At 43.5% G+C, this 276744-nt stretch overlaps 1 protein-coding gene and 1 long non-coding RNA gene across 5 annotated transcripts; one reads left to right on the top strand and one right to left on the bottom strand.

The window, feature by feature from the left end:
* Positions 1 to 33206: 33206 nt before the first annotated feature.
* On the bottom strand, positions 33207 to 257448 carry LOC122557954 (dual specificity protein phosphatase 8-like). 4 transcript variants are annotated; one of them, XM_043706218.2, is made up of 7 exons: positions 257229 to 257448; positions 218509 to 218908; positions 145194 to 145332; positions 46653 to 46819; positions 42170 to 42329; positions 41131 to 41254; positions 33207 to 39393 (listed from the first exon to the last, which is right to left on the bottom strand). In XM_043706218.2, exons 2-7 carry the CDS (start codon positions 218737 to 218739, stop codon positions 38202 to 38204), a joined length of 2013 nt encoding a protein of 670 aa, XP_043562153.2. In that variant the 5' UTR covers positions 218740 to 218908; positions 257229 to 257448; the 3' UTR covers positions 33207 to 38201. The 4 variants fall into 4 exon arrangements, with proteins under 4 accessions (XP_043562153.2, XP_043562154.2, XP_087852869.1 ...); XM_043706219.2 differs by lacking the exons at positions 145194 to 145332; positions 218509 to 218908; positions 257229 to 257448 and adding an exon at positions 57485 to 58027; XM_087996743.1 differs by lacking the exons at positions 145194 to 145332; positions 218509 to 218908; positions 257229 to 257448 and adding an exon at positions 56608 to 56932.
* On the top strand, positions 155127 to 165695 carry LOC148146994 (uncharacterized). The gene is made up of 3 exons (XR_015760031.1): positions 155127 to 155418; positions 160416 to 160524; positions 162887 to 165695. It is a non-coding gene; the product is annotated as an uncharacterized LOC148146994 (long non-coding RNA).
* Positions 257449 to 276744: the final 19296 nt, after the last annotated feature.

The following is a 276744-nucleotide window of genomic DNA, read 5'->3' as shown; positions in this document are numbered from 1 at the left end:
TCTCCCTACAGCTCATCCTCCAAACCTGGCAACATCCTTGTAAATCTTTTCTGAACCCTTTCGCGTTTCACAACATCTTTCGGATGGGAAGGAGACCAGAATTGCACGTAATATTCCAACAGTGGCCTAACCAGTGTCCTGTACAGCGCAACATGACTTCCCAACTCCTGTAGTCAATACTCTGACCAATAAAGGAAAGCAAACCAAATGCCTTCTTCACTATCCTATCTCCCTGTGACTCCACTTTCAAGGAGCTATGAACCTATACTCCAAGGTCTCTGTTCAGCAATACTCTCTAGGACTTTACCATTAAGTGTATAAGTCCCACTAAGATTTGCTTTCCCAAAATGCAGCACCTCACATCTATCTGAATTAAATTCCATCTGCCACTTCTCATTGGCCCATCTGATGAAGATCCCATTGTAATCTGAGGTAATCTTCTTTACTGTGCACTACACCTCCAATTTTGGTGTCATCAGCAAACTTACTAACTATACCTCTCATGCTCACATCTAATTCATTTATATATATGATGAAAAGCAGTGGACCCAGCACCAATCCTTGTGATACCCCACTGGTCACAGCCCTCCTCCACCACCCTCGTCTTCTACCTTTGAGCCAGTTCTGTCTCCAAATGACGAGTTCTCCCTGTATTCCATAAGATCTAACCTTGCTCACCAGTCTCCCATGGGGAACCTTGTCGAATGCCTTGCTGAAGTCCATATACATCACATCTACCCTTCTGTCCACATCGATCCTCTTTGTTACTTCTTCAAAAAACTCAATCAAGTTTGTGAGAGTTCTAGCGTACACCTGATCAGGTCCTAGGGATTTATCCACCTTCATGCGTTTCAAGACATCCAGCATTTCCTCCTCTGTAATATGGACATTTCTATATTTTCCATGTCCTTGTTACCAATTGGTGAAAGATGACTGTGCAGATCAGTGCCATTCAGTCAGGCTCACAATGAATATGTCTTTGATGCTTTGGATTACTCTGCAGTGCTGTAGGATGCTAAAGGTACCATGCTTTCTGAAGAATGTCCTCATTTTCTTACTTGCTGGAATGCTACAGCACTCATGGATGCTCATCATACAGTCTCCAGTTGACCACTGCAAGAATCCAAAGGTTAAGCTGTGTCCTTTGCACAGTGCTGATAGGAACCATAGACATACCCTGCATGGAAATTTGATGCAGAAGAGATAATAGCCCTTGCTGAACTCAGTAGAGAAAGGTGTTGCATTACAGATATGCTGGACATTATGACTTCTAAACAGAAGATTCCCACAAGGCAGAGGCAAGATGACAATTGACCAGGATTACCACTTGGTGAACACCTTGTTATTGGCAAACCATTAATAGTGGGCCTCTTATCGTACCAAACTTGCCGTGGGTAAAAGGCAAGTGAGTAAGATATTTCACGTAATAGTGAGAGCATGATCCTTCAGTGGGAGGAGGATACAGTGGCAAAGATAGAATGAGTATGAGGTATCAGTGAGTAGAGGAGGCCATTGCCCTTCCTATATTGCTGGGCATTCATCCAATTGGGAGAAACTGCTTTAAACCAGGTGTCATATTGTAAGATGGATGGAAATTGAATGTGAGAGAGGCCATAGGGGTGGAGTAGGTAATTAATGAGTAAGTTATGGCAAGAAATCTCACTTAGCCCAACAGCAAAAAAAAATTCAACATTTTCAACAAAGCTAGGACTTTGCCACAAATATGTAAGAATTCAGCCCATTATCTCTTTCTGATTTCAACTTACCTCTAAGTCTTATGTGCTCTTTTTTTACTGAAAATAAGAACACTTGAAAGCATACACTCTCTGTAAAATGCATATTCTTGTGGAGAACTGAGAGTTGGGGAGAAAGGGGCAATTGAAGAAGCGTCATATCAGAATCCAAACATCAACTTTTTTTCTCTCTCTACAGACATTGACATACCTGTTAGAACTCTCCATTACTTTCTGTTTTTGTACCTAAAAACCCAATTCTGCAAAGTACTGCCTAAAATTAAAATGGAATCAAATCAATAGTAGCTATCAAAATGGAGTTGGACGTATACTCGGAGAAAGAAAATAAATTGCTGGTCTATAGTGAAAGAGCAATGGATTGGGAGTTCTTGCATAACTGTCTCAAGGAACCAGTACAACCAAAATGAGGCAAATGGCATGCACCATTAAATAAGCTTTCAGTGACTCCTCGTACACCCAAGATGGAGACGTGCATTATCACCCTCATAACATAAAATTAAAAAAGGTTACATTGAAATCTCAATATGGCCAACCATATGCTTTCTTCATTTAGACTTAGAACAAAAAGATCCATCAACTAGATTTCTTTAATAAACACAAAATTATTAATGCATTTTAAAACAAATGACCAAAGAAGATGCTGAATTGGTTAACACAATTTGTCATATGAAAATATAAATAAATATCCCTTTAAACAACCCAAAACACATAGACCAGCATGCAGGCAAACATATTTTTCAGGAGAGGTTGGTAGGCTGAGGGTTTATAAAATCACGAAGAGCATAGATAAGGTCTTTTTCCTCGGGCTGGGAATTCAAAACTAAAGGGCATTATTTTAAGGTGAGAGATGAAAGATTTCAAAGGGACCTGAGAGATAATCTTTTCACACAGAGGGTGGTTCATATGTGGAATGAACTGCCAGAGGAAGTGGTAAATGCAGGTACGGTTAGAACATTTCAAAGACATTTGAGTAGGTACACAAAAGGAAAAGTTTAGAGGGATATGGGCCAAACGCAGGCAAATGGGACTAGTTTAGTTTGGGAAATTTGGTCGGCATGGGTGAGCTGGACCATCCTGTGCGACTCCATGAGAGATTTCTCTCCTCAAAGAAAAAAACGTTTTTGGCCATTGGTAGTGGTACATATTCTTGAAGGCAAAATCAAAAGGGGTAAGATGTAGAATGTTCTGAAGTCTATTCTTCTTGCATGTGTTGTCAAGTCACTAATCATGCACAGTTGTACCTGGGGTGTTGTTGTGCATAGCTTGCTCAGAAAATATAATATTGAGAGGTTCATTCAGTCACTCTTCAAAACGAGCAGTCAGGCATCCCCCTGATCTCACAGTAAATGTGTTTCAGAGACTGGAAATATGAGCTGAGCAGTTTGTTCTATAGCAGGCTGCCCTCATCTGCAAAATTCAAACATCAACTCCAAGCCAGCAACCACTTTTCAAACAGAACAACCAGAAAACCTGGTGGAAAATCAGTCACAAAAATATAAATTTGCAGGAAAGCTCAGCAGGTCTGGCAGCATATGTGGACAGCAAGCAGAGTTAACATTTCGGGTTAAGTGACCTTTCCTCAGAACCAACAAAGTAGTCAATTTTTTCTCTAAAGTTAATTTACAAACCACGATCAGCAATTATTTGGCAGCGTGCAATTTCCAAGAAGTGCCTTTTCAAAGAAAAAACTTGCAATGTGTACTTTCATTGACCTTTTAAAAACGTAATCTGGATAACTCCACAATCTTTCAAATGCAAGTCGACAAAAGTTGTGAAATATGAAGCATTTTCATGACAATACTATCTCCTTTAACTCATTGTCTGGTTATGCTTCTGTAAAGCACATGCAAATTTTTTAGTGTTGATGTGCTTAACAGGAAAATTGTAAAATTTGCACAATAAGATAGTTGTAGCACAGTGGTAGCGTCCTACCTCTGGGTTCAAGTTCTACCTGTTACTAGAAGTGTAATAACATCTTTGAACAGATTGATAAAGAAAATTTGCAATTTACGCAGGACCCAGCAAAATCACTAGATGGCATCAAAGCTTTTATATACGATCACCATATGAGGGTGCATGCAAGTTATGTTCTTGGTAATCATACTTCATAGTTCTGTTATTCTAAAATTTAAGTGAGTTGAACAAAAGATACATGATCTTATATGATCAGTAGCAGCTTAAGTTGCATTTTATTCAATAAAAACACATTTTAAAATGCCACAAGTGTTAGAAATGCAGTGATAGCGTCGCCTCTCCTGTGTATCTCATTCAATTGAAACAAATAGAAACTGATAACATAAGGGTAGGGCAGAAGGTAAAAGAGAAGACCAACATTTCCTATTTCTCACCTTAGTCATATCTCATCCTGGTTTTGTCATTTCTTCACTGTAATTGAATCAAAATTCTTTACCTTCCCACTGTATGGACAAATGGGCCATGTGTACAGTAGCCGGTCAGGTAAATTCAGCACTCTGTGCTCAAGGGCAAGAAATTGTTGACTTGTCATTGATGTCCGTATCCATTAATAAAGTGCCAATCACAATGTGATGGTAACTTAATGGCTCTGATCATAAGATGCTGTAGCTACACTTGCAGTACTCCGTCTCCTCCCATTCACACTGCTTAACTAAAAGCAAAACAAAGCTACAGGGCAAAATACCGCAATGCTATCAGCCTTCCTGTCACTCATTTTCTATAATTTTTCCAAATTTAGCAAGTTTGCTTTCACCTTTAAATTGCTCTTCCTACTCTTCAATAAAACAGACACTTTGATAAATGCCTTCATTTACCCAAAAGGGAACACCTGTGCATATTGACACAGATTTTGTACTTTATATGTCATTATTCTGACCGAAATGGGGAGCATTGTGGGGTTCTGTACAACCTGTTGTGATTCTCTTCAGTTACAACCAGGAACAAGGCTGCTGTAGATAGTCTGTAGGAGCTGCTATTTTCCAATACAGAAGATAGACACCACTGGTATCCAGGTAGGCAGTGACTCTGAGATCAGGTTAAGGGAGTGGAGATGTTGAAATTTTGAAGTGAGTCCATCTACATTAGCCCTAAAACCAGTATAGCAGGTTTATACCCATAGTTCCTATTACAAAAGCTGACAGAAATGAATAATGAGAAAAAATCTAGGTGAACATGTAGGTAGGTGACAAGGGGAATAAGGTTTGTTTTGGACAAGAAGCAAACTTCATGATGAATGTTTATACTATATTATTTAAAAATTTAGATTCTAAAGTCGAGGTAAATGGGTTTTTGATTTTTAGCTCTGTGAACTCTCACATTAACTCCACTGTCATTTTTTTTTCAAAGGGTTGGAAATTGTTTTTGAGCAATGGCAGAAACAGAACATCCAAGAAATCATGTGACCTAAGATAAATGACTCGACAAACTACCAGTTGTGATCATTACGGAAGCATTTATGAAGTTCATTTTTTCAAACCCACACAAGAAGTTGAATATGAAATTGAAGAGTGTAGATAGGAGAGATTCCTCATTGGGGTTAGGCATCTGTAAATGATATTGTTGTTTATGCTTAGATCTTTCCAATGTACACATTAGCTTCAATTTCCTTTTGCATAATAAACTTATGTTCTTTTGTTAAAAGTACATTGATAGCCTCAGGTGAATATTTTTAGTAATTGAGCAAGTCCACAAACAAATGACATAAATAAAACTTTGTGTCTGGGATCTGATGTAGAATTTACAAGAATTAGGTTTATTGTCATGTATACTCGTGTTACAAAAGAACAACAGTAGTGAAAAGTGTGCAATGTCGCCATTACACATGCCATCTTAGGTACAAAATGTGACAATGCTGCACCTTTAACAAGATTATTCTGTCCTTGGGTTTTTCTTCAAGAGGGGTCATAAAGGCAGAGATGCTGAAATGTCTGAACTAGCTACTTTAATAATGGCTAACATGTTGCCTAAGTCAACAATCAGAAAAGGCTTTCAGTTCTTTTTTAAAAAAACAATGAAAGGATGTGGCCAGTTCTCCTAGTTCAGGGTTTTTTCTAGTTTTTGGTTAGTTTTAGCTGGGGGATCCAATGAAAGAGCTCCATACTACTCCTCTCTCTCTCTCTCTCTCTCTGACATTGTTTTCCTGTAAGAACTCGTGGTTGAATTTACCTTTTTGCCAAGGCGTGTGTTTATGGGATTTTGCAGGAAATCGGAACAGCTCTTTGTTAAGTTGTGTTTTTGTGTCAGTTCAAATACTTATGTTAGTCTAAATTCGGTTTTCTTTTGTTCATGTGTAAATAAATTTTGTTTTGTTTAAAACCGAGTGGTTTGACCTGCCGTGTTGCTCCTGGAATATTCACCTTACATCTCCTTAAAACAACTAGAAAAGTTAGGGTCTGGGCTACCTACTTAAAATGTTTTGAGGGGGTGCATAACAAACATACCTCGGTACAATCTTAGGTATTAGGTTACACTATATTACAGATAAATATAGTATAAGTTAAGAAAATAAATATAAAGCTTAAGAGATAGACATTACAGTCTTTCTCTAAGGGCTTCCGCATGGTCTGACTGGACTCCACCAAGTCCCAACCAGTAGCCATCTTTGCTCCGGGCCATTGGTCACCGTCTCTTGAGGCTACCAACGTACGTTTAACAAAATAACATAGGTTTATTACACAAAAGGAAAGAAAGTGAAGCTAAACATGTACATTGGAAAGATCTAAGAATAAATAATAATATAATTTACAGACACCTAACACCAATGAGGAATCTCTCCTATCTCCACTCTGGGCCCCTCTGGGCCATTGGCTGCTCCCACTCAGGCCAATGACCATCCTTGCTCTGCTATAGGCTGCTGGCTGTCCCCAGTTCATTCCATGCTCACTCAGCATCTTGTCCAGTATTGCCATCAGCTGAGATCACATCAACCCGTATAACTGAAGTTTAATATCCCCATAATGTCCACTGTTATTATTGTCATCATGGTGGGAGGGGAGGGCTCTTCCTGGGTGTGAAGAATAATATTAGGATAGTGCAGATGTTTACAGATCTCTAACCAGTACTGTATTTGACCTGAGACTGATTAACAGCAAGAGAATGAATTGTATTCCTTACGCCCATCTGATTTTCTATAAAAATCACCAAATAAAAATCCCTAACAGTTTCTAATCAACAGAACCCTGAGATCCAGAAAATCCAGGGAGGTATGTGAACAATTGTCAAGATGACTAGACAGATGTTGCTGAGTTTGTGACGGTTCCAATGGTATTCAGTGCTGCACAGATTATTCCCACATTCCTTCTAACAATTAGTTTGTCAGATATTGAATTTACAATGGCTAGTATGATCCAACGACTGAGACAAAGCAAGGGGTTTAATTATTCTTACACAATAGTAGGCAGGCAACTTGGAGTCCAATCTTCACTTGCAACCTGAAAAAGAGTGAGACGGAGAGGATGTAAGGCTTTTCAGATGCCCTGCCAGATTTGACATGGAGATCTGAAACAGACATCATGGCTCAGATGCTGGTAAGGGATGGGAATGAGATGGTTGTCATCCAAATGTGGGATTTACACAGTACAGAGGAAAGTCTAGAGGTCTTCCTCCTGGACCAAATTAGAGTTATTATCACAAATGATCTGTTCTTCCTATCTTCTTTTATCATTCTGCATTCATGTAACGTCTACATAACTTAACAATTAGCTTAAATTGAAATCGTACTGCTTACTTTAATGTTGAACCTGCTCCTGAGAGCTATCACCCAATTACATAGGTCAGTGCCTGGCTTGAGAATTTTTAATGTTTTACCATTCTGCCCACTCTCAGCCCAGGCATCCTTGTAATTTAAATTTCCTCCTTGATCTCACCATGTTAGTTTGCAGCATTGACGTACACATCGGAACACACTCAACAGAAATTGTTGACCAGTCCTGAGACTGTTTACTGTATAACGTATCCTTAAGTCAGCACTGTCATTCAGTGAAGAAACAGCAAGCATGCTCAACTTATACAACAGTCTGACTCTCAGTTGGACTTGTTGTAAGCTTCTGTGGCAGTCTTTACTATAACTATGTGTCCAAAGTGATACAATGGTATAATTGATCGTTACCATGTTCTGTTTATTGTCCAAATGTTCAATGTTTTAGTTTGACAGCATCATCTGTGTGGGCCAGTTTTGATTGAAGCTTATCTTCAAGGAAAACTGTAACAGGAAATCAAACTTCTCAGGAACTGGCTGAACAACTGTAAAAATCTACAGAGAATTGTGAACACTGCCCAGTCTATCACGCAAACCAATCTTCCATCCATTGACTCCATCTAGACTACTTCTGCCTCAAAAACCCTTAACACTCCAGTAATAATGACTTCCAACCTCTTCAGTCGGGTAGAAGGAAAAAAGCTTAAACACACAGATTCAAGAACAGCTTCTTCCCCATTGTTGTTAGACTTCAGAATGGACCTCTCAAATTTTAAATTTTAATGTTGATCTGACTCTTTCTCTGCAGCCGTAACATTGCATTCCTCGCTCTGTTCTACTACCCGAATGCACTTTGTACGGTGTGATCTGCCTGTACTGCACGCAAAACAAAACTTTTCACTGTACCAAAGTACATGTGATAGTAATAAATCAGATCAAATCAAAAAAAGAAGACTCAGGGTCAGATGTTGAGGAGGGAGAGCAGAGGTGCAGTTACTTTCAGAGTATCCTGAGAGGAGACAGCTAAGGGGCCTGTGTGGGTGGAACTTGCTGTGGCTAACTGCCTTCTGGCACTGCACTGTGAGCAAAAATGCTTTTGTCTGTGGAGGTCACAGGGAGCCCATTCGTACCAGAAAGACAAAAAGAGAGAGGAGGCATGGCAGCAAGTAGTGGGACGTGGTGTGCAATATGGTGGGCACGGACAGCGGGGTCACTGTGAGAGTTGCAGCAGGAACAAAGAGTAGGACTTACTCACCTGAAGGGACATGGGTGCCTTGGAATCCACACAGGAGCGATCCTGGTCTTTTCCCTGCGAGGGCCAGGATTCTCCCCCAGAGGAGCCGAGGAGTGTGTTGTGAGCCACCCCTTTGCCCATACATTCTGCCTGTCATGGGCTGTTTTCTCCTGGAATGAGAGAACGGGAAGGATTGAGTGAGATGAAAGTGAGTGACATGCCTGTTAAGAGGAGGATCAGCGATGAAGTCCCCCAGGGCAAGTGGGTAGACTGTATCAAGGGATAATGGTGTTGGGGTGGCACTGGGTGAGAGCAAGTGAGGGAAGAGGTTACAGGCAATAGTGAGAGGGATAGAGCATGAGCCTTGGTGGGAGGTGGGTGCAGCAGCAGAGGGAGGGTGCATGTGAGGTGGCAGGGAGAAGATGATGTCCCTTACCTTGATGGAAGCTGGTTGACCTTCCTACAGCACGCGTGGCCATTCCTCCAGATGTTGGATATGGCGCTGACCCTCATGGCTGCCATGGGTGGTATGGTCTCCTCTGCCACTCCTCTCCTATGCATCACCCTGTCCACTGGGACCTCCATGTTCCTGTCAGAGAACTGCAGCATCATCTTGCCTTTCTCCGACATCTTCTGCCTGAATGTTTGTCACCAAGCCAGGCAGCTTCAGAATTCACCAGTCGGTCACCAGGGATGCTGGTTGTCCATTCAGTGGCAAGACATTCTGAGTACGGTGGTAAGTTGGGGCTAGAACTCGACATAGGGGACTACTATACGAGCGGAAAAGGTAGTTAATAAAGAAAGTTCGGTAAAATCGGTGAGGGAACTCGCTTGCTTTGCAGGCAAAATCCCTTCAAAAACCGTACCTAGAATGTCTTGCCATTGATTGGGTGGCACAGTGGCTCAGCGGTTAGCACTGCTGCCTCACAGGGACCTGGGTTCAATTCCAGCCTTGGGTGACTGTCTGTGTGGAGTTTGCACATTCTCCCTTGGTTGTGTGGGTTTCCTCTCACAATCCAAAGATGTGCAGGTTAGCTGAATTGGCCATGCTAAATTACCCATAGTGCTTAGAGATAGCTGTGTGGGTGGGTTACTCTTTGGAGAGTCACTGTGGACTTGTTGGGCCAAATGGCCTGTTTCCATGCTGTAGGGATTCTATGACTTTGATAATTCACATTTAGTCCAAAAACAGTCGGATTCGAAATGATATCTTTATTACTCACAGGAAGTAAATATTCCCTTGACTGGGCAAATGCCGAACAATAGAACATAATCTTAAATTAGAACCAAGACTTTGGGAGTTTTATCAAGAAACACAAAAGGTGTGTAGGCTTGAAAACCCACTCCCCCAAAGACTGGATGCTGTGTTGAGTAAATTGTTCAGGCCTCAGATCAATAGATTTTTGTGGTTAAATATAACACAGTGTGAGCTAGTAAACGGCATTTAGATGCAGATCAGCCATTATCTAACTGAGAACTGGAACAGGCTTGAGGAGGTAAATTGCTACTCCTATTCAAATGACTTCTCTGATTAAAAGCACCAGTTTACTTTGATCTGTGGAAAACTTGCAGGTGTGAAAGTTTATGTTTAGACTTTTAGCATAATGTCTTAACAATGTTATTCGGGGTTTCTCCAAAGGCTCAGTGAGGTAACTGGAAGCTGGTGATTCTGTGCTCCTGAGGAGGCTTTCACTCAAAGGGGTTGGAGGTTAAGAGATTGCTGCCAACTCATTGATCTCATCTACCATCCCATTCTGACCTTAATTTATTGGTCATAGATGATGAATCATTTAGAGTCATAAAATCATTGAGATGTACAGTACGGAAACAGACCTTTTCGTCCAACTCGCCCATGCCGACCAGATATCCTAACCTAATCTAGTCCCATTTGCTGGCACCTAGCCCATATCCGCCAAACCCTTTCTATTCATATACCTATTCAGATGCCTTTTAAATGTTGTAATTGTACCAGCCTCCACCACTTCCTCTGGCAGCTCATTCCATACACACACCACCCTCTGTGTGAAAGAGTTGCCCCTTAGGTGCTTTTTAATTTTTTCCTCTCTCTCCCTAACCCTATGCTCTCTAGTTCTAGACTCCCCCACCCCAGGAAAGACCTTGTCTATTTATCCTATCCGTGTCCCTCATGATTTTATTAACCTCTATTAGGTCACCCCTCAGCCTCCGACCCTCCAGGAAAAACAGCCCTAGCCTATTCAGCCTCTTCATGTAGCTCAAATCCTCCAACCCTGGCAACATCTTTGTAAATCTTTTCTGAACCCTTTCAAGTTTCACAACATCATTCTGATAGGAGGGAGACAAGAATTGCAAGCAATATTCCAACAGTGGCCTAACCAATGTCCTGTACAGCCGCAACATGACTTCCCAACCTTTATACTCAATGCTCTGTCCAATAAAGGAAAGCAAATCAGATGCCTTCTTCATTATCCTATCCACCTGTGACTCCACTTTCAAGGAGTTATGAACCTGTGGTCTCTTTGTTCAGCAACACTTTAGTCTACCCTTGTAGCAACTTAGTTTGAGAATACAACCAACTCTAAAAGTGTGGTGTTATTTGAATCTAGTGTACAGATTAATAATTCCCTGGCTGCTGATTTATCTTTGGCCTGTCTATCACACCTTATAGCTACCTAAAATGGGATGTTGAAGGGCAGCTTGTAATGAGCATAAAGTGCAAGTTCGATGAGTAAAGGACTGAATGTTAATGGTTAATCTCTTGATCCATATAAAAGTTAGTTTGACTTTCTTGCAGTTAGCACTGACTGATTTTTTTTCCCCCTGGGTTTGGGAATATGTCTGGAAATCGTGTTCTCTGCTGAAGGAGCAGGTGAATTTAGTTAATTAGCTGGTGTCTGAAAGTACATGCTGCTCACTCACTTTGAAAAGGAGGTTGGAATACATCTTGTCACGGAGTGTAGTTTGTGACAGAATACAAAGCTATGAGCTAGTGAGTAAGGGAGGGATAGAAATTCTCCTCTTCTTGACTTACTCAACTTCCAATGAAAAACTGCACAAAAACAGACAGAGAGCAGACAGAATCCCCCAACTGCACTCACAGAAATGAAAAGGAGACATTACAGGGAAATAGCTAAGAGATTGATGAGTGTCTTTTTAAAGCCTAGGAAATGTATTTGTAATCGCAAGATTTATTTGAATAGATAACGTTTACTAGTAGTGATGAAGCTTATTAGGGGGTGATAAAAAATGTATTTCTTACAAATTTATCAATTAAAATAAGTTAGTTAAAGCCAGCAAGCCTGGTGATACAGCAGCAGGATGCGGAAGCTTCAGAATATATGAGTCAGACGTTATGAATTTGAGGCTGAGCTATAGACATTGCAATGCAACATCGAGGAAGAAGGTTACTTGGAAACTTTAACACACGAAGTGGTAATGATTCTGAGGTTACTGTCCTCGAATTTGGTCAGCGGTTAGGAATGGAAGAGTGTGCCTGTGAGTGATGCACTCAGATGATGGGCTGGGGTAGCCTCAACCTTTGCAATGGCCCAATCGTTTCAAGGGTCTTGCAGCCGGCAATGAGTGGAAGTAATGGACGGGCGAACTGACCATGGCACTGTGGTCCAGGAAAGCATTTTAGCAGGAGGCGGAAATAGGAATGTAGTGGTCGTGGGGAATGGCAGATAAATACTCCTTTCGGTAGCCAAGAGCGAGAGCCCACTTGGCTGTGTTGGCTGCCCACTGCCAAGGTTTTGGAACAATTATTCTGGGCTGGAGAGAAACCTCTGGTGGGAGAGGAAGGATCCAATTGACATGGCCCATGTGGATGCCAAGAACATAGATAAGATGAGGTAAGAGGTTCTCCTGAGGGAGTGTGGGAAACCAAGGCTTAGATTTTAAAAATGCAGAACTTAGAAGATAAATATAGAGATATAGAGTCATACAGCATGGAAACAGACCCTTTGGTCCAATCAGTCCATGCCAACCTTAATCCCGAACTAAACGAGTCCCACTTTCCTGCACTAAGCCCATATCCCTCCAAACGTTTCTTATTCATATACTTACCCTGATGTCTTTTAGATGTTATAACTGTACCCTCATCCACCACTTTCTCTGAAAGTTCATTCCACACACAAACCACTCTGTGTAAAAAAGTTGTCCCTCATGTCTTTTTTAAATCTTTCTCCTCTCAACTTAAATAAATGACCCTAGTCTTGAAATCCCCCCACTCTAAGGAAAAGAGTGCCATTCATCTCATGATTTTATAAATCTGTATAAGGTCACTTCTCAACCTCCTAAGCTCCAGTGAAAAAAGTCCCAACCTCTCCTTATAGCTCAAAATCCCCATTCTCGGCAGCATCCTGGTAAATCTCTTCTGAACTCTCTCCAGCCTCACTAACATCCTGTACAACCTCAACATAATATCTCAACTCCTACACTCAAAGGTCAGAGCAATGAAGGGAAGCATGCTAAATGCCTTCTGAACCACCCTATCTGTATGTGATATAAACTTCAAATCTTGGGATTACTGCCTGAACTACAAGTAAGTAGGCATTGGATAATAAAATAAACTAATGAGATGAATGGGTGACTTAAGGATTGACTTGGAGAAAAAATGTTTCAGTTCCTGGGGTATTGAGTTATACTGTGGTCTACATTTAACTCGACGCAAACACTTTAAAGAGTGTTTGGATCAATGTATTCGTAAATCATATAATTAACATGATAGAGAAGACTTTAAATTAAATAATACAGGGAAGAGATCAAGTAAGGGGAGTTAAAATACAAAAAGACTTAACAAGAAATTAGTATTTATTATGGGTCGGAGGCTGTGGGATGACCTTATAGAGGTTTACAAAATTATGAGGGGCATGGATAGGATTACTAGACAAAGTCTTTTCCCTGGGGTGGGGGAGTCCAGAACGAGAGGGCATAGGTTTAGGGTGAGAGTGGAAAGATATAAAAGAGACCCACAGGACAACTTTTTCACACAGAGGGTGGTACGTGTATGGAACGCGCTGTCAGAGGAAGTGGTGGAGGCTGGTACAATTGCAACATTTAAAAGGCATTTGGATGGGTATATGAATAGGAAGGGTTTGGAGGGATATGGGCTGGGTGCTGGCAGGTGGGACTAGATTGGATTGGGATATTTGGTCGGCATGGACGGGTTGGACCGAAGGATTTGTTTCCATGCTGTACATCTCTATGACTCTAATTAAACTAAATTAAATAAACTCAACAAATTAAAACTTTAAATCTCTTATAAACTCACACTTGCATTCGTACAGGCAAAACAACATAGACAGGAGAAAGGAAAGGACATGGGCAGAGAGAAATGTGGGAAAATAGTTCCATGGTCTTTGTTCACAAAATCAGTTGGTTTGGTTCTTGTTGCTCTGAAGGTTTGTCCTTGCCCTCCCTTTTTCTGAATGCTGGTTTGCAAGAGGTGCAGGGTGACTGTTTCAATTTTGAAAGGTCTCTGAATTATTCAATTCAAAATCACTACTTGCTGCAACTGCTGACGGAAAGATCCATTGAAAGTGGCTTACTGCAGAGAACTGCGGGAGTTTTTTGGGTGGTTGTGGATCTGAAGATTTCTATCCTGGTTCTGTCTAACCTGTCTCTGTCTTGTTCATATTCCAAGCTGGTCAGCTACCTGACAGCAAACCATATGACTGTTGGCAGGCAGAGGACCAATAAAGGATAATTGGCCATGAGTCCACACAAATCAGCTTCACTCATAAACAACCCATCAGCTCCAGTTCACTGGGACCCACATTCAGTGCTGGAGCCCACAACTACAAAAGATTTTGACTCCCTTATTTTCAAAACATGCAGCCATTCTTGTAAAACCCTGGCTTTCAAAGTAGTTATAGAGTCATAGAACCCCTACAGAGTGGAAACAGGCCCTTCGGCCCAACATATCCACCTACTCTCCGAAGAGTAACCCACCTAGACCCATTTCCCCAACCTACATTTACTAATGTACCTAATCTACACATTCCTGAACATCATGGGTAATTTAGCACGGCCAATTCACCTGACCTGCACATCTCTGGACTGTGGGAGGAAACCAGAACACCTGGAGGAAACCTACACAGAAACGAGGAGAACATGCAAACTCCACACAGACAGTTGCCCAAGGTTGGAATTGAATCCGGGTCCCTGATGGTGTGAGGCAGCAGTGCTAACCACTGAGCCTTTGTTTTAGTCCAGTTTGTTTTTTAAAAAAACACTTAAACAAAAAGAAATGGTCTTTACAAGGGATAGTATAGTCTAAAGTATCAGCCTCTCAATGGTGCTAGATCGAACTCAACATAATTCCATTGACCAAAACCCAACACAAGCACTATCCACAAAAGGGCTGGTTGATTAGAAGTTGAATCAAGCTTAATTGATGTGCAATTGATGTAGTGAAAGAATTTCATAATGTTCTGACATAACATTTAAGTACATGTTGAGCCTGTATGCACTTTAACAGTAAGGAGAGATAAAATGTCAGTTTTGGGTTTTAACTCTTTACCTTCTTCATTAGATTCAATAAACTAATGCTACTTCAAGGGCTCATAATTACTGTCTTATCATTGCAAGGCAATATTTTAATGTTTCAGATTTACTAGCAGTTCTGAGAAGTGTCAAATATCACTTCAATATTTGTGCATTCAGTACTTTTCTGGTAATTTGTCTATGAATAGATAAATGACAAACGGATGAAAAAGTTCTCTCCTGTTTAACCATTACTCTGTATCTAGTATTCAGAATGCAGAGACACGTTCCCTTTCTATGTTATTTGCTTCTTGTTAATTATATACTTTGGTCCTGTTTGACTGAGCACAATGCTGATGGACAGGATGCACTCATTGGTCCTAATATGTTGAATGGAAACTGAATTGTCCGAATAAATAATTAAGGCACTGGACCCAGGGTTCTGTAATTCACAAAAAAAAATTAACTGCCTGCTTACTCATTCTGGATTACAGAAGTTCATTCATTCAGCCTCTCTGTCATTACCTTCTCTCACAACATTACACATGTTCTGTCAACACTGCAGCAATCACCTGACCACTTGCATGTTTCATAAAAGCAACAACTTTGTCATAATGTGGTTTCTCCCCCTCATTTGGTTACCTCACTGTAACACTGCATGCAATGATGTCATGACAAAGAATTAACTGCCCATTAACTGGAGGTTAAAAACGAAAAGCGCTTTCCCCTTTCTTGGGCTGTTTACCCAGAGTGTGACTGAATTACACTGACTGGGAAACACCCAGGAATGGTGCCCAGTCTGACAAAATTAATTTGAAGTGTACAACAATTGCCTTCTCTGGAAGCAAAAACGAAATTGGCTACAGTCATAGAGTCATGCAACGCAGAAACAGGCCCTTCAGTCCAAATCGTCCATCCCAAACAGGTTTCCCGAATTAAACTAGCCCCACTGGTCTGCAGTTGGCCCATTTCCCTCTAAACCTTTCCTATTCATGAACCTGGGAGAAAGCGAAGACTAGGAGAAAGTGAGGACTGCAGATGCTGGAGATCAGAGCTGAAAAATGTGTTGCTGGAAAAGCGCAGCAGGTCAGGCAACATCAAAGGAGCAGGAGAATCGAAGTTTCGGGCATAAGCCCTTCTTCAGGAATGTGAGGACTGCAGATACTGGAGATCAGAGTCGAAAAGTGTGACACTGGTAAAGCCATCAGATCACACAGCATCCGAGGAGCAGGAGAATTGCCGTTTTGGGTGTAAGCCCTTCATCAGGAATGTGAGCTTTTGAAGGGCTTATGCCCAAAACATTGACTCTCCTGCTCCTCGGATGCTGCCTCACCTGCTGTGCTTTTCCAAGGCCACACTTTTCGACTATTCACGTACCTGTCCAAATGTGTTTTAGATGTTCTAACTGTACCTGTATCTACCACTTCCTCCGGCGGTTCATTCCACATAGGAACCACTCTCTGTGTGAAAAAGTTGACACATGGGTCCCTTTTAAATCTTTCTCCTCTCACTTTAAAATTATGCCGCCTACTTTTGAATTCCCTCACCCTAGGGAAAAGATCATTGCTATTCACTTGATCTATGCCCCTCATGGTTTTATAAACCTCTATAAGATTAACCCTCAAGCTCCTAAACTCCAGGGGAAAAAAGTCTCAGACTCTCCAGCTTCTCCTTGTAACTCAACTCCAGTCCTGGTAACATCCATGTAGAATCTTTACTGCACCCGCTTCAAGTTGGCTTCTGATGGAAATATGACTGTGGATGGACCTCAGGGGAGGATAAAATTAGACTCCGATCCCATCCCAGGTCAAATACGCTATCAATGTTCTCAGCCGAGCCTGACCTAGTTGTTGTCGATAGACCTGTATGAAGTTAGTGAAGATTGTGGATGGGAAGGAAGAATTGTCAAGCAACAAATAAATTTAAGGGAATATATATGGGCGGCAAAGTGGCACAGTGGTTAGCACTGCTGCCTCACAGCGCCAGAGACCTGGGTTCAATTCCCGCCTCAGGCGACTAACTGTGTGGAGTTTGCACGTTCTCCCAGTGTCTGCGTGGGTTTCCTCCGGGTGCTCCGGTTTCCTCCCACAGTCCAAAGATGTGCAGGTCAGGTGAATTGGCTATGCTAAATTGCCCGTAGTGTTAGGTAAGGGGTAAACGTAAGGGTATGGGTGGGTTGCGCTTCGGCGGGGCGGTGTGGACTTGTTGGGCTGAAGGGCCTATTTCCACACTGTAAGTAATCTAATCTAATCTAATATAGAAAGCTAAATCATGTTGTAGTTACATGTTGGAGGTAGAGTTGCATTTTCTTAATTGATCATAATCTAAGTCTCTCAACATGATATATCTGATATATTCAATTGGGAGGGAGAGTAAAAACCATTATCCGTTCAACAAAGTTACCAACCTGATCTTGCATGACCATGGTCAGGGGTATATTGTGCAGTAACATGTTCATTCTGCAGTTAGTTGGGCATGTGCTGAGTCATTCAGAATTGTCAGCTGTTGCTGCACCCCTATAATTGTGGCACAGTGGCTCAGTGGTTGGCACTGCTGCCTCACAGCGCAAGGGACCTAGGTTCGATTCCACCCTCGGGAGACTGTCTGTGTGGAGTTTGCACATTCTCCCTGTGCCTGTGTGGTCTTTCTCCCACAATCCAAAGATATGTAGGTTAAGTGGGCATTTAGTTATGTTAAATTGCCCATAGTGTGCAGGCAAGGTTGGTTAGCCATGGAAAATACAGGGTGAATGGGGATAAAGTAGGGGTGAGGGTCGGTCTGGATGGAATGCTCTTTGGAGGATTATGGATTTGATGGACTGAATGGTCTGCTTCCATGCTATTAGGATTCTATAAATTACTAAAAATTCAACCAAATTTACTGCTTGCCTTCCCAGGCTGCTGTCATCTCTGCAAACTACTGTTTCATTTAAAGCACTGCTCTTCTGTTAATCATGGTCACTATTTCAAGAATACAAAGGGGAAAATGAAGACCATCAGAATGTGCAATAAAGACAATGGAGGCACAGATTAATGCTAAGCACTGAGACTCATTGCTGTTCAGTCTTGTCAGAGCATACCAAAGGGTGGAATTTCCAGTCTAATTCTCTTAAAGCATTCACAAATGTTGAAACGCATGAAGAATAACAAATATTGCCAACCTGGAAACATCTTGAGGGAGATGAACAGCATTTGGACACGTCATTCCCTGATGAGGTTATCCCAATGCTAATGGGGAAGAGGAACATAGTCAGCTCTGCCAGACTAAGAACAGAAGGTGAATGCAAGCAGTGAAAGATCATGGAATAATGCCAGGGATGACAGAAGTTCCACTCAGCTTGAGAACAGCAATGGAATTGCTGGTTTAAAACATAAATAAAACAATGTGGGATGATGATATGGAGAAATCTCATTTTCAAAAAAAAAGAGTTAATGGAAGGTCAGAGAAGAATATTGCAAACATAATGACTTGCTTACAGAGAGATTTTGATGACCTGAACAGCCTTCTCCTGTTATCCCACATCATCAAAATGGAGCGAACATTGCAGCATGGTGGATAGGGACTGGTAAGCTCAGTTGGTTTGATGGCCTCTTTGCAGAGTGCATGGGTTCAATTCCTGCACCAGCTGTGGCTACAAAGAAGGACTCTCCCTCTCCCTTCACCTGAGGCATTCAATTAGATTCCCTACAACATGGAGAAAGTGAGGACTTCCTAAAGAAGGGCTTATGCCCGAAACGTCGATTCTCCTGCTCCTTGGATCCGGCCTGACCTGCTGCGCTTTTCCAGCAACACATTTTCCCTACAATATGGAGTCAGGCTCTTCAGCCCAACAAGTGCACAGCAACCCTCCAAAGAGTAACCTACCCAGACCCATTCCCCAACCCTAAATTTGCCCCAACTAATACACCTAACACTATGGGCAATTTAGCATGGTCAGTTTACCTGACCTGCACATCTTTGGATTGTGGGAGGAAACCGGAGCACCAGAGGAAACCCACGCAGCCACAGGGAGAATGTGCAAACTCCACACACACAGTCGCCCGAGGATGGAATCGAGCCCGGGTTCCTGGTGCTGTGAGGCAGCAGTGCTAATCACTGAGCCACCATGCCACATGTCAATGCTCAGCTTAAAAAAACACCAGTCATCTCTCTCTCCCTAATGAGAGAGGTGCCCTATGCTCTAGTGAGACAATGGCAACTTTAGCTTTATGATGTACACTCTAAATGTGAAGACATAAATCATTTATCTCCACCCCAGCACTTCTGCGTTGAAAATGCAGGCGCATATCACCAGGTTGGACATAAAAGCTGTCAGTAATGTTAGATGTTACTGATGCAACTGAGGTGTACAAGATAATGAGGAAAGAGCAGACAGTGAAGGGCTACTTCCTTAGCAAACAGGTCAATTAACAGTGGGCACAGACTGAAGGTGACTGATAGAAGGTTTCAAGCGGAAATGAGGAAAATGGGGTTTTTCATCAGGATGGTAGTTGGTACCTGGAATTTGCTGCCCAGGTGAGGTGGAAACCCTCAACACATTTGAAAAGAACCTGAAATTAAAAAAAACAGAAGTACTGGAGGAGCTCAGCAGGTCTAACAGCATCTGCAGAGAGAGAAACAGAGCTAAGGTGCAAGACCCATGTCTCTTCTTGGAAGACAATAAGTCAGGGCAGGTGACTGAGGTGTCAGTTTTGGAACACTTTGGGGCCAGCGACCATAATTTGATTAGTTTTAAAATAATGATGGAAAAGGATAGAACAGATCTAAAAGTTGAAGTTCTGAATTGGAGAAAGGCCAATTTTGACAGTATTAGGCAAGAACTTTCAAAACCTGATTGGGCGCAGATGTTCGCAGGCAAAGGGACAGCTGGAAAATGGGAAACCTTCAGAAATGAGATAACAAGAGTCCAGAGACAGTATATTCCTGTTTGGGTGAAAGGATAGGCTGGTAGGTATAGGGAATGCTGGATGACGAAAGAAATTGAGGGTTTGATTTTAAAAAAATGAAGGAAGCATACATCAGGTATAGACAGGATAGATCAAGCGAATCCTTAGACGAGTATAAAGGTAGTAGGAGTTTACTTAAGAGGGAAGTCAGGAGGGCATAAAGGGGACATGAGATAGCTTTGGCAAATAGAATTAAGGAGAATCCAAAGGGTTTTTACAAATACGTTAAGGACAAAAGGATAACTCGGGACAGAATAGGGCCCCTCAAAGATCAGCAAGGCAGCCTTTGTGTGGAGCTGTAGGAGATTGGGGAGATATTAAATGAGTATTTTGCATCAGTATTTACTGTGGAAAAGGATATGGAAGATATAGAATGTAGGGAAATAGATGGCGACATCTTGAAAAATGTCCAGCAATGGAAAATGATTGCTGGGCCCCTTGCTAAGGTATTTGTATCATCGAATACAATGACTGAAGTCACAGGAGAAGTGCTGGAAGACTAGAGGTTGGCTAACGTGGTGCCACTGTTGAAGATGGGTGGTAAGGACAAGCCAGGGAACTATAGACCAGTGAGCCTGATGTCAGTGGTGGTCAAGGAGTTGGAGGGAATCCTGAGGGACAGGATGTGTATGCATTTGGAAAGGCAAAGACTGATTAGGGATAGTCAACATAACTTTGTGCATGAGAATTCATGTCTCACAAGCTTGATTGAGTTTTTTGAAGAAGTTACAGAGGATTGATGAGGGCAGAGCAGTGGATGTGATCTACATGGACTTCAGTAAGGCATTCAAAAAGGTTCCCCCGGGAGACTTGTTAGCAAGGTTAGATCTCATGGAATACAGGGAGAACTAGCCACTTGGACACAGAACTGGCTCAAAGGTAGAAGACAGAGGGTGGTGGTGGAGGCTTGTTTTTCAGACTGGAGGCCTGTGACCAGTGGAGTGCCATAAGGACGGGTGCTGAGTCCACTACTTTTCATCATTTATATAAATGATTTGAATGCGAGCATAAGAGGTACAGTTAGTAAGTTTGCAGATGACACCAAATTGGAGGTGTAGGGGACATTGAAGAATGTTTCCTTGGATTAAAACGGGATCTTCATCAGATGGGCCAATGGTCTGAGGAGTGGCAGATGAAGTTTAATTTAGATAAATGCAAAGTGCTGCATTTTGGGAAAGCAAATTTTAGCAGGACCTATACACTTAATGGTAAGATCCTTGGGAGTGTTGCTGAACAAAAAGTGCAGATTCATAGCTCCTTGAAAGTAGAATCGCAGGTAAATAGGATAGTGAAGAAGGTGCTTGGTATGCTTTCCTTTATTGATCAAAGTATTGAGTACAGGAGTTGGGAGTTGAGAGTGTGTTGCTGGAAAAGCACAGCAGGTCAGGCAGCATCTGAGGAGCAGGAAAATTGACAGTTTGGGCCGGAACTCTTCATCAGGAATGAGGCTGGGAGTTTTGGCGATAGAGAGATAAATGGGAGAGGGGTGGGGCTGGGGAGAAGGTAGCTGAGAGTTGGGAGGTCATGTTGCAGATGTACAGGACATTGGTTAGGCCACTTTTGGAGTATTGCGTGCAATTCTGGTCTGCTTCGTATTGGAAGGATGTTGTGAAACTTGAAAGGGTTCAAAAAAGATTTACAAGGATATTGCCAGGGTTGGAGGATTTGAGCTATAGAGAGGGGCTGAATAGGCTAGGACTGTTTTCCCTGGAGCATCAGAGGCTGAGGGGTGACCTTATGAAGGTTTATAAAATCATGAGGGGCATGGATAAGTTAAATAGACAAGGCCATTTCCCTGGGGTGGGAGATTACAGAACGAGAGGGAATAGGTTTAGGGTGAGACGGGAAAGAAATAAAAGAGACCTACGAGGCAACGTTTTCATGCAGAGGGTGGTGCGTGTGTGGAATGAGCTGCCGGAGGAAGTGGTGAAGGCTCGTACAATTGCAACATTTAAAAGGCATCTCGATGGGTATATGAATAGGAAGGGTTTGGAGGGATATGGGCCAAGTGTTGGCAGGTGGGATTAGGTTAAGTTGGCATGGACGAGTTGGACTGAAGGCTCTGTTTCTGTGTTGTACATCTCTATAACCCTAGAATCTAAAAAACCTGGATTTGTACCTGAAGTGTTGTAATCTATAAGGGCTATGAACCAAGTATGTGGAAAGTGGGATTGCAACAGACACATGGCTAGATGGCCTCTTTCAGTGTTGTCACCGCCTATGGAGTTTTCCCATGTTGGTACTGGATAGCCAGAATGGAGGAGCAAACCGAGAGCTGGAGTGGCCAGATACCCACTTGGACTTTCATGTCAGGAACACTTGCTGTCTAGATTTTATCTAGCCCTCTCAATACCCACTAGCAAACATCTCATTTAATTGTCCCAACTTGCCTCATCATGCCTCATGTTTCATAGAATATAAGCCTTACAGTGTGGCTCATTGAGTCTACGCCACCACTCACCAAAGAGCATCCCACCCAGATCCCTCCCCCTATCCCTGTCATTCTGCAATTCCCATGGCTAATCCACCTAGCCTGCACATCTTTGTGACCATGGGAGGAAACCAGAGCACTCAGATGGAACACACACAGACAACATAACTCCACACAGAAAGTTGCCCAAGGGTGGGATTGAACCCAAGTCCCTAGTGCTGGGGGGAAGCAGTGCTAACCATTATTCAGAGACTCGGAAGATTCCAGCCAATAGGTCTTTCTAAAGGCAAGAAAAATCAAAATTTTGAGGGAAACCAGGAGACTGGGAGAAAATGTCAAAGAGAATTCTGGGGTAATTGACTGATTTGTGGAACGATGATTAATTAATCAAAAGTTAACACAGTTGCCATCTTAAGTATTGATCTGAGTAAGATAGGCTGAGATTCAATTTTAAATGAAACACCAAGAGGAACTCTGCAAGATACGATGTGAGAGAGAATTTCCAACATGGAGAAGGGTAAAGGATAAATCTGCACAAACTATTGTCTAAAACCAGGTTACCAAAGGAGATAACTGGCAATGCCATGAAAACAAAATAAAGCCCAACTTTATCTGCTCTGCCCAACTGTACAAGATGCCTTCAAATTTTTGACTACTGAACCTATCGCAGATCTCACATTTTCAAATCATTTCACTTCAGAAACAGAATCTTCAAACAAGTAACATGCCTGCAATGATAATAGAAGGATCTTATAAAGATGAGAATAAGCATCTTTTCTTCGTAATCTTTGTATCTGCATTTTATCTTTTTTTATTTAATGACTTGCAGTGTAATAAATTAACATTTCATTTTGTTAAAAACTATAAGTTTGCTGCTGTTTGTTTTAAAATTGGAATGTTCAAAATGCGAAAAAGGGAACTAAACAAAAGAGCAAACGCACAGTTTGCAGATCACTTTGTGGGTATGCCTTAGAGTGGGGTGGTCATGACATGTCTGTCATATTTAACTCCATTCCTGGATCCCCCAAAATGGAGAAGCCACGTCAGCCAACAGTAGCAGTTGACAAGTGCCAAGTTAGATTTGCATCAAGTACATGCCAAACAATTACAGTGTTCAGCAAGAAAAGTGCCATCCATTTCCTTCCAACTTTTAAGAACAGGCAGTTCTCTCACTGTCAACATCCTTAGTGTCACAGTGTTGAACTGCACCAGTTATTGAACGTTGTGACCGTAAAAGCAGGACAGTGAGCCAGTATTTTGTGAAGAAGGACCCTGTGTCATGAACAATTTCTGACAAAGCTTGAGTCTGTTGCTCCCTGAGATGTATGCAGTCACAACAGCACCACCTAAAGTATCTGTTTGATCACTGTTCTTGCCACTGAACTCATACAATCTGCCTCCTCTCCAACTGGCACTCTGTATCAGAATGCACTGCAGTAATTCACAGTTCTGTGATCCCTTGCTCTGAGTAGGACAAGGGCAGCTAGGCTATGTAAAAGACATCACCTGTAAGTATAATTTCACCATCCTGATTTCCATATGATGTAAAACCACTCTTCTGTTGTCAACTCATTAAGAGTTTGGAACTTCCAATATCAAACCACAGCTAAAATACCATACCCACAAGAAAATGTAATTTTATTTAAGGGTTTAAGTGTACATTCTCAGACAGAATGATGGCCTACATTGTAGAGACTTAAAGGAAGTGGCAGCTTACTCGAAATAGTTGATCCATTGGCTATCATATTTTAACATTCTCTTGGTATGGAAAGGTTCCAGTGGATTGGAAAAATGCTAATTATAACACCCTTATTCAAAAAAGGGAGGCAGACAGAAAGTATGAAACTAAAACCAGTTAGTTTAAAATATGTCAACGATAAGTTGTTAGAATCCATTATTAAGGAAGTAATAACAGGACATTTGAAAATACAATCCATCAGAGTCAGAATGGTTTTACGAAGAGTAAATAATGTTTGACTAAATTGCTAGAATTCTTCAAACATGTAACAAGCAATATAGGTAACGGGATCCTATAGATATCATATAAATGGACTTCCAGAAGGTATTTGATAAGGTGATGCACAAAAGGCATGCAAGGTAAATCACATGGGGTTTAGGGAAATGGATTGGTTAGCCAATCCTCTATCCAAGCCCCCAGTTTGGATAGAGGAATGGCTAACCAATAGAAAACAGACAGTCAGGTTAAATGTTCAGCAAAATGTAACTAAAGAGATGTCTTAGGGTTTGGTCCTTGGGCCTTAACTACTTACAAATTATATTAATGGTCTGGATGCAGGAATAGGAAGTACTATAGCCAATTTTATAGAAACTGCTAAATATAAGGGAAAAGACGTTTCAATAAATAAATAAATTTATAAATGGATATGGATAGATTAGGCAAATGGATCAAATTTTGGCAGATGGAGTTTAACATAGATAAGTATGAGGTTATCCAATTTGGAAGGAGAAATAGAAAGACAACTTATTATCAAACTAGAATGAACTGTCAGAGTATTTTGGTGCAGAGAGATCTGGATGTCCTTATGCATGAATCTTAGAAAACTAACATGCAAGTGCAGCATGTATTAAGGAATGCAAAATGACTTTTGACATTTAATGCAAAAGGAATAAAGTATAAAAGTGGGGAAGTGCTGCTGCAACTGTACAACTGTGAGAGTATACCTGGAGAATTGTGTACAATCTTGGTCCCCTTACCTGAGGAGGGATGTAATTGTATTGAAGGTAGTTCAATGGAGGCTCACAAGATATTTTCCAAAGATGGGGGGTTTGTGTTATGAAGACAGATTGAGCAGTTTAGCCATAAACTCTCTGGAATTTAGAAGAATCAGAGAATAACTAATTGAGGAATAAAAGATTCTATAGGTGATTGACAAAGTAGACATAGAGATGATATTTCCTCATGTAGGGCATCTAGAATGAGAGGTCATAGTTTTAGGATTAAGGAGTAACACATTTAAAACAGAGATGAGGAGAAATTACTTCTCTCAAAGGGTTGGTGAATCTGTTGAATTTACTACCCCAGAGTATGGTGGATACTGGAACATTGAATAAATTTATGGAGGAGATAGACAGATTTTTACTTAGTAACGGGTCGAAGGGTTATGGAGAGCAGGTAGGAGAGTGGAGTTGAGGCTGAGATGAGATCAGCTATGATCGTACTCAATGGCACAGCAAGCTCGAGGGGCTGAATTGCCTACTCCTGCTCCTAATTCTCATGTTACTATGCACTATCTGTGAGATTATTTTACATATCCTGTACTCTGTGTGCAAAATGATTCACCAGCCCCCCTTCAAACTTTTCAACGTTATCCTATACTCACTGCTGTTTTATCCTTTCGTCTTGTTTTATTTTCCAGATAACCAGATGGGGGCAGCAAAAGGTTGAACGAGCCAAATCAATCTTATCCACAAGCAGTCACTTTTAGTGTGGGGTTTTCTTCTTCAGTGCCAATAGCATAAACTAAGGGCATGTTATTAGGAAATGTGGCACCTCTGCATGCAATTGCCAGACTATTAAAGGTAATGGCCAGAAAAACTGCACAATTTGTAAATGTCTGTTCCCAGCTTCCACCAGAGAAGCTAAAAGTGGAAATTATTAGCCACAGATGTCTTCCCCATCCAACACAAGTGAGACTCAATGTGTCGGAAAAAAAATCCCCATTCAGGGCACTTTTATTGTAGTTTCAGTAGAACAAGGGGAGTGGACCTCTCAAATTTTAAATTTTAATGCTGACCTCACTCTTCCTCTGCAGCCATAACATTGTATTCCTCGCTATGTTCTATTACCCTAATGCGCCTTGTAGGGTATGATCTGCCTGTATGCACGCAAAACAAAACTTTTCACTGTACCTAGGTACACGTGACAATAATAAATCAGATCAGATCAAAACAAAATCGTAACATTAGTGGGGAAAAGTAATTACTGAGTTTTCAAACATGTCTAATTTTGCTGGAAATGTGCTTCCATTTCTGTTGTGTTTTTCTTGATCTTATGATGTCACAGCGAGAGAGGTACTTCTGAAGTGGAGCCACAGTGTAGGAAAGACAGCAATAAATCTGTGTATAACAGCATCCCATAAACAGCAATGAGGCATATGATTATATAATTTGTTTATATGATGTTGTTTGAGGGCTAAATATTGACCAAAATACCAGGAAAAACTCCCTTCCTGTTCTCTAAAGCAGCACCATTGAATCTTTCACATCCATCTGAGGAGGTGGTGTGGCCCTGGTTTAAAACTCCCATCTGAAAGACTGCACCTTCCTCACAAACATCCATAAGATGAGGCATCAAATGGCAACTAGAGTTATCCATGCCTCGCGGGTAAGAAATTGTTAACTTCTGGCGTTGATTGAAGTAAATGGAAAAATCCTTTCAAATTCAGGCCATGTTGAAATAATCCCTCACTAAGCAGCCACTATTGTAGTGTAAGTCAGCTTCAAGGAAACAGAAGGGAACCAAAAATAAATATGAGTTCATTGGAGAACTTGTGAACAAACCAGGTTCTGTAATCTAGATAGAATGTGACCAAATATTGAAAAGGTCATTTCTGAAGTCAGTCAGGTCTTGGACTTTATGCATTAACAGTGAATAAATGAGTTTGATATCTCTCTCTAAAAAAATCGTAAACTGATGAATACAATACGATCAGTTCTTAAACAAGTATTGCACTGCATGCTTTTTGGGGTACACTTTTGAGAATGTTTCAAGTGTAGCGTTCAGCTGATCACAGTTAATGTGTTTCCCTGTGTATTCCCACATTGTGTACACTGGCATGAGCAATCCTTCCCTCATACTTTGGACTGATATCAGAGCATGATTCAGTCTGACAGAAGCTCCACGTTGAACGGACGAGAATGACCTCATGTTGAACATGGCAGCCAATGCCACAATACTGATGCCAGTTTGAGTACAATTAGACCGATGTGAAGAAATCTGTAGGAATATTCATGGTGGAGATAATGAATTCTTTGTGGCCTGGGACTCGCAGGTTTGTGTTTGCAATTTAAGAGGCATTATGGTCCACCCAGACATGAGTAATAGGTAATGGTGTCATCACCCAGCATGACTCATCCTGCAAAACCTACAATCAGGATTTATCATGCTTTCAACCACAAATAACTGGCAATGAGTAACTACCAGCCTCACCACAGATTTAGCTGGAGGATTTGTTGCCAAATAATTCATTGGTGTTATTTTCCAATGTTGCTCAGTCAAGATTTCTTAGAAAGTGCGAGCTTGCATTTCATGCAACACCTTTCACAGTCTCAGGATGTGCCAAAGTATTGACGTTTCATTCCCTACTGTTATGAGAAGGGTGTCAATCAAACTGTGTGCAAGAGTAATAAGCAGATAAGCTTTCCTATGATAATGTTGGTCGAAGTGATGATAATGGCCAGGATATTACAATTTTGGACACCATTGCTGTATTTTGATCTGACTTTGATTTTTATTGTCACGTGGTTTTTGCAGTAAGAATACACTAAAATACAGTGAAAAACATTTATTTGTCGCCATGAAATGGCTCCATTTTGAATTATTTTAAGAATATGGATAAAAAAGCATAGAAAGATATAGTTTAAAGTGAGTCCATCAGTCCTGAGACAGCTCATCACTGTCAATGATGCCTGCATGGCCGTCTTTCCACCAGCACTTCACTGCCATCTACACCAGACCCAACCAATGTCGAAGTCGCTGATCCTCAGACGCCATCTTTGCCGCTGGGCTGATACACCTCCTCCGCTACCTCACTGCCACCTGAGCCAGACTGACCAACATCAGAGCTGCATTGGTTGAGAAAAGTATCAGGGGATCTTGTGTGTGTGCCTGAGAGACACTCAGTGTATAAAATGTGTTGACATCTTGGCCTGTAGACTGGTCCAATGTACATTTTCCCTGATCAATGTCCCTTTCTCTGCTAAAGGGAAGAAATGTGATTGAACTGAGATATCGATATATGCGTCATGTTGTCAAAGACTTCGGGAGTGTGGTAGACTAAAGCTCAACTCTTCAGCATGCTCATTGGTAATGTTATGATGATAAAATAACTGTGCGACTTAAGGGAAGGTGTCCACAGCTTAGCCCTCATGCTGTACTGTGATAGAAATAGTTGCCAGGCAATTGAAATCTCTGACCAGATTGACCGGTCTGGATATCACCAGTGGGAGCTGCTTCAGGATGGCCAACTTTTTACCAATGGGGCGTACACGTTAATTCGTCTCGGGGGCGGCCTTTCTGTGCGTAACGTCTGCCCAGCCACCACCTCTTTAATCTTGGAAATGGTGAAGTTGCCTCAGGAATACCCAAGCTGGAAGATCGACAATTGTTTCCCCAATCAAATCGAAGGCCCGAGTGCCCATTTCCTGCAGCTGCTGAGGTGCGGTATCCCACACTCCTGCAGAGACAGGCGCTCTACTTTGACGTTAGCTGGGTAAGCCAATGTGGAAACACTTCCACTAAACACGCAGGTTAGTACTGGCAATTTTAAAACCCATGCTGAGAGTTGATAGAATTACCCACAGACCTAATGTCCGCTCATCTGCAGTCTTGTCACTGGAGGACATCCCTGCATCCCCGTGGGGTGGGCGAACTGTTGGACATTCTCCGTACTGAAGTGGCCACCCTGTTCCTCCCTGAGTGCGATTGCCCTGATTCAGTATTGTCGGGGGCAGGAACGGAGATAGGAACATCCAATTCTGAGTGTGACAGAGGGACTGCCGTGCACTATTCCTGAGTATCACTGGTCCCTTGGTTCCTGATGGCTGGAGGTTGAGTTTCCCCTCATGATGTCCGCTTTTTCTGGGTTGGGGGGGGTGCTCCTCTCCTTAAGTCGGTGCCTGTGCCTCTACACTTGCTATCTTTTCCTCCTCTCCGGTCTGTCCCTCCTCCTGGGTGCCACCTCCTAGCGATTTTCTTGCTGGAGGATGGCACCTTACTGTCCTTTGGTGGTGTTGTCACTTCCGGCCATCTGAGCATGTGTGGCCTCGCTCCCCCCACCTGCACCCCTGTCTTGGACAGGCCTTATATATGTGGCCTGCTTCCTGACACAAAGTGCAGCTGTTGGACTCCTCACTGTCCTTAGTCAGATGCCTCCCCTCCTGTTTGCAGTTCCTGCAGAGGGTCACTCTGCAGTCCGCTGCCTTGGACCCCGCCCTCCCTTGTGTTCTCCACGCTCTAGGCTGCAAACGTCTGGTTGCCTCAGCTCCCTCCGATTTTGAAGCTGGAGGGCAGTGGAGGACGTTCTTGCTGGCAGCCACCTTCAGGGTCAAATTGACCTGCGCTTGCTGGTTGAGATTCTGAAGGAGTCCACCATGTTGATGATACTTCCTTCAAGGTGCACGTACCTTCCCAGGAAGGTCAGAACAATGGCTGCCAGGACGTGGGGGTCATATGTGTGGACAACGCGGCCCCTCTGTGCAGGGGAAACAAACAGAGAGGTTTTGGCTCCTTTCTCCTTGAATATCTTCAGGAGACGTTCAGGTTGCTTCATGCTCCTCCTGAAGGTCACGTAGAAACGGTGAGGAAATTCCTGCAGACAGAAAACTATCTGCTACTTGGAACTTACAGCAGTCCAGGAGGACCCTCTTCACGGAGAAGATCCAGTCGACCAGTCTTCCTTCCTCCACCTTCTTCTCTGTCACCCTGGCTGTATTCCGGACCTCCCTCCCCCCTACTCTGTCCCACTCCTGAGGCACAGACACTAACAGAGGCCAGAGCTCTGGTGGACTAGTCACTGAATTGGCGTTAGGCTGAAGCCAGCATAAAGATCCACCCAATTGCAGTTCAGTTCACCTGAACATATTCCATGTCCACCTCGCAACCACATTCCAACGATGATCTTAAGACCTTCTGAGGAGGAAAATTCTCACCTCAGACTCATCACACCACTATCTGCTATTCAGGCCAGCGTTTACCCCTGTTAGACCCATGGTCATGTAATGCAGTGCTGGTTGTGGGGTCTGGCTGTGTGCTTTTCAGTTACCATTGTTTCTACACGACGCAAAGTGACTATCCCTAATCAATCCTTGCTTTTTCAAATACATGTACATCCTGTCCCTCAGGATTCCCTCCAACAACTTGCCCACCACCGACGTCAGACTCACTGGTCTATAGTTCCCTGCCTTGTAACAAAGAGGATTGATGAGGGCAGAGTGGTAAATGTGATCTGTATGGACTTCAGTAAGGCGTTCGACAAGATTCCCCATGGGAGACTGGTAGGCAAGGTTAGATCTCACGGAATACAGGGAGAACTAGCCATTGGATACAGAACTGGCTCAAAGGTGGTGGTGGAGGGTTGTTTTTCAGACTGGAGGCCTGTGACCAGTGGAGTGCCACAAGGATCGGTGCTGTGTCCTCTACTTTTCATCATTTATATAAATAATTTGGATGCGAGCATAAGAGGTACAGTTAGTAAGTTTGCTGATTACACCATAATTGGAGGTGTAGGGGACAGTGAAGAAGGTTACCTCAGATTATAACAGGATTTTGATCAGATGGGCCAATGGGTTGAGAAGTGGCAGATGAAGTTTAATTCAGATAAATGCGAAATGCTGCATTTTGGGAAAGCAAATCTTAGCAGGACTTATACACTTAATGGTAAGGTCCTAGTAAGTGTTGCTGAACAAAGAGACCTTGGAGTGCAGGTTCACAGCTCCTTGAAAGTGGAGTTGCAGGTAGATAGAATAGTGAAGAAGGTGTTTGGTATGCTTTCTGTTATTGGTCAGAGTATTGAGTACTGGAGTTGGGAGGTCATGTTGCGGCTGTACAGGACATTGGTTAGGCCACTGTTGGAATATTGCATGCAATTCTGGTCTCCTTCCTAACGGAAAGATGTTGTAAAACTTGAAAGGATTCAGAAAAGATTTACAAGGATGTTGCCAGGGTTGGAGGATCTGAGCTACAGGGAGAGGCTGAACAGGCTGGGGCTGTTTTCCCTGGAACGTCGGAGGTTGAGGGGTGACTTTATAGAGATTTACAAAATTATGAGGGGCATGCATAGGATAAATAGACAAAGTCTTTTCCCTGGGGTCGGGGAGCCCAGAACTAGAGGGCATAAGTTTAGGGTGAGAGGGGAAAGATATAAAGGAGACCTAAGGGGCAACGTTTTCATGCAGAGGGTGGTACATATATGGAATGAGCTGCCAGAGGAAGTGGTGGAGGCTGGTACAATTGCAACATTTAGAAGGCGTTTGGATAGGTATATGAATAGGAAGGGTTTGGAGGGATATGGGTCGGGTTCTGGCAGGTGGGATTAGATTGGGTTGGGATAACTGGTTGGCATGGACTGGTTGGACCAAAGGGTCTGTTTCCATGCTGTACATCTCTATGACATTTTTGTGTTTGTCAAAAATGCTTTAATCGAAACAAATTCTTTTGTTTTAGTGAGACCAGGTTAAAAAAATGTGGGGAGGTGGATTAATCGGAAAGGAACACATTTGTTATGCTTAATGGATGCCTCCCAATCCTGAAATATGTGTGTTCTTATTATACAGACCGCACAATGAATTTGTTTCTGACAAGTACCAGTCTTTTTGACCCTTTGTTTCTTTTTAAGTTGCTGCAAATAATCTGCTGAACTTTATTCAGGAGGAAGGGAGTTCCAACACAACAGCAAGTGACATCATGAAATTGGAGAATGTAGTTCCATCAGTTTGTTTTTCAAACACAAAACCAGAAATATCCTCCCATCTTTTCAGGTTTTTAGATGTATATAATTTGTGAAGAACAGTTCTATCGATATCTAGTGATTGCCTATTGGATTTGTTTGTGCTGGGCAATTGTTTTTAATAGCGTCAATGGATTTATTACCAGACAATGTTTTTCAACGTCTTCCAGTTTATAAAGGAGAATTAGACTTTCAAAGCAGAATGTTTTCCTTAGTGAGGTATTAAGCTTTCTCTACAGGATAGCTCTTTCAAATAGCTGGACAAGACAGCTTCTTTCTGTGCTCTGTGTAGGCACTTAACTCCCTGCTAACAGGTACGGCATGGAAAAAATAAAGACAGTCATAACTGCAACAGTGGAAATTACAAACTTTGAAAATAAATAAACTCGGTGACAAGAGTTTAAATAATATCTGCCTGAATAAATGCATATTAAGAAGATGTGGAGTCGCCCACTCTGACTTTGTATTAAACTCGAAACATAAACTGTGCTACTCCCTCCACAGACGATGCCAGATCTGTTGAATTTCTCCAGCACTTTCTCTTTCTGTTTCATGTCTTACTGTTATAGTCTTGGATTGGGAGCAGAATATAAAAGTGCTATACTTAAGGATGTTATTGATTCATTGCCACTGTAGAAATGTTGCATGACAGCAGGTAAGATTGCAAGATGGGATTAAAGCATGAGTCTGCAAGAGATTTTCATCTTGTCTGAATGTAGAAGAAGAACCAGAGGTATTGTATTCTAACACAATGCATCATTCAGTCATCCCCTACTCCCCAAATTATTCTTGTCCTGCAATAATACCTGAATTTCCCACAATGGTTATAATTACAATATCAGCCTTTAGATTCCAAAGGTTAAAATACTGACATTATCCTCTAGATCTAAAATGTGGAAGAACAGGATTATTTGAACAAGAGAATGCCCAACTTCTTAGCAAGCAGCTGAACATTTCTGCTTCAAGCTATTGCCTATGAATAAGATCCTGCAGACTGACATATTAGACATGAAAGGACACAAAGTTAAAATGTCTATCCATTTATTTATTACACCACTTTTCAAATACAAAAAAGCACCATGATACAGCATTCAATAAATAGAGCTAGTAACAGAAATTGAAATTTCTTCATTACACTTGGTAACAATATCAAATACTTCACAATGTAAAAGACCAGCAAAATGATGCGTCAATCACACAGGATAAAGGCTACGATACACAACAAACAGACTGAAAAGAAAGTCATAAAAAGCTTGGGTGGAAACAAGACTAAAACAGAAAGGGATGACCAAAGGAAAGCATCAAATGTCATTATAATAAATATTTAATCTACACGATTTGTATTTTTGATTTGCATCTCTCGCCATAGCTCATTATGACAGGAAATTGAAATACTAAAGTCAAGCCAGTGTAGTTGGAAGAAAAAGTTGCCAGGACACAGTGTTCAAGAAATTTATAAAGTGGAGTGGGACAAGGGATAGCAGGGTAAGTGGGAGAGGAGTCCGTTAGGGTAAGGCTTTGAACTGAGGGCAGCAATATATAAATCAAAACTTTTTTCCCAATAGCAAGAAGAATTTTGAAAAATTTCTCGGCAACTCATTCATGACAAACAATCTTGTTGATGGGTATGACAAATGCTCCTTTTCAATAATACTTCTCACTCCCTTACAAGGCTAAGATGGCCGGGCTGAAAAGCGTGGCACGTGCCAATGTATGAGTTTTACTCCAGAACAGAACTCACACAGGCCAGGGGTTAAATAAATAAATATTAGATGGGAGGCAATCTCTTATAATCATTCTTAAGTTATTAGTTATAAAAGGCTGCACACTGCCCAGACTGGCAATAAGAATATACATTCCCAAAAGGAGCTCCATTGAAAGAATATGGTTTCTCTTTTTTTTGGAAATTGTGCTGAAACACTATCATGATGTGGGTCACCATGACAACAATAACATGTGGGTTTTCTTTCACCCCCACCATCCCCACTGCAAGACATCACTTGTATAAATTCTAGCATGAAGAGTTCAGGGGCACCTAATTGGCCAAATAACAGAAATCCAATCTCATTCTATTTAATATGTCTCTTAAATTATTTAACGTTCTCATTTGCTTTTTCACAGGTTTATCTAATTCCTCTTCTTCACCACTGTGACTGCCTCCTTCAGTGTTCACTTGTAGCAATGAACTCAATACTGCACTGAATTTTTAAATGAAAATATTCTAAGTTCCTCACTTTCCTTTTCATAATGAAAATAATTACACCCTATCAATAATTAACAGAGAAACTTCACTACTTGTCATTTTAAACTATTATTTTGAGGTCTGTCATTCTTTTGAGAAAAAGATAACTGTTCTTTAACATCCTACATGCACAACTCTGAAACAATAGGGATGATTTGAACTAGAGGCTATTCAGTTCCAGGTCCAAATCTATGAAAAAGGTACTTGTGCTCCTTGCATCTTGGTCCTGCCCACGGATTTGTAGATTTCTCCATGGGTTTCAAGGGACAGTATGTAATGATATGCATCAGCTCATTTGACTTTTCCAGTCGCAATGCATGCCTATTAGCAAGAGCTCTGAAAGATGGCAACCTTGGGTCCTGCTCAGATTGGAATACAGAAATAGGAGTAGGTCATTCACCTTCTCAAACCCGTTCCAACATTCAATTAGATCACATTAGACCTGCACCACAACCTTATTTACATTCCAGTGAGGATCTGACAAGGGCAAGCAACATGAAGGAGCCCGGTAGAAGGTTAAAGAACAATTTTTTTGCACTAAATATCCAAAAATGCCTGCAGTGCTGCATGTCTCCCAACTAGTGATTCTGGACTTACAGACCTACAGCTCTCATCTCCCACCTTGATTCTACGTCTGCGTTCCTGGTAAGGGAATGCCTGTATTTGTCCTGGACTCAACAAACTGACCTGATCCTATAGTTAGAGGGTAGACAGTCAGGACATGTTTTTTTATTGAGGCTTATTTGAGATTGGAGATGCATTTTATTAATAGCATCCCAAGTGAAGCAGAGAGGGGCAAGTACAAAAAAAAGTCCAAAAAACTTAATAGTTTACCAAACAACATACAACCCAATAAAAAAGAATTGACTTTTAACTTTGCTTCAGATCAGCCAAGATATCACTGAATTCTGGAACAGGTCTGAGGATTGAATTGTCCACTCACATTTGTACTTGCCCTGAAGACCAACAGTAAATCAGATGGGAACAATAAGGTGCGTGGAAATCTAATTTTAAAGACTTTGCTCGGGTAGGTCCTATCATAATTGTAGAGGCAGAATGACAGAAGAAAGAACATTGCACAACAGCGCCTATGAAATGTCAGTCTTCCATTTTTCTGATAATGCCTTAACTTAACAATATAGATAAGCATGGGTCTGAGGAAGTGCTGTTATCACCTCGATTGAACAAAAGATCTAAACTGCACGAGTGCCAACTCAGATTCCACAATAAGCCCATTTACTCAACTACCACAATGCAATGCCATAAAACTCATGACTCACTCAAATCCTATTATTGTGTTTTTGATTATTAATTGTGGATAACGTGCATTGGCTCTTGTTGGGATGAATAGGTTGACTAAAGAGGTGTTGAGAATAATTTTCTTTCATGGTGGTTTCCCTCCCTCTAGATTATTTTACCACTTAGTGCAATTCCGATTGAGAACTGAATAGAATGGAATCTGCATATGTATCAGTCACCACGCTGCAGTACCATGTGCCATCGTACCATCCCTCCCTCCTTTCTTAAATAAAACTTTCAAGTAAATAGTGCAGCAGTCAGTCAGCCAAAGACCAGCTTGATGCTCATGATCTGCAACTGCATTGCCTGAGTACAGGCAGTGTTGTGAGATCACTTCAAAATTCAGAACTGGCAAACTGTAATGGTTGCAAAGAGAGGACAGAGTCCATATCTCAGAATTGTCTGGTTCATGGGTTTCCCTGCGTTGGTGGATATGTAAATAGATTTTAAGTTTGTCATTTATTTTTGATTGGGGTAAACGTGTCCTGTGAATTTGCCTGGTGAACAATAGGAGGAGTTACACTGGCAGCATCTGTGGAGAAATTCAACCAGTGAAAGGTGGGTTAAGTTATATAACAATCCCATTTACCCACAATGACAAATCAAAAATTGGTGATCATTTTCCTCAATCTTTCAGGAGCTAAGAGGTCTGCCATGGGATTGTTGTGAGACTGACATTGCTATAAATCTTACTGGGAAGGGGCAGACAAGACAGAACAAGAGTCAAAAGGTAGACTCTGAAGAGAGAGAGGCATCAGAAGCAAGAAAGACACCATCGAAGCGAAGGACCGTTGATGGGTTCTGAAGGCAAGAAGGGAGATGGTGAGGGAAGACATTTCAAAGAACAGGAGCATAACTTCCACCTTGATTGTTGAGGAAATGAAAATCAGTTTTAAAAAATTTTATTGGAAATAATTAAAAAGCTGGGACCGGTAAAAAGTGATTGTGTAGCTGCCGTGTAATTCTAGTTGGTTGAATGAAGTATTTATTGAAGGAAACCTGCCTTCTTTGCCCAGTCGGTAACTCCTCCAGTCTTAGAAAATGAGGTTTGTTCTCAACTGGCCTCCGAAATGATCTCACAAACCACTTGGCTCTATCAAAACCAGCAGCTTTTAGAAATGAACAAGAGGGTCTGGTCTTGTCAGTAAAAACACCATCGTGATGGCCAATTTAAATTAAAAGCACGGCTAGTTAACTTTTCAAAACCCAAAATATAAATAACTTTGATGCTTTTTTTTTGCAGCGAAGCCAGATAAAAATAATCAGAAACAGTTCTTTACTTGAAGGAAAGATTTCAATCCATCTGCAATGCAGTCACCAGGCTTCAGCCTCACATTGCTGGGCTAGAGGCAAATCACATAGTAAAGTCAACAGCTTCTCCTGCAGCCAGGCTGGACCAGAAATGACCTGTTCCCTTTTTGTGTTTACAATAAGCTGCTTTCCTGTCCAGGCGCCAAGGTGGTTAGATAAAGAACAAGCAACAAGGCAGAGAGAAGAAAGAATATAACATGCAGCTCTCAAGGACAAAATGGGATGCCGCTGCTACTGAGAGGTCCCCAGCAAGGCTTGTCTAAAACATGGTTATTGGCACGAGCTGCTGTACCATTATCATATGTTTCTGCCAGTGGGCATGCAAGACTGGCACTCAGCGATTAAGCAGGTCTGAAGTTGAGCGAGACTGATCTCTGACTCTCTTGCCCGAGAGTCCCCAGAAATCAGTCAGTTTTAAAAAACCTGAGACGATTCTTTTTTTTCCCTTTTCTTTTGTATTGTTGCAGCCCAAGTACAGGGGAAAGGGGCTGTTGCGGGGGTGGGGGTGGGGGGGAAAGAAAAAGCCTTTTTTTAATTATTATGTTTATTCAAACCTGAGGTATTTGCATCAAGCAGCCAGGATATCATTAAACTATTCAAAAACATTTAAATCAGCCATAATAATAGATACACCACTATTTACATCATATTAATGTCTGCATCCATTCGCAATCAGTTCATACAGATTATCTCATATAGAAGGTACTTTTCCAGCCTTTACTGTAGCAGTCTACATTTCAACTGGCTCAGTCACTGACAAGGAAGAACAAAGTGCAATAACTGGCCTTCTCAGGTAGCAGACCAGGGTTTGATGCGAGAACAAAGGAAAACATAAAACAGAAAAAATATATATAATTAATAAGATAAAACCAGACTTTCTTTGAGTATTGCTTGAAGTACTTAAATACCGTACTGTACAACTTCAAACGGGGTGGCCAGTTCCCTCGTCTTTCACCATTGCCAGAATGCGTGTGGAGAAATAAATTAGCTTTTTCTAAAAATGTTCCAAGACAAGTCTCAAGAGAAGTGTCAACCCACTTTCTGTGTCAGAGGAGATACGCCGCGCCTCTTTCTTAAGAAACAAAAATAACCAGGTCCGCGGTTCCAAACTATCAGGCGATAAATAACCACAGTCTCTCTCTTTCACCCATTCCCAGAGGTGTCACGACACCTCGATGATTTCCATGCTGCCGGAGAAGCTGGACTGCTTCCCTATCTTACCCAGGTCTTCCCTCGACCTGCTCTCTGACATGCCGTCCTCGAACTCCATCTGGCAGCTCCGCCGCTTGAACTGTTTCTCAATGGCGCCCTCCTCGTGCCAGCTGCGCCGCGTGTCCCTCGCCTCGGGCTGTTTCTCGCGCAGCCGCACTGCCCCGTACGGTGGTTCGCAGCCGTTGGGCGCCGAGCTGCACGCGAACTGGGCGTACGAGCTGGGGCAACCGCCGCCGCCGCCGGCGCCGTTGAAGAGAGTCACGCCCCCTGACACGTGGGCGGCCTGCGAGTCTGCGCCGTAGTACCACGGCGCGTTGACGCCGGCGGCCGCCGAGGAGGGAGCCGGCGGCTCGGAGTGCTTGGCCCAGCGACTCCCCCCCAGCTGCTGGGCGCTCGGGACGTTCAGCAGCAGCGCCTGCTTCAGGTTGTCCTCCACGTTGTGGATCGGGCAGGGCACGCCGGCCCGGGTCACGTTCAAGCTCAGCGGGTGCGCCGCCGGGCTGGAGGAGTTCGAGAGGCCGCCGGCGTGCTTGGGCTTGCGCCTCTGCCGGGCCTTGGTCTCGGCGCCGACCTCCGGGCCCGCCGGCTTATCCGGGCTCTCCAGGCTCAGGGGGCGCTGCTCGGTGCTGGGGCTGGCCAGCCTGACCTCGAGTTTGCAGAGCTTCGGGATGTCGTCCGAATCGATGGGCGTGGCGGCCTTGCCGGGACTGAAGCTGGCACTTGGCGAGTAGGAAGACTTGATGTCCAGTGAGAAGGAGCGCTTGAGCCGGTTGGTGTCCTGAATCCGCTCGCTGGACAGGTGCAGCCCGTTGAGGCCCTGCTGCAGGCTGATGTGGGTGGCGTTCCTGCACTCGGTGGCGGCGGCGCCGCCGCTCTCTGGATCACCGCACTGCTGGCCCGCCTCCTTCTCTGCGCATTGCCCCGTGGGCTCCGGCGTGGAGAAGGCGGGACACGTCCTCTCCAAGATGCCCCTGCAGACGTCGGTCACCTCTCTGTCAACGTCCTCCTCCAGCCAGTCCGCCTGAGGCTTCAGGGAGCTTAGCGAGCGCACCTTCAGAAGCTTCAGGTTCTTCTCGTACTCCAGCAGCTGGCCCATGAAGTTGAAGTTGGGAGAAATCGATGGCCTTCGGTCCTTGACAAACCTTTGGGGAGAACACAGAAGAAGCTTAAGCCCATGGCTTTCAGGCCAGCATTAGTTTTCCCCCCCAAACCCTCACCTTCAGAATTGCTGCCAACAAAGCTCACTCTTTAAACTTTTTCTTGGGTTACTGGTCACTTACATACATGCACAGCAAGACTTCAAGACTCCCATCCTCTTCCCTGCAACTGAGGGTGAATTAGCTACTTCTAAAAGCCCACAGCAGTCCAGTCAATTGCTGAGGGCTTGCCTCCGCTCGGTTTGGATCTGTGCTGGGCACAGGGCAAAGATAAGAGTCATAGAGATGTACAGCTCAGAAACAGACCCTTCGGTCCAACTCATCCATGCTGAGCAGATATCCTAACCTAATCTAGTCCCATTTGCCAGCACTTGGCCCATATCCCTCTAAACCCTTCCTATTCATATACCCATCTAGATGCCTTTTAAATGCTGTAATTGCACCAACCTTGACCACTTCCTCTGGCAGCTCATTCCATATAGGCACCACCCTCTGCTTGAAAAACTTGGCTCTTAGGTCCCTTATAAGTTTTTCCCCTCTCACTCTAAACCCTTTAGTTCTGGACACCCCGACCCCAGGGTAAATAGACAAGGTTTTTTTCCCTATGTGTGTGCATTCTGTTCCCGACCAGTCTGGCGAGGGAGATCTGCAGCTTCAGAAGCAAGGCACAGGCAGCCGGCCAGATACCTGTTATAAAAAATACCTATGTTCCATTCAATATATTCCTTATGGATAATGGGACTTGCACATGCAAGTGTACCTCAAGGCCATCTCATTGTTAGATGTCAGGAAGAAGATAGGATGCCCACTGTTCCTACGGTACAAATACTGGGCAAAGCATTTGTCCTTTCCCCCACTGGCTCACATGCATAAGGGATAGAACCAGCCTCAAGTTCCACTTACAGTCTGTGCTGCCGTAACTCACTTATTACTGACACGTAATAATGAGAGCTTCAGCCAAGCTGATCTCTTTCTGTGGGTAATTTTATTCTAGTGCTTTCGTGTAAAGTGGCCTCAATGAAAGTATAAGTCAAGAGAGCTGTTAAACAGACCACTGTTTCACTGGAACGTGACCAAACCCCTTTCTAGCTGTTTTTAAATTGCAGTAGATTCATGCTTTCTACAGACAGGTATCACTCTAACAGCTACAGGCCAAAAGTAAACATGTCGGGTATGGGGCATTTTTGTGAGTTTACCAAAGATTGGGTTTTGTTACAATCTAACCACAGAGCCAAATTAACTAATATATCCTAACACAACAGAGACACAGCTCAACATAGACACACATGAGACAATGCCATTGATAACAGCCTTCATACTAATTTTTACAATTTCACCAGTACCACAATGTGCTTGGCAGTATCCTTCATTCTCATTCACACTCAATAATATAATTGGTTCTGCTCTGCTTCTTACTTTGTCAAGCTGTGTCATGTAAACTAGATAATATACAACGTGCACGTCAGAAGGGTAAGTTCCTACAGTATAGTGATTGCCTTTCTTGGTGTCGGACTGAATAGCTCATTACTGAAAGCATTTTAACAGGGTCCGTATATGGTGGTTTTTGGAATGAATCAAAGGGCTTCTCACAAGCACTAATACAGGGATGAAAGAAAGGGGAGAAAGTAGTACATTAAGAATGCAACATGATCGAGATCAAAATTACTCCATTAACTGCAAGTCAGACCCTGAAGTTTGCAGTCGAGGTCTCGTAGCATTTACCTGTAAGCATCATCCGAGGACAGACCCATTGTCTTCATGATATAGGCAATGGCAACAGTCGCTGATCGAGAGATCCCAGCCAAACAGTGGACAAGTACTCGACAGTTGGAGACCTTTGCTTTGTCTAGAGAGAAGCAGAGAACAATTTGAGTAGAATGCATCCGTTTTCCCCTAACACACAGTCTAACTATTCTACCTTATGCAATATAATACAGCACAGGAACAGGCCCTTCGGCCCACCAAGCTTGCGCCGATTCCTAGTTCTTACTTAGACTCACTACTTATTGCCCACGCATGGCATCACATCCTCTATTCACCTCATGTTCACATGTTTATCAAGATACACCTTAAATGTTGCTAACATGCTTGTTTTCCCCACCTCCATTGACAGTGCATCTGAGACAACGTGGAACCAGAAACTGCCTGAATAGGAAGACACATCATTCACTTTCTCTCAGAGCACCGGGATCAAATTCTTGGAGCCAGGAAAGGCAGTTGATTTTTAAAATTTTTAACATATTTTTCTAATCAACGTGTTCAGAGATATTATCACACACCCCTTGGAGTAGTGGGACTTGAAGCTGGGCCTTCCAGTCCAGGGATAGGGACTGTACCTTTGCACTACAAGAGCCCTCCACTGAAAATCTAGAAGACAGCTTGCCGTAATGTGGCTTTGAGTCGACCTTGTACAACAGATTCTCATGTCAACGCATAAGACAGCACAAAAAAGGCAGCTATGTTGTCATGAATTGACTGCTACTGAGCTTCCTAGTTACCTGCCAACATAGGAACAGAATAAGTGGGTGCATGACAACTGGGTAACAGACCAGGTACTTAGGTATGTGTCAGTACAATGGACTGACTATGTGTGCGCACACAGTTCATTTTCTAAGCTGTTGTTTCACACACACCTCTCTACAGTGTGCTGGGAGTTGTGGTCCCAAACCATCACAGAACGGTTACCGTTCAAAAGCAATCTTATTGCTCACATCTGCACAGTGTGTCAGTAATGGTGCTCAAAACATGCCACATATCTCACCGATAAAAACAATGGATTCATCCAACCAGGGTAAAAGCTTCTCGCAGTAGTTGTCATTGACTGGAATGCGCATGAAGTGACTCTCTGAGATGAAGTCAGGCTTGGGACAAGAGTTGCTGGCATTAAGAACATATGTGATTCCATTCTGTACCATTAAGTCCTGGAACAGGAAAATGGTTACAGATTAATATATGTACACAAAACAGGTTTTCAAATCCCAATTCTGAAACACTTCTAGCAATGACAATTTTACAGGCAATCTCTACTTCAGGGTCAGGAGCTCCAAGTTCAAGACTTAGTGAGCTGATAACCATCTCAGGAATACATCCACCACATAGCCACTATTCATCAAAGAGAAACAAGTGTGTGTGTGTGTGAAAGGACAGCGAAAAAAAAGCTTTGAATGCCATTAACTTTTTACCATGCAGCAAGACACCCTTTTCTTCCCAGCTCAAAAAACAGAAGAAATGAGGTTTTAGAAGTCATTTAATCGCTACAGTGTGGAAGCAGGCCAATCAGCCCACTGAGACCACATTGATCCTCTAAAGTGCATCCCACCCTGCAATAAACCCCCAGCCTACATACCTCCTAGACCATTGGGGCAATTTATCATAGAATCCCTACAATGTGGAAACAGGGCCTTTGGCCCAACAAGTCCACACCGAACCTCTGAAGAGTAACCCACCCAGACCCATTCCTCCTACCCTATATTTACCCCTGAATAATGCACGCAGACACGGGGAGAATGTGCAAACTCCACACAGACAGACAGTCACTTGAGGTGGAATTGAACGACTGAGCCATTGTGCCAGCCCAGGTCCATTGAATGTATCCAATATACTGTTCTGCCTCACAAACATTCGTGGATGTCACTAACAGATGAAGTGCAAAGTTTAGGAAGAATTCCTCTTAAACACAGAGAAGTGTGAAGATGTGGTACACTTGGCCATAGAACAGATGAAACAGGGGAATTTTAATACATCCATGAGGAAGAAAGGACTAGAGGGACAGATGGTAGGTGGCAGGATAGACAAATGATTAGTGTTTGCAGTCTTAATAGCTGCACAGATCAGCTGAGTCTAATGGCCCCATCAGGTTAGAGACAATACCAGCAAAGTTATGGCAGCAGGTAAATTTGGCCTTTTTTCCCCCTAAAATGTAGGATCCTACATATATTTTCTTCTGTAAGTGCAGCAAACGAAAACCAGAAACTGCTGAGCTTTTTGTCATTGTGAAGATCACTGTGTGACTATCATTGAAACCAGCCTGCTTGAAAAAGCTGGATGACTGGAGAGTTCCACTCTGCTTTGTTGCAAAGCCATTGAGTTACAATTCCTTTGGGTCAGAGGCTGACTAGATTTTGTGAAAGCCCACTAAAGCAAAATCACCATCAATAGTTCTAGTTGCCAATTCTAATGAAACCTCTCCAATCCCAAAATGCTTTCTTTCTCTTTGTATTTGCTTAACTGGTTTGCTCTCTCTCTCTCTCTCAATTTTATTTTGCCCGATTTCTAGCACCTGTAGTTTTAGTTTAGAATCAGATGCCACTTTTGATTTTATAATACATTTGTTCTCTCCCTGCCTTTCTCTTTGTTAAAGCTCCCTGCAGTATGCACCATTGCTTAGCCCTAAACTCCAACTAACATGCAATAATCTCCCCTCTTCCCTCAGATTGCCAATTATCCCAGATTTCCTTGGAGTCTCCAGGAATTAACGATTCATTTCCTGGTCACAGGTGCATACAACCTGGAAGAATGATCATAGACATAACTTCTCTTTAACACCCTATGTGTTTTTCATTTATGAAAAGTGATGAGAGTTTTTACAGCATGGGAAAAGACCCTACAGCCCATTATTTCTGTGGTGGCCATGAAGCATCTATCTATTGTAATCCCATTTTCCAGCACTGGCCTATAGCCTTGCATGGTAGGGTGTTTCAAGTGCTCATTGAAATAGTTCTTAGCGGTTTCGAGGGTTCCTGCCTCTACGATCCTTAGAGGCATTGAACACCTATCAAGGTGAAAGAAAGTTTCCCCGTAATGCCTCTAAATCTCCCAACACTTTACCTCCAAAATGGGCCCTACTTGTAAAAAGCAAAAAAGATGAGAGGGCACAGATTTAAAGTGATGAGCAAAGGAAGCAAGGGTGAGGTGAGAAAAGGCTTTTTTTTAATACAACGGGTTGTTAGTGTATGTAATGTATTGCCTGGAAGTGTGAGGAAAAGCTTTTTTCACCCAGAGGACGGTGGGAATCTGGAACTCAGTAAGACTGGCTTAGATAGGCTGGGACCTTTCTTCCTGGAGTGTAGAGGAGATTTAGAAGTGACCATATAGAGGTTTATAAGAACACAACGGGTATTGACAGGATTAATGGCAGGTGTACTTTCCCAAGGGTGGAGGCTTTCAAGACTGGGGGGCATATTTTTCAGGTGAGAGGAGAGAGAGATTTAAAAAGGACATGGGGGCAAATTGTTTACACAGAGGGTGGTTTGTGTGTGAAATGAACTTCCTGAGGAAGTGGTGGATGTGGGCACCGTTGCAACGTTTAAAAGATACTTGGATAACTACATGAATAGGAAAGGTTTGGAGGGATATGGGCCAGCAGCAGGCAGGTGGGACTAGTTTAGTTTGGGATTACGTTCGCCATGGACTGGTCGGACCTAAGGGTCTGTTTCCATGCTGTATGGCTCTGACTCTATAAGTACTTAGATGTGCATTTATGGTGCCAAGGTATATAAGGCTGTGGGCCAAGTGTTGGTAAACGGGATGAGAACAGTTGGGTGGCTGTTTTTGACAAGCACTGACACATTGGACCAAAGGGCCATTTCCTGTGCCACTTTTCTCTGACTCTCTAGTAGAGGGAGGTTCAAATGAGGTTTTCAAGGGGGCATTGGAGGGTTATTTGGATGGAAGTAGTGGGCAGAGGTATGTGGAAAGGACAGGAGATTGGCACTAGGTAATAGAACTGATAGAGGCATGATGGGCTGAATGGTCTCCTTTTGCAACATAGTTATGTAATTCTGTGCTCCTGGTTACTGACTCCTCTAGCAAAGGGAAAGGATTCTCCTTTTCCACCCGTCATAGCTCTGTATAGCTTAATTGGACTCCACTTCAGCATTTTTGTTATTGGAGGAGGATTACAGACAAAAGGCTGGTGCATTGGTTGTGATAAAACCTCCATCAACTGTCCAACTACAGCTGGTGATTGAACGTTCCCCCATACTGGGAGAAGTATTTGGCCTCACTTCCTGGACAATTACAGGGGCAAACACACAGCTGACATTTCTATAGAGATGTGAGAGGCAGCCGGCTGATTTCGGAGCGCCTTTTCACACTCTGCAGGGTGAATGTGAGCACAAAAATAATCCCCAGCATAAACTCCAAGGTGTGAAAGCCTTTAATGGCCATTACAGGATTGCACACAAAAGAATTAATGACCAGGTACTGGCTAAGTGATGGCCATAATTATCAAGCAGTTAAGTAGCTTCCAAGTATACAAAAGGAAGATAAATCACAGGGTGGCGTGTTAAAACAAGATTATCAGGTGCTAAAAAGAGCTGTTGAGATGATATACTGCTACTCATGTTCAAAAGCAGAGCCTGAAACAAAGTGAATGCTGGCTGAAATCAGACCTACATAGGATGTAGCATGGTCCCTGAGCTAACCTGCAGGTCACACAGCACCGCAGTTAGATGGTTTGCCAACGGTATGTGGAAGTGCAACTACTGACTTATCAGCTTCCACTTTGCAAGAAACAGAACTAAGTGAACAGCTTTTTCAAAGGGTCACAGTGGCCTTCTGCTCAGTAGGATTCTCAAAGTGACTCACAAGTATATTACCAAATCAAGTTTGGCACTGAAACACATGAGGAGATAGTAACAATTTAAACTCTTTATCAAAGAGTTAAGCCATGTTTCAAAGGAGGAAATCAGTCATGATCTTACTGAGTGGCTTGTGGAGCCAAGTGGCCTACTCCTGTTCGTAGAAACATAGAAAATAGATGCAAGAATAGGCCACTTGAGCCTGCATTACCATTCAATGTGATCATGGCTGATCATGCAATCTCACTATCCCATTCCCGCCCTCTCCCTATACCCCTTGACCCCTTTAGCCGCAAGAGCCACATCCACCTCCATCTTATATATCTAATGAACTGGCCCCAAGCTTCCTGTGGGAGACAATTCCACAGGTTCACAACTCATTGAGTGAAGAAATTCTTCCTCATCTCAGTCCTGAATGGCTTATTCTTAGACTTTGACCCCTTGTTTTGGACTTCCCCAACATCTGGAACATTCTTCACGCACCTAGTCTGTCCAGTCCTATCAGGATTTTAGATGTTTCTATAAGATCCCCTCTCACCCATCTAAATTCCAGTGAGCACAAGCTCATTTATATGAAAGACAGCTGGAAGGTGACAGTTTTAAAAATTTGATGATAATGCACTTAAAGTCCTATTTATTAAGTAACTAGAAATATAAATGTACCTTATTTAGCACGTCTTTCTGCGATCCCAGGTACAAATGTGGGAGGATTCGAGTAGGCCCGATGTTCGCAACAGGTAGACATGGCTGAGAGATGCTCATTGGCAGGATAGCGGTAGGTTTGCCCTCACATAGGCCCGGGAAACAGGAGGAAAACGCAGCAAATCCTCCTACAAGAGGGAAGAAAAATAAAACTATCATGATTGCACTGTTACATCAAACTGCCTTACTTATGTGTGCCTCACCATAATCTACAAAACTCAACCTGATCAGTTTAACAAGCCGGTTAAGTAAAAGCAGACAAACATTGTTCCTCCAATTAAGAAAGTTTTGGAACAGCACTTCTGAAGGGCTGCCAATTCACACCAAACCTGATTCAATGAACTATCACAGCATGGATTGCAAAACTTTGAAATGAACACCACAGCCACCTCAATGTGCAAAACTTCAAGGAAAGATGTTCAGATATACACATGACCATACACTTTGTTTGGTTATGAATGCTGAAAGACTGTGGCAATGCAGGAGGCAAAAAAAGGGTTTTTATTATCATTTCTCACTTGCTTCCTTCAAACCTCCAACTGGAACATGCTTCATCCTGAAGCACCTTCAGTTAGCCAGCTGCACTGCCCACCTATTGCAGGTCACTCCACAGCTACAGCTCCCTAATGCCTGTCTCACAGTGCAACATCCACAAGAACAGGCTGTTTTACTTGAGTGAACGGAGTTCCCTCACGAGCATGCTGTGACAGTGGCTGCGTAGACAAGAGGAGATGTCACAAACTGAGCCCGATCTTAATCTCCTTTCCAAATGTCCGACTCGTCCCCTGCCATTGTACACTTAATTACCACCACTCCCACATCTCTCTCTCTCTCACACACATGCGCACGAAAAATATTTGTTCAGCAACTGCTGCACATTAAAATCTCTCCCACATTGGCACAATAAAGAATAGAATCAAATATCAGCAAAGCAAGTTGATGAGACTTATTTGGTGGCTTTTGGTACATACTACCTCCCATCTGCTTAGAATAAGCTACCTACCTGCCTCCACTTCCAGAGATAGAAAGTACTGCATGGTAATGGAGCAGAAAACACTTGAGGACAGCCAAATGTATTGTGTGTGAGAGAGAGTGAGCCAGTGTGTGTGTGAGAGAGACACACACACACAGATCTTAGGTGCACAAGCTGAATGACGTTATGTAAAAAACTGGCAGCTGAATCCACATGACCACAGCTTCACTTGAGTGTGATTCAATCTTTCCTGTTACACTGTGTAAATTTACACAACCCTTAATGACTGATGGGAACCGCTTGCATCGACCTCAGAACTTCCACTTCCCATCTCCTCCCCCTCCTCACCACAGCAACAGAAACACTTTCACTGCATTGATAACTGGTACTTGGGAGCTGCTTCTGCTGTAATCAAATGAGCTGGTAAAACTGAATTGACAAAAACTGATGCCAGGAACATGAACTGAAGTGAAACCCAGTCATGTTACAATTTTCAATGTTATTAATATCCAAAGTCAAAAGGTCACTCAAGTGTTAGTACAGTGATATGAGAAGATAAGTACTTGCAACCAAAGACTGCAGTTGAGGTTAAGAACATTTTAAAAAAATCTTTAGATCACCTTTAAACATTTGAAAATGATTTCCTTAGTTGAGGTGAAAACGGCTTTTAAGATTCAAACTGACACCCACTGTACATGTTCTAGTGCCTCATGGAAATGCAGCGATGATTTTATATAAAAATAAAGAATATTCAAATCAAAGGAGCACCCCAGTATCAAAAGTGATAATCAGGAGTATAAAATATTTTAAGTTACAGAGTTTAAAGATCAAAACTGTACCACAGAGTAACCTCTGGTACAAGCTATAAATTAAAACTGTATAGCCCATTAAATCCGAGCTTTATGGCAACATTGTCTGATATGATGATAGTTTCCTGGTGCCGGATCTGAACAGCATATTCTGGTGGTCAGCAAAGGAGTGGAAAGACTGACAAAGTGATCTTTAATCAGGCAGCTGTACAATAGTGGAGCTGGCAAGTGGGTAACGTCATGTTAAGTTCATCCACTTGAACCTTGGTTCAATGGCAGCACCCTTGATTGTAAGGGTCAAACAACTGTTGATTCAGGTCCGACTGGACAGCTTTATGCCATTTATTTAAAATGACACCGGTGCAGTCCTGATGGAGTGTGATGCTGGTAGAAGTGTCACCTTTTCGGGTAATATGTTACACTGAGGCGTCTAATCAGGTAGATGTAAAAGATCTCATTGCACTAATTCAAAGAACAGTTAACCCTTGGCTAATACCTATCCCTCAATCCCTGCCACCAAAAACAGGTGGTCTGGGCATTGTCTCAGTGCTGCTTGTGGGAACTTCTTTTGCTACCACATTTTCCACATTACAACATGTTTTACACTTTAAAAGTATACAACTGACTGGAGTCATAAAGATGTACAGCACAGACCCTTTGATCTAACCCATCCACGCTGATATCCTAAATTAATCTAGTGCCATTTGCCAGCATTTGGCCCATATTCATATTAAACCCTTCCTATTCATTTACCCATCCAGATGCCTTTTAAATGTACCAGCCTCCACCACTTCCTCTGACTGGTCTACCTGAAGAAAAGATCTTGTCTATTTACCTTATCCGTGCCCCTCATGATTTTATAAACCTCTACAATGTCACCCCTCAGCCTCCGATGCTCCAGGGAAAACAGCCCCAGCCTATTCAGCCCCTCCCTGCAGCTCAAACCCTCCATCCCCGGTAAGTCTTTTCTGAACTCTTTAAAGTTGAACCCTTTCAACCCTAGAAAGTCTTGAGGTCATGAAAGACACTTAATAAATGCAAATTCTTCCTTTTTTTTCTCTCTTCCTTTGCATCTCAATGTCAGAAAATTCAGACCACCAGGCAGAGAAAGGTTGAAAGGTGTCAACCAATAAACAGGATGGTCTGAAAGTTGTAAAGGGTGGGGAGAAGCTCTGACAGGAAATCATTGTGAACTCTCCCATTTATCGCAAGCACCTTCGGTAGATAAATAATATTGCTATGAGATCATCTGTAGTGACTAGCACTGAACAATAAATTAAGCTAGCGACAGAAAAACAGCTCCTTTTCCAATAAACCATAAAAGTAAAAACAAAACAGACATGCACACTTGGATTCAAATAAAATTGAATTGTTGCAAATATCTGATCAACTTCTGAAATACATGGTAGGACGCCTCAACTGCACAGTTCAGATTACAGTCCCAGTCAAATCTTAACTCTGTCCTTGTCGAAGCTACTTTGCAAGACTTTCACAAGTGCTGTCTGGTTCATGCAGAGCATGTGTTTACATAACCAATGTCAAGTCATGTGCAAAATGTTTCAGCCCCCAGAATTTTTAAAAAAGGCCCCTTTTATTAGGTCTTCTAGTCTTGGTGGAGACTAAAAGATTTATCCCTTTTGATTTCTGATTGGCCACACGAACCGTACCTGCCATTGGTCATGCGACACGAAAGAAAGTAAAAAAAAAAGGTACCTTACATTTTTGTTGCACCTTTCATCCAGTCAAGTTGTCCTCAAACACTTGAGGGACAATTAAGTACTATTTGAAGCTGTTGTAATGCAGGAAGACAAAGCACTCAATTTGTATAGTTAGATTGTACAAACAATAGCCAAAAAGTGCTTGAGTAGTGGTGACTGAGAGGAATACAGGCTGAGAGACTGAAAGAACTTTAACGAGTGCTAGGAAAAGTGAGTGCCAGATGGTGTCTCTGTTTAACATCTGAATGCAAAGAACAACATGTGTATCAATGGAGCACTCGCTGCCCTGAATTAGATGACATCTGAAGTGCAGCTATAAAACCACAGCCTCTGACCCAAGAGACACGAACATTGGCGCTGTAAAACAGCACCACCAGTAGAATTTTCTACATGTTCATTCACTCAACACCCAGTAGTCAGGTGCAAGGCCTAGAAAGAAGTATTCATTTATGTAGCACCTCTCACTAACATTGGACATCTCAAAGAACATTGCAGCCAATTTATTTATTTTGGTCAAAGCACTTTTGAAGCATAAGTCACTGTCCTAATATAGGAAACACTCAGCCGATTTATGTACTTCCTCAAAGAGCCATGTCATAGAGACCGTTTTTTTTCTTGTGAATTTAATTATTGTCAGTGTGTCTTCACACAAACATTTTGGAAATAGTGGGAAAGTGGTGGAAAGATTCACAGACTGATTTATGAAACGTTCTGTTTCAACAACTCCTGTGACCAACAGCCTGGCTGGTATTAGACAGCCCAGAGATAAATAGCACTACTACTGCGCCACAACCCTCCGTGATATTAGTTGATGGATTAATATTGGTCATACCAGGGTTAACTACCCAGTTCATGGAGTTTTTTTTGCGTTACATGCACCAGACATCTAGTTTGAAATCTCATCTGAAAGACAGCACATCTGACAATGCAGCTTACCCTTAGTAAGTGATGTGGAGCGGCAGCCTTAACCTTCGGATTTAGAGGCAGGAGTGGAATGAGCTGAGCTAGAGATGATCAGAGTAAAATATCCCACCGTTAAGAATATGTAAAATACAGTATTCTTGGTGTATGAATAGCTGAGTTTGTTACTGAGCTGTGTGACTGTAAGAAACGTACAGCAATGCATTACAGCTTATTTATACAGATTTATACAACTTTAACAGAGCAAAGGGTTCCAAAGTACTTCCCAGTAACACAAAATGTGGCAACCAAGTCTCACAGGGATGGGGGACTAAAAGCATGGTGAAAGAAGGAAGCTTAAACAGCATTTTAAAGAATTTATTTTGAGGTATAGAGGCATAAGATGGTCATTGTACAATGTTGAGGTTAACGCTGACAATGGATACAGCAAAGGAAGTGGGGGCTTGTTCAAGAGGCCAGAACTGGAGGAATGTAAAGTTATTGGACAGTTTTGGGATTCGGCACGATTGCAGGGTGAGAGATTACATGGCGATTTTTAAATGGATGGATAAAATTTTTAAAATCCTGGCATTCATCGCTTGACCAGGAACCAAAGTTGATCAGTAAGTACTGAAGGAATGACTCATCAGGACTTGGTGTAGGTTAAGGTACAGGTGAACTTGTGGATGAGCTCTTGTATTTCAAATTCAGCTTCTCCATGCAAAACTGATTGCTGATTTACATAGAAAACAAAGAGAAATGAAAGAAACTGGCCAGTTTCCTTCTTAAGAAACTAAACTAAAAACCAAGATCCTCTTCGTTCCCTGCAGCTTTAATACAGGCATTGCCATTCGGTCATTTATTATCTCCCCATAGTCTGTCAGCTTGCTATATGATTATTACACAGTGCTGGCGCACTATGCAGCCTTATAATACACCCTCAGAGGCCTGAGGAGATGATGCGGAAAATTACTCTGATCTTAACAGCTGTCACCTCAGCCATTTCCCCTAACCCACTCTGAAAAAAAAAGAATTCTTTACATCACAGCAGAGGCTAATTATTAAGGCCAGCTCTCCCGGGTCCAAGTGGCTGCCTAGTTCTTTGCTAGAAATCTTTGCACTTATCCATTTTGTAGGAAAAGAAATCTTGCCTTCCCTTGCCTCCTCTGGTACAGTGAATTCCCACTGAAGCTGCTATCATTTTCTACACTCATCATATGGACCTGAGACCCAGTCACACACAAGATATGAAACCATCCGAGCAGAGTATGCAAACTGCTCACCTGCATGTCCAATTTGCAGAAAGATCCTTATAAATTGAAAGCATAAACTGAGAAATTTGGGAGGGGTAGGGGAAGGAGACTCAAGGACACCATCCCGCACGAAAACATTTTCTCAGCTCACGAACGTGCTAGAGTCTTCATCAGTGACTTTGGGCAAGAGGAATATCAGTTGAGGGGTTTTACTCTCACTTTCTCCCAGATCCTGTTCTAAGTATTGCTGAAAATTAAACAACGAACCACTCAATAAACTCCAACAATGTAATCACACCTCAAGCTCATCCTTTGAAACCAAATGATAAGTCACTGACATTATTTGGAAGCAATTTGAAAGTTAGTAATCATACTACTGACAGAAAAGCACAGGGATGCCAAATCACGCACTGTTGTGTAGTGTGACTGCATGGGGTGAGGACGACATTTGGGATTGGGCTGATATAACTCGAAAGTAAAATTCATGCCACACAAGTGCCCGCCAATGAATATCACTGACGATAGAACTGAAGCACTTCCCCTTGACATTCTTGTTGTTGTTGTTGTTGTTGAATCAGCAGATCAACATCCTTGTTAGGGAGTAACAACGTTGACAGAAATGAAATTGGAACAGCTATATAAATTTTGTGGCTAACAGAGAAGGTCAAATGTTGAGTAGTGTATTCTGTGTTTGCAGTCCACACTCTGCAAGGCACAGGTTTGATCAAATACTCTTCCACTTGCCTGGACGAGCGCAGCTCAGACAACAGTCAAGAAGCTCAACACCATCCAGGCTTGATCACCATTCCCCTAGCATCTTAAACACTGACTCCGTCCACCACCAGGACAAAAGTGTGCATCATCTACAAGAAGCAATGCAGAATTCTGGGAGTCATCTGGTAGATCAAGGGAAGCAAATTCATACAGGCACTGCCCCGTCCAAGTTTCTTTCTAAGTCACCCGTCAGTGACGAAAACTAAATTATCATTATTCATCATTGCAGGGTTAAAATTCTGGAAATCCCTTGTCAACAGCACCTGGCTGGGGACGTGGGTGACTGAGTAAATTTAAGGAGGAGATACAATTTTTATTTAGTAATGGGTTGAAGGGTTCTGGAGAGTGGATAGGAAAGTGGAGTTGAGGCCAAGATGAGATCAGCCATCATTGTATCAAATGGCAGAGCAGGCTCGAGAAGCTGAATTGTCGACTCTTGTGATCTTACATCTTCACTCCACACACACACGAACAGCAACAGCAGTTCAAGAAAAGTTCACCATCTCCTTTTCAAGCACAATTAAGGATAAGCGATAAATGGCACCCATTTCCTGAGTTCCTTTTTTTAAAAAGAAAACTGTCTTTACTTTCAATTTCATGTTCTCAGCTTCCGCTCTATTCAATGAATTCAGTGGTTCCTACACATCACAACAGAAGTTCTCCTAATCAGTCAGTGAAATGAATCAAACAATGTTGTATTTCACAGAAGTCAAATTCCAGTACTGTACGCGGTTCTTTTGGGTATGAGAATATTCAATCTCAGTAACTTGGTACTTCCTTTGCAAGGCTGGGGATTTATGATCATTCAAGGGAAGGGGAGGCAAGTGTATGTTCACAGATACACAACATATTTTGCATTGGACAGCATGCTGCATTAACAGGAACATTATACATCCTGAATCCACGCCCAGTATAGTGTTTCAGCTCTCCTCCCCCCACAGTTTCAATATGCTCTTTTAGTTGCATTACATCACCTCCTGGATTTGACAATTACATCACATCACGATTGAAGCGAAGCACAGGTGCAGGTCAATGCCCTTGCCTCCAAAAGCTGGCAATAAATCATTTGGCTGCTAGGTCAGGGTACATTCTGGGGCTGAAAATTAGCTTGACTCCTTAATTGGAAACCTCTGCTGCTCCCACATAATACATGGATGACTGAATCGGCCAGGCGGCAGCCTATTAAATTATATCCTGGTGTTCAGTTAACCTGGAGGTGGCAACCTGATAGGTTACAAATTAAAGGAGTTTGTTGCTTTATATTTTTGGCTAAATGTCCACTGTTTTCATCAGTGTTCCTCAGTTTGGAGCTTGCTTTATAAAGAGCTAGGCAAATTGTAAATAATCAGCAGCGAGTTGTAAACATCCAAGTGTTTGTTTACTTAATCCCGCATTCGAAGGGTTTGGGACAGATATGGATGAAGAAACAGGAACAATTGTTCCAGCCAGACCAGAGCTCAATAATGTAAAGCAAAACTGAACCACGGTTCACAAGCATTACAACACAACACTAGTTACACAAACAGCCTCAGTCCAACTTTCTCATCAGTAACAGATTTCACACCTATATACATTACCAAATCAGAGTTTTGCAATTATAAGTATGATTAGTCTGAGTTCGTTGCTCACTAGGTTTATTTTAAAGTGATCACTCCCTGTTGGGGGAAATGGTTCCAAACATTTTAAGGGCACATTCTTCATGTATTGAGTACACAGAGTGATTTATGGCACAAATATTCTGTATGTGGAGGGAGGGAGCAACATGACAAGTAGTGTCGACAATGCAATGTCCATGTGGGATGGTAATTACAGCAAGAATGCTTCAAAAAGTATTTAATTAACTGTGAAATGCACTATGACATCCTGACCGTTATGAAAAGTGCTATATGAGCACAAGTCTTCCTTTTTAAGAACACAAAACCTGGGGAGTTTCCATGTTCGCCAACCCCCTTAATTTAGAAGTGCTGAGGCCAATAGTAGCACCATCTCCGCTGCCTTCAGATGAGCTAACATGTGAAACAGAAGTTCACATGGAATAACATGAACACACAAATATTATCTGACCCTTATGTTTATATACATTAAAAAGTAATGCCAGATATTTCAGTTATATCAACTTTATAAATGGAGGATGGACCTAAATTCAGGTGCAAACTAAACATAGCAAACAAAATAAAATTTGCAACCTTGCACGATGATTTATGAATGTTATAAATCAAGTATTGTCCTGACAAACTATGAATACTTTCCTTAAATACATGGGGGCGGTTTTTTTGTACTTCAGTTCCTTTTTAACACACAAAGGAAAAAATTACAAGAATGTATTTAACTAACAAGATCAGCTGGCTGGAAAGCTTTAATCCTGGTCTATAAATGATCCTGGCAAATGGAATACTTGCAAACTTAAGCTCAGTTCTTGACAAACAAGTTGTCTTTCCTGTCTCTGTGTCTTGTGAGTGTAAATCAAAATCAAAGTATCGCTAAGTGCACAGCAGCCTCATTAAACCCTCAATAACTGCACTCTGTTTCGATTGGCCTCCAAGGAAGAGAACCCAATACTAAGGTTGCAAAAAATAACTTCTTAACATTTAAAATAGTTGGCAGAAGAATAAGGGGCAATGATGAGGTTTTTTTCTGCAGCATGTTGTCAGGAGTTGCAGTGCGCTGCCTGAAAGGGCAATGAAAGCAGTTTTAAGAGTAACTTCCAAAATGAAATTGCATTTATATGGGCAAAGGAAGCACTTGCAAGGCTATGGGGAAGCAGCAATGGAATGGTACTAAGTAAATACATTTTCAAAGACGTAGTACTCATATGATGGGCCAAATGCACCCCTTCTGTGTTGTACTATGCCATCATATATTTTTTATACCAAACTAAAAAAAGGTAATTCAGGCACCCATTTACTCTGTGGAGTGCTGTGGGCTCTGTGGAGAACAATGTCTTCCCCGTTGTGACTATGGACCTCACATTTTTAAATTTAATGTTGATCTCATTCTTTGTGCACTTTCTGTGCAACAATAACATTGTGTTCCTCACTCTGTTCCAGTTCCCTAATGCACTTTGTCTGGTATGATCTGCATGCAAAACGAAACTTTTCACTCTACACGTGACAATAATAAATCAAATCAAAACTCAAAAACGACTGGCTATTTAAAACTCACGACTGACCAAAGGAGGGAGCAACGTCACAAAGCATAACAATGATTTGATAGAGATGCTACCCAAATCAAGTATCCTATTATGATAAAGAATATGCAGCTTGCCTCACAAGCCTGCCTGCTGCTTTTTTTGTTGAGGGGAGAGGTTAGAGCTCAACAATAGTACTTGGTTACAGCTGGTTCTAAGCCTGCTGTGAACTAGCTGGATGACATCATGCTGCAGTAGGCCCCATCTCTGTCTATCACTCTCGGGAGAACAGTGTGCTACTTCTATAGCCCTCTCAGTCGACAGCTCAACCACTTGTTATGCTCCATCAAACAAAAGCTTACCAGCCGTACATCTTCCAGCAACGACAATATCCACCACCACCCCCAACTCCCCCATCCAAAAAAAAACACTTGTCCAATTTTCTGACATCAGTCCAGGAGATGTGTTGCCATGGAACTGTTCCAATAAATCATTTCATCTGGAGCGCTTTTTTTTGGCTCGATTAGATAGCCAGCTTTTGGGATGCTAATATCATTCCTGAGGCATGACATCAGTGGCTCTGTGGTTTACGAGAACATGTCCCAGGAAGGCAGATGCAAGGGGCATCCGTCTGTGTTCACCCATGGTGGGATATTTAAGTTTCGAGCTTAACATTTAAAACGAAAAGGTACCTCCTCTCCCTTTTGTTCCCATCAGCAGTAAGGTACAAAGAGGGGATGTGTGATCATCATTGCTTCAACATGCTATTAGTCAACAGAGTGTCCTCTGCAGGGTGTACACTGTCATTACATAATTCACAAAGCATTCTCTCTCAGCTGTCACACTGTACTTTATGGATAAGATCACGTTAACTCTGGATTCCTTGTTTAAGCGTTTCCATTAACCCTTCACTCACTGTGACCATCCCAAGTCTGCTCACTCTCGCCTGCGGAGAAGGGAAGGATGCAGGAACAAGGGGCAGGGGCTAGAGCTCATACTAATACTGGCTCCCAGGTCATTCACGGTCTTGACCTCAGGACCCCTGCCTCTTATCTGTCAATGCCACTGCCACCACCCACCACCCCATCTCCTGACACCACAGCAGCAGAGGCCCTGCTCATGCTGACACACGGTGTATCAAAAAACAGATACATTACAGTCGGTGCAACTCGCTTCTGCTAGCAACTTCAGACATAAAGTTCGCCTTTTGTTTTAAGAATTAAACTTTTCAATACGCACCTCGGATTTCCCTTCCTTCTTTGATCCGTCTGACTCTGATCTTCAGTTTCATCTCCGTTTCATACATGCTCAAAGCAGCTACCGGGTTTTTAAATAAACGAAAGGGCAGATGCAATTCGGCAAGAGTCCAGAGCGGGGGGAAAGCCGGATCTTCGGATGGATGTGTGTGTGTGTCTCTCTCTCCTGTGTCTGCTCTGCTTTATCTATGTCTCTCTCCTCTGCCTCATACGTGTGTGTATATCTATGTGTATCTGTTGTATGTGTCTCTCCCCTGCGTGTATCTCATCTGTTCTATCTATCTCTCCTGTGTGTGTGTCTCCTGTGTTGTATCTATGTGTATGTGTGTGTGTGTGTCTCTCTCGCTCTCTCCTCCGGTGTGTGTGTGTGTGCAGACTCCAAGCCGTACTGCAGCAGGGCTACAGCACAATACTCTCTCCAGAGAGACAGAGACAGAGCCTTCCCAACTCATGGGAGAGGCGGTGTGGAGCTCCGCATTCCTGACTCACCGCGTAAATATGCGGGCCACCTTTCAGCCTCAGTAGGACGGCCTATGTGTTTTCGAAATGTATCTTTCCCGCTTGCGGGGAGGGGAGTTGGGACACAGTCGGAAGGAAAAGGTGCAGTTTCTGAGAGACTCCGGTTAAGATTTCCTGTGGGATTATTCAGTGCAATTCCACGCCCCCTTCTCCCCCCCTCTCCTTTCAACTTCTCAACATATTGGGCTCTTCTTTCTGCGATTCTTTTTCCCCGTTGCTAAATTACGGTGGGAGGGAGTATTCCTTCTTTACTGAGGGGCTGCTGTGCAAAAGGAGGCTCTTCCGCGCAGGAACGGGGAGGGATTTGCAGCATTTAATGGCATACGACAGACGAGCGGTGCACTTAGCACACATATCGCCCCATTGTGCATTGTGTTCCCGGCAATGAATGGGACTCAGAGCAGGACACTTCCACGCTTCAACTGGTGCCCCCTCCCAGCACAAAGCAGGAGAGCAATTTCACTTCCATGACCTTTTCACCCTTTTGCTGTTTGTTATCTTGCAGCAAAGGTGTCTGTCAACAACAACAAGATTGTGGTTTAAGCCTGGACCGTGCTGCCATGCTGGGGTCAGCTTTGGTCGTTCGGGTCAGTTTTCGGTCTGTTCAGGGCAGTATTGCTCACTCAGCTTGTGAGCCCCCCCCGTTTAACTTTTCAGATAGCTCGAATTCAAATCAGCAAAGTGTTTCCTACAAGCTTCCCCGTCCGCTCCCCCGAATGAAATAGGTGTTTATGTTGCCGTAAATAGCAGGATGGAGGGGGGGGGGGGGGGGAAGGAAGGCATTAATCGCCTTTATGCAAGATTCTTCAGGATGCCTCAAAGCATCTTACAACCAATAAAGTACTTCTAATGTGCATCCACTGTGGCAACACAGGAAAGGATAAATGAGGTAACAATGGTTTTTAGTATCCCCGACCATTCCACTAATTACCAAACTTCCCCACTGTTTATATCCCTTATTCCATTAGCATGAAATCCGCCACACCGTCCTTCCCAGAGCTGTCGGTGCAGCGCAGAACCCGAAGCTGTAGTTTAACAGGAGACTCAAGACAAATGTTCATTTCTGTCAATGTATCTGACCAGCTACACTGCTGGTGTGACTGCCTGTCCTATTACATCTCCCGCTATGTCAAAAATGCCTTTAAGAGGCATGATATCACCAGCATGTGACCTGAGGGTATAAAGGTCTCAGAATCCAGCTTAACTGGGGCCACTTGAAGCATGGCATGTTGAGTGTGATGTTTCTGTTTGTAACTGAATAGCATAATATTAGTCCAGACACTGACTGTAATATGTATATATTAGGAGCTGTAATAAACAGCTGTTTAAGACTTTTTGTGTTGTTATCCACATCTAATGCTTAAAGCAATGGAAATGAACACAAGCATTGCTGTTCCAGGAACAAATACCCTACTGGGGGCAAATCCCAGATCCTAGTGCAGTTCAACCTTCAGGCCTGGAATCCAGAGGTAGCCAAGAGATAGTCGTGCTAACCTCTTGGCCAGTAATAAAGATGCTTGCTTACAGATCTTGACATGCAGCTTAGCCTGGAGCCCTGAACACAAATGAGACCCAAATGGGGAATGTGGCTATTCTGTAAAAGATATTGATAAACCCATTTTTTAAAAAACCTGGTTAGCGAGTGGACTGGCAGCTGCGATTGCTACATTCCTTCCCCTGTGCCGATCCATTGTGATACAAGCTCAGCTCCAACTTATTCAGGATGAGGTACCCCCACCTTTCCCAGATCATCAGCGACAAATGTGCCCACAGTGGTCCTCAAAATTCGTGACACAATTATTTCTGTTGCGCTGCCCTGAAGGACACAATGTGGTGATAACACTATTCCCGAATGGTTGGACAGCTCACACCCAGACCCCCCCCAACTTTATTAAATGTATTGTTTGTGTTAACAGGGAGAGAAATACACTGCCTGAAGGAGTAGGGAAGCGAATTCAATTGTAAATTTCAGAAAGAATTGGATATGGAGTTGAAAAAGAACAAAATGTAAGGCTTTGGGTCAAATAGTGGAGAATGGAACTAGCTGGAGAGCTTTTTAAAAGAGCAAACACAGTCTCTCTGGACTAAATAGTCTCTTTCAGTGTTATAAGATTCGTGGTTGTTGGATGGTGAACACTCTGATTTGACATTTCGTGTCAGTCAGAGATCTGTTTTTTTTAAGAGTGCATTTGTATTAATTATGTTGCATGACCTAACTGTGATCCAGCATATGAATGGAGCCAGTTATAAAAGCAGCAAAAGTAAGACAGCCAATTTTTTGATCACTGGTATTGATCACTAATCTTGAGCACTTCATGAACAGAAGGGAAACAGACACTGAATTAGTGTGGCATTGTGGAAGATTCAGCGTCTGTTTTCTGTACAGAGGTATGGGCATTAGATTCGGATCATTGTGTTAACATTTAATAATAAGTAAAACTGTCAAAATGTTTGCCCAGCACGTAGCAAACAGTAAATTTAACTTAGAGCTCTGAATGATTCACTCCCTGATTTCTCCCGTCAGCGCAATATGATGGTGCTATGAATGTTATAATTAGCATTAGTTTGGACTAAGAGGAGACAGGAATCAGTTAGGATCCCTTCCCCTGAACATAATGCATTAATTCCAACAGATGCACAGTGAGACGTGGACAGGTCAGGCTTCAGCATGTAGTGTCCTTGAGACCCTGAGGGAAAATGAAGAGGGTGGATCCTGTCACCTAATTCCCTGAGCAGACTGTCCAAGTCATTTGGCAGAATCCCTCATTGCCAGAACTTTCACCAAGACATCGCTTGGCTGCTGGTGAGAAGGGCACTATCTGGGAGATCCTTCATGTATGCCCAGTCTGTCTGCGTCACCGCACTCTGCCCTCGAAGCAGCTGTGGGGGCGGTAGAGATTGTCACACCACTCCTGTTGGAATGTGCCTTTGCAAAGGAAGTCTGGACAGAGATGCAGTGGATTTAGTTGAGGTTCATTCCGAGCAGCTCCGTGTTCTACGGTCTGTTTCTCAGGATGCACACTGAGTCAAACATCAACTGCCCCTGGAGGACCATCAATGCAGTGAAAGACTCTCTTTGATCTGCCCGAAACATGTTGGTCTTCCAGAGCAAGGAGTGGACCTCGACTGTGTGTTGCTGTTACATTCCAAGGTCCAGGACTATGTGCTGATGGACACACTAAAGCACGGGGCAGCGTCTGCCAAGGCACAGTGGGGAAAGACCACTGTCTGAAGGTAAATGGGAGTCTGTTCAGGTATCGCACTTCCCAGTGCCTCAAATACATGTAAATATTAGTATTGTATGTATAAGAGATGTCTTTGGTTGTTTTGGAAGCATTAGCTTCGAAAGCTGGTGCTTCCAAATAAAACTGTTGGAATATAACCTGGTGTTGTGTGATTTTTAACTTTGTCCACCCCAGTCCAACACCGGCACCTCCAAGTTTTGTTTATTGGATCGAGTCAAAGTTCAATGCTTTGTTTGTTTACTTGATATACACCTGTACTGAACTCAGTGTGGACCTGTTGAGCTGAAGGGCCTGTTTCCACACTGTAGGAATTCTGTGACACTATGAACTACATTTGTGACTACATATTATATATACACACAAAGAGAGCCTTTTATGAATAAAGTATATTTTTGAAAGGTAAAGGAGACATTGTCAGATCAGGCACAATTGTGATTGATTGGGATTGTATTCATTGGAGTTTAGAAGATTAAGGGGAGATCTAATAGAAACTTACAAGATAATGCATGGCTTGGAGAGGGTGGACGCTAGGAAATTGTTTCCATTAGGTGAGGAGACTAGGACCCGTGGACACAGCCTTAGAATTAGAGGGGGTAAATTCAGAACAGAAATGCGGAGACATTTCTTCAGCCAGTGAGTGGTGGGCCTGTGGAATTCATTGCCGCAGAGTGCAGTGGAGGCCGGGACGCTAAATGTCTTCAAGGCAGAGATTGATAAATTCTTGATGTCACAAGGAATTAAGGGCTACGGGGAGAATGTGGAGAATTTGGAGTTGAAATGCCCATCAGCCATGATTGAATGGCGGAGTGGACTCGATGGGCCGAATGGCCTTACTTCCGCTCCTATGTCTTATGGTCTTATGGTCCCAATAGTCAAATTGTCTGCCATTCTTCACTGCCAAGAGCTCATCTGTGAATGATGAGCCTTACAGAACAAGATCAGAACCGGGTGCTTGTTGAAATCACTCCATCGGTGAGGAGTTAATGACTTTGGTGCAGGGAAGCAAGGGAGTCAGGCAAAAAAAAGCAACTAAAAATAGACCAAGGAGAATGCAGTGTTTATTTAAAGCTCTCTTGTTTCATTGACCACCTGAAGCGGTAGTTCAGGGTAGGAAATGACAATGTCCAGGTGCTTATTTTCAATATAAGCTTGGCACTCTTCAAAAAAGACAAACTATTTGCAAAATAGCAGCCTTCCCCGATACCCTCACCCCTCCTCCCATTTCCACAGAAACCCCAGGGGTGCCATTTACAATTTGACCACTACTAAACACATTTCCTTTCCAGACTAACTCACACATTTTATCGGCATTTCGTCACCTGCACTTGAAACACATTTTGCCCTCAGAAGGAAATGTGTTCTTTTTCTGCTTTTCATGTTTTCGCAACCGCCAGACATCATCATCATTGCCATCATCATGATTGTTTACCTCCCCTTCTCCCAGAGAGCAAGATTGAGAAGTTAGCTCCAGCCAGCATTCCAGCATAGTTTTCCTCCACTTCCTTATAAATTTGTTCCTTGTCAAGATTTTTTTTAAAGCCTTTCCAGGCCTGCTGCAGTGTAAGTGTTCTGGGAATACAGCCAGTTCCCTGTCCCAACCACCAGCGCTAGTCTGGGTGGGAACATTTCATTGACGACATTTCGGGATTTTTTTTCTTTCCTTGCATTTTTGTGAGAGAGCTGGCTGGCCAAATTTAGAATCATGTCGAAAGGGAAAAAACTCAGTCATCGTCTTGGAAATGTGTACTTATAATGCGGTGACCTCATGGGTTATGCAAGAACCCAGCTAATGGTCAGGAGATAAAAATGCTAAAATGGGTCACAGCAGCTGAAGGCTGTTTAAGGTTAGCCCAGCAAAAGTTGTTAGAATGAAGCTTATCTGGCAGCATTTAATCGCGGCTTAATTAGATCGTTCAATAGGTTTCCGTTTAATCTTTTTTTCCCTTTTTTAACTTTGAGAACTATAATGTACACACTCCCACTGCTTCCACCCTCTCTCCAAGTCTGCTTTAACTTGATCCAGCCTCCTGCACTGGTCCTGGGATGATGGAGCACTCAGGTTGACCTTCGTGTTACCTAGGCAACAAACAACAAAGCAAGTGCCCCTTCAGGATGTGGCTAACCTAAAGGACTTGCATTTTTATAGCACCTTTTGCAGTGTAGTCATTGTTGCAGTATAGGAAATGTGGCAGTCACTTTGCACACAGCCTCATTCCGAAAGCTTGCACTTTCTAATAAACCTTTTGGACTGTAACCTGGTGTCCTGTGATTTTTTAACAAATAACCTGACCAAACCTCTTTTCTCGGGGTACTGATGCTACAGGCTGGAACATGGAGGACAACTTCCCTGCTCTTCTTCACACAATACTGTGGGTTTTCTCTAACATCCTCCTGAAGAGCAGCTGGAGTCTCAAACTAATCTCATCCAATAGATGTCACATCGGACTGTGTGACACCTCCTCAGCACTGCAATGGATCCACAAGCTGGACATACACCCAAGCCATTCTCAGAGGTAACTGATGAGTAAAAAGGAACATGATCCAAACAAACTAAACAAAGCTTGATTAAAGCAAAAAATGTCCCATCAGCAGCTATAAATGTGGTGATCAGTCTCTACAAGATTGGTCGCGAATCCTCCTGCACTACAAAGGAATAACTTCTCAGCTTCTTTGGTTTTCCAGGCCTTACGCCAAGCGGCAATACAGCGATCACTTTGAGGGGCTGAGCAGCTTGCTCACACATTTCCTCTTCCTTAAAGCAGAAGTTTAGGGATACTGGGAATGATCACAGCCTCTGTCAACATTGAGCAGCCAGTGAAATACACAGAGACTAGAAATCTGAAAAGTCTCACCTCTCCAGGAAATAATGAACCAGTGTGAGCTGGCCTCAATGCGTCAGTATGAGCTGGGCTCAGTGTAAGCAGGGCTCAGTGTGAGCTGGGCTCAGTGCGAGTGGGATGAGTGTAAGCTGGGATGAGTGTGAGCGGGAAGAGTGTAAGCTGGGATGAGTGTGAGCGGGAAGAGTGTGAGCTGGGCTCAGTACAAGTGGGATGAGTGCGAGCTGGGCTCAGTGTGGCAGCGTGAGCTGGGATCAGTGCGAGCTGGGATGAGTGTGAGCTGGGATGAGTGTGAGCTGGGATCAGTGCGAGCTGGGATGAGTGAGAGCTGGGCTCAGTGTGAGCTGGGATAAGTGTGAGCTGGGATGAATGTGAGCTGGGCTCAGTGTGAGCTGGGATCAGTGCGAGCTGGGATGAGTGTGAGCTGGGATCAGTGTGAGCTGGGATCAGTGTGAGCTGGGATCAATGTGAGCTGGGATGAGTGTGAGCTGGGATCAGTGTGAGCTGGGATCAATGTGAGCTGGGATCAATGCGAGCTGAGATGAGTGTCAGCTGGGTTCAGTGGGAGTGGGAAGAGTGTGAGCTGGGCTCAGTGCGAGTGGGATGAGTGTGAGCTGGGCTCAGTGTGAGCTGGGCTCAGTGCGAGTGGGATGAGTGTGAGCTGGGCTCAGTGTGGCAGTGTGAGTTGGGTTCAGTGTGAACTGGGATGAGTGTGAGCTGGGATGAGTGTGAGCTGGGCTCAGTGCGAGCTGGGATGAGTGTGAGCTGGGCTCAGTGCGAGTGGGATGAGTGTAAGCTGGGATGAGTGTGAGCTGGGATGAGTGTGAGCTGGGATCAGTGCGAGCTGGATGAACGTGCCAGAGACTGATTCAGAAAGCCCAAATCAAGTCTGAGCATACATAGTGGTTAACCACCCTAAAATCAAAGCATTTCTCTATATCTGTACTTCACACCTCTGTTTAGTATATAAAGTACAGTAGTTCCAATTACATCCCACTCAGGAACACTGTAGGATCTCACAATCCTACATTATAGCAGCAACTATGCATCACTAAGTACTTTGTCCTAGCCGTTTAGGTGTGTACTGAGGTATCAATAGGCACTATATAAATACAACTTCGTCATTTTTAAATTTGGTGAATTGATAGCACTCAGTCAGGCTTCCTTCTGACCATTATAAATCTGTAAGAATAAGCTTCATCTTTCTCCAATCTTCTATTGTTTCTAGCTGGAATGACACTGTTTCTAGTCCATACCATCGAGTTGTTGACTCAGTCCTCAGGTGAATGCTTTTCAGCATTGTCAGAATGAGCACCAACCATGATTCAGTCAGATTTGAGCTGACTAGACCTCACTTCCTGAATGCAGTGATTGATGGCAATGGGATGACTTGAAGATCAGAAATTCAGTCTCTCTGCTTCAACATTTCAACAACAAGACTAAAACTTAGCGGACGGCAAGAAGTTGATGCCAAGACTGATATCGTAATGGAGACTCTGGGAGGATGTCACTGGCTTTGTGCCCTCAAGCTCCATACATCATAAGAAATGATTCATTGCTTTCTCACTAATGATTCATTGTGTGCTCTTCCTGTCAATGAATTGTATGAGTAACGTCACCTTGGATTTAACTACAACCAGAGCGATGTTTCTGGGGAAATGTTTAGTAAAAAGAATAACAGGGGGATTGTTTTTAACATGGTAACTGACTGATTGCCAAGCAATTGTGCTTCACACTTTTTCTGCACGGCAAATTCTTTGAGGACTTTAATTAGCAATAAATATGAGATCACATGCATGAGCCATAGTGGGAGAGAGAGGGAGAGAAATCCATAAAGTAGACTGGGGTAAACTTTGGGTCAGGTGTCCCATTCTCACTGTTGGCTCAGAAAAGCATGGGTTTGAGAGCCACAATGGAGACAATGAATGGGTAGTCCAGGCAGACAGTACAATATTTAGGGAGTGCTACTCTGAAGGTGTTCAAATATTAAGTTTTATAGAACAGTACAGCACAGGATCGGGTCCTTCGGCCCACGACATTTTGCTAATCCTGACGCCAAATTAAACTAATCCCTTCTGCCTGTCCTTGGTCCATATCCTCCCCCCCCCCTTCCTTGCATATTTGTGTGCTTATCTAAAAGTCCCCTAAATAACCCTATCGTACCTGCCTCCATCACCACCCCAGCAGCACCTTCCAGACACCTGCCACTCCCTGTTTAAAATCTTACCCCTCGCATCTCCTTTGAAATGTCCCCCTGTTGCTAATATCAGACATTTCAACTCAAGGGAAAAAAAGGTTTTCCTGTCAACCCTGTCTACGCATCTCTTAATTTTGTGGACTTCTACCAAGTTTTCCCTCAGTCTCTACTGCTCCACCATCAGGTTGTGTTCTGAGGAAGAGGGTCACTTGACCCAAAATGTCTGATTTCTCTCCACAGATGCTGCCAGACCTGCTGAGCTTTTCCAGCAATTTCTGTTTTAGCATCCTGGTGAACCTCTTCTGCATCCTCTCCAAAGCCTCCATGTCCTTCCTGTAATGTGGCAACCAGAACAAAATATAATACTCTAACCAAAGTCTTATAAAGCTGCAACATGATATCTTGACTCTTGCACTCAATGCTCTGACCAATAAAGGCAAGCATGCCATACACCTTCTCTTCCATTCTGCCCACTTGTGTGGCCCTACCTACTTTTGCTGCAAGCTGATTTCCATTTCCTCAAGATTCACACCTCTGTTCCCTGAAGCCAGCCACACGGCTACGCACAATCCCACAAAGCTGTCTTTATACTGAACCTAAATGTTGTATTAGTGATCTTGGGATCCTACCTTGCCTCTTCATTCAGGAAGCATACCCACGGTCCTACTCAGCCTTGGTGGTCAGCAAAATAGCTTTGTTTCTCATCTTGAATATTTCTAGACACAGTCCACGGTGTTCAAAGAAACGTGCAGGCAATTCTTCCAGAATGCGATGGTTGTGTTCCTGGGCGACCCTGTGCTACACAAAAATTGCACAATGCAAACAACACTTGAAGTGTTGGCGATCTAGTTGTGTTATAGCCAACACACACTTTAAAAGATCGTGCTTTAGAAACAGCATTCCCTATTCACCCAATCGCATTACAACCAATTGGTGTTAACATAAGACACGTTATAGTAGAACTACGTGTACTGTTTTTTTTAAAAATCAGCGTATAGAACCCCAAACTCCCCCACCCCCATCATTTTTCTCCCTCTCCCAAGTTGCTTGTGGTGTTTTCCAGGAGATTAATCTTTTGATTCCTGTAGAGTGCAGTGAAATGCTGGAGTGGTCGCAAGCTGGGCTGGTCTTGAAATGAGTAGGGTAAGGTTTGTCTTACTGCTATGAAACAAGTTGAAATCACACTGCTGGAATAGGCAGAGCCATAGCTCGTAAAAAAAGAGTCATCCTGGGAAGAAAGTCAAGAGCCACTGATGATCCCATTTGGACGCCAAAGTGAATGAATACAAAGGTCAATGGGGCACAGAGATAGTTTTTTAAAGTAAAATCACCATATGCTACAACATCCTAGTTTACACAATTGACTTGTTGGTAAAGGGGTATGGCCAACTCTTGAGATAGTAGTATAACTTGCAGTCCGGTTCAGCTCAGATAGCATATTCTATCAACATAGCACACAAGCTTGACATTTTCAGTACAATAACTGAGGGAATGCTGCAATGCCATTGTTGCGATGTGAAACTGAGTTCACGCGTTGTAAGGAAGCGGATATAGAAGAACTGGATTTGATGAAGCTGATGGAGGTTTCACCCACCCATTTGAGAGCTACATTCCCTCTTTTAGGAATGAATTAAATGCCTCTCGGCACTTAACAAATCATTTCTGAGATCAAAGGTGTTCCACCTAGCAAGAGTTCCCAACCAAGCTCTTTGCATTGCAGCAGCTCCAGGCAGGCAATATGCATCCAGACCAGGCTTACTGTACTCAAGCCACAGGTGAACGATGGGGCTAGAAGGGTTTCAGGGGAATTATTGGCTGCAAGGACAAGAGATGGCTCTTAGCAACCCCATCCCCTCTCCCTTCCCCGCAATCAGTCACTGAGTGCTTCTGAGTGAGGCCTCTCCATTGACCCCATCACATGGATTTGCTTCTCTTGTTCCCCACACAGTGAGCTTCCCCACCATCCATTGCTGAGTTAATACCAATGGTGACTGAATGAGGCTCGTCGGTGCGGATCAAATGCCCCACTTAGGGGCCTCATTGTCCATGGGACAGAAAGGCTGTCCGGAGGCCATCCCACCATAACGTTGATTTGGGGTGGAAGTGGGACAGCAGTGGGGCTTCCACCTGCTACCTCCACCCAACTAACAACCAAACTAGCCACTTCGAATTAGAATTATGTTTATTGTCATATGTACTCGAGTTGCAAAAGAACAGGAGTACAGCTTAAAGTGTGCAGTGTCGCCAACACAGGGCATCATCTTAGGGAAAAAGTACCTTAGGAACAACAAAAAAGAAGAAATAAAGGAAAAAATACACTACATTCTAGATATACATAGTACAAGTTAGGAAAATAAGAAACAAAGCCAAAAAGATAGACATTACATTCTTTCTATAAGGGTTCCTTGTGCTCTAACTGGGAGCCACTTGCCAAAGCCTCCTTGGGGATCAAATTCTGTCCATTCCAACTATCCAGAGATAAGATAGGTAACCTCCCAGTGGTCTGATTATCATTCATCCCTTGTTCAGCACCAAAAATAGCTGAAGTAAACACCATCCCATTAGCTCTGTGAGGCCTTGCCTTCTATACAATTTAGTCTCAAGACAAGGGAATGCTGGAAGGAGAGGCATACAGAAGTCATTTCTAGTTATCCCACTCAGCTCAGTGCAGGTATGAGTTCAAGTATGATGCTGTGTGCCTGGAACTACACATAAGGTCACAACACAGAAAGAAAGTGGATTTCCTTCTCGATAAAACCAGTTTTTTTAAAAACTCATTCAAGGGATGAGGGTGGCACAGGCTAGGCTAGCATTTATTGCCCATCTCTAATTGCCTTGAGAGCAGTTAAGAGTCAACCGATTGCTGTGGGTCTCAAGTCACATGTAGGCTAGATCAGGTAAGAACAGCAGTTTCCTTCCCTAAATAGCATTAGTGAACCAGATGGTGTTTTTCTGACAATAGATTCATGGTCGTCACTAGACCCTTAATTCCAGATTTTTTCTATTAACTTCAAATTCCATAATCTGCCACATCAGGATTTGAACCTAGGTTCACAGATCAACAGCCCAGTGACAATACCATGAGGCCATTGCCTCCCTCCATACCATCTGACAGTCTGACAGCCTCACAGCCTCATGGTCATTTTTACTTGTTTTTTTTTTAATAGCTCCAGATGTTTTGAACTGGGTTTCAATACTTAAGCAGCTCTAGAATATCGATGTAGTCTCCATTTGTTTGGCCCTAGTCTCTACAAAGCCAACAATAATGGCATTTCAAAGAATACTTACTGGTATGTGAAGGCATGCTGAGGGTACAAGAACTTTCTAAATCAAAGCAAGCTTTTATTTTTTAATGCAGCATGTTTAAATTGACTGCCGGATGCCAACATATCTAGCCTTCTCAGACATATCTAGCCTGCCCAAAAGAACACTTGTAAAGGAATAAAACAAGTAAACAAAACAAATAACTGGCGCATCACCACATGCAAGCCCATGGTATGTTTAGAATTGACAGTGGCTCCAGACAGGTTGGTCTGTGTATTGAAAGAAAATTGGGTCAACAAGTTACAATGACAGCAATCGCTGCACAAAGTCTACATTTTCTGATGTTATTTTTCCACTGTACAATCTTATAGCTGATCAAAGGTTCTGCCAGGGAGCAGGATGGTCAAACAGCTTTCTGGAGAGTCTGTTTCTCTTTCCTTACATGTCTGTAAGGATGTCAGTATAAGTGTGCTGCACTATTTTTTAATTCAATTGTGGGACATGGGCTTCACTACCTGGCCAAAAGTTATTGCCCGTCTTTAGTTGCCCTTCAGAAAGTGGTGGTGAGCTGCCATCTTGAATCACTGCAATCCCATGTGCTGTACGTAGATCCACAATGCTCTTAAGAGAGGGAATTCCAGGATTTTGACCTAATGTTAGTGAAGGAACAGCGATATATTCCCACTTTGTGGCTTGGAGGGGAGCTTACAGATGGTGGAGTTCCCATGTATCTGCTGCCCTTGTCCTTCTAGATGGAAGTGGCCATGGGTTTGGAAGGCGCTCTCTAAGGACCTTTGGTGAATTTCTGCAGTGCATCTTGTAGGTGGTAAACGCTGGGTAACACCAACCCAAATGACATTTCAACATCTTGTTTAGCATTCTGCCAACCACTTATTGGCATGGCCACCAGCACTGTGGGCTATAGATAATAGCCTGTGTGTTGATCCACTCAAGAGACGAGATAAGAATCCGACAATTTGCACCCTGGTTTAAAAGGGACTATTAATTTTTTAAAGACAAAATGAAAGCATACAGGTCATTTTTTTGTCTCCTAAAATCAAGAAGTCAATGCATTCTATACAGAATGGTCACAGTGAAACAGTTAATACTTCATAATGTTCCCACACACCAAAAAAGTAAATGAATATTTCTCTTTAATTGAAATAAACATAACATTGACAAGAAGACAGCAGCAAGGGATGAGATCCTGTTTCTTGGGACAGGGCAAGTCAGTGCCGAACAAAGCCTGTGTACTTCACAGAGAGGAAATGAGTGTCACACAGCATTCTGAAAATGGAGAGGAGTAATCAGAGGCCGCTGACTTCCTGCAGTTTACTGTCCTTGTAATGGAAGCAGCAGCCTACACTGCTGACTGTTCCTGGCAGCCTTCACAGGTTTCTCGTCTGCTAATCCAGTTTGAGTGCTAGCTGCTTCCTGTTGTGCACTTCTGTAGAAGTTCAGGCAGCACCAACAATCTCCTCGTTCCCATTTCACAGACGTCAGTGCGAGCCGCCATGGCTAGGCAGTCCCATAAAAACTCAAGAGGATATCAGATTGTAAAACAATTCACCTCCTCGACATGCAACTAACAACTGGATTTCAAGAAAGGCTTCTCAGAAGTAAATTATCTCACCCACCAAAAATAACTCCAATGGGAAAGACGAGAGATAACACCCGGAAAAACAGAATTCAGCAAACTTATTTCTCACTGCGCTTACCAGAATATAGTCGATTTGTGACAAACACAGCCAAAAAGGCAATTCTTAACCCATGCCTTTATAGGTGAGTAGGGTGTAGTTACGGCTCTTGTACTAAAGAGATGTGGAGGAGGCCGAGATTAGGGTATTGAGTTCGATGATCAGCCATGATCTTATTGAATGGGGGAGCAAGCTTGAGGGGTCGAATGTCCTACTCCTGCTCCTATATTCCATATTTCATTCGAGAAAATTGGAAACTCGGCTCTTCAGGGAATGGAGATAAGGCAGCAGCAGGGCAGGGTGTTATATCAGGGTCCAGTAACTTGGGACCAGGGCTGAAGCGAGCCAGAGATTCTCAGGATGGGGGTAAGAGGCCCAAATCAGCACAGGGAATTGTAACTTATGTTCCTGCTGCCCAGCCATACAGTAAGCACAGCATCCACTCTATAGCATAGGGCTCTTGTAGCATGGCGGTAATATCCCTACCTCTGCGCCAAGAGGTCCTACCTGCTCCAGAGGTGTGTCATAATACATCTAAACAATACATTAAAAAGATCTTTTTTTATTTCAAAAATATACATCATTCATGGATAAAAAACATACAAAGTCACTAAAGCAGTTCGGTTCTGTACAGAAGAAAACAAACAAACAGTGGATCTTGACTCCATGCAACAAACAAGCCAAAGGCATCTCTTACTTGTGTAAGATTATACTTTACATGTAATTGGGGCACCAGGAGGATCCAATAACTGAATAGAGTAGTGGTCTTTCCTCAGATACTCTGTAACGAGAGCCACTAGACTGTGATCAAGAGCAAGAAGGTAAGTTTCTCCTTCCAATTAAGGGCTACACATTAGAATTGTCATGACTTTCGGCTTGATTCTCAGTTGCTTGCATGAAGCACATTTGGTATGAGCATGTTTTTGAAAATAACTCACCTGGATGGCAAGCCAGAGGACCTGCTCTATTTTCAAACCCAGCATACGGGCTGGGAGGAGTGAGGAACCCACCTAACTTCAAATACCGCTCCTTGGGGAGCTTGCTGATGGGCTGGAGAGGGCCAAAAGCAGCTTTCAAATCGAAAACCCAAACAGCCTGCTGGACCTCCATCGGATACATAGCAGGAGCGATCAAGTCATGCTGATGCTGAAGGATGCTTTGTTGTCAGGAAAAGTTATTCAGTCAGATTGGCTTCACTGTTTGGCCACCTCACTGTGGTGTTGAGCTACTGACTCTATGATCTTCTGATTCCTCTACTCTGCAAGGTAGTGCCAAGACCAGCCTACTGTTGTCTTTGAAGATTGTACTCAGGTGTTAGTACCGACCTCCTGACAGCACTTGATGCCATTAAATGGGTACCAAACTCACCTCTGGTCTGACTTGGTTAACCTGCATTAGAAGATAGTGTTGCATTAGCGACAGAAACATAGCATTTGACCAGGATCTGGAAACGATCTGGTGCCTGGATTGATTGTTTTGCTGACCCCTCAGAGACTGACTGACAAAATGAAACATGGAGGTTTCTACTGACCTGTGAGCCTCAATACCACACTGCGTAGTCTGAATTGTTAAAAACAAGCTCCAGTGCTGGCTCAGAAATTAGTACAATCACTGTGGTCCATTCATATGTGGTCCTCTCACACAGAAACAACAGTTATTCCTTTTTTTCCTTCCCCAAGCAGGAAAGTATTTTAACTTCTTATACCACCCAGGCACTGAGTGACAAATCTCTCAGTATACACAGTAATTACAGACTAATGGGCAAAACGAAAACGAGACCCCTGCTTGCCTGGTTTGCAGTGACTCGGTTTATTTTAACAGCGTCTATAAAGCACAAGCTGGAGAAAGAACATGATTCCATTACTTTCAGTGGGAACACTGACTGAAATAATTAACCTCCGAAGGGCCACTGATTGCGCACAGAAAGCTTTAGGCAACTCTTTCTTGTTTTCAAATCCGCAACAGAAATGACATGGCTGTGTTGAAATGTATTAAGGAAGCTGTGAGTGAAATTATAACACTCCAAATAATACATAGGTATTTCCCTTCAAAGTTATAAAGACATTGATTGACTAACTAAGAAGAAATTGTTCCCATGGTCAGGAGATTTGGTAACTGGGAGACACAGACTTAAGAAGAATTTAAGAGGAATTCTTTTTACACATCTTTCTATTTGGAATGAACTGTCTGAAATAGTGGTGGAAACAGATTTAGGAGTAACTTAGGGAAGGAAATACTGTTGAGAAAGATTAATCTCCTCATTCCCTATAGCCTGTCCATCATCTACAAATAGGATTGATGGCATGCTCCCCATTTGTCTGAATGAGTGTAGCTCTGACAACACTCAGGATGCTTGACACTAGCTAAGACAAAGCGGCTTGTTTTACTGGCATCCCATGTCTTCAATAGTCAGTCTCTTCACCACCAATGCAGTGGCAGTAGTGTGTACAATCTGCAAGATGCACCACAGCAATTCAGCAAGCCTTCCTCAACGGCACCTTCTAAATCCATGGCCACTACAGCTCAGCAGGACAAGGGCAGCAGACAAATAGGAACACCACTAACCCCAAGTTCCCTTTGATCCACACACCATCCTGACTTGGAACTATATCACTGTTTCCTATCTATGACTGGGTCAAAACTTAGATACACCTAAACCCCGAGTGGTTCAAAAAGGCAATCCACCATCATCTTCGTAAGGACCCTTAGGGATGGGAAACAAATGCTGGACTAATCAGTGATGCCCACATCACGTGATAGAAAAAATGTCATATCAATTTAAAGGATTGCAAAGAAAGAACAAGGGAGTGGAATTTACTGGAAGAGTTTTCAAAGAACTGGCACAAGTCTCGATAGGATGATTGCGTTCCTGTGCTATATGATTGTATTACTTTTCTACTTTTGACCCTCCAAAAATAGCCTAATGAAATCATTTTATCTGGATGGCTGCATGGGTTTATTAAAGAGGGAACTTACACAACCTCAGGATATCTCATACTATTTTATAGCCAATGACAAGTGTGAAGTCAGTAATGTAGGAAACATGGAAGCCAATTTGTGCATAGCAAGCTCTCACAAGCAGCATAAATTGTTTAATGAGGTTTATTTATAAACTATTTTTGGCCAGCTCACTTGGCTAGAACTCCCCTGTTTATCTTTAAAAAATAACCCTGGGATCGTTTATGTCCATCTGAGAAGGTAAGACAGGACTTGCAGTTTAACACCTTGTCTGGAAGATGAAGCATCTGACAATCTGGCACTCCCTCAGCACTGCACTGAAACGTCAACCAATACATTAAAGTTTCTGGGACTCAAACACATGATGGTAATATTACTGGACTAATCAGGCTAAATGCTGAGGGGTCACTGGTTCAAATCCAATCACTGCAGTTGATGGAATTTAAATCCAATTAATGAATTAGAAACATAAGGTAGTGGCAACCACAGAAACAATGATCAATTATTGTGTTAAAAACCCATCTGATTCACTTTAAGGCAGGAGATCAGTTAACGTTACCTATGTCTGACCAGAATGTGACTTCAGACTCACACAATACAGTTGACACTTAACTGCCCTCTAAAATGGATCAGTGAAGCACCTCAGTTCAGGGGTAGTTAGGGACTGGCAATGCATACTGCCCTTGGCAGTGACGCCCACTTCCCAACAAAAATGAACAAGAGAGCTAAGAGTGCTCCCACTGAAAACCAAAGCATAAAATGCACACTGAACAGGACTTATTCATCTTCCTGATTCTATCTGGAATTTAACATTCAATCTTATGTGCAGCATTTTAACAGGCCATAATTCCTTCTTCACAATTAATTACATTCTACTTTACAGAACTGCAATACACTAAACCCTTCAACAATTATTGTGATTGTATAATATTCCAGCTCCAGCCGTTGTGCAGAAAACTAAGGCCTCAATTTATGGGACACAGTGTTCCCTGCAGTCATTAGTTGGCAGGGTTCGGAAGGGTGAGAAAGCCCTGCTATTTTATTTGAGCCCTCTCCCCACGCCCTTAAAGTATACCAACTGAAAGGAGGTGGGGGAGCCAGATAAATCCAGCCCTAACACTAAATTCAATCATTCTCAGTGTACAAATCCAGTGCATCAAATTGATTTCTGCTTTACACTCACTGTGCAGAATTCTTGTGGCTGTCTCACAAGCTGCCACTCATGTGGGAGAAGGGTTGTGAAGAGCATATCTTTTCATTTTGCTGTATTTCTGATTGGGGACTGAAATGGGAAAAGAACTGCTTTAAAAATTAAGTACTGCTGCAATTTTTGAAACTAGTAATCCGGCACTCATTTTAAGCATTGTTTACGTAGCTGCTGCTTTAAGCAGGAGTTGATGGTTTGACACGAGCTGGAACCAAAGGGCTTTGTACAAATGGAAATTCATCTGGCAACAACTGGTACTGACCAGTAATCGATAACAAACACCTTCTGCCTGCCAACAACAATGTGATTGGTTTCCAGGTAGCAGAACAACTTGTCACTGTAAGCAAGGTAGGGAGGAGCTGTCAGATCTTCTCAGGCTCAGAGCTGTCTCAGATTTTACAGTAAAGAATATTTAAAGCCTGAGGAAAGCTAATTATTTATCCTACAGAGGTTGCTGAAATATGAGAGTTTTAATTAACGAATCAGAGACTTTTACAAGTGTGAACAAGTCACCATGTTCACAAGTCACCGGTTTGTATCTTCTACAAACAAGTGTAAGCATCCAGAGAAGGAAGATGCAGAAACAGTGTTCCAATCCATCTTAACAAATCCTGTGAACTGGGACCACTGATCTGATTTCCTAGTCTTTCCCTTCATCGGTAACACAAATGATTTTTTCCCCTTGGGCCTGCTCCAGCTAGGCTCAATGTCAGTTGGAGGAGCAACATTTTATCTTCTGCTTGGGGATTCTGTAGGACTTAAGATCGCGTTCAATAATGTTTAAGCCTGAACACCTTCTTCCATGTCCTTTACCCACCACAATGTCCCAGGTCCTGTCATAACAATTCATTTCAGTACAGCAATCCATTTCCGCTCACTCATAGTTCCTAATAGCATCTATCTTCTTCCCTGGCTTACTATCAAAAGTGCCTACCTTTTACCCCCCTCTCTCTCTCTCTCTCATCTTTAGGAGGACACTGGGTGAAGTGAATGCCCTCTTAACTAAGGACCCAGGATATGATGTCCTTCCTCCCTCTTATTGCTGGCCAATCAGAGGTGCAGCACTTGCCACTGTTAGTACAGCACCCCCCCCCCCCCCCCCCGGAGTCCCAAGATCAAGGAGTGACTCAATGCATCAAACCCCTTTCCAATTACACTCATTGTATGGAACTCCAGTGCACTTATACTGCACTGCACAGGTTAGAACCCCGCTTCCCATCAAATTCTATTGCACAGAAGTTTAGGACTAAAAATAATACCTAAATGTAAAACATGAGTCACTATTTAACATGGTACCTGATTATCTGGGCTTTAATGTTCAGCTGACTAAATATAGTTGACCTACGAATGCCACTTCTACCCTAGAGACAGTAATACTCTTTAGACGTCTAGTCATTTCTGCTTAAAATACAGGTTTTTGTTCAGTGGTTTTGTTGAATTGAATTGTTGAATGAAGAACTAAATGCCTGTGGTACAAACTAGTTATTTTTATCTGGAGTTAACACAAGCCCAAAGTCCAAGTATAATCCTGATCCATGGCAGATTGCTTCATTGTTTATTAGGATTCGGCTGTGACAATAAAACTAGGGGAAACTGATATAGAGAATAAACCAGGCATCTCATCAAAGGGACCGATCTAAAGGCAGAAGGTTAAGATCTCAGGAATCTGGTTGATGCCCTGGGGACTAATTACATACTGTCCTCATCTGGTTCTCTGCAAGTAAAACCTCATCTGGGGAGTCACTGGTCGTTCACCATTAAAAGACAGTTCAGACTGGTCGTTAAACACGGCCTGAGATAATGTGTCTTCCGATTTAACCTTCTAGACACTGTACATAATCCCTTCTCAAGGAAGCTTTCCACAAATAGAAAGGGCTTACCTTTCACAAACCTCAGGAAGCTCCGAGGTGCTTAACGGACAACCACTGAGTTATTTATGAAGTGCAGTCATCGTTGTGATCGAGGAGCATAAGAATGTAAGAACTAGGACCAGGAGTAGGCCATCTGGCCTCATCAAGCCTGCTCCGCCATTCAATAACATCATGGCTGAGCTTTTCGTGGACGCAGCTCCACTTACCCGTTCTCTCGCCATGACCCTTAATTCCTTTACTGTTCAAAAATCTATCTATCTTTGCCATAAACATCCAATGAGGTAGCCTCAACTGTTTCACTGGGCAGGGAATTCTACAGATTCACAACTCTTTGGGTGAAAAAGTTTCTCCTCAACTCAGTCTGAAATCTACTCCCCATTATTTTGAGGCTATTCCCCCACCCTGTTCTAGTTTCACCTGCCAATGGAAACAACCTCCCTGCTTATATCTTACCTATTTCCTTCACAATTTTATATGCTTTTATAAGATTGACCCCCATTCTTCAAAATTCCAATGAGTATAGTCCCAGTCTACTCAATCTCTCCTCATAAGCCAACCCCCTCAACTCCAGAATCAACTGAGTGAACCACTCTGCACCCCCTTCAGCGCCAGAACATCCTTTCTCAAGTAAGAAGACCAAACCAGAAAACGGTACTCCAGGTGTGGCCTAACCAGCACTTGACTGTAGTAACAAATTGTGCCCATCATGCTCCTGCCTGTGATATGGATGAGATGGTCTGTTGCAGTGATGCTGGTTGAGGGGTAAATAGTGGTCAGGGCAATGAGGGGACTTCACTTCAAACAAACCCAGGGGATTTAATATCCACCTGAGAGGGCAGACAAGGTCTTTGTTTAACACCTTAGCCAAAAGTAACCCTCACCCAGTACTGTCCAGTCAGCCTAGATTTTATGCTGTCAACTCGAGAGCGACCCTTGAAACCCCAACCTTCTGATGCAGAGGAGAGAATGTCACCAAACCCAGTCATAGAGTCATAGAGATGTACAGCATGGAAACAGACCCTTCGGTTCAACCCGTCCATGCCGACCAGATATCCCAACCCACTCTAGTCCCACCTGCCAGCACCTGGCCTATATCCCTCCAAACCCGTCCTTTTCATATGCCCATCCAAATGCCTCTTAAATGTTGCAATTGTACCAGCCTCCACTACATCCTCTAGCAGCTCATTCCATACATGTACCACCCTCTGCGTGAAAAAGTTGCCCCTTAGGTCTCTTTTATATCTTTCCCCTCTCACCCTAAACCTATGCCCTCTAGTTCTGGACTCCCCGAACCCAGGGAAAAGACTTTGTCTATTTATCCTATCCATGCCCCTCATAATTTTGTAAACCTCTATAAGGTCACCCCTCAGCCTCCGACGCTCCAGGGAAAACAGCCCTAGCCTGTTCAGCCTCTCCCTGTAGCTCATATCCTCGAACCCTGGCAACATCCTTGTAAATCTTTTCTGAATCCTTTCAAGTTTCACATCTTTCCGATAGGAAGGAGACCAGAATTGCACACAATATTCCAAGAGTGGCCTAACCAATGTCCTGTACAGCTGCAACATGACCTCCCAATTCCTGTACTCAATACTCTGACCAATAAAGGATAGCATACCAAACACCTTCTTCACTATCCTATCTATCTGCGACTCCACTTTCAAGGAGCTATGAACCTGCACTCCAAGGTCTCTTTGTTCAGCAACACTCCCTAGGACCTTAAGTGTATAAGTCCTGCTAACATTTGCTGCCCCAAAATGCAGCACCTCGCATTTATCTGAATTAAACTCCATCTGCCACTTCTCAGCCCATTGGCCCATCTGATCAAGATCCTGTTGTAATCTGAGGTAACCCTCTTTGCTGTCCACTACACCTCCAATTTTGGTGTCATCTGCAAATTTACTAACTGTACCTCTTATGCTCGCATCCAAATCATTTATGTAAATGACAAAAAGTTGAGTGCACAGCACCGATCTTTGTGGCACTCCACTGGTCACAGACCTCCAGTCTGAAAAACAACCCTTCACCACCAGCCTCTGTCTTCTACCTTTGAGCCAGTTCTGTATCCAAATGGCTAGTTCTCCCTGTATTCCATGAGATCTAACCTTGCTAATCAGTCTCCCATGGGAACCTTGTCGAACGCCTTACTGAAGTCCATATAGATCACATCTACTGCTCTGCCCTCATCAATCTTCTTTGTTACTTCTTCAAAAAACTCAATCAAGTTTGTGAGATTTTCCACGTACAAAACATGTTGACAAATCCCGAATCAGTCCTTGCCTTTCCAAATACATGTACATCCTGTTCCTCAGGATTCCCTCCAACAACGTGCCCACCACCGAGGTCAGGCAAACCGGTCTATAGTTCCCTGGCTTATCTTTACCGCCCTTCTTAAACAGTGGCACCATGTTTGCCAACCTCCGGTCTTCCCATATCCTGAAAGGACAGATTTAAACCAGACAACAGACTTGATGCTTTCTATAGAGGCCACTGACCCCACTGGGTGAACAGTCCGACAGGCATTGTTGTCCCTCAGCCATCTATTGTAACCTCAGATAAAAAGCTTTATTCTTCCCGAATTAGACCACGCTGCACCTTAAGTGTGATGCCTTCCAAGACTGAACAGCCCACCGACTGCCAATGGCCAGAGTCACCCGCACCACAGCACGAGACGGTGTCTTCAGAAGAGAGTGTCAGCCCTGATCAGTGGTAGCACCCTCATTGCTGGCCACTGCTGCTCGAGAGAGAGGTCATCTCCAGTTGCCCCACCCCACACTACCATAGCTGTTCTCCTCCATCCTCCTGGAGCATCACTTTCTTCTAGCAGTCAGAAAACGGATAATGCCCAGTTGGATATTTCTTCACTGACATTAAACTGGTCTCATTCACCACTTCGAATATTTTTATAACACATAAACAAAAATGTTCAAAGAAAATAAAACTGACAGTTTTTAAAAGAAAGCATTCTGCCATGATCTTTCTGCCAGATTTCCCACAATTTGTCTTTACTCCTGGATCTCCGGACTGACCCTGCAGGATTAGTTACCCAAGTCAGAAAGTCACTTCTCCACGGTGCAGTCCAGCGACCTGAGTGTATACTCCAACTTGACATCCCACTGCAGTATTGAGGGACTACCAAACTGTCAAAGGTGCTGGCTTTTAAATGAGACATCAAATCAAAACCCTGTGCACAGATAAGATCAAATGAAACTACTTAGTCATAGAGATGTACAGCACAGAAACAGACCCTTCAGTCCAACTCATCCATGCCAGCCAGATAACCTAACCTAATCTAGTCCCATTAGCCTCTAAACCCTTCCTATTCATTTACCCATCCAGATGCCTTTTAGATGTTGTAAATGTACCAGCCTCCATCACTTCTTCTGGTAGCCAATTCCATACATGCACCACCCTCTGCGTGAAACAAATTGTCCCTCAGGTCACTTTTAAATCTTTCCCCTCTCACCCTGAATCTATGCCCTCCAGTTCTGGACTCCACTATCCTAGGGGATAAAAACGACTTTGTCTACTTATGCTATCCATGCCCCTCATGATTTTATATACCTCTAAAAGGTCACCCCTCAACCTCTGACGCTCCAGGGAAAACAGACCCAGCCTATTCAGCTTCTCCCTATAGCTCAAACCCTCCAACCCTAATTCCATGCGTGTATGGAATGAGCTGCCAGAGGAAGTGGTGGAGGCTGGTACAATTGCAATATTTAAAAGGCATCTGGATGGGTATATGAATAGGAAGGGCTTGGAGGGACATGGGCCGGGTGCTGGCAGGTAGGACTAGATTGGGTTGGGATATCTGGTCTCTATGCTGTACATCTCTATGACTCTAAGTTTCACAACATCCTTCCAATAGAAGGGAGACCGGAATTCCAACAGTGGCCTAACCAATGTCCTCTACAGCTGCAACATGACCTCCCAAATCCAATACTCAATGTTCTGTTCAATAAAGGAAAACCAAACGCCTTCTTCACTATCCTATCTACCTGCGGCACCACTCTCAGAGCATTCTGTGTTCTGACCAATGTTTCACCCCAGCCACTACCTAAAATAGGTTTTTGACTCATATCTCTTTGTTATTTGTGGGACCTTACTGTGCACAAAATTAGCTGTTGCATTTATAAAAGTTGAAAATACTTCATTTGCTTTCAAGCATTCAGCGATTGTGAAAGGTGTCATATAAATGCAGGCTCTGTTTGAAGCTAAAACGGAGAAGAAATAAAATCTCAATCTGACTGGTGTTGCAGATTGACTCACAGAGTGCTTATAACCTTTGACTATGTGCAGCATGCTATTCGGTTACAAGAAAACGCACAGCTCAAGAAAGAAAACGTATCCTTGGCCAGGCAGTCCAAGGAACTGTAAGGGATAAATATTTATCCTTCTGTGGGTGCGACTCAGCAAAGGATCAGATTAGATCCTTCTCAAATGCAGCACACACCTTTTTTGTACAGCATCTGAAGGTTTTTAATTTCAAGCTATTCAGAGAATACATCACAAACTGCAGGTGTTTAGGAGAGTTTGCAACTACACAAGCAGAACCAAATGTGTGCGTGTCTGTGTGTGGCTATGTGCATGACTGTATGGCTGTGTGTATTTGTGGGGATATATGTATGTATTCAACCCCTGCTCCTACAATACTTCAATTTACTTCACTCCATGCCAATCCTTACACGACTCCAGCAGGTCACTTGGGTGGCTACCTGTCAGTGATGATTTAGCCATGTCTCTTCGGAGGTCACCTGCATAAAATATACTTGCCTACACTGATTAGCTTACCTCCTGCAGATAAACAACTATGCCGATGGTATCAACTGCTGACTGGTACATTCTTGACTTGGTCTGTGTAGGATTGTACCATGGAAGGATGAGAAAAAGAAACTTGCATTTATATGGCACAATGCTTCCCAAATTACACGATATCAGGTCATCCATTGCCCTTTACAGTCAATGATGTGTTGCAGTTACTTTTGAGTTGTTTATATGGCAATAGACAATTTCAAACAAGCAGATCCCTAAATATTAACGGGATATTGGAAATGCAATGATAACCTATTATCATAAGAAGGATTTAAGGAAACCATTGACCAGAATACTTGCACGAACACCTTGGCTCTTTTTCAAAATGGTGGGGTTAATCTTTAGCCTCTAGAAATCTATTTCTTTCATCAATATCTTCAGTGGTTTGTCTTCTTTGGCTGAGAATTCCATAGGTTCACCACACTATGAAGGAATTCATTTCTCCTCATTGCAGTCCAAACTGGCGTATTCTGCAGCCTGGGACTGTGACCCATTGTTCTGGATAGCCCTTCCAGTGGAAATATCATCACTGTATCCAGTCTGTGCAGGACTGACACTAAAGGGTAAGACAGAGGTGCGGGGAAGGAGGACATGGGAGGGTGATCTGTCCCTCTTCACCACCACCCACCTTGCCTCTACAGTGTTTTATATTCAATTGTGTTTTTGCTGGTGACGCTTTAGTTTCATAATAGAGATTGAGAGGTGACATGAAGGAGATGTACGAAATTATGAGGGGCACGGACAGGAATAACTTTTCCCTTTAGTGGAGAGACCAATGAGCAGAGGGCATGGATTTTAGGTAAGGCACAGCATGGCAACTGAACGCAGGGTCTACTTGGTCAGTACACGTTGACAGTTGTGCGTTGCTAGGAAGAATCCATCTTTTCCTACAGGTGAGGCTCCTCCAATGGCCAATAACTGAAAGATTCAGAGAGCACTGGCAGGAGAGGAAGACTTGGCGGAGAGGAGAGGCCTTTGAAAGAAAAAAAGGTTAGTGCCACCCTTCCCCACATCCCCCATCTCCATCGCAAGATGATACGGATTAGCGGTGAATACGAATGCAGCTCCGAATAAAACAAGAGAAACCTGTTTGTGGAACCCCACCCCAGAACTACCCAATTAAGTGCCAAATGTCAACGATCTTCTTTGAAGTCAGCGTCATTTCAAATGCCCAGATGACTCTATGACTCTATGTTTCTCAGTTTTTGCCTTTTAACAACTGCAAGAAATTCAGGGGAGTGGAAACATGCTATGGCTTGCCCCCGGCCCCCCTCCCCCCACACCCCCCGACAGAATTAAGGCAAGTTTGGAGAAATAAATCATTCCATTTTGAACACCTGTAAATCTTAAAGAATACAAGAGATGAACAAGTTACAGTGAAACAAAATGACAATCCACGATGATTTATGAAGTTTACTGAAGCCACTTTTGTGGCCTTCAATGACTGTTCTAAAAGTCCTGTTCTTTGAAACATTGGCTCCTCCTCTTTATAATGTCAGACTCTCCAAGCACTTTGCGCACTGTTCAACCTGCTAATTGCATCATGACCTGCTTGCTGACACTGGCCACAATGCGCGTACACTCATTCGGCAACATGCACGGTTCCAAAGACAATACGTCATCATCATGTGGCCTTCATGTGTAATAGCATGGATAAATTCTGTACTACACATGCTCGGGGAAGCTCATGTGATTTTGAACTGAGCTAAAGTGGTAGGGAGAGGGGATGTGGGATGGTGGAGCAATTCCTGGGAATGAGAAGGAAAGTGGACCCAGAAACTAGGAGTAGGAAGGGGGTGGTGACAATGAGGGCCTAGCACCTGGAGGGTCCAGTGACCAGGATATCAAGGGCCACTTACATCCCATGTCAGCTGCTTTACCTCAGTGCCAAGTGTCAAAGAGATATTTGATGATTTGAACTACATTCATGAGCAACCTTAGCTAATGGGGCGGCACTGCTGCCTCACAGTGCTAGGGACCCGTGTTTGATTCCAGCCTTGGGTGACTGTCTGTGTGGGGTTTGCACATTCTCCCTGTGTCTGCATGGGTTTCTTCCCACAGTCCAAAGATGTGCAGGTTAGGTTAATTGGCCATGCTAAATTGCCCATAGTGTTGAGGGATGTGCAGGTTAGGTGCATTCCGCAAGACCGTTCCCTCCGTGACTACCTGGTCAGGTCACGCCCCCCTACGACCCACCCTCCCATCCTGGCACTTTTCCCTGCCACCGCAGGAACTGTAAAACCTGTGCCCACACCTCCTCCCTCACCTCTATCCAAGGCCCTAAAGGAGCCTTCCACATCCATCAAAGTTTTACCTACACATCCACTAATATCATTTATTGTGTCCGTTGCTCTCGATGAGGTCTCCTCTACATTGGGGAGACTGGGTACCTCCTAGCAGAGCGCTTTAGGGAACATCTCCGAGACACCCGCACCAATCAACCACACCGCCCCGTGGCCCAACATTTCAACTCCCCCTCCCACTCTGCCGAGGACATGGAGGTCCTGGGCCTCCTTCACCACCACTCCCTCACCACCAGACGCCTGGAAGAAGAACGCCTCATCTTGCGCCTCGGAACACTTCAACCCCAGGGCATCAATGTGGACTTCAACAGCTTCCTCATTTCCCCTTCCACCACCTCATCCTAGTTTCAAACTTCCAGCTCAGCACTGTCCCCATGACTTGTCCAGACTTGTCCGACCTGCCTAGCTCCTTTTCCACCTATCCACTCCATCCTCTCCTCCCTGACCTATCACCTTCATCCCCTCCCCCACTCACCCATTGTACTCTATGCTACTCTCTCCCCACCCCCACCCTCCCCTAGCTTATCTCTCCACGCTTCAGGCTCTCTGCCTTTATTCCTGATGAAGGGCTTTTGCCCGAAACGTCGATTTTGAATCTCCTTGGATGCTGCCTGAACTGCTGTGCTCTTCCAGCACCACTAATCCAGAATCTGGTTTCCAGCATCTGCAGTCATTGTTTTTACCTCGTTAGGTGCATTAGTCAGGGGTAAATGTAGATTAATAGGGTAGGGGATTGGGTCTGGTTGGATTCCTCTTTGGAGGGTCAGTGTGAACTTGTTAGGCCGAAAGGTCTGTTTCCACACTAGGGATTCTATGAACTCCAGAACTTGCCCTCCAATGGAGACATAGAATATGCCACTGCACTACTTTGAAGAATAGCAGGGGAGTTTTCCCTAGTGTCCTGACTAATGTTTACTCCTTCACCAACATAACTAAAAACTAATGATGCTGTCATTGTCACACTCCTGTTTATGTGAGCTTGCTGTGCCCAAATTGGCCGCAGTATACATTACGTGTCCTACATTACAACAGTGACTCCACCTTGTTTGTACATCAATGGCTGTGATGCGATTGGGGACATCCTGAAGCAGCGAAAGATGTTTCATGAATGCAGTACAATATCAAGCAATGTACATGATTGATGTTGCTGCAGAGAGTCATAGAGGCTTACAGCATTGAATCAGGCCATTCGGCCCCATTTGCCCATGCTAGCCAGTTTGGGCTTACACAGGGAGCAGCTGACACAATGCTTTTGAAAAGCATAATTTGGGCAAAAGTCATTTTATTATCGCAGAAAAATCCAGCAAATCTGTTTTTAAAAAAACCTGTCTGGATGCCTTAGAGACCGAACTGCCAAATGTCTAGGAATAACTTGGAGCCGGCAGGACTTTACAGCTAATCTCCTGGACAATTTGTGAGTAATTGCATTGAAGTAAAACTTGTGCTGATTTTCTTCATTCCTTTGCATAATTCTCTTTATTAATGACAGAAAAGGACAAGCAATTATTCGACTGGGAGTTGTCGGAAGATCATGAGTATCTTCCAGAACAGAGAGACAAGAGTAGTGACAAGTTAGTTATTTCCACCCCTTCTTCTGTCGCTTAGTAAATGCCCACTGTCGAGGAATGAATCTGCGAGTTAAAAATCAGAAGCATTTAGAGTCACTGTAACAATTGCAGTGATACAGAAGAGCTGTGAAAGGTTCGGGACAAAGAATAGGAAAAAAATGACACTGGGGGATCATGAAATCACAGTGTGTTATCACATTGGCTTTTCATTTCAGAGAGGTGGGTTTAAATCCCCAGATTGGAAACTTGCTCTCTCTGCTGCCTGTAAAGGTTTCTGCATTTGGAGATTATGTGCACAGTCTCAGCCCAGTGGGCTCAAGTCCACAGTGCAAACTTCCAACAATATGTTCCACATAATGACTTCGCTCAGTAGAGTGGCTGTGCTCAGACTGTGCAGTGATACAGAAGGTGGTTTTAAGTTTTTCCTTCAATTGAGAGGGGTTTATAAGGCGTTGTATTCTGCTCTCGGTTGCTGTCCACCTCATTTGGCAGTGCTCGCTGCTGAGGACCAATAGGACCCATGAGTCAGACTGGGTCCTTGATCCTAAATTATCTTTGCTGATGTTTCAGGAGTTGACTGAGAGCTGATGGGTCAGTTTACAGCTCGAAACAGGTTGTAATCCATATAGAAGGCCAATATAAGCCTCTTACTATCCACTTAACTTAAAAATGAAGTGATGAAAACACTTGTATTGGGACACTGGGCACGAGTGTGCAGTGTATGGGATAGCATGCACTCACTGCAGCGGGAAACATGGGACACTGGTGTACTGTACATGTGCACATCCGAACAGTAGATGCACTCACTGGGATAATGGACATTATCATATATTCACCAGGGCACTGGGACACTGGACATGTACTTAATAGGACATTGGCAATGAACAAGAACTCATTGCGACACTAACCAGTTACATACACTCACTGGAAATTTGAACATTAATAAACTTTCACTGGGATAGTGGACATGAGCTCACTAGACATAATAAAGGGGGCCTGATAATCTCTTGACTTTAATTTTCCTGCCTTGCTCTTTACCGCACCTCCAACTCAGGCATGTAGTTTGACTGTTCCACCAGGAGAGGGCCACTTAATCACTCAACACCAATTCCTCACGGACAAGGCGCTTAATGTTTATTGCTCTGAAACGAATTTGCTACCTGTACATACTAAACGATCCCTTGTGGAAGCTTTCGCAATCTAATGTTTCAGTCACTACAATTAGAATGCATAATTTGAGAAATGCAATCCCCATTGAAGAGGTAGCTTAATCTTTGAGGTCAAAGGGAATGAAATGCGCAGGATAGTTGGTTTGGGTAAAGAGATGGCTCAGCAGGAAAAAACTAAATGGTAGTGTTACCTGAAAAAGTGGGGAACCAATTAATTGGTCAGGTAGAGTTCTCTTCACTGCTCTTTAATGTACAACTCCCACAGCCAAATAGTCATTGTTCTGTAATGGCAGCAGATTAATTGACAATGACCTAGCATTTATGGTCTTGTCCAACATCTTCAGAAGCTGACGGCCATATAGGAGTGCACTTTCCAGCTGAGGTATCACTGCCTTTGTTGGAAGAATGGAACTACTGGCTGAATTGTCCTCCCTTCATCGTGGGACAAAAGGTCAAAGGTCATCATTTCCATCAACTGTTAGCTTGGCTGAGGGACCTTTGCACAGACTTGAAAATCAAACCTGGGCCCTTCCTGGTCTGTCTGGCCCAGTGCACCAACATGCAATGAACTGCTAAGATATCCAAAAACCTGTAGTACAACCAAGCTATCCTGGTCGTAGAACTGAATTACAGAGCGCGGAGGGATGTCCATTGCCAATTTTGATTGTGCAGGCTCTTTGTACTGCTGCCCAGCTCTACCCCAATTTCTCCCCTCTCAAAAACTGGCTCTTGCTGAGTACAGTTCTCACATGAAGTTTTCAAACACTGATAAGTACAGCAATGTCAGTAAATCCAAGGAAATTTATGACCTCCCTCTCCAATCTTTCACTTTTCTTTGTCATCACTTATACCGTCTACTCCAAAGGCTGCTAAAAAAATTAAAACTAAAGACTGTGAGTTTTTGTATACAAACATTATCTTCTATTGGCTTAATGACCAAAGAAAATTCATTGATTTGTGTTTACCGATCCAGGCAACAGCATATGGTGGAAGAGCCTGATCCCCTTTTATCAATGTTGTGGTTCTGTTCGCCAAGCTGGAAATTTTTGTTGCAAACGTTTCGGCCCCTGTCTAGGTGACATCCTCAGACAGGGGGCGAAACATTTGCAACAAAAATTTCCAGCTCGGCGAACAGAACCACAACAACCAGCACCCGAGCTACAAATCTTCTCCCAAACTTTGAACCCTTTTATCAATCTCCTCATTCGTTCTCTATTCTGTAACTAAGGATTGAACATATGTACCTTTGTACTTAATACGGCTCTGTAAGTGGTGACTTATAAACTTTTCATTGTACTCGTTTGAGTACAGTCATTTAATCTAGAGCACGATGGTTGCATTCTTGAGCAACCCTGCGTTATAGAAAAATCCCACTTTAGAAACAGTGCTTAAGGTATTGGCCATGTAATCGCGAAACAGCCAACACACGTTTTGAAAGTTTGCGCTGTAGAAACACCGTCCTCAATCGCATTACAGCAAATTTGGGTTGACGTGCGTTATAACAGAACGAGCTGTACATGTGACAATAAAGTTAATCCAGTTCAATTCAATTCAGTCCTGTGTCCACCTCCACGCCAGGAAATTGATTCTGATTTGGAGTGATAATTTTTTTTGGATCTCAAACCAAAACTTGAGATTCCTCCAAGGTCGATTCACTAGTAGATCTGCATTGGGGGTACTTTTCCTCCCCTCTTCATTATGCTTTTGAGCCACACATTGCACAAGACTGGATGATGACAATTTGGTGTTTGCAGCAAATTCTCCGGTACTTCCTTAGTAAGGAATAGGAAGGCGAAAGGCACCAGTTTGCACAGCATCCCATCTTATTTATTTTTTGCCCTTTGTTTAAAATGTCAATGCTAAAAATATAAGGTGTAAAACCGTACACATCTGGAACAGGAAGCACCAGGGCCAAAGCATACCTGGAAATCCTAAATACATAACAAAAGAGGCCTTCCCAACTCCTCAGTTTTAATTTTCATAGTGCAAATTAAATTGCTGCCCCCTCTCCCTACAAATGCCCTCCCCACACACAGTGTTTTGTCAGTACAGATGGAATGTTCCTCCACCTCTCTCTCTCTCTCTCACACACACACACACACACACACACACACACACACACACACACACACACACACACACACACACACACACACACACACACACACACACACACACACACACACACACACACAGTACTCCCCCTCCCCTCCTCTACACTGAGAGCTAGGTTTACAAAGGGAGATACTGCCTTTTTCATGTGAAGACCTTAAAAAATCACCAGAGTGGATCATGTGCAGGAAAACAGGTTGGAGGCAAATGAGGATGCCTGGCCAACTTTCAGCTCATTCCTTTCGAAGAACAGAAAACGGGGTCTGGTTTTATCCGTGTCCTTTATTCCTCCTTGCCTGACAGTTCCCTCATGCAGTCCCCTCAGATGATTAGTTACCCCCCTACCCCCTCCCCCCAAAATGGATGCGATCAGTGCAGGTAGCATTTGCCCGCAGCAAGGCACAAGGTTAGGGAGGTGCCATTTAGAAAATACAAAAAAGAACGTGTTGCATTTATGAAGCACCTTTCACAGATGCTCTTGTGTAAAATATTTTCCAGCCGACGAAGGGCTTTTGAAGTGTCATCGCTCTCAAGTATAACACAGGACATGGGGCAACTAACTCGTGTGCAGCAAGCTACTGAAACAATAATGTGATAATGACCAATTTGTTTGAAGGATTGGCATCCAGTCAGACCACAGGAGATAGCACTTTTCAAAAAGATGTGTTCTTCTTCACAATAGTGTCATGGGATCTTTCATGTGCACTTGAGGTGGGCTATGAGGCCTGGGTTTCATATTCCCTCCTGCAGATAACATTTCCCACAATGTAACGCTCCCTCAGCACTGCAGCAACAGTTATCATTGCACTCACTGCTCTCAGGTTCATGTATTGCACTCAGGTCTCTGACTGAGACTTGACCCAATCATATTCTGAGGCTAGTGGATATGATGCCACTTGATTGCCTCTAATCCTGATCCAGGGGCTCCTGTAGATATTATCTCAGAACAGACGCAGTCTTTGTTCCGAGGTGCCTGTTGTCAGACAGCTCCGCCAACAGCCACTGTTTGGGCTTTTGTTTGGAATCAGCTTCTTGGCTGGGGCACAGAATGGCTGGCAGAACTCTGAGGGCACATTACAGCAAAGGCAATTAAACAAAGGAACTACGTCGGCTATAAATAAGGCTCGCTTCTTCTTTATCTGTGCCTAGCTTGTTATACGCTGCCAAAAACTGAGATGTAAACTGAATGTTGGCAACAGGAATCTGGGCACTGCAACACGGCTATCCCTTTCGAATCACACTCTGGAAGAGCTCAAAATCCAGTCGTGTTGAATCATCTCCTTTTCTGGATTAGCATTTCAAGACATAGAGTGGCATTCTGTGACTGAGAACACACATGATGGCCAGCACGCCATCCTACAAAGTTCTTCTCCAACTCAGCACTGAGTTTCAACAAACCATCACTGGTGGAGACATGCTGTCAACTCCCTGTAACCTTCTCCAACTCTGTTTGTTCCTTTAAGATACTCCTTGAATCATGACCCTTTTGACGAAGCTTTAAGTCGCAAGTAGACAGGGTGGTTAAGAAGGTGTTTCGCATGCTTGCCTTCATTGCTCAGACCTTTGAGTGCAAGAGTTGGGATGTCATGTTGAGGTTGCACTGGACATTGGTGAGGCCTCTTCTGGGATAATGTTTGCAGTTCTGTTCACCCTGTCTTAGGAAGGATATTATTAAACTGGAGAGGGTTCAGAAAAGATTTACTAGGATATTGTGAGGAATGGAGGGTTTGAGATTTAAAAATAGACTGGAAAAGCTGGGACTTGTTTCACTGATGCATAAGAGATCGAGGAATGACCTTATTGAGGTTTGTAAAAACATTAGGGGCATAGATAAAGTGAATGACAAGAGTCTTTTCACTAGCAAGTTCAAAACTCGGAGGCATATTTTAAGGTGAGAGGAGAAAGATTTACAAAGGACATGAGGCACAACATTTTTAGAGAGAGAGTAGTTTGTGTGTGAAACGAAATGCCAGAGAAAGTGGTGGATACAGGTACAGTTGCAATGTTTAAAAGATGTTTGGTTAAGTTCAAGAATAAGAAAGGTTTGGAGGGATATGGGCCAAGCACAGGCAGGCGGGATTAGTTTAGTTTGTTAACATGGTCGGCATGGACTGGTTGGACCGAAGGGTCTGTTTCTGTGCTGTATGACTCTAAATGTCAGCCGTCCCAATGTGCTTGATGTCAAACCTCATTTGCTAGCAGCCTTGAGACATATTTCCATGTTAAAGGGATCAAATAAATGCAAGTGGTGATTATTTGTTGGTGTCCCAAAAATCCAGACTTTTCTTGTGTGCATTTTGGCTCAGGACACAAAACAATGCAAAGCTCATGCAAGATTTGGCTGTAACCAGCCCAAAACATAAATGGAGAGAACGATAAGCACACACCTTGGGAGAAGATCAGAGGAGATACATAACCTTTCCTGCATATTGGAGATTAAAAAATGGGGGGTTTGTCACGCAGATTGATGGAAAAAATTGTAAAGGTTTCAGATAACCGGGACGCATGTTAGGAAGTGAAATCATTAAATATTTGATTCTCGTAAAATATTTAGATCTTGGCATAGGAGCGTGCTACAGAGAGATAACATTTGACACAGCAGAGATGAGTAACCCAACACATAGCCTGATATACCTGAATAACCTGAATGTGATGAGATCATAGCCAAGAGCTTAGTGGTTTGGATGCTTTCAGACTGAGGTCGTTCTATTTGCGGTGTGAATGAAAAAGAAATCAAGCCCAGCAGTAACTCCTGAGGGCTGATAGTGCCCACTGGGTGATAAGGCTGCAGAATGGTTCCAAGATTACATCATTGCACAATTATTGGGGAGGACATTGGATAGCACGAGATCACCATTCACAGGCTCTGAGCAAATGCTAGAGTGCTTCACTTCTAATTTTATTTCTTCAATCCTTCACCACCAAAACCCCTCTTCTTTTTGCTGTTCTCTGGAGCGTTGGAGGCTAAAATCATGAGGGGCAGAGATGGGGTAAATAGACAAGTCTTTTCCCTGGGTTAGTGGAGTCCAGAACTAGAGGGCATAGGTTTAGGGTGAGAGGGAAAAAATTTAAAAGGGACCTAAGGGGCAACGTTTTCATGCAGAGGGTGGTAAGTGTACTGAATGAGCTGCCAGAGGAAGTGGTGGAGGCTGGTACAATTACAACATTTAAAAGGCATCTGGATGTGTATATGAACAAGAAGGGTTTGGAGGGATATGAGCCAAGTGCTGGCAAATGATACTAGATTAGGTTAGGATATCTGGTTAGTTTGGATGAGTTGAACCAAAGGGTCTGGTTCCGTGCTGGACATCTCTATGATTCTATGACTCTACTCCTGGGGAGTTAAAAACTGGGGACCTATTATAGGCACAAATGAATCCACAAGGGATTTCAGAACAAAACTTCCTCACTTAGCAAGGGGTGAGAATGGGGAACTTACTACCACAAGATGTGATGAAGAGAACATTTAAAGAGAAGTTCCGTGAAGAGGGGAAAGAGAAATGTGGGGCCTAGATATTGGCATGGACTAAATGGAACAACATTCCTGATATGTAGAAATCTTGTCAAAGGACTGGGCTTTAATATAAAAGGACAGTAGGTGTAGTTACAACTTACCCACCAAGCACAGCCGAAAGTTAGGGCTGCACATTTAATTGTAAAGCACTTCAAAGGGAGTAATAAGTCTTAACTGCTGCCAAACAATTGCTTGAACCTGAAAGCTTGCTTTTGGAAGAGCACTGCCTCATTTCTTCAGAGTTTATTTATCACTGGAGATGTAAAATGAAACAATGTAACTTCTAATTTCACTCTCTGTTTGAATTTTCCCATCTCTCTTTCTCTCCCACGGAATCTTAGCTTTCCCCTCCCCCACTCTACGTACATGATTTTAGACTGAATTAAACATTCCAATTAATGCTTATTGCTTTGGACCCGGTGACCAATGCCTTTGTGTGGGCCACAGTGTTGTGAGATAAGGAGATTCAAGAGTTCTGCCAATTTTAACTGCAGTGCTCCTTTTAAATGGGACCCCTGACTCGAGGCATACTCCCTGTTGGCAGTCTGGAGGTCTTTTGCAATGGAAGCCAATGCTGAGGAGGGCAGCTTCCCCTTTGGAGCAAGGCACAGAGAGAGAGAGATTGTCGGGACCTGGATCATTGGTGAGGGATTTGGCTGGTAGCAGAGTGTCCAGATGATATGGTGGTCCTTAGTACAGGAGGTGTCTGATGGCGACTGTGGGAAGAGGGGTGAGCTTGGGTGCGTTTCCATTCACGATTTCTAGATAGCAGCTGGGGGGGTGCAGGCAATTCCTGGTTGTGGGTGGCGCAAGGCATGTGCAAAAGGGTTGGTTTAGGAGCTGAAGGAACACTCCTCTTCCCCTGGCCAGCAGCGTGAGCTAATAAAAGGCACTGACCTTATGACTCAGCCTTTCTTGCTACCTTTAAGAAACCGGATTTCCCCAGGGCCCGAGGAGACCCGGAAATGTAAAAATAGACTGACTGCCAAAATAAAGGTAGATGCCTTAATCATAACACTTGAATAACCAGCTCGTATCCCACATTGTGAGGAGAGGCTGGGGTTGGTACCTTAGCTTCTCCCCAACCCAGCTCTGAAGCAGACAACCAGTTTTAAAGAGTCAGCCCAATATCTCAATGTGGATTCTTTCATTTGAGTGTATGATGTTGTCCAGTTGCTTACCTTTGCTCAGGTATTGCAGAGATTCCACCCACCCCCCAACACAGCCAAGGGTGGTAAGCCGACAGCGAGCCCTTACAATCGTGGGCGGCCACTCGAATGCTTGCAAAAAGTGGCAACTGCAAAGCCTGTGGAACAGCGAGAGCTTTTGGCGCAAGGAAGACCTTCTTGATCAGAAATCTCACCGTGATAAAGAATGCTACCCCTCCCCTTGCCACCAGTGATCAGCACACCCCTTCCCCCGGCCCCCAACAAATCTCTCTCACTTCCTCAGTACCTGCTCTTGCAAGCATTAGCTTGTGGAGTAGGCTCCCATTCCAAAAGGCCTCCACGCTGTCAACCAAGCAGCCTGTGGAATTTAATTCTGCTCGTCTATGCACACACCCATGAGGCACTTCAGGGTGTTTTCCTACATTAAATGTACAATGTAAATGCAACTCATTGCTGGGTAGACTCAAGAGGCTCAGTCGTGTGCCATTCTCTTTATTGGACTGTGAATATTAGAAGGCTAATTTCCCGGGAGCTATCATTCTGATTCAGTCCTGGCCTAGCATTTGCACACCCACCCCCCATAGCAGAAGACCTCAGGTAGCATTTAGGAAAGTGAGCCCTAACTGCTTTGACCCCCCAACTTTGGTTTGAGGACATTTGGGCCAATTGAGACGAGACTATCGCTATCGCGGTGAATGGTACCTCCCATGGCACCAATCAAATGATCTGCTCATTAGACCAGGAGAGAATGGTCTTTGACTGTGTTTATGTTTGCTTGTGAAATTGTACCCCAAATAGTTGGTAACTTTGGGAGAGAAAGGATTACTCAATAGGACTGGGAGTGAGAGAAATAAATTAATCCATTGCATAGATCTCTTCCCTTTTTTTCGCTGTCAGCATGTTGAGTGGATGTTGTTAAACATTGAATGGGGATGACATCATTGGGAGGCACTGACTAGGAGAAGTTATGTAATCTGATAACGTGCGGGATAGAGTTAACATATAGTTGATGCTGAATCACTGTCTGAATAATGACATCTTCTACAGTTAAGTCCTCTCCCTGACCCCATCAGGTGAGTCCAGCCGATGCCTCAAATTATATCATCGCCTTTCACAAACAGTGAACAAAAATATTCCAAGCTCCGAACAGTCTGAGAATTGATTGCTCACGACAACCTGAAATAAAGTCGTGGAAGTGCTGGAAAAGAACTCAAAATGGTTCACGAGGGTCCAAGAAAGCAAGCCTTCTCACCTGGCCAGGCCAAATGTGACAGAAGTACCACGCCGGCACGGTTAACCCTTTGCCGCCCTGCGAAGTGGTCAGGTGCGCCCCGCGGTGGTGTCAAACCGTTACAGTGCTTAAGAAGGGAGGTTGGTGTCACATTTCCAGGGACACTGAGGGAGGGACAATAAATGTTGGCCTTTCCGGCTTTGTCCATGCCCAAGGAATTAACTAAAATAAACAACAACTCCACAGCCAAGGTCTTCCACCTGACTGACCCTTGGTCATGGTGCCGTGACATCATGTTTGGCACAGGGAAGAAGAGATGTAAGAGGGATGCTCATCTTTGAGTCCCTTTTCATTAGTCCGACAGTATTACGTTTGGAGACAGATGTTATCAGCGGGTCACTAACTGGCATGTCCTCTCAACAAGATCCACAAAAATGTATGGGTTTAGCAAATACGCCAGTGAGCAGCTACGGTCCAGAAAGTTCCTAGTTTTAATTGCTGATGTGTGCAGAGCTGGTTGGGCTTGGGCCCCACAATTTACCTCAGTGCCTGCTGATAAGGGTGGACAGTAGCCACTCCTGGGGGTAGAACTGTCTGCTCTCACCAGTGGTGATCTTGGAGGCTACTAGGGCAGTTCATCAGGTGAGGCTGCATTGTGACTGAACCTCACCAGCTCCACCAGAATAACTCCGTTCGACCTTCCAGCCACACTGGAAAGTTCAGGCCTAGAGTGTCCAAAGAATGAGGCAGCATCCCTGGGACCAACTCAGCTACAGGCCGGCTGGCCTGTTGCCATGCGACCAATTGATCAGCAGAGTTCTCTCGGTGGTATTTCAGCCCCTGGGGTTTCTAGATTTCAGGGGGGGGGAAGGCCTGATGCTGAACTCGCCACTGCCTGATTGCTTTATTCCAAACAATTCTGTCGTTTGTCACTCCTCCTCAGTCAGTTCCATCTGGGAGAGTACACAAGAGGACGGTGGGGCAAAGGCAAAGTCAGCCTTGATTCTCCGGCTGTCTAGACCGAGATTTGAAAGCTGTACTCTTGGTAAAGTGTCGGCCCAACTGACGAAATGCCAAAGCAGAAAATTAGAATGAAAAATTAAAGAATACGTTAACCATAGCTTTTTACAAAAATGGCCCTTATGGTGACCCTTCCTCTTTAATCAAGAGCAGTGCTTCCTTATTAGCCACAAGAGTGATCATTAAAGCGCCTGGACTCCATTTTCATATTTAAAAACTGTCCTTTTAGGTCATACCTGGGTGGGGCCATTTGATCAAAGCTTTTTTTTCCAAAAGTTTTATTTCTGGAGTTTTGCCATTTCATGAACTGTCTGTAAAAACAGGTTTGCTTCACCCTCCCCTGTACTAAATGCCCTCAGTTCCAAGATATTGAGTCACCCAATAGCTGCTGAGCAGCACTCCATACTTCACCAGCTCAGCTTTGACTCTGAGTGGGATGAGCAATGACTAGGAGCGCGAGAGGGCACTAAAGTCCTGACTCAGTGGATGCCAATTGTCCAGACAGACAAAAGCCCTGATGAAGGAGATCAGTGATTTGCTGTGTTTCATATACAATTGCCTCTGCCATTTTCTTCATTTGCACCAGTCCTGAAGATGGTGTGGAAATAGCCGTCTTCAGCCATCATTTGCTTCCAGCTGTTCACTCCTGCGGCCATTCTTTGTGCATTAGAATCTCGTCAGCATGTTCGTTTCTAGGGGGGAGTGTACACTGCAGCTGAAGGAATATCCATTGATATTCAAGATCCACACGCACACGTTACAGTCAAATCTGTTGGGCAATAATCAGTAGCAAGAAAGTCCTGACTAGATTTACCCCTTTCCACCTCAGATCACCATAGCTAACCTTCCCTCCCTCAGGAAGGCCCAGAATCAACACTCCCTTGCTTGGTCAACCTTCACTCCCTCAAGTATCACCGAATCCCTATAGTGTGGAAGCAGGTCATTCAGCCCATCAAGTCTGCATCAACCCTCCGAAGAGCACCCCACCCAGACCCATCCCATCCCTGTAACCCTGTAATTCCCATGGCTAATCTACACATCCCTGGACATTATGGGCAATTTAGCATGGCCAGTCTACCTAACCTGCACATCTTGGGACTGTGGGAGGAAATCAGAGCACCCAGAGGAAACCCAGGTAGATACGTGGAGAATGTGCAAACTGCACACAGACAAGGCTGGAGTCGAAACTGGGACCCTGGCGCTGTGAGGCAGCAGTGCTAATCACTGAGCGACCCCTCCCTCAGGAAAGCCCACAGTCACCTTTCCCTCCCTCGGGAAACGCTGTCAATGCTCTGAAGGAGATTAGATTAGATTAGATTACTTACAGTGTGGAAACACTGTGATGATGTGATACTGCGCGGTTTTGCAAGGTAGCTGGTGGGAGAAAGGGACTTCATCATGGGCACTCAGTGTCTGATCAAGGCCATGCGCATGGGGCAGCAGGATAGCTGCTGGGAGCCATCCCCCTGCCCTCACTTCAAACCCCCACACTGCCCCCTGTACCTCTATGACCCCCACCCCTGGAAATCACTCCCAAGTTTCCTGCTGTTGACCTAGGTCCTCGCTGTCCATGTTATCAAAGCCAACAGCAACTTTGGCCTTCTACATGACAGCACTGAGCACAGGAGATGCAGAACACTGATTGGCAGGCACTGTGTTCTGGCTGAGCTCTGACCTGAGGACACAAAGACCTGCTGTTGGTCTTGGAACTACCTGATTGGCAGAAGATCCCCTCATTCCCAGTTGACCGAAGGGTCAAGTGCAGGTATCTCAACATCTCTTCAGGTATCTGTCAAACCCGAAAGATTCCAGCCATGATGTTTTTCTACCATATGGTCTCAAAACTTAGCCTCCTTCTGATTCTTTGTCATCAGGTCAGTCCCTTTCTCAAGTGAGCCATGGAAACATCCTCTCTCCTTAAAGCAGTCATTTCTCAACAGGTTGAGACACAGAGAGAGAGAAAGAGAGAGAGAGAGAGAGAGAGAGAGAGAGAGAGAGAAAGACTGATCTGTAGTGGTCGAGATGAAGGAAGAGGTGGTCTCCACCCATCAAGGCCTGCGAGTGAGGTTCCTCAGCTATGGGAATGGTAGTTATGGACTTTGAGGTCTGTACAGACTTGTCGAGGGGTTGAGATTTTTAAAAAATGTGAGACTGTTTTCGTAACAGAGCAGATGTGGGATTTCAAACTGTAGTCAGGGAAGATAGTGATACCAAGAATATAGAATCATAGAATCACCCAGCATAAAAGGATGACTTTGGACCACGTGCCTTTCAAATAGCCCTTTGGGGTGACATGGTGGCTCACAACGCCAGGGACTGGGTTCAATTCCACCCTTGGGTCACTATCTGTGTGGAGTTGGCACATTGTCCCCGTGTCTACGTGGGTTTCCTCCGGGTGCTCTGGTTTCCTCCAACAGTCCAAAGATGTGTAGGTTAGGTGGATTGCCCATAGTGTGCAGGCCAGGTAGACTAGTCATGGGAAAATGCACGGTTACAGGAATAGGGTAGATAAGTGGGACTGAGATTCTTCCTATACAGCCAACTTTATATTTCTTTAAGTTATCAACATTCCTATAGCTAATGTTCCTGTTAATTTTTAATCCTTATTCTTTTCACAAACTCTTCCCCCTCAAAAGTTATGGAACTTTCCTAACTCACCATGTGCTAGGACTTCGCAACAATGGAGCTGCCGACCTGTCTCAAACTTTCCATCTTTTTAAAATCATCAGTTGTTTGAACTCCCAACTATCAACATCTAACAGCCATTAATTCCTGACTTAGTTTTTCAAACTTGCCAATTTCTCTTTGGTGTCTCCTTTTAAAAGGTCAATCAATTTACAGCAACAGGCATCAAAGTGGCAAGCAGTGGAAAAGCTCAGCAGGCTGCATCTGTTAACCCGAAACGCTAACTCTGGTTTCTCTTCACAGATGCTGCAAGACCTGCTGAGGCTTTCCAGCAATTTCTGTTTTTGTTTCTGATTTACAGCATCCACAGTTCTTTGGTTTTTTTATTTCCTGTAATCCTGCATTTCCCATGACTAAACTACCTAACCTACATATCCCTGGGCACTATGGGCAATTTAGCATGGCCGATCCACCTAACCTGCACACCTTTGGACTGTGGGGGGAAACCGGAGCACCCGGAGGAAACCCACACAGATGTGAGGAGAGTGTGGAAACTCTACACAGACAGTTGCTCGAGGGTGGAATTGAACCTGGGATCCTGCCACTAGCCACTGTGCCGCAATCAAGGATTAGGCCAGGATTTCCAATTAACCATAGCAACAGTTGCCTCAATACAGGGGCTGGGCAGACACTACAAGTATAACATGAACTTGCACATGGACCAAACATCAACAAGTTTCAAAACTGAAAGGTGGACTAAAGGGATTGACAATGCAACTTGATTGGGTTAAACCTGAAGACATCTGAAGAAACATTGGAGATCACCATTCTAGCATTTATGGGATAATAGAGGGGGCATTATTTTACAGTTAGCCATGATGCACCTGCTGTTGGCTGGCTGCTAACAGAGGGCAGAGGCTCATTAACCTGCAGCTAACCCACTTTATATATCCTGCACTGGGTATGGGTTCAAGCCAAGACTTGGCACAATACAGAATGCATTTCGTACTACTGTGCTCACAGTACCACATGGAAAAGGGACTGTTTTCAGACTTGTTAAAAATAGAGGAGAGAGAAAAGCTTTTTTTTATTCAATTGCTGTAATGCCTTGTCAGATGCAGTGATCCCAAAGACACATTAGTCAAAGGAACTCAATTTCCACAGCTCCAGAGAATCACAACCATATCACTGCCAAGTGCCTGGCTCTTTATAACACAACATATGTGTGAGTCCCAGACCGTACTGTTAACACACTTGGATTTAGCTTTTCACTGGTTTATTTCAGTAATGGAAAATTACAGCTACAAAGTCCACAACAGCACCATTAGTACCCACCTGGAGTGCGCATATTGGCAGCAGAGTTCTCCCATGTGACAATTTGGACATACAATGAAAATGAAAGGTTTCAACATACTGATGCAAAGTGAAAATTAAAAAGTAACATTAGGTTTTAGTGCCTGAGAAACAACCCTCCCCCTCCCCACTACAAAACGCACTCACTTCATAAAACTGACGCATTAAGTGGGTGTCAAGGCCAGCAATATAATAAGGCTTGGAAAGTCCTGTCCGGCCGGATACTGTAACTCAGCATAATCATGTGGGAGGCTCTATAATCCAATCTAAAATTGCTGGAATCTTGGCTTCGCCTGGGAAGGCAAACTACTAAGTGTTGTTTCGGACTAGCGCGTGCTTGGGCTTCTATTGTATTCTTTGATTATTTTCTGGCTTTTTCTTTTGTATTTTCTTTGCAGCTTGGTGCAAGAGATTGCTGAAATCAGCAAACTTACAGACAATTGTGTTCAGTGAAACCGGAGGGTCCTCTCCATAGCACAAAGTTGGGTGAAAATCACCAGAGAACCTGAATTGTCCAAACATTAGGGACCTCTCTCACCCTCCCTGAGGAGCTCCAAAGGAATTCAGAACACTACTTTTGGCTGCAGGAGTTGTGGGAAACATTACATATTTAGACATCAGTCTGGCTTTGCCTTCCACTCCAGATTGTTTGTCAACGTTCACTCATTTAAGCTTCGTCCCTCCTGCAGTATTGACGTGGCAGGGGAGCGATAGCTTGGGGCTTGATTCATGGCCAACAGGAGGTGCCCACATGTCAGTGGGTGCTGTCCACTCTATGACCAGACATCAAACCTCCTCCAAATTCCCCTCAAGCTTCAGCCTGGAGGAAAAGCAGAGGATTTGCTGATAGAGCACAGACATGGAAAGACTATCCTAAAAGTAAGAAGCACAATAGCATACAGAAAGCAAGAAGCACACTAACTCCCTTCATCCACAATCTTATGATTAGGTGTGTCTTCATCTTCGGTGCTTCTCTGAGTTTTCTGACATTGCAAACTTTATGTTCATATCTGCTGAAAGACTCTCTGGTGATATATAATCTGGATGATATAAAAATGTTGCATATATCTGAGGAGTCTGAAAGATAAGGTGGGTAATTGCATTTGGCAGTTCTCTGCTGCATTGTTCTCTCTGCCCCTGAAGGCACGGATGCTGGAATACAGGATACACGTCAAAAATGGATACACATTGTGATTCATGAGCATCATGAGAGTAAATGTGTGTTGGCTAGGGATGGCTTTACAAGTGAGCCTGACTGTGTACTCACTTAATCATGTGAAATGGAGATGGTGGGTGGGGAGCAGGAATTGGCGAGACACATTTTCACCTACAGAATGAAGGCCAATGATGGCATCGCTTGCATGGCCAAACTGGCTCACCCATACTGACCCAGCTGAGCTCTGATGAAGAGTCATCTGGACTCAAAACATTAACTTGCTTCCTCTCCATGGATGCTGCCTGCTCCGCTGTGATCTCCAGCATTTTTTGTTTTCAGTACAGATTCCAGCATCTGCAGTAATTTGCTCCTTCATTGGGGCATTAATCTTCCTAAGATTTGATACAGATTCATAATTTGTCTGGAGATTTACATTCAATAACCTCTTTCTGTATAAAGTTCAAAAATCACCCAACACCAGGTTACAGTCCAACAGGTTTATTTGGAAGCACAAGCTTTGGGAGTGCTGCTTCATCATCAGGTGGCTGATGCAGGAGCAGCGCTCCGAAAGCTAGTGCTTCCAAATAAATCTTTTGGACTATAATTTGGTGTTGTGTGATTCTTAACTTTGCACACCCCAGTCCAACACCAGCACCTCCAAATCACCTCTTTTTGTATAGTCTTCATGGGATGTGGGCATTCTGCAACCATTGCCCTTGAATTGAGTGACTCTCCAGGGCTTTTCAGAGGTCAGCTAGGAATCAACCACATTGCTGTGGGTCTGGAGTCACTGCTAGGTCTGACAAGGTAAGGAGAGCAGATTTCCTTCCCTGAAGGACATTAATGAGCCTGATGTGTTTTTAAACAACAGTTGACAGTGGATTAATTAGACTAGCATTTACAATTCCAATTTCATTAAATTCAGATTTCGCCATCTGCCTTGATGGGATTCAAATCCATGTCCCGAAAACATTAGCCTGTGGTAACGAGTCTGCTTGAGGACTCTCCTGCTCCTCAGACCTGATGAAGGGCTTCTGCCCGAAATGTTGATTCTCCTGCTCCTCGGATCCTGCCTGACCTGCTGTGCTTTTCCAACACCACACACTCGACTCTGATCTCCATTATTTGCAGTCCTCACTTTCACCTAATTGATTTCAACCTTACTGCGAAGTTTCTTCCAAGGATGCCTACCTTGAAGAAGTTCTTTTCCTCTCTCTACAAAGATCTCAGTGAGTCCCTCTCTCACTGTACTCCCCAAGTCCTCTCCTCTGCCCTGAAGCTCTTCAGCCACGTCTTCAAGCAGACTCGCTACCACAGCCACATCCCCTTCCTCACTACCTGCTAAGGAACCGTCTGATTACCTCTACCAATGTCATCTACTGCATCTGTTGTACCCAGTGTGGTCTCCTTTACATCGGATAGACAGGACAGCTTCTTGCGGATTGTTTCAGAGAACATCTCTGGGTTACCCATACCCACCAACCCCACCGCCCCGTGGCTGAACACTTCAACTCCCCCTCCCACTCCGTCAAGGACATGCAGGTCCTGGGCCTCCTCCACCGCCAAACCGTTACCACTCGACGCCTGGAGGAGGAACGCCTCATATCCCATCTTGGGACCCTGCAACCATATGGGATAAATGTGGATTTCAACAGCTTCCTCATTTCCCCTTCCCCCACATTATCGCAGTCCCAAACTTCCACCTCATCACTGCCCCCTCTGACCTATCACTTTCTCCCTCATCTTCATCCATCTAGCATTTTGCCAGCTACCCCCCCCCATCCCCAAACCCCTCCCATTTTCTCTCAGCCCTGACCCACAAGCCTCATTCTTGATGAAAGGCTTATGCCTGAAATGGGTCCTCGGATGCTGCCTGATCTGCTGTGCTTTTCCAGCACCACACTCTCAACTCTGATCTCCAGCATCTGCAGTCCTTATTTTCTCCATATTATTGGATGTAGACAACAGGAGAGAGACAGCGTGCTGTGGGAGATAAAGTCCTGTACAACTCAAAACATTCCATCACCTGTCCTGACTAGTCAGTCATTCCCTCCTTAAAATACAGGCTGCTTGTTTTTAACAAGCTTCAAGATTTATCTTTCAGTGATATATACTGGAGACAGATAGCAGAAGAAACAAAAACATTGGAAAAGGTGCAAAGAAGATTTACTGCTTTACACTTATAAAGGCAACAGCTCAGGGAAAGGGTAGGCGAGGGGATGACATGATAAAGGTCACAGTATCACTACAGTGCAGAAAGAGGCCATTCGACTCATAGAGGCTGCACTGACCCTCTGAAGAGCATCCTTCCCATCTACAGTATCCTCATAACCTTGCATGATTAATCCATCAAGTCTGCACATCCCAGACCAATAGCTGCTCGTCGGATGCTGCCTGAATTGCTGTGCTCTTCCAGCACCACTGATCCAGAATCTGGTTTCCAGCATCTGCAGTCATTGTTTTTACCTATCCTGCTTACAAGCCAGTCATTAATAATCCTTGAGGTAATTTAGGAGAAACAACTTCACCTAGACAGTGGTTAGATTGGGAAACTTACTATCATGTTGACTAGTTGACTAGCAAAGATGCATTTATTGGTAGAGGGAATAGATTGGAAGGTTATGCTGATAAGGTTTGATGAAGGTAGGAGGCCTGTGTGCTGCATGAACACTAACAGAAGAGTATGTAATATGAATATGTAATTCCACAATGTGTGGACAGATTCTACCCAACTATTACCACATAACTTTGTATCCATTTGTGTATTTTTCTGATATAGCGTTTGGCAACTGCATTCACCTTTTTCAACACCCTGTGTTGTTATATACTTCTCCTGTTCTCTTACCCCTCATTGCAGGCCTTTCCATTTTCATTCCTTTGTTCTTCACGATTTTGATATGTTTGCTTTGATGAAAATTGTCAATTCATTATGCCTTCACTTTTCCGTGGCTGTGCGCAATAAGACAGTCAACCAGGGTTTAACCCTGTGTCAATTGATGTGTTGCAACTCATCTCCCTCCACACTTGGTTCTGACCTTTGAAGAAATACTTGAAGCTCAAGATATCATATCAGTATCCCATTTCAAACCTGGGACGCACCCGAAGGTGAGCGTTGCTGAGAGGTCAGACAGATAGGTTCATCCATTGAGACAGTGTGCATGCACAAAGGCAGTGCAACTGTAATCACAGACTCAGTTAGGAGGCTGTATTAAAATGCTTGAAGCTATTGGAGTATTGACTGACAGAACACTTCTTATGGATAAATGCAACAGAATAAACATTAATTACCTCACTGCTGCATTGACACACTGCCATACCCCCATCACATTTATTGTGAAGGATTTTGCTCAAATCAGAGTTCATCTCTTAGCACACTCCTGATTTCAATATTTTTCTGAAGCAAAATATCCATGCATTATAATTGTCACAGACAAGAAAGGTCCCTCTTCATTCTGGTCATTAGTTTTATCTCCAAGTAAACAGGAGAGAGTTGCATAGATTGATTATCCTATAACTTGCTATCAGTGGAGCTACAACTCATTTAATCAGTCATCCGGCAGAATTTCAGGCCATTTTGTCAAATTTTCTTTAAAATGGCAAACACTTAGTGAAGTGCGAAAGTGGCGGTGACCAAGTCTCAAAGGCAACTTTTATCAGGCAGTTTTATGGGGCATCGATCTCACAATACTCGCAGTCCACCAGTAACATTTGCAATTCGATGATACAACTGCATTGCATCATCTATGTCTGCAACAACTATTCTGCATCAAACATTCTCCACTAATGAAGACATGTTACCAAAAGCTTGGTCAAAACGGTTGGGTAACGAGCACCCAAAAGGAAGGAAGAGAGTTGAGGGATCTTGGGAACACAATCCTAGAATTTAGGCCCATGGGAAGTGAAGTCACAACTGGCAATAGTGGAGTGGTTAAAAGTCAGTATTGTTCGAGATGTCCAGATTAAAGGAACACAATTCTCTCAGCTGTTTTAGTGCTAAACCAATAGCTTTTGCCTTTGTAATGTTTAATTTGCTGTGATAAGCAAGTACAAGTATAATAACGACTTGAGAAATTTAATTTTCTTTTCATTAGAAGACAGATAACAGGACAATGTATCCGAAGTGTTTAAAATTATGATGGGATGGGGTCTGAGCAGATAGCAACAAACAGAATTTGATGATTTCCATTTTTACAAGGTTATACGTAATTGATGTGAAACACAGGACAGGAGAACCAACTCTACAAAGATGTTTTTGCATCTGTGGAACTAACTTCCATGGTAAATGGGTGTGACGGAAACAAAGTCAAAAATAAAGACTAAATTGGAGAGAAGGATAAGGAAAAGAGTTTGAAATGATGTGACAATGCAATGAGGTAATGTCATTAAAATGATTTAAACACGGGCGTTGTTAGCACTTAGAATAATTTTGCAAGGTTAAGATTTCCCCACCCACAGAATAAGGCAGAATTCCTTCTCAGACAGCATTAGGTACATTAGGCAAGAGGTGGATACGACAGTGAACGTTGTGAATGTGGATAACTTGGGAAGTTAGGTCAAATTAGAGGAAACAGGAGAATACAAACATGAACTGAGGGGAAGGAGAGAGACAAATACCTGTGAGACACCATGTGAATCGCAAACAATTGTTTCAGTACCAATAAATATCCACAATAATTGCTCTTCTACTACAGGCAATGAGGGGAATTTCCCATGATGATTGCAACAGTCTTTCATCATGTAAATGACAGGTTGTTGCATCTACCTGATTATGAGCAACCCACACCTCTTTTTCTATTCACTTGTGGGACACGGGTTTTGTAAGGACAAATGTGGAAGGTCTGCCTTCACCTAAACATGGCCCCCGGTGTCAGAAGGAGACAGATCCGAGAGGGTGAGATATACCATGAATATTTGAACAAGGAGCATGAATAGGCCACTTTGCCCCTTGAGCTTGCTCTGGTATTCGGTCAGATCATGGCCGATTTTATGACTGAACCTTCTTGGGTTCCACCTGCTGACTGCCTGGGCTGGTAACTTGAGTTTTTCAGCCCTCTTGGGCGGGGGGGAGCAAAAATGTTGCCATGGCCACCTTTTCAAAGAAGAGCAGAGAGTTCCTCCCCACTATCCAGCCTAATCCTTCAACAACTATCATCTAAACAGATTAACTGGTCAGCTGGGCAGCACAGTGACTCAGTGGTTAGCACTGCTGCCATGCAGCGCCAGGCACCTGGGTTCGATTCCACTCGCAGGTGACCATCTGTGTGAAATTTGCACATTCTCCCCGAGTCTGCGTGGGTTTCCTCCCACAGTCCAAAGACGTGAAGGTTAGGTGGATTGCTAAATTGCCCCGTAGTGCCCACGGATGTACAGTTTAGATGTGTTAGCCATGGGAAATATAGGGTGGGGGTTGGATCTGTGTGTGATGTCCTTCGGAGGGTTGCTGTGGACTTGTTGGGCTGACTGGCCTGTTTCCACACTGTAGAGATTCTATAATTTACCTCACTGCTTCTAGTTTGGAATAGACAGTGTAAAGATTAGCAGCTTCTCTCTGTACATTTGCACGAAGTAATTCAGGAATATTTTGATGAATATACAACAAAAAGGATGCTGGTCACCCTGGGCAAACTTAAACTATCAGCACCATTCACCTATAAGTTTATGATGAGCTAAAAGGATAGGGTTAGCCTTTACTGCTATAAAATTCTCACTGACACAATTGGACTGTATGGCTATAGTAATAATGGCTATGGTATAAATATACATAAAGCTAAGGTAAAGTTGCCGAAGTCTTACCAGAGAATAGAGCTCTCTCATTAGAGAGAGAGGACCGGTGGTGGTTTAACCTGAGGGTTACTATACCTCAGGTGAGGAGAGAGGTTGAGAATGAGAGTTCTTCACAGTGGCCTCAGTCAGAGTGGAAATTAAACCCACACTGTTAGTGCCATCATGCACAGCAAACCAACTGACCAGCCAAGTGACCCCTATAAAAATATGGTAATAATAATGGCAGAGATATTGGAAGAGTTAAGCCTCAAGATTATGAATTCAAAGGCTGATTGTGAGACTGGATTCTGCTTGTGTGTTGGAAAAGCTAATTAAGCTTCTAGATTGCCACAATAACTCAAGTTGTCCAACAAGAAATCAGCTGATCACTCTTGCTACCCTAGCCTGATCTACACACTAGAATGGACAATAGACACCATCTTGGTTGCTTATATCCTAAGAACCTTGACACGTTCCAGAACAAAGCAGCCCACTTAGTTGGCACTACATTCACAAACATGCACTTCCTCCACCATCAATTAGCAGCAGTGTGTAGCATCTACAAGATGCACTGCAGAAATTCACCAAACAGCCTCAGGCAGCACCTTCCAAACCCATGACCATTCTATTCAGAAGGTCAAGGGCAGCAGCTAAACACCACAAGCTTCAAGTTATCTTCCAAGCCACTCGCCATTCTGACTTGGAAATATATCAGCGTTCCCGCACTGGCTCTGGATCAAAATCCTGGAATTCCCTCCCTAATGGCATTGTGAGTCAACCCACAGCAGGTGGACTCCAGTGATTCAAGAAGGCAGATCACCAACACCTTCTCAAGGCCAACTAGGGAGGGACAATAAATGCTGGCCAGACAGCAACATCCACACCCCATGGTGAATAAAAAGAAATTAGAGGTCTTTGAGGATTTAATGGGTGGATAAAGGGGAGCCAGTGGACCTATTTGGATTTCCAATCATCATTTAATGAGGTGCCACATATTAAGTGACTACGCAAGTTAATTTGTTGGACTGACAACGTAGCACCGAGAGAGTACTGTCTAAGAAACAGGAAATAGAGTTGATACAAATGGGTCATTTTCAGGTTGGCAAACTATAAATCAGCACTGGACTTCATCTGTTTGTGATCTGTATTAGTGATTTGGATGAAGGGACTGACTGTTTTGCAGTCAAATTTACAGCTGAGACAAAGATAGGTAGGAAAATCATTTTGTATGGAGGTTACAAACATCTGCAAAGAGGTATGGATAGGTTAAGTGAGTGGGCATCAAAAAGTGGCAGGAGTAGTTCAGAAAAATGTCAATATGTTCATCTTGGTAGAAGAAAAGCAGAATACTATTTAAATGGGGGAAAAAAAATAGAAAACTGCAGGAAAGAGAAAGCTGGGGTCCTTGTACATGAATCACAAAATCTTAGTATGCTGGTACTGAAAGTTATTCAGAAGGTAAATGAAATATTGGCCATTATTGCAAACGATAGGGATCATAAGTGAGGGAAGTCTTGCCCCAACTCCACTGGGCACTGGTGAGACTGCATCTGGAGTACTGTGCGCAATATTGGTCACCTTTCTCAAGGAGAATGATACTTGCATTTCAGAGAAAGTTCACCTGGCTGATTCCTGAGTTTACGTGGAAAGATTGAGCAGGTTGGGTCTATAATCACTGGATTAGAGAATGAGAGGTGATCATATTGAAACTTACAAGATTCTGGGACGGCTTAACAGGGTAGCTGCTCGGAGGATGTCTTCAGGAACTAGGGAATACAGTTTCAAAATAAGGAGTCTCCTATTTAATATAGAGATGAGAAGGAATTTCTTCTTGCAGAGGGTGATTAGGGTTTTGAATTTTCTTTCCATAAACCAATGGAGGCTGAGTCATTATTGAAGCCTGTGTTCAGCAGATTTTTGATTGACAAGGGAGTTAAGGGTTTTGAGGAACAGGCGGTAAGGTTGAGTTAAACTACATTTGGATCAGATGTGAGCTTACTGAGTTGTAGAGCCACGCAATAGGCTGTATGACCTACTCCTGCTCGTATTTCTTATGTTTTTATGTAAATAGAGGGGAAAAAAAAGGATGACTATGTCACTGAAGTGCCAGAAGTCAATCAATCTTGTGGGACAGTGCAATATTAAACCTCAAGATCTCTGAGAGACGGTGAGAGAATTGGGTACTTAAACCAATGGAGATTTCATTCTCACTGTGTTGAGAATCTGTGCTCTGAACCCACGCTGTCGACTACTCCTGTATGTGCCAGACTCTACACTTGACCTGTGATGACATATGCCTGCCTTTGTTAAATACACGAGGGTTGAAGTCATTATCTTTCCCATTCAAATGCTGTTCTGGGATTTGGCTATCATAATGCCTTGCACCGGAACAAGACCCCAAGCAGCTGTCCAAGATAATTGAAGCTTCATGCTCTTTTGCACAATTAAAATGTGAAGACTCCTGGTCAGGATAATGCAATTGGAGCTCTGCTGGAATAGTAATTACTCAGCATTGTGCATACATTACAGGGAATCCTGTAAACGTTTGGAATAGAATAGAATGGATCCTTTCTGTTAGAGTCGCTTTAAGGAAGACAGAGATGTTTCTTTTCGGTGCTGTGAAAGGGGCATCTAATTGAAAAGAACAAAGGCAGGACAGAATTCTAAACTTGCACAAGTGAATGTATATCGGCACACGCGCCTATCTGCTATTGAGCAGACAAACTGGGTCTTAATTCATGGTACAATAAACTAAAATGAAGATAAAAGTGAACAAATTAGGGTTTAAGTGGTTCAGTTGCGCTGTGCAATCCTGGGGTCAAACTTTTAACATGTTGTTTTATTATAGGGAATATGGCAAGTTGAGTGCAGCGTAAATATTAGCCAGGTCACTGGGGTGGATAGCTTGCTGTTTCTTCAAATATGGTGTCATGATCCTTTACACATGCATGAGCGGGCAGATAAGATCTTGCTTTAAATGTGACATTTGGAAAGCAGCATTGCCTCGATACTGCTCTGAAGTGTCATTACAGATTGCGCACTCAAGTCTCTAGAGTGGTTGTGAACCCGCTATCTTGTGACTCGGAGGCCAGAATGTTGCCATGACTCATGGAACTAGAGATGCCTCTCAAAGATCAAAACTATGGCCGGCACCATCAGATTGAGGCCTCCCCAGCTAAGAACAATGGCTACTCACACCAATAACCCAGCATCAGTAACAAAAATCACTGTTTCCCACTGTCCCAGTAAATAGATTAACACGATTTGTGACTGCATAAATGGAGAAACATCAATGTATAAAACCCCTGTTGGGCAACTAATTAAAATACATGTAGAAAAGGTTACTGATTTCAATTCAGAAGGTTCTGCTTCTGAATGGCGCACACACTGTACGTACAATAACTCACAAAGTGGCCAGTAAAACGTAACAAGGGAAGAGACAGTCAGTGAATTGCAAATTACTCCAAGTTGCTGAGCAATCCTCACTGCCCCAGCAGTAGTTAGTGAAAACAGAATTTTCCTCCTCCTGACTTTCATGAAATTTCTGCATTTGCCCATTACACTCGCCACAATCGCTCTACCCAGTAATTAATAACACCGGCACCTTCTTAATATAAGTGAGAGTTGTTCTAGGAGTGCCTAAAGTCAAAGAAGTAAATTTTCCTTACATTCCCTTTCCATCCCTCTCTTTTCTATAGCTAATCTGACATTGAATTTACACATTTTAATCAGCCTCGCTTTCAGTTCCTCCTCTCTCTGGGGAAGAACCTTGCAGCCCTATTTTTAAACATGAGCTGGAATCACTTCTAGGTTCAGACTGAAGATTCATCTGGCTGTGCTGTACCCAACAATTCAGCCTGATTATGGTGTGGCTGTAAGCCATATGACAGGAAGGCCTATGGAAGTGCCTAAAGTCATAGAACCGCACAGCACAGAAACATACCCTTCAGTCCAACTCATCCGTGCTGATTAAGTTTCCCAAACTAAACTAGTCCTACTTGCTTGTGTTTGGCCCACATCCCGCTAAAGCTTTCCTATTCATGTACTTACCCAAATATCTTCTAAAGGTTATAACTGTGAATGCATCTACCATTTCTTCTGGAAGTTCATTCCACACACGAGACCCCCTCTGTATGAAAAAGTTGCCTCTCAGGTTCCTTTTAAATCTTTCTCCTCACAAAATATGCCCTGTAGTCTTGAACTCTCCCACCCCAGGTGGAAAAGACATTTGCTATTCACCTCATTTACACCCCCCATGATTTAATAGAACCTTTTCGAGTTAGGGTTGTGAGCAGATTCCAACAAGGCAGGTTGAGAATACTGTAGAAAACAATAGCATAGAAATGTAAAAAAAACCGTACATCTAAAGTAGTGACCATTGTTGTAAAAACCCATCTAGTTCACTAAGAGAAAGAAAAGCAGAATGCAGAGTGCAGAGGAGTTTTCATTTCTTTTGCAAATTAAGAAGACCTGCATTGGGTGGGCAGTTCAGGATGGAAACATCCCAAGAAAGATCCTAAATGCTTAAAAATTATCCGTGGTCACCATCACATCAGTACTGTAGTGGAGCCACCTTTTCGCAGAATGGCCTGAGGATGCAGCTATGTTACTCTGGTAACTGTCTCTCTGCGAGGGCAGCCAATAAGATTGCTGTAGGGCGAACCAGCTTGCTTAAAGTGGCCACCTAAATGCTGGTAACCAGCTAATGCAAATGCTGATTGGCACTGTCACCTCAACAGGTAAAAAGCCATACACGGACGGTTCAATATCTTCTCATCTCTGTCCGCCCACAACATTCTGCCCTTTATTTCTCAACCCTTTGATCTTGTTGGCCAATTCTCTGGATCGTAGCACCACGACGGAACCCAATGTGCCACAATGTCCCAAACAGCCTCAGTTGCAACTCATCAGTTTGAAATGTCTTAAAGCTTTTGGGAAACAAATGCGGATCCCGCCCAGTTTCTGCAACACGCCTTCCAGAGCAATTCCTCAGGAGATGGCCAATTCAGGGGATACCCTGCCTTTGCCATCCAATTAAAAATGGCAGGCTAGTTCTACAGGTGGAAGGCCTGATCCGAGCACTGGCAGCTTTTGTCTAGTCAGCAACACATCATTATAGAGTCATAGAGACGTACAGCGCAGAAACTGACCCTTCGGTCCAACCCGTCCATGCCGACCAGATATCCCAACCCAATCTAGTCCCACCTGCCAGCACCCGGCCCATATCCCTCCAAACCCTTCCTATTCATATATCCATCCAAATGCCTCTTTAATGTTGCAATTGTATCAGCCTCCACCACTTCCTCTGGCAGCTCATTCCACACATGTACCATCCTCTGTGTGAAAAAGGTGCCCCGTAGGTGTCTTTTACATCTTTTCCCTCTCACCCTAAACCTATGCCCTCTAGTTGAGGGACAGGATGTACATGTATTTGGAAAGGCAAGAACTGATTAAGGATAGTCAACATGGCTTTGTGTGTGGGTATTCATCTGGAAGAGCTTTACCCAGAACTACCCTTGGGAATGTGTGGCAATATACAAATGAGGCAGGCCTAGAACAGCTCAGCGTGGAAGTGGTGATAACCATAGCTTGGCATTTTTCAACTTTGCAACTATTCCATTGAGGCGAGGATCTGACATGGCATCTGACCTGCAACCCAGTCTCCTGCTGGGAAGCTCTCCACAAGCCATTACCAGCCACAGGACTCAGCAGAGGGGAGGCGGGGGACAGTCTGATGCTGGGATATTGGCAGTCAGTTTGGACAATTGCCTATACATGGAGCTAAATTGATGTTACTGGCTTGTCTACCAATTTCCCGTCCATTAAAGCTGTCTGGTGTGGGTCAGAGGGGAGCAACTAGTTGATTTTGCTCAACCACAGGGATAGTTAGATTTCACCTTGGGTGTGCCATTATTAACTTGGTGGGCTATGCATTTTTAAAACCCAATTGTGTCCGATCAGGTCTAAGTGATGGGTCACAAATAGAGAGTGAGAGAGTGAGAGAGAGAGGTGCATGGATCCCACGAAATGTGGGCTGCTGCTTTAAGCTGCCTGGACCTCTTTAGAGTATGCATGTCTGTGTGTTTGTGGAGTGGGGCTACACGCAGCGAGCTCTTTCAGACAGCAGCCTGCTCCATGCAGCAGCCATGTCAATAATGGGCTCCTGCCTTGCGGCACTGTGCTAACCTTGGAGCAGAAAGGAGAAGATGACTTCATCGCTGATGAGGATCATCTGTCACTAATGAGACGCAGACTAGGTCACAGCATCCGTTCCATTCAAACGTAACAGCCCTTTCAAAAAAAATGTTTTTAATAATAGCACATTATGTTACACACACACACACACACACACACACACAGACGGTGTGGCTCATTTGTTGTCAGTACAAAGCCCTGTGTTTGATCGTCAGGAAAGTCAGCATGATCTAGCTGGCTTTCTAGCTGCTCACTAACGTTTCTATTCAGGGAGATGAATGGTGCAGATTCTAAAACAACACCCTGTATGTGCAAGTAAATCCCCTGAACCTGAATCGCCTATTATATAAGGACTGAGACTGAAGACAGAGGCTTTGGCCTCAATCCCTATGACGTCAGCCTATTTCCACAATAGGTTCATGGACTTTAATCAGTAGGCTGCAGCACCAGGCACACACCTACCTGCTGTTACCTACATTGTTCTGCTGGTTCCCTGTGTGTGCACAGCAAACAATCCCTGACCCTCAGTTTCCACCACCCGGCATGACATCAGCCTCATTAAGCCCTGTGATTACGCAGCGTCCCTTCACCAAGAACAAACGGTTCAGCTTTCTCGCCCTGCAGCTGTTCTGAAACTCTCAGCATCCCCTGACTGGATATGTCCCTCAGCAGCAGCAGCTCTGCTAACATTTCAGCATCACCCTCAGAATTCAGCAGGAACCAATGAACATTTCTGCTACGTACTGCGGCTGCTAATTACCTAATGATCAAGGATGAAACTAACCCACTGGTGTGTTCTTCTGTCCATCAAGGGTCCTGAAAGGTTCCCCTTCCTTCTTGAAGGTGTCGATTCATGTCAGCTTACGGTTTGATTGATGTCAATACCTTCCTGAAGTTAACTCTTTATGCACAAGCTTTCATGGATAGTGGGGATGAACTATTTGATAAGATACCGGGACTGGTTTTGTTCTTGCCCAACTTCCAAGCACCTTGAGGGTATAAATTTGATAATATGTGCGAAATTAAATATTGAGTATAATGGGTAACTAGTCAGTAAAAAAGGGGTCCAGTCTGCATAACAGGTGAGTGCTAAGTATAAAAGTTTCTATTGAGTATAAAAGGTGTATAAAACTGATGAATATAACAAGGGACTGGTTAGTGTAAAGGGAGGTGGTGAATATAACAGGGGTCTGGTGAATTTAACAGGAGGCTAGTTAGTACTATAAGTGGTCTGTGTTTATAATAGGGGACTGTGAATATAACAGACGACCAGCATTTATAACATTGTCTGTTGCCTCTTTGGCCAAGGACATCCAGCTCCATTGCCTTACAGGGTGAGACCAGCAAATGTAACATTGGGAACTCAGCCTGGGACCTTCTAGTCCATGTGGCTTGATAATGCAGTGACAGTTACTTTAAAACACCCTCCTGTAATTCCACAGCCCTGCCAAGCCATTAAGGTGCTGGTGGCATGATACATTTGTAAGAATTGTGATTGGCAGCAATATTTGCCGAGATTAGCGGCAACAAGAATATGGCTCCTCCCAGCGATCGATGTGGGTCTCGCAGGCTGACCCGAACTCCAGGCCGTGACTAGGTCCAGGTGCCTGTATCAGTGTCTGAGCATTCCAAACACCTTTGTGGAGATAAGACTTTAAGATCGGGATGTTTTCTCACCATTTGGCTCATGTTAAAAAATGTTCTTTTTTTTTAAATTCTAGTTTTGTAACTAAGATGGTGCTGAAGAATTGCAACTTTTCACTGTAGTCATGTATTCCTATAATCGTGACAATAAAATCTAATTCTATTTCTTTAGTTTTGGTTTTAAAACTGAGTGCTTCTTGTAATTTAAACTGGGTTTTGACTTGCTGATGGAGATGATACAGATGGATCTCTGAGTCTGAGGGGGCGAGGTTCATGAGGTCTAAACTTGATGGTGAATTCAGGTCCGATGAGACAAATAACAAAATAGAAATTGTTTAAATATGTAAGTACTGCTCACTTTTGAACCAACCATTAGATAGCTCCCTACACAATCTAGGATGAATTGCTGATGCAAATGTTTAGTCACCATGCCTCAGATCCAAATGTTTATAGAGTCACACAGCACAGAAACAGAGTCTTCGGTGCAACCACTCCATATTCCCAAACTAAACTAGTCCTACCTGCCTGCACTTGGCCCATATCCCTCCAAACCTTTCCTATTCATGAACTTATCCAAATGTGTTTTAAACATTGTAACTATATCTGCATCCATTACTTTTTCTGACAGTTCATTCCACACACGAATTACTCTCTGTGTAAAAATGTTGCCCCTCATGTCCTTTTTAAACCTTTCTCCTCTCACCGTAAAAATATACCACCTATGGACGGCACGGTAGCACAGTGATTAGCATTGCTGCACTCACATTGCCAGAGACCCGGGTTCAATTCCCACCTCAGGCAACTGTCTGTGTGGAGTTTGCACATTCTCCCTGTGTCTGTGTGGGTTTCCTCCAGGTGCTCATTTCCTCCCACAGTCCAAAGATGTGCAGGTCAGGTGAATTGCCCGTAGTATTAGGTGAAGGGGCAAATGTAGGGGAATGGGTCTGGGTGGGTTGCTCTTCGGAGGGTCGGTGTGGACTTGTTGGGCCGAAGGGCCTGTTTCTACACTGTATGTAATCTAATCTAAACCAGCAGCAACATTAATCTTTCACTTGTTGAATCTGTCCTTTGAGGCTGAAGCCAGTGATATTGCCAGCCTGTGTACATCGTTCATAGTGTTTTTCATTGTAAAATGGAAAGTAGTAAGTGCTGTCCATCATCTGTTAAAGCTGCTTTACATTCTTGGAGGATACACATTGCCCTGCAGATAGGATTTTCACCTCCGATCTTGGAGTTTGTGGGTTCAACTTCATATCATCCAGACCACCGTCCCAGTGAATTTCTGAGGTGGACTGTCCATAGAAACATCAAACCTACCATCCTTCCTTTTCTGTGGACAGAAGTTAACCTTTGGCTCTATTTCAAAAAGGGTTGTGGATAATGTCGAATTAAATGAGGAGTGGACCTGATTCGAATTCAAGTGTCCTATGCCGCTGACTCGTCTCCTGGGGTCAGGACAGTAGTTAACAACCTTTCAGGAGATTCATTGATTCACAGAAAAGGTAATTATCACTAAAAGTGCACTAATCCCAATTTCTTATCCTTATATGTTACGATATTTGAAGTGCTCATCCAAATATTTTTTAATGGTTGTAAGGTTCCCAGCCTCATCTACCTTCCCAGCCTCCTCTACCTTCCCAGCCAGTGCATTCCAGATTCTCACTACGCTCTGAGTGGAAAAATTTTTTTTTCCCAAAGTCCCTCTGAATCTCCTGCCCCTTACCCTAAAAACTCTGCCTTCCTGTGATTGGAGATGTCATGTGCCAGGAGGTTCAGGCTTAACTGGGAGCAATGCCAAGGGAAGTGTCAGCAGAATTGCATCCCAGCGAAGAGAATAGGGAGTCAAAACCGACTGCAGGAAAGTAGCATCCCTGTTTGCAGGGTAGGAACAGTGGAGATGAGAGGAAATCGAGAGTGACACTAGAGTTGGAGATTATGATCCCCTACACCAATCAACTCAAACACCTCACTGCTCCTTGGAGTGACCACCACAAAATGTAAAGTCTGTTAACTTTGTAAAAGTGGGAGCATGAATTGCTTTGGGGGAGGGGCTGGAATCAGTGATAGTAATTATCACTGCATGGATAATGTTAACTGGTCATGTATGACTTCCTACATTGATATCAGTGCCCATCAGTTGTCGCACTAACGTATCATTATTGTACACTCTCACCCAGCTGCTGCATGTTTGGTTCCACCCAGTAAAAGTGTCTTACACTTGTCTTGTTTATTTTGTAGTGCTGTGGAGTCTGTGCACCTTGTGTGTATTGATTGAGGGCAATTGCACCTCCTTATTAGTTATTCAAAATATCTTTCGCTGTGTTTCTGACTGCACTTCAATCCCATGCTCCTGATCTCTGGGCTTTGCTTGTAAATATTTAATTAGCTAAATATTTAATCAGGCGAATACTGATAGTAATTAAATGAAAAAAAACGGAAAAAGTCACGGTGGGAAAGTCAACCAGTTGTGTTTAATAGCACGTCTGGGTAAAAAGACAGAAAAAGAAAATGTATTCCACATGTGCCCTAGAGTGCATATCCAAATGGGTTTAACTTCCCAATTGCAGTGGCAATGATACAAAGAGCCACTGAAATAAAATCACCCTGGCGCTATGCTCAATCTTAGCCCATAGACTAAAACCCAGCTGTAACCTTTGGCCCAAGCCTTGGCCCATGCCCTAATTGAGGTGATTTTAATTGGGCAGCTGGTTATAGATCAACCCGATCAAGGATGCTATGACACACCTCAGGGACCAGTGGGACTTGAACCTGGGTCTCCCAGTTCAGAGATAGGGACATATTGTATCACCAGAGGCCTGGTTAAACCTCTTTCAGAGTCTTGTTCTGGGTGACACATCTCAGGAAGGATAGATACTTTCTAGCCAATCTGTTCCGAGATGTTATTACAGCCCACTGGTGGGGCTTGAAAACCGCCTCAGAGATATGGATACTACCACTGTACCACAAGAGCCCCTCGTAGCTCATTTTAAAGCCATAGAATTGGACTAGGGAGGATGGCTACATTGCAAATTACTGTCTTTGGCTGGCACCTGGGTTTGATGCTCTACGCTGCTTTCAAGTTATTTTCGTGGCATTAAGAACTGGGCCATCCAGGGCAGCAGATAAGCTCAATCAGTGCCTCATTGAGGCTAATTAAAGGAGGTGAACTGGATCTTCCCTCCAACTTCCAGCACTGATGGGAAGAGAGCCCACTTTATGGAGTGTGGAGCTGGAAACGCACAGTCGGACAGGCAGCATCCGAGGAGCAGGAGAGTCGATGTTTCGAGCATAAGCTCTTCATCAGGAATGTGGGGAGGCTCAAGAGGGCTGAGAGATAAATGGCAGGGGAGGTGGGGGAGAGGTGGGGCAGGGAGAAAGGTAGTTGGAAATGCAATAGGTAGATGGAGGTGAGGAGGTGATGGAAATAGGTCAGATAGGAGGGGGGAGTGGATAGATGGGAAGGAAGATGGACAGGTAGGACAGTTTCAAGAGGGCAGTGCTAAGTTGGAGGGTTGGATCTGGGATAAGGTGGGGGAGGGAAGATGAGGAAACTGATAAATCGACATTGATCCTGTGTGGTTGGGGAGTCCCAAGGCAGGAGATGAGGTTTTCTTGTTCCAGTTGTCAGGTGGCTAGGTTTTGGCAGTAGAGAAGGCATTATCAGAAACATCTTTTTGACACATGCATTAAACAAATCCCACCGCCCTGTAGCTGAACACTTCAACTCCCCCTCCCACTCTGCCAAGGACATGCAAGTCCTGGGCCTCCTCCATCGCCAGATTCAAGCCACCCGACGGCTGGAGGAAGAAAACCCCATCTCCAGCCTTGGGATCCTCCAAATACATGGGATCAGTTTCCTCATCTCCCCTCCCCCACCTTATCCCAGATCCAACTCTCCAACTCGGCACCGCTCTCTTGAACTGTCCTACCTGTTCATCTTCCTTCCCTCGTATTTGTTCCACCCTCCACTCCAACATATCACCATCACCCCCATCTTCATCTACCTATTGCATTCCCAGCTACCATCACCCCAGCCTCACCCCCTCTCATTTATCTCTCAGCCCCCTTGGGCTCCCCCAAATTCCTGAGAAAGAGCTTATGCTCGAAACATCGACTCTCCTCCTCTTCAGATGCTGCCTGACCGGCTGTGCTTTTCCAGCACCAACGTTTTGACTCTGATCTCCTGTATCTGCAGTCCACTCTTTCTCCCAGTCACTTTATTGCAGACCTGGCAACAGGCAGAGTATGGGTTCCAGTGCTCCAGGAGGGCCTGGAGTGATTCTGAATGGATGCAGGAGCAGTCAAAGGCAAACCTGCAGACCCAAACAGACTGACCACTGTGCTGAGTCCACTTCTGAACTAAAGATTTAAAATTATTGGAGGCAATGGATCTGTAGCTTGAAGCACCCTCTTTGTTACTAACCTCCAGTACCCTCAAGCTGTAAGGCCTGTCTTAGGCCCTCCATCCTTTCTTGAACAGAGAAGTTGTCAGAAATAAAAGGCCCAACCCATGAAAGCCCCAAAGATTGACGAGGCTTCCCTATCCCACTGCCCCCTAACACCCACCCACTATCAGGCATGGGTTCAGAACCTAGGCACAGTTTTTGTTCTCTGTTTCCTGATCCCAGAAGGAGAAACTGTGACACAGTGACAATCTGTGCAACAGTGTGTGTTAGCAGATAGAAGGAAGTTTGATTTATAACCGACCATGAATCAATCACTACTACCTAAAAGTTGCTGATGCATCATGGGGTCTAAATTAAGCACCACACTTGAAAAGAAGGGTGTATGCAAATAGAAAGGTGCTGGAGACACTTGTATATGTTATGAAGGTGTAGAGGTGTACTGTATCGTTAAGAGAATTGAAAAACGAGCAAGGACTGACAAAGCACAGAGAGTTGCACAAAGTAAGTATGTAACACCTGGGAAACAAATAGCTGCAGCTGAGTTGCCATGAAACAAAGAAAAATTCAAATTTGGGCAACCAATTTAAATTATGCCCCAAGATATCAAAATCCAATCAAATTTAAATTTAGCATTTTGATAATATTAAAAACAATGAAATGATTCAATGTTTTTGGAGCATAAAACCAGACATTTTGATCAGTTAGAACTGCCAAGGACATCCACAAATATAGATTGCTAGTTAAAGAGGTCTCTGAAAGGTACAGGTCTATAAGAAGTTTGCGCAGCAGAACATCAAAATTGACCTAAAGAAAATCTACAGAGGAAACTCTACAAAGGACAATCATCAAAGCTGACTGGTTTTTGAAATGTGTTTTTTTTTTGTTAATCTTAATCGGGATTTTTTATCGGACTAGTATTGTAGAGTGGGAGGTAAAAGATTGGTTTAAGAGAAAGGAGTTATAAATAGTTGTTGGATTTAATATTCTCTGTTGGACTTAAAGAATAAAATTGTTCACTTTTACTCTAAATAGTGATCTCTGGAATTTTAACAGATTATGGTGTGAAGTGAACTTTTTCTGTGTGGCTGGTTTAAACTGGCAGGGAGTTTTAACCCGTGTCATAATCTAAATTTATGAAACATTTCTATGAATAAAGTATATTTTTGAAATTAAAAAAATATTTTTAAGACACAATCTGATGAAGTGGGCTCGTGTCTGGGGCAATACTGACTATATGTTCCTATTATGAAAATCTGCTTCATAATGGAGTCATCAACTTGCAGGACCGTGTCACCACGTAACCCTGCCACACTATGGCCCTCCCCAGGCAGGCCATGATTATGTTAATCAGGCGTAAATTCAAAGCATTGTGAGACATTACGATCAAAGATGATTCAGACTTTCCCAGACAAAGAACGTGATTGGGCCCAGCTGCGAGTCCTCATGCTCAATCCCTCATTGTGCTTTCAACAGAAATAGCTGCAGCAGGGGAAAAGAAGCACCTATTTGTCTTGTTTCCCCTTTCCTTAGTTTATGACTTGACGGCGACACGACCTTTAACTGAAAGAATTGAAATGAAGATACCAGGGCCCAGGATGGAGACCCGTTGTGATTGGGTCAGGGTGGAACTGCTGTGTTTGGAGTGGGGGCCAAGGCAGGTCACACAAGGAGCAGTAGAGTACTTGTGACTTCGGTTCTTGGCCCTGGTGGTCATGCTCCCCTAAAAGGAGTGCGGGGGATGGAGGGAAGCTGAGGAATTTTACAGTCACTGGCCTGAATGACAGTCGGAACACACTTTGAGAGGGAGACACCGCGGAACAAAATCTGCAGATTTGCCCTCCCTCCCCCACAAGCCATTTCACAAAATAAGATGATATGCTCCTTTAACACGTGTCAATGACACCTTTTAAAAGTTCGAGTGATAACATGGGTCTCTATACACTATCTTTCGCAGTCATTGGGCTTCCCAAAATAAATTACAGCGAATGGAGTATTTTTGCAACATGTTGTAAAGTAGAAAGTGAAGCAGCCAATTTATGTACACATGTACCTCCTACGCAACGAATGGATATTCTGTTGGTTAAGGGATAAACATTGACCAGGACTCTAGGGAAAATTCCTCTGCTCGTCTTTGGGATCTCACATGTCCGATAGGGTTCTGGTTCAATGACTTAACCAAAAGAGGTGGGTCTTGAATTCAGAGTCGTGTCACAGAGTTAAAACTAACATTACTCTTGTATCCTTTGCATAGGACACAACCCTGTCCCCACTGCATCCTTCCCTGGGGTGGGTTTTACGAGGCATTACATCAGACAGGAGGTTGGTAGTTTGGGGCCCTAGCACCATCTCATGTCCACCTCTGTGACAGGAAGCCCTGTGTATGGCCTCCATCACCAAAACAAAGCATGATGTGGGTAATTCATGCCCATTTAAAAGTTTCACTTCCCTCCATTCCCGCGCACTCGTTTTAGGGGAGCATGACCACCAGGGCCAGGAACCAAAGTCACGAGTACTCTCCTGCTCCTTGGGTGGCCTGCCTTGGCCCCCACCCCAAACACAAGAGTTCCACCCTGACCCAATCACAATGGGTCTCCATCCTGGGCCCTGGTATCAAGGAAACCTGTACAAGGTTACTTGCCATCTCCTGTGGAGACTCAGTGTGTGGATCATAGGACCAGGCAATGAAAAAGCAAGCACACTGGAAGTTACCAACCTACCCTTGCCGTGATTGTGAGTGTCACCGGGAAGGCTTGTGGCTATTGCCCATCTTCAGTTGCCCTGAGAAGGTGGTAGTCAGCCTTCTTGGTGAACTTCTGATAGTACAACCTAATGGCTTAATGTCAAGTTATTTCAGATAGCAGCTGGAGTCAAAGTGCTGGCTTGACACTGGAGTGACAGATGGGTCAAACTGGCTGAGGGTGGCAGGGGTGCTTCCCTTAAAGGACCTTACAATGGGCCAATTGAATCTTAGTCCATGCCTCTGCTTACTCGGCATGTTACACTATCATCCCCCTACATTTGCTTCCAAGTTTCTGGCAGTGCCACAAATCCAGAATATTCAGTTGTTTGCATTTTACATATGGATACAGGTCACAGCGAAGACCTGAAGCTACTTTGATTTTCCCAAAAACAGGTTCTACAGAAAACCTTCAGGCATAGATTCATTCATTAAACAGTCCTACATGCCTGGGGAAATGCAGCAACTTTGTTATTGACATTTCTGAAAGAGTCTTCGCTACAAAATGAAATTTCCGCTCCGTGACAAATACTTTTTTTTACAAAAGGCAATGCTTGGGGATTAACAATAAGTCAAGAATTTAGATCACCGAAAAATGTGTCTGTTGAAATGAAATATGGTGCTACAAGGAGATATTTAGTCGTGATTGTTGGACTTTGGCAATGAATGTGCACATTGCCTTACCTGCTGTGTACAATATTGCGAACCTGCCTGCCTGTTGTGGTTCTATAAGCTTAACACACCCAGAATGTAGCTGATTTGGCTTAATGTCTGCTTCATAACTGGTAATGCTTCACTATGGTCAATAAACTAACTCACAGGGCTAATCAATGCATCATGACTGATTGATTACGACTAGATCATTAACATGACACTTGGTATCAGGTAATTACCCAGCAATTTCCAACAGGTTATTGAAAGTTTACTTTTTTTGATTGAAGGCCTGAACATCAAATTGAATATTGCTTTCAACTGTGGATATGACTGAATCGATGAATACACTTGTAAGTAAGGCCAAGTAAGGAACTTTAGCTAACATCTATAGAGGAGGATATCTCCCATGAGTTGCCATTGCAATTATCCACCAAAACCTACAGGACACCCAACTCAACTAAATGATGCTTTCACATGGCTGAGTCAGTGGTTATTATTCATTATGCATGATTAAACAAAAAGTCACACCTTTTGATAAAGTTCTTCAACACTTAATTTTCACAGTGGAACGCCCACCCACCCCCAGCTCTGTTATTTTCCATTGTAAACATGGCTTCAGCCATGTACCACACACTTGGCTGATGATAACAACCTGCAGGAAGCCCACTGCTCCTTCCTGAATCCAAGCTCCCACCAAGATGCACCACCTTCTCACTGAAAGAACGTTACGTGGGGCTGTGGGCAACATTTTGAGCAACAAAAAAACTGAATGCTGCTCACATGAGTGTTTTTAAAAAGGAAAGCCCCTTTACATTTTTCAGGTAATCTACACTTGAAATATTTTCTCTGTGACTTAACTAAACTAGAATTTGCAATGGCTAGATGAGTGGATAAAGATATAACATGATCCTGAGGCATCTCTTTCCAATGCTAATTCAAGTTGTGTTGTTATCTTTTTATTTTAAGTAAGTTAACATCATCACAGTATGATGGCTAAGTGTTTAGCACCGCTCCCTCTCTGTGTCTAGGTGGGTTTCCTCTGAGTGCTCCAGTTTCCTCCCAAAGTTCAAAGATGTGCCGATTAGGTGGATTGGCTCATGCTATAGTGTCCAGGAATGTGCAGGCAAGGTGGACTAGCCATGGGAAAATGCAGGTTTATGGGGATAGGGTGGGATGCTCTCCAAAGTGTTGGTGTGAATTTGATGGGGCAAATAGCCTGTTTCCATATTCAAGGGATTCTATGATTTCATTACTTGGCAGAGACAGAAAATGATGTGCAAATGTGTTAAACCCACACCAACCGCTACTGTTTCACTGTTAGTTGCTGGAGGAACTAAGACGGAATGCCAGATTATAACCTTCATGCAACACAAGTGAAATAATTGTTCATTTATAACCTCTTCATCCTGAAGCCTGCCTCCCTCACCCCAAATTAATAAAAGCAGACTACAATGTATTGCAATGTAAGTGGCTGCCAATGTGACTATCAAAAGGAGCAATTTGACCAGACCAGCTGCTCTTACTGAAGTTGCTTAAGAGACAAATATTGGCCCCAGGGAACAAGACTTCAAGGAAAGACTTGCATTTATGCTGAAATGGAAATCTCAAAGCACTCCATAGCCAATAAAATAGTTTTTGTGAAGTGTAGTCACTTTGCTAATATCGGCAAGTCGGCAGCCAATTTGCACGTAGCAAGCTCCCACGCAAAAAGGTCTGTGCAATGTTGATTAAGGGGTCAATATTAGGGTTAGAAACCAAAGGTAACTTTCCTGCTCTTCTCTGTGATAGCACTATGGGATCTGTCACACCCACGTGGGAGGGGATATGGGGATTTTGTTTAATAGCTCATCTGAAAGGTAGCATCTCCACCCACACATTAATACTGCACTGGAGTGTCTATCTTCATGTTTCATGCTCAAGAAGAATGACCCTGCTCTTCATTGAAAGCATGTGAAACTTCTGATGCAGTCTGACGGGGCCTTGAATTAACTTCTCACTTGGATTACGACTTCCCCTGACAGTACTGTATGACACTATTTCTCAAGCATTGCAACTGCTTCCAGAGATCTAACAGATCCAACTCCATCAATAGATAGAAAACATTTCAAACTTTATTCTGTAGAAAGGCAAATGGTTTTGATCATGCAAAGTATTCTAACATTGCTACATGTGAGAGTCTATATTTAAGAGCTAAACAGCAGCTAAGGAACTCTTTGTTTCTTGGCTGATGAATGGCAGACAGATATTGGGACACTAATTGCTTTATACAGCATTAGCAATGGGCTCTCGACCTTTACTGTGTGCCCAGGTGCAAGGCCCCCAAAATACAAGGCTTTTTCTGACAGATAGCTCGCACGTGGTGGATACAGATGCTGAGAAATAATATGAAAAACCTAAATTCTGTTCACTGCCTCTTTGTGTAGGCTTCTGAAGGCTATTGTTGTCCAATAGGAAACACTTCCTTCGTCTCCGCCGCATCTGCTCCCAGGAGGACCAGTTCAAAATACGTACAACACAGATGGCCTCCTTCTTCAAGGACTGCAATTTCCCCCCCGACGTGGTCGACGGTGCCCTCCACCGCATCTCCTCCACTTCCCGCTCCTCCGCCCTTGAGCCCCGCCCCTCCAACCGCCACCAGGACAGAACCCCACTGGTCCTCACCTACCACCCCACCAATCTCCATGTACAGCGCATCATTCGCCGTCACTTCCGCCACCTCCAAACAGACCCCAGCACCAAGGATATATTTCCCTCCCCTCCCCTATCAGCTTTCCGTAGAGACCACTCCCTCCGCGACTCCCTTGTCAGATCCACACCCCCCACCGACCCAACCTCCACTCCCGGCACCTTCCCTTGCAACCGCAGGAGGTGCAACACTTGGGCCCACACCTCCCCCCTCACTTCTCTCCAAGGCCCCAAAGGAAACTTCCATATCCGCCACAGATTCACCTGCACCTCCACCCACATCATCTACTGCATCCGCTGCAGCCGGTGTGGCCTCCTCTATATTGGGGAGACAGGCCGCCTACTTGCGGAGCGATTCAGAGAGCACCTCTGGGCCACCCGGACGAACCAATCCAACCACCCTGTAGCACAGCATTTCAACTCCCCCTCCCACTCCACCGAGGATATGCAGGTCATTGGACTCATCCACCGCCAAACCACAACAACCCGACGGTCGGAGGAGGAGCGTCTTATCTTCCGACTGGGAACCCTCCAACCACAGGGGATGAACTTGGACTTCACCAGTTTCTTCATCCCCCCTCCCCCCACATTGTCTCAGCCGAATCCCTCCAGCCCGGCACCGCCTTCCTGACCTGCAGTCTTCTTCTTGACCTCTCCGCCTCCATCCTACTCCGACCTATCACCCTCACCTTGACCTCTTTCCACCTATCACATTTCCAACGCCCCTCCTCCAAGTCCCTCCTCCCTACCTTTTATCTTCTCCTGCTGAACACTCTCTGCTCATTCCTGAAAAAGGGCCTGTGCCCGAAACGTCGAATCTCCTGTTCCCTGGATGCTGCCTGACCTGCTGTGCTGTTCCAGCAATAAAGTTTCAACTTTGATCTCCAGCATCTGCAGACCTCACTTTCTCCTCCAATAGGAAACACTGACTAGTCACTGGATGTTTTTACAGCACATCATTTTGCTGTGTTGGTTTCCTCCGGGTGCTCCGGTTTCCTCCCACAGATGTGCAGGTTAGGTGAATTGGCCGTGCTAAATTGCCCATAGTGTTAGGTGCATTATTCAGGGGTAAATATAGGGAAGGGAATGGATCTGCTGGGTTCTTCTTCGGAGGGTCGGTGTGGACCTGTTGGGTCGAAGGGCCTGTTTCCACACTGTAGGGAATCTAATCTAATCTAAAAAAACATTGAAAACTCCTTTCCTACATTCATACAACATAAATGTACTTCATGTGTAATTTCTTTCAAACAAACACCATTCATTAAATCAAGTAGAGCTCTCACAATCAATAAAACACACTCCACTTTTCAGCTCAACATTTTACAAATAAATGCACAAAAGTCTTAGAAGTATGTATGCCATTGTGATGTGATTTGAGTTTTGAGGTCAAATGTTCAAACATGGCGTCAATGGTCATTTTTTATTCATTAATCAAAAACGCAAATAGCTTGCCTTGAATTCTTACATGAAGTCCATGACTAAATTACATGTGTATCTACTTTTCTGTGTATGTGTTATGTCTGTGTATGTTTAGGCTTCATTTGAAGGGCTTATGCCTGAAACATCGATCCTCCTGGTCCTCGGATGCTGCCTGACTGGCTGTGCTTTTCCAGCACCACACTTTTCAACTCTGAACTCCAGCATCTGCAGTCCTCATTCTCTCCTAGGTATCTGTGTCTGAGAGTCTTTGTACATGTCTCCCTTTATGCCTGGTTATCTATGTGCATTTGCCTGAATGTCTTTGTGTCTGTCAGTCTATCTGCCTGTGCACGGTATCTGAGTGTCGATATTTATTTGTTTGAGTGTCTGTGTCTGTCTGATTGTCTGTGTGCCTGTGCCTACCTGTATGTCTAGTTGTCTGTGTATGTTTGTCTGAGTGGCTTTGTGTCTGAGTGTCTGTCTGCCTATACGTCTGAATGTCTGTGTCCGAGTGTCTGTATCTGCCTGTATGTCTAGTTGCTTGCATACAGGCAAACCTTTACTTGTTTCAACAGAGAACACACGTGTCACAAGAAACCGCGATGCACATCATAATGCTGTCATTCAGAGGATGTTTTTAAAAATCTAAGTACCATCTTGCTTCTTTAGGGAGGCAAAAATGCCATTAGATTATGCATATACTTAGACAACCTCATGTTTCATTATTTGACCCAGACAACCTGCCATTTGTAGTGTCACTAGATGAAGGGTTTAACCTGGTCCTGCACAACCTGATTCCTTTTCATTGCTGACACTCAAATTATAGTTAATGAAGTCATTAAAGAAAAGAATAAAACAGAAGCCATTATGCAAATTTTCAATGGGACAATTGTGTGTTTTGCGTTCAGTAAACAATGGTGCATTTAGAAAATGCACTGAATGCTGACACTTCGAAGACTCAAATTCAGCTGCAGTCTGCACTGGATCCTCAGTAGCAGTCTACTGTCTTCTTCCAAATGCAAACCATGCATAATAACATTCACTGTAATTGGCTCAGGGTCAATAAGAAATTGGTCCAAGTATGTTTCGTCCAAACATTTTCCATTCACTCCCACTGGATATTAGTCAATCCATGGAGCCACGTTTTATTCATACTGACTGTACAGAACCTCAATGGCTAAACCCCACTTGCATTACACCATACCTCAATAGACTGAGCCCCATTCACTTTCATTAAAAGATAGTCATCATCGGGTTGCACTCTCATAAGAGAGACAACTGCTGGTGATTTCACCTGAACATCAATGCACCTCAGGTAAGGGGAGATATTGAGAAGGAGAGTCCTTCATGGTAACATGAGCTCATACAGGAATTGAATCCATACTGTGGGTATCTCTCTGCATCGCAAAGCAACCATCCAGCCAACTGAGCTAATACTGAGCCACAACCCCATTCACTTTCATTACACCGAACCTCAATAGACTAAACCCATTCATTTTCATTATGTGAATTTCAATGATAGGGTGGCATGGTAGCTCAGTGGTTAGCACTGCTGCCTCACAGCGCCAGGAACCCAGATTTGATTCCAGCCTCAAATGACTATCTGTGTGAAGTTTGCACGTTCTCCCAATGTCTGCGTGAGTTTCCTCTGGCTGCTCCGGTTTCCTCCCATAGTCCAGTGATGTGCAGGTTAGGTGAATTGGCTGTGCTAATTTGCCCATCGTGTTCTGGGATGTGTAGGTTAGGTGCATTAGTCAGAGGTAAATATAGAGTAGGGGGAATGGGTCTGGGTGGTTTACTGTTTGGAAGGTTGGTATAGACTTGGGCCTGTTGGGCAAAGGGCCTGTTTCCACACTGTAGGGATTCTATTCTATCTATCTACCTGAATCCCATTCACTTTCATTGTATTGAGGTCCAATGGTCTATACATTCATTTTCATTGCACTGAACCTTAACAAGTTAAACTATATTCGTACAAATATGAAACATCACAAGACAGGTTATGATTGAAAATGTTTTTTTCCTATAAGTTAAGGGAAAATGAAATTTCCTGGATAGTGAGAGAGAGGATTGGTGATCATATTAGCTCTGCGTACAAACAGGCCCATCTCATCTGTAATCAAAACCTGTTGAAAATCAAGTGGCAGATTTTATACATGGACCACAAAAACATAGAAATAGAAACCTAAAATGTTGCTGTTGTGAAGAGCAGAGAGAAACACCATTTTTGTGTTATCAGGGAAGCAAAATGCTCACAAACATCGGTTTCAGGGTCCTGTTCTGAAGAAGGGTTGCTTGACCTGAAATATTGAGTCTGCTTTCTCGACACAGATGCTGCAAGACCTGCTGAGTTTCTCCAGCAATTTCTGTTTTTGTTTCAGGTTTCAAGCATCTGCAGTTATTTTTTCTCATACAAGTTCAAAAGGGAGTAGGATTGATGGGATTTTTCAAGATTTAAGGAATGAGGAGGCGCTGAAGTGGTCAAGTCTAGCATCATTTCTGAAGGACATAGAAGATTTGCTATGGAAGGGAAACATGAGCTGAAATATGGAAGGGAAACATGAGCTGAAATCTGCAAGCTCATTGAGACTTAATCTCATATTGTCACCCAGCTGCTAGAAGTAAAGTGCAAAATAAACATACACCTTACAATTGAGTGAATTAGTTAATACAAAGCACTTTTTTATTAAGTTGGTATATTTATTGTCTATTAAGTAGTGTTTGATCTATGTTGATGTTAATTTGGTTGTTACAGTAAAATTCTTAAATTGAGAAACCTTGTCCTGCTGTTCTTTGTAGGAGATTAATTTCTTTAAAGAAAAGATTGCTGTCGAACATCATTCACTTTTAGATGGAATCTCATTGAATGAAACCACATTCAATTTCACTAAATGGAAGTTCATTAGGATAAACTCTTTCTCATTCTCCTCCACTTCAAATTCAGTGCATTATGATCCATTCCATGGGCGCATTGACACAAACATTGACTGCGCCTGGAGGACCATCAACTCCGTGCAAGGCGCTCGGTTCTGCCCGACACTTGATGGTCTTCCAGAACAAGGTCCGGGTGACCTTGACCGGGTGTTACAGACTGGCGCATTCCAAGGTCCAGGACTACATGCTGAGGGATGCACTAAAGCTTGGGGCAGCTACTGGATGGGCGCAGTGGGGTCCTTCTGCTGTATGAGGTCCTTCTGCTGAAGTTAAATTGGGTCAGTTCAGTTAATGGATCCTCCCACTGCCTCAAATGCATGTACAGTAAATATAATCTTGTTCACGTAAGAGATGCCTTTGGTTTGTTTGGATATAGCCAACCTCCAATGTTTGTTTGTTTCCTTGATATGCTACGGTATAGAACTGAATTGTGTTTGTGACTATGTGTGTGTATGTATGTATATATATATATATATACATATATATATATTTATGAATAAGGTATATTTTTGGAAATACAAAAACTTTCTATTCATCCCAAAGGTATGTAACTAACACTAAGCACTGTTAAACACAATATCATGTGATATACATGAAATTTCTCTCAAATTATCCACTAAATCATGCTCATTTACTGGATGAATCAGTCCATGGCTACATGAAACAGAAGACATCACAACATAGTTATACAGTCCAATCATTTTGTTAAGTGTTTTTTGTTGTTTATTGTTAAACTGGATTGCTGAATGAATGACTAAATGGCCCAAGCACAAAAATTTGCAAACAGGCTATTTTTATCAAATGTTTATAGGAACTTGGATCCAAGCAAAACATTCCTTGGTGAATGACTTATGTGTTTATCAGATTTCAACTGTGCTTTGCCCAGTAGCAATCAAAATGGGAAAACTCAATAACTTGGGGATTGCATTGAATTGAACGGGCTTATTCAGGTTTCATTGTATATACAGAATGGCCACACACGCACACACACATGCACATACGTACACACAGCACACCTCAGGATAAGATCCCTTCCTGCTGCCGACTTGAAGTACATACTTTGCAGCTTCAGTTTTCTATTTCCAACACTGTGACTAAAGCCAGGTCAACTCAATCACTGCTACTGATAGATAAATCAAATCAGAGCTGTGCATAGTCCAATTTTTAAAAGTACTGATGGCAAGTCTCTGTATCACTTTCTGTGTTTGCAGAAAAGGCCATGATCAGAATGGAGAGAGGAAGATTGGGGGGAGAGCTGGATCACCCCTCTATCCTTCAATCTGAATGCTATGATGGGTCACCCACATACAAACCCAGCAGCAAAGACTCCTGGCCTGTCTCTCCTAGGCCTGTAACTTGTTCTGTCTGCAAATCATGTGCTCTAGGGGTAAAAGTGTTGCATCTCTGCCCTGAACTCATTAGCTGACACCAAACTGGAAGTGGGGACCAAATTCTGCTCCCCCTGGTCCACGGCAATAGATCAGTCACATTCCTGATAAATGCAAAGAAAAAGCAACTCCCACCTTTGGCTGACTCACTTGGAATAATATTGAGCTGACCTTTAAGTCCAAATTGACACTTTATAAGGGCTGTGTTCTCAGCTCTTTGCTTTGTGGCTGAGAGACATGGATGTATAACAAATACGAAGGAAAGAAGTTGAATAATTTTCATCTTTGCTGTACGTTATACATTCTGGGAGTATCCTGGCAGAACCAAATCATGAATGCAGAAACAGTAGTGTTCCATGACCCGATGGCTCTAGACATCAGTTATCCCACCTGGCAGTTACTAGCCAGTGACAGAGAAAAATAAGAAAACTCCTGTGAACTGGCACATACTGTCACAAAGATCAATGTCTACAGTGACTTGGCAACAGACTGAACAATGCTGAGAACAACTGTCACAGAACCCCTCAAAATATTTCAATAAGGTAACCTCGACCCTAATTTTTTCTTATTTTAAAGGCAGATGTGAAGTGGGTGTTCCAGATGTGATGCTGCCAGTCAAATCACTTGGCTTTAAGCAAAACAGAATTTATTTAAACCCTACAGTTGAAATACAAACAAAAGAAAACAGAATTTAGAGTAACTATTGGAAAACATAACTGACCCCATACAACAACTTAACTAATTAACTACTCCAATACAGTAACATCCCATAAATAGACCCCTTGGCACAAAGGTATATTCAAACACAGATTCTTAAAGGCAGAAGGGAACAACTTTCAGAGAGGGATCTCAGAAGGAAGTCAGAGGAATTCTTTATTGAAGCTTGCAACTCCCCTGGATCCACACACCTTATGACTGCCACAGCTAAAAGCAAACTAGAAAAAACCTGATTTGGGAGAACTAGCCACGCCCCTTCCATTGTTAAACTAGACTCCTCGATACTCTGCCTTTACGACTTCTCTTCAAAGAAAACCAAGGGCAAAATAACCTTTTCAAAGTGACAGCATCATCACACAACTTATTACTACATGTGGGAGCTTCATGTGCAGCACTTGTGGCACAACCTGTCCTCTTCAGCCATCAGTAAGAATGATCAAATCCCAAATGAACTGCCATCTGAACTGGATCAGTCTGCTAAGTGTCCATCATTGTTCCTGGATGGAAGTTCTGCTCTGGGTTCTATTTCCTAATGAAGGGATGGCTATGCTAAATTGCCCGTAGTGTTAGATGTAGGGGAATGGGTCTGGGTGGGTTGCTCTTCGGAGGGTCAGTGTGGACTTGTTGGGCCAAAGGGCCTGTTTCCACACTGTAAGTAATCTAATCTAACCTAATCTAATCTCACCCAAGATTGCTGGATTGACGATTTTTGGGTCTACTCAAGTTTAGAACTTCTCCCCGGCAATGACATGCTCATCTCATTCTCCTGAGGCAGGGTCAGAGTTTTGCAACATAAACTTATATTTATGTAGTGCCTTGAATGTCATGAAACGTTCCAAGCCGCAACACAGGAGCATTACAAAACAAACCATAACATTGAGCCATGTATTGAGTCAGCTGACAAAAAGTTTGAAAGAACAGATGTATTTTTTCAGAAGTGTCTGAAAGAAATAAAGCAGAGAGTTTGAGACTTGAAGGGAAGGAATCCCAGAGCTTGGACCTAGGCAACTCAAGATATGGCCACAACTGGGGAGCGACTATAATTTGGAATTTACATGACGCCAGTGTTAGAGGAGGGCAGAGATCCCGGAGCACTGTGGGTCTGGTGAAGATGACAATGATAGGGATAGGTAGGGGGTTGCTCGATTGGCAGCCGATGTAGACTAGTGAGCATGGGGATGACAGGGAGATGGGGTAATCTGTGGATTAAGACATGGGCAGAGATCTGGATTCCCTTATTTTTATGGAGATGGAGATCCATCAACAGTGCATTAGATGAGTTCAGTCTATGGGTAAGTAAATAAGTCATAGAGTCAGACAGCACAGAATCAGAACTCTTCGATCCGATCAGTCCAGGCCAAACATAATCCCAAACTAAACTAGTCCCATCTGCCTACTCCTGGCCCAAATCCCTCCAAACCTTTCCTTTTTGTGTACTTATCGTGTCCTTTAAACATTGTAACTCTACCCATAGCCATCACTTTCTCTGGAAGTTCATTCCACACATGAACCATTCTCTGTGTAAAGAATTTGCCCCTCATGTCTTTTTTCAATCTCTCTCCTCTCACCTTTAAAATATGCCCCTCTAGTCTTGAAATCCTCCATCCTAGAGAAAAGACACCTAACATTAACCCTATCTATACCGCCATGATTGTACAAACCTCTATCAGGTCACGTCACAACCTCCTACCCTCCAGTGAAAAAGAGTCCCAGCCTTTCTAGGCTTTCTACATGACTCAAAATTTCAATAGCTTGCAACATCTTGGTAAATCTGTTCAGAACCCTCTCTAGCTTAATAATATCCTTCCTACAACAGGGTGACCAGAACTGGACACAGTACTCCAGAAGAGGCCTCAGCAATGTCCTGTACAACCACACTGTCCCAAAGCTGCTCTCTCATGAGAGAGAGATGACTGGTAGTGGTTTAACCTGAGGGTGACCACACCTCAGATGAGGTGACAGGTAGAGAAGGAGAGTCCTTCCTCGTCAGGAATTGAACTTGTGCTGTTGATATCACTCTGCATCAGTCATCCAGCCAACAGAGCTAACTGACCCCCAAGTCTGCTGGAGGTAACAAAAGTATGGATGAGGGTTCAAACATCAGATGAGCTGAGTTAGGGATAAAGACAGGGATGTTGCTGGAGTGGAAATAGGCGGTCTTAGAAATGAATACAAGGGCAGGTGCTCATTTTCAGATCAAGTGTGACACCAAGGTTGTGAACAGACTGAATCAATTCAAACCATTGCCAGGGAGAAGATTGGAGTGGATAGTTAAGTAGTGGAATTTGCAGTCGGCTTCAGTACTACGTAATTGGGGGAAGTTTCTGCTCCTTCATTACTGGAACTTAGACAAATGGTGTAATAACTTAACAACAGGAGAAGGTGCTGGTGAGGTACAGCTGCGCGTAAAATTTTGTGAACATGGATTCTCTATCCGTGGAACCAAAATCTCTGTTCGATGTGAGATTTGTACAGGAAATGAGATCAGGGCAGTCTAACATTGATTCGTAATGGTCCAAGACAATAGTACAGATTGTGAATACTTAAACTTCCCGTCTCCTTCCTGCCACCTCTCTGCCTTTCTGCCTCTTCCCTTCTCCTCTAAGGATTATCTTTGTGGGCCTCTTTGTTCCAGGCCCACTTGTGCCCCCCTTCACAACCGTTTCTCTGGTATGTCAGTGACATCATTGGTGCTGCTCCCCTCTCTTGCTCAGAATTAGAAAACTTCATCAATTTTGCTTCCAAATTCCACCCTATTCTCACTTTCACCTGGTCCATCTCTCACTCCTCCCTTCCCTTCCTCCAAATCTCCATTTACATTTCAGGGGTTAGGCTGGCCACCAATATCCATTACAAATCTACAGACTCCCACAGTTACCTGGACTATCCAGTACAACCTCGATTATCCAAGCATCAATTATCCAAATTTCAGGTTATCGAAACAAGATCTCAAGGTGCCATAAAAACGGCATTAGGCAACTCAGCATTTAGTTATCAGTTAAACGACATTATGGCATGTATTGCCAGATAACTGAGAAATGTTTGGACAACCAGCACTCATAAATTACTACTTGTTTACGATCAGATTGATTATCTGAACGATCAATTATCCGAACAAAATACTCCCTGCCTGCATCGTTTGGATAATCGAGGTTCAACTGTACACCCTCACACCCTACTTCCTGTGAGGAATCCATCCCAGTCTCCCAGTTTCTGCTTGTCTGTCGCATCTGTTTTGATGATGCTACCTCCCGCATGGGGGCATCAGAAATATCCACCTTTTTCCCCAAATGAAGATTCTCTACCACAGTGGTGACAGGGCACTCAGTCAGGTCCGACCCATCTCCTGGACTTCGGCCCTCATGCCTTCTCTTCCCTCCCACAACAGCGATAGGGTACCTCTGGCCCTCAGCTACCACCCCATCATCACCAACATCCAAAAGATCACAAGGGCCATTTCCGCCACCTCCAGCAGGATGTCATCACCCTCTCTTCCCTTGTCAGCATTCCACATGGATCCTTCTGACTGAGACTCCTTGGTTCTCTCCTCGTCCATTTCCAACACCACCCCACAGTATCTTCCCCTGCAATTGCAGAAAGTGTAATTGCCCATTTTACCTCCTCCCCACTCACCATTCAACACCCCACACACACCTTCCAGGTGAGATCATAATTTACCTGCATTTCACTCAATCTAATCAACTGCATTCACTGCTCACAATGTGGTCTTCTCTACAATGGTGAGACAAAATGCAGACTGGATGTCCAGTTCACAGAACACCTACGTTCTGCCCACAAAAATGACCCTGAGCTTCCAGTTGCCTGCCACTTCAACACACCACCCTGTTCCCTGGCCAACATCTCTGACTCAGGCATGCTACAGTGCTCCAGCAAAGCTCAATGCAAGGACTGCATCTCATTTTCTGTTTGGGGACCCTACATCCTTCAGGACTCAATATCGAGTTCAATAACTTTAGGGCCTGAACACGTCCTTACGTACCACATCTCCACACCCCAGGCTACTTTCAGCACAGCCAACCCATTTTCACCTACATGCGGTCCCTATCATCAGCTTTTCTTTCATCCATTCCTTTGTCTGCCTAACCATCTCTCTCTGGGGTAAATCTCTACCGGTCAGCTCCTTCCACCACCTTTTCTTAGTCAACTCTGAAGGAAGGTCACTAGTCTCAAAACCTTAACTCTGCCTTCTCTCCACAAATGCTGCCAGGCTTGCCGCGTTTCTCCAGCAATATCCATTTTTGTGCCAAATTTCCAGCATCTTCAGTTCTTTGTTTTCTTATTATGGTCAAAATTACTCTTGGTGTGTGAAGTGTGCAGTTTCCGCATTGATCGAATCCACCATCTCACTCTGAGAGGGCAAACTTAAAAACAAGTTAAGGAAATTGTTTGCAACTCTGACTTTTATTTTCTTTCAAGACAACTTGGGCAAAATATTACATCCTTCCCACCTTTTATTCCTTTTTATTCTGTCAACACTGGCTGGGAAGAGATTTTTTTTGATGTCGAGAGAAACAATTGGTGACTATTTAATGTTTCGATGACCTTGACCACACCATAAATTGAACGATGGCCTAGTTAGGGAGCGAAGAGTTCGCAGAATCACAAAAGAAACGTATTTTGTCTTTCTCCTTCTAATTGAGCCATACTAACCAGATGGTTAGCAAACAGTGGCAGCTGCTTGACTGTCTTCCTATGCAACCTCATGTGACCACCTGAAATCACCTGATAAGTCACTCTCCTTCTGAACAGCCAGTTGCAATGCTCTCTATGCCCTCCAGGCTCTAGGTGGGACAGAACAGTTGAGGGAGAGAAACAAATTGTCCATTGCGCATTTAATATGTTCAAATGGGGTTGTGTCATGCTGAGATCTCTGCATTAATTTCAAATATTGCACATTCAAATACCCATATCGAAATGTAACATTGCTCTTGATAATATCACAGTAGCAATTGGACAAATTTGTTCTTGCCAACAAGCCCACAAGAAAATGTAACAAATCTTCTTCTCCGCTTAATCATTGCAGGGAAAACCTTTAGAATTTGAAGAAATTCTTATCTTAAGCAAATATAAATCTCTGAACGTCCTATCCACAATTGCTAACACTGTATCTATTTTTATCTAGCAACACAGTGATAGTACTGCACCCCACTGTAGCATTTCCATTAGTTTCTCAATCACATCATTAACAGTAAGATGCCTCACTCTGAGCTTTCCCACCCTACGGTGGTGGCTTTGGAGGGATGTGGGAAGGGATGTGAAAAATTTGGAAAGAATTCCCTGGGGTCGGCTTCTCGACATGATCCCACCTCTTTGTGCTCTTCCTGGGGCGGGGGTGGAGGGACATTTGCGGCGTTAAAAATAAATCTGGAAGTGATGTTGCAGCTGTACAAAAGTGGTACAATAGCTCAGTGATTAGCACTGCTGCCTCATAGCATCAGGGACTTAGGTTTGATTCCCGCCTTGGGCGACTGTGTGGAGTTTGCACATTCTCCATCTACCTGTGTGGGTTTGCTTTGGGTGCTCCGGTTTCCTCCCACAGTCCAAAGATGTGCAGGTCAGGTGAATTGGCCAAGCTAAATTGCCCATAGTGTTAGGTGCATTAGTCAGGGGTAAATATTAGGTAGGGGAATGGGTCTGAGTGGATTACTCTTTGGGATGGTCGATGTGGACTTGTTGGGCCAAATGGCCTGTTTTCATACTGTAGGGAATCTAATCTAATAAAAAAAACTCTGGTGTGGCTGCACTTGAATTATTGAGCACAGTTTTGGTCACCGCATTATTGGGTGTGGAAGCTTTGGAAAGGGCTCAGAGGAGATTTATTAAGATGTTACCTGGTATGGAGGGAATTCTTATGAGGATAGGCTGAGGGACTTGAGGCTGTTTTTGGTGGAGAGAAGAAGGTTGAGAGCTGACTTAACTGAGACATATAAGATAATCAGAGGGTTAGATAGGGCGGACAGTGAGAGCCTTTTTCCTCAGATAGGGATGGCTAGCACGAGGGGACAAAACTTTTAAGTTGAGGGGTGATAGACATGGGACAGATGTCACAGGTAGTTTCTTTACTCAGAGAGTAGTAGGGGCATGGAACACTCTGCCTGCAACAGTAGTAGACTCATCAACCTTAAGGGCATTTAAATGGTCATTGGATAAAAATATGGATGTTAATGGAATAGTGTGGGTTAGATGGGCTTCAGATTGGTTTCACAGGTCGGTGCAATACTGAAAGGCCTGTAATGTTCTTCGTTCTATGTTCTATGAAAGGTGAGTCTTGGTAATGGGGCCATGAAACTGCAGTATCAGCAATCAAAAAAAAAACCCCTCTGATTTACTCATACACTTCAGGAAAGGAAATCTGCTGCTCCTATCTTCTCTGGCCTACACGTAACTCCTTCCCTCTGAAATGGCCTCGTGAGCCAGTTTTACCCAACTGTTACAGAAAAGTCAGAGTGGGGAAAATAAAATGCCAATGTCATTTGGTCCAGAAACAATGACAGCTCTCTGTAAATCCTACAAACACATTTGTGTACTTGAGCAAGATAGATAGTCAAGGAACAGCCTGATATAATCTTACTCATTGAGTCATATGCGCCAGACAACACCATGACTATCCCTGGGTAGGTCTTGCCCCACCAAAGGTGGCAGCAGAGTGGTAAACAGTCAGGACGGAGTTGCCTTGAATGCTTCCTTGGACAGTCAATGGCATTACAATTGTTGAATTCTCCCTTTACCAGGGCTATGAGATTAGATTGGATTCCCTGCAGTGTGGAAACAGGCCCTTTGGCCCAACAAATCCACACCGACCGTCTGAAGAGTAACCCACCCAGACCCATTCCCCTACCCTGTATTTACCCCTGATTAATGCACCTATCACTATGGGCAATTTAGCACGGCCAATTTACCTGACCTGCACATCTTCGGACTGTGGGAGGAAACTGGAGCACCCAGAGGAAACCCACACAGACACAGGAAGAATGTGCAAACTCCACACAGGAATTGAACCTGGGTCCCTGGCACTGTGAGGCAGCAGTGCTAACCACTGAGACACCATGCCACCCCAAACTGATCAGAACTTGATCAGAAACTAAGCTAGACTTACCATATAAATACTTTAACTCGAAGACTGGGTCAGAGGCTAGGAATACTGCAACGAGTAACTCACTTCCCGATTCCCCAAAGCCTATCCATCATCCACAAAACACAAGTCAGACATGTGATGGAATACCCCCCACTTACCTGGCTGCGTGCAGTTCCAACAACACGTAAGAAACTCAACACCATCTAGGAAAAAGCAGCCCGCTTGGTTAGCGCCACATCCATCACCTGCAATATTCACTCCCTCTACCACAGATGTTCAGCGGCAGTAGGGTGTACCATCTACAAGATGAGCTGCAGCACCTATCAAAAGCACCTTCCAAAAGGTAAAAGGCAGCAGACACATGGAAATACCGCTGACTGCAAGTTTCTCTCAAGACTGCACACCTCAGAACTACATCCACATTCCTGCAACTGTCGCGGAATCAAAATCCTGGATCGCCCTTCCAAACAGCTCTGTGGATGTACTTACAACAGTTTGCTACTTTTCCAAGGGTAATTAGGGATGGGGAACAACTTGACAGCAATGGGCATTTCACATTTAAGAAGAGAACTACCAGAACTGGGAGAACTTACTGTGCCAGATAGGTCCATTGCATACTAATGCATCACACCAGGGAGACCTGGACTACACCGAGGAGACCTGTGCCATGCCAGGAATACCTGTGCTATGCTTGGAAACATGAACCTCACTGGAGAGACCAGATTTTTTATTGCCATGACTCTGTCATGGGAAACATGGAGCTGTTGATGTAAATAGACACAAGGTGCTGCCCATGACTTCAAGTATAGATGATCTGCATGTTAAAATGCCTTAAAAAGCAATCAAATGGATTCAATCCTACCCTGACCTTCATTCCCACATTTGCCTTGTACATTTAACAATAGTTCAGAGCAACTCGTGATTGCAGCAAAACCCTCCCACGCAGAGATCAGTCACAAAAACATCCAATTCTCACAAATCTGAAAGAAATAGCAAGCATTTTTGCAAGAAGCTGCTCATAAGCTAAACGAAACAAACAATAATATTCTTTTAAAGGGAGGCAATTTTAACACCTGAAGACAGCATTTCTGAGAAAAAAATTAGTCACAGAAAATAAACTTCCCTCTTCCACAAGCTTGCCAGCGTGCAACCACGCTGACAGCTGGAGTGAAAACACAGGCTTACAATTGTGAGGTTCCGTTCTATGTGAGCAGTTGTTGTGTTTGTGCTGTAATTCTGTACCAGATGTGCACACAATACTGACTAACACACTGCTTATGTGTCCTCTCAGCTTTGTTCAACAGTGTAAAAGAGTTGCCCAGTGAACTAGCTTGGAAGGGAGATGGTGGGGGTCGTGGCAATGTCTCTGGACTTAGCAATCCAGAGAGCCAGATCCAAATTTCTTGCAGTCGTGGGTTCAAATCCCAGTTGGTGGAATTTAAATTAAGTTAATAAATCCAGGACATAAAGCTAGTCTCAGTGATAGTGGCCATGAAACTATCACCGATTATCATAAAGACCTATCCTAATGTCCTTGTGGGAAGGCAATTTGCTGACCATACTTAGTCTTCCCTACATATGGTTCCAAAGCCAGTTAAGTCTCTTAACAGCCTTCTGAAATGGTCCAATGTTCAAGGGGTAATTAAGGACAGGCAACAAATGTTTGGCATGCCATTAGCTTGCAATTCAGAGCCTGAACTGACTGGCTCACACCAAAGAGACCTTGGACCATGTGAGCTCCAAACAGGCAGCCTGAATCTAATGTTAATCATCTCATGAATAAAAGCATGAGAGCTGTTTTATGCATCTCTCCCAGTGAAGATAGTGAGAAATGAATACTGGGACAGATGAGCTGCCACATCTTGCTACTAGGAGAAAGTGAGGACTGCAGATGCTGGAGATCAGAGCTTAAAAATGTGTTGCTGGAAAAGCGCAGCAGGTCAGGCAGCATCAAAGGAACAGGAGAATCGACGTTTCGGGCATAAGCACATCTTGCTACTGTCTGCTTTCTACTAACGTACAAAGGGGCAGCAGCGTGGCTCAGTGTTTAGCACTGCTGCCTCACAGCGCCAGGAACCCAGATTTGATTCCAGCCTCGGGCAACTGTCTGTGTGGAGTTTGCACATTCTCCCCGTGTCTGCATGGGTTTCCTCTGGGTGCTCTGGTTTCCTCCCACAATCTAAAGATGCAGAGTTTAGGTGAATTGGTCACGCTATATTGCATATAATGTTCAGGGATGTGTAGGTTAGATGCATTAGTCAGGATTAAAAGATCCAGGTGACTAACTTGCAATTCAGATCCTGAACAATCTGTCTCACACCAAAGAGGCATTGGACCATGTGATGTCCAAATAGGTAGCCTGAATCTAATGTTGACCTCTCGGTACCCCTGCACAACTACTGGTCCATCAGTGCTCGCTCACAGAACATCAGTGATTGTCAATCTAATGAATCCCACCTGCACAGCATCTCCCCAATCCAGTGCTGACATTTGTCCCATCATTTCCACTTCCTGCTGAAGAAGCACTTCTCTCAGAAGAGGGACCTGATCCCATGTGGATGATTATGAGGAGGGTCATTTGTGTGGCTAGTCTTGTGGTAGAGTATGCCACTAGCTTGTTGCAGATCCAGACAGACTCAGATGTTAGAGTTAACTGGAAGGCAAAACAATGTCTGGAAAGGCCTACTGTAAAGACGAGGTGCCAAACAAAGGTGATCCTAATGGCTGCTAACAGTGTGGAAAGCTTTAAGTGATTGTACCAACAGGCAAGCCATTGAGATCCACACCCCACCTCCCTGCGCTCCGTGCAGCCTAATAATAGCTCCCAGTAATTCTTATTCTGTTATTAATTAGCTGTGTATTTAAACATGTACAAGGTATACATCCCAAATGAGAATGTCTTACTCAGGAATAAAGGGGTCTGCTAGATAGAAAGTCTGGCAGATGGGATCTCCACCAGTATTTCATTATTTTCTGGTAACTCTGCACACACTTGATAGTGTGATAATGTGCAGCAGTGGAAGGACTTGCAGGTTGATGAGCAAGCAGACAGCCTGTGTGGAAAATTCTGCTTGTATACACAGCTGTAACAATCTCTCAACAGCCAATACCCAAGTTTGTCCTGTGCGACAGGAGGATAACATGGACTCCAACCAACCAAAAGATAGAGTGGCCACCCAAATCTACCAAGAAAACACTTGAGATCACCACAGAATTCAGAGACGAGAGCCTCAGTGGTGACTCGCTGGGACTATCTGGCTTTAGGTTTAAACCCTGCATCCTCTGACTCATAGAGTGAGGTGAGGTGATCATTAAGAAGTGTCGATATGGTAGACAGACAATTTGTTTTGGTTGGGGGTGTGGGGGGTGGTGGTCTACAATAAGGGAAAGCTATTAAAATTGGATGTCACCATTTCATGAAGTACTGTTTCACATCAAAGGTGATGGAAGTCTTGAAGTCCTGATCCCCAAGAAGTGTTTGTGGCTAGGTTCATTAAAGTGTAATGGATCAAAATTGTTAGATTGTTTGTTAAGCAAGGGTGAGAAGGCTAATGGAATTGAGTTAAAATACAAATATGATTGATTTGAATATGCTGGAAGAATGCTGTGCTCCTATTGTCATGATTTAAGGTTCCGGAGCAGAAATGCCTAACCGCGTTCCCAATTGCTCTACTGATGGGTCAGACCATCATGTTGGCTCTAACTACATCAACTGACACATTCTATTATCCTCATCCCAATGATGTAATGTAATCATATGACCAATACACCAGGCACTATGTGCTATCAACAGAAAGATACACATACGCACCTTAGATAAAAAGGGGAACATCATACCCTGTCATTACAACCAATTTCAAACCGGTCCTTGCTTTTATAAGCCGGCAATTAGTGTTTTCCATGAAAGCCACTAAACTAATCAACAGCTTAGGACAATCCTTTTCTTTTTGTGCAATTAGTCACACAAGGTTAAGCTCTGGTCCCTAAGTGTATGAAATTCTGGTTTGGCCACCGTCTGAACTCAGGATGTGATTCTATCATTGGAGCAGGTATAGGGTTGACATGCTGTTCAAGAGTCAAACCTGGGGCACACTGGAAAGGGGAGAATCTCGGTGACATGCTAGTTGACCATCCTGGAAGAAGGGCACTTGAAGATGAGAGGGCATATGATAATGTCTCCCACAATACGTCCAAACAGATTTGACAACTTTATTCCACAGATTGTTTGGTGGGCATCAGCAGCAGTGGGCCTGTCAGAGCCAATGAGATAGTGCCAACTTTCTTGGAGATGTCAATAGAGATGTGCAGGAAGGGATGCAGGTCCAATGCATGCAATGCAATCTGACATGAGGAGTGGTTTACAAGAAAACGGGACTGGCCCAGTTCATAGGGGACAAGAAAGGAAAAGGTGAAAAACAGATCATTTGAACTACTTTAAGAAGATTGTCAGGACATCGGGACATCAAATTAAAACCTGCGATTGCCGTGAAAAGATTGTGACTTCTGGTCTCCTGAGGTAAATATCACTTCATCTAAGGCCAACATAAAGCTCAGTTTAGAGGAGGTGAGGGACAATATTTTGATGGAGTCAAGATTTAACATTCCTTGTTGCTTTAGGAAGTGAATACATTGGTGATACTTTACTGCAGGAGACCACTTCTTAGGTCAGGCAAATTGCAGCTGACAGCTTTCCTATGGTTACCAGGTCTTTGTGACATTGCTCCTATACCATTTCATCATCTTTCTACAAGAAAAATATTGAATCAACTCAATGACAACATCGTGGGGGTTGGTCAATGAAAACTTGCCCTTTTCTTTTCTGTGAGTTTTCTTCTGTGGCCTAACAAAAACAGAACTAAAAGCCGCAAGGCATCAAAGTGGGATTTGAATTAAATTCTCTAGATTTACTGCATCAGCAGCATACAAGTTCAATAACTTAATTGTTCCTCTACCATATCTGACTTTAACATGTGTCATGTTACACTTCCCCAAACCAAGGAGAAATTTTTAAATGAGTAAATTCCTTTCTAAAAGAAATACAGCATTTTTCTGCCCTCCACTCCTCCTTCCTTCTCCCTTGAAACTGTTTTTCTCCTTTTCAGCCAAGTGGCTGTTTTCATGTGTAAGTCATACATTGGGCAGGATATTTTGTTTCATTCACTCATAGTATGTGGGTGGTCGCTGACTAGGCCCATATTTATTGCTCATTCCTTGATGTCCTTGACAAGTGGTGGTGAGCAGTCAATGTGTTGCAGGTAGACCACAATGCTGTCAGGGAGAGAGTTCCAGGATTTTGAACCAGTGACACTGAGGAACGGAGATACTTTTCTAGCTCTAGATGATATGTGTTACTTGGAGGGGAACTTGGTAATTTTCCATGCATTTGCTACCTTTGTCCTTCTAGATGGTAGAGGTCATGAGGTTGGAAGGTGCAGCCAGGGTGAAAGTCTATTGTGCCCCTCGTGGGTGTTAGGAAGAAGTGAATGTTTGTGGAATGTGATGCCAATCAAGTGGGCTACTGCTTTGCTGTGAATGATGTCAAGCTTCTCGAATGCTGTTGGAGCTGCACTTATTCAGGCGAGTGGGGAGTATTCCATCACCCTCCTGACTTGTTCCTTACAGATGGTGGACAGGCTTTGGGGAGTCAGGAGGTGAGCTGCTCACTGCAGAATTCCTTGCCTCCGACCTGCTGTTATAGTCACAGTATTCAGTTTCTGGTCAATGATAATCCCTAGGATGTTGATAGTGGGGGATTCTACAGTAGCCAAAGACAAAGCCTTCTCCTCAACTGATAGCCATGCACAAAGACCTCTAGCAGTAGGTTACTGGCTGGACATGTTGCCCAGTTAATCTTCCTCTGATTCACCAGGACAAGATGTAGAACCTCCTTCCCACCTGAGAACAACAACACAGACTTGGGATTCAATTTAGGACCTTTTTAGTCACCAACAGATCTGTTACTCCCTGGATCAATTCACCCAGGTGACAGGTAACCCTAGCTAACATCTTTCACAAACAAACAAAGACTGAGCCCCGAATGTCCACAATACCTCCTTAAAAACAAATGAATTGGAATAATTAAAAGATTCAATCCAACATGGACCTCTAAGCATGTCTCAAACAACATTGATCACTCTGCAAGTTTTCTTTGAAGGTAACTTGTAACTTTTCTTTTTCAAGCCATGTCGAGGCCATTCAAAGCCAGGGTGGAAAGTGGCTAGAAACTGTACCTGACAGGAGAGAGACGTAGTGGAAGCAGCTCTCCAGTTTGTCAAGGAGTACAGAAGTGAAGCTGTCCGACGTCAGCTTGCCCGGGTCTCGCGTGCACTGGTCATAAAGCACCACTTCCTGCTTTCCCTCCACATCAATCTGTAAAGTTGGAAAAGGAGAGTGTTAGGGTGGGACACAGCAGGAGGCGACACAGCAGACTGCGCTTTGTTCAAACAGTGTCGGAGATTTTCCAAGAGCTAGGATTTATTGCCTGACTAAAGTGGGCGGTGGGGAAACTGAGGAGTAGTCTGGAAAATCACATCATTCCTAGCAAGAACTTCCTCACTGGAGGTTTAGTTTCAGCTCACTCGCCAGCACACCAAGATAAATTAAAGGGATACATTTAAATAGAAGGTGTGCAAGGGAAATGTCCCACTTCATTAGTTTCCATTTGTCAAGCTGTCCACTCACATACCAATGTGATAGCCAGATGGTGCAACCTGAGCAGGTTTTTGAGTTTGCTTTTGACATAAATTCACAGATATTTAGTCAAGTGACACCTTTCATTGACATCTCAGTGATCGAGTCTTTGTTGTGTAACCTATTGAGCCTTTGATGCACTGAAGGCTAGTTAAAGGGACACTGTTGCTGCAAGGGTTAGGAATGCAATGAGCCTGTTGTTCACTGCTGGAGGATACATCTCATCTTATTCCCAGCAAAGAGCCATCACAAGCAGATAGGCCAATCCACCTCCTTCAGTGCTATATCATTCTAAGATTTATATTGTACTGGAGAGTGTTACAGTGAGGGATGCTTGTGCAGTACATTGGAGAGAATTACAGTGAGGTGTGCAGTATTAAAAAAGAACAATTATAGGATGTAGCAGTAGGAGAAGGTCATACAGCCCTTTGAGCCTGCTCCACCGTTCAGTACAATCATGTCTGACCTTCTATCTCATTTCCCTGCCCATTCCCTATATCCGCAAATCCCTGAGGGACCAAACATCCATCTTTGTCAGATGTTCAATATGGAGTAATTCTGGGGCCACAATTGCTTGAAGTATATTAATAACATGGTTGACAGAAATGAATGTACTATCACCAAGTTTGCAGATGACCCAAAAATAGGTGGGAAGGCAACTGAGGATTACTTAAGGAGCAACATAGACAAGTTTAAGTTTTGATCCACCTATCTTTGGAAAGATGTACTAGCACTGGAGGCAGTCCAGAGAGATTTAACGAAGTTAATCCCTGGTAGACAGGGATTTTTTTTATGAGGAGAGATTGTGTAGGTTTGGCTTGTACACAGTGGAGTTTAGAAGAATGAGATGAGGTCTTATTGAAGCATATATGATTCTTAGCGGGTTTGACAGGGTAAATGCAAAGAGGTTGTCTTCCAATATGGGAGTGTATAATCTCAGAGCAAAGGCTCACTCATTTAAGACAGAGATAAGGAGGAATTTCTTCTGTCAGTGGGCAGTGAATCTGTGCAATTCTTTACCACAGGGGGCTGCTGAGGTTGGGTGGTCAAGTATATTCAAGGCAAATGTAGAGAGCTTTCTAATCATTGAGGGAAACAAGGGTGATGGGGATAGAGCAGGAGTTGAGGATTATTAGAACAGCCGACTCAAAAGGCCTAATAGGTCTTATATATACTTAACAGTGTAGTATCCGTAAGCCTCTGGGATCCAGAATCCAAAGATTCATAATTCCTGATTGAAGAAGTTTCTCCCCATCTCAGTCCTAAATTATTGTCCTCTCATCCTGAGACTGTGCCCCCGTTTTCTATAATTCCCAACCAGGAGAAACAACCTCTCAGTGTCCACCGTGAGAAGCCCCTTCAGAATCTTGTACGCTTTGGTGAGATCACCTCTCAATCTTCTAAACTCCAGAGAATTTCGACCCAACTTACGCATCCACCCATCATAGGATAAATCAGGAACCAATCTAGTCAGCCTACACTATAACCTTTTCACTTATAAATGTTTTCCACTTCAATTAATTTTGAAATAATTACTCAATCTGCTTCCATCACTCTTTCAGGCAAAATATAACAATTTGTTGTCATTTTTATTAATGATCTCAGCTCTGAATCTTTTGTCAATTACTTTAAATCCTTGCCTCTTTCCACTGGGCTTGTGGCACTTATTTAATCGATCTTTCACAATTTTGAACACTTCAGTCAACGCCCCTATCTCCACAACCTTCTCGGCTCTAATCAGCTTGACAACTGTTTCTCTAGTCTGTCCATTTAACTTCAGTCTCTCAGTGTTGATACCGTTCTATTAACCCTATTTTGCACCCTCCCTAACACCTAGATATCCTTCCTGAAGAGGGATGCACAAAAGTGGCTGCAATGTTCTCGGTGCGGTGTAATTAGTGTTTTACAGAAGTTGTTTGCTTTTGAACTCAAGGGCTGGAAATATTTGCAGAGGCAGTGACCCCTCTATTTGCTAAAAAGTCAGGGATAGGCCCTCCTTCCACGAGGCCCATGAAGCCACTGTCAGACTTTACGGTTGTCAAAGAGTTAACTTCCTGAGGTCATGCCTTTTGCCCCCAGGCCCTCCTGCTTCCAAGAGCGGTTGCCCAATCAGATGACTAACAGCTTTCTGTCTCAGCAGCACCCCTCGGCTACAGCTGGCACACCATGATGAGTACATTAAAGCAGAGGGGGGGGGGGGGGGGGGGGGGCCGCGGAAAGAGTGGGGCCTTAGATTCCCAAAACAGCAGTCATCCCCTCCCTCCCCAAATCCACAGCAAGGGTATCAGGGGTTACCTGGCAGCCTAACAATAAGGTATAGGCACATCTTCTTGCTGGTAAAATACCATTGATAGAAGTTGGGGTTTAGTGGTTATTAATTAGCTACTTAAAGGCTTGAAATGGTCCAAGGTGGGTGAGTTGCCGAATACTCAGCCTAACTAATTGGTAAAATCCCTGCAGAGACTGACAAGTAATAGGCATGGCACCCCTCCCATATTTGCTTCCGAGGAGTCGGGCAGTTAGTGGTGTAAAATTCCTCTCAAGGTCGCTATTTATACAACTGAGGATCTCTAATATCGAGTTAACAGGCTTCTCAGCCTGCAGAAACCTATCTTTGGGGCTCCAACCCCTGTAAAATTATGCCATTTTGTTTATATTGTCAGTCTTCAATCCTTCTACCAAAATGAATTGCTTTCCACTTCACTAGCTTAAATTTCATCCATTCCGCATGCCTGCCTATTTTGCTAAGAGGAGAAAGTGAGGTCTGCAGATGCTGGAGATCAGAGCTGGAAATGTGTTGCTGGAAAGGCGCAGCGGGTCGGGCAGCATCCAGGGAACAGGAGAATCGACGTTTCGGGCATAAGCCCTTCTTCAGAAGCCCTGAAGAAGGGCTTATGCCCGAAACGTCGATTCTCCTGTTCCCTGGATGCTGCCTGACCTGCTGCGCCTTTCCAGCAACACATTTCCAGCTGCCTATTTTGCTAGTCCATCTATATCCTCTGGGGTCTGTTATTGCCCACTTCATTGTTTACTTCATTCCAATATGCTCCAATACATCACAAATCCCTCACATTATCACTCTTCAATACTCTACATATTCCTCAGTGTCTCACCATGACACTTTCAAATACACCTCACATGCCCATCAATCTAATACTCTTCAGTGTGCTATATGCTTCGTTTGATCGCACTGACATCCCTTCAATTGCTGACTGGAAGCGAGCTGTGTGGGTCAGAAAGTTTGATCACTGGGATTCAAAAATCATGTCAATTATATTTTATTACTGCCTGTCATAAACAAATGACTTCAAAAGAGAACACTAGTAACCTCTACACTAGTCCCAAAAACCAAAGGACTGTAGTGATTCTAACGAGGTCAGCCAAGTGGACCTCATAGAATCTGAGTTCCCTGGCTAACAGATATAAACTGGAATGTCAGAGATTCTGTTCACTCTGAGAGCTGGCTCTGAGGTGTTATGGACCAGACCAAACACCCCTCAAAATATTTCTAGAAGGTAACCTAGACCCTAACGTTTTCTTATTTTAAAGGTTAAATCAAGTGGTTAAGTCAGGTGTGATGCAGCTGGTCAAACCACCCGACTTTAAGCAAAACACACAGTTTAAACACTACAAAAGAAAGAAAATGAATTTAGAAAACTTAACCAACCCGATGCAGTAACTATTACTAATTAACTGTTCCAATATGGTAACATCCCATAAACACACCCCTAATGAGGGAACAACATCCAGAGAGAGAGCTCAGAGAAAGTCATTGGAATTCTTCTGACCACTACAGCTAAAAACAAATTAGACAGCCTGAACTGGGAGAACTGGCCACTCCCCTTTCATCGTTAAACTGTTTATAAAACAATCCAAAAGGTCTCTTAAACCTGGACTCTTCGGCACCTTTGCCTTTACAAACTCTCTTCAACTCTTTTCTGGGGAAACAGGAACAGGAGTAGGCCAATCTGTTCCTCGGATCCATTTCCTGCATTCATTGAGAATGGCTGAACAGCGGTGCTCTGTCTTTATCTAATTGAATGGTTGAACAAGCTTGAGGGGCTGAATTGTCAACTCCTATTCCTTTGTTCCTAATTTCTTTTGATAGCATTCCTCCCGTTGGACACACATGATTGAAAGCAGACCTTGTAAAATCAGGTAACAATAAATCTGGTGAAATGTTTCTAAGAAGAAACTGCAGTTGCAAGGATCTCAAGACAACACAAGGAGACCTCTTACTGAAAACCTCTTCCGCACAGCAATAGCTGGCATTTTTATAGCACCTTATTAATGCAAAGCAATATTCCAAAGTCACTTCATGGGAATAATTATCTAACAAAATTTAGACACCAAGCTGTAGAAGGAAAAATTTGGATTGTTGAGCTTGGTCAAAAAGATAAGGAATGTTTCAAAAGAGCAAAGTGGTAGACACATTAAAAAGATTTAGGGAAGGAACTCTAGCGTTCAGAAACAGGAAGTGACATCATTGCTGAGAAAGTTGAAGGCACGGCCAGAAAGAGTGGAGAAATTGGAAAGAGGGATTGGCAAGTGGCCAGATTTGAACAAATACAGGTTAGATTTAGATTTCATTGTCATGTGTCCTCAAGCACAGAAGGACAGGAGTACTGTGAAAGGTGTATAATGTTGCCACACATGGCACCATCTTAGGTACTAAGGTGCCTAGGTACAAAAAACTTAGGTACAAAATAGTATCTCTGTGTTGCAGAGCTAGAGACAGAGGTCATGGAGGGCTTTGCAAACAAGGTTACAATTTTAATGTTGAGGCATTGCCTGACCAGGAGCCAATGTAGGTTATCAACACATGGAGGATGAGTGAGGGAGATTTAGTGCAAGTTAGGATTGAGATAGCAGAGTTTTGGATGTACTCAAAATTCCAAAGGCATCCTCTCACTCACTTTGTCAATCCATATGAGTTTCCCCTCAACAAATTTAAGCACTCCAGCATGGGGGCAGTGCAGCCTGGTGTACAACCAGCTACTGTACAGGAAATTTCCGAGGTTTGGTAACACTACTTTAAACTTCATTCCCCAATAAATGGCAACTCTCTGGCTCAGTATGTTAATGAAAAAACATCTCTCTCAACCAATTTTACATCTCTCTCAACACTAACAACCTCTTTTACACTATCGCGCAAAGTCAGTCTCTGTCCTGATCACTTTCAATGTGAAACAGGACAGGATGGTGCCTCTGGGAACAGTTGTACACATGTGCAAACCAGTTGGGTGTGAATGATGGTTGAAGATGTGTGAAGGTGTATATGAAGAGGAGGCTGGGCCTAATAGTATTATTGCCGGACTATTAATTCAGAAATCCAGATAATGTTCTGGGGACCTGGGTTCAAATTTCACCATGGCTGACGGTGAAGTTTGAATTTAGTAAATGGAAATCTATAATTAAGTATCTAATGATGACTATGAAACCATTGTCAATTCCTGGAAAAGCCCATTCACTAATCTGCCATCCTTACCTGGTCTGGCATATTTGTGACTCCAGACCCACAGCAAATGTGGTTGACACTTAACTGCCCTCTGGGCAATCAGTGATGGGCAATAAATGCTGGCCTAGCCAGTGACGCCCTAATCCCAGGAATGTACATTGAAAAAAAGGGTGGGGACAGGGAATTGATGCATTTGCTCAGACAGGCAAATTTCTTTTCAATTTCATGAGCCAAAAATAATCTAACAGTTACCATCCTGCTTTATTTCTTCCCAGTCATGCATCTAATTACAGAAATTCTGGCACAGACCGGATGCACATGAACTCTGTGCCTGGCACTTTGGTGCCAATGACCCTACTCTAGATTGGGTATTAAATGCTAAAGCAGGCACTCTATGATACTTTAATAACAGGCTCTATCAGATAAGTCAAATTGATAGCCTCTGGTTTGGTTATCTAATAGGATTCCTGATGAAGGGCTCCTGCCCAAAACGTCGATCTTCCTGCTCCTCGGATCTTGACTCTGATCTCCAGCATCTGCAGTCCTCACTTTCACCTATCCTATAGGATTGCCAACTATGACTAAATGTATTCTTGTAGACTTCATCATGTGACTTACTCCTTCATTATTAGTCAGCCATCCCTTCTGTCCTCCTGGCACATTGCCATCCAATGCCATTTGCAAAGCCAAACGACTCATGAACCAATTGCAAGATGCTTGAATGTCAGTGAAACAGCAGCTTAATCCCTCATTGTCAATATTTCTATTGTGATAAAGATAAATGTTCATAGAAAATGGCAAAGGAAATTTACATGTCCCGACAATGTTTTCTTCAGGATTGAGCTCAGTAGTGTTCTGGAGTTTGTTTTTCCAATTCCAGGGGACTCCAGGCCAGTCCTGGAGGGTTGTAATTATATTATCCTAATCAGCATTATAATAATTAGATTAGATTCTCTACAGTGTGGAAACAGGCCCTTCAACCCAACAAGTTCACACTGACCCTCTGAAGAGTAGCCCACCCAGTCCCATCTGACTACTGTACCTAACACTATGGGCAATTTAGCATCGCCAATTCACCTAACCTGCACATCTTTGGACTGTGGGAGAAACCGGAGCACCCAGAGGAAACCCACGCTGACACGGGGAGAATGTGCAAACTCCACACAGTCACCCGAGGCTGAAATCGAACCCAGGTCCCTGGCGCTGTGAGGCGTCAGTGCTAACCACTGAGCCACCGTGCCAAGCATGCCTGGCTAAAAGAAAAGGCTCCTATGTCCAGGCGGGAGAATTAAACAGTTGTCACCACGCTGCAGGTCATTGAGTACACATGACCCATATTTTGCTCAAAGACTCATTTCGCCAATTAAATCAGCCAACAGATGAAAGACTTCAATTGTCAGGATGAATCCTATATTTGCACTGTCAATACTGTGCCAGTCATGTGGTCCATTACATCAGCATACTGCTGCATACTGTGGTACTAAATCTTAACAATGTGATGATTTCAATTAATGGCAAGGCTTCAATGAAATGGCGAAACAGAATGAACATTAGCCAGGGTTCCTTACTGCAACAAGTACTGGCATATTGTCAGGTGGGGGCAAAGTCGGAACTTTGCTGAGTTCAAAGGGGCTGTTGGCACTACCCTAAGCTCATGGATAGAGAAGGGTCACTGATTGACAAGAAGTACTGGAGGGAGTGGGCATCATGATGTGTGGCAATACACCCCAAAGAGGAGAAAATGATGAGTAAAACCCTATGAGTATATGATAAAAAGACAAGGCAGGGCTGACGGAGAGAGACACTGCTGCCTTTTGAAACAAGGTTTTGAGGAGTGACCCCAAACAAGATCTACAGCATTGTTTGTTGAGGTCCTGCCCCTCTCTGCCCTGAAATGTGGTCCTCATCAATGGAGAGAGAATTCGCCAGCCCTGCCTTCCTGCAGTCTGTAACTCAATATATGCTTGTGTGTCAGCAGTTTGCAAAAATAAAATGAATGAACAATTGACTTTTCTTTTTGAAGAAGCAGTCCCGGCACAATGTCTTCCTCTGTCCTGTTCCAAGGCTCCAATTTCCTCTCTGAAGTGGGCAAGACTCCAGCACGTCAATGCCAGGTATTATATGTGAATGGAAATTGTAAAATATGAATAAATGATGGGGTTTTTGAATACATATATGAATTTATACAAGCCAATGTCTGTGTATTTGTCTATATGCATAATTTTCTGAATGCAAATACATACTTTGGCATGTTGTGGTTGCTGATGCAGTCTTCCTCAAGAAACTCTGTAGTGCAGCACAATACCACAAGTTGCAAGTCAGTGAGAATTTCCCTGGGGATTGACACAGCTTCATGTGGCTCCGCAAGGGATATCACATGTTGGCTCAGCTGAGACAGGAGGTGACATCATTGTCGGATTACCATTCCCATTAAAACCAGGAGCACAGCAAGTGTCCAGGCAGGAATGATGAGATGCAGCTTAAGGGAGCATTTCATGTGCTACGCCTAACGATGTGATGACCGCAATTAATGGCAAGGTGTCAATGATAGAGCTCCACAAATGTGGCTCACTGCAGCAGAGATAGTATCCAATGTCACACGGCTGGTGCAACCTTATGTAAATTTATTTTCTGAAAGAAAAGTTACAGCTGTTACGGTATATTTGTTTGTGTAGTTTATTTTTGCATGTCTTTAATTCTCTGTCCAATATTTTAAGTTTTCCAAACAATACTACCCTGTCACCACTCCCCCCCACCCCCAATCAGATTGGCTCATGGAAATATGTTGCTTACCTGTCCTTTTAATGGGCATGGGGTGAGGCCTAACCTGGGGAGGGCAATGGGGAGGCACTGGGCACAGAAAGAGTCAGCTGATGCACAGCATGGATCATATTAATCAGTCCCTACATGTTCCCCTCTCCTAGTTCGAATTGTCGACAGGGAGGGAGGTCCAAGGAGAATTTTCCGGAATTTGTTTACCCTTCATTAGCCTCAGTTGCCGGTTTTTTTGTACCTCTCACAGCAGAATATATAATCTCCAGTGGGGTGAGGACTGTTTATACTGCATTGTGACACACTAGACATCACAATTGTGTGGGACCAGCTGAATGGATTCCCCAGCTTGTCATTCCATATAGGCACTAACAATTGAGAGAATGTGGATTCATTGCCTTCATTTGCTTAATATTAAGTCCTTGTGTCCTAAAATCTCCTCATCCATCTACAAGCTGCCCAGTGTTTCAACATTTTATTCACTAAGTTCGCGAATCCTACAGTCCAGGATAGGCTAGGCCTGATCTCCAATTTGTACTGTATTAGCTAATCACAGCTACGGCAGCACTAAAGATGTTGAGTTTCGACTTCAAGAGGTAGAGAATCACCCCAAGTTCCTGCATGGGCTCACTTTCCTGTAATTGTGTATATGGGTGGCAACATGCACTCAGAGCCCAGGAACTCTCATGAATCTTCAGTTGGATGAGGCATGGTTGGTTCCCATTGAGCAGCACATTGGCAAACAGGTAATGCCCCGAGAAAGAGAGAAAAAGCACGATTGGTGTTCAAAGTGCTGGTTGTCACCTCTCCAGGAGCTTAGGCAACAAACAGCCCATTCCCAAATCGATGAATGCTTGGAAGTGCCAGCTCGATCTATCTCTCTTTGTGATTCTCCGTCTGACCAATGCTATTCAAAAGAATAGAACTGCTAAAAGCATAGGACAGCAAACATCAATTATATACCAGTAGAGGAATCCTTGTAATGAGTAAATTGTTTATATATCTGGCTCTTTCTTTATTGTTCAGACATGTCAATCTCCTGATTTTGAAAGACTGCAGGGCATCCAAAAGTACTACTTTGCAAAGTTGAATGTTTAAACATTATAAGCAAATCAAAAGTAGCTAAATGAAGTCAGTGTGCTAAATATTTAAACAGATGCGTAAGCATACTAAGATGTAAGAAATGTAATACATGGCACATGATCACAATGATGTTCACTATTTATTAAAAACTGGTCAATTATTTCCCTCAGTGATAGAATGTTCTAGTTATTTATAGAACAGTGGAATGATAAAATGCTTTAACTATTTATAGGTCTTAGCAATAATAATCTCTGTAAACAATTAAGGGTGCCCAAAAGGACTTCCTGAGAACAGTTAGTTGCATGTTACCAACATTTGTACGCATGTTGAATAAATGAAAAGTCCCAAGGAACATGAATCACAGTGTGGCCAGCCAAGTGGTTGAACAGACCAGCAGCAAGAGGAACCGGGAGCCGCGTGTCTCTCACAGAATGGCAAAGAGGAACTGACATGTATGCGTTTGTCTGTTTTGTTTACTTCATCCTGCATTGAATAGTGAGAGCTAGTGCTTTCAGAGCAGATCTGCCCAGTCATCTCTTTACACTTTCTTATTTTGTTCTTCTTGAACTCAAATATATTGTCCTGCTTCCTCCGTAAGGGCACTCCGTGCTCAACTGAAAACTTGCTGTGCGAGATCTTGTTCTCTTACTCTATTCACAGTGCCACCTACACCACCGCCTACACCTCCACCCAGATCTCATAACTCAGGAATTCCTTGTATCTGTCTTTCCATCTTCCAACAATTTACAACCTTGACATTACCACATCATGACGGCAGAATTTAGCTCATTTTGTCTCTTATACTTGGTGGTGTCTTGCATTACAGCCTTAACTCTTTGCAGTATTTAGATTCCTTAATTTAGAAAGCAACAAAAGCATGAAGCAGTTTGCCAAAGCATAACTGTTTGAACACATTCTAATTATGAGCTAACAGAAATTAACAGTTCTGCATAGCATGATAATAGTAAATAGAATTGATCTGACGTGCCATTGACATGATGATACATTCGGCAAGGAATGAGTTTTTGTTTCCTGGAGGTTAACAGTCAATTAAATTCAGATCCACCTTGCCTGGCTTAACAAATATATTCCATCCACTGTTACTTGGCAGCAGCAGAATATTGGAGTAGACGTTGACTTTATGTGCGAGAGTGTTCACGAACGTGGGATAGCGAGCCTTCAGCCTGTTTCAGATTACTTCTTTCTTGAATCAATGATTTGGAGATGCCGGTGTTGGACTGGGGTGTACAAAGTTAAAAATCACACAACACCAGGTTATGGTCCAACAGGTTTAATTGGAAGCACTAGCTTTCGGAGCGCTGCTCCTTCATCAGGTGATTGTGGAGGATATAATTGTAAGACACAGAATTTATAGCAAAGGTTTACAGTGTGATGTAACTGAAATTATACATTGACAAATACCTTGATTGTTTGTTGAGTCTTTCATCTGTTCGAATACCATGATAGTCTCACTTCTTTCATATGTAAATAACAAAACTTTTTTTAAAAATTACATTCTCAGATTAAATGTAACAATTGGTGTTAGCCAAATAATATGTTGAAGGTGTTAGCCCCCTGTGTTCTTTGTCTGTGCCATAATGTTTAGACTGATTCTAATCTAAAAATTGAGTTAACAGAGTCTTACATGAATTCATGCAGTTTTTGATCAAAGTACAATGTATCTCTGCAAGTACAAATTCACCCCACAAATGTCAATGTATATGTGTGCATGTAGGTTTGTGTGTGTGTGTCTGGGTGTCTGAGGTGGGGGGGTTGTGAGTGTGTGAGAGAGAGTGTATATATGTGTGTGTATGTGAGTGTAGAGTGTCTAAGTCTGTGAGGGTGTGCATGAGTGAGTGTGGGAGTGTGTGTCTGTAGGAATGTGTGTGTGTCTGGGGTGGGGGTGGTTGTGAGTGTCTGTGAGAGAGAGTGTATATGTGTGTGTGTGTGTATATAGAGTGGTCGAAGACTGTGAGAGGATGCATGCGTGAGTGTGGGAGTGTGTGCGTCTGTAAGGGTGTGTGTGAGTATCTGTGTGTGTGTGTGTGTGTATAGGAGTGTCTTTGTGTGTGTGTGTATAGTGCAATGGTGGTCATCTGTAGTGTGACATGAACCCAAGGTCCCGGTTGAGGCCCTCCCTATGGGTACCGAACTTAGCTATCAGCCTCTGCTCGGCCACTTTTCGCTGCTGTCTGTCCCGAAGTCCGCCTTGGAGGATGGTCACCCGAAGGTCCGAGGTCGAATGTCCTGGAGCGCTGAAGTGTTCCCCAACTGGGAGGGAACCCTCCTGTCTGTTGATTGTTGTGCGGTGCCCATTCATCCGTTGCCGTAGCCTTTGCTCGGTTTCCCCAACATACCATGCCTCAGGGCATCCTTGCCTACAGCGTATAAGATAGACAACGTTGGCTGAGTCACATGAGTACCTGCCATGTACATCGTGGGAGGTGTCCCCACATTTAATGGTGGTATTCATGTCCACACTCTGACACGTCTTGCAGCGCCTACCGTGACAGGGTTGTATGGGGTTGTCCTGAGAGCCGGGCAGTTTGCTATGAACGATGATCTGTTTGAGGTTTGGCGGTTGTTTAAAGACAAGCAGTGGAGGTGTGGGGAAGGTCTTGGCGAGGTCCTCATCCTCATTGATAATGTGTTGCAGGTCACGAAGAACATGGCGATGTTTTTCAGCTCCTGGGAAGCACTGGACAACGAAGGGTACCCTGTCGGTTGCAGCACGTTTCTGTCTCCTGAGGAGGTCATTACGGTTCCTTACTGTGACACGTCGGAACTGGCGATCGATGAGTTGAGCATCATACCCCATTCTTATGAGGGCATCCCTGAGTACTTCCAGGTGCCTGTCATGTTCCTCCTCATCTGAGCAGGTCTGGTGTACGCGTAGGGCTTGTCCATAGGGGATGGCTGTTTTGGTATGTTTTGGGTGGAAGCTGGAGAAGTGTAGCATTGTGAAGTTGTCTGTGGGTTTGTGGTAGAGTGTGGTGCTGAGGTGTCCATCCTTGATGGAGATGCATGTGTCCAAAAATGAGACAGATAGTAGAGAGTAGTCCATGGTGAGTTTGACGGTGGGATGAAACTTATTGATATCACTGTGTAATTTTATCAGTGATTCCTCGCCATGAGTCCAGAGGAAGAAAATGTCGTCAATGTACCTGGTGTATAATGTTGGTTTGAGGTCCTGGGTAGAGAAGAAGTCTTGTTCGAACCTGTGCATGAAGCTGTTGGCATATCGGTGTGCAAATTTGGTCCCCATGGTTGTTCTATGTATCTGAATGAAGAACTGGTTGTCAAAGGTGAAGACATTGTGATGGAGGACAAAGTGGATGAGTTGTAGGACAGAGCTTGGAGATTGGCAGTTGCTGGTGTTGAGTACTGAGGCTATTGTTGGGATGCTGTCATTGTGGGGGATGCTAGTGTAGAGTGCTGAAACGTCGGGACAGGCAGCAGTGAAAAGTAGCCGAGCAGAGACTGATAGCTAAGTTCCATACCCATAGGGAGGGCCTCAACTGCAACTTTGGGTCCATGTCACATTACAGGTGACCAGCGTTGCATTATACACACACACACACACACACATATACACTTTCTCACACAGACACTCACAATCCCCTACCCCAGAGAGAGACACACACACACTTCTACAGACACACACATTCCCACACTCACACATGCACCCCCTCACAGACTTAGACACTCTACACTCACATACTGACACGTATACACTCTCTCTCACATTCACAACCCCCCACCCCAGACAGACAGACAGACACACAAAACCCACATGCACACATACACATATATGTTTGTGGGGTGAATTTGTACTTGCAGAGTTACATTGTACTTTGATCAAAAACTGCATGAATTCATGTAAGACTCTGTTAACTCACTTTTTAAGATTAGAATCAGTCTAAACATTATGGCACCGACAGAGAACACAGGGGGCTAACACCTTCAACATCTTAACATCTTATCTGGGCTGACACTAATTGTTATAGTTAACCTGAGAATGTAACTTTTTTAAAAAAAGTTTTGTTATTTACATATGAAAGAAGTGAAACTATCATGGTATTCGAACAGATGAAAGACTCAACAATCAAGGTATTTTTCAATGTATAATTTCAGTTACATCACACTGTAAACTTTTGCTATAAATTCTGTGTCTTACAATTATGTCTCCACAACCACCTGATGAAGGAGCGACGCTCCGAAAGCTAGTGCTTCCAATCAAACCTGTTGGACTATAACCTGGTGTTATGTGATTTTTAACTTGTTGAATCAAAACTAGCCCTCTGTTACCGGGCTTCAGCTGTGATAGTAATCTTTGGCAGTAGGACTTGCCAACATCTGCTTCCTCAGAGCACTCTGTGCAAATCTGTCAGAGATTTCCGGAGATGACACTTACAGCCAAGGGCCCAGGAAGCCATCTTAAATTACACTGACATGATCTCACCTTGGAATGAAATCTGGCTCTATAGCTTGAAATGGACACAGATCAATCAAGTGATTCCTGCAGTTCAGCACTATTTAAAATGCATTGGTCATAGCTCAGAAAAGTAGCAAATTTGATCCTTTCTTTGATAGCTGACCTCAGCCAGTGCAAAATGACTTCCTATCCCCCAGGAGAGGGTGGCAAAAATTAAAGAAAACCCTTCTCTGGTTGTGATGCAGTAAGTACAGATGATGTTTGTCACTGATTAGTGTAAATCCGATCAGCATCAAAGACTTGTTGTCTAAGATCCTGTATAAAGAAGGCTGGCCCATCGGTTCTAATGTTGGCCAAGAGTCACGCTATCCCTATGGACTAGCGAGGCCCCAGGTTTGATCTTCAGTCAAAGTGGAATTAGCTGATTGTGGCTAAATGAGCGATCATTACAATTTGCACCCACCCTCTTGAACCTCTCCCTTTCTCGATACATCTGCTTTCAAAGCCCATTTTGATGACGCCATTATCTCCAACCCCACTGCACTCCCTTCCCATGGTAGAATGTCTCTGTTTTCTTGATTTGTTCCAATTTGATTTTGCCTTGAGTCGCTCATTGCTTTGTGAAGTACTCAGCAGTGATGGCAGGAGCACTAAACAGGGAGTGCATTCCAAAAGGAAATGAAGTAATTTCTCTGAAACTGTGATTTGTGCATATAAACATGTCATTCTCATCTGAGGAAGGAAAATGTCTGATGTAAAGAAAATAACTTGGAAATGATTCTACAGGGAGATACATTTATACAATCCCTTTCATCACTCCAGGACAGCGCTAAGCTGTCTTGCCATAATATTAATTTTGATGGTTTTATTTACCTGTTGAAACACAGCAGCCAATTTTCACAAAAACAACATTAGTCCGAGATAAATGATTGATTAAACTGTTTCACTGCTATTTGTTGAGGTTTTAGTACTGGCCAGGATATTAGGATTAATCCCCTGCTTTTCTTCGAACAGTGTCGTGGGATCTTCCATGAACATCTGACAGGGCTGACGGACTCTCAATTTAATATTTTGACCAAATGACAGCACTTCTGACTGTGCAGCACTCTCCCAGCAGTGCATCGTAAGTAGCTGACTCAGGTATAATGCTTCTACCAAGCTAAGGCTGGTCCCTTAACATAACACTTGAATGACAGTCATAATGTGTTCACTCACTGCTGCAGAAAAGGATAATTAAATACAAAATGGTTTTCCCAAGAGCCACAGCATTTAAAACCAATATCGCTGACGTGGAAGCAATTCCCGAATTCAGGGAACAAAGCCTGAGAAAACATGGCAATTCTACAGATTTAACTTGGTTCAAATTGACTTCTGAAACAATTTAACTGCATGGGAGAGGAGTGACCAGACTATGGTGTGCAGAAGATTAAAAACAGTAGTTAAAATCAGCCAGATTTATACTAAAAAACAACAAAAACACGGGGAACAGGGAGGAGGGTAACAGGTCTTCCTGTCACTGCTCTAATTAAGTATGCAGTGGGAAGTTAATGGATAACCTTCCTGCCTTTCAGTAAGCAACTGAATTGAAATGAATTTATTGTCACATGAACCGAGGCACCTAAAGGTCATATCACCATTGCTGGTGGCAGGTGGAGCTGGGGTCAAATGGAAAGCTCCAAAAGCAAACCTTTGACCTTTGCTGCTAAACCCCACCAGGACACCCTCACTCACCTGATCATGTAGGTTCTGCATTGCCAGCAGCTGCCACCACTCTCCCGGTGGCGCTGCCTACAATGGCTAGCTGACAACTTCAGGTGTGACCAGCAGCTCTCAAACGGCATCTCCACTGCTGCCAACATTGGTGACTGACTGAGAATCGTTATGGTGGGCCTTGGCCAGTGGAGCCAACTGGACTTCCTACTGACAGTCCAGCTGGCAGGCAAGATCCACACCCGTGCCCGAATTAAATACCGCCCTATCTGTCCAGAAGCTTTTGAGAGAAGTTACAAATATTTTTTAATCATCAGGAAGGTAGCGGAAACCATCTTGCACTTTACTGGGACACTGCCAGTTTTGGGGATCCAAATGTTGAGGTGGAAGAAATCTACTTTTAACCTGGAGCATGCACAGAAGAGATCTTTGATATGCTATGTTTCCTCACCATCACAGTATTGAATTGTTCTGAAGCTCTCTGTCTATTCTGTCTGTCAGTTAAAGTCATTAAATGGAAGGATTTGAATCAGTGTGCCATGGACAGAAGTTGCAAAACCAGTGATTTGGATACTTGAAGCACTCAACCTTATACTAAGAATGTAAACAGGAGGCAAGTTCAGACTGATCCGAGCCAGCTTTTAAAAACAAACTCTCATCTTAAAGGTCACATCACTCAAGGAGACTCTTATTCATCATATTACATCTACAATAGCGAAAACATTCAGGATTGGATTACGGAATGACGACAATTTCGTTTACACATTACCCCCTCTGAGCAAGAATCTTTTGGGTTTCTTAGATGAAAAAGCAAAGTACCATTACATTGAGCTGGCTGATTTGGTGCAGTCGGATGTCCTTGTTTGGACCTCTGCAAAGGGGAAAGCTGGACCCCAATGGAAATTGCGTCTGTGTTAGTATGGTGTTTGTTCCAAAGCTCACTCCTTTGTTGGAACGAGAGCTGCACATTCCTATCCTAAATGGAAAAAGACTACAGAAAGTTGGAGTGCAGAAGGATTTTGGAATCCTCGTTCATGAATCACAAAAAGCTGGAATCAAAGTTCAGTGGGTAATAGAGAAGGCAAATGGAATGTTGGCCATTATTTCAATGGGAGTGGAGTACAAAATAGGAAGTTCCTGTACAAGGCACTATTCTGACCACACATGGAATACTCTGAACAGTTTTGGTTCTCCTTTAATAGGGAAGGATTTACTGATGTTGGAGGCAGTCCAGAGAAGGTTCATTAGGTTGACTCTGGGTATAGAGGGATTTTCTTATGAGGTTAAGTAAAACATAGTGGGATTCAAAATTAAGGAACCAATTACAAGGTTTTTTTAAGTGAATGAGGGATAAATTTGATTTCCCACAAACACTGAGAACAGTAAAACACCACAATCAAATGCACACACACAAACACAGAAAATATGTTTTATACAGAAGGAGGGTGTCTGGTACAGATGGGAAGAATAAAGACTATGCAGTTTCGTAGTCATTAGGGTCCCTGTGATGTTAGATTTTTGACCTAAGACCACAGTGGTTAATGGTGGGCTCATCGCCTCAGCAACAGCAAAGCCTGTAGCTATCTTTGAGTTCTTAGCGAATGGTTATTTCCCACAGTCCGCTTTTTCACTGGGAGCTGTCTTCCAACATGCTGAGGCAGTCAGGGAGACAGAGAGAGGTTTACAGTTATTGATGTCACAAATTCATTTTTCCATCACAGCTACTGAAGAAGGGTCATTGGTATTGAAGTGTTAACTCTGTTTTCTCTTCACAGCTGCTTCCAGACCAGCTGCCTCAGAAACCATCACTGTGAAGCTGTAGCAAAGACATGGTGTACTCTGGGACACATTCCCAGTTCATGGGCTGGACCAGGCCTCTGAGCTCTTCACCTGCTTCTTAAAGCTCACACATTCAAAACATCGAAGCTCATAGCACCCCTGCCTTGCATTGACTTTCATTTCAGTACTTTGTCTTTTCAGCCAGAGCTACTAGGCTCACATTACTGCTGCCACACTATGCCACCTAGTACAGACATAAAGCCAGCAAGCTTGTCATTGTTATCAATAGGCCTCAGTCCAGTCAAGGGGATAGTCTTTGGCCAGCCAATCTGGGTACAGTAAGTAAAGGGCAGCCTCAGACACCAGTCCAGACTCTGTGCCAGTCACAGTCAGGAATCTCTCCATTAAAGGGTGAGGAGACAAATAATGGGCAGCACACCACGCCGTCTTGAATCTTGCTGCTCCACTTGTCGGCTGATTTGCTCCTGGGATGAGAGGAAGGCATATATAACATAAGATGGAAGTTGTGGTCGCTGCTAGTACTGTTGGTGCAAGTAGCGGGTGATTGATTTGCAGCACAGGGGACATGCAGGGTTAGTGTTGGTTGGGTGAGTTTGAGTAGGCAAGATGAATCAGGCAACAGTAAAAGTGATAGAACATGAGACTTGGCGGGAGGTAGGTAGAGTAGCAGACTGAGTATGAGGTAGCAGGGAGAAGACAGTGCCACTTGCACTGACAGAGAGGAAAAGGGCATTGACCATCTTCTAAAAGGCTGGGCTGCTTCAATCAAGATGGCAGCCTCTGACCAGACTGGTATTGTGGGTGCCACTGCTAATCCTGGGGGAAAGAGGAAGTCCCATTTCTGCTCTATCCCACTCAGCAGAACCTCCAGCAGGCATGGTTTTCCCTGACTGCCACATCTGGGAAAAATGTCAGGAAAGAAAACTCCAACTTATGACATCCCTTTAAAGACAGCATTACCAGCAATGCTGGTCTCCAGTGAGCATCGAGTTGGGAAAGGTGAGTGATGAGGTGGGATGGAAATTAGAGGGGGAACACTCTCCACCAGGGCTGAAATGCCAATTAATGCAACATGTTTGGTAAGATTATCCACCCACCCCAGCGGCAGGAATCAATCCACCAAACTGGATGCAACTCACACTCAGCCAAAGCACTATAAGATTCAGCCCAGTGTCTTTAGATAAAATAGTGATTCAATACCGATGCTTTCGTGTACTCAATGTTCATCTTTTGGACACGCCTTAATTTGTGTTCAGGTCATCACGGCAGCCATATTTATATTTGTTGTCTTGTATAAGCCATCCTGTCCATGGAAGATCTCAGGTATAACGATCAGATGGTGGAAGCTAAAATTTGATAGTCCGTATTGACTGCTATTGCAACACTTTCAGGATCTCACAGAACTATTTCGAAGAAGAGCAGGCAAGTTATCCTGGCCAGCCTCAGTGAAGAAGATTATATGGTCATTGTAACATTCTATATGTGGCCGTTTGAGTTTCCCACATTGCAACAGCAACTACACTGTCTGTGAAGCATTCTGGGATATCCTGAGGTTGTATAAGGGACTATCTCTTAATGAAAGTTATTTTCTCATTTCTTTGTGAAAGTTGGGGCATATACCTTCTAGTGGGATAAGAGAGTCAATATAAACACCGGAAGCTGTTTCTTGCATAGTCAGCTTTCTGGAACCCAGACTGTACAAACAAAACAATGGTGTCAGGACAATTTGAAAGGTCCAAATAAAGCCAGAACTGCAGGTTACTCTGCTGCTTATAACTACGTAAAACATGTTTTATGCCTTCCAGTAATGAGGATGGCTCAATTGTTCATTTGAAAGCTGCATTAACCTGTGATCCTTATCCTCTCATATGGGTGACCTTTGAACTGAGGAGGAAGGGTAGAATCTGTACCAACTAATTAAAAGGGCAATTCAGATTGATGACTTCTTGAAGAGAAACAGCCATAATGACATTCTGAGGGGTTTGCCTTTGACATTGCCAATGCATCTCGCTTGGATCTGTTGCCTTTCAGACGTTAGTGCTATGCTCCTATTTAAATTTATTCTCATTTATATTACCCTTCCTTCTATCTGTGGCATACTGACTTCCTGACACTCGAGGGGCCCTTGCTAAAGTCTACCCAGCAAAGCGTGGCATGTGCAAGGGGCATGGGCTGGAGGAATCACAGAGCCAAAGTCTATGGTTCTCTTAACCCACCCTCTCTGCAGTTGCTGAATGCTCAACCAAGGAAGTGGGCGAGAGCTGCCAACAGAACCATAATCAAACAGTGACTCTTCAGTGTTGATCTTCTACTCGCCACCATGAGAGTAAATGCAATGTTGCAAATCAGATCAGATGTCCATTGTGGAAACTGCCTGATTTTCATTTCTGTTGAAACCAAAGGGAATGGAAAATGACAGGAGGTGACTGGCTTTAGATCTTTGTTGCATGCTAAAGATCACCAGCCTTCGAAGCGAAACTAATGGGTAATGGAAAGCTCTTTGGCAGTGGCAGGCATCACCATCAAACCTGACCCTGATTTGACTTGACATCCATATATGACAGCCTTCTGGAAGCACAATTTGGAACAAGATCACTGACTACCTTTCCCCTCTTTTAATCCAGATAATAATATGCGTCAAACTCAAATGTTGCCCACGCCCTGCTGAAGGCAATTTAGTGCAGACTGCCTCCTTCTGTCTGATTTGGACTGTCCACTGGCACAACAGACAAGTTCTCTCACAGACTGCATATTCTCCTACTTCAAAAATAAAGGATCCAGTGTGCAAACTGTGGTGTGGCTACATACGCCTACAGCAGCCATTTGTTATATGGGTGAGGTCATGCTAATGGCCGACTTTGACAAGTTTAATTTTCCTTTGCGTTGTTTGACTGGAAAGGATTAGTCGGCTCAGTTAATCAGATATGACAATGAATATAAAGATACTTCCTCTTAGACCCAGGGAGGTAGTTTATAACCTATGAGGTAATTGGTGTCATAGACAGCAACAAAGGGACAGGCATTGTATTCATTCGACAACAATCTTCCAGCCTTGCATGAGCTGTTCAGTGTAACAATCATTTCAATAGCAGACGAGAATAGGATTCCTGGTGATTAATTGCTATGGCATTGATGGACATTGATAGACTATAATCTAGTGGTGAATACTACTTGACAAGGCATGTGAGTGGCTAAGAAATTTTGATGTGATGAAAGTCTGGTGCTAGAATGTTTGCATTTTCCTACACAAATAATTTCCTTAACTTTCCCAGTAGCTTAGAAGCCTATGAAACACAACCTCAACAACAGAGAATCTTCAGTTTAGAAATGAGGTGGTTTGATCACGTTAGAGGACAATGCTACAAGCAGACACCGTACCCATGTAACGTTGAAAAGAATTTTTCACATATCTCATCACGACATGGGAAACCTGGTGGAATTAAGTATGTGCGGGAGCTTTCCTTATGCCCACAGACTTTCCGCTCTCAATGTTTCCGTTTGCATATGAGTGATGTTTATTTGGGAGCGTTACTGGAGATATGACCGACAAGACAGAATCATCGTCCAGTGATAGAAGTCTTGGGTCTAAATCAATCAGTCCATTAAGCTGTGTCTGTTGTGCTGATAGGAGAAAGTGAGGTCTGCAGATGCTGGAGATCAAAGTTGAAACTTTATTGCTGGAACAGCACAGCAGGTCAGGCAGCATCCAGGGAACAGGAGATTCGACGTTTCGGGCACAGGCCCTTCTTCAAGAAGGGCCTGTGCCCGAAACGTCGAATCTCCTGTTCCCTGGATGCTGCCTGACCTGCTGTGCTGTTCCAGCAATAAAGTTTCAACTGTTGTGCTGATAGCCAACGGGAGCTTTACCTTTCCAATTTCAATCCACCAGTCTTCCGCCAATTCGTCTTACCCCCTAAGAATGTATCTCCCTTTTGAATTCAAGACTACAAAGGATGCCAATGATCTCCAGTGTCAAGGTATTCCATACTATCACAACTGGTTGCATGAAGGAGTCTCATGGATTCTTCTTAACCAGATCAGTTTTAAGGTTCTGAACTAGATTTCGGTGAAGTGAATCATCCACCATTTGTAGATGGCACCCAAATGAAAATCAGGCGGGTGCTATGTGCGTTGAGGAACTCACTTTGCCACTGCCCCGGTGAAGATAGGAAGCTAACCCTTGTCCTGGACCCCTCACTGGAGGAAAGAGTTATTGCCTTCATAATTTCCCTCAATTAACTTAATGGAAAGAGCCTAAGTTTATCAGTCCCTTGATGTAACTTACCTTCTAAGATAAATATATCTTTCTCAAATGTCAATGACCCCAGTACTTTACAAATGCAATAGCAGTTTTTTTTGCCTTTGCTTTTGGAACTTGTTATGGTGAAGGAATAATCACATTGATCCTTATCCTTTGGAATGATCCTCAATTCCACATTCCTGCCTAACGTCCATATCCTTTGATTCCCTTACCAATTAAGTTTCTGGCTATCTCAGCCTCGAAAATACTTAATGACTCAATCTCACGTGTGGAACCTTATCAAATGTTTTCTGGAAATCCAAATATATTACATTTACTGGTTGCCGTTTATCTATCCTGTTTGTTATCTCCTCAAAGTATTGGAATAGATTTGTCAGGCATGACGTATCTTCACAAGGACACGTCAGCTATGCTTGATTCTTTTCAAATGTTGTATGGGTACGGTGTCTGCTTGTAGCATTGTGCTCTAATGTGATCAAACCACCTTATTTCTAAACTGAAGATTCTCTGTTGTTGAGGTTGTGTTTCATAGGCCTTTAAGCTATTGGGAAAGTTAAGGAAATTATTTGTGTAGGAAAATGCAAACATTCTAGCACCAGGCTTTCATCACATCAAAATTTCTTAGTCACTCACACGCCCTGTCAAGGAATATTCACCACTAGATTTCTTTCTAAATGCTCCACTACTGCATAGAGTCATGGAGTCATACAGCATGGAAACTAATCCTTCAGTCCAACCAGTCCATGCTGAACATAATCCCAAACTAAACTTATCTGCCTGCTCCTGACCCAAATCCCTCCAAACCGTTCCTGCTCAAGTACTTATGCAAATGTCTTTTAAATGTTGTAATTGTGCCCACATCCACCACTCTCTCAGGAAGTTCATTCCAAACACGAACCACCCTCTGTGTAAAATAAAATTGACATTCGTCTTTTTAAAATCTCTCTCCTCTTATCTTAAAAATGTGCCCCCTAGTCTTGAAATCCCCCATCCAAGGAAAAGACAATGAGCATTAACCATATCTATATCCCTTCTTATTTTTTTAAACTTCTATAAGGTTGTCTCTCAGCCTATCTACACTCCAGTAACAAAACTCTGAATCTATCCAGCCTTTCTTTATAACTCAAACCAACCATACCCGACAACATTCTGGTAAATCTTTTCTGAACCCTATCCAGTTTAATAATATCCTTCCTATAACAGGGCAACCAGAACTGGACACAGTGCTCCAGAAGAGGCCCTACTAATGTTCTGTACAACCCCAACATGAATTCCTATGCCCAATTCCAATTTCCCATACGATTAAAGGTTGAGGATCCTGGGATTGTATTCATTAGAGTTTATAAAGTTGAGGGGAGATTTAATAGAAACTTACAGGATAATGCATGGCTTAGTAAGGGCAGATGTTAGTCGGGAAGACTAGGACCTGTGGGCACAGCCTTAGAATTAGAGGGAGTCAATTTAGAACGGCAGTGAGGAGACATTTCTTCAGCCAGAGAGTGGTATGCCTGTGGAATTCATTGCCATGGAGCGCAGTGGAGGCTGGGACGTTAAATGTCTTTAAGGCAGAGATTGATAAATTCTTGATCTTGCAAGGAATTAAGAGCTCCAGGGAAAGTGCGGGTAAGTGGAATTGAAATGCCCATCAGCCATGATTGAAAGGTGGAGTGGACTCAATGGGCCGAATGACCTTACTTCCATTCCTACGTCTTATGGTCTTACTCAAAGGACTGAGGAATGAAGGCCAGTGTGCTAAACACCTCTTTAACCATCCTATCTGTATTATTTAAAAAGGAGCTGGAAATGTGTTGCTGGAAAAGCGCAGCAGGTCAGGCAGCATCCAGGGAACAGGAGAATCGACGTTTCGGGCATAAGCCCTTCTTCAGGAATGTTCCTGAAGAAGGGCTTATGCCCAAAACGTCGATTCTCCTGTTCCCTGGATGCTGCCTGACCTGCTGCGCTTTTCCAGCAACACATTTCCAGCTCTGATCTCCAGCATCTGCAGACCTCACTTTCTCCCCTTATTTAAAAAGGATTCCAACATTTTCCTTCTCATTGCTGCCAACAATTTGATGTTATCCACTTTACACTGCCACCTTAGGTTAAATATGCCCTGTATCACTCTGTGAAATTTGCCTTTTGAATAGATTTCACGATCTGAACTGTTCCTTTCCCCACATCTATATTCCCTAACCCAGAATCTGAACTGTGGTTTAATCAGACTCTTGTTTAAACTCATAGCAATAGAGAGGGAATAAATGGAACTGATCCCAAGATTTGGAGCCGTTCTCGATGTCTTATTAATTTGTTAATAATTGACTCTGTCAAAAAGAAAGCACAAGCTGTCTGATCGGTAGAGAAAAAGATTTCAAACCATCAGTGGAAAGACGAAAGAGTCAATGAAGCTGAAACATTGGGAAATTGGACTAGTCTCCCACGTTTCTACAGAATCCATGGTGCTGAGCTTTAGAAGACTTTTTTGTAACGTGGCTCTGAATAGTTCTCCTCATAAGTAGTTATGTGATCGAGACATGTTTAAATATTTCCATCAACGAGATGGCACCAAGTTAATTATGAGGAGGCAGAAAGAAAGTCTACAACTTTTCAATGACTCAATCCTGGCCTGGAAGATGGGAAAAGGACATACTAATGCCCAGAAACGGGATGTTCAGTTAATCAAGGCCAATCTTTCCCTGTTTCCAGTAAACAGTTATACAGAGGTACCACCAGGGTTTGGAATGCTTTTGCAGCAGGTTTCTCATTAACCCCAATGTATCTCATTATATTTATTGTGAGTGGAAGCCATCCACACTCTAATCTTCAGGTGTTGGACACTGGTCTCCAACAGATTAGATGAATACTTGAGATCAAACCACTCAGCAGGGTGGTAACCAGGATAGTGTTCACACTGGAGAATTTTCAAAAAGTGAGGGGGAGCTTCAATTCTACAATTCTCAGTTATATCAGTACAACATTTCAATTCAGTCTGCTGCCTAATCTACCTGCCTCAGGATCTCTACTTAATTTTCTACAAGAATAAACCCTATTTTCTCTGGTACAGCAGGCAATTTAGATAGAAATTATTCTTCATGTATGGTTTGTGATTAAGACTTTTAACCTGCTAACAGCAGAGATCACCAGCAGCTATGCCTGCTCTGTTGTTATGTCACAATGCTGTGGCAATGGTTGTGAGTTCTTTTTTTTTAGATTAGATTTTTTAGATTTGATTACAGGCCCTTCGGGCCAACAAGTCCACACCGCCCCGCCGAAGCGCAACCCACCCATACCCCTACATTTACCCCTTACCTAACACTACGGGCAATTTAGCATGGCCAATTCACCTGACCTGCACATCTTTGGACTGTGGGAGGAAACCGGAGCACCCAGAGGAAACCCACTCAGACACGGGGAGAACGTGCAAACTCCACACAGTCAGTCGCCTGAGGCGGGAATTGAACCCGGGTCTCTGGCGCTGTGAGGCAGCAGTGCTAACCACTGTGCCACCGTGCCGCCCACAATTCTTACATGGATTTTTTAAAAACGTTAAAGGTTCAGTGATTGAAGATTAACATCCATCTGCAAAGATGCTCACAGTTTGTTAAAAATGATTTTGATCCTCAAGCATAACAATGAAATTGAACCAATTTGTTCTTTGCATTTATAATGAACGATAAACTCGAAAGTTGACTCTCCATAAAACTGTGCATCAAACATCACTGTGGATTTTTAAAATATAAATTAGAGTGTGGAGTGTTTGGGTGGGGCTAAATGAAGCCTTGCAAAGCAAAAGGATATGTCGCAATTGCAGAGCAACTACTTTGACAATGATACCCAGAGTTGGACATGAAAAGACAACATATAAAAGCATAAAAAGCCACAAATGGGAACAAAAGATAAACAGGCAACGTGTTTTTCTCTTTATTCATTCATGGGGTGAGGGCTAGCCCAGCATTTATTACCCACCCCTAATTGCCCAGAGGGCAGTTAAGAGTCAACCACATCGCTGTGGGTCTGGGGTCACATGTAGGCTTGACCAGGTAAAGACAGCAGTATCCATCTCTAAAGGACATTAGTGAACCATATGGGTTTTTACTGACATTAGACAATGGACTCATTAGACTCTTAATTCCAGATATTTATTGGATTCAATTTCCATCATCAGTTATGACAGGCTTCAAACCTGGGTCCCAAAACATTACCTGGGTCTCTGGATTAGCACTCCACTGATAATACCACTCGGCCATTCCATAAAACAAATGATTCTTTCCTTGAATACTGTAGCTTTTCCTCTATGAGACATTCAAACACAGTAGCTGAACTAATGGCACAAATAGAGGTTAATGGGTGTGACTTTATACCATTATGGTGACATGGTTACAAAGAGATCAAAGCTGGGAACTAAATATTCAGGGGCATGTGACCTTTAGAAAGGACAGGCAGGAATGCAATGGTAGTGGGGTGGCTTTGTTAGTACAAGATGGAATTTGTACATTAGCAAGAAATGACCTTGGAAGACAGTGTGGATTCCAAATGGATCAAGGGAGAAGAAGACTTTGATGGGAACAGTATATAGAAGCCCCACTAACAGGAGCTGTTCTGCAGGACACTGAATAAGTCAAGAAATGAGTCAGAGGGCTTGTAAGTACACTAATCATGGGTGACTTTCGTCTTCATTGCATATTGGGAAAATCAAATTGGCTGAGATAGCCACAAGGAAGAATTCATGAGAGTGTATTTGGGAAACTTTCCTCAGACAACAGGATGTGGATCAAATCAGGAATCAGGCTATTTGAGATCTGGTAATGTGCATTGAGGCAGGTTTAATAAATGGTCTCTGAGTAAAAGATCCTATGTAGCATGGTAGAATTTAGCGTTTAATTTGAGAGAGACAAACTTGGGTCTGCACTGCCAAACTTAAAATTAAGGGCAATTACTTAGGAATGAGGGAAAATGGCATGGGAAAGGAGTTTAGCAGAAAATACAGTCGATGACAGACATTTAGAAAAAGTTCATGACTCAAAACAAAGACAAAAACAAATAAAATGGAGAAAATAAACAATGAAGGTAAACTAGCAAATCGCATAAAAATTGATTATTTAAAATAAAAAAGGAAGAGGAAAGTAACAGTGAACATAGTCCCCTTAGAAAATGAGGCTGGGGAATCAATAATGGCAGAGAAGGTGAACGAATACTTTCCATCAGTCTTCACATTATCAGACAGTAACAGTTCTGCAAAAATACTAAATAATCAAAGGAGCCAAATTGGCTGCAGACTGAATAACATAACTATCAGTAGATACCAAGTTCCAGGGAAATTAATGTGACGAAACTGGTCCCCAGGATCTGATGGTTTGCATCCTTCAGATCTTGAAGGAAGTAGCTGCCGAGACAGTGAATGCCTGTTGGTACTAATGTTCCAGGAATCTTTAGATTCTGGAAATGACCCAGATGATTAGAAACTTGCTCACGTAACACTTTTATTTAAAAAGGCAGGGTGGATGAGAGCAAAGAAACTGGTAATTATCAGCCAGTTAGCTTAAGATACTATAAAGGCTGTCATAGTTCAGAAACACAATATATTCAAGCATGGGTTCATGAAGGGAAATAGTAACTAATTTAATTAGGTTCTTTAAGAAGACAAAAAGCAGAGCAGTTAAGGGGAGTTAGTAAATTTAGATGCAATACCAAAAGGCATTCAATAAAGTGCTACACACCTTCAATAAGGTATGGCACGTTGGCTCAATGGTTAGCACTGCTGCCTCACAGAATCAGGGACTCGGGTTCGATTCCAGCCTTAGGCAGCTGTCTGTGTTGAGTTTGCACATTCTCCCTGTGCCTGCATGGGTTTCCTCCCACAGTCCAAAGATATGCAGGTTAGGTAAATTGGCCATGCTAAATTGCCCACAGTGTTCAGGGATGTGTAGGTTAAGTGCATTAGTCAGGTGAAATGTAAAGTAATAGGGTAGGAGAATGGGTCTGGGTGGGTTACTCTTCAGAGGGTTGGTGTGGACTTATTGAGCCTAACGGCCTGTTTCCACACTGTACAGCTTCTGTAATAACACTACTTGGTAAGAGTCCATGGTGTTAAGGTTAGTGTATTAGCGTGGATAGAGGATTGGCTAACTAATAGGTGTTGAATAACAGAGTGGACTTGATGGGCCAAATGTCTACTCCTATTCCTACGTTTAATAGTCTACATTAGGCTCTACAGTTTTTTGGGCCCATACCCCTCTTTCTATGGAATTTCTGAATTACGACTAGTGAGTACCTCCGTTGATAGAAATAGACTTGTTTCCAGAGGGTGAAGGATCTGAGGTGAAGGATCAAGATTAAATTTCAAAGATTGAGTACAGGAGAACCATTTTCAAATGAAACGTGCATGAGCATGCTTTGTAACATATGAATTCAAGAATCTATCTAAAATAGCCTTTAAAATATTCAATGACTCAACCTTCATGATTAATGGTTGAGAGGCTATGAATTCACATCCAAGGTTAGTGTTGATGCTGAAACTTTCTCTGATTTAGATTGTATTTTTAGTGTTTTTGTTTGGGTTATGAGTATCCCTGGCAAGGCCAGTCTTTATTGTCAATTTGAATTGCAATGGAGAAGCTGGTGGTGAGCTGTCTTTTTGAACTGCTGCAGACCATGTGCTGTAGGTTAGACCCACAGGAGGTGGGAAGAAAATTCAGGCTTTTGATCCAGGGACACTGAAGGAATGGTGACATAGATTCAAGTCAGGATGGTGTGTGGTTTCATAGAATCCCTAAAATGGGAAAACAGGCCATTTGGCTCAACAAGTCCACACCAACACTCTGAAGAGTATCCTTCCCAGACCCATTCCCCTGCTCTATATTTCCCCTGACTAAAGTACCTAGCCTACACATCCATGAACACTATGGGCAAATTAGCATTGCCAATTCATCTAACCTGGACATCATTTAGACTGTGGGAGGAAACCGAACATCCGGAGGAACACGGGGAGAATATGCCTGAGACTGGAATCAAACCCGGGTCCCTAGCACTGGGAGGCAGCAGTGCTAACTGCTGAGCCACCATGCCAGCCAGTTTGGAGAGGAACTTGAAGGTGATGGTTTTCTCATGTAACTGCTGTCCTTGTCTGAGTGGTAGAGATTTTGGGTTTGGAAAATGCAGTTGGAAGAGCCATAGTAAGTTACTGCAGTGCACCTTGTTAATGGCATGCACTGTTGACACTGTGCACTGGTGGAGGAGGATGTAATTGTTTAAAATGGCGGGTGTGCTGCCAATCAAGCAGGTTGCTTCGTATTGGATGATGTCAAGCACTTAATTACTGTTGGAACTGCACTTATTTAGGCAAGTACGTTATTGAATGATAAGAAAATGGCTCTAGCATATTCAATTCTACTGGTCAGCCACTTAAAACTTAAGATGTATCCAATAGTTTAAGTCTCTCACAGAATGAAATATTTTTCACCAAAGACAATTTGTAACTTCACACACACACACACACACACACACACACACACACACACACACACACACACACACACACACACACACACACACACACACACACACACACACACACACACAAAATACATATTTCATCTGAAGGTTTGAGAGTAAATGAAAGCAAAAGAAAAATAATGTTCCAGCTCGAAATATCACAATTGCAAAATTAAAATCAATTTCATTTCTAGTGTCTATTTCTAAATAATTCAAAAATGTTACATTATCTGTCTTCCATTACTCAAGGCATTAAGAAATCAAAGCAGTAAAACAAAACCGGGGGCTGTTGTATAAGAACAGAGAACCAAACTAATCCAGATCAGAATTTGAACATTTCAATCTAAATCTTTGCCAGATGGAATCGCTTTAAGGTGACGAATTTAATATTTCCTCCTGCAAACTAATTTTGCATTGTCTTACGATCAAATAGATTAAATGTTACTATTGAATCTAAAGTAAATATCGACCAATGAACAGGGAGAAATGACTTTTATTAATCAGCCTTTAGTTCATTACTGTTTTTCCAGCCCTTTTTCAAATTGACATTTAATTCCAACTCCTTTCTAATTTTAGATTAGATTCCCTACAGTATGGAAACAGGCCCTTCGACCCAACAAGTCCACACCAACCCTTCGAAGAGTAACCCACCCAGACCCATTTCCCTCTGACTAATGCACCTAACACTATGGGAAATTTAGAATGGCCAATTCACCTAACTTGCACATCTTTGAACTGTGGGAGGAAACCTGAGCACCTGGAGGAAATCCACACAGACACAGGGAGCATGTGCAAACTCCACACAGACAGTCGCCTGAGGCTGGAATCGAACCTGGGTCCCTGGTGCTGTGAGGCAGCATTGCTAACCACTGAGCCACCATGCCACCCTAATTATTGAGTAAGGGTTTCAAGGAAAATGGAACAAAGGTGTAAACATTGAGTTGAGATATAGATCAATGACAGACTTGAGAAACTGAAAGGCCTAGTGGTCTTCTGTTCATTATATTTCAAGGGTGTCTCAGTGTTTCTTGAGTGAGGACTGTAAAAGCATTAAAAACAGAAAGTATTGGAGAAACCAAAACAGAAATTGCTGGAAAAGCTCAGCAAGTCTGGCAGCATCTGTGGAGCATCTGCAGTTCTTTCGGGTTTTATTTAAGTGTTGGAGAAACTCTGGCATCACTGCTGAGAGCTAACAGATCGAGTCCAATACCACTCTCGCTTTGGAACTGAAAACAGTAGAGAATTGTTGGGTTTTACTTTATAGAAATAAAATGGAGAGGAGCAAATTGAAGAGAAGGGAAGGTCAGGGTGAGGTGAGGGGGTGAAGGAGATTAGAGATTATAGGTGTCACAGAACAAAAGTCAAAGGGAGTGAAATAGTGGAAAGTGTAGATAGATGGGTCCATAACAGATGTCCAAAGTAAGTGTTAATAGCAGATTAGAGACTGACAGTAAAACCAAATGAACTGGACACTGGGGTGTGGGGGTTGGGATGGGGATGAAGAGATAAAGGAATGGAAACAAAATGGAATTCAGATTTCACAGCTTGACGTTATTTAACGGAGTCCTGAAGGCTGCAAAGCACTTAAACAGAAAATGTGATGGTTTTCCTCCAGTGTTGAGCTTCAACAGAACTCCACAACAGCTCTCTGATAGAAATGTGTGCATGAAAGAAGATGGCGTATTAAAATAGCAAACGATCATGTGCATGGACTGAGCAGAGGAGATCACATTGAAAGCAGCAAATCCATTGACCAGACTGAAATAAGTAATTTAAGAAAGGTGGTAAGGACAGGCCAGGGAACTATAGACCTGTGAGCCTGATGTCGGTGGTGGGCAAGTTGTTGGAGAGAATCCTGAGGGACACGATGTGCATGTACTTGGAAAGGCAATGACTGATTAGGGATAGTCAACATGGCTTTGTGCGTGGGAAATCACATCTTACAAACTTTATTGAGGTTTTTGATGAAGTAACAAAGAGGATAGATGAGGGCAGAGCAGTAGACGTGATCTATATGGACTTCAGAAAGGCGTTCAATAAGGTTCCCCATGGGAGATTGGTTAGCAAGTTAGATCTCATGGAATACAGGGAGAACTAGCCTTTTGGATACAGAACTGGCTTGAAGGTAGAAGACAGAGGGTGGTAGTGGAGGGTTGTTTTTCAGATTGGAAGCCTGAGTACCACAAGGATCAGTGCTGGGTGCATTACTTTTCATCATTCATATAAATGGCCTGAATGTGAGCTTAAGAGGTATAGTTAGTAAGTTTGCAGATAATACTAAAATTGGAGGTGTAGTGGACAGCGAAGAAGGTTACCTCAAATTACAACAGCATGTTGATCAGATGAGCCAATTGTCTGAGGAGTGGCAGATGGAGTTTAATTTAGATAAATGCGGGGTGCTGCATTTTGGGAAAGCAAATCTTAGCAGGACTTAAGATCCAGAACAAAGAGATCTTGGAGTGCAGGTTCACAGCTCCTTGAAAGTGGAGTCGCAGGTAGATAGGATAGTGAAGAAGGCGTTTGGTATGCTTTCCTTTATTGGTCAGAGTATTGAGTACAGGAGTTGGGAGGTCATGTTACAGTTGTACAGGACAATGGTTAGGCCACTGTTGGAATATTGCATGCAATTATGGTCTCCTTCCTATCAGAAAGATGTTGTGAAACTTGAGAGGCTTCAGAAAAGATTTACAAGGATGTTGCCAGGGTTGGAGAATCTGAGCTATAGGGAGAGGCTGAACAGGCTGGGGCTGTTTTCCTGGGAGTGTTGGAGGCTGAGGGGTGACCTTATAGAAGTTTATAAAATCATGAGGGGCACAGATAAGATAAATAGACAAAGTCTCTTCCCTGGGGTGGGGGAGTCCAGAACTAGAGGGCATAGGTTGAGGGTGAGAAGGGAAAGATATAAAAGAGACCTAAGGGGCAACCTTTCACTCAGAGGGTGGTACTTGTATGGAATGAGCTGCCAGAAGAAGTGGTGGAGTACAATTGCAACATTTGAAAGGCATTTGGATGGGTACATGAATAGAAAGGGTTTGGAGGGATATGGACCGGATGCTGGCAGGTGGGACTAGATTGGGTTGGGATATCTGGTCGGCGTGGACGGGCTGGACCAAAGAGTCTGTTTCCATGTTGTACATCTCTATGACTCTATAACTAAACTGCTGCCTCACCCAGGAGGAGTGTTTGGGTCTTGGACAGCAAGGGGAGCAAGATTAAAGGACAAGTGTTGCACTTCCTGTGATTGCATGGGAAGTAGTGGAACAGTGCGTCATGTAGGGAAATGGTCCCTTCAGAATGCTGATGGGGAGGGGTGAATGTGTTTTGTAGTGGCATCATTCTAGAAGTCGTTCAAGTGTCAGAGGATGATCTTTGAATATACAGTCTAGTAGGATGGAAAATGAGGGCAATGGGCAGCACAGTGGCTCAGTCTGTAACACTGCTGCCTCACAGCGCCATGGACCTGTGTTCAAGTCTAGTTTCGAGCGACTGTTGTGTGGAGTTTGCATGTTCTCCCCATTCTACATGAGTTTCCTCCGGGTGCTCCAGTTTTCTCCACCAGTCCAAAGATGTGCAGGTTAAATTGCCTGTTGTGTCCAGGGATGTGTGGGCTAGGTGGATTAGCCATGGGAATTGTGTGGTTATGGGGTAGGTATGGGTTTGGGTCTACATGGGATGCTCTTTGGAGATTTGTGTTGAAACTTTATTGCTGGAACAGCACAGCAGGTCAGGCAGCATCCAGGGAACAGGAGATTCGACGTTTCAGGCACAGGCCCTTCTTCAGGAGAGTCAGAGCTGACCTGATGGGCCGAATTGCCTGCTTCTGCACTGTAGGGGTTCTGTGATCCCATGAATGGGAATTGTGTCACAGTTTGGGGGGGGGGGGTGTTATTGGTAAGAAGAAATAATGTTTTGTCATGCTGACTGAATGAAATGTGTTAGTTAGGACATGGCAGCATGGGGCAGCGTGCTGGCACCCTGAAGGATTGGTACTTCCAAAGTAATAAGGTGCCCTGGTAGTGTGCTGGCAGAGTGTGCAATAGAAATCTTCAAAGTTGTAGCATATGCCCTTTGAACCCAGGGAAGAGAAGGTAGCCTACTGAATCACAGCTGCCCACAGAGTTTACAGACAAAACTGCTTTCACTTTAATGCTGAATATGTAGACTGATGATGGCTCATCTGGGTGCTGAACGTAGTCACCGGGACAAGCCAAATCAGTTCGAGTGCGATACAATTGGAAATGTGGAGCTGTTTGAGGTGAGCCCAGACTAAGTCGCCCCTGCATAGTGTGAGAACTCGTGCCAGATGCTGAGGAGCTGGCACTGGGTCCTGGGCACAAGTCCAGCCCTGGAATGAAAATGGGAAGTGGTGTACCATGCGACGATCCAACCCAGAGGAGTTTCTCCTGTCAAGAACCTCAGTACTTGCTCCTTTGCGAAAATAATTCAGACCTCTGGGCAGGTTCCAAGCCTCACAGGGCACAAGGAAGTTATTTCCCCATCATGCATCAAATTCCTGCTCTCCCCCTCAACTCTGCCCTCACCATTTGGGATTAAATCCAGAAGCTTCTGCTCAAATATTTCACATCAGCGGAATAACTGCTCGGATAACAAAGCCAGTGAGGAATTATGCAGCAACCTACTTTACTGTCCCCTTTAGCTTTGTAAACCTTTAGCTGCAATAGGATCTCCAGCTTATCGGCATCTATATATAGGGACTTAAGGGTCTAATACATCCTGTACACCGTGTTAGTATAATTCTGTGTTCAATGTTACTAACAATTTGTAAGTGTGCCAATAAGTCTCTGCCACCAAACGATATAGTGTTTGCAACGGATGTGCTTTACACCAGGAACTCGCAAAAAATGGATGAGCCAGAAGATGACAAAGAATCCGCCAAATCAGCACCTTCCAGGAATGAAATCCTGTTCTGTGAGCAGGATCAACAAGGAGAGAGAGAAACTATTGCTGTCAACTGTGCCTCGCTCCTTGTTAAAGAATTAGACCCCAATCTGTCATTTTTGAATAAATATCTTCATTTTCTGCCCCAGCCATCAAAAACAAATGAGCTTATTTCAAGCACAGATGGGAAACAGAGCCAATGAGCCATCATCATTGCTGTAGATGTTGGAGTAAAGAACACTCTATGCTGCTCTCCTCCTCCTCCTCTTGAACTGGTAGTGATAATGGCCAGCGGGTTTATTGTCCAGCAGATAAAGTACACAGGTTCTTGTTTAAATCTGCAGAACAGGAGCCACTAATCAGTGGATTTCTGTGCCCACTTAGTGGGACAAATAGGCCAAGAGTTAAACTATAAAGAAACCAAAGAACTGCGGATGCTGGAAATCAGAAACAGAAACTGAAATTACTGGTAAAACTCAGCAGGGCTGGCAGCAGTTGCGGTGAGAAAGCAGAGATAATGTTTCAGGTCCAGTGACCCTTCATCAGAACCGTCGAATGCTAGTCAACCTTTTACCTCTTGTTCCAGATACAGCTGACCACTTAACATCCAGGCTGCCGTTTACAAGGACAGAGCATTGTTATGTTATGTCACACCGCAGATATAGGACATACTTTTAAGCAACACAATCATGACATTACCACCATATGATAGCTTGTGATCTAATTGAATAAAAGTCTCATTCTCCATCTTACTCAAATTGTAGCATGCACCACTGAGGGAAGCATGTTACAGTATATTCAAATTTCTTAGCTTAAGCCCAGACACACAAGTACTGTTATTGTAATGTACATAGAATCATAGAGATGTACAGCACAGAATAGATCCTTTAGTCCAACTCGTCCATGCTGACTATACTAAATTAATCTAGTCCCAGCCTTTTGAATGCTGTAATTGTACCAGCCTCCAATTCTTCCTCTGGCAACTCATTTCATAAACGCACCACCCTCTGCTTGAAAAGGTTGTCCTTTAGGTCCCTTTTAAATCTTTCTGCTCTCACCCTAAACTTATACCCTTTAGTCCTGGACTCCCCAACCCCAGGGAAAAGACCTTGTCTATCTACGCCCATCCATGCCTCTCATCAGTTTATAAACCTTTATAAGGTCACCCCTCACCCTTCGATGCTCCAGGGAAATCAGCCCCAGTCTATTCAGCCTCTTCCACCTCCAATCCCAGCAACATCCACGTAAATCTCTTCTGCACTCTTTCAAGTTTCACAACACGTGTAAATACAAGGAGCTGTAATAAAATTTCATTGAATTGCTCAGTCCTACACAGCCTATATCTCATATTTATGTTATGGGAGCTAACCTAAGCATCACATCACGATAGTTACAGATCTTACGCTGCCACATCATGTCATGCCAAGTATAGCATAAGTCTCAGTGCCAGCACTGTCAATAATGTGAGGCACAAATGCCCATAAAACTGACCTTTTATTCTTTGAGTTTAGAAGACTGAGAGGGGATCTGATTGAGACATATAAGATTATTAAAGAATTGGACACTCTGGAGGCAGGAAACATGTTTCTGCTGATGGGTGAGTGCCGAACCAGAGGACACAGCTTAAAAATACGGGGTAGACCATTTAGGACAGAGATGAGGAGAAACCTCTTCACCCAGAGAGTGGTGGCTGTGTGGACTGCTCTGCCCCAGAGGACAGTGGAGGCCCAGTCTCTGGATTCATTTAAGAAAGAGTTGGATAGAGCCCTCAAGGATAGTGGAATCAAGGATTATGGAGATAAGGCAGGAACAGGATACTGATTAAGGATAATCAGCCATGATCATATTGAATGGTGGTGCAGGCTCGAAGGGCAGAATGGCCTACTCCTGCACCTATTGTGTATTGAAAGTCTGGGTTCACATCATATATATAGGTGAAGTGTCCAAAGTGTGAATTTGCTACAAGTTTTTCACCAGGTAACAGGATCCACTCCTAATAAAACAGTTATCTTCCAGGGAGTTGGTGCAACTTTTAGAATTCAGCAAGGGGCCTACACAAATGTAAAAGATTGAGAGCCCCTGCTTTTATCCTGGAATCAAGACATGCCCTGCACATTACGGTAAACAGCCTTTCCTCCCATTTTCTGGAGTGTGTTTTAAAAACAGCTTTGATTTCAAGTACACTCCCAAAACCTTTCCTCCAATCACCTGCAGTCATTCCTCCAGTAGCCTGGGCCCAAAAGTTTAGATTTCCCTCCTTAAGTCTCTCTGCCCCTCCATTATAGAATGACAGAATCCCTCGAGTGTGGAAGCAGGCCCCATGGTCCATACCAACCTTCCAAAAAGCATTCCACTCTGTCCCTGTAACCTTGCATTTCCCATGGCTAACCCACCTAACTGGCACATCCCTGGACACTATAGCACAGTCAATTCACCTGACCTGCACATGTTTGGACTGTGAGAGGAAATCAGATCACCTGGAGGAAGCCCACGCAGACACAGGGAGAATGTGCAAACTCCAAGCAGACAGTCGCCCGAGGGTGGAATCGAGCCCAGTTCCCTGGCGCTGTGAGGCAACAGTGCTAACCACTGAGCATCGCCAACATAATGGATGGATTATGTAACAGACTCTTGTTGGGATTGTGATCACTTAGAAGTCCGGCTCCGGAGACTAAGACCGAGGCTGATTCTCCGGTTCAGAATTGAGGGAATTCGGTGTTGCTGGAAGGGACATCTTTCAGGTGCAATGTCAAACTGAGACATCTGCCCTCCCAGAGAGGTGTAGAAGTTTTTCTGAAGCACAGTCACTGTCGCTGAAAACATGTCAGCCAATTTGTGCATTGCAAGCCTCACAAATGTGATAATGACCAGATAATATGTTTTAGTCCCAGACACCAGGGGAAGTCTATTCTTCTCTTTTACCCATCGATCATTGGATATTTTGTTCTTGTGATTGTGTCACTCAATCAAGTAAACAGAAAAACAAATTCGCTCCTACTGTGCTGCTGGCATTTCATGTGATGGCATTATAACAAGCTACAGGCACCCTGCATGAGACAGCTCATAATGTTTCTGACATGGAAAAGCCCAGAGTTTCATTGGGATGTAAAGCTGATCATGAACATTCAACTGTGGCATGTTGGCTCAGTGGTTAGCACTGCTGCCTCACGGCGCCAGTGACCTGGGTTTGATCCCAGCCTTGGGCCACAGTCTGTGTTGAGTTTGCAAGTTCTCCTTTTACCTGCGTAGGTTTCCTCCCTCAGTTCAGAGATGTGCAGGTTAGGTGGACTAGCAATGCCCAGGGACGTGCAGGCTAGGCGGGTTGGCCATAGTAGATCTGGGGTTATGAAGATAGGGTCAGGAGCTAGGTCAATGCAGACTCGATGGGCCAAATGGCCTCTTTCTGCAATGTCGTGATTCTAAGAACCTTAACATTGTCCTCTGCTATGGCTGATTTAAAAGCTGGCTTGGAAGCTACTGTCAAATTAGGCTAGATATTGCACAGTGCAAGCAAGGTGGGTGAAGAAAAAAATGAGTGTTAAAAACAGGTAGGAAAGAAACCTGCTTAAAATAATAATCATAAAAAGAAGAATGGAGGGCAGAAAAAAGATGAAAAGCAGGCAAGGTTGAGCAGACATGTTTGAAATTTAGATTAATTTAAGACAGTATTTAAGTGCTTATTTTAATTGAATGCATTTGACATGATATTAATAAAACATTATTTCTCGAGTGCAATATTGTTTCAGCACTGTAGTGTGTGCATACCAGAAAATCTGGAATAAATTATTATCCCGAGAGACTAAAGTATCCCAGGACGAGTAGTATCAAATGGTTCAATGGTTTCACTGCACTTTGTCAAGATAATAGTTACATACTTAGGGTCAGAAAATGAATTCCCTTGTCCAGGTCAGCCCAAAACCTCAGCTGGTACATGCATCACCTGATTAGTACCAACCCATTAATGCCAGTAGGATCCAGGTGGCAGTCCCAGTCTTGAGTTAAGAGGCACGACAATACCTCTACTTCCTCAGGAGATGAAAGAAATTTGGGATGTCCATAAAGACTGACATATCGATACATCATAGAAAGCAGTCTGCACCACTGCTTGGTTTGGCAACTACTCTGCCCAGGAACCTAAGAAACTACAGAGATTTGTGAACACAGCCAAGTCCACCACACAGGCCAACCGTGCATCTATTGATTCTTACCTATACTTCTTGTTGCCTCAGGAAGACAGCCAACATCAAAGACCCCATCCCGGTTATAATCTCTTCCAACCTCTTCCATCAGGCAGAAGATACAAACGCTTAAATACTTGAACCAGCAGATTCAAGAATAGCTCCTTCCACGCTGTTAATAGACTTCTGAATGGACGCCCTAACTTTTAAATTTAATGTTGCTCTCAGTCTTTGTGCACTTTCTCTGCAGCCGTAACACTGTATTCCTCACTCTGTTCTATTACCCTTTTGCACTTTGTATGGTATGATCTGCCTGTACTACACGCAAAACAAAGCTTTTCACTGTACCTATGTACATGTAACAGTAATAAATCAAATCAAATCAAAATCAAATTAAGACCTCACAGCAATGACAGTTGCTGCAATCTTCTTCCCTGGAGTAAGGGGAGAAACAAAAATCCAAGAACAACTACAACTTTCTTTTTGGATTAATTCACTAAAGGGGAACTTGTAAAATCTGAATAATTTTAATGAAAATTATATTATATTATTGCAATATATCATATTGTATTATATAAAATTAGAAATGGAGTCCCAGTTAAAATAAACATTGAAGTGAAATACTGACTTTAACTTGAAGAGGAAGTTTCAGGTTTAATCTTTGCAGGAAGGACTGTATGGAAAGGAATAATTTGCCATGGGTGTCTCAGGAAATAAGGGAGGCCATCAAATTGAAAGAGAAGGCATACAAAGTGGCCAAGATCAGCTGGAAACTGGAAGATTGTTGGGAAAACTTTAATAGTCAATAGATGATGAGAGTAAACCAGCTCAGAATATAAAGACAGATAGCAAAATTTTATATAATTATATGAAGTGAAAAAGAGTGGCTAAGGTAAACATTGGTCCTTTACAGGATGAGAAGGCGGATTTGGTCATGGGATTTAAGGAAATGGCCGAGACATTGAATAGTTCTTTTGTGTCGGATGTCACACTGGAGGACATGAATAACGTGCCAGTAATTGACGAGAAGATGAATGTAGGTGAGGACCTGAAATGATCATTATCACGAAAGAGGTGGCATTGGGCGAAGCTAATGGAGCTTAGGGTAGACAAGTCTCCTGGCCTTGATGGAATGCATCGCAGGGTGCTAAAAGAGATGGTGGAAGAAATAGCAAATGTACTCTGTGGTAATTTTGCAAAACTCGCTGGAAACTGGGGCAGTTCCAGCAGTTTTGAAAACAGCAAATGTGATGTTACTGTTTAAAAAAGGTGGACAAAAGATGGGGAATTATAGACCAGTTATCTTAACCTCTGTAGTGGGGAAAATGCTCGAGTCTATTATCAAGGAAGAAGTAGCAAGACATCTAGATAGAAATTGTCCCATTGCACAGTATGGGTTCATGAAGGACAGGTCATGCTTAACTAATCTTTTGGAATTCTATGAAGATATTACAAACACGGTGGACAACCGGGACCTAGTGGATGTGGTGTATCTAGATTTTCAAAAGGTCTCGATAAGGTGCTGCACAAAAGGATGTTGCATAAGAAAAAGATGCAAGGCATTATGATTAATGTGTTAGAGGATTGATTAACCAACAGGAAGCAAAGAGTGGGAATAAATGAGTGTTATTCTGGTTGGCAATCAGTGACTGGTGGTGTGCCTCATGGATCAGTGTTGGCACCACAATTATTCAAAATTTACATTGATGATTTGGAGTTGGGGACCACGTGTAGTGTGTCAAAGTTTGCAATGACAGTAAGTTGAGGGGTAGTGCAAAGTGTCCCGAGGACTGTGAACCTTCGTGAAGGGGTATGCATAGTTTAAGTGAGTGGGCAAAGATCTGGCAGATAGAGTACAATATTAATAAATGTAAAGTCATTCATTTCCGTAAGAGTAACAGCAAAAAGGACTATTATTTGAATAATAAAAATTACAGCATGTTGCTGTGCAGAGGGACCTGGGTATCTTTGTGCATGAATCACAGAAAGTTGGTCTGCAAGTGCAAAAGGTTATTAAAAAGGCAAATGGAATTTTGTCCTTCATTGCTAAAGGGATTGAGTTTAAAAGCAGGGAAGTTATGCTACAGCTGTATTGGGTGCTGGAGAGGCCACACCTGGAGTACTGCATGCAGCTGTGGTCTCCTTAATTGAGAAGGGACATACTGGCACGAGAAGGGGTTTCAGAGAAGGTTCACCAAGTTGAGGGGGTTGGCTTATGAGGAGACACTGAATAGACTGAGATTATATTCATTGGAATTCAGAAGATTAAAGGGGGATCTTATAGAAACATATAAAATTATGAAGGGAATAGATAGAAGTAGAGAAGATGTTTCCACTGGCGGATAAAACTAGGACAAGAGGGCATCGCCTCAAAATGAGGGGGTGCGGATTTAGGACTGAATTGAGAAGGAACTTCTTCACCCAGAGGGTTGTGAACCTGTGGAATTCCCTGCCCAGTGATGTAGTTGAGGCTTCCTCAGTAAATGTTTTTAAAGCTAAGATAGATAATTTTTTGAACAGTGAAGGAATTAAGGGTTATGGTGAGTGGGCGGGTAATTAGAGCTGAGACCAGGAAAAGATCAGCCATGATCTTATTGAATAGCAGAGCAGGCTCGAAGGACCAGATGGCCTACTCCTTCTCCTCATGCTCTATACTATTTGATTTTATTTGATTTATTACTGGCACATGTACCAAGGTACAGTGAAAACTTTGGTTTTACGTGCAGCACAGGAGCAGATCATATCATACAAAGTGCATTACGGTAATAGAACAGGGGAACACAGTGCTATGTCTGCATAGAAGATGCATAAAGAGCGAAAGCAACATTAAATTAAAAATCTGAGCGGTCCATTCAGAAGTCTAATAACAGCAGGGAAGAAGCTGTTCTTGAACTTGTTAGTATGTGTATTTAAGCTTTTGTATCTTCTGCCCGATGGAAGAGATTGGAAGAGATTATAACCAGGATGGGAGGGGCATTTGATGATGTTGACTGCCTTCCTGAGGTGCCGAGAAATGTAGATGGAGTCAGTGGATGGAAAGTTGGCTTTTTAAAACCCTCTCTAGTTTCTTCTGGTCCTGGGCAGAGCAGGTGCTGTACCAAGTCGAGATGCATCAGGATAGAATGATTTCTATGGTTGTATTAGTGAATGTCAGCTGAGGTCTAACTAGGGGTGCTCTATACGGCTTCAGAATCGTGGACTCACGAGAGTCATCAATGCTGCAGAAAAGGGCTGGAGTCTTCAGCGAGTGAAATTTCATCTCCAAGGGCTGCTCTGATCAACCCAGGAGAACAAAAATAATTGATACTACCCGTTAAAAAAAGTGTTTTGTTCTTTTCTTTAAAAATTTCTGTTTCCTAGTCAGACATATTGTCGGTGTTAGACCCCTTTAAAGGGCCAACCAAAAGAACTCCAGAGTTGATTGAGAACGAGTGATGCTCATTGGAAGTTGTACTTAAGAGCTGAGAAGTCATGTGAAAAGAAAAAGCTAAGATTTGTGGCGCAGTGGTAGTGTCCTGCCTCAGACCAGGAGGTCCAGGTTCAAGTCCCGCTTGCTCTAGAGGTGTGTCATAATATCTCTGAACCAGCTGTTTGGAAAATATCTGAAGACAATTACTCAAGAGCTGAGACATCATCTCATAAGAAGGGACTCTTCAGGCACAGTGGTAGTGTCCCTACCACTGAGCCAAGAGGTCTGGATTCAAATCCCACCTGCTTCAGAGGTGTGTAATAACATCTTTGAACAAGTTGATTAGAAAAATATAAGAACAGTTGAGATCCTGCCCCACTGGGGTGCTGGCTTTTGAACACGGAAAGGGAAGATGTTGTTTGTACGAGACCATAGATTTGCAATAACACTCTTATAGATCCTTTTGCTGTCTAATTCAACATGGTTATTGGTCTTTGAAACAATATCGGGGAGAAAAAATGGCTGTTCGTGACAAATGAGCCAAATGGATGATGAACAATGTCATTGTCTCAGGAAAATGGGGCATTGTGACAAAAATGCTAAGATGAAACCAATGTTGGGAATGTGGGGGGCAGGGTGGTCAGAGGCAAGAAGTCATGTTATGAAACCCCCAGGAATATGTCTCCTCCCAGAGTTAGCCACCCTGGGACAGAAGGACAGAAAGAGATCAGTCAGTGCCCACTTTCATTTCCATGTTCTCTCCAGTGACCTCTGCTGGGAGTGTTGATATACATACAGGAATTGGCGAGAGCAGGAATATTTCACTTTGACATGCAGAGATCTCACACACACTGTTCAGCCTCTGCAGTAAAGTAGCATCCATGTGGCAGGTGATGCTTTCATGAGAGATTGGGAATAAATAGCAATTTGTTCACTGCAGCCTGTTCACAATTACTCTGAAATGGTTTGAAAAAAACTCCTTCTGGCAAGTGAACAAGTTGCAGCTTTCACATAAAAAGACATGTCATAAGCATCTTTAAGTAAGGAAAAAAAATTGATAAATAAGTAAAAGGGTAAAGAGAAAGCAAGACTTGAAATTTTGCCGTGCTTTTCACAACATGGGATATCCCAAAGTGTTTACAGCCAACACTGTAGTTCTGTAGTCTCTGCTGTAATGTAGTTAAATTACAGTGGGGCTGGGGAAGGTGCAATCTGCACTGTTTGACAACGAAACTGAATATATTGCACAAGAGCTCTAGCTGCATATACGATAGCAGGGAGCTGCCAACCTGCCTGGACTGTACTGGAATCTGGTCACAGATCAGCTTTAATCCCATTGAATGACAGACTACACTCAAAGGTCCTCCTGGTTCTCGGAGCTGAACCTAAACATTTTTTTGGCCAAGTGTGAGTTGAGCGAATGTTATGGAAGGGCTTCCCTCCATCAGGCCTGGAGATGTTTTTCGCTGCATCGTACCAAACGTCCCCACATTAACCACCTGCCCGACTCCACAGAACCCCTTTTGTCTCATTCTAGTCCCATTCTACCACAGAGTTGCACAGCACACTTTGTACCACTCGCTGTAGCCAGAATAATTCACCACTGCCAGAATATCCCAGGATGGACTGGCATCAACATTCAAAGTCCACTGTGATAAGAACTGTCAGTACAGAATCCCTACAGTGCAGATAGAGTCCATTCGGCCCATCAAGTTTGCACTGACCCTCTGAAAGGCATCCCATCCAGATCCACCTTACACTCTATCACTGTAACTGAGCATTTACTGTGGCTAATGCCCCTAGCCTGCATAGCCCTGAACACTATTAGCACAACTAATCCACCGAACCTACACATCTTTGGGCTGTGGGCGGAAATCCCCACAGACAGAGGGGAGAACATGCAAATTCCACACAGACAGCCACCTGAGGTTGGAATCAAACTCAGGTCCCTGCCGCTGTAAGGCAGCACTGCTGACCACTGAGCCACCGGGCCCCACCAGTCCAGAGCCTCATTGTACAGGTCCTGATATTTGCTCCGGATAAGTAAACATTGGTTCCTGATTTGTGGGTAGGGACCTGGAAGCACTGCTGGACGGAGTGGTATGAGGCAGGACATCTCCCAGGACTGTCATTGGAAGCCGTGACACTAGTCTGGTCTGAAGTTCGGGTCAGTGCTGTGCCGGTCTGGAGCAATGTACAACAATCTCGTAGAAGATTGGAGATCTTCTCCACTCAGCCAATGGTGCATGGCTGTTCTCTCTGATATCCAACCCTCACTCTAGCTCTGCTTACCACCAAGGCTTATACACCACTGCTCTCGCTATTGTCTGCAACATCTTCCCTGAGTTGAGTTCAGCCACCCCAGGATCCAACACTACATGCCCTCCGCACTGCCTGCTCACTCACTCGAAACACTTCCCTCCTGAAACCAAAAGTTACATCTATGCCATCCAATTTCACCACCCTTAATAAAGGAGCAGGAAGTAGGCCACTCAGTATCCCAAGTCTGGTCTGCCATTCGAACTGGCAAATATATGGCCACAACCTCCCTGCAGGAAGAAGACAGCCAATAGAAAGAGTCAATCCCTTAGTGGCTGCCTGATATTCAGCTCCTCACCCACATCGAAGCAAGGATTCTGACATGATTGTCACAAACAGCCGACTGACTATGTCAACATCCGGGATTGGTATCAGAGGCCGCCCTATACTTGCCGTACCGGGACTCCCCACGAGTGAAAGTTGTCCCCCTCGAATTGACTGAGGCTGCTGACAACCATGACAAGCGTTCTGGCTTTGGGTCCACGCCAAACGGCGTAGGAGCATGCAGAAATGTGAGCCTGGTATCTTTGGTTGAGGTGGCGAGATGCCAAGAAGAGGGATGCTTGGAGCAATCGCAGTGAGTGAGCACCATGGCAGGTTTAGCTCAGTTGGCTGGCTTTTGATGCAGACTGACGCCAACAGTGTCAGTTCAGTTCCACACCAGCTGGAGTTACGATGAAGGATTCTCCTTCTCAACCTCTCCCCTCGACGGAGGCACGGTGACCCTCAGGTTAAACCACCACTGGTCCTTCTCTCTCTCTCTAATGAGGGAGCAGCCCTGGTAAGACTAGGGTACCTTTATCTTTCGTTGTGTGGTAGGGTAGAAAGGGGAGGGGATCGATGCTAGGTGGGAGGCCATGTGACTTAATCTCCTGGGCTACGTCGAATCAGAGTTGGCATGCTGGGTAATGGGATCAAAGCATTTCCAGAAAGCTTTGCAGGTTTTTGGAGCTTTTGGGCAAATCAGGTTTTGTGCTAAAAACATTCCATTTAAGCAATGCTACAATGGATTACAGAGATAAAGCCTGTGAGTTGTTTACGCTCCAAATAGAGTCAAATACACAGGAGAATCTCCATCCAGCTGAGGGCCATGCATTCCAACCTTCTCCTGTGAGTCGCTACTACAGACAACTGCTTCATACCAGATTCAGGCAGTAATAGCTTGTCGAGGCTGTGTATGTACAAATGAAAACATTGCCGATTGTAACACACTGTTCCGAACTCCCCTCTTTCAACTGCTCAAGCTGGTTTCCTATCAGATTCGTAGACATATGCCGGGACTCAGCCAAGTCAGCTGCAAACCACATTTTGTCATTTACATTTTAGGATCTGAGTCATTCGCGTGTTTTCTTTCATGTGCCAGGGGCTATAACATAATGAGAACAGGTTTGGAATACATCACTCCTCAAGAATGTTTCACAAAACACTATGTTCTGTACTCCTGTCGCTTTCAACATAGAATACTGGTATATCAGGCTTTCCAAACTACAGAAGCCTTCTAAATCATTAAAACCTGTGATGTATGTGGATGAGATGCATATATTTTGTGCGAGTGTGTTGCCATATGATTTTTGTGGGAGTCTGTGAGAGACAAAAATAATTCACAGAGAACAGTACAGAACAGAAACAAGCAAACCAAAAAAACCAGAAAAGCATTTATATAGCTTCTTTCACATCCATAGAATGTCCCAACATGATTTTGTGCCAATTAAAAACTTCAACTGAAGTCCCTGCTGCAAAATATAGCACACAAATTTGCATACAGCAAATTCCACAAACTGCAATGTGTTATGATAATCTGCTTTTAGTTGCGTTGTTTGAAGGGTAAACAAAAGTGAACATCCCTGCTCTTCTTCAAAGTACTTATAGGTGTTTTTGATTGATCCACAAGAGAAAGCACTTCCAACAGTGCAGCACTCCCTCAGTACTGCATTGAACTGGCAACCTAAATTATATTCATATCTCTGGATTGGGACTCGAACCTGTGATTCCTGAACTCAACCAGTGCCTCAGTATTGTGCCAAGACCGTCATTTATGTATGAGGAGAAAGTGAGGTCTGCAGATGCTGGAGATCAGAGATGGAAATGTGTTGCTGGAAAAGCGCAGCAGGTCAGGCAGCATCTAGGGAACAGGAGAATCAGGACGTTTCCTGAAGAAGGGCTAATGCCCGAAACGTCGATTCTCCTGTTCCCTAGATGCTGCCTGACCTGCTGCGCTTTTCCAGCAACACATTTCCATCATCCGTCATTTATGTATGTATAACATCCAATACGAACTGTATCTTCAAACGTGAAACTAAGCCTCATGTCCCAACATTGACCCATCCAAGCATGTGACAGTCCAAGCCACTCAGATTCTACAAGGACATAAGATCAGGAAGTCCAATGTAGAATTTAAAAACAAAATTGAAATGGCTGGTTTCCCTATGTCCTGGTCATGCAATCTTTCAGATTGACAGGTGCCAAATGCCCTCATGATCCCAGACAGCCTCCCATCTGCTCAGCACCAACATAACACCAATATCCTTGCATTGCCAACTCTCTGCGTGGAGATATTAGATATTCATACAACATCCCTTTTCTAATTGCCCTGTCCAACTCCAAAGCTTTTAACATAATAAAGAGTGCTCAAATATAATGATTAAAAACAAAAGACAAACAACTTTCTTAACAGTTTCTCCACCTTCGGTTGCTCAAGTAGTGCTCACACAATTAATCTTACAGGCTCTAAGGAGAATGCAGGAGGATTAGGTGGCACGGTGGCTAGCACTGCTGCCTCACAGTGCCAGGGACCCGGGTTCAATTCCCACTTCGGGCAACTGTCTGTGTAGAGTTTGCACATTCTCCCCGTGTATGCGTGGGTTTCCTCTGGGTGCTCCGGTTTCCTCCCACAGTCCAAAGATGTGCAGGTTAGGTGAATTGGCCATGCTAAATTGCACGTAGTGTTAGGTGTAGGGGAATGGGTCTGGGTAGGTTGTTCTTCGGAGGGTCAGTGTGGACTTGTTGGGCCGAAGGGCCTGTTTCCACACTGTAAGCAATCTATCTATTGGCGGTGCCATACGTGAACTCAGCTTTTAATCTTCTCTCCAATTCTTTACTCTGGATCCACCCTGTCTGTATTGCTCACAAGACAAAGCTTTTCATTGTGCCTCGGTACATATGACAATAAATTCCATTCAATTCAGCACCTTCCTTGTCACCTAAACCTGGGTAGAAGGCCGATTGTAGCCAGCATCCTCAGCTATAGTACCTTAGCCAACCCTCCAGTACTTGTCTTCTGTGCCTACCCTTTCTTGTACAGGCTGGGGAATGGTTCGGAATGGTTGCATTTTGTAGAAATTAATTCTGAGAGCAAACAGTTCCCAGAAGATTTTCTCTCCCGAAGGTTTCATGGCACTGATTTGGAAAATGCGGAGAATAATGTGAAGTTGAACGCGATGTGCTATGTTGGAGCAAAGGCAGAAGTGTATCCTGGCAACTGAGATTAAGTTCCCGGAGTTGCCCGACATGTGTAATCACTTGTCAGAGCCCTGCTGGTTATTTTTCACTTCAGAAGTGCTCAGTTTTTGTTACTTGAGACCTGTTGCAGAAGCAGTTAAGCTTAAGTAGCCCAATTACAGGACCGCACTGCTCTTTCAAAATGAGCCAAAAGTTACAATTTTTCCATAAGTAATACATAGCGTTTATAGATAAACATGCCACCAGTTCCCTGATCCCACATTACTGACTTCCCACCCAGTTCCCTGCTGCAGTCTCCGAGCCAAAGGTTCAGCTCTTAGCGTGCAGGAAGAAATGTAATGCCTTCCCCTGTGGTGGGTTTGGTGACACGGGGAGGCATTTAATGTGTGTGTGTGTGTGTGTGTGTGTGTGTGTGTGTGTGTGTGTCTCACATGGAAATCTCACAGCTGTCTCTACCCCCACTAAGTTTGTGACAGGAAGATCCATGCACAGACTCCTGCCCTACCACCAACTGAGGCCCTTAAGTGGACAATTACTGTCCAGTCAACTTACTGGAAGAGAGTCAAGTGAGGGGAGGGGGGGGGGGCAGTGGTAGGGGGAGGTGGTGTAAGAGTATAGGGTGACAACAGATAGCCAAAGAGAGATGGGCAGAGCTCTCAACTCAGTGAGCAAGCTGACTGGCCAGGCACCACCTTGAGAACTCATTTCCTTTCGAACTGGTAGCATTTTAGATGGATAACAGAAAATCTGAGCATGTAATGCACTTCCTGTAGAAGACGGGTTCCCTGATGGGGGATGTTAACCTGGTTCAATCAGGAAGCCCTGGTTGAAAGATATAAACAAGAGTGTCAGACATTCTGTTCACTCAGACAGCTCGCTCTGAGGAAGTGTCAATACAATGCACATGTAAATAAAGGGTGGCATGGTGACAAGATACTACCCTCCGTGGAGGTATTTTACTTCCTTCCCCCAATTTTACCCCTTTTGTTTTAAGAAAGACAAATATTAGATTAGATTAGATTACTTACAGTGTGGAAATAGGCCCTTCGGCCCAACAAGTCCACACCAACCCGCCGAAGCGTATACCTCCCAGACCCATAATCCTACATTTACCCCTTCACCTAACACTATGGGCAATTTAGCATGGCCAATTCACCTAACCTGCACATTTTTGGATTGTGGGAGGAAACCGGAGCACTCGGAGGAAACCCACGCAGACACGGGGAGAATGTGCAAACTCCACACAGACAGTCACCCAAGGGTGGAATCGGACCTGGGTGTCTGGCACTGTGAGACTGCAGTGCTGACCACTGAGCCACAGTGTCGCCCAGAACCACTGAGCCACCGTGTCGCCCAGAAACCTCTTTTATGGAATGTGCGCCACTTATGATCTATCCTTACTTACCAGAATGGAGTTGGCTTGTTAGACCATTTCAGAGGCGAGTTAGCATTGGGTCTAGAGCAAAAGGTAAGTATGCCAGACCAGGTAAGAATGTTTGTTTTCCTTCCCTAAAGGACATTAGTGAACCAAATGGGTGTTTACAGCATTTTAAGGTAGGTTCATTGCCCTCCACCACTGAGACAAGATTTCAATCCTAGTTTTATTACTTGAATTTAAATTCCACTAGTTGCTGTGGTGGGATTTGAACCCATGCAGTGGCCTGGGCCTCTAGGTTTCTAAACTCCAGTGACGCGGCCACTGGGCTGCTATCCCCGGAAAAAGAATTGGCTCCTTGCAGTTTCATAGGTGTGGGATGGCATATCCTCCAGCTTAATACCCAAGAGGCATATGACTCTTGGCAATGAGCAATTGTCATATTATTATTCAACAGATGAAACTACATCTAACTCAGATCCTGTCATACCTAGAATTTATCCCAGTGCTCGAGGCCAAATGTAGCAACCTAACCAAAGGTCAGGAGACTCAGCACCACATGACCAAAAGTGGTGAAAGCTGCATTGGAGACAAGATATAGAATCACAGGGTTCCCTACAATGTGTAAGCAGGTCATTTGGCCCATTAAGTCCATACTAGCCCTCTGAAATGTCGAGAGTATGGTGCTGGAAAAGCACAGCAGGTCAGGCAGCACCCGAGGAGCAGGAGAATCGATGTTTCGGGCATAAGCCCTTCATCAGGAATGAGGCATGTGGGTCGGGGCTGAGATATAAGTGGGAGGGGGTGGGGTTAGGGGAAGGTAGCTGGGAAAGCGATAGGTGGATGAAGTGAGGGAGAAGGTGATAGATCAGAGGGAGCAGTGATGGACGGGTCTGCAGGGCGGTGCCGAGTGGGAGGCTTGGTACTGGGAAAATGTGGGGGGAGGGGAAATGAGAAAGCTGTTGAAATCCACATTTTTCCTGTGTGGTTGCAGGGTCCCAAGGTGGGAGATGAGGCGTTCCTCCTCCAGACTTCAGGTGGTAACGGTTTGGCGGAGGAGGCCCGGGACCTGCATGTCCTTGATGGATTGGAAGGGGGAGTTATAGTGTTCAGCCACAGGGCAGTGGGGTTGGTGGGTGCAGGTGTCCCAGAGATGTTCTCTGAAACGATCCACAAGAAGGCGTCCTCTATCCCCGATGTAGAGGAGACCACACCGGGTGCATCTCTGAACAGCATGCCACCCAGACCCATCCCATCCCATCCCTGTAAAACTGCATTCCTAATGGCTAACCCACTGCATTCCTAATGGCACATCCCTGGACACTGCAAGCAATTTAGAATGGCCAATCCACCTAACCTGAATATTTTCGGATTGCGAGAGGAAACTGGATCACCCAGGGGAAACCAGCACAGAGAATGTGTAAACTCCAAACAGACAATTGCCTGATAATGTAATCAAACCAGGGTCCCTGGCACTGTGAGGCAGCAGTGCTAACCACTGAGCCACCCTGCCACCCATGTTAATCTCACAGTTTCAAAAGGAGGGGGGCAGGGAGTGGGGAGGGGGGAGAAGTTGAGGAGGGGGGAGAAATGTCACAAATAATTTCAGGACATTTCCCTCATCTCCTTCTGTCAGAATTATGTCAAGCAGGATGGTACCAGTTGTTTCAGCGCACCTGTCCGGCACTCATAAACTCTGCAGCATTACAAATACTTCAACATAATAGTTCTCAAAATAGGATCCGCAGACATGTCAGACTTTCTCGGGGCAGAGGAAATAATGTGAGGAAGTCACCACGGCTGTCACATGCGCAGTACAGACTGGGTGGATTCTCTCTCGTAAGAGTCAAGGCCAGACAGACCCTGCAGTGAGAACTAAGCACATCAGTCCCATTGGCACCTGAATGTAAAGGTGTGTTGTCTTGAAAGAACTAATGAAAGAATCTGGAAATGCTTAATGTAGAGAGTATGAACATGATAATATTTTATAATTTAGACTGTGGAGGGTCTCAATCTAAGATTTCGTTTCCACTTGAAAAGAGGTCTTTCAACCAAAGGAGGGCAAGAACAGCCTCAAACTACAACCAGCAAGCAGCAACCTTCCCCAGTGGGCCCAACCCATCCTCACCTCCATCATCGCCGTTGCTGGGTAATATCATGGGAAAGGAAAATTAGTGGTGCAGAATCCAGAGGCTAAGGAGGAAATTAAAGTTCCAGAACAACTCACTTTAACTCCCTTGAATATGCACACAGTCTTCCAAGACAGTGCAGCCTGGCACTGATATCTCCATGTGCTTGACATGTGGAAAAAAAAAACACCCTTGGCAACTTGAAAGGTAGGCAGGATGATCCAAATGGTGCAATGATAGCGTCACCCTGTTTGTCATTTCACAGAGAACCACAGAATTTTTCTGGGATGGAAAGAAGCCATTTGGCCCATCATGGGAGTTCTGGCTTTCTGAGCACTTTTCCAGCAAAAGATTAAAAGGAGAGGCGATAGGAGGCTGTTCCTGTTCACCATGTGCCAGTTCATAGTAGGACTCCTGGTGTGGGGAAATGAAAGTCAAGCAACAAATTGACCAAGATGACCAGAACCCAGGAGAGAATAAAAGGGAAAAAGTGCACGCAGAAGTCCACATTGCCAAAGCAATTCTGACTCCTCAGGCTAGAGAGAACTGGTTTGCTCAGTTGGCTGGATAGTCAATGTGGATCAAATTAGTGTCAACAGTATGTGGTGTGATTCCCCATTCTGACTGGGACAGGTTTGGAAATGGCCTTATTGCCCTGTTTATGGTATAAGTTGTGGTGCTGTGGGTTGGATCTTTGCCTTTGGATTAGAGAACTGAAGAAGAGGAACAGATTCTAAAAGTTTCCCTTATACTGATGTCAGTACAACACAACCATAATGCCCTGTCTTCTAGCTCTCTTGTTTCTTGCACAGCTGGGTTATGTTTGCTGTCGCAGAAGCTACAGAATTTTGGAAGATCAGGCCAACACATTCAGTATTTCTGTCGCCAATTTTTTTTTAAAAGCTTAGAGTGCAGCCTATCTGGTATAAGGATATTGTCAGCTTTTATTACCATTAATTATTCCAGTATTCCAAAGTCATGACCACTACCTTTCAGTTTGTCATTACGAACTGCCATTCAATTCCACACTATTTCGAGAATACTTTTTTGCATTTTCTACAATAAAGCAAGGTACAAATGATTTTTTTTCAACATCTCTTTCCTATCTGCATGTTTCGCCTGTCTCTGCCATAAAAGAAACCCACATTTAGTCCCAGTGATCTCTTCTTTTATTTGGGTACCAATGGAAAGTTTGACTGTCGGCATTTACAGTTCTGGCTGGTTTATTCTGACATCCTATTTTTCTTTCTTTTTTAAAAAAGAAACTTGCCTTTCATGATCACAGGACACCCCAAAGTGCTTTATAGTGAACGTAATACTTTTGAAGTCTAGATGATGTTGTAATGTAGGAATGTCACCCACTGCTGAATTTTAAAATCCTCCCAATCCTTGGGCTTAATTTTTTTGGCAGCATTGTAAATCTCTTTAATCTAATACTCTCTTTAACTTCTCTCGATGGCTGAGGTCAGACCACTGTTCCTGTGGGCATTGGTTCCTTAAGGGTATGTATAATTACCCATAAATTATGAATTAACTCTTTCATTCTTCTTCTTCATTGGAAAAGTGTTCAAATACAATTGCGGAGGAGAGAAACACAACTTTTAAATTCGAGAGATGCTAGGGCCACCCTGAATGGGGAGTAACCCTTATCGCGGTGGCCTCTGGTGTTGAATTTTTGCAGCACCTTCTCTGCTGGCAAAAAGCAGGAAAGCTCAAACATTCCATTCCCTGACTACTGTTCCTGCTTCAAGTGAAAGTCAAGGGAGGTCTTAAACCTTCCGCCTGTTTCAGAAGTCTTCATGAGACAGGGGAGGGAAAGCTTCACTCAGTTACTTTGGCTGGAAGTCTCCTTTATGGTCAAAGGGAGCTACTAATTCTTCCAAGCTGAGGGATTTTAGTCCAGCGTGCCTTTTATTTGAGAAACACTCCGACCACATTTGTTTCACTTAAACATTGAGTTTCCTCTTCTGACCCGCAGAGGACCAAGAATCTTATCTCAGTATCGCAGGGTGTCTGAACATTGCTCCCATCAAAACTGACACAAGTTTCCTGTCAATTCCTCAGATCTCCTGCTTCAGCTCATGTATTGTTCCCTATGAGCCTTTGTTTTGTCTTGTTCTATGGAATGAGGTACAACATCATTTCTCATGACTTCAGTGCCCATTGTAGGCCTCCCCTCGCTCATGAGTAAATGACTCACCACAGGGCAGAGCCGAGAGGGGCACAGAAACACAAAGCTGGAGGCCTAGAGTGGCCGCGGCAAATTTCAGTGCTATTAAACGTCCTGCCAATTTTAACACAAGCTTTGAAAAGGGGAGAGGACTCTGCAAAACAGCTGGCAACCAGAGCAAAATCAGGTGAAGATACTTCAGAGCGCTGAGGAAGAGCCAAAATGGACTCAAAACATGAACTCTGTTTCTCTCACCTCACCGGAATGACTGCGTCTCCCCAGCATTTCCTGTTTCTTTTAAACACAGATTTCCAGCGTCTGCAGTATTTTACTTCTATTTAAACCATGATGCCTGGGACCTGAGTAGGCCAATTAGCTGCTTAATGCATCTTCACCAAAACATGTGGCACTGGAAAAGCACAGCAGGTCAGGCAGCGTCCGAGGAGCAGGAGAATTGACGCTTTGGGTATATTCCTGAAGGGCTTATGCTTGAAACGTCAATTCTCCAGCTCCTCGGATACTGCCTGACCTGCTGTGCTTCTCCAGCGTGACACTTTTTGACTGACATCTGCAGTCTTCACCCTCTCCTGTTTAATGCACCTTCCGTTGTAACAGAAAATGGCCATTCAGTCCATAAAAGATTACATTAGATTCCTTACAGTGTGGAAACAGGCCCGTTGGCCCAACAAGTCCACACCAACCCTCCGAAGAGTAACCCACCCAAACCCATTTCCCTCTAGCTAATGCACCTAACACTATGGGTAATTTAGCACAGCTAATTCACCTGACCTGCACATCTTTGGACAGTGGGAAGAAACCAGAGCACCCGGAGGAGACCCACGCAGATCCGGGGAGAATGTGCAAACTCCACATAGACAGTCGCCCGAGGCTGGAATTGGACCTGGGTCCCCTGGCAGTGTGAGGCAGCAGCGCTAACTACTGAGCCAACGTGCCGCCCATAAGGGTCAACTCCTGTTGTGCAAATGCAGACTGAGTGCCATTTTACCGATTTTCCATGTGACAATGCGACAGTTGCCTCTCTCCTGAGTGCCCTTCACTACAGACCAGCTACGGAAATGGAAAATAACCGGTACCACTCTCACGCAGTCACCCGGCATTACCTGACACAACAATGAGGAGTTTCTGACCTCCCATCCTTACCCCTATTACTGTCATGTGCAACATTTATCCCTCTAATACTAAAGTAGGTGACATGGTCATTATCAGGGAGCTGTACATTCCGAAACAGCAGCTAAAACACTTTGGGACGTTATGAGTTTGTGAAAATCGCTGTGTAAGTGGAAGGCCTCTGGTGTTCTAGATTTGTCTCCCACCCAGGTTCACACTGGCAGCAAACCCACAGAAAGTGAGCCCTTCTATCTGCTTCAGAGAGCAGTGTTATAATGGGCTTGACACAGTCTCCAGAGGTCTTCATTAAAACAAGACAACAAATTTGTCAAAACAGTCGATAGATATAAAAGCTGGAAGAGATGCATGACACAACACTGAATCACTATCCCATGCTTTACACAATTACACATAGTAAAGATCTACTTCAGACTTTCTAAAAATATTTATCAGTTCCACCCCTGCAAAAGATATGGATAAAATATACTAAATAAATGAGTTATATCCATTAAAAATAAAGCTTAGAAATACTTAATTATATTTTACTGGCAAACAATTGGATGACTGTCATAAGTCATAAAACTAGAGGCACATAAAGAGGATACTCAGCTAGGCCCATGTCTTGTTCATTTGTCACCCCTGTGCTCACTGACCTACACCGTTCACAATCACACAACATCCCAACATTTCAAAGGACCACCTTTGGATCCAAATCTCTCCAGGATCTCAGCCCAGTCATCTCAACAAAACCGATCTAGCAAAGTTGTTGGTCATCTTTCCTGGCATCCCTTTCTGAGGCTTGGTGTCAAATTCTGATTGATATACTCCTCAGTATCACCTTGAAACATTTTACCATATTAAAGGCTTTATATGAACACAAGTTGTTTTTGCTGTCATTTGGAATGACCTGAGGCATTCCGCACAGGTGGTGGATCAGACAGACACAAGATCACAAGACGATAGTCTTCATGAAAAGAAGGGAGAAAGTTGGCAACAGGTAACAAAGCTGATATTTTCATTTTTGAAAATAAGTATTAATCTTATTCCAAAGAAGAGGTGTGACAGTAGGTGTTACTTCTTTGGAACACATTTCAGAGGTGTTAATTATTCTTTATAATATACATGCAGAAACATAATGATCTCTCAATGTTCTGTTTCCGAAAAGACTTGGGAATAAGCCTACCATGTGACTTGAAAGGCAGCTGTAGTCATGTTGATTTTAAGATGTTTATTGAGGAATGCCAGGCCTTTTATACACTGTATTAAATCTGGAGCAATATCACAGTAATAGGTACAGCTTCCCTCAATGGGTGGCATATCAGCAACTTCCAGGTCAAGCATTTGGTGTCACACCAGCAGGATACACAGGTATTGTAATTTGCTCCCGATCCCTACCCAAACACATCCAAATCTTGGGCCAGATGCATTTTGGATGGGCTGAAGGAAGCAGCTAGGGAGGAAAGGTTAAAGTAGAGCTCCAGAATCAATAGGAGACCAAAACAAATAAGCTATAAAAGGTAAGATGCACAAAACCTTGTTCTCCAGCAGGATTCTGTTGTCTGAGGCCGGTGAGGTTGGGCAATGATTGTCAGACTTGCCCACAATCCAAGAATGGCAAAAGGATAGGCGGCCTCAATTGTTATGGGCACCGCCAACCCCATGATTCAGTTTGGCAGCAGATGGCACAGACCACATTGCTAGTCTGGAGTATGTGGAGACAGTTCTTCACAGCCTTTTGCCAGGTAAGTGTACCAAATTTTGCGAGAATGTTTCAAAGGCATAATAGCGGTTGCAGGTGGTTTATCCTAGATACCCCCAGCAGAGATTCCTTTTACCACTCAACTATGAAATACTGTACTTGGGCAAAAACAATCCTGCATGTAGGTTTTTTTGCACAAAATACTTGAAGAAATTTAATTATAAAATTTGTGCTGAAACATTACTGGGAAAATGTGTTTTTAGAAATTCCTCAATTAAATTCATATAGAGTATTACAGCACGGAAACAGACCCTTTGCCCCAACTCGTCCAAGTTTCCCAAAGTAAACAAGTCTCACTTGCCTGCATTTGGACCATTTCCCTCTGAACCTTTCTTATTCATGCATCTGCCCAAATGACTGTTAAATGTTGTAAGTATACCTGTATTGATCAGTTCCTCTGGCAGTTCATTCCACATTTGAAGTGCATTCTATTTGGAAGAAGTTGTCCCTCCTCACCCTTTTAAATCCTTCTCCTCTCATCTCAGAAATATGCCCCCTCGTTTTGAACTTGCTCACTTGAGGGAAAAGGTATTTGCTATTCTCCTTCTGATTTGATGGAACCTTTTCATTCGGAAGCTGACTGAAGATGTTACCTAATACGGTGATGAAAGGTCTGGAAATGAACCTTCCAGCTCAGTGAGCAAAGCGACATCCAGAGCTTTTTCAGTTCGGGTTGCAAACAAATTTCAACAAGGCAGGTCAAGAACTTGAATTCAGTTTAAAAGACAGAATTTTTTTAAAAAACTTACGTCTAAAGAAGTGACCATTTTTGTAAAAACCCATCTGGTTCACTAATATCACTAAGAGAAAGAGAAGCAGAATGCAGTAGGGCTTTCACTTCTTTTGCAAATTAAGCAATTGCGCAATTCTCTGATTAATTTATACTTTAACCGTTTCTTATGATCGTCTAGAACTAGGTACTGAACTAAGATTACTTGTTAAACTTATAATTGACATTAGAATTCAATTTTGAAGAAGGGTCGCTGGACCCAAAACATTGATTCTGCTGTGTCTCCACAGATGCTGCCAGACATGCTGAGTTCCTCCTGCAATTTCTAATTTTGTGTCTGATTTCCAGTATCTGAAGATCTTTAGCTTTCTGATTAGAATTCAGCCTGTTCTGCCAAAACGATGTTTCAATATGTCAATTATCTATCTATCTAGCTCTTTTCTCTCCTTATAGATGCTGCCAGACCTGCTGAGATTTTTCAGCATTTTCTCTTTTGGTTTCAGATTCGCAGTAATTTGCTTTTATCTATCTATCTGTCTGTCTGTCTACCACTCTATCCCCATACATACGTGACTCCAGTCCTACATTAACATGTTTAGATGTTTACTGCCCTTTGATGTGGCCGTAAAGCTGCTGAGTTCTATTTACTGAAAGCAAATGGGCAATAAATACTGCCTTGTTGTGACAGTCACATCCCAAAAGAGATTTGTTTAAAAGTAACTGAATTCAGACTCCACAGCTGTAAGATTGGAAAAATGTTACCAACTAATTTTTAATTAAAGCAAAGTACTACAATTGCTCAACAAAATGAAAGTACAGAGAAACTCTGCAGGTCTGACAGCATCTCTGGCGAGAGAAACAAGGATAATGTGGAATCTGATATGATTTGCCTTCTGATTTTTGACTTTGGCACAGAAATGTTATCTGATGCAATCCACAAAGATTAATTCTCCAATGGACCATAAAACAAGACTGAATATTCTTCTCCCCTGATGCTGAAGTGTGCCAGAAACTGTCTGCAGCACAGATGCTTTTAGCAGGGCCCACAGTCACTGCTCCATTCTACCTCCAGCTTGGCCTGTCCAGCTTTACCGTTAGGAGCAGATGGTCTCAGCAGTGACATCATCCACTCAATAAACAGGGCGTTCTTCCAGTCCCAGGAGATACTTGCAGTCTTTGGGTGGCCCAAAAAAAAAGGGCTTACAATCCCTCTGAGCTCTTTTGTTATCTCTGAACAATGGGCCTGCACACCATGTGTTTAAAAAGAGAGAAATCAGTCTTTGTGGGCATGGCTCTTTACGTGTGCAACATCTGTATATCTGTACATCTGATGGTCTACATACCTACACGCCTGAATGTGTGCGTGTGTGAAGCTTACATGATTGCATGGATGCATGGCCTTTGCATGCACATAATCATCCATGTGTTTGGCTGGGCCTGCATGCAATTGTTTGCATATCCATATACTCTAGTTTTGCAGTTATGATATATGCCTCTTTGAGAAATGATTGGCAGGAGTATTTTTTAAAAGGAAAATGGGATGTAAGCATTGCATTTATTGCCCATCCTGAATTGCCCCTGAACTGAGAGGCCTGTATGGACCTTGAGGTTCAACCTCATTGGTGTGGATCGAGAGTCACATGTAAGCCAATCCAGAGAAGCACGGCAGATTTCCTTCTCCAAAGGGCATGAGTGAACCAGAGCAAGGTTTTTCATCATGGTTACAATCACTATTTCATAAAGTTGTACAGCATGGAAACAGACTCTTTGGTCCAACTTGTCCATGCTACCAGATTTCCCAAAGTGGACTAGTCCCATTTGCCTGCATTTGGCCCTTACCCCACTAAACCTTTCCTATTCATGTACTCTCCAAATGTCTTTTAAAATGTTGTAATTGTACCCCCCTCCACCACTTCCTCTGGGAGTTTGTTCCACACAAGCATCACCTTCTGCGTGAAAACGTTGCCCCTCGGGTCCTTTCTAAATCTTTCCCTTCTCACCTTAAACCTATGCCCTCCAGTTTTGGACTCTCCTGCCCTGGGAAAAACAGCTCTTGGCTATTCACCTTATCTATACCCCTCAATTTCATAAACCTCTATAAAGGTCACCCCTCAGCCTTGTACACAGCAAGGAAAAAAGTCCCAGCCTATCCAGCGTCTCTTCATAACTCAAGCCCTCCAGTCACAGTAACATCCTTGCAAATTTTTTTCAGATTGATTGCATCCTTCCTATAGAAGGGCGACCAGAATTGTATGCAGTATTCTAAAAGTGGCCTCATCAATCTCCCATACAGCTGCAACATGACATTCAACTCCTGTACTCAATTTTCTGACCAATGAAGGCCTTCTTCACTACCCTATCTACTTATGAGGCCACTTTCAAGGAACTACATACCTGTACCCTAGGTCTCTTTGTTTGACAATACTTCCCAGGGCCCTATCATTATCTGTGTAAGTCCTACCCTGGTTTGTGTGACCAAAATGCAACACCTCGCATTTAGTTTTCAATTCCAGATGATTGGAATTTGAATTCCATTCGCCATGGGAGAAATTGGAACTATGTATTTGAAACCTCAGCCTATTTAGCTTGGCTTGGAGTTACCAGTCCACTGACATTACAGCTACACCACCTTCACCCCTGGTAATTGCAGCCACGGGAGGAGAGTTCATATTGCAGCCTCTCAGACTGTTCATCAGCCTGGTTCACATAGTTTTTAAGACTTCCTTTGAGGAACAATGATGCTTTGTAGATTGAGATTAATTGGCTTGAACCACTGTTCAATACACAAAACAGATCAAAAGGTCACTCCAGGCTATACTGGGAGTTCTAGCTGTGCGTGGGTACAAGATATGACTGTGAAACTGGGGAGAAATCTCAGCAGCTGTCTAATCTTAGTCTCATAACGTTCACTACCTCTAACATCAAGTTTGAAACAGACTCCTGGCCAACACACTCTATGGATTTGACATTTTTTATGTTCAAGACAACAAGCTCTTTGCATCCTCGGAGCATGAGCTCATTATTAAGGAGCAAAGAGTAGAGACAGCTCCATGTTGTTTGTAATGAAGCCACACCACCGGCAGTACGTCTCAGTCACTGGCAGCTTGGCATGGCCATTTGACTGTGCATTGCCTGTCATTTCTAAATCCGGTTGGGATATGGCAGCCAGTGGACCCACAAATGTTGGGTTTAAGTTGTTAGCTTGTGAGGCTGCACTGTATTACGGGGTGATGTAAAGTGACCTCAAGATCAATTCTGTTGGGCCAGACCAGCCTGAATGAGTGTCAGCTACACTCCTCTCTCCTTGAGGTCTGCAGTGAAAAGGCACCATTACTTGATCGATGGATTATTGTCACATGTACTGAGATACAGTGAAAAGTGTTGTTTTGCATACTATACGGCAGACCATACCATACAAAGTGCATCAGGTTCACAGAACAGAGTGCAGAATACAATGTTACACATGCAAAGGGAGAGAGAGATCAGAATTAATGTTTGAGAGGTCTGTTCAAAAGTCTGATAACTGCAGGGAAAAAGCTGTTCTTGAATCTACGCACATGTGTGTTTTATATCTTCTGCCCAACAGAAGAGGATGGCAGAGTGTTTAACTGGGGTGGGATGGGTCTTTGATGATGTTGGTCACTTTCCCAAGGCACTGAGAAGTATAGATGGTGCTAATGGATGGAAGGCTGGTTTGTGTGATGCTCTGGGCTCTGTTCACAACTCTCTGTAGTTAAGAGCTCATTCAAGCTTTGCTTTCATGGTGACTAAGAGCGTTTAGTGAGGGTTTTGCATCTGCCCTGCCGAACAGCAACCACATTTAGTCATTTTGTATTTAATTTCGTGTGTTGCCTTGCTGTGGATCAGTAAATTTCGCATGGTCAAGAAGGAGAGATCACAGCCCAATGCATACATAGCTCGGAGAATTCAGAGTAAACATGGGCAGTCGGTGTGGAGGGGAACAGGTGCTTCTTGCTTGCTTTATTTGGCTCATAGTCTGAAAGGCTTTTTCTAAAACAAAAGGATAAACTGAAGCCGAGGATCAGAGGCCTACCACAAATGTGTGACATCACAACTAAACCATTAAGTTCATTGGTTGGTGATAGTTCACTATCAATTCAGATTGAAGGTAAATAGGGGAAATATTTACAGGCTACAAACTAAAAGGTCAGTATGGATTTTAAAAATAAAAATAAAATTAAGAACTAAGTCAATAAAATCAAGATGCCGGGGCAGCCGCTATGGTGCAATTGCAATGATGTGGGCCCCATTGTGGTTTATAGTGACCACATCTTTTGCAAGTGTTGGCTGCTAAGGAACTCCGGCTCAGAGTTTGATAAATTGGAGTCTGAGCTTCGAACACTGCATCACATCAGGGAGGCAGAGAGTCACTTGGACTTAGGAGGCAGTCACAGCCCTTGGATTAAGTACCTCAAATTCAGTTAGTGGTCAGGGAGAGGAGGGTGTGACTACAAGTGAGGCAGGGAGACTTATCCAGGAAGTAGTGCTGAAGGAGCCTCAATTCTTGAGCTGGTTGAGATTCTTGCTCTCTGCGCGGACGAGAGCAGTGCTGCGGGGAGGATGAGCAAGCTGACCATAACACCACGGTGCAGGGAGCCATTCAAGATAGAAATGTAGTTGCAATCAGGGATAATATAGTCAGGGGAATAGACACATATCTGCCAGGATTGGGAGTCCTGAAGGCTGTGTTGCCTGCCTGGTGCTCAGGTTCAGGATATCACATCTGGGCTGCACAGGAAACTGGAGCGTCGGGGGGGAAAAGATCCAGTTGTGGTGATCCATGCAGATACCAAAGATAGGTAGAAACAGGGAAGCACTTCTGCTGAGGGAATATGTGCAGCAAGGGGCTAAATTAAAAAGCAGAAGAAAAAAGGTAATCTCTGGATTACTCCCTGAGACACGGGCAAATTGGCACATGATCAACGAGGTTAAAGAGATAAACACATGCTCAAAGATTGGTGTGGGAGAAATGGGTTTTCCCACAGTAATGGAGGGAGCTGTTCCAATGGGTCAGGTTCCACCTGAACCATGCTGGGACTGAAGTCTTTGTGAATATCATAACTAGGGCTGTGAATACGGCATTAAATCTAAAAGTGGGAATATTTGGGGGCCGGGGGAGGAGAAAGAGTGGGATAAGTTAATTAGAAAATTATGGAAAACTTCAGGGTGAGGGGAAAAGAGGGCTCAGCAGAGGTTATTACAGTTTCCAGAACAAGTAATAGGACAGAGAGTATGGAAAAGGTCAGGATTCTAACTTCAGGCACAGCAGATAAGGGGACAACTATGAGAATGGAGCCAATTAACATAGGACTGAGAGTGTTGTACTTAAAACACGCAGTATACCAAATAAGGTAAATCGAGCTTGTACTGCAGATTGAAACTGGCAAGACTGTGGGAATCACAGGGGGCTGCAAGGGGATCAGGACTGGGAACTAAATACCCGAGGACAGGTAAATAGGTGGAGGGGGCTGGATTGCCTTGTCAGTAAGAAAGGAAATAAATTGATGAGCGAAAAGTGGTAGAGTCAGAAGGTGTAGAATCTGTGTGGGTAGACTTGGGGAACCACAAAGGGAAAAGAGCCTGAAAGGCTTTATGTAGAGGCCCCCTAGCAGTCGTTGGGATGCGGAGAAGAAAATAAAACAGAAGATAGAAAAGGCATACAAGAAAGGCAGTATTACAATATTCATGGGGGTCTTCAGCATGCTGGTGGACTGGGAAAATCAGGTTAGTAGCAAATCTGAAGAAAAAGAATTCATGGAATGTCTATGGGATGTTTTTTTAAGAGCAGTTAGTGGAAAAGCCCACTGGGGGGGAAGAGGCAATGCTGTGTTTGGTGGTGTGTGATGAGACAGATTTAATTAGGAAGCTTAAGGTGAAGAAACCCCTAGGGGTCAGTGATAGAATTCACCGTGCAGTTTGAGAGGTAGAAGCTGAAGTCAGTGGTAATGGTATGACAATTGAGTAAAGGTAACTACAAAAGACATGAGGGAGGAGCTGGATAGAGTTGATTGGAAGGGGAGCCCAGCAGGTAAGATGGTGGAGCAGCAAACATAGAACCGCTACAGTGCGGAAACAGGCCATTCAGCCCAACAAGTCCACACCGACCTTCCGAAGAGTAACCCACTGAAACCCATTCCCTTCCTGCTCTAGATTTACCCCTAACTAAATGTGAGGAGAAAGTGAGGTCTGCAGTTGCTGGAGATCAGAGCTGAAAATGTGTTGCTGGAAAAGCGCAGCAGGTCAGGCAGCATCCAGGGAACCGTCGGTTGGAGGAAGAGCGCCTCATCTTCCGCCTAGGAACCCTCCAACCACAAGGGATGAACTCTGATTTCACCAGTTTCCTCATTTCCCCTCCCCCCACCTTGTCTCAGTCAAATCCATCGAATTCAGCACCGCCTTCCTAACCTGCAATCTTCTTCCTGACCTCTCCGCCCCCACCCTAGTCTGACCTATCACCCTCACCTTGACCTCTTTCCACCTATCACATTTCCGACGCCCCTCCCCCAAGTCCCTCCTCCCTACCTTTTATCTTAGCCTGCTGGACAAACTTTCCTCATTCCCGAAGAAGGGCTTATGCCCGAAACGTCGATTCTCCTGTTCCCTGGATGCTGCCTGACCTGCTGCGCTTTCCCTAACTAAATGTACCTAACCCACACATCCCTGAACACTATGGACAATTTTTTTAGCACGGCCAATTCACCTAACCTGTACATCTTTGGACTGCGGGAGGAAACCGGAGCACCCAAAGGAAACCCACGCAGACAGTCGCCCAAGGCTGGAATCGAACCCGGATCTCTGACACTGTGAGGCAGCAGTGCTAACCACTGAGCCACTGTGCCGCCCAATGGCAGAAGTCCATCCCAAGGAAGAAATATACTAAGGGGAGGATGAGGCAATCATAGCTGTTGAGGAAGTCAGGGACAGCATAAAAGCAAAAGAAAATGTATACAATGTGGTGAAGATTAGTGGAAAGCTAGAGGATTGGTAAGAAAAGCAATAAAGGGGAAAGAAGATGAAATATGAGAGTAAGTTAGCTAGTAATATAAATGACTTCTAAAAGGTAAGAGAGAGGCAAGAGTAGACATTGGACCACTGGAAAATGAGGCTGGAGTAATATTAATGGGAATCAAAGAAATGGTAGAAGAACCGGATAGGTACTTTGTATCAGTTTTCACAGTGAAGGACACCAGTTGCACACCAGAATGTCAGGACAGTCGGGGGTCAGAGATGGGTGTAGTGGTCATCACTAAGGAGAAGGTGCTGGAAAAGCTGAAAAGTCTGAAGGTGGATAAATCACCTGGACCAGATGCACTGCAGCCCAGAGTTCTGAAGGAGATAGCTAAGGAAATTGTGCTGGGTGGTCTTTCAGGAGGTATTGGTGGTCATCTATCAGAAATTACTGGTTTCAGGGAGGGTCCCAGAGGACTGGAAGAGGACTACTGTAACAACCCAGTTTAGGAAGAAAGGAAGAACGAAAGCAGGAAATTATAGGCTGGTTCATGTCTGCATAGCTTTGTTAAGGGGAAGTCATGCCTGACAGATCTGTTCCAATTCTTTGACGAGGTAATGAGCAGTTAAACAAAGGTGAGCCAGTGGACGTGATCGATTTGGATTTCCAGAAGGCCTTTAACAAGGTGGCATACAGGAGATTGCTACTCAAGATAATACACATGGGAAAAGGTTTTAGCAATGGATAGAGGATTGGTTGCCTACCTGAAGGCAGAGTTTGGGATAAATGGGTCTTGTCAGGATGGTAGCTGGCGACTACTAAGTTCCACAGTGATCAGTATTGGCACCACAGCTATTCATATTATATATTAATGGATGAAGGAACTGAGGGCATTGTTGCTAGGTTTGCAGATGACACAAATGTAGTTGGAGGGACAGGTAGTATTGAGGAAGTAGTGAGGCTGCAGAAGGACTTGAAAAGGCCATGACAGTGGGGAAATAAGCAGCAGATGGAATACAATGTGGGAAAGTGAGGTTATTTACTTTGGTATGTAGAGTAGAGGCCTAGATTGTTTTTTTAAAATGGGGAAAGGCTTTGAAAATCTAAAGCACTAAAGGGACTTAGGAGTCCTAGTTCAGGACTCACCATGCACGTTCAGTTGGCAGTTATTAAGGAATTGCAATGTTTCCATTCATTTTAAGAGGGCTAGAATACAAGAGTAGAGATGTTTTGCTGAGACTGTAGAAGGGCTCTGGTCTGACTGCATCTGGAATATTGTGAGCAGTTCTGGGCCCTGTATCTAAGGAAGGATGTGCAGGCATTAGAGGGGTACACTGAGATTTACAAGAATGATCCTGGAGATGAAGGCATTGTCATATGAGGAAATGTTGTAAACTCTGGGTCTGTACTTGACGGAGTTTACAAGGATGGGAGGGCAGGGGATTTAATTGAAACTTACAGAATACCGAGTGGTCTGGACAGAGCAGACATAGAGAAGATATTTCCAATATTAGGAGAGACTAGGACCTGAGGGCACAGCCTCAGAATGAAGGGACACCCTTTTAGAACTGAGATGAAGAGGAATTTCTTCAGCCTGAGGGTGGCGAATCTATGATATTCATTGCTGCAGAAGTCTGTGTAGGCCAAATCATTGAATGTATTTAAGACCGAGATGGATAGATTCTTGGACTAGTAAAGGGGATTGGATCGAGGGCTACAGGAAGAAGGCAGGAGAATGGGATTGGAATTAGAATTTGAATCCCTGCAGTTACAGAATTAGAAACAGGCCATTCTGCCCAACAAGTCCACACTGACCCTCTGAAGAGTAAACTACCCAGACCCATTCCCTATCCTACATTTACCCTTGACTAATGCACCAAAACCACACATCCATGAACACGTTAGGCAATTTAGCATGGCCAATTCACCTGACCTGCATGTCTTCAGATTGTGGGAAGAAACCAGAGCACCTGGAGCAAACCCACGCAGACATGGGGAGAATGTGCGAACTCCTCACAGATAGTCATCTGAGGCAGGAATCGAACCCAGGTCCCTGGTGCTGTGAGACAGCAGTACTAACCACTGAGCCATCTTGCCACTTTGGGAAACATGTCAGCCATGATTGAATGGCAGAGCTGACTTGATAGGCTGAATGGCCTAATTCTGCTCCTATATCTTGTCAACTTTTGAATCTGGAATCGGTAGCAAGGCTCAATTACTAATTGTAAGCAATGGTACCACAATGGTACCACATCTACAGCTCCTGTTCAGGATTCCGTTTCATTGGAAATGAACAGAATGTGTTTACCAGCGGGCAATGACTCCCGCTAAAGAAAAACTTCCACCTTACAGCACCTTTGCTGGAATTGTGCTTGCCAAACCTCTTTTTTTTTTTAAAAAAAGAAACTATATTTGCCAAATGATGTGATAAAACAATCTGCCTTGATGTCAGTTCCTGGATATAGCTACGCTGCCTACACATGTTGCTATTGAGACACAGATGTTGTGCTGCAGTTCCAGCTGTCTGTCCTCCCCAGCCAGCAAATCTACATCTCTTTTTTGATGCTCACTTCAGCTGATGAATGCTGATAATTAGGATTGAGACACGTGATTAGGAAGCAATTGAAGCCTGCAGCACAATGGGGGAGGAACTCACTGGCCGCATACACAGCTGAAGCCCCTTTGGGCTAACAGTATCTAAACAGATGTTTCTAAAAACAAACAAACAATCAGGATGAGGTGCTCAAGTGTCAGACTGACCTCTATGTCACAAAATTGAGTTCAAAACCACATCCAGGACCTAAACAAAAAGGGCAATATAATGCTAAGGAAGTACCAAATTGGAGCTGTCGAAAATATTAATTCTGTCGGAAGATAAAACTAATATTACATGGAGTAGTGTAATTTAATTTCATCATAAGATTCCCCACCCCCCCCCCCCCTCCAATGAAGACAGCTTGTTTGAGGGGTCTAACTGTGGAGTGTGACATTAGCCTAAACAAGAAACAAACAGTGACCTCTTACCTCGGAAGGGCAAGGCTTTTGGACATCCTTGTGACATGACTAGGTCATATCCCTAAGCGCGAAGCTTGTACTGCTAACTACAAAGGCAAAATTTAACGGGAAATGAAAAGGTGTTGAGAGAATATCTGTCACTGTTCCGATTTTATTGAACCATCCAGTAGATTCGCTGGCGACGTGTGTGAGGGGTGGAGAAGTAACAAAGTGTCTTCTTCTGGTACCTTGGAATAACTGGCATCATGAGCGTATAGTAGGTTTGGCAGATGACTGTCTGATGTCAATTTCACACCGACAATTTTGATAACACCGTTCTATAGTGACTTTCCCGACATAAAATGGCCCAAGGCACTGCACAGGAAAAGGACAACACAAAACATGACACCACACAAGAGATATTAGGTCAGGTGATAATAGTTTGGTTAAAGGAGGAAGTAAGGGAGGAGATGGGCAGCACAGTGACTCAAGGGTTAGCACTGCTGCCTCACAGCGCCAGGGACCCGGGTTTGATACCAACCTCAGGCGACTGACTGTGTGGAGTTTGTGCATTTTCCCCGTGTGTATGCGGGTTTCCTTCTGCAATCCAAAGATGTACAGGTTAGGGGAATTGGCCATGCTAAATTTCCCCACAGTGTCTATGGGTAAATAAAGGGTAAGAGGAATGAGTCTGGGTAGTTTACTCTTCAGAGGCTTGGTGTGGACTTGTTGGGCTGAAGGGCCTGTTTCCACTCTGTAGGGATTCTTCGATTTAACAAAACAAAAAGACATGGCCAGAGTTTTGGATGATCTCAGACTTGCAGAGAGTCGAATGTGGGTGTGCAGTCAAAACCGAAGATTGCAAGGGTAAGATTGAGAGTTTCAGCATCTGGCAAGCTGAGATAGGGAAAAGTCAGGTGATGCCACAAAATAAAAGCTCAGATGAATCTCAGATCAGTCAAATACAAATACAACACCAAGGTTGGCACAAATGGCTATAGTCAGGGTTAGGGATGGAGTTGGTGGCTGGAGAATGGCATAGGGATTGAGAACAATGGCTTCAGCTCTAACTGCAGCTGCTCCAATGAACTGATTCTAGGGGATGGGACTGGCAGCACATGAGGGACAGCCCACTTCTGAACGCGACTGTCCATAAAACCAAAAGAGGGCCATTGAAGGAGAGATATTTCAATATAAACTCTCAGTGTGGAGAGAAGGCTGAATCACGTGCATTCTCGTCAAGGCTTGGCCAGGAGAGACACATTTACTACAATGGTAACCCAGAAGCAAATGATGAAAGTCTGGAATAAAAGCAAAGTGCTGGAAACCCTCAGCAGGTCAGGCAGCATCTGTGGAGAGAGGAAGTGACCGAATTAATGCGACTTTTCATCAGTTTTTTTACCCAAAATATTTCTCTTTCCACAGATGCTGCCCAGCCTGCAGGGTATTTCCAACATTTTCCGTTCAGATTTTTTAGCAGAATTTGGGAACTTTAGTTATGTGGACAGACTGGGATTGAAAGCCTTATATACTCTATGGAGAGGTTTGTTAGAGGTGCTCAAAGTTGTGATTTGTGAAGGGCTTTCATTGAGTAAAAGCAGGTAAAACTGCATAAACTGGTTGGACGCTCCAACAGTCAATGGGGACAGAGTTAAGAGCATTGATAAAGAGAAATGGTGTAGGTTTGCAGACAGAGATAATTTTTTTTGACACAGGGAATTGTAATGGTTTGGAATGCACTGCAGGAACAGATTCAATAGTAACTTTCAAGAGGTAATTGGACAAAGTGTTTGGAAGGGAACAACGTGCAGGATCAAAAGGTAAACCTGGAGGACTGAACGTGTGAAACAGGAAGAGCGGATTTCCTTCAGCCTGCTCCAACCTTCAGCAACTCCTTGGATCATCCTCTGCCTAAACTCTACTTGCCTGCCAGCTTTCAAATATTTCAATTGCCTTAGAGTCCCACATTCATTGGATTTTAGTCCTCAATATGCTCAACGACTGAACATTCAAACCCCATTAACATAGGGTCAAAGTGTGTGGTGCTGGAAAAGCACAGCTGGTCAAGCAGCATCCGAGGAGCAGGTGAATCAACATTGAGCATAAGCCGTTCATTAGCCCGTCATTCTTGATGAAGGGCCTATGCTTGAAATGTCGAATCTCCTGCTCCTCAGATGCTGCCTGACCTGCTGTGCTTTTCCAGCACCACCCTCTTCGACTCTGACCTCCAGCATCTACAGTCCTAACTTACCCCCAATTAACATAGGGACATACCAAACTTTCTCAAAAGGATTGCAAAGCAAGTCCCCTTACCCCACTCCTAACTGGCTGGCCTCTTAATGCCAACACTTTACATATCCCACCCCAGTTTTATACATTCAAAAATTGTGGTGGGGTGGGGAGAGGAGGTGTTGGTGGAAACAGCCTCTCAGTATCCATCCTTTCAGGACCTCTCAGAATTATAAACACTTCAAGGAGCTCACCACCCATTTGTCTCAGTTCCACAGAAGCTCTACTTCCCATTACTGGATGAATTGGATAGCTCTTTAAATGTTCCAGCACAGGCACAATGGGCCAAACAAACAGTCTTGTTCCAATTTGTATAATTATTTGATGATTGAGGAGAGCTTTGGCTGGTACATTTTCAAGTACCACCACTCACCAAAGATGGAACTCTCTGGAAGCTCACTTTGGTGAAGACATGAAACAGACGTCACATCTAGCAGTTCAGGTGACTGAAGGCGACTTCTGGAGGTGCCTTTGTTAGCCGTTCTTGACTATCTGCCACCTGCTATGTGCCCAGATGCTGGACAGAAGCTATGAAGGATAGGTCCCACTCTGAGTACATTCCATGGCTCATCAGTACCATTCTCAGAGAGCATCTACTTCAGTTCACACCTTTCATTTTCATTCTCTTTCCTGACCTCCTCCGCTGATCCTTGCAAGCTGACAATGCCAGTGCTGCTTGTGAAGAGAGAACCCGGTGCAACAGCATCAGCAAGGTGCGTCCCGGTAAAGCTAGAAACGCTAGCATCACCTTCACCTCTATCGTCAAGGGGCAGCTTTCTTGCCTTTGCAGTATTATTTTAGATAAAATCGAACCATCATTCACTCTGTGCCAGTCCAGTGAACACGTATGGGGAGGAGGGGGAGGGAAAGGCATTGACTGGGAGCTTTTCATGACATTATCTCCCCTTCATCTGCTAAACTGAGGAATGCTGGGAATTAAAGAGGACTTCATTAAACAAACCCCCATAACTGCTCTTGCCACATTTTGTTTCGCCTTTCCCCAGCTCTTGTGAGGACACTGATCTCTGCCTGGCTACACTTAGTTGGTGCAATCCACGTATTTCAAAAAGACAAGAACAAACTAGTGAAGACAGTTCACCAAATCTTTCAGTGGAGGACGACATCGTTGGACACACCATCAATGTTTGGTGTTACAAATTGATATTTTGAAGTTTTGTTTTAACAAAATGATATCTGCACCAAAATTTGAATTTTCAAACATTTTAACGTGTCTGCCTAGGCCACCATTTATTGCCAATCTCCAAATGCCCAGTATTTCTGTGCATCTGGAATCACAAGAAGACCCAACCAGATAAGGACAGCAGATTTCTTTCCCCAAATTCACAACAATTTCATGGTCATCATTAAACTCTTAATTCTAGACTTTTAAAATTAAATTCAAATCCCACCATGGTGGAATTCGAATCCAGGTCCCTGTAACATGACCTGGGTGTCTGGATTGATAGGCGAGCGACAATACCACAATGCCATCGCCTTCATTCATCACTGTCCATAGTTGGATTTGATATACCTAGAATATTATCCTGGGGTACTACTGACCTAGGGACATTACCACTGTTCACTTACCTTAGGTTGCAGTATTACCTGCCTCCGTAGTTTTGAGTTCAGGCTGTTCAGAGCCACTTGCAACCCTCTGGGGTGGTAAAGGTTGAGAGAGGTACTGACTTAATGCAATCTATTGTTTCCCCATGTCTGCTACAGTGTTAAATTTGTAAATTTTCTAATCATCATCCTGGAAAGGACCCTGTTGTGGAAGGCTACAGACCAGTACTTAGTGTAGAGGGTTAGTTTTAATCATGACTAGCCTCTCTTGTTCTGTCCCTTCACTCAGAAACCCCCATAACTGCTGTCTGTGAGTACAATGAACATACCCTGCAGTTACTGGGACAGCACCCAAAGTTGTATCTCTTTCTCAGTCAATGCTGGACCTCTCTATTCTCTTCAGGTTAAAATGGTAGATAGGGAATTGCTCCCTCCATTGTGGGCATTTCAGTATAAAGTTGCCCAGCTTTGGAGGCACTATCTTACTTGGTCCCACAGAGAGCCGGTGTTAAAGAAGTGTTCGCCCACAGAGGCCGCGCTCTCCCAGGGATTTATCTACATACATATATGCTTTATATTAAAAGTGCGTTAACCTCAGCATAGATTAGAAAACAGACCTTAGACCGTGTACGAGTGCCTTGAGCAGCTGAGGTTACAGTGGAGCCTGTGGTGGATATTTTTAAAACAAATCTTTGAGCAGACCTTTTCCAGTAGGAAACACCTTTGTTGCAATTCAGCTACTGTTGGTCTCTCTCTCTCTCTCTCTCTCTCTCTCTCTCGCCTTCCCTCTCTGACACATGAATCCTGAGCTGCCATAAACTAATTAACAAGTGCTGGGATGAATCAAAGCATCCAAGAAGAAGAAGAAAACAAAGAGACTAACATTTGGAATAGTCGATTCTTTGGTTAATACAGAGGGTGGGGAGGTGGTGGGTGCTTAATCTACTCCACAACCAGAATTCAGACAAAAGCACTTGAGTAGACGTGTTGTTTGTGGCTGGGGTGGGGTAAGGGAGAGAAGGGTCTGTCGCTAACCTAATAAATATTCAGCAGCTCAAGATGGCAAAATGACAATGGAGGTTGCAAGCAGCACCATAAACACACCCGCATCAATCACACAGGCACGGTGCCAGGCGGCAAGCTGTTTGTGTTCAATCTGCCACAGTATTTAGCTCTGCAAGGGCCAGGGCAATGATGTCATAGGCAGCCAATTGCAGCGGGTCTCCAGAGCTCTACCTTAATCCAGTCTTTCACTCTTTGTAATTTTATTGGCTTTGCAGAGAGAGAGAGAGAGAGAGAGAGAGAGATAAACTGCAGGGGGGTGGGTGTTGGAAGAAGAGTCTAAAAAAGTGATTCGAATTGGCGCAGAAGAAAGCGACAAACAGGGCTAAAGAAAGTTAAAAATCACACAACACCAGGTTATCGTTTATTTGGAAGCATTAGTTTATTTGCAGGTTTATTTGGAAGCATTAGTTTTTGGAGCGCTGCTCCTTCATTGGGTAACTGAAAGCTAGTGCTTCCAAATGAACCTGTTGGACTATTACCTGCTGTTGTGTGATTTTTAACCTTGTCCACCCCAGTCTAACACCGGCTCCTCCACATCACGGATTAAAAAAATATAGTGTAGGGACATGGATGGGGGAGAGACAAGGGAAGACAGAGATAGGTAAGAGATGCAAGTGTGCCAAGCGGGCTGAGATAAAAGGTGGGGGGGGGCACTGGGAATACGATAGGTGGAAGGAGGTGAGGATGATAGGCTGGAGAGGCGGTTGGGGCGGAGAGGTCAGGAAGAAGATTGCAGGTTAAGAGGGCTGTGCTGAATCTGGGGGTTGGGACTGAGATAAAGTGGGGGGAGGGGAAATGAGGCGCCTCATTTTCCACCGAGGAACCCTCCAACCACACAGGATGAATGTAGATTTCTCCAGCTTCCTCATTTCCCCTCCCCCCACTTTATCTCAGTCCTAACCCCCGGATTCAGCACCGCTCTCTTGACCTGCAATCTTCTTCCCGATCTCTCCGCCCTCACCGGCCTATCACTCTCACCCTCACCTCCTTCCACCTATTGTATTCCCAGCACCCCTCCCCCAAACTCCGCCCCCCACCCCCCACCCCCATCCCATCCCCACCTTTTATCTCAGCCCGCTTGGCAGACCAGCCTCATTCCTGAAAAAGGGTTTATGCCCAGAACGTCGATTCTCCTGCTCCTCGGATGCTGCCTGGCCTGCTGCGCTTTTCCAGCACCACACTTTTCAACTCTGGTTTCCAGCATCTGCAGTCCTCACTTTCTCCTACCATATAAGTGGAACTGAACAAACTCACATTCACTGATGCCAGAAGACAGACATACAGAAAGAGGGGAAGTGAAAAAGGAAGGATACAGGTTTTTGGTGCTCTCTGCAAGCATAGTGCACTCAGTGAGGGCGTGGAGTTGCCACCATCAGTGTATCGCTCTGGGGGAAGGAGGTAGGACACAGTACCTTCATCTTGCCAGAGGGCTGGATCAGCTCGGTGATGGAGAACTTGTCTTGCTGTAGCCTTCGTTTCACCAGCTTGGAGCAGCAGATGTTCACCGAGTTCAGCACGTGAGAGGTGTTGTACTCCACGAATGAGCGACTGTCAATCACCAGCGTCGCCCCGACACCACTCCGCAGGAGGCTGGCCAGCTTCTGGGCGTCCATCACTTTGGGCTGGGCTTTCTCTCCTGCCATCGCTGCCCCCGTGCTCTCGAGGATGGAAGGGCTTCCCTCTCTCCCTCACTGCCTCCAACAGGGGGAAAAAAAAGGAAGAGAGAGAGAGAGAGTGTGGCTGCTTGCCGGGTTTACCAGAAATCACTGCCCCGTCGACAGCCAGATACTCCAATCGCCGAGCTGCTTCATTCTGCAAAAGCAAAGGGAGAACCACATGAAACAAATGGGAGGCAATGGCCTAGTGGTATTTTTGTTGCTCTATTAATCCGGAGACCCACGTACTGTCCTGGGGACCCAGGTTCAAGTCCCGCCATGACAGATGGTGGAATTTGAATTCAAACAAACAAAATAAAAATCTGGAATTAAGAGTCTAATGAATCCTATCTGGTTCATTAATGTCTTTTAGAGAAGGAAACTGCTGTCCTTACCTGGTCATACAGCACAGAAACAGACCCTTTGGTCCAACAAATCCATGCTAAATCTGATCCCAAACTAAACTACCCCCACCCTGCCTGCTAGTCCATAGCCTTCTAAACCTTTCCTATTCAAGCAACCATCCAAATGACATGTGACTCCAGATCCGCAGCAATGTGATTGACTCTTAACTGCTCTCTGGGGGATAGACAATAAATGCTGGCCTAGCCAGCAATGCCCTCGTCCCGTGAACGTGAGAAAAAAAAAACGGTTGTTCGAGCAAATTAACGACTACAGGGTCACCTTTCCCATTCCTGAGCACTTAAAACCGATTACACCTCCTAAACTTCACGTCATAGAAGGGAATGCTCAAAGAGAGTCCAAGATTAGTTTTGTGGCTTCCTCCCTCTTCGGCTTGAACATGATCTCTTATTCCAGAGGTGGTAATGTTCGCTAGGGCATCGCCCATGGGTGCCAATGTCTTTCAGGGTTTCTCCAGAGTACCGTCCATCATGCGTGACCATAGAGCAAGGATTCGACTGCCTGGGACAATGAGGATGGTCCATGTGGGGAGCGAGACCGTTCTTAAGCCAGAGGCTTCTTGGGGATACAGAGACACCACCTAAAACTTGCTGATCTGGACATAAACTGGTGCCCACTTCCCATCATCCAATGCCTAGATCATTCATCTGGGCTCATGTCATTTTATTCAATGTCCACACCCGTCAAAATAAAGTGAGTAGTAGCTATCAACCTTCCTATCACAGAAATCCAAAGGCTATCTACAGCTGATTATTTCCATTGTTGGGTTTGGCCTTTTCATCCATAATCAGAGATCCAACCCAACGAGCTCTGGTCCAGATGACTCAGCAGAAAATATGAGAGAGCGGGCTTTAAATATTTTATAATGAATATAGCTTTACAAAGCTCCCTATCAGTGTGACAAAAATAAACAAAACAAGAATTGCAGATGCTGGAAATCAGAAACAAAATCAGAAATTGCTGAAAAAAGCTCAGCAGGTCTGGTAGCATCCGTGGAGAGAAAGCTGAGTTAACATTGCAGGTCCAGCGGCCACCTTCAGAGCTAACCCTAACCTTACTTAGACCACTATCCATTTTGTACTGAATTTATCCTACCTTCTTGCCTATCACAGACCCTTCCATAAGACGCTTGTCCCTTTCTTTGCCTCTCTACTTATTTAAGATCTTAGACATCTCCAATCCCTTTTCCAATTTTGACCAAAATAGTCTTCAAACTGAAGCATGACGTCTCATTTTCCCTGTCCTCCTCTACTGCCAAAACCATTGAGTTCTTTCAGAACTCGTCAGGTTTCCAGCACCCACAGTGTTTTGTTTGTGCATGTGCGAAGCCATTTTTGGTCCAAATCTCGAAATTCCTTAAAAATAGAACACAAATACAAAAGCAAAAGAGTAGCTGATTCTGAAATTCTGAAAGCAAAATGGAGGATGCCAGCATCACTCAGCAGGCAGCCAGCATCTGTGGAGAGAGGAACAAAGTTAACATTTCAGTTAGTGCTGTCTCTCTTCATAGATGCTAAAAGACCTGCCCAGCATTTCCAGTAATTTATTTTTAAATTTCCAGCACAGTATTAGGCCTTTACATTAGCGGTTAATTCACATCCAGGATTGTGAAACACCTTAAAGCTGTGTTCTTCTCTCTGAGAGGGTATCCACTGGTCTATTCTGTCTTGTTAATGCTCATTGCCCCGTATTTCGCTTCCTGTATTGATAGGCTGTTTTTAAAGGAAAGAAAACCTGCTTTCACAAACATATTTCTTCAGCAACCGTCTCCATGTTCAGCATATTCCATGTGGATTCCAACTGGATCCTGTGTGTTTTTAACTAAAGATATCTCTAAGACACTCAGGCTTCCTCAAACCATTGTTCTATCTGCATCTTAAGATGTACCATTCATGCCACGTGCAGCTAGAGGTATACTCTCCCGGAAGCAACATGGACTCCCTCCAACTCAAGGCTGTCCCTGGACCATGGCATAATTTTGTCCCTTGTCTCATTCAGCATTTTATTAAACACCTTTTAATCTTCCTTTCAGGTACAAAGGAATGGAAACTTCACCAATTGATAGACCTCTCCAGAACTTTCCTCCCTTTCCCTTTGACCCCATATCTTGCTTGGGTCTTCACTCTGTCAGATAGTTATGACGCCTTCCGACTTCTCCTCTCTGACACTGAATGCTCTGTTCTCAGCAAAGGCCTCAGTTTCATTCCCTTATACATCCACCTCAATGAACTCTGAGCTTATCAGGCTTCAAGCTCTTCTTCCGCCATTTCTCTCTATGCCCACTTCCTTGGCCAGGCATCTTCCCTTAAATGGGTCCTTTCCCTCATTCCACAACGCACCCTGACTTGGAACCCTCTCTCTGAACTCTTACCTTTTCCAGATCTCTTCAATGAAAACGACTGGCCCACCCCAATTTCTCTGCTCCTCTCACTCAGCCAAGCTGGTCTTCCTCTGAACTTGCTACATTCTGTTCTCTACGGGACAATCCCAATCAAACCTGCTGACAAAAGTGATGTTATCATCTCTAAACTTCCTCCTATCTCCCCTTAGACCCTAACCCCACTACCTAACATCAAGCCATCATATTTGGCAGTGCCCCAACCTCATTCTCCAAGGGAAGACCTTCCCCCAGTCTCATAATCCCTACAGTTGCACAGCCAGCTTCTACTTTAGTCCCAAAATCCCCAAATTGTAGTGACCTGTTTAATCCTGCCCCATTTAATTATTCCCTTCCCATCTTAGCTCTGCTTTTGCCTTGCATTGTCGTCGTCAAATCAGAGAGGAGTTTTCCTTGGTTAACTGTCTTGTCCAATAACAAAGAAAACGACTGATCTCTATTCTTAAATTAGCTAACCAGCGTCACTATCAGAGATCCCCATGTCGGTTATGACATAGGCTTGTTGCAGAGAAAAGCTCCCTCTGCTCTGTCCCAAAAATAGGCATTAACCTCAGAAAAAGCAGCATTATGACGAGTGTTCAATCTTCTGAAGTCAGACAGAGTCATCGCTGGGATTAAGAGAGTCAGGTTCACTCTGTAATCGAGCCCTGATCTGACATCTTTCGCCTCCCTCTAAGGCTCTAAATTTTATATTGACACTCTCAGTAGTGCTCCTCTGGAAGTCCTCTTCTGTAGATCTGAGCACCTGCCCTCATCTGACACAACAGAATGCAGTACTGTCATGGCTGCTGAGGCCTGGTCCATGTTCTTGGATGGACAAGATCCTAATCAGGCACGACAGGAGAAGGCAGAACTCCCCTGCTCTGAGTCCTGGCCACATATGTATCCCTCAAGCAGCATCATTAAAAAACAGCCGAACTCTTCATCGGCAAACCCCTACACAGTGAGGGAGCAGGCCATTCGGCCCAACCGAGTCCACACTGACTCGCTAAAGAGGATCCTACCCGAACCCACTCTCTACCCTATCCTTGTAGCCTGCATTTCCCGTGGCTAGCCTGTACATTCCTGGACACCGTGGGGCAATTGAGCATGGCCAATTCACCTAACCTGCACATCTTTGGATTGTGGGAGGAAACCGGTGCACCCGGAAGAAACCCAGGTAGACATGAGGAGAATGTGCAAACTCTACACAGACAGTTGCCCAAGGGTTAATTGAACCTGGGTCCCTGGCACTGTGAGGCAGCAGTGCTAACCACTAAGTCATCATGCCGTCTAGTTTCTGGAATTGATAGAGGAAATTGCCCCTCAATTTTGCCTATCACAACATTAAAGACACGTTAGTGACTGTTTCGTGGTTTATGCTGTCCTGAGGTGGTGTAATGTGCTGGCTAAGTAGGAGCTTACTTGTGCTTAATGAACTTTTTGTAATTTTTCAAAAAATAAAAAAAATGCTAATTACCAGAGAGAATAGGTCAATGGGGCCTTACAGGGCCTATGAGGAAAGTCACTTCCTTTCTAGATACAACTGCAGCCCGCTGATGGGTAGTGGCAACATGTTTGAGTGAGATGATCCACATTAGCTCGCCAATTTGCACCCCCACTTAATGCCACAACTTTCACATATGGCACTCTGCTGTTAATGATGCACTTGGGAAAGAAAATGAAACCCAGCTGTTCAGTAGAAAAGGGTTACAGCTATCAGGAAAACAAAACAAGTCATATTCACTGGTATGGCCACGAGGGGGAGAGGTTGCTGAGGGTGCAGGGCAAGAGAAACAAAGTCCAGGTTCTGTCCTCTCTAAGCCTGACGCCTTTCGCCAATTCTTCATTTGACTGAGCCAGGCTAATGATGCAGCTGGTTGAGACATTTGAGTGGTGCGAAAAGGGAGGGTCTTGGTCAATTTATCTTCACAATAATCCATAACATCTGGCTGTTCGCCTTCTCCAAATCTTGGAGTGTTATCTTGGAGGCACTGTCCCTTTTGTGAAAGTGCCCACTTGGACTTCTGTCATCGCCACAGCCTTTCCCATTTTATTAACTACCTCAGTCTACACCAAACACTGACTTTTGATTCCAGCAAAAAGTCTGACAAAGAGGGAAAGGACATTTGCTAAATGGACATCTCAAATCTTTTAATAATTATCGCCTCTTGAACTCCCCTCCTGTAGACCTCAGAGATAAAAGGAAGATAAGTTTAGCACAGTTAATACTGCAATTACATTGTCCCATGTTTCAGTCCCATTAAACTCCTCAACAGTGTCATTGCTATTCTTAGGAGACATTACACGTGTTCCTCATGTAACCCCTCCCCAATGTTTCAACTCTAGGTGTTAATGGTAATAACTATATTAGAAAATCTTTATTGTCTCTAATGCATGGATCTCCCACGGATTTCCTCACATCTGGAGATCATTGCCCGAGACTGTGGATCATTCTAAAATGAGACAGAAATAAGGGTTGCGGGATTTTGGAAGAAAGAAAAGGTCATGGCACTAAAAAAAAAACAAAAAAAGTGCTGGAGCTCATACGAGCTCAGGCAGCTTCCATTGAGAGAGAGCAAGCTAATGTATCAAGTCTAGATGACTGTTCAACAGATCCCAGCATCTGCAGTCATTTGCTCCTACAGGGCATGGCACTTGTCAAGTTGCATATCCAAACAGCCAGCACGGGCACAACAGTGGCCTCCTTTTCCAAACCAGCCGTGCTATAATTCTACACAAAAAGGAGTGATTTTATTCTGACCTCCTGGGGATTGATCTCCTCTTTTTACGTTGCCTCCCCTCTCCCAACACCTTTCCACATCTCTCATCGCTGTTGTCCGCTACATTATCTCAGAAGGTGAAAATAAAATGGGCACTTGACCTGAATCCATCTATTTCATATCTATCTGGGTTTTGGTAACCGTTGTGTTGAGTAGCCAAAACTTGAACTCTCGGCACCCATGCCCCAAACAGAAAAGTATGTCTGAGCTGCTAGGACCACTAAGAACTGAGAAACTTCAGGTTGCAGTTCCAACACTGGATTCATTTTCTCTTTAATATGAATTGTCTTGCAATCAAGTGTGATATCTAGGGTGGTGTCCAATGACCTCTCATGCCCTGGCGGGAAGGGGTTTGTCCTTATTATGGTTGACAGGGTCTCAAGTGCCTCCAGACAAGACAGCTTCCCTGAGTTGGGAGCAGTGGTCAGCAATGCAGCAAGAGGCAGTGGGGTTAATCATCAGCATTAGACTAACAGATCCAAGTGACTCGAGTAGGACAATGGGGTTAGGAGCCAAGGGTTAGTAAGGCAGGAAAGTGTGGATGAGGAGAGTGGGGAGTGGTTATGGGAGGGTCTAGAGAATGCTTGAAGTCCTGACACCCTAGGAATCTGTAACCCACAACCACCATATTTAAGATCTCTCACACACACAAACACACACACGGACCCCTAAGTGGCCACTTCAGGGCCAGCTTGTCGCACTGCTTAAACTAAAATTACAGATGGGCTGAATAGAGAACACTGCTGCCTCACAGTACCTGGGACACGGGTTCAATTGCAGCGTCAGGCGACTCTATGCAAGGAGTTTGCACATTCTCCCCATGTCTGGGTGGGTTTCCTCCGGGTACTCTGGTTCCTCCTACAGTCCAAAGATGTGCAGGTTGGATGGGTTAGCTATGCTAAATTGCCCAGTGCCCTGGGATGCGCAGGCTTGGTGGGTTAGCAATCGGGAATGCAGGGTTACAGCGATAGGGTGGGTAGAATGTTCTTCGGAACGTCAGTGCAGAGTTGATGGGCTGAATAACCTCAATCTGCATTGTAGGGACTACATGATTCTCTGACTGTATTATCCCCAATTTTATAGAACTGCTAACCCCAGCCCCCAACTCCCAATCCTGTGGAAGTGTAAAATTCACCTAATGATGCATTACCTAGAACATGACCAGCAAGGTTTTTTTCTCACAAAGTGCATGTTAGAGCAAACGTCATTCATGTTACAGTTATTCAGTCCAGCTTTCCCTCTCCTCCACAATATTGCTCCGCCTCTCCTCACTGCCACCCCACTACACAGTGACAGCTGTCTCAATGCAGAGCTTCTCACTTCAGATGAGTGTTGCAGTTTTCAGTTTGTTGATTGGTTTGCTACATTTACCACTTACCTAACAGTGTCATTTGTAACAAAACGCTTCATGACTAAACCTACTAACACCGACAGAAGGTTTGACAATTTTGTCTGCTCGCCGGTCTCTGTGGGCACTTGCTACAGATGGCAACCCACTGCCTTGGTAGATCCATCAATTGCATTCAAATCCAATGGTCAAAGGGTTAAACTTCATCCTCAATGCAGGCATTTAACAGAATATCTGTATTTTAGTGAACCAACATCGAAGCAAAAATGCAGTGAAAGGATACTTTGTGCGGTGTGGTTTTCAGTTTGTTTATAAGCTAAGGAGTTGTCAGATTTATTTATCTTTGTCAATGGCTAACCCTATATGCCCTGCCGTGAGATCATTATACAAATCTCTCATCTTGATGACACACACACACACACACACGTAGAGATAGCTCTGCTCCCCAGTCATTTCTCAGGCAAGCAGTAGCTCCCTTCAAATTAATTTTGTAACAATGATACACGTCGTAAATTTCTGCAAAATGCACTTTATTCTGCAGTTACATTTGTGCCCGAGAGTTTTTGAAGAGGGAGCACTCGGTGTCCATCTATGCTTACCATGCCTTGAGAGAAAGAGTTGGGCACTGTGCTGGATACAGGATCTCCCATCTCCATTTTGATTTTCCCTCTCTCTCTAACTTCCCCTCACTTTTGATGGCTTGCATTGCCCTTAAAGAGAGGCAATGGCCTTGTGGATCTTATCACTGGACTGGTAATCCAGAGGTCCAGGCAAAAGGCGGGGGGACCCGGGTTCGAATCCCACCGTAGCAGATTGTGAAGTTTCAATTTAATAACAATTTTGGAACTAAGAGTCCATTGACAACCATGAAACCATTGCTGATGGTCAGGGAAAAAAAACAACTTCATTAATGTCCTTTAGGGAAGGAAACTGCCTTCCTTACCTGGTCTGGCCTACATGGGACTCCAGACCCTCAGCAATGTGGCTGATCTTAATTGCCCTGTGGGATGGGCAATAAATGCTGGCCCAGCCAGTGACACCCTCATCCCATGAATGAATATAAATCTAATGGACTTAATTGGTTACATTAGTTTAAAATGAAATGCAGTTCATTCTCTAGAAGAGATAGACCCAGACAAGTGAGACCAACAGTTTGAATAATGCCAGACTTCATGAGTTGGGACCATTGTGACAGTTCCTGGGCCAAGAGGAGCCCCAACCAATTGATTAGCCAAATTCACAGAAAGAGACCATTTGGCCAGTCGAGTCTGCACCAACCCTCTGCGTGGCATTCCGCCCAGACCCAACACCCCTATCCAATTCCCCTAAGAGTCTGGACACTACAGACAATATTAGCCAATCCAGGTACATCCTGTGATTGTGGGAGGAAACCGGAGCAAACCCACGCAGACATTGGGAGAACGCGCAAACTCCAGTCAGTTGTCAGTCACCCAAGGCTGGAATCGAGCAGTGCTAACCATTGAGCCACCCTGGCAGGACCAAGTTCACCATCCAAAAATTATAATCAGACCAAGCCTAGTGAACTGATGAGTCAAGGCAGGCAACATTAATGCGGCTGAAGGCAGCATAATATTGAGACTTTGAAATAGATGCAAAACTTAAAAAGATCCCAAATTTTGGTTTCTTTTTTTGCTAGTTAGGAGGTTAAAATGTTAAGTAGATAACAGCAGATAGAGTATTTGTGATATTCTTGTTTGTTTTCACATCTTTTCACCCGGCCAATGATATGGTTTCCCTCATGACCAAATAAACACCTCATGGCTTGCACAAGGTGGGAAAACTCAGTTTGTTATTGTATGTACACATGGGTTCAACAACTCTCCAGGGATTTAAGCATTACCTGGCCAGACCACTGCTGCAAATACTCAGGTGGAAAAGAATCACAGCAGCAATAAAAACAAGATGTTTGAGAAAAAAAATTATGAACACTTTTGCATCTTTAACAACTTTTAATGTTTTTAACATAATGGTACAACATGAAGTTTAAAAATTACTAGTTGTATTGTTGCGCATTTCTCTACATACAGAGTCTTATAATTATGTGTGCGGCAAGCAAGGTCCAAGGCTTCTTCAAGGAAATATTGGTAATGTACTGAAGAGCGACTGTGATGCCTGGGTATAGGGGCTACTGGGGGAAACACCCTAATACTCTAGATCAATCAAACAGTAAATCTCACCATGCATCATCTGCAACTGTTAAACCACTCCCACTTTTGTCATCATGCGTCTGTAATAGAAACATAATTAACAAAGAACAATGGGAGGTAAGGAATAGCGTCAGAGAGATGTACAGCACAGAAACAAACCCTTCGGTCCAACTTGTCCATGCCGACCAGATATCCCAACCCAATTTAGTCCCACCTGCCAGCACCCGACCCATATCCCTCCAAACCCTTCCTATTCATATACCCATCCAAATGCCTTCTAAATGTTGAAATTGTACCAGCCTCCACCACCCTCTGTGAAAATGTTGCCAGTTAGGTCTCTTTTATATCTTTCTCCTCTCACCCTAAACCTATGCCCTCTAGTTCTGGACTCCCCCACCCCAGCAAAAAGACTTTGTCTATTTATCTTATCCATGCCCCTCATGATTTTATAAACCTCCATAAGGTCACTCCTCAGTCTCTGATGCTCCAGGGAAAACAGCACCAGCCTATTCAGCCTCTCCCTATAGCTCAGATCCTCCAACCCTGGCAACATCCTTATAAATCTTTTCTGAACCCTTTCAAGTTCCAATAGGAAGGAGACCAGAATTGCCCGCAATATTCCAACAGTGGCCTAATCAATGTCTTGTACAGTCGCAACGTGACCTCCCAATTTCTGTATTCAATGCTCTGACCAATGAAGGAAAGCATATCAAACACCTTATTCACTATCCTATCTACCTGTAACTCTACTTTCAAGAACAATGAACCTGCACTCCAAAGTCTTTTTGTTCAGCAACTCTCACCAGGATCTTCCCATTAAGTATATTAAGTCCTGCTAAGATTTGCTTTCCCAAAATGCAGCACCTCACATTTATGTAAAATTAAACTCCTAAAATTAAACTCCATCTGCCACCTCTCAGCCTACTGGCCCATCTGATCAAGATTTCATTGTAATGGGAGTAGCCTTCTTCGCTGTCCACTACAACTCCAATTTTGGCGTCATCTTGTTTGTTTTTGCCCTTTTCTTTGTCACTCCCATCATAAACATTTCCCAATCTCTGAAGTTAGTCCAAAAATTAATTCATAGGATCTTGCTAGTAATAATCTGCTTAGCTGGAGGTACGACTGGGATGTCAGTTCATTCAAATCCTCTATCCCAATCAGTGACAGACTGGTCATTCTCTTCTTGGTATCTTTTCAGGAGAACATGACCATGACTCCAATTGTAAAATTCACAGGACGTGATGTCACCTTGACGTCACTTTACAGAAATATTAAGTGCATTGTTCAGTGTTTGCAACCAAATACGTGCAGACGACACATCCCTGTCCCACAGAGCTGAAAGATGCAAATATGTGAACGACCACCAACCGATCTATTGTTCATTGGTGCCGAAGGTTTGAGTACCTTATTGCATATACGTGCACTTTAATAAAGAAGTCTTCTGGTCATTTTAAATCAGTTTCATTTTTAAAATAAAAATGAAAATAAAAATAAAAATGTGCCTTAAAAATGAATTGCAATGCAGAACATCATGAGCATACTTAACTCCAAATTCTGTACAGTTCATAAAACCCCTACAGTGTAGAAGCAGGCTATTTGACCCATCGAGTCCACAACGCCTCCTCCAAAGAGGATTCCATCCAGAATTCAGCGTTAATTATTATTACTATTGTCGTCCATATGGAGCTGTTAGATAAATAAATCTGAGGTGCAAATCAGGCATGATCGAATTGACCATGAAATGATTGCTGAATAAAAGATCCACTCCTATGACAATGTTCTCCAGGTAATATTTTACTGATCTTTATTTCACAACATTGAGACACTGTGATGGCATTAAAGCTGACAGCTCCCTTGCTCAGGTTTAGGGAGAAGACATTAAAAGAATACCCAAAATGTGCAAGAGATACAAACACATGTCGTATGGATCTAACCTAAAGTTTGTCCCCATCATGATTACTAATTCACTTCACTGATTCACTATGGAATTGACTGTATAACAATTAAAAATAATAGAATAATATTAACAAGGGATTTCAACATCCCCAGTCTAAATTGGGATAGAAAATGTTAGACAGACAGAGACAGAGACAGAGACAGAGACAGAGACAGAGACAGAGACAGAGACAGAGAGAAAATAGACTTCTTAAGATATGTCCAGAAAAGATTTTTAAGCCAGCATAGAAAATCCTACAAAGTCAGGCAAGTGTCGGTGTGACTGTGGAGGAGCACATTCATGGTGACAACTGTAATTCAGCAAGATTTAAAAAAAACAGATAAGGAAAAGGATAGACCAGAAAACAAAAAGGCTATGAATTGGGGTGGTGGGGTTTTTAAATAAAAATTTAGATGGCATCAGGCCAAAGTGGACTATGAGCAGCTCCTTGCAGGAAAATCCACATTACAGTAGTGGACTCATTAAAAAAAAGACAACAGTGTGAGTGCAGGACTAACTTGTTGTAAAGGTGAAGGGTATGTGAACATGGAAGAAAACAATGTGATTCAGCCCATATTGTACAACAGTTAAAAATAAGAAAAATCCTGATCTGATTGAGTTAATATCGTACAACAGTTAAATTTGTTTCTGCTGCTAATAGGGTTACGTGACAAACAAATAGTGTTAAATAGCTTATCTGAACATGGACACAAGCTACCATCAAACAAATCTAACCAACATCGCAAGGATACAAGTCAAGTGACTTACTGATAGAATGTCATGTTGTAATTGGCTTATTGTGTTGTTAAAGTTTGAAAATGAAATATAATTAAGATAAAGTTATCAGCATCTTGATGCTTAAAACTGTCAGCCAAACTTAGAACTGACACACTTACAAGCTTATTCTCAGTAACCAGAATATAACTGTCACTGCTTCTTAATAAAAATTCTTGAATTTATACTTATTCACAACTGGTTATTCTGAGAAGAAAAAAAAGTGGATCCAACAGGTGGGACCAGCAAGTGCAGAGAACCCTAGATGTCAAGGATTGTACAGGATTGGAGCTGGAAAATAAAAGGGAAGCTTACGATAGACATTGGAGTCATAGAGTTGCACAGAACAGAAACCCTTCAGTCCAACCCGTCCATGCCAACCAGACATCCTAAATTAATCTAGTGCCATTTGCCAGCATTTGGCATCAAAGTCTCAAAACATCAGATGTTCTAGAGGAATACAGAAGGACAAGGAGATTGTTTAAAAAGGAAATTAGGAAACAGTCGGGCCCGTTGGGAACTAAAATGGCAGCATGTGGACCCGAAAGACACAGCTAAGGTTTGAAATGAGTGCTTTGAATCAGTACTTCCTGTAGAGGAGGATTACTTAGGAGTAGGAATAAAGGATGGGAATTAGATTAGATTAGATTAGATTACATATCAGTGTGGAAACAGGCCCTTCGGCCCAACAAGTCCACACCAACCCGCCGAAGCGCAACCCACCAATGTCCCTACATTTACCCCTTACCTAACACTAAGGACAATTTAGCATGGCCAATTCACCTGACCTGCACATCTTTGGACTGTGGGAGGAAACCGGAGCACCCGGAGGAAACCCACGCAGACACGGGGAGAATGTGCAAACTCCACACAGTCAGTCGCCTGAGGCGGGAATTGAACCCGGGTCCCAGGCGCTGTGAGGTAGCAGTGCTAACCACTGTGCCACCGTGCTGCCCACTAATTTTGATGTATCTGAATAAATTAGCATTTAGAGTAAGGATGTATTAGCTGGTTTCATGGATAAATCTCCAGGTTCAGATGAGATGCCTCTCCCAGGTTGCTGTAGGAGGCAAGGAAGGAGATAGCAGGGTCTTTGGCCAGAGGAGGAGTGTCAGAGGTTTGGAGGACAGCTAATATGGTACCATTATTCAAGAACAGCAATAGGGATAAATCAGGAGACTACAGACCAGTCAGTCTAATATCAATGGTAAGGGAACTATTGGAAACAAATTCTGAGGCACGAATTAACCTTCATTTGGAGAGGCAAGTATTAAATCAAGGATAGTCAGCCAGGTGTTGTTAGGAAGAGATAATGTCTAACAAATTTGATTCTTTTTTTTGAGGTGGCGACTAGGTATGTAATTAGGTAGTTGAAGTAGGCTACAGAGACTTTATTATGGCTTTTGACAAGATCTTACTGGGCAGACTGGTTGAGTAACTAAGACCCCATGGAATCCAGGGAAAGTTGGATTCAGAATTACCTCAGTGGCAGGAAGCAGAGGGGATGGTCAAAATTATGTTTTTTGTGACTGGAAGCCTGTCCCTAATGCAATCCTACAGGGTTCAGTGCTGGTTCCCTTGCTGTTTATAATATACATTAATGAGCTAGACATAAATAGAGTCAGAATCATAGAGATGTACAGCATGGAAACAGACCCTTCGGTCCGACCTGTTCTTGCTGACCAAATATCTCAACCCAATCTAGTCCCACCTGCCAGCACCCGACCCATATCCCTCCAAACCCTTCCTATTCATATACCCATCCAAATATCTTTTAAATGTTGCAATTGTACCAGCCTCCACCACTTCCTCTGGCAGCTCATTCCATACACGTACCACCCTCTGCATGAAAAAGTTGCCCCTTAGATCTCTTTTATATCTTTCCCCTCTCACCCTAAACCTATGCCCTCTAGTTCTGGACTCCCCCACCGCAGGGAAAAGACTTTGTCTATTTATCCTATTCATGCCCCTCATAATTTTGGAAACCTCAATAAGGTCACCTCTCAGCCCCCAACTCTCCAGGGAAAACAGACCCAGCCTGTTCAGCCTCTCCCTATAGCTCAAATCCTCCAACCCTGGCAACACCCTTGTAAATCTTTTCTGAACCCTTTCAAGTTTCACAACATCTTTCCAATAGGAAGGAGACCAGAATTGCACACAATATTCCAACAGTGGCCCAACCAATATCCTGTACAGCTACAACATGATCTCCCAACTCCTGTACTCAGTACTCTGACCAATAAAAGAAAGCATACCAAACGCCTTCTTCACTATCCTATCTACCTGCGACTCCACTTTCAAGGAGCTATGAACCTGCACTCCAAGGTCTCTTTGTTCAGCAACACTCCTTCGGACCTTACCATTAAGTGTATAAGTCCTGCTAAGATTTGCTTTCCCAAAATGCAGCACCTCGCATTTATCTGAATTAAACTCCATCTGCCACTTCTCGGCCCATTGGCCAAAGATCCTGTTGTAATCTGAGGTTACCTTCTTTGCTGTCCACTACACCTCCAATTTTGGTGTCATCTGCAAACTTATTAACTGTACCTCTTATACCCGCATCCAAATCATTTACGTAAATTACAAAAAGTAGAGGACCCAGCCCCGATCCTTGTGGCTCACCACTGGTCACAGGCCTCCAGTCTGAAAAACAACCCTCCACCACCACCACCCTCTGTCTTCAAATGTAGGAAATTTATTCAGCACCTTCACAGATGACACAAATCTGGTGCAAAGTAAATAGGAAGGAAACATAGACTATGGCGGCAATTGGAATTTAATCCTGAAATAAGTGTTTGAGCTGATGCATTCTGGGAAGACTAGCAAGTGAAGGGAATATATCTTGAATGGTACAGGACCTTCGGAAGTTCAGAAGATCAGAGACACCTTGGTCTGCATGTACACAGATCGTTAAAGATAACAGGATAGGTGGATAAGATAGCTTTGAAGACATATGGCAATGCATTGAAAATAAAAACAAGGTGGTTATGATGGAGCTGAATATAACATCAGTTAGGCCACAGCACGAATTCTGACCATCACACTATTGGAAGGATGTGATTGAACTAGAAAGGAATGTTGTTTGGATTTGAGTGATCCAGCTATGAAGATAGACTAGATGGGCTGGGGTCATTTCTCTTAGAGCAGAGAAGGCTGAAGGGATCAAGAGTCTCACTAAAGCATACAATGTTGCAGCAGCCACAAAATGGGTAGATAGGGAGATACCTTTCCTTTTGGTAGAGGGTCAAGGTTTTATAAAAAGATAGAAAGCAGCTGGCTTACATGGGATTGGAGAGAATATTTTTTCACCCAAGTGGTTATGGATACCTGGAACCCACTTCCTGAAAAAGGGTGGTGATAGAGCTATTTCAATCAATGCTTGAAATGCCAGAGTAGACAAGGATATGGGCCAAGTGCTGGAAAATAGGATCAGAATATATCTGAGGTAAGATGACTGGCAGAGACAGGCTAAAAGGGTGTCTTCCAGCTTTTTGAAAAAAAAAATCGCTGTGATTCTCATGCGTATATTCTGTACTTTATCCAGACCCTCCTCTCTACGTTAACCATAGCAGCTTGCAGTTTCTGGAGTCTCTGAGCTCTACGTTGTATTGTGAGGTGGGTGATGAATTTTGCCACAAACTGAAAACTGCCAGTTATAGAAATTTTATCCAAGTAAACCTTGGATTAAATAAAAAAGTATGCCTTTGTACTCAGCTCTGCAACAGCAAGACATGATACTCTTGTGTTTACTGTTGAATGGCAGCAGAGGCCTGTGTTTAGGCTCTCTGAGACCGTATCTTGTATACCTTATGAAATTACTGAGCTGGAAGCATGTGGCTGAGCTATAAAGAGCATTGCGTATCTAAAGTCCCCTGGGACGCTATACCTGGCAGACAACAGCGACAGGTACTTTCTGCAAATACAAAATCTTCCCAGCTGCTTCTGAAGTATCTCTGAACACGTTCAGGTGCTTTGATCATCTTAGTTTGCTGTGAGTATTTAGAAAGAATCAGAGGACCAAATGAATATGTTATAGGGGAAAGCAGAGAGGCAGAGCATTTAGCACAGTGGGGCTGCAGGAGAAGCAGAGGGTTTTAAATATTGTTGTGTTTTGCAATAATTACCATTAACAATCCAAGAATATTGTTCAAGGCTGCTTGATTCTGCTCCAAGGTCTTGAGACAGCATCAATCTCAGTTCTGCAAGTTTACATCTCCAAAGCTACACCTATGCACCTTATAATCTTGCATTTAAATCTTCTACAATACTTAAATACAAAAAACAAACCTTAGTGCTTTGTCGATCAAAGAAAAAGGAGCAAACTTCAAGGAGCAGGGAAAACTAGAACTGAATACTCCTGGAACATGGACTTCAGACCAATGTCCGGGTGGTATGAAAAAAATCTAAAGTCAATGGAATCAATGTGTTCGTCGAAAATAAAAAGCATGGCATCCAAATAGAAGGCTACTTTGTTTAAATTACAATTCATTGTATCTCTATATGGCAAAGAGTTGAAGCCATACTTGTAATCATAGGAGTGAATTATAGCTTAGTGAGTTTGAGGAGGTCGTGGAATCAAACCTTGAAATCACAGATACTTTTCATCTACCATGTTGGTGACTCTATATTAATCATTAATGGTTAGAATCATGCTCTGTTCACTCAACTCCATCATGCTGTTGCTGCTTCAGGCTAAGGAATTTGTATTGACAAACTTTAAAATGTAATAAAAACGTTGCAAGCTGCCTCAGAGGGGAGTAGCGAAAAACTGACACCAAGTTACGGAAGGAGATTTTCAGAGGGGTGACCAAAATTTTAATCGTAAGGCGGCCACTTGGCCCATTGAATTGCCATCAGCTCTCAGCTAGTCCCACTCCCTGCACTTTCCAGATCAAATTTCTTTTTTGTATATGTGATCTTTTGAAAGCCACAATTGAATCTACTTTCACCAGTCTTTCGGGTAATGCATTCCAAACATTAACTGCTCGCTGTGTTAAAAGAAATCCCTACATGGACTTCAATTTCTTCGCTAATCAATGGCATGGTGGCTCAGTGGTCAGCGTCAGGGAACTGGGTTCGATTCCACCTTCAGGCGACTGTCTGTGTGGAGTTTGCACATTCTGCCCGTGTCTGTGTGGATTTCCTCCTGGTGCTCCAGTTTCCTCCCGCAATCCAAAGATGTGCAAATTGGGTGGATTAGCCATGCTAAATTGTCCAGGGATGTGCAGACTAGGTGAGTTAGCCATGGGAATTCTAGGGTTACAGGGATAAGGTAGGCAGATGGGTCTTCGTGGGCTGCTCTTTGTAGATATGATGAGCCTACTGGCCTGCTTCCACACCGGAGGGATTGTATGATTTAAAAAAAAGTATTAACTGGACTATTCAAGACTTTCAAATCTAAGAGGAACAGCTTGAGGCGACTCTGTCCAGAACACCAATAATTTGACATTTGTCTCAAGATGTCCTCTCAACATCGAAATGAAATGAGGTAGGACAGGATAAGCTCGGTTCGATTCCATAATCAGATGGCTGGGTCACATGGAGATGATGTGGAAGAGGCTTGGTCCCACATTGTCTTAATCCACAGCGAGGCGAGTAGAATCATGGTCTGTACAGCCACCCCCAATAACAATCCCAGTAATATGTTGGGAGGATAGAGTGTTGCCCTTTTATGATATCCTGAAAGCCCATTTGAACACTGTAATGCCAAGTAAAGAGAGAGCTGTTGGAGCCTGTATCATACCAGCTCGAGCTCCAACTGTAGTGCTCAGATAGTTGGTGGCTGCTCCTAGTGCTGAATGGGATTGGAATCATAGGCCATCAAACAGTTGGATCCACAACTGTGGGACTGGAGTTGGTACAGATTCCACGCAGGAAAGGATGGGCTCCTATCTCTGCACTTGTACAATTAACCCCAAACTCTCCAATAGGCTTCCTAAAGCACCATTCACCATGTATACCCATTATTGTGTGGACCCGCCTTATCAAAGTGCTCAGTGTGACCTGGCATTTGGACTACCCTGGATCCCTCCTGCCCAAAATGTCTCACCACTTGTAGATCCAGCTTTTATTCTATCTATTAAGAAATAATCACTATCTGTAGCTGAGCTGGAGCCCACATGTGTCCCTCAGGAGATGGTGTTTCTTCACCATATCTCAAAGCAGAAAGGCACAATGAAAAGGCTCTGGGACAGCAACAAAGAAAGGTTAGAGGTATGTGCTTGAACCATCTTGCAAATCAGAAGCAGATGTGGAATGGAGGGGATAATGAAATGAGGGGGTTAGGTACACCATAATCTATTTTAAAAATCACACAACACCAGGTTATAGTCCAACAGGTTTAATTGAAAGCACTAGCTTTCGGAGCGCTGCTCCTTCGTCAGGTCATTGTTTTGATGAAGGAGCGGCGCTCTGAAAGTTAGTGCTTCCAATTAAACCTGTTGGACTATAACCTGGTTTTGTGTGATTTTTAACTTTGTACACCCCAGTCCAACATCGGCACCTACACATCATGACCACAATCTATGATAGTTTCACCTCATTGCTAGCCCCAGCAATAACCCCTTTATCAGAGATGTTAAATTGAAGAGTTTCAGCTGTACTTATTCTAATGCAGTTTACAGTTACTCACCAAAAGGAAAACAAAAGGGAAATGAGTCAGTGAGCATTGCGCAATCTGTTTGGTGTACCTGGTGTGGTTGGCTAGCCAGCACTGTGTGCGCAACCTTTGAGACACAGGCATGCGGGTAAGTGGGGAAGGTGCGCTTAATTTATGAATGTGGCCTGATCAATAGATAGAGGTGTATGGTAGCTGGATGAATTGAGCAGTCCAAGTTAATGGTTCTGTTGGCACAAATGTGACATTTAAATTGCATTCATTGACCATTCAGGTTAGGTCATTGATCTTTTTGCTGGCAGAGTATCCAAGTTCTTGGGGCTTGACTCTTGAAATTGAGCTCCAAACCCATCTGCCCCCCCCCCCCCGCTGTCTTTGGAGAGCTTCTGGCATCCTATGGATACAGTGCATCACTCCTCCTTTTCGCTTCCTCCACCCAAGTCTCCAGTGTAGCCTTGGAAGCTGCTTTCTCCCACGTTGCGCCATTCTTCAAAATGTTTCACAAGTTAGAGTCACTTCCTTCTCTTGCCACAAATGCACTCTATAGCCCAGCTTAAAATGATGCCTTACATTTCAAAAAGAAGAATTCAAGGGGTGAGAGCAAAGCGAGTGGGATTGGTTTAGGGCTGCCCCAGGAAAGGAGTTGATACACACCCACTGCACTTTTAAACTTATAGTTCTGTGACCTGCTGCATGCTTCAAGTATCTTCCACAATTCTCCCTTATTAATCCTCACCAGGATGATAGGGAATTAGTGTTTGAATAAATAGATTAAATTAACATTTAAAGTAGCTTTTGGATCAATTAAATTATAAAGCTTAATCATGCACCATCACAGACGTGCTGAAACAGCCAGACTGAGATAGCACGAGTCATTACGTATTGTTCTGCAGTATGGAGCAAAGATCCAGACCACATTCTGCAAGTGGGAGAAAGTGAGGACTGCAAATGCTGGAAATCAGAGCCGAAGATTCTGGTGCTGGAAAAGCACAGCTGGTCAGGCAGCATCCGAGGAGCAGGAGAGTCAACGTTTCGAGCATGTGCTCTTTGTCAGGAATGAGGGGGTGGCCCAAGGGGAACTTGCAGAACGTTACACAGAACATCTCTGGGGCACACGCACTAAAGAACCCCACCGCTCTGTGTCCGAACACTTTAAATCCCCCTCCCACTCTGCCAAGGACATGCAAGTCCGGGGCCTCCTCCACCGCCAAACTCTAGCCACTTGACGTCCGGAGGAAGAATGCCTCATCTTCCGCCTTGGGACCCTCCAACTCACTAGCTTCCTCATTTTCCCTCCCCCCACCGTATCCCAGATCCAACCTTTCAATCGCTTTCTTGAACTATCCTACTTGTCCATCGTCCTTCCCACCTGTCCACTCCACCCTCTTACCTTCACCTCTACCTATCACATTCCCATCTACCTTTCCCCCCTCCCAGCCCTACCCCCCTCCCATTTATCTTTCAGCCCCCCTGGGCCTAATAAAGAGCTTATTCCTAATAAAGAGCTTATGCTCGGATGCTGCCCGACCAGCTGTGCTTTTCCAGCACCACATTCTTCGACCCACATTCTGAAAGTGCACCTACATGGCACAGGCAATAGTCCCCAAAGAACAGGCAACAATTAGGCAGAAGTGAGCACTGCAGATGCTGGAAACCAGATTTTAGATTAGAGTGGTGCTGGAAAAGCACAGCAGGTCAGGCAGCATCTGAGGAGCAGGAAAATCGTATGCCCTCTGGTCTGAGGCATGTCAGCCACGAGGAAAAGATTCTCACACTCTACAATGTCTTTGCCTCTCATAAATTTTGTATATCTCAATCAGATCCCCTTCAGCCTTCTCTGCTCTGAGGAAAATGAGCCCAGCCCATCCTCCACTGAGATTTTCCACACAACACAACATCCTGGTGAATCTCCGTCTGCACTCTCTCCAATGCAATCACATCCTTCCAATTGTACGGCGGCCAGAACTGCACACAGTATTCCATCTGCGGCCTAACCGATGGTTTATAAAATAGTAACAAGATGCCCTTGCTGCTCTATTCTAGGCCCTAACTAATGAAGGCAAGCATCTTGTATGCCTTCTTAAGCACATTGTCTAGCTGTGCAGCACCTTCAGGGATCTATACACCAAGGTTCCTCAGTACTCTCTAGGGACCTATCATTCATTGTGTATATCATTCACTTATTAGAATAGCCTTTATTGTCACGTACACTCAAGTGCAGTGAAAAATTTGTAACGCTGTCTCTCAATGCCATCCTAGGTACAGGATACCTAGATACAGATACTTTCATGTCACAGAATTGGAATAATTTTAAAAAATTAGAATGGGAATACAGGGTTTAGAAGTCCAGAATGAGAATAAAAGGGTCTTTAAAGTACTCAAATTATAGTCCTTTTCCAATCAGTCTGTACCCTGCCATGCTTCAGAGAACCAGGCCACACTGCCTCTACGTGCTCGCCTCTGTCCAGGACTCACTCTGCTGCTGCTCTGGGCTCTGGCCCATGCTCATTCTGCTCCCTGCTCTTGGACCCAGCCCACACTTGCTCTGCTTCCGGCCTGGGCTCTGGATGGTGACTCTACCCACCAATCGCTCTGCTCCCAGCTCCAAGACCTGGCCCACACTCACTCAGCTACCATTCTGGGCTCTGGCCTTGACTCGTCTGTTTGTCTTGCCTCCATTCTCCAGGTAGCGTAGGGTAGTTTAAGAAGTTAAAGTGTTGATGGGGTGTGGGGGGGGGGGGGGGGGGGGTGCAGAAATCCTGCTACAAAAACAAAAATGGAAAGGAACTAGCGAGCAGAACTGGAGCATCTTATATTGCTGCCATCGTGGATACCTCCAAATTGCATCGCAGGCATAACAATACATCCTCATGTGTTCAAAGTGACAAGGGTCAAATTGTCCCACCTCTCGTGCACAGAATATCAGCAGTTAATCACTACTCTGGCTTTGAATAACTAAATGTAGGACAAGCAGATTGGAGAATATCAAACGGGGGCTTTAAACTAAGTAGGATCTGCTGGCCCTATATGCTTCAGTTTCACTTCAAGCAACGTTAGATACCAGATAAATCACCAGGTGACCACTTCCTGAATCAGATTCAATACTTAGTTCTGAACACATGGAACTTAATGTGAAACCAATGATGTAAATCAGTGCAGAAAGGAGAGAAGCTTTATTGATAGGGTCTGCTTCCATGCAGACTCTTCAGTCCAACCAGTCCATGCCAACCATGTTCCCAAACTCAATTAGTCTCACCTGCCTGCTCCTGACCCTTATCCCTCCAAACCTTTCATATTTATGAACTTATCCAAATGTCTTTTGAACATTATAACTGTACCCGCATCCACCACTTCTTCTGACAGTTCATTCCACACATAAACCACTCTGTAAAAAGGTTGCCCCGAGAAACCTTTTTTTAAAAAAAAAACAACCGTGGAATGTTCTAAATCCAATGGAAGCCCATGTGCTTTCCATCCGAGTAAGAATGGAGTCAGGAAAATACCTACTTATGAACAAGGAGCAGGAGGCCATCTGGCTATTCAAGCCGGCTCCACCATTTAATAAAATCAAGTCTGGTCCGATTCCTGAATCTGTTTACCAATCCACCCAGATAACCTTTCAACTCCTCACTCAATAAGAACCTATTCACTTCTGCCTTCGATATATCCAAGAAGTCTGCTTCCACCATCTTTTCCTAAGATTCGCAACCCTCTGAGAAAAGTAACTGACCTTATCTGTCTGTCTTCGATGAATGACCCCTAATTTTTAAACAGTGTACCCAGATATTTGATTCTGCGATACAAGGAAGCATCCTCTTCACCAGTACCCGATCAAGATCCCTCAGGATCATATGTTTCAATCAAGTTGCCCTTCACTCTTCTATTCAAGCAGATACAAACTTAAACTGTGCAGCCTTTTCTCATAAGACAACCCGCCAACCCCATCTCCCCTCCATTCCAGATCACCCTCTAAACTGGCTCCGATACATTTACATCCTTCCTTAAATAAGGTGACCCATTCAGTACACAGTATCTCAGATGGGATCTCACCAGTGTGCAGTCTAACTGAAGCATTACCTCCCCACATTTACATTCAATGCTCCTCAGACTAAATGGGAAAGCCCTTCTGACACTCTGAAAGAAAACTGTGGATTCTGTCTAATGTCAAATCTCCTGATACGATAATGGCAAGTCATTAACACAAATTGTTCACATGCTTTGGGACCCTGACATGTCATGACACATCCGCTTGGTAATTCCATGGGAAGCTTGAACATCTGACAGCCAGTTTCACTGTGACTGGATTACACTGGCTGCACCATTCCCGGCAACGGGGGAAGAGGAACCAGATTGGCAGCCCCCTTGCTTGCACTTGCACTGCTTCCCCACACTCACATAACAAAACAGAAGTTGCTGGAAAAGTTCAGCAGGTCTGGCAGCATCCATGAAGAGAAATCAAAGTTAACCTTGCAGGTCCGGTGAAGTCCCTCAGAACTTCGCTGGTTTTGGCAGAACGCCTCATCGCCAGAACTTTCCAAAAAGTACCAAGATATTGCTTGGCTGGTGGTGAGAAGGGCACTATCTGAGAGATCCTTCACGGACGCATGGATTCCCTGTGGCACTGCACACTGCCCTTGAAGCAGCTTCGATGGATTGGGGGGGCTGTCACATATCTCCTGCTGGAATGTGCCTTTGCGCTGAAAGAATGGAAAGAGATGCAGTGGTCTTTGTCAAGGTTCATTCCAAGCAGTTCCATGAAGCAGGAGTCTTTCACTGGGACACACACCAAGAGAAACGTCAACTGTGCCTTGATGACCCATCAACTTGGTCAAAAGCGCTCTTTTGTCTGTCTGAACTTGGTCTTCCAGAGCAAGGGGTTGACTTCAACCAAGCATTGCAGACTGGCAGAATCCAAAGTCCAGGACTACGTGTTGAGGGACGCACTGAAGCTTGGGGCAGCTGCTGCCAAGGTGCAGTGCGGAAAGACCGAGGGTTTTCTGACAAAGATAAAAGGGGAGTCCTTCAGTTCTAGGAGCCTCCCTTCCTGGTGCCTCAAATATCTGTAAATATAGTCTTTGTAAATATACAAGGCAGGCAGGCATTTGATGTGTTTGCTGGATAGTATCAAACTCCAAATGTGTGTTTGCTCCATCATATTCTACTGTACAGAACCAAATTGCTTTACTGACAATGTATTCATAAAAATATTTCTGTACATAAAGTATATTTTTGAAATTAAAGAACCTACTGGCTTTCTACACTAATTTACTGAGAGCTCTTCATAGACGGCATAAAGATTGCGGAGCAGCAAATGTTTAAGTAAATCAGCGGAGTATTATAGCAAAACAGAAACCACAATAAGATTTCTGCCTGTCCTCTGACAGCTCAGCGACACCTCCCGTGACAATACCCACATCCATCCCAATGCACCCTTGCCTTCCTTCACCATCAGCCCCCTGCAACGTTAGCTGCCAGCTGATCCCAGATGCGTACACTCCCTCCCAGCTTAGTCACCCTCCAGAGAGAAATTGAGCCTTGGTGGGGATTGTGAGGCCAGCATAGCTAAGCATTTAAAGGAGGACTATTATGTTGAACTTGGAACTTCAATTCTTTTTTCCTACACTGTACCTAAGATTTTGGCTCCGGACATGGCAACTTTTCATGATACTCCTGTAATTAAGTACACGTGACGACAAAGCCTAATTCTAATTCATTCCCTCCTTTGCACTCTTCCTGCCTCACCTCATGGAAGTCCAGGCTCTGGGCCGACTGACTCTGGAAGAGTCCACCTTGACGTGTAGGGGTGCGCGTACTGCTGGAGGTGAGAGGACAGTTGAGCACTTTGCACTGGTGAAGGGGTACATCATTGTCAGGTTGAGGGGCTACCACACTATTTGGGTCAGGGGTGTGGAGAAAATAAAAGCAGGTGAAGGAAAGTCAGCACTTGCCAGGAGTGGGAGGGGTGAGGTGTGTGGGGCAATCCTGCCACAGCAGTGAGAGGGGGTGAGGTGGGGGGGTGGGGAGGGGGAGGGGGAGGGGGGGGGGGGAAGTGGGGAGGTGAGTGCTGGGAAGTGAGCATTGCCTGCGGGTGGGAATGGTGCAAAATAGGTGGGTGTATGTTGTTGGTGGGGGTGCTAAGGGCAATAAGCCTAGTTATGGTGGGTGGGAAGCAAGATGGTAATAGACACTGAGGGAAGATGATCACCAGAGGTTTGCCATAAGAGTTCCTACAGTGCAGATCAAGACCACTTGACCCATCCAGTCTGCACCAACCCTTTAAAGAGCATCTCATCCAGACCCAAACACCCCAACCTATCCCTGTATCCCTGCACTTCCCATAGCCAATCCACCTAGTCTGCACATCCCTGGACACTGTGGGTAATTTAGCATGGCCAATCCATCTAACCTACACATCTCTGGACTGTGGGAGGAAACCCATGCAGATACAGGGGAGAAATGTCTGTGTGGAGTTTGCACAGTCGTCCGAGGCTGGAATCGAATCCGGGTCCATGGTATTGTGAGGCAGCAGTGCTAACCACTGAGCCACAGTGCTGCTCATTGTGAGGGGAGTGGGCTGATTGTGGTTTGGGGAGGAAATTAGGAGGAGGGGTTGAGGATTGTCAGAGAAGGGAGGCTGTCAAGGGTGGGGGTAAAATGGAGACAGCTTTGTTTAACACAACATGCTAGTCAACAAAATGGACTAAAAAGGCCTTTATTCAGTTTATAAATGAACAAGGGGGCATGGCTTCACTGGAGTTCCCACTTGATTTTGCAATTCTATCCATCATTGTGGAGGTTCAATCCTCCAACATATGGTATGCATGCAAATCAATCACAGTTAGTGTGTGCCTATCTTTCCAATGCTGATTGGAAATTCTGGGCTTTACCTCAAGCAGAATAAAGTGGAAAGAATTTGCTTCAATTATACTGCAGTTCTGAAGGGTCACTGGATCTGAAATATTAACACTGCTTTCTCTCCACAGATGCTGTCAGATCTGCTGAGTTTTTCCAGCAATTTCTGCTTTTGTTTCTGACTCCCAGTATCAGCAGTTCTTCGGTTTTTGTATTTATACTGTAATTTTCACAGCCCCAAAGGGCCTTTGTAACCAATTTAAAAGGACTATTATTGAGCCGTAGTTATGATTTTAACGTTGTAAAAAACTAGCCACCAATTTTCACATGCAAAGATCCCACTAATGGCAGGCAGTGAGGCAACTGACTACAGATAATCTTAACATCATGAGGGAGTAATACGCTCCTGATGGTATAGATCCAATACTATGAGACTGACTGGTCCCTACACCTATCCCTGTATAATAGCTGACTGTTTTGGGGAGGGGGGGAAGCGGGGGAGGTGAGGAGCAAGGAGCAGGAGCTAAAAAAAGGGCTGACAGCTGAGCCCAAATGTTTTACCAAGGGATATGAGCCAGCACAGGAGCCCTTTGAATGAATGTCATTCAGCATGTGAGAAAGGCAGTGTTAAAGGGCTGTGGTACTTAGGAAACGCAGACCGCACAGGATATCCTCTTCCTTGACATATTGGCTAAATGTTTTGAAGGAGAAATGACAACTTTCTCAAAAAGGCCCATTATACAATAGTGAAATGTAATTATTTGTGGGGAGTATGATTATTGCAGTCATCATCTGCATCTGTACTGTGCAGGAAGGTTGCTAAATAAAAAAAAGAGAAATATATTTTTTTAAAAATGGTATGCAGAGCTGCTTTACGTAATTTGCCTGCAACTAAAGTACACCCAAGACAGACAACACAAAGTAGGAGATTTTTCAAAGTCATTATTGTGTGGCTGTGGTTTAAGCTGTTCAGGGTTGGATTCACATATGGCAGCTGATGCAGCACTTTGTCGAGAACTGCAGTCTAACTGTGTAAATGACACACACACACACACACACACACAAAACTTGCAGGTGGTATTGCCATGTAACTGCTGCCCTCATCTTTCCAGATGGTAGTGGTCATGGGTTTGGACTGTCTAAGGTGCCCTGACAAAGTTCTGCAGTGTTGCTTGAAGATGGTCCATACTGCTACCACTGTGCACTGGAGGGAGTGAGTGTTTATGGATATTTGGTGCCATTCGAGTGGATTGCTTCCTCCCGGATGGTGTCAAGTTTGAAGTGTTGCTGGATCTGCACCCGTCCAGGAAAGTGGGCAGCATTTCAATCACTTTCCTGACTTGTAGATGGTGGATAGGCTTTGGAGGTGAGCGACGTGCTGCAGAACTCCTGGCCTCAGACTTACTCATGCAGCCACTGCATTTCTGTGGCTAGTTCAGGTTAGTTTTTAGTCGATAGCAATGTCCAGGATGTTGATAGTGGGGAATTCAGTGACGGTAATGCCATTGAATGTCAAAAAGTTGACAGTTCAATTCTCTTGCGAGACACATTTGTGTGGCACAAATATTATTTATCAGCCTAAGCTCATGTCTTGTTGCATTTGGCATGGGCTGCTTCGGTTTTGGAGAAGTCATAGATGGTGACTTGTGCAATCAGGGAACATATCCACACAACTCACTTGACTCAAAATGTGCCATGACCCAGAATGTGGATTACATACAAACATAATACTTTCAAGCGATACAAACCTAGCAACTAACTGTCAAGAGGTAGCAGAGTTCCAAGTAGTTCAGTTATTAGGTAAATACAAGACTGCTGCAGACAATAATTATTACTTGCTTAGAGTGAGCTAGCATTACAAACCAGCTCACACGACCAATATAGTCACCCTCTTCCACCTCTACACCCCTGGTTCACCCCCACCCCCACCCCACACACACACACAAACATTTAAAACTTGTTCCTTAGCTGCTGTCAATGCAAAGTAACCTTGTCAGTGGTTGGTCACGAGTCAATATTTGCACACATCAAGCGGAGAGGTGTCAATGTTAGGGAATGAGACCCTTATTTCACACTTGGCACTGATGTCGGCATCAAACATGCTGAGAATAATGAACAAACCATGACAAAGCTCTATGTATTGTGCCTCTCATATGACAATCTCAGATCAGTGCCCACTACTGCACCTCCTGTCGCAGTTTCAATTCACACAGCCGCCATGCCTGGGGCCTCTCTGATTAAGACTCTCAATCTATTCGCAATTACAGATGGTTCTGAGCTGTGGCACCGTGCCAACGTGAAACTGAAAGAAAGAAGTGGTGCCACAGGACATCCCAAAGGCCTTCACAGCTAATGAAGTACTCTTCAAGAGCAGTCATTGACGTCATGTAGGAAACAGGGCAGCCAATTTTCACACAGTAAGGGTCCACAAAACAGCAATGTGATAACGACCTTTCACTTCATTTTTGTGCCGCACATAGATTCGGCCTTCCATTCTCCCTGCCGGCCTTTAAAAGGGCTGAAATTTTGCAAACATTAAACACTTTCAAAGCTCTAGAAAAAGCAGCGACCACCTGTTCTCCCACGCGCAGTCGCATTTTTTTTTTAAAAACGCAAACATCTCGGAATTACTGTGCGAATATTCCCACTAGGTCGGATGCTGATCCAAGGTCAAGGTTGTACTGGGAGTTCAGGCTACTTATACAAAGAAGCTGACCTTGCAAATGTGGAGCTTTTAGCTCAGTGTACTGTGGGCGAGCTCAGGCCAGGCAGCAAACAACTCACAGCACAAACTCTGACAGGCAAACAACAATGAGACTTTTAACCACTCCCTTTCTTTATGTTTCCACAAGCTACAGTTTGTTGTCCAGTCACACTCTTTCTTTTAATGGTTGTCAGGTATGTTGCAGAAGCCCAGTGGGAGCTACCTTCTGATACCGCTCCTATACGTCATATCATCCTCTCCCAAAGGCTTGCTTAGGAAGGCACTCTCTTGCTTAGATTCCTTTCAAATTAGAACCACACCATCTCCATCAGTTTCACTTTGCTTTCCTGCACTGTTACGTCAAGAATCATGGATTTCCTACAATGTGGAAGCAGGCTATTTGGCCCATCAAGTCTGAAAAGCATCCCACCCAGACCCACTGCATCCCGTAATCCTGCATTTCCCATGGCTGGCCCACCTAGCCTACACATCCCTGGACACTATGGGTAATCTAGCATGGCCAATCCACCTAAACTGCACAACTTTGGATTGTGGGAGGAGACTGGAGCACCCGGAGGAAACTCACGCAGAAACGGGGAGAATGTGCAAACTCCACACTGACAATTGCCAGAGGGTGGAATAAAATCAGGGGTCTTTGGTGCTGTAAGGCAGCAGTGCTGACCACTGAGCTACCAACAACATCTCCTTGGCCTTTTCCACCTCCACATGCTATCCCTTCATCAGCAGAACTGTGATCAAATACCGTGTGTATGCTGAAAACATCTATCTAGGCTGCACATGCACCTTCCCCCTCCAAAGCCACTTCACCCGCTACATCATTCCATTTGATGCAAGAGCGGTCTTTTTGTCCATTGTACTTTCAGATTCAACTGTTTCAGTGATCTATGAGTAGGCCTCTCACCGTTCACCCTTGAACTTCAGCTCATCCAAACTTTTCTGTCCAAACGGTATCAAGTCCTTCATGTCAGGTTGTGGAGGTGGGAGAGTACAAAACTAGAGGCCATGGGTTTAAGGTGAGATGGAAAAGATTTAAACGGGACCTAAGGGGAACTTTTTCACACAGAGGCTGGTGTGTGTACGGAATGAGCTGCCAGAGTTGGAGGAGGAGACTGGTACAATTAGAACATTTAAAAGGCAACTGGATGGGTATATGAATAGGAAGGGTTTGGAGGGATATGGGCCAACTGCTGGCAAATGGGACTAGATTAATTTAGAATATCTGGTCAGCATGAAGGGCCTGTTTCCATGCTGTATGAGTTGGACTGAAGGGCCTGTTTCCGTGCTGTATGATTCTATCGATATTGACTTTGCTCTCCCATTGATAGCTATGTCTTCTGGTTCCACCAATGAGAATACTAATTTGACCTTTTCTCCTCCTTCTTTTGAAGATGCCCACTTCTTTGGCTCAGTGCTCTTATTCTATATTTAAAAAGATATTATATAAATGTTGCTTTAGATCTCCCAAGTAGCGAGAGGTAAGGATGGAGGCCCATAGTTGTGATGTGACAAACAGCAATTTTTGTTCAATATTGGAGCATTTATAATATTTTATACCACTGACCAACACCACATGGTGAATCACAGTTTGGCAGTCCCAGTCAGATAGGCTGCAAAAAAAAAAGAGAGATAATGCCGGGTGTGTATATAGAAACATTTGCACAACGACTTGCTTTCTTAAGACTGGGTGGGGGGGACCGCACATTAGACCTAGGAGTATTTGGTACCAAGTGATAGAAGTGGACAAACATAATGGTATCTTTAACAGGCACATGAATTCAGCAGAAAAGAAGGAAAGTAGTATATATTCTTTGAGATACAGTGGTCTTTCTTCTGATCTACTCTCAAATGCTGAATTGGCAGACATAAAAATAGCATTAATATTTCAATTAATCTTTTATAAAAGGAGTTCTGCTACTGTAAAGAGATTCTCTATATTCCCACAAAAATGCAGAAATACTTTTTCCATATTTTATAAATAATAGAATGGAGTATAATTATTATTTATGCAAGTACAGCTAATTGTCTGCAGACAGGAGCTGATGTGCATTCTGTCTGGTGCATTACCTCACCACATTAATATGTATGCATGGTAATGTATATTCGGTATATTTTAAAGATATGGAACAAACCTCCAAGGCACACAGGGTGGAACAGATGAATCTCTGTGTACAATATACCATTTGTCTCCCCTGCTGACAGGTCTGCAGGTGGATGAGAGGAGTTGGGCCCCAATGGCCGTTCTCTTGCACCCCTGGCTCTCTCCAATTCTAACGGAGTGAGTGAGGCCTAGTGGGACAAATGGTATCCTTGGCCCCAATTGAGGCCCTCAATGAAGGGCTGCTCCTTGCCTAGCCTCAGTGCTCAGTTTGGAAGGAGAAGTTTAGGGGGCAGTGTAGTAACCCTAAGAGGTTTGCCTTGCCTCTAGTGGGAAGGTCGTAGAGCTCCTACAGTGCAGAAAGAGGCCATTTGGCCCGAGTCTGCACTGACCATCCGTACAGCACCGCGCCCAGACACCCCCCAATCCATCCCATCCCTATAACCCTGCATTTCCCATGGCTGGCCCACCTAGCCTGCACATCCCCAGACATTATGGGGCAATTTAGCACGGTCAATCCACCTAACTAGCACATGTTTGGACTGTGGGAGGAAATCGGAGCACCTGGAGTAAACTCATGCAGACAGGGAGAAAGTACAAACTCTACTCAGATGACAGTCGCCCAAGGGTGGAATCAAACCCGGGTCCCTGGCACTGTAAGGCAGCAGTACTAACCACTGAGCCACCTTGTAGGTGAGATGACTCTTTCACGCACCCACCTTCTACATCGGGGATTCCCCTCAACTCCACCCTGACACACTATGCCGCAAAGGTTGCTGTGATTAGCAGGGAAACCCCACCATCTGAAAAGTCCTGCCCGCATACACAAACCTTTAATTTTTAAATCACTGCCATCAAATTATAACAAATCCTAATGGAGGCTTCCTGCAAGATAAGTCAGATCATTTGGAAGGGGGAAAACATGCACTATAACACACGTATGGGTAATTGCTTTCCTTTCCTAGCTAAATGTGAGAAACAGTACATACAGTATACATATTTTCACTGTTGTACACAAGGACATATAGAACAACAATAGGGCACAGAGCCTGCGATCTATACAACCACTCAGTAAAATCACAATGACCTGTATGTCAACTTTTCTTTTCTGCCTTTGTCCCATATTCCGTGATACCCTTTCTCACTCCCACCCAAAACAAAAAACTGCTTCAGTCTTAAACACTCCAATCCAACAACTGTACACTTGAGGGAGAGCAATCCAAATCTCTACCACTTTCTGCAGGAAAAGGCTGTTTCCCAATTTGACTCCCAAATGTCCTATTTGGTGCTTCCTACCTGAGGAAATGTAGTTTCTCCATTTACCGTAGCAGTGAACGAACGTTTGAAATTATTTTGACCAGGTAGTTTATAACAACAGGTTTGGATGTAAAAACAAACGGCTTACAGAGATGCTGAAAACAACGAAGCATATCACTTTGACAGATTTCCAAACAAGCTATAAGCTAAGCTATACAGACCAGTACATATCAGATGGAATTTCCAGTCAGTTCAGATACTAATGTTTAAGTTAGGAAGGTAATTAAAAGAAATGAAATAGAGTTGCATATACATAGCAAACAATGGAATACCTCTGAAATTTACACGCTGTTGTCATGCGGGTCAATCATGAGTAGGGTACTCACTACTAAAAATCGATTTCCAGAGACACTTTTCGGACACATTCATAGGTGAATGTTGGGCAAAAACTGGATTGGCTTGGCTGTGATGTTGTACTTCCTCTCCCTAGTCCACACCCACTTGCGGCTAAATATTTTGCAAGCACTCAAGATCCCTGCATATCTAATGAACACTTAAGACCATGAGACATAGAAGTCTGCTTCGCCATTAAATTAAATAAAAAATTTGAAATAAAAAAATTGGGGCAGCACCATGACTCAGTAGTTAGCACTGCTGCCTCACACTGCAAGGGACTCGGGTTTGATTCAAGCCTCAGGCGACCATCGGTGTGGAGTTAGCACATTCTCCCAGTGTCTGCGTGGGTTTCCTCCAGGTGTTCCGGTTTCCTCCCACAATCCAAAGGTGTGCAGGTTCGGTGAATTGGCTGTGCTAAATTGCCCATCGTGTTCAGGGATGTATAGGTTAGGTGCATTAGTCAGGGATAAATGTAGGGGAATGGGTTTGGGTGGGATACTCTTCGGAGGGTCGGTGTGTACTTGTTGAGCTGAAGGGCCTGTTTCCACACAGGAGAGATTCTAATTCATTCAGAAATCATGACTAATCTAATAATTCTCAACTCTACTTTCCTACCTTTTCCCTTTACTGATTTAAAAAAAGTGCATATCTCAGCCTTGTGTATACTTAATTAGCCAGTCGCTACAGCCCTTCATGGTTTTAAAAAAAAAATCCACAGATTCACAACCCTCAAAGAAGAAATTCCTGATCTCTATTTTAAATGAATGACCCCTTATTCTCCGATAATGCATCCGGTCCTAGATTGGCCCAGAGAAGGGGAAACAACCTCTCCGCACTGACCCTGTCAAATCTTCAAAGAATCTTGTATGTTTCAATCAGGTCTGTCTCTCATTCTTTGAAATGCCAAGTACAGACCTAACCTACTCAACCTCCCCTTAGAATCAGCTCCTCCCAATCGAGTATCAACCTAGCCAACCTTCTCTGGACTGCCTGTTGGACAAGATACTGGAAGGTAAGCACACCTTCAGAAGGAGGCAACACTGTCAGGGAAAAGAGAAAAGGGGAAAAACAAAAAAAAAACCCAATGAGGGATAAAATGTTAAGAAGGTGCTGCATAGAGCTCATGCTCAGAGTTAAATATTATCGTATTGTCTGGTTAGATTTCAATGCTGGGCAAAATCGTCATTATAACTTCCATTCAGGGCACTCAGTTACACTCAAGCAGTATTGGCAAGTCCTTCCCTGAACATGGACTCCATTAGAGATCACCTTGGGATTCACTGCGGTTTTGGAGCAAATGAAATAGAATCAAAAGCATTAACTCCCAACTATGTTCTGCTCCCTTTTACCCTGCCCTCCAGTCTCTCAGGCTTTTGAGCCTCAGCAAGGAATCTGCTCTGAATGTTGCTTATCTCGGTGACCTCACCCAGATGATCAACGTACAAAGGTAGGAATGGGTCTCGTCAGGTAGTGAAACCATGGAAAACATCACAACTTCCCACAGGCACATGTACTTTCAGCAGGGCTCACTGATAGCATTCGAAAGCAGAAATCATATCCAATTTTCCTCTTGTAAATCTTGGGCATACTGATGTAGGGGTCACTGTATTGTACCTTTGCCACCTCATCTCCTATTCTCAATGCGAATCCCTGAAGCCCACAGCCTCCTCAAAAAATCAAAGAGAGAGAGAGAGAGAGAGAGAGAGAGATGGGTGTCTGATTAACATGAACTACCTCAGCACAGACTACTGGCACCAAGCTCAAGGCCTTTGACCTTAATTCAATGAGGCACCACATAGAAATGAGTCATAAAATCAGAAAGCAGTCATTCAGCACCTACAGCCTGCACTGCCATTCAATTAGATCATTGATTGGGAGCTTAACTCTATTCTAGTTTCATGATTCTTACTTCCTTGGCCAACAAAAATCTATTCATTACAGCTTTGAAAATTTTCCATTGATGTAATAACCTCAACAGCTTTGTAGGGACAGAGTTCCAGATTTCCACTACCTTTCAAGTGACCAAGTGCTTCTTGACATCACCCCTGAACAAAGTAGCTCTCATTTTAAAGATTACGTTGCCTTGTTCTGGCCTCTCCCAAGAAAATGTATGGGTTCACTCTCTCTAGCCTGATAGTTCCTTACACACCTCAATTATATCACCATTAATCTCCGGTGAAAGTCGCAAATGCCCATTCAACATAATCTATCCTCATAATTTAACACAATATAATTCAGGTCTATTTCAAACCCCTCCAATGTCACTCCATTCGTCCTGTAGTGGAATACAGAAAAGAATGTGATTCTTCAAACAATGCCTGACCAGACGCTTATACAATTATCACACTACATCCAATTTCTTTGAATTCCTGGGCTGGTTTCTTCTTACTGGGCACTAATTTCTCTGCCCACTAGGCCATTGGGTGAAGTGTCTCTGAGCATCTCCACTGATTTTAACATTATATAATTTTATGTACTTACATGAAACAAAAAGCCATTGCTTTTCATAAAGGAACAATGCCGGTCTCGAACTAAGGTCATGGACAGTTGGGAGGTTTAGTACGGAATCTGATGTCACAGCTAGAGGTCATGATTAGATTAGATTAGATTCCCTACAGTGTGGAAATAGGCCCTTCTGCCCAACCATCCACACCAACCCTCCGAAGAGTAACCCACCCAGACTCATTTCCCTCTGACTAATGAACCTAATACAATGGGCAATTTAGTATGGCCAATTCACCTAAACCTGCATCTTTGGACTATGAGGAAGCCGGCCATTCAGCCCTCTGAGGAGCGACGAACCCTCCTACCCCATCCGTGTAACCCTGCATTGCCCGTGCCTAATCCACCTAGCATGCATATCCCTGGACACTATGGGCAATTTAATCCACCTAACCTGCACATCTTTGGATTGTGGGAGGAAACCAGAGCACCTGGAGGAAACCCACGCAGACACAGGGACAATGTGCAAATTCCACACAGACAATCACCCGAAGCCAGAATTGAACCTGGGACCCTGGTGCTGTGAGGCAGCAGTGCTAACCACTGAGCAACCGTGCCGCCCCCATGGAGAGATTCACCACGCTGCCTGGTTATGTTTTACTACGCAGTTACACTTCAGGGGTTGGATCCATGCTAAGCAAAATTACTTTTCAGCAATGTCACCACTGTATTCCACATGCACCCTTAAACTGTTGTTGAGGACAGACCTTAAACTGCAGAAGGCATGAAAGATTCCATGAAGCTATTGAGAAAATGGAGGGGTCGTCATTCTCAGTACCCCAGCCAACACCTAAAACAGATTATGTAGTCATTTGCTTACATTTGCTGGCACTTCAAAAATAGCAGTTAGCACTGCTGCCTCACAGCGCCGTGGGACCCTGGTTCAATTCCACCCTTGGGTGGCTGTCTGTGCGGAGTTTGCACATTCTCCCCATGTCTGCGTGGGTTTCCTCTGGGTGCTCCGGTTTCCTCCCACAATCCAAAGACGTGCAGGTTAAGTGGGTTAAATTGCCCATATAGTGTCCAGGGATATGCAGGCTAGGGGGATTAAGCACAGGCAATGCAGGGTTACACGGATGGGGTAGGAGGGTTCGTGGCTCTTCGGAGGGCCGAATGGCCGGCTTCCACACAGTAGAGATTCAATGATTTATTGGCTAGAAAATGCTTTAGGATGTCCCAAGCTGTGAAAGGCACTGTAGAACTGAATTCCGCTTTTTGAAGAAAAATACGCTTTTTGTCTGAGAAATATTTTCTGCAATGCTTTTCCAAAGTGCACTTTTAAACAAGTATCAGTGCCTCAGAGAGCTGAAGCAACGCTGCCTTCAACGCTCGTTATTGCCAACAAGCATTTATTTAACACCTCTTGAGGCCGTGAAACATTCAAATATCTTTCACAGGAACGTTACCAAAAATAATGAACGCTGAGCTACTTAAGGAGACACAAGGACAGCTTGACTTTAAAAAGTGGCTTAAATGGAAGCGAGAGATGGAAAGAGGGAGAGATCTTGGAAGTGAATTGCAGAGTTTAGGTCCGAGACAGGTTCAGGTATGGCTGCTAATGATGAGACAACTGGAGTAAGGGGATGCACAGATTTAGAACTGGAGGAGAACAAAGATCTCAGAGAAAGCTATTACCTGAACTGGGTTACAGAGAAAGGGATGGCTACAGAGAGATGTGAACACAAATACCACAACCAAAATTCTTCCAGGCTCCCTACCATAGAGATAGAACATGCTCCCAGTCCTGGGAATGTTGCAGTGGCTGTCTTGAGTCAAGGCCATGCATCTCAGTCATGTCAAGCTTCAACTGTGAATGTGACAGTTTGCAAAATGTCTCAAGGTGCACAAGTCACACTGCTCCTCAAGATACCAGTTTATCGAGTGAGATTGTCAATGCTGCTGAATAGGTCAAGGTTGGGATATTTGAAGGGAGTGAGAAATGGGTGCACAGTTGTGTGTGCAGTTTCGGCGTCCTTCTGAGAGAGGATGTTCTAGCTATTGAGTGCAAAGAAGGTTCACCAGACTGAATCCTGGCGATGGCTACAAGAAGAGACTGAATCAGTTATGACTATAATCACTGGAGTTTGGAAAAATGAGAGGGAAAATCTCATACAAACCTATAAAATCCCCAATGGAGTGGATGGGATAGATTCAAGAAAAGGCATTATAAATCATCAGGGGATCCGGAACTACAGGTTCCGGCCTCAGGATAAGGGGTATGTCATTAGGACTGAGAGGAGGAGGAAATTCTTCACCCAGCAAGTGGTGAGCCTGTGGAATTCTCTGGCATGGGTAACTGGTGAGGCCAGAACTTGAAAAACTTTCAGAAAGATGTAGGTATACTACTTGGGGCGAAAGGGATCAAAGGATATGGGGAGAAAGCAGGTACAGGCTATTGAGTTGGACGATCAACTATGATCACGTTGAATGGCAGAGGAGGCTCTAAGGGCCAAGTGGCCTACTCCTGCTCCTGAGTTCTGGGGAAGGGTCACTGGACCCTAAACGTTAACTGATTTCTCTCCCCAGATGTGCCAAGCTTTTCCAGCAATTTCGGTTTCAGTTTGGGCCTACTCCTGATCATATTTTCATGTTCCTATGGGCGGGAACGAGGATGTCTTTGGCACTGGGTATGCCAAGAATTCCTCATTATGACTTTTTTTTCCCAGAGGGGTGATAGAGGTGGTTATCGGAATTGAATCCAACCTCAGGATTCTGCAAATAAGCAGAACCTGCAAATGTCAACATCAGCCACATTCAGCTGCCTTAGTATTCAAGCAACCTCATACCAACTGGTCACCATAAAATTTATTTCATTGCAAAAACTATTTTGCTTGTGTGTGTGTGTTGGGTGGGGGGGGGGGGGGGGGGTGTGATTAATATATAAAAGAGTATTGCCAGTTGCTGGGCCAGGTATATTTGGGAGTATTAAGTCAGTTGGTTTCTGAGTCCTTCCAAAGTCCCAGCCTGATCACAAATGGGAGTAAATCAGAAATAACAGACTGTGTGGTGACAGCAGCAAGGGGAACAGCTGGATTGCTTTGCTTGTTGTTGTTTGTTGTGCTATTCCAGGGTTTGCAGTAAAAGCATAATGACTGAGGGGTGGTTGTTTTCAACAGAAGCATTGATGGATTGACAATGCACTGAAAATTTTATTGATCGATCAGACATCCTCTTATCCCCTGTGAAACAAACACTTATTTATTGTAGTCCTATCAACCTGGTTTGTTGACAGACACATACTGGTGGAAGCGGACAGAATATCATGTCATGAAAAGCATTTTTCATTTATTAGGCCAACACAAACCTTGGAAGACACAATTTTAGACGGGCTAACAACCAACCCAACTCTGAATCTCTTTGCAATGTAATGGTTGATGTCTTTAGCGTCTATTTGCCTAACATTTCAATTCCCCTGAAGACAGTACCCCTTTAATAAACAGAAACAAGGAGTTTTTTTTCCTCTCATAAATACTTGCGAGCGGTTACCTATCCAACCGAATCCCTTTTGAAACAACAAGCGACATATTAAAGGCGATTAAAGGATTAGATAAATCAAAGCCTTCAACAAAAATTAGACAAAGCTTTAAACGATGCATTCTGCAAAATGCAGACGTCAAGTTACAGGATCAGCTCTCCCAACCTCCCTCCCCAAACCTTAAATCAAATCCGCAATATAGTCATTAAATTGAAGGTATCCGTTTGCAAACCAGGAACTACCACAGGCATGCATCTAGAGAGGCGAAGGAATTCAATGCCCCTGTGTTAAAAGCAAGGAGAGGGTCTTCTACAAATAAAATCTCCCCAACTCCGCACCAATTTGACATCCCACAACCTGGTCAATTCTGGGCGTCACTTGACAGCAGTTATGTGCAGCAAGATCTTATAACGTGTAAACACAGGTCCTCAACTGCACAGTTATTGCATGACACTGAAATTCCCTTTGCCAGCAAGTCCTTTGCAGGGAGTCTGCAGTCACAGAGAGATAGTCAGCAGCTTCCCCACCTCCCAGGAGGAGCGGACAGGCATGGCTAAAAGATGCACCAACATCCTGCAGTCAAACATCGCATTGCCCAGTCTCCAGACGAGAGCAGGGACACTGGGATGCAAAGGCCAGAGAAACTGGGCAAGGGACAGTTAGCCACCCACACAGAATGACCGGCGCGGTGAAATACGCATTTCTGGAGGGAGCCCTTTCATCTTAATTAATAAAAAAAAGACTCACCTCCTTTACTTCCGGGAACTCCCCTTATTTACCATGGACAAGCCTTCTTACAATTTCAGCCGCACGATTAATTGGGGGGGGTGGGGTGGGGAGGGTAAATGATCCTGCAATTTTTTTTTGCAAAATGAATCAAGGAGAGCAACACAAAATGAATGTCATTGCATTCCAGCCTGCCGCAAGCTGCTGTTCTATCGGATTGGCTGGTTGTGGGCTGGCCATTAGCAATAGCAAAAACAGAAGGTGCAACCTCACCAGGAATGAACTGGGGATGAAGTCATTCTCTTCAACAGGATGGCGTCATTGGCAACCAATCAGGAGGCTGGAGTGACGTCACCCAGCCCTGGTGCCGATTAAAGGGAGCTTGTCTGCACCGACTGCCACAGTCTTAAAGCAGTCGGGTCCCTCCTTCTCACAAATCTTCTCAGCGCTTGTTATTCCCAGCCAGCGTGCATCACTAAATGTCAGCCGTAATGCACACTGTTCACACCCTGATATGGATCACTTTTTGCCATCCACATTTACAGCAACACGAACACAGGTCAATCTTGCCCCAATATCACCCGCAGGTATCAACAGGGCACTGTAATAATGCTCAGTTTGAGTGTAACCTTTTTGATTGATGTGCAGGTAAGGCTGACTAATACAGGGCTGTGTTCCCATTGCAACGTCTGGCCAATATAAAAGAAGTTGGTCAAGCTGTCACAAATTTTGTGGTCTGGGTTCAGCAAATCTAATCTACCCAATTTATGCTTTTAAATTCAAAATCCAACAGAAACCTGAATATATTGTTATCATATTTCCTGACATTCTGCAGAAATCTGAACTTTCAAAGCGAAATTAACTTTACTAAATGTATACGCTATATTTTTATTTAAATAGAGGCAGGATTTATTGAGGTGGAGATGGGCACTTGTTCGGGATTTCTATAGTGCGAATGCTATTTTTCAAAAGGAAAGCACTATACACATTTTGTTGTTCCACGTTTTAAAATGCTATTTATCAAATGCTTACTCCGAAAAGTAGTCATGATTTGGAGATGCCGGTGTTGGACTGGGGTGTACAAAGTTAAAGATCACACAACACCAGGTTATAGTCCAACAGGTTTAATTGGAAGCACACTACCTTTTGGAGCGACGCTCCTTCATCAGGTGATAGTGGAGGGCTCGATCGTAACACACAATTTATAGCAAAAATTTACAGTGTGATGTAACTGAAATTATACATTGAAAAATTGATTGTCTGTTAAGCCTTTCATCTGTTAGAATACTGTATTAACAATCAAGTGTGATTTTTAACTTCTTACTCCGAAAAGAGATGTTTCAGCTTTTGGGTGATTCCTCAGGGGTAATCTTGCCTGATCAGCCTTGTTGCACAAGCGCAGATATAGTTCCTTCACCTCTTAACCAAGAGATCTTACCAGGTTGCTGAATCTGCCCTGATTCCAGACAAAGCATTCAGTTCAGCTTGATGGAAAGGACAGACGATGTCGTCATTAGTCGTTTCCCAGTAAGGCTCCATGGGGACTGACCTGAGGTACAATCCTCGGGCCTGAGTCAGCCTGTGACGTTGCCAACTAGAAGACCATGGGGGGGGGGCAGGGACTAACTTTAGTTGCTGCCTCCCAAATGCATCAAATTTTAGGTTTCCAGAGGCCTTTCAGATCTAAAGTAAACATAATGCATTTCTGGGTGGTTTTCTAGGTGCTATTTATGCAAGTACATTTCTTGTGACCTTACAGTATGTTAAAGGATATGGTGCTTGTCTGTCATGGAAACTCAAAACCATATGAAGAAAGAACTAATTTTTATACACCACTTGATCATACCTTGTAGGATGTCCTTAAATACTTAATATCAATGAATGACGTTTTGAAATGTAGACATTATTATTAATTGGGCTAATGAAATGCAGCATGTCGAGTGACCTACCATGATGCTGTACTATATTTGGGGAGTTGAGACCAAGCCTACTTCTGAAGAGAAACATGGTTCAATGGTGGAGCATAATTGGTCCAGACTGCAAACATAAAGTTTAAGTAGGGTACATAATATCAAACTCTCTTTTGCATTTTAAGATCATACATCTTACATATACATTTTATAGTCTGATTTTAGTTATGATTCGTTGTTAAGAAAGAATTTGCATTTCTGTAGCATCTTTCACATTCTGAGGACAGCCCAAGGTACTTCACAACTAAGGAAGTGGAGTCACTGTTGTGATGTGGCACATGGGATAACTAGCTGCAATTTTGCAAACAGATGAATTCATTAAAACAGATGCGTTTCTCTTAGACGCAGCTGAGAGAGCCAAGAGGGAGGAGTTTGGCACCCCCAATGGCAGGAGGCTGGAATTACAATCCAACCAATTTACAGAGGCAGTACCCATTAGAAATATAGACACAAGAATTTAGAATAGAAAGTTTTGACACAACAATGTGACAGCAAGATCTAAGATTTTATAGGCAAGAAGTGGTTATATATACAGATGCATGAATTAGGACAGAGGTCAACCATTCAGTCCCTCGAGCTTGCTCCACCTTCAGAAAGATAATGGCTGATCTGTTTGTGTGTTAAATTCAAATTTGCTTGATAATCTTTGATTCCCCTGCCCAGCAGGAATCTATTTACAGTCACTTTAAAATGTTCAATGATCCAAAGTCCACCAATGAAGTGCTTGGAATGGGTAAATCTCACCAATGGGGACTCAATCAGGGAGCCCTAGCTGACAGATATAAATAGGAGATTCAGATAGTCTCCTCAGTCTATGGACTGGCTTTGAGCTAGCTGGTCACCTACTGTGCACATGTAAATAAAAGGTGACTTGGTGATGGGATCCCTGCTCCTCTACAGTTATTTCAACCACCTTCGGAGATAGTCTCACAACCAGCTGAGAGAAAAACATTCTCCTCATCTCTGTCCTGAAAGGGTGACACTTAATTGCTAAGCAGTGTGCTCTAGTTCTGACTCCCCACCACTCCCAAAATACAACATCAGAGTAGACCACGAGTGCCAGAGATGACATTCTGCATTTCATTAACCAACTTGATAATATTGTCTGCACTTCAAAAGAACATTCGTTAGATGTAAAGTACTTTGGGACTTCTTACGAGGTATGGTAACATCAAAGCTACCTGTCACTCTTCTAAATTTCAGTGGAAGCAAGCCCAGTATGTCCAACGTTTTCTCTTAAGACCCCCTGATTATTCCAGGTAGTAGTCTAGTAAACCTCAACTGAACTATCTCCAACACATTTCCTACATAAGAAAGCTAAAATTATATGCAGTATTTAACATGTGGTCTCACCAATGCTCAAAATCACTTAAGCGTAATATCCTTACTTTTATGTTCATTTTCTTTCTTTATGAAAGATAGTATTCAATTACTTCCGTACTTACTTTTAGTACCTGCTACAAATGACTCACACACTCAAACACCTGTACCTCTCTGCATCTCAGTATTCTGCAGTCCTCTGTTTAAATAAGACATTGCTTTTAGATTGTTCCTGTCAGAGAACTTCATGCTCAATTTTTGTCCTTTCACTCAACCTATCTATATCCATCTTCATCCTCCTTGTGTGCTCTCCAAATCATAATTTCCTATCTATCTTTGAGTCATCTGCAAATTTAGCTACTATGCCTTTTCTCCTCTCCCTTCAGTCATTGATGTAAACTGTAACTATTAATCCTCCAGCAAAGACCTCTGTGGGATGCCACTTGTCATATTCTGCTAATCAGAAAAAGATCCGCAGATGTTTTCGACCAGCCAGCCAATCCTCTACCCATGTTCATATGTTACCTTCCAGACAATGAGTTCCTACTTTGTGGAATAATATTTTATGTGACACTTTGTCAAATGACTTTTGGAAATCTAAGTGCAGTTTGACTACAGGCTCTCCTATATCCACAGTGAATGTTACTCTGTCATCAGGCAAAATGATTTCTCTTTGACAAAACTATGCTGACTCTTTCTGACTTTGGGTTTTTCCACTGATTAACATACTCTCCACAGCAGGTGTCAAGCTAACTGACCTCAAGTTTTCTGCCTCCCTCCTTTCTTGAATAGAAGGTTTACATTTTCTATTTTACAGTCTGATAGCAGTTTTGGGCCTGGAGTTGTATTAGCCCACAGCTCCATCGGTTGGTATCAGATTTCTAATAATTGTTCCATAATGAATGAATGAATGATTTATTGTCACATATATCCTGAAGATATAGTGAAATGTGTTTTGTCACCACAATCTAGCGCCATTTTGAGTTATAATAAGGATAAAAGGAAATTACTTAAATAAGAGTTCATCTTCTGTTCAGCTTGTTGTGTCGAGCATGGCTTCAGGGCTTCTGCGAGGTATCTGTAAGGTGTTCTGATCTTCAAGAAGTCCCACTCTGGAAACAGCAGCAATGATGCTGATGCTCCAGGAGACCACAGCTCTGGTACCACCATTGTTGCATCGCAACCACTGCCAAGAGTCCAGGCTCTGGGCCCACTGCCGCTAGGATTCCCCACTCCAGGCACCGCTGCTGCCAAGAATCCAGATTCCGGGCGGACCGCCATCAAGAGTCAAGGCTCCGAGCTTACTGCCACCCACCAAATGCCAGGCTCCAAGCCCTCTGCAGGATTCCCCACTCCAGGTACCACCCTTGCCAAGAGTCTAGGCTCCAGGCCTTCCACTGCAAAGAGTCCAGGCTCCAGGCCTACCGTCACCAGTGCCAGATTCATACCACAGCCATTATTTCACCGACAGCACTCCAACCTCACAGATGTAGAAAAAAGGACAAACAAAAAGAGAAAGAGACAATCAGCATGTGGAGAAAATGATTGACTCAGCCTGGAGCAGACACGCTCCAGTGACCTACCATCCAAGTGCAATCTTGAACTTAAATTGAACTTAATAAGACCAGAACCATAAGATGTAGGAGCAAAAGTAGGGCATTAGGTCCACTGAGACTGATCCGCCATTCAATGATATCATCACTTACCTGATAATCCTCAACTCTGTTTTCCTGCCTTATTCCCATAACCCTCAATCCCCTCACTTATAACAAATGTATCTATGTCCGCCTTGAATGCAAATAATGAACCAGTCTTGACAGTGCTGCAAGCGAAAGAATTCCAAAAATCCACTATGCTCCGAGAGAGAAAAATCCTCCTTATGTGCCTTAAATGTGCTCTGACATTATGCCTAGTCATAGGATGCCATGCTGAAAATAGTCCCTTTCTCCCAACTTTCTATCGTCTATTAATTAGCCGATCCTCCATCCATGTTCAAGAACAACAATAAAAACGCAAATTGCAGGAAATGCTCAGCAGGTCTGGCAGTATCTATGAAGAGAAATCAGAGTTAATGCTTTAGGTTCAACGACCCTTCCTCAGAACCTCTCTAACACCATGGGTTCTAATCTTACTAAGAAGTAACCTTGTAGATGGTAACCTATCTTTTGAAAATCGAAATATATATGTATTCGTTTCCCTTTATCTACTCTGCTTGTTACCTTATCGAAGCACCCTATTAATTTCATCCGGCTTGATAGTATGAAGTGTGAAGACTCTGATCTTATTCTGCATTTCTAAATGCTCTACTGTGTCATTCTTTATAATGGAATCTAACATTTTCTCAATGGCAGCTAATCAGTCTATAATTACCAATTTGACTGCATCTCTCCCTTTTTGAATGAGACAATGACTCTGGCAGTTCTGAAATCCTTGGGACTTCCTAAATTGCAGGGTTCTTGGAAGGTTTTTACTAGTACATCCAATATCTGGAGCTAGATGTTTTAAAATTCCAGGTCACAATCCATCAGGGGATTTACTTGCCTTAAGCTCCATTTGTTTCCCTCAAACTTTTTTTTTGTAATGATAGCTATCCTGTTTATTCCCTTTCCTACTTTATTCGCTTGATTATTTAGTAATTATGGAATGTTATTCATGCCCTACACCTTGAAGACTGTGAGGAAGCATTTGTTCAACCACTCAACCATTTCCTGGCTCCCCATTGTTATTTCTCAGCCTCATCCTCTAAGGGTCCTACAATCACTGCTCCCTTATTATATATTTAACAAAGCTGTTGCTAACTGTTTTTATATTATTTGTTAATTTGCCCTCATAATTTATTTTCTCCCTCCTTTTATTTTAGTCATCCTTTATTGTCTTTTAAAACATTCTCAACTCTCCGGTTTACCTTTAACCTATGCACACTGTATTTTTTTCATTCAGTTTGATATTACTTTTCACTTCCTTGGTTAATTATGGTCACCTTATCTCCCTCCATCAAATCCTTCTTCCTTACTGAGATATATCTTTGTAGTGAGTCATGAACTTTTTAAAAAATGTCTGCCATTGTTTCTCAACCACATTTTCCACTAAACTCTTTACTCCACCCAACTCTGTCCTCATCCATATGTAATTACTTTTATTCAAGTTTAGCACATTTGTTTCTAACCCAAGTTTCTAATTCACAAATGGAGTGTTCCATTCTATCACGTTATGATCACTGTTCCCTATGGGATCTTTCACACATATTATTTATTAAAAACCTGCACCAGTACACAATACCAGATCAATGATAGCCTGATCCCCATTTGAATCCATAATGTATTGTCATAGAAAGCTGTCTGATATACATCCTATGAATTTTTTCTTGTTACTTTGCAAATTTGATTTTCTCATTCTACATGAAAATTTGGAGATGCCGGTGTTGGACTGGGATGTACAAAGTTAAAAAATCACACAACAGCAGGTTATAGTCCAACAGGTTTAATTGGAAGCACTAGCTTTCGGAGCGCTGCTCCTTCATCAGGTGGTTGTGGAGTACGCAATTGTAAGACACAGAATTTATAGCAAAAGTTTACAGTGTGATGTAACTGAAATTATACATTTAAAAATACCTTGATTGTTTGTTAAGTCTCTCATCTGTTAGAATGACCATGATAGTTTCACTTCTTTCATAAGTAATTCACAAAACTTTTTTAAAAAGTTACATTCTCAGGTTAACTATAACAATTAGTGTCAGCCCAGATAAGATGTTAAGATGTTGAAGGTGTTAGTCCCTCTGTGTTCCCTGTCTGTGCCATAATGTTTAGACTGATTCTAATCTAAAAAGTGAGTTAACAGAGTCTTACATGGATTCATGCCATTTTTGAGCCAAGTACAATCTAACTCTGCAAGTACAAATTTCCGTATATGTGTATGTGTGCATGTGTGTGTGTGTGTTCACATCCACGTGTGTGTGTGTGTCCGGGTTGGGAGGTTGTGAGTGTCTGGGAGGGAGACTATATATGTGTGTGTGTGAGAGTATAAAGGGGTCTAAGTCTGTGAGAGGGTGCATGTGTGAGTGTGTGTATCTGTAGGAGTGTGTATGTGTGTGTGTCTGGGGTGTGGGGTTGTGAGTGTCTGTGAGAGAGAGTGTATATGTGTGTGTGAGTGTAAAGGGATCTAAGTCTGTGAGAGCGTGCATGTGTGAGTGTGGGAGTGTGTGTGGCTGTAGGAGTGTGTGTGTGGGGCTGTGTACAGGTGTGTGTGTGTGAGTGTGTGTCTGTGTGTGTGTATAGTGTAATGGTGGTCACCTGTAATGTGACATGAACCCAAGGTACCGGTTGAGGCCCTCCCTATGGGTACCGAACTTAGCTCTCAGCCTCTGCTCAGCCACTTTTCGCTGCTACCTGTCCCAAAGTCCGCCTTGGAGGATGGTCACCCAAAGGTCCGAAGTCAAATGTCCTGGACCATTGAAGTGTTCCCCAACTGGGAGGGAATCCTCCTGTCTATTGATTGTTGTGCGGTGCCCATTCATCTGTTGCCGTAGCCTTTGCTCGGTTTCCCCAACATACCATGCCTCAGGGCATCCTTGTCTGCAGCGTATAAGATAGACAACGTTGGCTGAGTCACATGAGTACCTGCCATGTACATGGTGGCAGGTGTCTCCACGCGTAATAGTGATATCCATGTCCACACTCTGACACGTCTTGCAGCACCTACCGTGACAGGGTTGTTTGGAGTTGTCCTGAAAGCCAGGCAGTTTGCTACGAACAATGATCTGTTTGAGGTTTGGCGGTTGTTTAAAGGCGAGCAGTGGGGGTGTGGGGGAACGTCTTGGCGAGGTGCTCATCCTCATTGATAATGTGTTGCAGGTCGCAAAGAACATGGCGTAGTTTTTCAGCTCCTGGGAAGCACTGGACAACGAAGGGTATCCTGTCGGTTGCAGCACGTTTCTGTCTCCTGAGGAGGTCATTACGATTCCTTGCTGTGACTCGTCGGAACTGGCGATCGATCAGTTGAGCATCATACCCCATTCTTATGAGGGCATCCCTGAATACTTCCAGGTGCCCGTCACGTTCCTCCTCATCTGAGCAGGTCTGGTGTACGCGTAGGGCTTGTCCATAGGGGATGGCTGTTTTAATATGTTTTGGGTGGAAGCTGGAGAAGTGTAGCATTGTGAGGTTGTCTGTGGGTTTGCGGTAGAGTGTGGTGCTGAGGTGTCCATCCTTGATGGATATGCATGTGTCCAGAATGAGACAGATAGTAGAGGGTAGTCCATGGTGAGTTTGATGGTGGGATGAAACTTATTGATGTCACTGTGTAGTTTTATCAGTGACTCCTCGCCATGGGTCCAGAGGAAGAAAATGTCATCAATGTACCTGGTGTATAATGTTGGTTGGAGGTCCTGCATAGAGAAGAAGTCTTGTTCAAACCTGTGCATGAAGATGTTGCCATATTGGAGTGCAAATGTGGCCCCCATGGCTGTTCCATGTGTCTGGATGAAGAAATGGTTGTCAAAGGTGAAGACGTTGTGATCGAGGATAAAATGGAGGAGTTGTAGGACAGTGTTCGGAGATTGGCAGTTGCTGGTGTTGAGTACTGAGGCTGTTGCTGCGATGCCGTCATTGTGGGGGATGCTGGTGTAGAGTGCTGAAACATCCATTGTGTCAAGGAATGTTCCTGGTTCGATTGGTCCTATACACCTATACACAGACATGCACACAGACACTCACACACACTCCTACTACAGACACACACACTCCCACACTCACAAATGCACCCTCTCACAGACTGAGACCACTTTACACTCACACACACACACATTTACACTCTTTCTCACAGACATTCACAACTCCCCACCCCAGACACACACACACCCACATGCACCCTCTCACAGGCTTAGACACTTTACACTCACACACACATATACACTCTCTCTCATAGACACTCACCCCAGACACATACATAAAAACCCACATGCACACATACACATATATGTTTGTGGGTGAGTTTGTACTTGCAGAGTTAGATTGTACTTTCCTCAAAAACTGCATGAATCCATGTAAGACTCTGTTAACTCACTTTTTAGATTAGAAACATTATGGCACAGATAGGGAACACAGGGAGCTAACACTTTCAACATCTTAACATCTTATCTGGGCTGATACTAATTGTTATAGTTAACCTGAGAATGTAACTTTTTAAAAAAGTTTTGTGATTTACATATTAAAGAAGTGAAACTAACATGGTCATTCGAACAGATGAGAGACTTAACAAACAGCCAAGGTATTTTTAAATGTATAATTTCAGTTACATCACACTGTAAACTTTTGCTATAAATTCTGTGTCTTACAATTGTGTACTCCACAACCACCTGATGAAGGAGCAGCGCTCCGAAAGCTAGTACAGTACTTCCAATTAAACCTGTTGGACTATCACCTGGTGTTGTGTGATTTTTAACTATATGAAAATTAATTTTATCAATGTACCATCTTTTTCACATGCCCTTATTACTTACTGATTTATTTTCTATCTGCATCTATGGATTATTTCACCAATCTCTTCTTCTTGTTATTTGTTACTCCCACTCTTTTGAATTCTATACCAACCAATCATAGATCATTTGATGCTTTAAATTTATTCCATCTTATACTACCAAAGTTACTCCACCAACCTGCCTTTACTGCAAGCCCTTTTAAAAAGTCAAGTCCTTAATTTTTTAGTTTCTAGCCTTGACCTCCTTGTAAGCATGTCCGCAGAAGGTCCACGGCTTTAAGATCAGACCAATTAGCTTCAAATTCTGCTGTTAATTCATTAACTTTGTAATTACTTCGTAATTTCACTAAGTTCTGTTCACCTTCCACCTCGGGATGTATAGTAGTTACTGGAATTTCATTTGTACCTTGTGACGATGCTGTCATTTTAAGAGGTTATTTTGTCCTGGTTTTTTTTTCAAGAGAGATAGTAAGGCAGAGGTGCTGAACTAGCTACTGAACATGACTTGAGTATACAGCTTGGGAGGCCTTGGGATTTTTCAGCAGCAGAATGGATGTGGCTAGGTGTCACAGATCCAGATTTCAGGCTCTTATTTTTTTTCAGTAACATGCCCACATAGTTGTCCATATTCAAGTTTACAATGCTAACCAAAGACCCACTCTTCTCCCTGTCAAATGGAATTTAAAAATTCAGTCATAGTGTGGGTGTAGCTTCTTAGGGTTATCTTTACTCTAAATTCATTCATTCTTCCTCTTGTTACATCATCTTGTATAACCTGCTCTCTGGTTGGTTCTCGAACATGCTGCTCTAACAAGCTTTCTTAAAAGCATTCTATGAGTTCTTCACCCAGGCTGCCATTGCCAATTTTATTTTTCCAGTCTATATGCAGATGAAAATCACCTATCTCATTATTGTCATCCTTCTGTCATTAGTTTCCAATATGTCATTTTGTATGTTTTGTTCTACTTTGCAATAACTGGTACGGGATCTCAACCATCCCTAATGGTTCCTGCTTTGCCCTGCTGTTCCTCATCTTCACTGAAAAGGTGCTACATCCTGATCTCCTGATCCAAGGTCACCTCTAACAATTGCATCAATGGCATTATTAATTATCAGTGCTCCCCTTCTACCTTAACCTAGCTTTCTATTCTTCTTAGATGTCATATACCCCTCAATATTCAGAAGCCAATCCTTGCTATCATGTCATCACATCTCCATAATGGTTATCAGACCAGACTTGTTTACTTCAACGTGGGCTTTCAAATGATTTACTTTGTTAAGAATGCTACACACAGCATTCAGATAAATAGCTTTTAGTTTTGACTTTTTGTCATCTTTGTAATGTCTAGTCTTGACTGATGGTCTAGTCTTAGGTTTATTCTTTCTGTCACTTCCTATCATTCCCTGCCCTGCAGTCCCCACATTAATATTTTGCTCTCCTGCTTTGACTCTATCTCTTAATTTGTTACATCGACCTCATTTGATTCCTCACCATCAATCTTCCGATAATATTGTTTGCTGCATGGCAGTGCCTTCTGTAAAGTGATGCATAAGCACATTGATCAATGTGTGTGGAGCTTCCCAGTAGCTGTGCAGCCACTTACAGGGAATATTGTTCACTATCATTGTTGAGCTTGCAGCCCTCCCTACCTCCCTTGTTATATGATTTGCCAGAACACTGGCTCTTGATTGGCTCAGAGACAAAGAACCAACTGGAGTTCAATTCTCCCACACCAGTCTTTGAGCCAACAATGTCATATGCCATCTGCCAATTGGCATGTGGCTTGATACCTAGCTTCTCATGCTGATTTAGCCGCTGTTTACCTCTTATTTACTTATCTATGCTACTTAACTCTGTGATCTGCCTGTATTGGCCGCAAGACAAAGCTTTTCACTGTGCCTCGGTACACGTGACAATAAATTCAATTCAATTCAATCTTTCTTTGTCCTGCCTGTATTATGGGAACTCGGATGGATCATGACAACTGGGATCCTTCCCTCACGCTAAGTTCCTATTCTGACCTAAGCATGCAACCTGATGCTTGGCACCAGTTAAGCAGCACAGCCATTTGGACTTATGTTCATCACTGCACAGAATGGTGTGTTTTTCTATTTGAATGGCTTTCTGTGCAAAAGTGATATTAGCTCACCCACTCTCCAGCCCTCAATCTTGTCCAAACAAGCTGAAAGAACTCAAACTTGTTGGACAAATGTAACGACTACGGTTTCTGAACTCCTATGGGTCCCCTCACCTGCCTCTCTCACAGACACACTTTCCTTTCCCTGGCCAATGACCAAATTAGAAGACACTATCCCAAGGGGGTGTTACTGGCTCTTGTTGTATAATATTCAGATAACTTTCCCCTTCCTTCATGTGTCAGGATTACTGCCTTGAGCTCAGAAATTCTAAGCCATCTGCTGGAGCTGAAAACACTTACTGCAGCACGCGTTTGTCCTGGATCACATTGGCATCCAGGAACTGTCCTGGGAGCCTTGACGTGTGTTTTTTAAAATAATTACTTAAATTATTTATTTAGCTATTTGTTTCCCTTTTTAAGCATATTTTATTAAGCCCATCATTAAGTTTCTGCACTCTTTTAAACCTTAGAAATAGAATAGATCTTCATAACTTACCTCATACTCACCAAAAAGTTAGCTTCTTCCTTTGTAGTAGGGTAAGGGTCAATTCCAAACTGGCTCTGAAATTGTCTCTGGGTGCTCACTTCACTCAATCTTCCAACTAATGCTGACTGCCTCTGGTTCTCCTTTTGCTTGCTATGTGTTTGAATCTCATAAATAATTGATCTCCAAAAGCATATGTCCTCCCTTTTTACTGCTATTCCCAACATTGGTTCTTTCAGAGTCCCTTTCCTTGTTTGTCTTTTCTACCTATCTTTCTCTGGTTCTTGCTTTTTATTTTCATTATGCCTTTCCCTCATATTTCTTTTTATTTTCATTCTTTGTGTAAATCCACCCCTCTTTCTGTTCCTCTTATGTTTCTTAATCTCTGTGTCATGGCATCATGTTCCTTCCAACATCTACTCAATTATCTGTCATTCACTTTAGTTTTAAGAATTCAGTTATAAGGTAGGACGGCATCTAATATGTTCCAAGGTATTGGGATCTGAGGAGCTGGCAAGATACAGGTAGAATACACCCAAAGCCCAGAGAAAGAGAGAGGGTGGAAGGGAAAATGAGGTGTTGAATTTTGCCAAGGTAGATCAAAGTAGGACTCATACACTTAATGGTAAGATCCTGGGAACTGTTGCTGAACAAAGAGACCTTGGGGTGCAGGTTCATAGTTCATTGAAGATGGAATCACAGGTAGACAGGATAGTGAAAAAGGTTTTTGGTATTCTTGTCTTTATTGGTTAGCGCATTGAGTACAAGAGTTGGGAGGTTATGTTGTGGTTGTACAGGACATTGGTTAGGCCACTTTTGGAATACTGCATCCAATTCTGTTCTCCTGCTTTGGGAAAGATGTCGTTAAATTTGACAGGGTGCATGTTGCTAGAGTTGGAGGGTTTGAGCTATAGGGAAAGGTTGAATAGGCTGAGGCTATTTTCCATGGAGCATTGGAAACTGAGGGGTGACCTTATAGAGGTTTATAAAATCATGAGGGGCATGGATAGGATGACTCGCAGTGTAGGGGAATCCAAAATTAGAGCGCATAAATTTAACGTGAGAGGGCAAGATATAAAGAAACCTAATGGGCAACTTTTTCACACAGTGGGTGGTAGTGTATGGAATGAGCTGCCAAAGGAAGTGTTCGAGGCTGGTATAATTAGAGCATTTAAAAGGCATCTGGATGGGTGTATGAATAGGAAAGATATGGGCTAAGTGCTGGCAAATGGGACTAGATTAATTTAGATGTCTGGTTGGCATGGACGATTGGACGTCAAGGTCTGTTTCCGTGCTGTATATTTCTATGACTCTCTGAACACTTGGAGATTCAAAGTGCAGATGGGTTGAGCTATTGGGCCTGCAGGGAAGTGGAGCCTGGAATAAAGGAGCCAGATAGTGTGTGCCTAAGGCATATGAAAGGAGCAAGGAATTTGTATTTGGGAAGGATAGGATTTGCAAGGAGCTGTGCCCCAGGATTATTCAGTTAATAGTGTAAACAGCTCAGACAGGTGGATATTGGAAGTGACAAGATGAGCTAGATTATTCTGGTGTCATCTTGGGGTTTGCTGGGCTTGTATGTGAGGTCTTTGAACATGAGGCCATTGGCAGTTTGAAAGTGCATGGCAGCACTTTCGGGTGGGGCAGGGCTGGGTTGTGGGCAGGATGGTGTTCTGGGAACACTGGAACTGCAGCAGAATGAATCATGCAACAAACATTACAGAACTGATTTTGGATACATCCTAATTTTTATCATTGCCAGATCTTGATTGTAAGTATTCTCCACTCCTTTTAATCTGATTATTAGGTTCATGTTGTCAGTAACTATTCTGTTTACGTAATGCACATTCCATTTCTGTTTCGTACTTACTTAATGTTTAAAAGTTGTGCCATAACCACCAATTATGTTACTGCTATGCCATAATTAGCTTTCATTCCCGATGCAGTTGTCAATTTGATTCCAACTCTAATTTTAGTTTATGGTCAAAGTCACATATGGTATCCTTTATAATTGTGATCAATACACATCCTCAGCCTCCCTTGATCCTCTGCATAATTTGACATAGTTGACCACAAATTCTTATCCATGTACAGTTCCCTAGCAGGGTCTTATTCCCAACTTTCTGACTACAGCCAGTATTTCTGCAGTAAAGGCATTGCCTACATCTTTTTCACTGGAAATGTCGATACTCCTCTCCTCATCCTTAGCTAATTACTACCCCATAGTGACAATTGGCTGCAAGTACAGGTCATAATTCCATGTCATAATAAGCAGCCATGACTCTCCATAACTTATCATGAGTTGCCTGGATGATTTCCAGCCATTGGAGCTGGCATAAGCTTTCCAGTTGCTGATCAGATCATAAATCCTCAGCAATTTGACCACTTTCTCCAGGTCAGTTTTGGGAGCACTGGAGCCATCGTGGTTGATCCCATCATGAACTCAGGTCTTTCTTTAATGTCTTCGGGCCCAGTGTTTCAGGCTGAATCGGTCTGTTTGCAATCTGAGCTGAATTACAACTTCTTCTTCATGCACCCCGCCCACCTCTGTTATATTTTTGACATTTGTTCCATGTGTAATTGGTATTGTTCCTTGTGCAAAGGAGGGCATTGTATCTATTGTTGATGGACAATTCCCATGTTCAGTGGACATTTTCCCAATATTTTGTGCTATTATTGTTGATAGATACTCCCTTATGCATTTTGGACATTTTCCTCAGGTTGATGAGAATGTTTTGACACTCCTTAGTGAACTCTATCATTCTTCATCCTTAGGTTCCTCTTAAGCCCCCTCTTCCTTTGCCCACAGTTGGTATTGAATTGAATTAGCTTTATTGTCACATGTACTCACATGGGTCCCCACTTACAGCGCCATCTTAGGTACAAGGTACCTAGGTACAGCTTCTTAGTACAGATTCGTACTGAGGCAATAAAAAGTCCTGCATTACAAACCTTCAAAAGTACAAAATCACGGGAATGAATTTGAAAGATAAAGAAATATAAAGTTCAAAATAACAGTCCTTCCACAATAATATATGAAAGGAAAAGAAAGAAAAAGATTAGCTCATGTTTGTTCTTCTTTTGAACCTATCCCTTTGATCACTTTGTTAATAGTTCTCAAATTATTTCCCTTAGTTTGGCGTTCATTCTTCACAGGTTATGATTTCTACGAAGCACTTCAGGACATTTTGCAACACTGCAGGTGCCAGACAAATCCAAGGTGCTTTGTTCTAGGCAGGAGAAAGGGCACTTGTGCAGATATCAGGGGCAAATAGGATCTGGCTCAGATGACTCACTTGTGATTGTCTATCACAAGTTTTCAAATTCTTTGGGAAAGTGTTACACCTTGCTGAGGTAGAATGTGGGAAATAAAGTCCCTTATTCCTGGAGTTGTCACAAAAGTTAAATATTTTATCAAAGTATGCAAATTCCCCAGTCTACCTGCATTTCAAACCCAGGTTGACGGAAAGAGAAAAAAAGGGTTCTGTGCCCAATAATAATTTATTACAATTAAGTAAATTTTAGCAGCAGGTAAACAATTATGCATGGTGGCACAGTGGTTAGCACTGCTGCCTCACAGCGCCAGAGACCTGGGTTCAATTCCCACCTTGGGCATCTGTCTGTGTGGAGTTTGCACATTCTCCCCGTGTCTGCGTGGGTTTCCTCCGGGTGCTCCGGTTTCCTCCCAAGTCTCAAGATGCGCAGGTTAGGTGAATTGGCCATGCTAAATTGCCTGTAGTGTTAGGTGTAGGGGAATGGGTCTGGGTGGGTTGCTCTTCGGAGGGTCGATGTGGACTTGTTGGGCAGAAGGGCCTGTTTCCACACTGTAAGTAATCTAATCGAATAGACTTATTCTCTCTCTCAAAAACACACACACAAATAAAGGCGGGAAATAAAAATAACAGGTTTTATGGGATGGTAGCTTGGAGATTACTGTTGATAGGAATTTTTTTATGTTTCTTGTGCTGTTCAGAATGCTGCCTAATGGTCCTACTTCTCTGGAGTCTTTCAGTGGCTTATAGGAAGCATGGGGGACCAATTCAGGTTTATGAAAAGGTCTCTGACTTGCTTAGTTAAAGGTCACAGTATACTGTAATTGCTGAAGGAAGCGTGAACTGATTTTCCTTAGGCTTAAAGTGGGCTTTGCTGCAACGAATAGATTCAGTTCCTGAGCTGATGATGACTCCTTTGTGTTTTGTTCATAGCCAAGCCTTTCAGCTCCCTAAGAAGTCTTCACATAGTAGTTGGCAGGAATTGGTATCCATAACTGGTCACTAGTTTACAGACCAATCAGCATTTGTTGCCACAACTCTTCAGTTCAGCCTGTCTGCTACAACTGGAGACAGTAGCTGTTTAAACAATGCTTACAATGAGTATCAGATTATTTACTTCCAAAAACATTCAGTAATCCTCCAGCAATGCATGCTTTAAACAGCTATTTTCCAATTTCAATCCATATTAAAAATACAGAGAAAATATAAAGGCATGGACTTTACAAAAGTAAATCAGGGACAGGTAGTGTTGCTAATAAGAGAGGATCTGATAGTAATATAAAGAGACCGTTGCACTTTAGCTGAGGTTACAATCCATTCGAGTGGGAATTTGTGACAGCAAGTGTACCGTATTAGTACCACAGCGTGGCACAGTGTCTCAGTGTTAGCATTGCTGCCTGTTAGCACCAGGTACCCGGGTTTGATTCCACCCTTCGGCGGCACTGTCTGTGGAGTTTGCACATTCCCAATGTGTCCATGTGGGTTTCCTCTGGGTGCTCGGGTTTCCACTCCCAGTCCAAAGATGTGTAAGTTAGGTGGATTAGCCCTGAGGAATGTGAGTTACAAGGATAGGGTGGAGAGAGTGAGAACTGCAGATGCAGGAGATCAGAGTCGAAAAGTGTGGCGGTGGAAAAGCACAGCCGGTCAGGCTGCATCCGAGGAGCAGTAGTTGACATTTCGAGCATGAGCTCTTCATCAGGAATGAGGGGGGTGGCCCGCTTAGCTGTGCTTTTCCACCGCCACACTTTTCGACTCCAAGGAAACAGGTGACTTCTCTTCAGGGGTTCGGTGTGGACTTGATGGGCTGATTAGCCTGCTTCCACGCTGTAGGGATTTTGTATTAGTAACTGTTGCACTCCCAGGCAGCACAAAGTAAGAAACCGAATTAAGTTGAACAAAAAAATGAATGCACTAATTATGGTTAGCTTTAAATGCCCAGAAATTAAATGAAAATGACAATTAAGATTTTTCAAAAGGAACAATTTACGGTTTAGTGGACAACTGTTTTGGTTGTAAAGCAACCAGGAAACAAGCCGTGTGTTTTAATAGCAATGAGTGTGAGACGGTGGTCATTGGAAACCTTTTATGCACCAGTTATCAAAATACCATTAAAGCAGACCCCCATGAAGCAAGACAGAGGAAAAGAAAATGAAGGGAATGAGCAGATTTCAACAGCAGGGTGTTGAAAGCACTAGGAAAAGATCACGGATACAATGGGGTGCAGGAATGAGAGGGTTTGGAAAAAATACCCAGCCAAATAAGCAATTTTGTACCTTTAATTGGGATGAATATAAATGAGAAGGAGATGTTAAAAATATGATGCTGCATTAAAGCATTGTGAGCAAGGAGGAAAGAATGGAATACATTTTTAGTTTTGCTCAAAGTTTCCTATCTAAAGCTTTCTAAAATCAGAGAATTACAGGAGGCCACTCAGCCCCTAGCATCCTGATTCTCTGTAAAAAGTACTCAGCTGGTTTCACTCTCCTGTCTTTCCCTCATCATGGCATGGTGCTCAGTGGTTAGCACTGCTGCCTCACAGTGCCAGGAACCTGGGTTTGATTCCAGCCTTCAGCAACTGTCTGTGTGGAATTTGTACATTCTCCTTGTGTCTGCATGGGTTTCCTCCTCCTGTCCAAATCTGTGCAGGTGAGGTGAATTGGCCATGCTAAATTGCCCATAGTGTTCAGGGATGTGTAGGTTAGGTGAATTAGTCAGGTGTAACTTTTGTAACAACTTTTAAGTCACTGTCAGATTGTGAGAGGAAGATCACAACTAAGATGTAATTGAGTTAGTAAATGAAAATGAATCAGTGGATATCGTGAAGGGGTAATTCCACAAGTTCCACTTTCAAAGCAGAACGACAATTTGAAATTAAAGAGTTTATAGAATGACAATTAAAACAAAACTCAGTCAAAGAAAGAGGCTAAGTAACCAAGGGCTTGGATGCAGAGTTATGTTTTCTGGATCTTCTGAAAGAGTGCCAAGAAGAGATAAAGAGGTTCAGGGAAAGAATTAAAGAATTAAGAGTTAAGAGGAGAGGGTCGGCAATGGTGTGTTGAAGTAAGTGGAGGATTTTCAAGAGGACAGAGTTGGAGGTATGCAGAGATCTCCGAAGATTGCAAGGTCAGAGATGGCAACAGATGTATGGGGGACTGCTCACCATGGATGGTTTAGAACACAAAGAAGGAGACATTTTGAAATGGGAATGTTGTTGAAGTCAGAGACTATAAGGATCAGTGAAGAAAGAAAGATAGAGTTTGTGCAGTATTTAGAACATAGAACGTAGAACAGTACAGCACAGAACAGGCCCACGATGTTGTGCCGACCACTGATCCTCATGTATGCACCCTCAAATTTCTGTGACCATATGCATGTCCAGCCGTCTCTTAAATATCCCCAATGACCTTGCTTCCACAACTGCTGCTGGCAACGGGTTCCATGCTCTCACAACTCTCTGTGTAAAGAACCCGCCTCTGACATCCCCTTTACTTTCCTTCAACCAGCTTAAAACTATGACCCCTTGTGTTAGTCATTTCTGCCCTGGGAAATAGTCTCAGGCTATCGACTCTATCTATGCCTTTCATTATCTTGTATACCTCAATTAGGTCCCCTCTCCTCCTCCTTTTCTCCAATGAAAAAAGTCCGTTGCTTATAAAGTCATGGAGTATGGAGAATGGGAAACCAGCAGTTGGTGGAAATGCATTGTTGGGAATTGTGGTTGGACATCCAGTGAGTTTCACGTGAATTAATGTCAGTGGATGTGAAATCAAACGCTGCAGAATTGAAGTTTCCCAAGTACTCTCTGGGCAGATTTATTAATCAATATGTTAAAATGGGACATGGATTCAACAGTGTGGTGGGGAGGACTAAAAGTGGTCT

The sequence above is a fragment of the Chiloscyllium plagiosum genome, unplaced genomic scaffold (assembly GCF_037043375.1).
Source record: "Chiloscyllium plagiosum isolate Xiang-an unplaced genomic scaffold, Cpla_swu_hap1 HiC_scaffold_18, whole genome shotgun sequence".
NCBI classification, from domain to species: domain Eukaryota; kingdom Metazoa; phylum Chordata; class Chondrichthyes; order Orectolobiformes; family Hemiscylliidae; genus Chiloscyllium; species Chiloscyllium plagiosum.
Note: the sequence above shows the minus strand (reverse complement) of the source record. Positions and strands in the feature narration are given on the sequence as shown.

What these genes read in the sequence shown, in the direction of transcription:
- LOC122557954 (XM_043706218.2), bottom strand. Translation starts at nt 218,739, where the DNA reads ATGGCAGGAGAGAAAGCCCAGCCCAAAGTGATGGACGCCCAGAAGCTG. An exon ending in CTACGTCTCTCTCCTGTCAG is followed by an intron (nt 46,820 to 145,193) that starts GTACAGTTTCTA and finishes TCCCTCTTGTAG; the next exon opens with GAGGATTTGCTGCGTTTTCC. An exon ending in AGAAAGACGTGCTAAATAAG is followed by an intron (nt 42,330 to 46,652) that starts GTACATTTATAT and finishes TTCCTGTTCCAG; the next exon opens with GACTTAATGGTACAGAATGG.